General features: G+C 34.9%; 2 long non-coding RNA genes across 2 annotated transcripts; both read right to left on the reverse strand.

The window, feature by feature from the left end:
- Window positions 1-29,728: 29,728 nt before the first annotated feature.
- Window positions 29,729-57,498, reverse strand: LOC141559415 (uncharacterized). The gene is made up of 4 exons (XR_012487396.1): window positions 57,212-57,498; window positions 49,611-49,674; window positions 32,261-32,411; window positions 29,729-30,582 (listed from the first exon to the last, which is right to left on the reverse strand). It is a non-coding gene; the product is annotated as an uncharacterized LOC141559415 (long non-coding RNA).
- A 46,345-nt stretch (window positions 57,499-103,843) lies between these two features.
- Window positions 103,844-231,012, reverse strand: LOC141559416 (uncharacterized). Its single transcript, XR_012487397.1, has 3 exons — window positions 230,827-231,012; window positions 229,311-229,370; window positions 103,844-104,896 (listed from the first exon to the last, which is right to left on the reverse strand). It is a non-coding gene; the product is annotated as an uncharacterized LOC141559416 (long non-coding RNA).
- Between the last annotated feature and the right edge of the window lie 55,239 nt (window positions 231,013-286,251).

Consider the following 286,251-nt stretch of genomic DNA (forward strand, 5'->3'; position numbering starts at 1 on the left):
GTCAAAGATGGAGTGTCTGTAGCTGAGAGAGACCCTCAATTCCCAGTCTTCTCAGCCCTTTAACATCTCAGTACACTTATATCACTACAACAACTGTCCACTGTGCCAACTGTCCATTACATTACTATCACATTAAGTACATGTTTAAGGAACCATTTTCTCACACTGAGTAGGTGCTTAACTATAAGCATCCTGCTGTCCTTGATTCAAGTATGCCTTTTCAGAGTTCCAGCCCTTTACAGAGGACATGAGTGAAAATTGGTACACTATTAAACTGTTAGTAGAGTGGTAGACTGGTTCAAACATTCTGAAGAACAATTTGCAACTATGCCCCAAAAGCATAGTGTCTTATGCACTATGCCTTATGAAATTGTGCGTATCCCTTGATCCAATAATATCACTACCATTGTACTCCAAAGAGATAAAAAAGGACTTATATGCACATATACATATATATGTATATATATTATATATGTAGAGAAATATTTATAACAGCTCTTTGTGGTGGCAAAGAAATGGAAATCAAGAGGATGCTCATCAACTGGGAAATGACTTAACAAGTTGTAACATATTATTGTCATGGAATACTATATTGTTTTATAAGAAATGACAAGGAGAAGTTTTGGGAAAAATCCCCCCAAAAAAACCCAACACCCCAAAAAAAAAACCCAAACCAAAAAAAAACAAAAACAAAAACAAAACAAAACATGGCAAGATCTGTAAGAGCTAATACAAAGTGAAATGAAAACTGGGAGATATTTATGCACAGTAACAGCAATGTTGTACTGATAATGAATTGTGAAAGATATGGTTACTCTGATCCAGACAATGATCCAAGATAATTCCAAATGACTCATGATGAAAAAAATGCTATCCATCTCCACAGAGAACTGATGAACTCTGAGTACAAAATGAAGAGTAATTTTTTTTCTTTAAAAAAAAATATGGCTAATATGGAAATATGTTCTGTATAGTTATTGTTGAATCATTTTTCAATTATTCAGAATTCAATTCTTCATGCCCACATTTGGGGTTTTCTTGGCAAGGATTTGGTTTGCCATTTCCTTTTCCAGTTCATTTTACAAATGAGGAACTGAGGAAATAGGATTAGGTGACTTGGTCAGGGTCACACAGATAGAGCCAGATTTGAATCCATAAAAAGGAGCTTTTTTGACTTCAGGCCTGGCACTCTAAACACTGGCTTACTTAGTTGTTTAATTTACATGATTTCACATTTCACATTACATAATTCTCTTGTTTTATCATTTGGTGCACATATGTTTAATATTGATTTTACTTCATTGCATATGGTACCTTTAAGCAAGATTCAGCTTCCTTCCTTTTCTCTTTCAACTTGGTTTGTTTTTGCTTTTACTTTGAGATCAGTATTGCCACCCCTGCTTTTATTTTTAAATTCAGCTGAAACATAATAGATTCTTCTCCTTTACTCCACATGAGTCTCTCTGTTTCAAGTGTATTATTGTTTACATATTGTAGGATTTTGCTTTTTCGTCCACTCTTTTATCTGTTTCTGCTTTATGGGAGAGTTCAATCCATTCACATTCACAGTTATGATTACTGTATATTTCCCTCCATTCTATTTTTGCTTATTCACCAGTGTTATGCTTCTGTCTACCATCTCCCTTGATCTATTTTTTCTTCCATCAGTTTTCCTCTTTCTCCTCCCACACACCATTACTTAATCTCCTCCCTTCCTATTTTCCTGTTCAGTAAGATAGATATCTATAAGAACAGATTGTATATATTTAGCCAATATTGGTGAGAGTAAAGTTCAAGTGGTGTCCATCAATCATTCTTACATTTTTCTCTCCACACTAATAAGTTTTTCTCATCTCTTCATGTGAAATAATTTACCCCATTCTACCTCTACCTACCTTCTTCACCTAGTATACGCCCCATTCTCATCCCTTAATTATTTTTATGTCATTCCCTCCAATTCACCTTATACCTGTATTCCCTCTAGCTGTACTATTAATGACATAATTTTAAAGAATTACAAGTTTCATCTTCCCATGCAGGGATGTAAACATTTCTGCTCTATTGAATCTTTTATTCTGCCCCCCTTTTACCTTTTAGACTTCCCTTGGGTCTTAATTTTGAAGATTAGTTATATTGTTCAGTTCTGGTCTTCTCCTTGTGGAAAATTAAAATGCTTCTATTTCATTATATAACCATTTCCCCCTGGAAGTATTATACCTAATTTTTCCAAGTAAGTGATTTTTGGTTGTAGTACTAGTTTCTTTGTTTTCTGGAATATGTTCCAAGACATCAGATCCTTTAATAATGTAGCAGCTAAATACTGTGTAATCCTGCTTGTGGCTCCCTCATATATGAATTGTTTCTTTCTGACCACTTGATAATTCTGAAATTTGGATATAATGTTCCTTGGAGTTTAAATTTTGGAATCTCTTTCCTAAGGTGATTGGTGGATTCTTTTACTGCCTATTTTGCCCTCTGATTTCAGGATATCAGGACAATTTTTCTTCATAATTTCTTGAAAGAGTCTGTCCAGGTCCTTCTTTTGATTATAACTTTCAGGTAGTCCAACAATTTTGACATTGTCTCTCCTGGATCTATTTTCCAGGACAGTTATTTTTCCCATGGTGAATTTTACATTTTCTTCAACGTTTTCATTCTTCTGAATTTGGTTGATTTCTTTTTTTGGACATATTATCTTTTATTGTCTATAAGTGACCTTATGTACTTTAAAAAATTAATTTTATAATTATAATTTTTTGACAGTACATATGCATGGGTAATTTTTTACAATATTATCCCTTGCACTTCCTTCTGTTCCAAATTGTTTGATTGATTCTTGATATTTCATAGAGTCATTAACTTTCACTTGCCCAATTCTAAATATTAAGGAATTGTTTTCCTCAGTTAGCTTTTGTATTTCCTTTCTCATTTGGCCAATTGTACTCTTATTTTCTTCAGTAGATTTTTATGTCTCCTTTTCCATTTGGCCAATTCTACTTTTTAAGTAGTTGTTTTCTTTTTCTAAGGTGTTGATTCTTTTTTTTCCCTAATTTACTTGCATCATTCTCATTTCTTTTCCCAATTTTTCTTCTACCTCTCTTACATGATTTTTGAGCTCCTTTTTGATCTTTTCCACGAGCTGCCTCTGAGCTTGAGTTACTTTCTGTTTTTCTTTGGAGTTTAACCCATTGGTGTTTTGACTCCTTTTTGGAGTTTATGTCTTGCTCTTCTCTGTCACCATAATATCTTTCTATGACCAGATTCTTTTTTTTTTTTTTTTTCCTAACAGTTTTTGGTCTTTTCTCTTTCTTTTTAATCTGAGCTCCACTCTCAGTGTGGAAAACACATTGTCTCAAGCTTTGTTCCTCCTTTACCCAAGTGAGACAGCCTATCTTGCAGATTTTCCAAGTTTCTTGGGCTAAAAGATTGTTTTGATGAAGTGCAAATGATGAGATTAATGGTAGTGAAGAGATGCGAGAATTGGGGTGGGAAATCCCTTCTGCTCATGCAGGTCCAATGTGGGGAAAAAAATCACAAACCCAAAATCTGTGTGGCAAAAAAGGGATTTTTGTTGGCACGAGAAGCCAGCTCGTTAGGAAGACAGACTTCTTTAATGGGCAAAAGGTCCTGTTAGGAAGACAGCAAAGGTTTATACTGAGAAGAGCAAAGTGAGCAAAAGCCCTGGCAGGCATCTTCCTGGGTGAACATAATCTGTTTAGGACTTTTGTGAAGATTCAGGATTCAGAGTTGTCTCTTATTAGCCTTCTGAGTGAGGCTCAGGTTTCAATTCAAAATTACATGAGATTCCCTCAAATGTTGACAATGCCAGGGGGGCCTAGATCTCAGATTGAATAAGCCACTAGGAGTGATTCTGGACTAATCTTCAACTCAATAGAGAGTACAACCAGTCCCTGGCCAAGATTTCCAACTGAATGAGACCAACCAACTAGTCATTGTCTGGGAAAGGTATGCTTTTCCCAGGAGAGAGCTTGAGACCCCAAATCACCCTTCTTTTACAGAATAAAGGGGATACAGTTTCAGGGTCTCCTTTACACATTTTACCTCACTCTGGGTTTTTTGCTGGTTCTCCTGTTCTAGGATTTGTTTGGGGTCACTCCTTTTTGGTTGTTTGGAAATGAATATGGAAGTGTTACAGTGATTTACTGCTTACTTCCTAGACATTTTCTTATTATAATTCTACTTTTAAATCTTAGAGTTATTTTTATTTGAATTTCCCATGTATGTATGTGTGTTTGTGTGTGTGTGTGTGTGTGTGTGGGTGTGGGTGTGTGTGTGTGGGTGTGTGTGGGGGTGTGTGGAGGGGGGGGGAAGAGAGAGAGAGACAGAGAGAGAGAAAGAAAGAGAGAGAGAGAGAGAGAGAGAGAGAGAGAGAGAGAGAGAGAGAGAGAGAGAGAGAGAGAGAGAGAGAGAGAGAGAGAGAGAGATCAGATTTGAATAGTGGCCTCAAACAAGGCATTGTGGAAGAAGTATCATTTGAGCCTAGTCAGCATCCGATTCTTTTGAAAAGTAATCCTAATGGTAGATGCCTGTGGTTGCTGTTTCTGAGGAAACTGAAGCTGGTGAATACTTGAATCCATAAGTTCTGAGCTGCAGAAATGTCCACACTAAATCCAGTACCAAAGTGGTTAGATCTGAGGAGCAGAGAACTACCAGAGAAATTTAACAGGTCAAACTTCTGTGTTGATCAGCACTGATCAGCTTCTGAATGTCTTCTACACTTTCTATTTGGGAGAGTTAGAGAGGCTTAGTTAGTCCCTGCCCCCCAAAAGTATTCACTATGAGGTTGCTCCCAATCTTTCTGCTTCTCTATCCATCTCTCTCTCTCTCTCTCTCTCTCTCTCTCTCTCTCTCTCTCTCTCTCTCTCTCTCTCGGTCTCTTTCTCTCTCTCTCTCTCTCTCTCTCTCTCTCTCTCTCTCGGTCTCTCTCTCTCTCTCTCTCTCTCTCTCTCTCTCTCTCTCTCTGTCTGTCTCTGTCTCTCTCTCTCGGTCTCTCTCTCTCTCTCTGTCTCTGTCTCTTTCTCTCGGTCTCTGTCTCTGTCTCTCGGTCTCTGTCTCTGTCTCTGTCTCTCTCTCTGTCTCTCTCTCTCTCTCTCTCTCTCTCTCTCTCTCTCTCTCTCTCTCTCTCTCTCTCTGTCTCTCTCTGTCTCTCTCTCTCTGTCTCCCCTCTCTTTTTTTAATCTCTCTCTGTCTGTCTCTTTCTCTCTCTTTTCCTGTCTCTCCATTTTCTCCTCTCTACCTCTTTCCTTCTTCCAGTTGCCTTTTCTCCCTGCTCCATTTCTGAATTGAGCTACTTCACCCCTCCTTAAGCAACCTGGGTTCTCTTCCACATCCCCTCCTCCCATTCTCCACCCCACAGACAATTCCACCATATTAGTGCTCAACCAGTGTGAAAATCTGATTGATTTAGTCCAATCTTCATTTAGCTGGGTTTTTTTTTTTCAGATGTGTGCCACCACACCTTTTCATATTTTTATAAGACTTTGTTTAAAGATTTCCTACACTTAGCCATCTCTCTCATATTTGATGAAAAAAATTCTGGAAGTCAAACTCAGTGGCACTTTTTTTTCATATTTGAATCCCTAGCATCTAGCAGCGTGTCATACATGTAGCAGATGTTTAATTAAAGTTTGCTGAGTTGAGTTGAAACCTTCTTTAAAAAAAAAATCCAAATTTGCTTGTTTGTTTTTCTTTGTTTTTGAGTATGGCTACCTTGAAATTACAGGAGGAATCTTAAAGATGATTGTGAGGGAGAGTTTTTCACCAAAGCTGGTAATAGTCATTTTATCAGTTAGGCATTGTTTAAACTGAGATTTTCAGCTGGGCCCCTTTAAATTTTATAGAAATTCTGAAAAAGAAAGTTGAAATTTACATTAGACCATCCTTGCTTTATTAGTATTTGGCATATGATTCCTCTTACATAGAAATTGCTATTCTTGCCATGCTTTCACATTCCTAATCCTAAATTGCCCAAGCTTCCCATTAAGTACTCAGATAATAATAAACAACAATTCTACTCTCTCCTGAATTTAAAATGCTGAGAGACATATGTATTTGCACAACCTACACAAATCCTCCAGTACAATAATCTGTCTACAAAGCTATAGTGCCTTTCCAATCCTAACGTTTAAGGGTAATGACAACAATTCGTACCATTAATCTAACACATATTTTTCTCCATTTACCTTATGCTTTCAGACAAATTATTTTAAATCAGAATCTTAAATATTAGAGTTATGGAATCTCTAATTCATTTTACAAAGGAAAAAAACAGGACAAAAAGATTCAATTATCTAAGGTTACATAGCTAGTTAGTGGTGAAGCTTACACTAGAACCCAAGTGTTTTGACCTATAATTCTGTCTGATTTTAAATTATATTTTCACATACATTGAACATTTTCAGAGTATTCTGAAATAAAAGATGAAACCACTCAAGTATCTAAAGTCTCGATAAAACCAGCTCTACATAGACTCCTTTGCTTTTTCTTCTGTGTCATGGAAGAGAAAAGCCAAGCCATATTCACAGGCATCTACCAAGCTGAGACAATGGGGTCACATATTGATAGTGCAGCAGTATTCCATCATCTTATTATAACAACACTTGTGTATGTATGGGAATGACTACCAAGGTCTGGAATAATGCCATCTGATCCCATCCTTATTGTGGCCATTTTTCTGTCCATACTCTGAAAAAAACAAAACTTACATTCCAAAAGTACACATTTTTACACATTAGAGTAAGCATTCCAAGTGTGGTGAGCAAAAAACTAGTATCACATCCCACAGATACAGAAGAAACTATTGCTCTCTTCATGTTTTAAGTAATAAAGGAATCTGATGTTTTCAGATGCTAACAGTTTCATGGTCAGGAATTTCTGCTCTGCCTTCCATTCTTTCCTTTTATGTGAAGGGCTTTGATTGAACACACATTAAAAGCAGAACTGCTAGGAACACACAGCAATTTAAGTAAGTTTAGCCTCAGTTCTGTCTTAAATCTCACGACAATTGACTATGATTAAACTGTGCCTATCTTTATACCTGAAATGGGGATCTTAATGAAACAGTCAATATCATGGCCACGTTTAAAGGGTAGGACCATGATAAAAGAAGCTACTCATATTTATAGAACTCTTTAAGATTTGCAAAACATTTTCCTCACACAAATCCAATGATAAAAGAGATAAAGTGCTTTTGTCCCCATTTTGAAGATAAAGAAATCGAGACTCAGAAAGGTTGGACATGGACATATAGCTAGTAACTACTGAAACTAGGTATCAACTAAAGTTTCTTTTCTTTTTTTTTTTTTTTCATTAAATCCAATGTTCTAACCAATACAGCCTCTGACTTTGGATCTAAAATAATTGAAATGAGATCCTTCAGGGCTAATGTGACAAAAAATGATAAATGATAGAGAGGATATGGGAAAACTGTTGGTGGAGTTTTATATCGATCTAATCATTCTATAAAACAATTTGGAACTATGCCCAAAGAGCAACCTAACTTTGCATACCCTTTCATTCAGCAATACCACTACAAGATCTGTATCCCAGAGAGGTCATTTAAAAAAAGTAGTTACATGTGCAAAAATATTTAGAGCAGCCCTTTTCTTGGTGGCAAGATATTGGAAATTGAGGGAATGCCTTTCAAGTGGGGAATGGCTGAACAAGCTGTAGTATGTGAATGTAATGGGATACTATTGTTCAATAAGAAATGCTGAAAAGGAAAATTTTAGAAAAATTTGGAAAGACTTGTGCAAACTGATGCAAAGTGAAATGAGCAGAACCAAAAAACACTATATATGATTAAGTATGAATGACTCAGCTCTTCTCAATAACACAATGATCTGAGAGAAATACAAAGGAAACTGCTATCCACATCCAAAGAACTGATGTACTCTGAATGCAGACAAAGTGTACTTTTTTCATGTACTTCACTCTTTTTCATGGTTTTTATCCTCTGGATCTGTTTCTTCTTTCAAATCTCTGACTAATATAGAAACATGTTTTATATGATAGTGTATGTATAACCTATAGCAACTTAGCTACCATTTTAGAAAGAAGGGAAAGGAATAGGGTAGAAGAGAGGGAGAACATTTTGTAATTCAAAATCTTGTAAAAATGAATGCTATAAATTGTCTAGCCATGTAATTGGGGGAAGTAATAAAGTAATATTAAAACCAAAAAATAAAAATAACAGCAACAAAACTATGATATGAGCAAAAGGTAGTTTGCAAATATAGAACAGTGTAGAAATGTGAACCTCCAGTTTAAAGTCTTTCTCTAATACCCTATAAATTTAAGAAGGACAACTTGATTCTTATTATTTAAAAATTTATTTTATTGAATATTTCCCAATTATATTTGAGATTTTTTTTAGCATTCATTTAAAACAATTTTTGAATTTCAAATTCTCTGTCCCTTCTTTCCCACTCTCACCCCTTGAAAAAGTTAAGCAATATGATATCAAATATCTATGTGTATATACCATATTAGCCATGTTGCAAAAGAACACATCAACAATAACAATAATAAAGAAAAATAAAATGAGAAAAAGTATGCTTCAATATGTACTCTGAGTTCATCAGTTTTCTCTCTGAAAGAAAATAATATTTTTCTTTTCTTTTTTTTAGGTTAAATGTGTGCATTCTTTTACATTTCTAAATTTGTCATGTTGTATAAGAAAAATCAGACCAAAAGGGGGAAGAAATCATGAGGAAGAAACAAACAAAAAATAGCTGAAAATACTATGTTTTGATCAATTTTCAGTCTCTAGAATTCTCTCTGGTTGAAGATGGTACTTTCCATTCCAAGTCTATTGGAATTGGCTTGAATCATTGCATTATTTTCTTTTAAATAATAATGGCTTTTTTATTTTTCAAAATACATGTAAAGAAGTTTTCAGCATTCACCTTTGCAAAACCTTGTATTCCAAATTTTTCTTCCTTTCTCCCTTCTCTCCTAAATAGCAAATAATCAATGTAATTAAACGTTAGTAATTCTTGTAAACATATATTCACATTTGTCACACTGCATGAGAAAAATCAAATCAAAAGAAAAAAAAAGCATGAGAAAGAAAAAAAAAACACCAACAAACAAACAATAACGACAACAACAACAAAGCTGCTTTTATCTAAATTCAGTCTTTACAGTTGATGACTCCATCACAAGTCTATTGGAATTGCCTTGAATCACTTCATTATTGAAAACAATCAAGTCTGTCACAATTGATCATCATATTATCTTGTTACTACGTGTAGTATTCTCTTGGTTCTATTTACTTTCATGTAAATCTTTTCAGGTTTTTCTGTAATCAGTCTCTCATCATTTTTTATAATAATATACCATAACTTATTCAGCTATTCCCCAACTGATGGGCATCCACTCAATTTCCAGTTCCAACTGCCACAAAAAGGGCTGCTAAAAACATTTGTAAGTCCTTTTTTCTCTTTTATGATCTCTACAGACCCAGTAGTGAGACTGGTCAGTCAAAGCCTATGTATGCTTTTATAGCTCTTTGGACATAGCTTCAAATTGCTCTCCAAAATGGCTGGATTCTTTCACAACTCCACCAACAATGCATCAGTGTCCCAGTTTTCCCACATTCCCTCCAATATTTTTCATTACATTTTCCTGTTATCTTAGTCAATGTGAGCAGTGAGAGGCGGTGCCTCAGAGTTGTCTTAATTTGCATTTCTCTAATCAGTAATGATTTAGAAGACCCTTTTCTTTTTCTCTCCTTCCCAACCCAGCTGAGGCAATTGGGGTTAAGTGATTTACCCAAGGTCACAAAATTAGGAAGTTTTAAGTGTCTGAGGTCAGATTTTGAACTCAAGTCCTCCTGATTTCAGGACTGATGCTCAATCCACTTTATAACTAGTTGCCCTCTAGAGCATCTTTTCACATGACTAGAAATGTCTTTAATTTCTTCATCTGAAAATTATCTGTTCATATCCTTTGATCTTTTATCAATTGGGGAATGACTTGTATTGAATCACTACATTGTTGAGAAGAGCCAAGCCCATCCCAATGGATTATCACATAATCTTATTGTAACTGTGTACAATGTTCTCTTGGATCTGCTTGGATAAATAGATACTGATCCAGTTAGATGGGAAAATGGATACAACACAAACCCTAAAGTCAGGAGGATATGAGTTCAAATGTAGCCTCAGACACTTAATACTTATTAGCTGTGTGATCCTGGGCAAGTCACTTAACCCCAATTGCCTCACCAAAAAAAAGTAGATACTATTTTTCATCAAGGTTCTTTTAGAATTATGTTGGATCATTGCCTTACTCAGAGTAGCTAAGTCTCTGGTTGTTCATTATTTCAATATTGTTCTGGGTACAGTATTCACCTGATTCTGCTCCTTCATCTTGCATTAGTTCATATAAGTTTCCATATATTTTCTGCAACCATTTTGTTCATCATTTCTTATAACACAATAGTATTCTATCACAGTCATATACAAAACCTGTTTAGCCATTCCCCAAGTGAGGGGTATCTCCTCAATTTCCATTTCTTTGCAACCACAAAAAGAACTGCTATAAATATTTTAGTATATATAGGTCCTTCTTCTTTTAAAAAATTCTCTTTGATGTCCAGACAAATAGGGGTATTGCTGGATCTAAAGGTATGCACAATTGTGTAACCAATTGGGCCTCGTTCCAAATAGTTCTCCAGAATGATTGGACCAGTTCACAACTCCACCAATATTGCATTAGTATACCTGTTTTCCCTCATGCCCTCTAGCATTTGTCATTTTCCTTTTCTTTCATATTAAACAATCTGATAAGTGTAAGTTGATACTTCAATGTTGCTTTACTTTGCATTTTTCTAATCAATGGTGATTTAGTCTTTTTTATGTGACTGTTAATAGCTTTGATTTCTTCTGAAAAAGGCCTGTTCATTTCCTTTGATCAATGGGAAATGGCCCTTATTTTTAAATTTGAGAAATTCTCTTTATCAGAAAAAATTAGGGACCTTGGGCTCTTGAATTTAGGCCAATAAAGCACACACTCAGGCAGATCTTGCCATTTGCCAGAAAATTGAATAAAATTCAAAAAACTAGATAACGGGTCTATAAACCACCTCAGCTAAGCTCAAAGGGGCTGTCCATCAAATAATAAAGTATTTCTACTCATAGCAACTCAGAAAGACTGAGATATGAAGGAATCATAAAATTAATAGTAAATATAGTACCCACACTGATGAAATCATGAGTCTTTTGAACTATCAAAGAATAGAAATAGTTTTTGAAAAGGAGGAATACAATTTCCATGCATTCCATTAAAAGATAAATTCAATTTTGGCATTTGGGACTCAATTTTTTTCTTTTCATTCTATCTGAAGCAGGAATTTCCTTTAATTGTATGGTGCTTTGTTTACTAAGAGCCTGATGACAGTAAATATCTACAAAAGAAAAGCAAAAATAGGACAAAGGACCAGAACATCCATGTTGTTTTCTTCTTTTCCCCGACTTTATAGTTCTATACATTAGATCTGAGTTTTAAGAACTTTCATTTTCTAAATACGTGACTAATCCAGTAGAATCACAGTGGCTTTTTTAAAAATGAAAATGAATTTTGTATTATCTTATTGAAATATAGCCCTGGAGAAAGAAGAAATTTAAGAGCCAATTACTGTCATTATTTCTCTGGATTACAGGTATATTCAAATGCTTCATTATGTGCCTACATTCAAAACAACTCAAAATTAATTGATCTTTTTTGAAGTACCAACTGAAGTTTCTAGATAATTAATGAAGACCCTATGGAAAACATTACTATATTTTCTTTCCTTAAAAATTTTAAAACTTAATTCTTTAAGATAAAAACTAACATGCTTTTTAAACAAAATCATACCAGATAGGAAGAAGTGGAAGATAATTTGGGGGTGTACTTCTTTGTGTGTATTTCCATAAAGAAGCATATGAAAAAGGGTAATGGAAAATTTTAAGTCAGAATTCTTCCCTTAGCCACCATAAAAAGCAATGGGATTTTTCACCCTTTGATCATATAATCACAAAGACTTCCTCATGTACTAGGATTTACAAACAAGGATGAATCTTGAGGATTCAGTTTACAGCCTATGGTCACAATGTCACTTGAACTTCTTTCCCACAAACCGGTTAGACTTGGGGGGGTGGAGGGGAGAAGGAGGCAGGGAAGGAAGCAGAAAAAGGCTCCCTATTTGGGAAAGGCTCTGTATTTCCATAAAATCAGACATCTCTTTCACTCCCAAGAGACTTGATTATTTCCAGAAGATGGAGCATTCTGAAATTAGCTTCCAAGTATAGGACTTACTTTACAAAGTAAGAGCCTGAATAAATACGATACAAAATACCTGAGATGTGTAGCGCATCTCTTTTCAATTAGAGCATGATGGTGTATTATGGTCCTTGATCTATCTCTGACAGTGAAAGTAACACCTGTCAGTGCCTCACTTTCTGTAGTAATTTGCACTGCAATTATTATCATTGTATTTTCTTTGGGTAAAAAGTTCAGCAGGACTTCAGGCTCGGAGAAAGTGTGTAATTTTTTGCTTTGCTTTTTTTCCTTCTCTGAAGATTATCTTGTGAAGATAATCTTGAGAAGATCTAGTTTCAGTTCTTGGCAGAAATAACTGAAGCTTTCCATGCTATAAGCCCCCATCAGTACATATTCTACTTGACACCTTCTGTTTCCAGGTTTTAGGCCATAGCAACTTTCTGGCAGAGGGAAAGTCTCATGTTTGAGCCTGGAATTTGCTCTTAGTTTCATAAAGATGAAGCAGGATTTTAGTATTCCTTCTCACTCTACCCTAAACTACTGAGTTAAAGTTAATTTACACAGCTTTCTAATTTACAAAGTAGTTTGATTACAATAATAATCTTCAAATCATTCATATTACATAATTCAGAATTTCTTCCCTTTCTAATCAAGACTGTAACTTAGAAACTATGGGAGAGTGAAGAAAAGAACTAATAGCTGCTGTTTCCTAATTGATGAGGCTATGAGACTTCCCACATGGTTTATCCTAATAATGTGAACTTCAGACCAAACACTGAAGGGAAGTAAGATGCAAACCAAGAACAGCTCTGCTGGATCCTTGCACTGGGGGTTGGGGGGAACAGCTGTTGACTACAAAGTAATGCAAACACAGTCACTAATACCTCCAGGGAAATGTTTTAAACTTTGTTAGGGAAGAAGGAAGGAAAGAATACTCAGTTAGTTGGAAATAGCTGGCAAGGATCCTGGATTCTGTCATGGGGCCAAATTCATATCCAGACAGAGATGGGAGAGAACCCTTATTTCCTTGGGGTGGGAGAAGGAAGTAAAGTGTAAGCTAAACTCATCCCACCCCCTTTCCTAATAAAATTAGATTCTGTTCTGAGAACCAGAACCCTTGGGAAAATTGGGAAATCTTCCCAGGCTGGTTCAAGAGTATAAACCCTTTCCATAGATCTCAGTATAGGATAGGATTGCCAACTAGCTAATTTAATTGACCTAGCTGGTATTTTATCATAGAAGCAGGTTGCTTCTTACTAATATGTTGTAATGTGGCTGATATTTTTTAAAGTTTTGACTTTATTCTAGAAGGAGCGTCTCTACTGGTCATCATTAGACCTCATTTTTACAGAAAAGAAACTGAAACCCAAAGATATTAAATAAGGCGTCCAAGGTCACCCAGGCAGCAAATAGGAGTGGCACTTTAACTGAAGTCTTGTAGCTCTACCTGGATTTGCAGCAAAAAATAAAATAATCACTTTATGAATTGCTAAGCATTTGAATAAGTTCTGTGGTTCAGTCATGTTTGACTCTTTGTGAGCCCATTTGAAATTTTCTTAGCAAAGAGATTGGTATAGCTTGCCATTTCCTTCTCCAGCTCTTTTTACAGATGAGAAAACTGAGGCAAAAAAGATGACTTGCCTCGGGTCACACCTAGAAAGTATCTGAAGCCAGATTTGAACTCATGAAGAACAGTCCAGGACCACTAATTTCAGGACCACTGTTCTATTCGTTGTGCCATCTAGCTGCCCCATTTGAATAGCAGTATCACAGGATTTCAGTCCATCTCAGACATGAAAAATATTCTCTCCTCTAATATATCTTCCAAGTGATCATCCATATGTGGCTCCCAATGACAATAATTTCCCATGAAATTAATTTCAGAGGCTACCCATTTCACTTTGGAATATATCTAACTGTTTTTGCTGTCGTTAGTTAACTTGCTATTTTCATGGATTTATGATGGGGAAAATAAGAGAGAGTAAAAGAGAGAGACAGAGAAAAGGAGGGAGAGAGAAGAAAGGAGGGATGGGGGGAGGGAAGGAGGAAAGAAGGGAGGGAAAAGAAGACAGAAAGGGGGGAGAGAGGAAAAAAAGGAGAGGGAGAGAAGGACAGAGAGAATTCTTTATCTAATCATGGTTAGTTTCATAACTAAATTTCATAGAAACCAACTGCTCCAACCTTCTCATTTTATAAATGAACAAACTGAAGCCAAGAAATGTGAAAAATTGTCGAATGTCATTCAGGCAGCAGACGACAGAGTCAGAATTGGGATTCATGTCCTCTTTCTACTGGACTATTTTGTCTCCCAGAGACAGTCATCTTTGATCTTTCCCTTGAGATGGGACATAATTATATCAAAAGAACCAGCATCTCTAGTCCAAGCCAGAAAGCTGCAGAAAAGGAGGCACAATTCATATTCAGTTCAGTTCAACAAACATTTATTTATGAAATATCGATGATGGAAAAGCTTAGTGTTAGATTTAACACAGGGCCTGCCCTCAAGAGCTTATCATCTAATTCAGAAGAAAGGCTATTATACAAGGGAGAAAAAGATGATGAAAAAGGAAGAGATCAAGTTATATGCTACTTTAAAAAATGTTAAGACAGAAATGTTCATCTAGACAGGCAGTATGGAAGCTAGTTCATTGATAAAGCTTAATTTGGAGGCTAAGAATTTAAATTCCTGTGACAACATGGAAGAATATATAGTAAAGAAAAAGAGATAGAATAAGGAAAGCAAATTTGCAAATTTAGAAAATTTGGCTCTGCTACTAATTATCTCCTTAACCTCGAATAAGTAAAATCACTTCTGAGTTCAGTTTTTACATCTCTAAGTTTTGAGTATTTGACTAGTTGAATCCAAAGATTCAGCTTTAGGGTTCTAAAAATGTAAGGAAATTGGCTTTCTTGATAGCTCCTGGGCCACCAAATAACTTTATTTACTATCACACAACTGTGCTATTCATATGCTGATCATACAGTAGCCAGGGGTTCTCAAACTATGGCCCACGGGCCAGATGTGGCCCACTGAGGATGTTTATGCGGGCCGCCAGGTTAGGGCAAATGGGCTGAGGGGCGGAGACAGAGTGGGAGCTTTTGTTTTTTCTATAGTCCGGCCCTCCCAGTCTGAGGGACGGTGAACTGGCCCCTATTTAAAAAGTGTGAGGACCACTGTGTGTAGGCTAACCAGGCATCTAAAATTGACAGAGTGAACAGTAATAAGAAACTGCAGCATAAGTTTTGATGATGAAAATAAATTGGGGGGGGGGAAGGAGGAGCAAAATCAAACAGAACCCCAAGTGTGAAGCTGTATTAATTTAAATGACTATCTAAAAATACAAACGTTCCTGGACAATTTCTCTATAAGAAGCTGTTTACCCAAACTGACCTAGAAGAAGTGGACAGAAAATACAAGAAAATACAGGTTAGATCTGGTGGGAGGAGAAATTCTAGCCCTTTGCTCAAAATGAATCATTGTCGTGGCTAAAAGAAACAAACTTGTTTATGTATAAATGCTCAGTAATCTTATTTTCCATCATGTTTCAGTCAGTGACTCACTGTTTACCAATGGCAAAGAACAGACACTTTCTAGTATCCTGTAATAAACCTGCATTGTATACAGAGGGAGACAGCCCAGTCATCCCCTCATTAGACTCACAGAAGCATGAGCAGACAGCAGATAGATCCTAGATTTAAAAATAAAAATAAAAACAAAACCACAGGTTGATGCCATCTGCTTAAAGAGAAAAGGCCTCTTTTGTGTTCTTGTGTTGTGAGGGGGGTCACTGATTGCTTGATTTTTTCTAAGCATTAAAGATAAAATTCATAGAAGTAATTAATCAACCAGCTGGAAGTTAATGAGCCCCTTTTTAAATATCTACCACTGTACTAGGCGCCCTGAAATATAAAAATCATCCCAGACAATTCTTGTCTGCAAAGTCAGTTCAACAGAATAAAATGTTACCTTACAGGATCTTTTAAACAAATCATCTCATCCCCATACATCAGAATCAATCCAGCTCCTTTGAAAGATATATCAATGAAACAACTGCTCAATAACCCTCAGAACATAATTATCTGCTGAGGCATACATCAGGGTGGATGGACAGATGCTCACCTAAGATGCTTACCTCTGTAATGAAGGAAATCCAGTTCAGTCTGAAGTGATGGATTCTCTATGGATGGCGAGGTCTTTCAGAAGCTCTTGCTTGCATCAGTCCCGCAGCATTTCAGTCTCCTGATAAAGCTCTATAGTCATGGTCCAACCATCCACATGTGAATTATCAAATGGATGGAGAAATGCAAAATCTATAAAAAGTAAATACAAGGTGATTTTGGAGGGGAGATACTAGCAGCTTAGGGGGATGCTTTAAAAAGGGTCATGCTTGAGTTGAGCTCTGAGGGAAATCAGATTTAAAAAAAAAATGGAAGTGAGGAAAGAAATTGAATGCACAGAGGAATGAAGAATTGAATTGATATTAAGCTGTCTGAGCTTCAGTTTTTGCAACTGCAAAATAGGAATAATGACAGTATCTACTTTACAGGTTTGATGTGAGCTTCAAATGAATGAGATAATATATGTAAAAATAATTTTAGGTGTCAAAGAGGTAGAGATGGGAAAAGGCAATGAGGAGACTAATGTGGTTGGAGTAAGGAGTTAAATAAGTAGAATAAGCCCAAATTATAGGGACTTTTGAAAGTCTAGCAAAAATCTTAATGTCCTGGAGTAGGTAATGGGGAGTAATTGTAGATTCTTGAGCAAAAGAGTAATGTTATGATAAGAAAAACGTTTTTACTATATCTCTGTTTAATCTGAAAGAGGGTTTTTACTTTCTCTTTCTGGGGAGCTGACTAGGGAAAATTATAGACAAGCCTAAAGGAAACGTATATTTAGGATCCTCTGGGAACAGAACTTCAGCTGAGAAAGAGATTTGGAGATTTCAGCGGACTGTAAGCTCAATATGAGTCAGTAGTGTGGTATAGCAGCCAAAAAAAGCTAATTTGATCTTGGGCTGCATTAAAAGGGAATCTAGGAACAGGAAGGTGAGAGTACCACTGTATCCTTGCCCTCCTCAGACCCAACATGGAATATCATGTTTCATTTTGAGCAATACAGTTTAAGAAAGACATGTCTGGAGGACATGGAGTAGTGTCTGGAGTGGTGAAGGATCTTGATTGCATGAAGATTCATTGAAGGAAATGGGGATGCTTAACCCTCAAGAAAATTAAGTTGGGAACTAGATGGTGGAGAAGACATGATAGTTGTGTTCAAGCATTTTAAAAGTTGTTCTCAGGAGAAATAATTAGATTTATTCTATCTAGTTCCAGAGTGCAGAATTGGGAATAATGGATGAAAGTAGCAATTTAAGCCTTGGTGTCTATCATAAAAACTTCCTAAAAATTAGAACTAAATTCCTAAAAATTAGTCCTAAGTGGACTGGGCTTCCTGGAGAGGTGGTATGTCCCACCTCCTTGAAAGTCTTCTAGAAGAATCTGCCATCTCAGAATTTTTAGGCAGAGTCTGGATGACTATTTGGTAGGTATATTATAGTGGGGATTTGGATTAGCCAACTACAAAGGTAGGCCCCTTCCACCCAGCTGAGTATTTAACAACTCTGTGAGGAAAAAAAAAAGGAGGAGCAAAATCACTTTTATATTTAATCTGCATTTTTAATATTTTCTGCATCACTTTTTTAAGCCTAGAGAATAATCAAACCTTGATTTGTATTATTTTATTGTATTATTATATATAATATAATATTTGTAATATTATATTATTGATTTGTATTAAATTTGAAATTTAATAATTAGCTCTTGAAAGTCAGTTTGAAATTGTCTCATCACATCCTTAGTTTTGAGATAATATTTGTAAAGCACTTAGTATGTGCCTGGCACATAGTAGGTATTTAATAAATATTTGTTTCTCTAATTTTTCCCTTCATCACATAATTCTCAAATTCTGTGGGATGGGAGTTGACTAATTTCACCCAAATGCCTCCAGAGAATAGATTGGTGAATTATTTCTACTCCCCTTCAGGTCTTGATTCATTAGGGAAAGGGATGCTTAATCATAATGTCCAGAAGTGGGAAGGGATTCAACAAAAAACATTTTGGCCCTTCTGACTAAAAACAGGATATATTTCCAGAGAAGTTGGACGTTCTCATTTAGCTGAGGGTCCAAACTAAGTTCCAAGGGAAAAATAGTGAGTCATTTTATGGGAACTATACCAGATAATCTTATCTGAATATGCAGAGTGGTTGAACTATAAAAAGAATGGCTGTCTAAATCCCTAGAATGGACTCAAGTTTCTAGAGCTACAGACTCACAAGAAAAAAATACAATTCATTCATTCCTGCCCTCACAGAGCTTACACTGTGGTATTGCCTGATGAACTCCTCCAGGCTGGTGTATATACTTGGGGGCATTAAAAATCTGGAATGTAGAGATCGAAGGGCATAGATGATGAGGCTGAGTCTTCATTCCCTTCAAGAGTTGGTATTAGTGGTTTAGGTTGTGGGTTTATGTTACTCTAGGCCCCACAAAGAACTTGCACCAGAATTGAAGGAGTGAACAAATGATCACTGAATAGTCAGATCCAACATTGCCTATCTGAATTGTACCATTAAAAACCCTCCTTATGTCCAATTTTTGTAATTGTGTTCACCTATAGGTACTGGACAGAGGCTTCTGCATCTGAGGGACTGAATGTAGAGAGAGAATAGGCAGCTGGAGAAAGTACCAAATTCACATCCTGGATCTCCTTGGGCAGCAAAGTACTGCACAAGTTAAAGAGTATTAGGCTAGAGTCAGGAAAATCCAGCCTCAGAAACTTACTAGCTATGGGACTCATAGGGGGTTTGTGAGAATCCTGTGAGGTAATGTTTATAAAATCCTTAGCAAATAACAGATTCCCTTCCCTGTAAAATAAGGTCGTGGACTCAAATTTTTCTGGTTCTGAATCCTATTTTCTTTTGTATTAGGCTTTAATTATGACTAGCTAAGTGGTAGGAGAAAGAAGAGACTACAGAAAAGACCAAAAAAAAAAAAAAAATTGGATTTGGACTCACAAGGACTTGAGTTGAAACCTTGACTACCACACAGATATTAATCTAAGTGACCTTCGACAAATCACTTTAACCCCCTTAGCCCTCAATTTCTTTATTTAAATACCAGCTGATTCCTCTTTTATAATAGCCGACCCCTCTCTATACTGGCTTATTCCTTTAAGCTCCAAATTTATAATTCTATGACAGAAAATGGTTAGAAGGTTAGGGGAAAAAATTGAAAGAGTTTAGTATTAGAAAAATCAAGTCACTTTTACAAAATAGGTGGTCAGTTGAGTGCAATGATACAGAAAACTCAAGGAGGAAGATGATTGGAAAGAGACTTTTCCAAGAATTAATTAGGCAAAAAATCAACAATTATACAGGTATATATAAAACTAATTTACCCAAGGAAGACAGTAATCTATGCCATGTAACACTGATTTCATCTGTTTTTAGAATTCCAATATTTTCTTAGTATGTGAAGGATGGGGTACTTTAAAAAAATTAGTAAATCTTTATGCTTATTTACAAGATAGGAGCAAAGTGTGAATAGTTATGGAAAGAGGCTGAAATACAGCTACTTTTCTATATTCTTCTCTGCTTTCTGCCCATATGGAACCACCTCCTGTTCCTAGGTAGATTGCCAAGCCATCTCTTTTTCCTCCTGTTAATCCCTCTTGAAGGTTAACCCAGAGGGTAAAAAAAATGAATCTAAATTTCTCCTTTTTTTGATTTTCTAAATTGTGAGCTTCTATTGATTTAATTTTCTTGATCCAGTGCCCAGTGAAAGAAGATGTGTAAATGAAGATATTTACTTCTTTGTTTCATTTTTCAAATGCCTTTTCTTCCTGAAGGATTTTTTTCAAATGCCTTTCTAGTTTGATATAGTTCTTAGCTAAAGGTCTGCCCTAAGGTACACGTGAAAAGATTTAAAAAATAATTGGATCGGCATTCAAAAAGGATGTTTTATTCTTTATCAAACTACCCTTCTAAGCATCTGCATGCTTAGGACAACTGATGGATAGAATGCTAAGCTAGATTTGGAGTCAGGAAAACCTGGGTTGACATTCATCTTCTGACATTTTCTTGCTGTATGTCCGCAGTTAAGACATTTACCTTCTCTGAGATCCAATTTCTCATATATAAAATTATTCATTCTTTACAAGATGATTTTTGGGGTTCCAAGGTAATATATGCAAAGTTCTTTGCAAACATTGAAATGTATTCAAATCTCAACTATTATTTATTACTAATGAATACCAAAATTTATTCCCTAAGAAATATTTTAAAACTTAAATATATGAAATCTTATTTCAAATTCTTTTCCCTGGACAAATAAAGCTATGATATCCCTTTAGGTTCTAAAGTGTAGAACAACTTGAGTGATCAGTATACCCTCCACAAATCTCATTAGGTATTTCCTGGCTTTTATAGGTTGTACATGACAGGGTACAGGCATGTTATGGGGGACTTTCAGAAACTTGGCTCTATTCTTTCTTCTAACAAATAATCTATTCCTTGAAATTAGCTTCTGGCTAAGGCCTCTTTTTCTCTGGCTCACTATTATCTCATTTCCCAATAATTTTCGAGGTCTCAGCTCAGACAACCATAAAACCAAAGGACTGCACAATGCTTACTATATTTACCATTAGAAATGATCTAGCTAGTGTTTCATTTCTTTAAATAGTTTTTATTTACCAGATATATGCATGGGCAATCTTACGACATTGACAATTGCCAAACCTTTTGTTCTATTTTTTCCCCTCTTTCCCCCACCCAGATGGCAGGTTGACCAATATATGTTAAATATGTTAAAGTATAAATTAAATACAATATATGTATACTTGTCCATACAGTTATTTTGCTGCACAAAAAGAATCGGACTTTGAAATAGTGTACATTTAGCCTGTGAAGGAAATCAAAAATTAATGCTTCATTTTTACAGAAGATGAAACTGAAGTCCAGCAAACTAAAATGATTTGGTAAAGACTGTCTATTTTGTAGATTACAAGGTTTCTTTTTAAAATACTGAAATAATGAGAAAAATAGCTAGCATTTATAGAGCACTTCTAATCATTGCAAAGTATCTTACAAATAAGTTCTAATTTTATCCTCACAAGAATCCTGTGAGATAGGTGTCATTATTATCCCCATTTTACAGATAAGAAAGGTGACTTGCTTAGGTTTACACAACTTTTAAATATTTCGATTTTCCTGAGTCAAGATCTGAAGCTTTGCCCCCTGTATTCTGCCTAACTGCTTCACTAATTTTAAATTGTAATGGATGGGATCAGGGAAACCTTCTGATGTGCTGAACTGGGACATTCTTCCCATGGTCCTGGCATCTCTTAGTTGGTATATCTAGTGGCCCTTTCTCATTCTTTACCCTTTTTGGCCTCTCTGCAGCCTTTGACACCACTGATCATTCCATTCTCCTTGATACTCTCTTCTCTCTGGCTTTGAGAAGGGTATTTGAATAATACCTTTTCTTTTCTTTTTTTTTTTTTTGAACCAAATAAAGATATTTATTTATAATTTTTTGACAGTATATATGCATGAGTAATTTTTTTTAACATTATCCCTTGTATTCATTTTTCCAAATTATCCCCTCTCTCCCTCTACTCCCTCCCCTAGATGACAGGCAATCCCATACATTTTACATGTGTTACAATATAACCTAGATACAATACATGTGTGTAAATACCATTTTCTTGTTGCACATTAAGTATTAGATTCCGAAGGTATAAGTAACCTGGGTAGATAGACAGTAGTGCTAACAATTTACATTCACTTCCCAGTGTTCCTTCTCTGGGTGTAGTTGTTTCTGTCCATCATTGATCAACTGGAAGTGAGTTGGATCTTCTTTATGTTGAAGATATCCACTTCCATCAGAATACCTCTTCATGCAGCATTGAAGTGTACAGCGATCTTCTGGTTCTTGAATAATACCTTTTCAAACTTCCCTTTTACGATGGAAATCACCATCAAACTCCAAGGCACACAAGCTCACATTCTGCATCTTCAACTCCTCACTCTCTCTCACACTTTTCACTTCATATCCAATTCATTGCCAAAACCTCATATCCAATCCATTGCCAGAACCTGTTGACTTTACTGTCATAACATGTTTCAAATACTTCCCCTTATCCCCTGACAATGCTACCATCCAAGTGCAAGCTCTTTTCTCTTCATATATGGATTATTACAATGACTTGCTGGTTGCCTGCCACAAATTTCTACTTCCTGTAATGATCACTTCATTTTCCCCTTAGCTGAGGTTTGACTATGTTACTCCCTTACTCAACCAATTCTAATATCACCTTCAGGATAAAACATAAAATCTTCTATTTTTTATTCAAAGGCCTTCATAACCTATTCCTTCCACCTTTTCCATCTTTTTTACATCTTATACCACACTCCTCAAAGTACTTTTCAATCTGGTGATACTGGGATAATTGGTGAATACTTAGAAAAGTAAGCACAGTGAGTTAACATAGCTGTATTGGAATTGCAAATCTGGGGATAAGAAAAATATTTGTCCAAGTTTTGACAAAGCATTTAATAGTCTCTCATGTTTTCTTATGAGAGAATTGTGGGCTAAATGATAACACTATTAATTGAATTTTTGGGTTGTTTGAATGGATAGACTCTAAGAATAGTTTGTTAATGGATTTATGTCATTTTGGAAGATCTTCAGGGAAGTATTTCAGAGATCTATCCTTAGGTCTCTGATCTTTGACATTTTTATCAATGACCTAGATCAGATTTGCAGCTACAAGGGTGAGCTGTCAATATAAGATACTAGCAGGATGAAATTAAACCAAATCAAATAAGATGAAATTTAATGGGGATAAATGTAAAATCTTAACTTTGGCTCAAGATTCAATTCACAAGTTAAAAGGAAGAGGCATGTCTAAATAGCCATTCATCTAAAATAAGGCATGGAATGGTTAGTAAACTATGAATTCAATGTGAATGAACAGAATGATATCCAGGAATAAAGAAATGACAGCCCTGCTGTACTTTGCTCTAGTCAGACCACAAATAGAACATTGTGTTTAGTTTGAAGAGCCACCTTTTAGAAAAGATATTGATGAAGTGAATTATGTCCCAGGGCCTTAAATTTAGGCTATTATGAAGATTGTCCAGAAGAACTTGATTCAAGTCTTTGGAATGCTGCCATCACAAGAAAGAGAGATTAGACTTATTTTGCTCAGCTTTATAAGAGAGAGCTAGGAGCAGTGAGTGAAAGTTACAAAGAGGCAAATTTAAGCTGGATGTCAGGAAAAATTTCCTAAAAACTAGTTATACAATAGCTAAGTGCAATGCCTTGAAAAGTAATGGGAAACTTGCAACTAAAAACTGGATGACCATTTGTGGGTTCGTCATACTGAAGAGGGAATTTTTTTTTAGATAGGAATTGGATTAGTCACTTAGGCCCTAACACTGAAATTCTTAGATTCCTCTCAACAATCTTGGGAGTAGGAAATGACTCAAGTATTACAAAATTCTAGAGATGGAAAGGATCTCAGAGGCCATGTAGAACAACTTGTATCTGAAAAGCAATCCCCTCTCTAAGACCCCTGCCAAGTAGCAAGCCAGACTCGGCCCTAAGACCACCAGCAGTGGGAAACCCAATACCATTATGTCCATTTTGGAAATAAAGAAATTGGGGATTAGAGATGCTTAGGGATCAGGGTCACATTGCTAATAAAATCCAGACTTGAGACTGGAATGCAGGCATTTTTTAGTGTAAGATCAAGGTTGTTTTTATTATATTGCATGGAGTGATTATGACATTTACAGACAACACTAAACTGGAATGAATAGCTAATCCACTAAATGTAGGAAAGGAGAAAAACTATCACCAACAACAAGACTAAAGTGGTGAGCTAAAGTCAATAGGATGAAATTTATTTATTGCTTCAGAGATCTAAAGTTTCATCCATATAATTAATTTGACTATGCATGTAGATTGCAACCCCATCATTTTCATGGGTTTGGGGAATGAAAAACTTTTACCCAGTGGTCCACTGTCTAATTATGAATCTTTTTGAATTTCACTAGGTTAGTTTTTTTATTTATTGTTTTATTTTTTCTGGTTACACATATATATTAACTTTATAAATACACATTTTTTTATGAATCATGTTGGGAGAGAAAAATCAGAACAAAAGGGAAAAATGAGAGAAAAAAAAACAGGAAAAAATGAGCACAGCATAGTTGATTTACATTCAATCTCCACAATTCTCTTTCTGGATCCAGATGGTGTTTTCCATCCAAAGTTTATTGGGATTACCTTGGATCACTGAACCATTGAGAAGAACCAAGTCTTTCATAGTTGATCATCATACAATCTTGCGGTTACTGTGCACAATGTATTCTTGGTTCTGTTTGTTTCACTCAGCATCAATTCCTGTGAATCTTTTCAGGCCTTTCTAAAATCAGCTTGTTCATCATTTTTTATAGAACAATAATATTTCATTACTTTCATATACCATAATTTATTCAGCCATTCCCAAATTCATTTTCCAATTCTTTGCTACCACAAAAAGGGCTGCTACTCACATTTTGCACACTTGGGTATTTTTCCCTTTTTTATGATACAGATCTTTTGGATACAGACCTAGTGTTGGCACAGTTGGATCAAAGAGTATGCACAGTTTGATAGCCCTTTGAGCATAGTTCCAAATTGCACTCCAGAATGGTTAGATCCATTCACAAGTCCACCAACAATGTATTAGTATCCTAGTTTTCCCACATCCCCTCCAACATTTATTATTATCTTTTCCTGCCATCTTAGCCAATCTGAGAGAATGAGGTGGGTATCTCAGAGTTGTTTTAATATGCATTTCTCAAATCAATAGTGATTTAGAGCATTTTTTCATATGATTATAGATGGTTTTAAGTCCATCATCTGAAAATTATCTGTTTATATCCTTTGACCATTTATTATTTGGAGAATGATTTGTATTCTTATAAATTTATATATTTTAGAAATGAGGACTTTATCAGAAACACTGTCTATTATAGCCCCCAGCTTTGTACTTCCTTTTTAATTTTGTTTGTATTGATTTTGTTTGTGCAAAACCTTTTTTATTTAAAGTAATCAAAATTGTCCATTTTACATTTCTCTAGTTCTTCTTTGGCCTCCCTTCTCCAAAGATCTGATAGGCAAACTACTCCTTGCTCTCCTAATTTGCTTATGGTAATATGTTTTATGCCTAAATCATGTGCCCATTTTGACCTTATTTTGGTATGGGTGTTAGATGTATGTCTATGCAGAGTTTCTAACATAGCATTTTCCAGTTTTCTCAGCAATTTTTGTGAAATTTTTGTGAGTTCTTATCCCAGAAGCTGGAGTTTGCGGGTTCATCAATTGGAGTATGAGGTATTTCAAAAATCTTATTAGAATGTTTAAGATGAAATAAATTGAGACTTTAATAACTTAGAACTGCACTAAAACTTTTGGGACACGTACTTTATTTAGATCTGAGTACTATATTTTAAAAAGACATGAACAACTTGGATAGTATCCTCAAGAAGGCAACCAGAGTGATAATTAACATTGAAATTATATTGGACAAAGATTGGATGAAGGAACTGGGGATGTTTAGTTGGAGGAGAGAAAACAGGGGACATAATTTAATATGTGAAAAAGTAGCTTGTGGAAGATGAATTTGATTTTTCCTTTTTGGCTTCAAAGAGAAGAACTGGAGTCTTGTTTGGAAATTTCAGGGAGACAGATTTTGACTTGACAAAAGGAAATACTTGCCAAGAATGGGTGACCTTTAGGGTGGTGAGTTCCCCAGCACTTCAAACATAGGATGGATGACTGCTTGCCAAGAATGCTAAAGATAGAATTTGCATTTTAGGGAGGGATTGCAGAGATGTCAAACTCATAGCCCTGCTTATGCCCCACAAAACTCCCCAGTGCCACCCCAAATGGGTTAAAATGTAATAGGGAAATGTTTACCAAAATAAATAAAAATACAACATAACATAGATACTTCTTACTTATGGTTTTCTAAGTCAATATGAAGGCCAAAAGTACTCACCTATTTGAGTTTGAAACCACTGGACTAAAGATCATTGAGTGCCCTTTCAATTTTAAGTTCCTGTTCGATTCTATTCTATTCTATCTATCCTATTCTATTCTATTATATCTATCTTATTCTATTCTATCATAAATTCCTAAATTAACTACAAAGGAAGGATATCTAATGGTAGCCATCACTAGGGGGGAGGAAAGAAAAAGAAGAAATTTACATGATAACATATATTTAAAAGGAATATCAAGTTGTACCTAATAGATTTGCAATTTCATGTGCAACATCTTTTCTATTATACTATGTTATGGAAACGCTTATTTTATTTTATAAATTAAAAATTAGATAAATTTTAAAATTAAAAAAAAATCTATGAACACAAGATTTTTGGCAGAATCAACTTTTTGCTTTGGTTAATAAAGTCCTCATTACCTATTTAGCCTTACATTCAATTTCTATTTGCCAGAAATTTTAACCATTTTCATTGTTCATCTGTCTGTCTAGTAATTGTTTCCTCTTAGTTTTTTTTCTCTCTATTTATTTTCTGGCTTGCTATTATTATTGCCCTTTAATAATAGTGATAATAATGAAAATGATAATAGGTAACATTTATATGGAGCTATGTATCAAGTATTACTCTAATCCTTTTACAATTGTCCTGACAATAATCCTAGTAGGTTTATATTATCTTGTAACTCCATTATTTCTATCTATTTTTGACCCATTTTCTGTTGTGACCTTCCAGAGCATAAATAAGGTCCCTCTTTCTTCCTAAAAGACCTGTCACAGTTTGAGAATGTTTGAGGATTAGACCTTCAGTCATTCCTTTGTTTGGAGGCTTTATCTCCTGTTTAAATACTAATGCTCAGGGGAGAGGTAACACATTAAGCATTATCAATCATTTGCACTTCAATTTGAATGAGTTGGCTAATTAATTCAACATATATTTATCTATTGTGGAACCTGAATTGAAAAAGACTGTCCTTGCCCTCAACAGCTTGGGCAAAGAAATTACTCTATGATCATCACCACTAGGCAGATATGGACTATGAAGACTGATCCTGGCCAAATGGGAACCGAACCTTCCGCCTTCCTCATGCACATATATGGTCATGGATCACCTTTGCTCTAAAGGTTTTAGAGGCATCCCATTGGTTACCAAGTAAAGTTTAGTGCCCACCATTTAAGTCTGTCATCACTCTACTTTTCTTTCCTTTTAGGATTGAGATTATTGACTGGACCTTTATTTTCATAACATAGTTCCCAAGTGAAGGGATTCCTTCTAACAGGGCAGTTTGTACTTATTCTGTAAATCCTGAGATTATTGCCTAATCTAGCACACTAATCAGGTGAGACTTGAACTCTGGTCTTCCTGGGTTTACAACCAGTTCTCTATCCTTGCATCACCTTTTCATTTCTTCTTCTTCTTTTTTTTTTTTTTAATAACATTTTACTGAAGCATTTTGTTCTGAAACAATAATTGATTCTCAATATCATCCTCCATCCCCATAGTACCTTACATAAAAAAACAATAAAATAATGAAGTGAAATCATCATGATTGGTTGATTAATTGATTTAGTGACTGCAATAGCCATTCCATGCTTAGAATTGATCATCTTTTAATAGAGAAAAAAGGAGCATATCATTTTCTATAGTAATTTAGACCCAATACTATTCATTTTATTTTGAGTTCTGTTGGGTTTTTACTATTTTATTCATTGTGCATTTTGTTCTCCTTTCTTTGATTTAATATCATGTAAGTGTCCCTGTTCCCTGAATTCCTCATATTTTTTTATTCCTTAAAGTAAAATAAGAGACAGCTAGGTGACACAGTAGACAGAGTGCCAAGTCTGGAGTCAGAAAAACTCATCTTCCTAAATTCAAATCCAGTCTCAGATACTTATTAACTGTGTGACTCTGCGTAAGTCACCTAACCCTATTTGCCTCACTTTCCTCATCTGTAAAATGAGCTGGAGAAGGAAATGACAAACCACTCAAGTATCTTTGCTGAGGAAACCCCAAATATGGTCATAAAGGACAGAACAACAAATAGTAAAATTATATTTTATTGTACATTTATGCCACAATTTGTTCAGCCTTTTTCCAATCCATGGACAAATGCATTGTTTGTAGCTTTTTGTTGCTATGAGTGCTTTGGTATATATGACCAGCCCACTTTTATTTCATACCACTCTTATCTATGAACACCATACTCAACCAAAATGGATTAGCTTCTATCTTCTGAATATGCTTTGTGCTTTGCCAACTTTATGGATTGCTTCCCACTGTTCCTTATAACCAGGTTGTCTTCCCTCACTATTTACCTTTACCTTTTGAAATCTGTTTTCTAAAATAAAACTCAAATATCTCTTTCATGAGAACTTCTTTAATAAATGACCTCCATCTCCCTGCCAAACCCTTCTCTCACCAATAACAATCTTTTCCAATATCATAACATTGGGTTTACCCCTTTAATGCATGACCATCAAACTATCAACGAACCAGCATTTACTGAGTGTATTTGCCAGACATTGTGCTAAGCTCCAGGGATACAAAGAAAAAATCAAAACAGAACTTGTCTTCAAGAAGTTCATGTTTTAATGAAATAGACAATATATATAAGAGAAATACTGAAGATGGCATAGTGGAAAGAGTATCAGCCCTAGAGTCCGGAGTCACTTAGCCAAAATTGACTTCAAAAAGAAAAGAAAAAAAAGAATGATAAAAAAGGAATGGATGGAAAGTAGCCTCAGAGGTGAGGTGAGGAAAAGATTTCCTCATCACCTCTCTCTCTCTCTCTCTCTCTCTCTCTCTCTCTCTCTCTCTCTCTCTCTCTCTCTCTCTCTCTCTCTCTCTCTCTCTCTGTCTGTCTCTCTCTCTTTTTTTTTTTCTGAGGCTGGGGTTAAGTGACTAGCTAGAAAGTATTAAGTGTGTGAGACCAGATTTGGACTCAAGTTGTTCTGACTTCAGGGCTGCTGCTCTATCCACTGTGCCACCTAGCTGTCCCCAAAAGTTTCTTATCAATAGTCTCATAAACAATAAGTTAGAGATCTGGGATGTGAGAAGCATCATGGCTTAATATGTAATGTATAGAGCTCTGGTATCAAAGCTGGCTTCAAGTTCTGCTATTGACTCCAAATTCAAAATGATTTTAAAGGACTTTTTTATTAAAAAATGAACAAGTGTCACTAAACACAATTATTTCTATCTGCAATGATTTGTATGTCCATTGTTTTCTGCTGTACTTACTCTGACTTGAAAGTCCCTTATTTTATAGATGAGAAACTGAGGGCCAGAGTAGTTTCATGAGAATAGGGGCTTAACTAACACAATGCTTTGCACACAAGAGGCACTTAATAAATGTTTGTTGACTGTAAGAGAATTTAGTTCTGTAACACTTACTATTTTGCTCAGTTTCTTCTTTCTTCATGTGTTCGCAGTGTCTCAAATTTAAAGAACTCCCTAAATTCTAAGGAGCTCAAAATATATTGTGTATGATCTGTATACATTAATGCATTTGGTAGGTAGACACTATCAGACACCTACCATTCAAAGTCAAGTTAAGGGCAGGATAAATTATGATTGGTTAAGTGATAAATACCCACAAAAGACCCCCAAAGAAGGCTTGGACTTGGCTGCCAGCATAGAATGCTCAATACTTCTGAGTTTGAATAAGGTCAGAAAGAATAGATAGGCAGTCACAAGAAACAGTCTTAGATGCCACTACTTCTTGTAATTTTGAAATATAAGTTTTATTATCTCTATAGTGTATTATTATATTGTGCTTATTGTATAATATATGTATATTACATTCCTTGAGCATCTGAATCTCTAGCATTTAGCTCCAAATTGAGAGTAGAGTCAAGAATAGAACTGAGAAGCTTTTACTCTTAGCAATTTCATCTAATCATTTGGCCCTGCTCCAAGAGGCTTGAAGATTAATAGCTAAGAAGCTAAAACAAATGGAAGCTATATTCTCTCCAAATAAATCTATAATGTTCTTCAATATAACACAGATCTTCTCAACAGACAGGACACAAATCACTGACAATATTCATTTTAGCAAAACTGGAGGGCCCTGATGGCCCCATCTTAAACAGTCTAGTTTTTTATCCATCATCTGGGCAGTAAAGATCAATGATCTCATATGCGACGAGAGATATTCAAGTTCTCTGCAGGACCTTAACAGGATGGCTGGAAGAGAAAACAATTTATTGTTGCATTTGTCATATCATTGATCTGTTTACGTGCTTGTTGCTAAAATAACATGATAAGTAAGCTTAGCCCAATATTGGATAAATGTGAACATTCTCACACTGAAGAGGAAGAGCATAACTCATTTAGTATACTAAATCAGGTGTGCTAAAAGCTCCATGAGGCAGCTTCATTCAGGAAGGTGGAATCTTAAAAATAGATCCTTTAATGGTCAATTTTATTTTTCTTTCTTTCTTTCTTTCCTTCTTTCTTTCTTTCTTTCTTTCTTTCTTTCTTTCTTTCTTTCTTTCTTTCTTTCTTTCTTTCTTTCTTTCTTTCTTTCTTTCTTTCTTTCTTTCTTTCTTTCTTTCTTTCTTTCTTTCTTTCTTTCTTTCTTTCTTTCTTTCTTTATTTCTTTTTACTCAATATTACTGAGAGATCTGCTCAAAGGTTATACCGAACAATGGATAAAGAACAGTTCTCAGAAAGAACTGTCATAATATCGCTCACATTTTTAACATTTACAAAGTGCTTTTTTCAGAACAATTTGGGGAACTAGGTAGTACAATTATTAATATCCTCATGAGGTAGGTAATAGAATGATCCACATTCCCAATTTGCATTTGAGGAAACCAATGTTGGACCAAACCAATTGTCATTTACCCAGTCTTTAAGTGTCAAGCCTTGAAATTCAACCCAGGATTCTTATAATTGAGATTCTTTCTCTTACACCACGCTCTTCTGTAATTAATACTAATGAATTTTTATGGCATGGATTTTAGACTTTAAATCGCCACCACTTACCCATCCTCCCCTTCTGGATGTTCCTCTCCCTTCGTTTCTGAAACATAGCTCTCTCTTGGTTTTCCTCCTACATATTTGACTGTTCCTTCTCCATCTCTTTTTCTGGTTCATCTGCTTCTTCCTTATAAGTTCCTTAAAATTTTGCCCTGGGTCTTCTTTTCTCTTAGCTCGTGATCTAATCCTCAACTCCCATCATCTTGACACAAATGACTCCTAAATTAGCATATCCAACACAATCTTCTTTTTTGAATTCCTCTTCTGTAGCTTGATCTATATTTTGACATCTAAAACTTGAATGATCTAATATGGCATCCCCAAATCATTTTGTTCCAAACTGTTCTTATCCTCTCCTTCTAAATCTACTGCTCTTTCCAAATTTCTGTTCCTATTTATGATCTCATTAGTTCCCTACTCATTTAGGCTCTAAATCTTTGATTCTTCTTCCTACATCATTGCCTATAACTCCCATCACTTGCCAAATTATTTTGATACTTGGACCATGGTACCTCTTATTTCATTTCCTCCTTTCCACCCACATAACCACCACCCTAGTTCAGGCTCTCATCACTTCTCACTTGAACTATTGTCATGGTCTTCTGTTGCCCTAGCATGTATTTCTAATCTTCCCTTTATTAAGTAGTTAAAATAATCTTCCATCAATATACATGTCTGACCATGCTGTTTTCCTACTCAGAAATATTTACTTAGCTTCTCATCATCTCTAGGGTAAAATGCAAACTCTAAACTTAGCTTTGCATTGAAAAACCTCCATAATCTGGCTTCAATTTATTCTTCCCACATTATTTTGCATCATTTCCCTTCTCTCATTCTCTGATCCAGTGAATTATTACCTGTTCCACAACTGTATCCTTACCTCAGTGCATTTGTGCAGCCTGGAGAATGCTGCCTCCTTATCTCTAGATGTTGAAATCTTTCTCTTTCTTTAAAATTCTCTTCCAAATGCCACCTCCTCCATTAAATCTTCTCTGATTTCTTCTACTCTTTCCTCCAATTTGCTCTCTGTTCTGAAAGTTTCATAGAGTATTTTTATGAATCTTTTTGTGTCTCTTTTGCAAGATATTTTCTACCATTTGGAGGTGTTCCCAAAGTGTTAGTGCAGTTTAAAACGTAGGATTTGGGACAACTTAAAATTGTGCTAAGAATTTTGGGACATCCTGTACTTATCTGTGATCTATCCACTCCTACTCTTTCATCCTCAAAAGAATGTAAGCACCTTGAGGATGAGTCTATGTTGTATCCCCCCTAATTGGGCACTGTTCCCAATTGCATACCATAGGTCTTTAATAAATGAAAAAATGAACTTCTTAGACTCTTGTCTTTCTAAATAACAATGACCTGTATTTGCACTTGATTTTATTTTTTCAAAAAACTATCACATTCTTTTTCTTGCCTTCACAACAACTATATGATTGAGATAGGGCAAGTATTATTCCCATTTTATAAATGGGAAATTGAAATCTACTTGTTTAGAAGACCACTTAGTTTCATGAGAAGAAGGGAATAAGCCTTTATATAGGCCCTATTCTGTACTAATGAAGTTGTATATTTGAATATTTCAGGCAACTGTGACTTTGTTGAATATATGATTTTTGTGTGAACATTTCTTTCAGCATTGCAGATCATAGGATAATTTCTCTAGAGTTCATGTGTGTATTCTGCTGTTAGATTATATAATCCCTCTGTGACTTGGTAGAATAACTTTGAAAATTACAATCTATTTGTGATCAATTAGGCAAAAACCCTCCAAATTTATTAGTCTGGATGACAGATGTAAAACTTGTTATTGACCCATATTCAAAGCCTTTCCAGTTTGATAAGACAGTCTTAGTTTGTGATCCAGTAGCACAGCCTTCAAACACCTGGCATTACTTCCACACTATTGTAGAGAGGCTGAGCCTTTCTTTAATGATACATGGGAGACAAAACTTTGATCTCCAACCAGACACAGAGATTGAAAGGATATGTCTGATCTTAGACTGGGTATACTCTGCCTGGCTTTTATTAGGTAAGTATACAGATTCTAATTAAAGAGTTCTCTCCAGACTTCTTTATATCCTAAAATACTTGAAGACTCAGCAAGGTAAGAACTGTAGGCCCAGAAGAAACACTGTAGAAATCAAGTAGGAGCAGGAACAGCAGAAATGCTAGTCTACCCATCTTGAAGAGTAGGAGAACTATAAACAACACTGCACCCAGTGAAAAGCAGACTTAGCATATTACCACCACAGTTGGCAAGGAGGAGGCCCGGTGAACCCAGTAGAGCAAAATACCTGGTGGAGATACCATGTTTAACGAAAACTCCTGTGAGCAGTTTAAAAACATCCACAGAAGATTTTATCTTTCACTGTCAGAGATGTGGCCCACTAGGAGCATTATATTTTTATATTTTAATTTTTTGTTTTTCTGAACTCAACAAATAGCAACAAACATGAACATTTTCATTCTTCAAAGAACAGAAAAAAGAATTGCCTTTGAAAACATGAACTCCATTATATCCAGTTTCTTTCTTTTTTCCAAATAGTTTCAAAGCTATCCGGCTTGTCTATGACATCCCTTAAAACACCTTCTGCCCTATTCTATTCCTTATTTTACATATTTCATTGATGTCCTTTTCTTTTTTCCCCTCTTTTTATTTTTTCATTAGTCTCCCTCTTTCAGTGCTCCCTCCTGCAAAAAATCAAGGAAAAGCTCTTCCTTGCAACCAATAAGCATAGTCAGAACATACTCACACACTGGTCATGTTTTAAAGTATACATTTCACTGTATTTCTCTAGTCCATCACTCCTCTCTCTCTCAGTTCTCTAATCACTCTCCACAAATATTCCCTATGTCTCTTCCCCTTCATGATCCCTATACTTGTTTATTTTCCTCCCCACTGATAATGAGTATATTTGTGGGAGAGTATACTCTGTTTTGGGGGGAATATTCCATTGTACATGGTACATGGTACAGCAGTACAATGGTGTTTCATTAAATGCTTTTGCACTAAACTGATTGTGTTTTCTGCATAATGAAAAAGTAGATGTATTAGTAGGGACTCATCCTATAATTCTGAGAGGATATTGTCCCACAGAAAATCTTGAATCTCAGGTTCATTTTGTGAAGGTGGGATGGTGCTACACTATGATAAGGCATCAAAGTAGGACATTAATATAGGATTTCTGTGGAAAGTTTAAGTTCTATTAAGCAGGCTTCAATATTCATAAAAGATTCTTTAGCTTTATAAGAATATTTACCTTGCCCCTAAACTGGCCCTGAAAGGACAAGGACACTGAACTTGATGACTTGGCAAGGCATATGTCTAAAGGCCCAAAAGATTTGGTCATGTCTACCAGTCTGGATTAGTTCCTTTCCCGAAGTAGACAGCTGTCATTTTTTTGGGGGGGAGAGGGAAAGCAAAGGTTTCTACTCTACCAAATAATGGAGAGAATAAACAATCTGTCCCTAGCAATGTAAACATTCCATTATGCCTCCAGAGCTAGGAAGGAACAAGGGGCTCCTTCATTCATATTCACAGGAGGCAGCAATGGACTAGGCTGGGAGTCAAAAGCTCAAAAACTCTGGTACAGACAATACAGGCTGTGACTTCTCTTTGTTACCGTGTTATCAAATATGAGATTCCTCACGGTTATCTCAAGCAAGGCTTTGAAAATAAGTCATTACAGATAGGCTACCTGAATGTTAAGTTTAAAAAGTGATGTATCTGGAGTTAGATACCAAGCCTTCCCACTCACAACCCCTTCCTTGCTCTTAAGAGAAAAATAGGAATGGATTTGACGTTCTTCTTACCATACTAGCTCAGAAATTGTTTCCCTGGCCACCTGGCATCTGGGAAAAGCTTGCCTTTTAGAGGAAGAGAATTTAAATATTCAAATCCTAGAATTTTTACTATTCCTCTCCAGATGTTACTTTCTCACTCTTGCCTCTTTCCTGACACACAGCCTCTTAGCTTTTCTAAGCACTGCTTTTATCCCAGTGACTTTTGAATTTTTGTACCTCTTAACCCCCTTGTTTCTGCTTATCTCCAACTTCTTATGCTGCACCTCACACACAATAATAAAGCAAATACAGTATTTATAAGCTCACTGGATGTAGATTTAGTCTTTCTGTATGCTATCTGGTGTAACTAGAACATTCTGGGCATTTAATTACTGTTAAATAATTTATAATGCTGAACAAAATAGATATTTAGGTAATCAAAAGCTCCTTCAATATGTCTTTCATTGGGGGGGGGCTGTAAATGTTGGAGTTTGTACAGAGATTTTTTTCTGATTTGCTAAATTTGTAAATTACCCATTTCTCATGGACTCCAGAGATGTCAGTCTCCAAAGTCATTAATTTCCTCTCAAAGAAGTCAAGCATGTGGACCAAGCACTACAATAGCGCTCTCTCTCCCTGGAATCTGGACCCTTTAGAAATTTCAGTTTTGATTGTCACTGAAATAAGCCACCACTGGGTTGTTTTCAGATAAATACAAATAAATGCATTGAAACGGGGAGAAAAATGCCATTCTCAAGAAGTTTGGGGATTTGAAAAGTGAGGTTTCCACAGTTGTCCCTTTCAGAATTGAGTGAGAAGCTTAGCCTGGTTGGGAACAATGCCCTTTTAAAAAAAATTTCCCCAGAATTTACCATTTCAATATTACTCAAAAACAGTCTAAGGCACAGGAGTCTAGGCAGTAGCATCAAATAGGCAACTTAAGGTGTGCCTCTTTGAACTCCTATTTCCTCAGGCTCCCAAATACTTTAGAGAGATTGGTTTCTGAGCTCTGAAAACCAGTTAAAAGAGCTAGGTGAATACTACTACTGATGTATGGTAGAAGGCTCCATTTTCAATTGTAAAATATTATAATGAAATTTTTTTAAAGAAATAACTATTTGCAGATTGGTCCTCTACTTTCTTTAAAAAGAAAACACACTTTGATTGATGATTTTTTATCTTTACATTACAGATTTTTCTTCTCCTTTCCTTTTCCTCACAAAGAAACAAAGTTATCCCTTTTTTGTGTATGAGGAAACTGAGGTTAAGTGTTTATGTGGCATGGACCAAAGAAAAACAGTTAAGCCTTAACACCTGATTAAAATATCTGCCAATGGATGTACTAAGCAAAAGGGAGATATTTTCTATTATCTCTTCTCTGGGATAATTACTAATTTTTCAGCTTCTTAGAGACTTTTTTCTAGCGATCATTTCATTTACATTATTATAGTCATAGCATACGTTGTTATTTGGAGTTTGTTTATTATACAGAGGTATTATGTTCATATAAATTTCCCATGTTTCTCCTAATTCCTCATATTTATAAATTTTAAAATTATTTATTCATTTTATTTTAAATTTATGGAATAAAACAAGAATTTCCATAACAGTATTATAAAAAATACTAAATACGAAACTTTACTTGTAACTGAATATTTGATTTTATTACTGTACTACAGTATCCACTCTCTATTACCCAGTTGTGCTATCTTTACTAAGAGTGGTATTATATCCATTCCAAAATATTCCCAGCAGCACCTTTTGTAGTCATCCACTTTCTAAACAGCAGAGAAAATAGCAAATCTGACAAAGAAAGAACACAATATCCATTAACTCCTGAACTGTCTCTTTGCATCTTACTTTAGATAACTCATTTTTCCATTTCCTTGAGAGTCAAAAGAATCTATTTTCTGTCAATATCTACTGATACTTAGATTATCTCATCCATGTCTATCACTGAATATATCTAAACTTTTACTGTCAATAGAATCAATCAATTCAATTCAGTGCAATTCATCAAAATTAGGTGCGTTCTATGTGCATAGTAATATGTTTAAGTTTAATGGTGAGAGTTTTTATTCTAGAGTTCTACACAAAAATGTTATAAAAGAGGGCTCCTAAAGGGAAAGTAGAATAGTATAGTGGAATGAGTTTAGTATTCAATAGTACAGTGTAGTTCAATGCTCAGGAGTCAGAGATCTTGAGGATCAGAGATCCTCTGATGCTTATTATCTATATGCTGTTATTTGGTTGTTTTCAGTAGTGTCCAATATTTTGTGACCTCTTTTTGGAGTTTTCTTGGCAAAGAGATTGAAGTGGTTTGCCATTTCTTTCTCTAGCTCATTTTACAGATAAGGAAACTGATGCAAACAGGAGTAAGTGATTTGTCCAGGGTCACACAGCCAGTAGGTTTATGAGATCAGATTTGAATTAAGGAAGATTGGTCTTCTTAATTCCAGGCCCCACACTCTATGGTATAAATGTTTAATGCTTAGTAGGCTTTAGTATCATCATCTGTAAAACGAAGGTATTGCATCTGAGGTGACTTCTATCTCCCGAGTTATGATTCCATGGAGGGCTATCTCCTGTCATCTTGACATGGCTCTGAAGGGGCAAATGAGGCAGGTGACTTTGCATAACTCTCCCTCACTTAAGGCCAATTTATTTGCATGCCATGGCATCACTTCCCTGATGTCACGGTTCTCTTAGAAAATGAAAAACAACAAAATATGGTTCTATGACCCTTGCATCTGAGGTAAAGGAGGAGCAGAGGTGAGTTGGAGCTACCTTGAACCATTTATCAAAAGGCAATTGTAATATTTTCATGCTGAGTTATTTATACATTGGGAATTAGTAAATGTTACAAATCAGAGCTTAGTTTACTGTTTTGTTAATTGTCTAGACTTAAGAAAGTGGTGGAGAAAATGCTAATGATTCAAATTAAACTTAAAACTATGTTTTGGGTAATTTTTTCCCCCTGTATTGTTCAATTTTACCAATACAGCACTGAGGGGAGCCACTTCTTTTTCCTCCTGAAGTACTTTGGGGATCTATGAAATCAGCATGTTTGTTATAAAAGTGGTCTCAAAATCTGGCAGGCCGCTCAATAAACAATGAATATATCTGCTATGAACTACCTGACACTACCACCACAGTTATTGGGAAAAGAAATCTTCATTGATTTGTGCCTGTGTAAAGAATGAACAGGTATTTCCCCCAGAGGTTGTTTAATGTGCAGTCAACTACTCTGTGGGGCCTATTAATTTGCAACTCCAGAATGACTTTATATGGATGATTCTTAGGATAATGCTCCGCTTATCAAGTCAAGTAGGGTCTGTTGTTCTTGGTGGTGGTGTTTAGTCTATTTAATTGTGTCCGACTATTCATGATCCCATCTGACATTTTCTGGACAAAGAGTGGTTTGCCATTTCCTTCTTCAGCTCATTTTATAAGTGAGGAAACTGAGGCAAATAGAGTTAAATGACTTGCTCGTAATCAGACACTTAGTAAATGTCTGAAATTATATTTAAACTCATTAGTAGAGATCAATCTGTAAGTTCATTGGGTAGATCTTCACCAAAGAAGAGAGTCCCATATCAATGAATTTTGGGATTGCAGGTTATTTAACTAAGAAAATAAGAAGCATTCTCTTGTAGAAAACTTCCTTCAGATCTAGAAAGATCCTGGGTTCAAAACCTACTTATGACACATTGGCTATATAATCCAAGCCATGTCACATAAAAGCTTAGGCTCAGTTTTCTCATATATAAAATAGGGATAACAATAATACCTACTTTACAGGGTTATTGTAAGGATTAAATTAAATGATATGACATAGGGTATCTCAAAAGTCTTAGTGCAATTTAAAACTTTAATAGCTTAAAATTTTGCTGTTTTTTCGGCTACCCTGTAAATATCAAATACTTTTGCAAACTTTAAAGTGGAATGTAAATGCTGTTGCTGTGGCTGCTGTTGTTGCTGCTGCTACTACTACTACTATCACTCCTACTATTACCACTGCAGGGAAATGAACATTTGTTCCTTCCTATTTTCTGAACACACATTTTATAGATGCCTGCCCCTACACAATTATTTTTCCTTAGCTAAAATCAATGTAGTGTGAGTGGTTTTAAGTGTCATCACCATTAAGGATGAGCTGTGTGACTAGGAAAATCACTTAATTTCTCAAGGTTCGCAGAATCTCTCCAAAGATTCTAAGTTGTAAAGAAGGTGGCCACCTACAGCAGTAGAAGGAGATTTCCTCACCAGAAGCTCCCTACACCTATGAAATCATAAGTTTAGTCTCCCTTTCCCTAAGGGAGAAGAAAAGATGATTTCATAGGATTTTTTTTTTCCCTGAGACTGGGGTTAAGTGACTTGCCCAGGGTCACACAGCTAGGAGGTTAAGTGTCTGAGACCAGATTTGAACTCAGGTCCTCCTGGTGCCACCTGGCTGCTCCCACTGTGCCACCTCGCTGCCCCTACTTCATAGGATCTTGCACCTAATAATTGAAAGGAGCTCTACAAAATCTTTAAGCCTACTCCTAAACCAAATGCAAAAATTCCCTCTGCAAGAGGTTAGTCAGTAAATAAGCATTTATTAAGCACCTACTACATTCCTGGCACTATGCTAAACTTGAACTATTAAAAATAATAATAATAATGCCTTTTTTTTTTTAGTTCATTTCCTCAGCTTTCATTACTTATGTGATAAAATAAAAAGAATACAAATTTTGGAATCAAAGGACCTATGTTCAAATATTACCTCTAATGTGTAGCATCTGTGTGACCTTGGATCTCTCTGATCTTCTTCAGCTACAGAATGAGAGCTTGGACTTCACTAACTTTGAGGGCCCTCCCAGATTCCTTTGATAGCATTGATCACATGGCATGATTTTGGATCTCCATTTTGGCATTTTATTGTCAATGCAGCCTCAGACAAATCACTTCTCCTTTCACCTCAGTTTCTCCATTGAGGCCTCTGAGGTTCCCTCTAGCTCTTTTACTTTATCTATATTTAAGTGTAAAAGTGTGATTACTCTGTGAATTAACAAGCATTCATATAGGATTTTAAGTATTTTTTTAGTATTGTTGAATGAGACAACCATATATTTAGTGTTTAATTTATTTCTCAATGTTCTCAATATATGCTCCATATGGTTTAGTCAAATTTCTTATTTTTGGAGTTAGCCCTCAATTAAATGTGAACATATTCAGTTCACTCATTTCTCATTTTCTGATGTAATAGATAGATACCTTGAATCATTTAATTATAGAATTTAAGTAGTAAACCAAAAGAAAATAGAGAGAAAAAATGAACTTTCATTAATAAATTGAATTTTTTTGGTGTGTGTACTCAGCTGTATTTCTTGTTGCTCAATTAGAAAAACAATTAATTGTGAAATGCCCAGATGAAGTTTTTCAATTATATAATAATTGGCAAACATTCTAGTGTTTGTATGAAAGGGTAAATTGCTCAAGTGGAAGCACAGTGTCATCCCAAACCTAAAGGTAACCCAGGTATCCTTATAGTTCATTCTTAACTATTGGCAGAGCTTAACTTCTTAAAAAAATTTTTTTATCATAAAGATATAGATGATGCCGTCATTTGCAGAAGGACAAGAGTAAGGATTGAGTTCTCCAAAAGGGGATGCATATTTTTAGGCAAAATGGAAATTAGTCAAGAAAGGAACCTATAACAGCCCTCTGTAGTGGCCAGAAACTGGAAACTAAGTGGATGCTCATCAATTGGAGAATGGCTGAATAAATTGTGGTATGTGAATATTATGGAATATTATTGTTCTGTAAGAAATGACCAACAGGATGATTTCAGAAAGGCCTGGAGAGACTTACATCAACTGATGCTGAGTGAAATGAGCAGGACCAGGAGATCATTATATACTTCAACAACAATACAATATGATGATCAATTCTGATGAATGTGGCCATTTTCAACAATGAGATGAACCAAATCAGCTCCAATAGAGCAGTAATGAATTGAACCAGCTACACCCAGTGAAAGAACTCTGGGAAATGACTATGAACCACTACATAGAATTCCCAATCCCTCTAATTTTGTCCACCTGCATTTTGGATTTCCTTCACAGGCTAATTGTACGCTATTTCAAAGTCCGATTCTTTTTGTTCAGCAAAACAACTGTTTGGACATGTATACATATATTATGTTTGATTTATACTTTAACATATTTAGCATGTATTGGTCAACCTGCCATCTGGGGGCGGGAAGGAGGGGAAAAATTAGAACAAAAGGTTTGGCAATTGTCAATGTTGTAAAATTGCCCATGCATATATCTGGTAAATAAAAACTATTAAAATAAAAAAGGAGCCTATAAGCCCTTTTTATAGTAGTAAGAAGCTGGACTGAATGTCCATCATTTGGAGAATGTCTGAGTAAATTGTGGTATATGAGTGTTATGGAATATTATTGTTCTGTAAGAAATGACTAGCAGGATGAATTCAGAGAGGCCTGGAGAGACCTACATCAACTGATGCTGAGTGAAATGAGAGAACAAGAAGATTATGTGATGATCAATTCTGACCAATGTGACTCTTTTCAATAGTGAGGTGATTCAGGACAGTTCCAATGGACTTGTGATGAAAAGAGCCATCTGCATCCAGAGAGAGGGCTGTGGGGAATTGAATGTGGATCATAACATAGCATTTTCATTCTTTTTGTTGTTGTTTGCTTGCATTTTGTTTTCTTTGTCAATTTTTTTCCTTTTTGATCTGACTTTTCTTGTGCAGCATAATTGTGGAAATAAGTATAGAGGAACTGCACATGTTTAACATATATTGGATTATTGCCATCTAGGGAAAGGGTAGAGGGAAGGCAGGGAAAAATTTTGAAACACAAGGTTTTTGCAAAGGTAAATATTGAAATTTATCTATGCATATGTTTTGAAAAATAAAGCTTCAATTTAAAAAAAGAAAAGAAAAAAGCCTATAATGTTGTTTATAAAATTACATTACATTAAAATTACATTAGTACAAATCTAATGTTTCTTCAACTGTGAAAACAGCCTTTTCTTCTCCCACATCTTTTATTTTTCTCTACTGGGGTTTTGCTTTGGATTAGGCCAGGTCCCACAGCTGTTAATGACTTTCAATGTGACCTCTTCTCTCCAGCCTTAAATTTTAATAAGAGGTGTTCAGGCAATGTTTGTTAAATTGAATTGACAAACAAAACCTAACTTGCAAAAGGAAATAGATTCTGACTGTATAGACTGACTTCCTGGAACCAAGGAATATATCAAGCAACTATTTTGATTCACACTTGCCAATCTTTCTTCCCTATCCTCCAATCAACATGGCATTATTGAGAATCCTCAACTGACACTTTCTCAGTGAAAAATGAATTCCCAGAAACTGTACTAACCAAACCCTGATCTTCTGTCCTTTAAACTATATAGTTTAGAGCACATTGTATGGGACTCACAGACCTCTTTGACCATCAACTTAGGAACCCCATCTCAAAATAATGTTTTTTAAATTCATAAGACGAAACACGTGGAATTATAAAGAAAATCAATTTAATATAATTATAAATTGTAAAAATATATATTTTTTAAAAAAAGATTATAAACACTGCCAAATTAAATCAAACATGGAAGGCTGGCCTTGGGCAAGAAGACCTGAGTTCTGGCATGTACTAATTGTATGACTTTGGACTAGTCACTTCTCAGTATCACAGACAATTCTCTTAGATTATACCTTATAGATAAGTGGCTGATACTGCTTTAGTGGAGAGAGTTCTCATATCCACAAATAGATCAAAATCATACCTCCTTCATCACTCCTGCTGACCTTATTCCCCAAATAAAGAAGAATAAACTTTAAATTGCTATTTATTATTATTTTATTATCAAATAATCATATATAACATATATTATGCATACATTATATAATAGGATATATGTTATATAACATATATTATTATAAAGTCCATTCAGGGGCCTCTATATTTGATGTCAACTTTTCAATTTGTCTGTCATTGATCTCCTACATAAACCAGAATAATCAAACTGGAGTTCCCCATCACACTTTGTGCCTCCAGTTCAATTTAATTCAAAGTAAATATATTGAGTACCCACTATCTTCCCTGCAAGCTGTGCCAGATATTTTTTATTTTTGTCTTTGTTCCTAGTGCTCCCTTGTTCTGAAAATTATTCCTCCTTCCTGAAATTTAATCGATTTTTAAAGGCCTAATGTAAATGCTATCTCTTCCATGAAGTTTTCCTTAATGACTAGAAGTAAAAGTCAAATCTTCCTCTCACTCATAAACACTTCTGTTGTGCCACTTTTTTTTTTGAGGGCAAGAACTACCTTTCTTTTTATTAATTATATTCCCAGAATTTAGCTCAGTGCCCAACACAAAGTAGGTGCTGGGTGCTATGATTTCTGGATCAGGAACTTATGGTTACACAGCTAGTATGTGTTAGAGGCAAGATTCTCACCCTTGCAAACCACAACAGCATTTATTATACCTTCTCTTCTCTCAACTCACATGGCTACTATTCTAATTGCTTAGATTATTGCCAGGGATTCCTAATTGGCCTCTGAAGCTCAATTTTCTCCTCATAATAGTTCATTCTTTAAACAGCCACCAAAGTGTTTTTTTCTTAATGGGTAACTCTAACTAGGTAACTGTCCTACTCAATAATCTCCAGTGGCTCCCTATTACCTTCAGTATCAAATATTAACTTCTCCATTTGGCATCCAACCTGGACTTTTACTATCTTTCTAGTCTTAATACATATTTCTTTTCTCCTTACTCTCACTGATCCAGCCAAATTATTTTTCTTTCTGTTTTTCACATGGAGTACTCTAATTATTATCTTTGTGTCTGGAAGGTACTCCCTCCTTACTTCCATTTCAGAATTTTTGGGTTCCATCAAACATCTCAAGCACTATTTTCTGCATCAGGTTCTTCTAATTATAAGAACTTATCTCATTCTTTCCTCAATTCAATCTAATAAATATTTATTAAGCACCTACTATGTGCCAGGCACAGTGATAAATTCTGGGGATACAATTAATAAAAAGAAAGATAATCCCTGCCCTCAAGGAGATTTATAATCTAATATATAAAAGGCAGGAAAGCGGGTAAAGGGACTCTAGGGACCGTAATTGGGGGTCATGTTGCTCTATGAAGATGAAACCAGGCAGAGCAAAGTGGAATGATCATCCAGGCCGGTCTCTGCCCTCTCTATAGGAAGGCATTGGGAGGAGTTGGGTACTCAACCATCCAGCCCTGCCCCACCCAAAACAGAGAAAAGAAGCTTGAGTTAGCAGCATAGTAGTAAGATTAGAAGTGAAGAATTTATATGTTTATCCTGGAATGAGCATCTTGCTTCCTGGAGTTGAAACCAGGAAGAGCAGAAGATACAAAGCAGAAATAACCCCACTTTCTGGATAATCAAGGTTTTGTTTATATTTATAGATGCTCCTTTTGTTTTTTTCCTCTGACTCTTCCTTAATTGAATATAAATTCTTTGAAGTCATTCCTTTTCTTCTTGTCATGGAATGCCATTGAATGTTATTGAAAGCATAGCTCCTGACATATATAAAAGAGGTTAATAAGTGCTTGTTACCTGATTAACTGATCAGCAAATATTTGTTAAATTAATTAAATGAATACAGCAAAAAACCTTGTGAGAATAAGAATTCTGCCTTATTTTCTTTTTATGACTACTTTAGTTGTGTGAATTGATGGTATAAGGTTGACTATGGGAAACATCAGGATATTGAGAAATCTAGTTTGTGGAGCAGCTTTTATAATTTGATTGAATTTTGGGATGAATATACTAGGTCTCCAGGTTTCTTCCTCTTTTGTCCTGAAGGTTCACCTGAAGTGTTTGCACCTGAAAACAAAACAAAACAAAATATTCCCAAAGTACTTGGGAGATGCTCAGGATTATAGGGACAGGTAAACTGTAATGATGTCTTCCAAGAATTTTGGAAGCTGGGAACAAACTACAATAATGTACTATGAGTATATCGACATTTATATAGACATTTCTTGAAGGAATTGGTGAGCAACTGAACAATATGCTAGAGAAGTAGTTTGGTATAATAGCACACTGGACTTGGGATCAGAAAAACCTGTGTTTAAATCTTATTTCCTGCGTAAATCACTAAAACTCTTGGAATCTCGGTTTCTTCAGCTATAAATAATCTGTGGATTATAATATTAGCATCTACCTCATAGGAGTGTTGTGAGGATCAAATGAGATAATATATGGAAAGCATTTTGCAATCCATAAAGTGATGTAAGAATGTTAAACATTACTGCTATTATAATAAATGATAACAGCAGTCACATTAACAAAAAATATGAAAAATAAAGAAAAATACAAAGAAAAGAAGAGCCCGGATTGTCAAGTTCAAGTTCTGAATTTTAATAATAAAGGAAAGAATTCCCATCTTTCTCTATCAGCATTTTTCTTGGCTTTTGAGATCCCACCTATTAAAAGTCATACATATATACATATATACCCACATCTATCACAGATTTCTCATTTTTGACACTGTGTATATATATATATATATATATGTATATATATATATATATATATATATATATATATATATGCACACACACCCACCCACACCCCCACACACACACACATGGATGTATATATATATGTATTTACTGTATAAGATGGTTAGTAAACTATATATATATAATATATTATATATATATACATACAGAGAAAGAGTTTATTGACCATCAGTATATGTGTTTGGATATGTTCACTGTGCAAGATGGTCAAGAAACTATATATATATATATATATATAGATTATCTATAAAATTACTAGGCTGCCCAGATTGGAGATGGCTTAGACTTTGATTTTTTTCAATAGTCAATCAATTACAAACTGTTTCTATGTTCCAGACATTGTACTAAGCTGGGTCTTCTAATGGGGAAAGGATGGCAACACGGTAGTGTAATGGTATAGTAGAACTGGGTGTAAAGCCAAAAAGATTGGTTTTATATCTAGGCTTTGACCCTAGGCAAGTCATATAAGTTTTCTAATAGTCAGTTTATTCAACTGTAAATGTAAATATGGGAAATCTGTGATTTCTTTATTATAGGGAAGTCCTTTCACAAATCCATTTAGGTTGTAGTGCAGATATTCTTAACCTGGAGTTTATAAATTTGTTAAAAAAAATTATTTGGACATTTCAATAGAATTGGTCTCCTTTGTTATTCATACATTTAGAAACATTATTCTGAGAAAGGACCCACAAGCTTCCCCATGATGTCAAAGGGATTCATGACACAAAAATAGGTCAAAAACTCCTATTCTAACAGAAAATTTTTACCTGCCCAAGTCTTATAAAAGTTAAGTGATTTGCCCAGAGTAATAGAACACTAGGTGCCAGACTTTTGAGTCTTCCTGACTCTAAGGCTAAGAACTTTATCCATTCATCACATGCTGCCTATTATTCTCAGTAAAATGAGGGTGTTAATATGTGTAACAATAGCTGTACATAAAGCAGGACCTGACTGTGCCAAGTGAACCCAACCCATGCTTTATGTGTGCCTATTGGGTAAGGACAGGGTTATTTCCACACAGGGTTATTGTGAGAAAAACACTTTGCATTTTTTATTTTTGTTTCCAGATATTTCTGGTTTCCTAAATCACCCAAACAGAATTATAACCTCTGAGGATTAAATACGAATTTTATTTCATATACCTCTTTCTGCCAGTGAGCTTTCTGCTTTATGAAAAATTAGCAGTTAGCAGATGTCAGAGAATGTGTTACATACACTGTGATGAAGAAAAAGCATAGCAAAAATTTTGCAAACACTACAATTAAATCATATAGTCTAAGTGGAAGCTCAGAGGAAATTTCCTTTTGTAAGACATAGATGACGAGACTATCTGGTATTGCTGTGACTCCACCCCTGTCCTCAGTAGAATCTGGCTTACCCTTTCTTTGAAGGCTTTCTTAGCTGCAGTAACAAGAATATGGGATTTGGAGTTATGAGATCTAGGTCCAGATCACAACCCTTATGCTTAATAGTTTCCTAATTGTCTCATCAGTAAAATGGGAATATTTATATTTGCTTCCTCTGCCTCAATTATTGTGAGGAAAGCTCTTTGTAACGCTTAGGCTGCAAAGGCAGCCCATGGAGTAGTGAATAGAAGGCCAGCCTCATAGACAGGAAAACCTGGGTCTCTCACCTTCAGTTTTTCTATCTGTAAAATGGGAATAATAATACTACTTACAAACAAAAGACTTTCAGGTTTATTGTGAGTTTCAAACAGATATTGTGCTTGCTATTCAAATCTTGTCTCTGACACATAATGCCTGTGTGACTCTAAAGAAATTATTTAACCTCTTTGTGCCAGAAGGAATTCTTTAAGATTATAAACTACTGAGCAGGTGTTTGTTTATTTTACTGAGAGGCATAGGACAGTGTGACCTTTGGGCAAAATCATTTACCTCTTCTAGGCCTCAGTGAATGTCTCAGGTCTCTCTCAGTAACAAATTTATAAGCCTGGGAGTTCTTTCCACCAAGGAATCAGATCTGATAGTAAAAAGAAATGCTATAAAAACTCAAGGTCTTCTTCCTTCTCTTCTGAAGCCAATCAGCATCCAAAAAACTTGCTTAGTAGTCAGTACAAATGACCTCAGTTGCAAATGGAATCATAGTATGTCAACTTCTAAAGCTAAACTCATGGAGACAGATGTCTCACTGGTTCCCTTTAGCCTGGAAGTGAGGAATGATATGAGTGACAGAAAATGCATCACTGGGCAAGGAGGCTATCTGATGACAGCCCTGAAAGATATGTCATCCTGGTCCAGCCCCACTGGGTAATGCCAAGGGTCACAGTCAATGAGAGGAATCATGCTGAAACTGAGCAACTGTCCTGATCTCGCTGTTGAGAAGTCTGCAATGCATCTGGAAGTCAGACATATCCTCAGGAATGGGCTGCTGATTTAGGATCCATACAGATATATCATAGAATCTGCCCTCTTTGCCCAAACTTCAAGGCATCTACTGCTTCTCAACAGTGTGATAAACTACTAAATACTATTATATTTGGAGGACAAACAAATTGTTCTAAGTAGGACAAGATCATCCATTTGGAGCTAAAAAGAACTTTAAAGTTTGTTGTTACCAAATTCTCAAGATAAATATTTCCATCCCAAAGTGGTACAAATTTAAATTCCAATACAAACATACATGAATAAAGATTCTACCTCACTGACTTTCCACAGTGTTTTACCTTAAGTGGAAGGATAAAGAAATATGTACTCTTTTCTTAGGCCTCTAAATTATTATTTTTAACATTTGATTTTAACTTTACTTTTCTAAATTACAAGTAAACAACATTTTCTAATTTTTGCTTTAAATTTGGAGTTCCATATTCTTTCCCTCTCCCCTTCCCCATCCTCCTCCTTCAGAAAGTAAGCAAATTGTTTTAGATTATATATGTGTGGTCATGCAAAACATTATCATATTAAAACCCAGGAATGATAAAGTTTTGAAAGTATGCCTCAATCTGCATTCAGATTGTCAGTCAATGCTTTCTTTGGAGGTGGGTAACATTTTTCATCATAAGTCCTTAGGAATTACCTTTGTTGTATCATTGTATCACTGAGAATAGCCAAGGCATTCACAGTTGATTATCATACAGTGTTACTGTGACTATGTACAATGTTCTCTTGGTTCTACTAATTTTACTTTGCATCAGTTCATGTAGCCAGGCTTACAGCACAATAGTATTTCATCACAGTTATATACCACAACTTGTTCAGTCACTTCCCAATTTATGGGCATCCCCATAATTTCCAAATCTACCACAAAAAGAACTGCTATAAATATTTTTGTACAAGTTGGTCCTTTCTCCTTTTTCTTCAGTCTTTTTGAAGTGTAGGCCTAGTAGTGATACTGCTGGATCCAAAGCATATTCCGTTTTACAAGAGTTCTTTCCCTGCTGCCCCCTTTTTTGTTCTTGGATATCAGTCAGATATGTCCTTTTAGACCTGTTCCAAAGGATTTTAAGTTAATGGGTGTGGTGCTAGAGGTGCCCTTTTTCTGGATTATGGTTTCATTTGTGTGTGTTGCTTGTTTTACAAACATGATCTGATTTCATTCTTGCAACATTCCTATAAGGTAAGTAATGCTATGTTATTTCCCTTATTTTCAGATGAGGAAATTGAGGTTCATAGATATTAATAATCTGCCCAAGATTATGAATTTCACAAGTGATGGAACCAAAATTCAAAGCCAGGTTGTCTGGTTTCCAGATTATTACACCATTCTAGTGATTAGTGGTTTAGCAAGAGACATGATTTCTGTTTTATACTCTTTCAGGTCTCATTACAAATTTTTTTTTAAGTAGTAATACCTTTTTTATCTTTATTTTTTCAAAATACATGCAAAGATAATTTTTAATACTCACCCTTGCAAAAACCTTGTGTTCCAAATTTTTCTCCCTTCCTTCTCTCTTCCCCTTCTCCTCTCCCCTAAACAGCAAGTAATCCAATACAGGTTAAACATATGCAATTCTTCTAAACACATATCCACATTTATTTCCACATTTATCATGCTGCACAACAAAAATCAGGTCAAAGGGGGGGAAATGAGAAACAAACAAACAACAACAACAAAAAAAAAACAACCAAGCAAGCAAGCAAACAATAACAAAAGTTGAAAATATTGCATTGTGATTCAATTCAGTCTCCATAATCCTCTCTCTGGATGAGGATGTCTTATTACAAGTTGTGACTCAATAGTTCATAGGAACATAGGAGCATACGTTTAGAAGTGGAAGGGAAGTTAGAGATCACTGAGAGTCCAGCTTCTTCATTTTACAAACAAAGAAAATGATGTCCAGAAAGATGAAATAATTTGCTTGTGGTTATATAGCAGAGCTAGGGTATGAATTACACATGTAGAGCTCTTTGTTATTGTTTTTTTTTATTGAATTCTAATATGTGAATACATTGGATACATAATAGATCTTTTAATATTTCAGTTTATTTTAATCAGATCTTTATTTACTTATTTAATCATAACTTAATTTAGATAGGTCTTTGGATCAACTTTAAGAAATAGTAATTAAAGGCACAGAAAAATGGAGTCTCTGAGCTGGAAGGGAACTTAGAGATCATTTAGTTGAACATAAATCATGATCTGATGGATATCACCTAAACTCTAAAGACCCTCAAAAGTTAAAGAGATTACTATCTCCTAGGCAAGTCATTCCATTTTTTGGACAGTTCTGTATAGAAATTTTCTCTTCAAATTTGTCTTGACATTCAAAGATTGTTAGCAATTTCTATACATGGTTCTGAGTTCAGCCCTTTAAGTCAAAAGTTAATCTCTCTTCTAAGTTATAGCACTTTAAAAAAATTCAAGATGGCATGTTCCTTCTCATTTTTCCTTTTTCAAGCTACTTGGATCCAATTCTTTTAGCCTATTGTAACCCAATCTCCAGGCTTCTCATTATTTTGGTTGCTCTAGTCTAATTGTGTTCTACTTAATGAATGGCTTTTCCATAAATATGATACTCAGAGTATTGCAGATATATTTTGGCCATGGTAAAAGTCAGTAAACATCCCACTTCTTCCGTTACTGCATCCTAAGAGGGGAGTTGCCTTTTTTGTGGTTGTTCATCTCACACATTATTGATTCCTCTTGAATTTTCATGCCCATTTCTCTTTCCTATGAAGGTAGTCTATCTTTGCCTCTTCATATCTTCTTTTTAAACCATCTCAAAGTGCTTAGTAGTATTAATAGCTGACATTTATGTAATGCTTTATGGTATACAAAGACTATCACAATTATGTTTAATCTTCAAAATTGCAACTGTAAGATACCTTAAGTTTTGTGCAGCAAGATAACCATATAAATATATATACATATATTGGATTTAACATATATTTTAACATATTTAAAATATATTGGATTACCTGCCATCTAGGGGAGTGAGTGGAAGGGAGGAGGGGAAAATTTGGAACACAAGCTTTTGCAAGGGTCAATGTTGAAAAATTATCTATGCATATGTTTTATAAATAAAAAATGATTTAAAAACAGAAAAAAGACAAAATCATGAAAGAAAAGTGGAGAACTCCTAAAAACATGAAGATTTCAAATCAACTGACATTTGTTTCATTAAATGTATATAATTTCATAATTATTTCTAGTAACTAATAATAAAATTGATTATTTATAGCAATTAATTTAAAAAATAAATACAATTCAGAAAAAGATACCTGAAGTTTTATTTTCTTTGAGATACTATCTAATCTCAGAGATAAAAGAATTCGATTCTTTTTAAATTAACAAATATTTATAAGGCATTGATGATATGCAAGGCATCAAGCTAAATGCTGGGGATAGAGGAATAGGATTGTCTTGTAGTATCTGGATTTGTGATTTCATTATTATGGGGAATTCTCTAGTGAGGAAAAATCCTCTATCAATGTAAATTGGAATCTTATCTGTAATTTATAGTCTTATCTAGAACATGAAAAGGTTTAGTAACAGGTCCTGGGTTTACAGAGCCAGGATGTATGAGGTAGAAAATAAATCCAATCCTTTCTGGTTTAGAGGCCAATTATCTTTAAAAAAAAATACAGTCCCCAATATCAAGCAAGATTAAGTGATTTGGCCATGGTCACTAGTTAATGTGAGAGGTATCATCCATCCACTTTCATTATTAATTTTGCTTTTCATTTGTATAAATATTATTCTTAAATCATAGAAGCATCATTTTAACATTGAGAAAGTACATTACATGCCATCAGATTGAATTCTTTCCATTTAGAAATGAGGTAGCAGAGCTACAGAGAGGATATCAAAGGTTAATTGCAGAATAAAGATTAAAGTTCCAATTCCTGGTGCCAAGTTGAACACTCTCTCTCCATAATCACAGTTCTACATACCATAACTCTAGTAATGAAGTTTTAAAGAGAACGGTGTTGGGGATTAGGATACAAAAATCATATGTGGGAGACCTTTATGATTCAAGGAACAATTAGAAAAGGAAATCAGAAAAAGGGAAGGTCATAGGAGGGAGTTTCTTGGTACAATTGTGTCATTCTCTCCCATGTCTGTTGTGAAATCTTATTGCTGTTGTTTATCCTTTGTTCTCAAAAAGGACCATGACATCAGGGAGGTGATGTCATGTGCACCTGAATTGGGTTTAAGTGAAGGAGGGCTGTGCAAGGTCATCTGCCTCACTTTTCCCTCCAGAGCCATTTGGGTGGGGTGACCAGATATAGATCAGGATGACTGGAGATGGCCCTGGATGGAATGGGAGACCTTGGCCTTTTTAAGATCTTAGTTTGACTAAGGCTACACCCATTCAGTGATTAAGGTTAGGTAGAAATTGAGGCAAAGAGGGACATCTTTCACCTACCCCCCCCCAATCTAATTAAACAAATAGGACTATTTGTGATATCTATGTAAGAGTGTAAAGGTAGGAAAGGGTGGTGGGCAATGGGCTGAGGAGCTGAGATGTAAATGACAGAGATGGGCTTTAAACCCAGGTGTTTCTGAGACCAGCTGGCTCTATATACCTCATGCTATTTTGTAGCACTGCTGTATTTATACAATACTCCGTATATCTCACATACATACATTTATACACACTCCATACACCTCATACTATTTTATTAGTACCTCTCTATTGTATTTATCACATAATAATGTGTATTATAATTAACTAAGTTTATTTCAACTGTAGCTAAAGGTGCTACATCTTGGTTGTAAATGGGAATTGAAGATTCAGTTAGATCATACTACTGGGAATATGTCTGAATGAAGTTAGACGGAAAGAGAGGTCCTATCTACACCAAATTATTTACAATAGCACTTTTTTGTGATAGGGGAAAAATACTGGCAGCAAAGTGAGGGCCCATTGATTGGGAATGACTAAACAAATTTTAATATATAGATATAATGGAATGTTATTGCACTGTAAGATATGACAACTATGAAGAATTCAGAGAAAGTGGGAATACTTGTGTAATAGGAGCAAATAAATGAAATTACCCTGGACCATATGTATTTCCTGGGTTTGATGATTCAGTATTATGCAGAAAACCAGGGTTGATTGCTTCTTTCCAACATCCATGGTAGTGATAGTATTGTCAGATAAAAAATAAAATCAATTTCTCTCACTTCTCTTCCTTTTTCCCTCTCTCCCTCCCTCCTTCCCTCTCTTCTCTTTCTCTTCCTACACCACCCTCTCTCCATCTTTCTCTTTCTCTGAATGTGTATGTCTATCTCTCTGTCTCCCACCCTGAGGAGGAGATAAGAGGCCCCTTTTTTTCTCTGAGGATCTATAGTTACAGCTTACTTATATGCAGGTTAGGTGAGCCTGGGCCTTTAATCCTTAATTACCTTTTCTGTTTTGTATTTCTTTTCCTGTGTGTGTATCTTGTGAATAATCAAATAGTAATCAAAGTAGACTTTTTTGGAAGTGGTTTTCTTGTGATTTCCTATGTACTAACTTGAAGAGGAGGCCCCTGAAGCTATTATAATGCTGCTTTTTAGAGAAGATGACCACTGACAGGAAGAAGATAGTCCTTGGCCTGGCTTGTCAGTTGACATGAATCTTAAAGGAATTTTTTAGATAGTGCAAGCTGAGAGGGAAATGCTGAATGAACAATCTCACAAAATATCTAATGTTTGATATTTTAAGTATCAACTTCCTGAGTATGAATCATTGTAGTTATTTGTTTCTGTTGCATGCTTAATGTGTGCTTGTGAGTCTTTTTGTGTTTTAAGCATTTCTTTAATGTAGAGAAAAAAAAAATAGCTATCCTGTGCATGTCCTAATCTGTGATTTTTGTCTGCGTTGTACAGTGAATAGAGTGCTAAGCCTGGAATCAGGAAGACTCATTTTCTGCGTTCGAATGTGGCCTCAGACACAGTTTTGTCATGTACAAAATAAGCTGGAAAAGGAAATGCAAGCCACTTCAATATCTTTGCCAAGAAAGCCTCAAATGGGGTCACAAAAAGTCAGAGACAACTAAAAACAACAACAACTCTCTTTTGGGGAGACCCTAGATATGAACCAAACAAGGTTTTTTTTTAATTAATTTTATAATTATAACTTTTTTTGACAGTACATATGCATAGGTAATTTTTTTTCACAACATTATCCCTTGTACTCTCTTCTGTTCCGAGTTTTTTCCCTCCTTCCCTCCATTCCCTCCCCTAGATGGCAGGCATTCCCATACATATTAAATATTTTATAGTATATCCTAGGTACAATATATATGTGCAGAAGCGAATTTAGTTGTTGTTGTTCAAACCTAAGTTTTAAGTGATTATTCTGAAAGGTCCAGAGAAAATGGTTAAAAGAGTCATAGATTTAAATAAAAATAGCCTGGTCCTTCATTTTAGAAGTCAAGGTCTCCTAGGACTTAACTTGGTCTGTGTGAATGGGTTCTTTAGTGGGACAGCGAAATTATCTCAGCCATCCTGAGCCCAGAACTAGGACTGCAGTTGTTACATTCACTACCCTTCTGATGTGAGAGCAGAAGCATTCCTTATCTGGAGAGGGAGAAAAAAAGTCTGCCTCGATTTAGGCGCAGGGGTTCTATGTTGTTGACACTTGTATGAACTAATGTGGAACAAGACAAGAAGAACCAGGAAAACAATATACATAAAAACTACACTGCTATAAAAATACGGTAAAACTAAGATAAATGTCGAATTAGTTATTTTAATGACAAAACTTAGCTTCGAAGAAGTGAAGCTTCAAAAGGTTTTTGACCAAAAAGGTTTTTGACTCCCAATTTTGACTTGTAATTTCAGTGTTCTTTAAACCCTCTGTTTTCTATTTTGGAAACCCCAGATTATGAGGGTCATTTCTTATTCTTATCTCTGATCTCCATCATGTCAGACAGCAACTAATCAGCATGACACTTTTCTCTTAAATCTTTGTAAGGATTGTAAGTGACTCTGCTCTTGACCATAGCCTTTCATTTTGTTTGCTGTATCTCTTTCACCTTGGATCCCATTCAGTGTTTTAATCCTTAGCTTGGAGCCCAATTTTGAGCTGTATAGATGCCAGTTAAAAATTTTGGAAAAGGTTGAATCCTTCCTTTCCCACCCTTGCATCTGGCTGTTAACTAACATAATTAACATACTCTCTAAAAGGTGAGGGGCTTGGGAGAGTGTAAGGTGGCTAAATTAACTCCTTTATACTTCATTCTTATTTTAAAAGACAGTAGAGAATTAGAGAAACATCTGCAACTTGCTTTTCAGAGTTTCTTAGTCTGTAACATAAGGCAAAGCTGTATTGTTATTTATCATTCTTTAGCCTCACACTTTATCATCTCCTACCTGAGGCTGTTACATTCTTTTACAAACAGCCCTCCAGCAATAATGAGTCAAATCCTTGAGATACCAGTAAAGTCTATGCTGGTAATTTCTCTGGCTAAATTTTTAAAGCCCATGAATAGCTCTTGCTTTTATCTTAGGAATGCATCTTAGTTGTGTATATCTTGGGGGTATATTTTTACTTAAAGGAAAAAGTGGACAATAAACTACCATAGTAACTCCATAATGTATTTTTTTCAACCTTCTGATATGTCACAAATTATGGCCGACAGCAGCTTTTGGAAAGGAAATGAATAGGGAAGGGGATAAGGATTTATTATTATTTGCTAAGCTTTTTAAACATAGTTTCATTTGATCTTCACAATAACTCTTAGAGGTAGGTGATATTATAATTCTCATTCTGTACTTGAGAAAACTGAAGCAGACAGAGTCTGGAGTCATATAGCCAGTAAAAGTATTTGAAGCTACATATTTGAATTCAGATCTTCCTGATTTCTGGCACAGTCCTCAATCCAGTGGGGCTGCTTGAGGAGAAAGCAGAGATTTTGGGCTCCTTTTCCATAGACTGGGAATTAGGGTTACTCTCTACCCCACTCCTTAATGTAGCTATTGAGGCACCTTAGTTTCACCTGAGTTGCCATTATGTTAAACTAGTATAGAAGTGCAATTTTACAGGTTCCTAACAACTTCTCTTTAAAGATATATATTCAGTTGAAGAGGGATGAAAAAGTTTAAAAAATGAAAAACAATAATAAATGTTCCAAGATCCTATGTTTCAGACATTCCTAGAGTAAATGTGAAAACAAAGGAACTCTTGCTAAATTATTTACATTAAAATTTTTAGTTCTTGGAAAATATTGTGCAATTCATAAAAAGTATTGAAAGGCATTCCATGTGGAATCATGAAAACATATTTTTCTGCCTCTGTGCTTGGCCTAGATTTCTGAAATAGATTTAAAATAGGGGGAGGGGCTGAGTCTATGATTTTGAAGATCCTGTCCAGTACTAAATTCTACAATTTTGTAATTTCATAATTTATAAAATGCTTTGAGTTCTAAAATCCTATAATTATATGATTCTCTTATGGATTCATGAGTCTTACTATTATTTTTGTGAAGTTGGATAAATTTTCTTTCCTAAAAATGGGAGGAGGGGGATGGTTGGACTAAATGCCCTCCAAGATTCCTTCTAGTGCTAATGCTTTGATTCTATAAAACTGAACAAGTTGTGGTAATAATAAGCTCATAGTGATGTAGCAGCTCATGATTCACAAAGTTCCCTTCTCACAACAACCCTTTAAAACAGGTAGCATTTTAAGTGTTATAGTTCCCATTTTACAGAGAAGCAAACTAAGGCAAAGAAATACTTTGACTTGTCAGAAGTCATGTGACTAATAATTGGCAGAGCTGTAATTCAAAGCTAGAGCTCTTGACTCTACAGAGATCAATGAATTTCCTGTTCCAGTTCATATTCTAGCCTTCCTGTAACTAAGCTTTTTAAGAGCAGGATCTCTACTTATTTCCATGCTGTGTAGAAAAATGTTCTCTTTAATTTTCCCTTACGTTAATAAAGTGCAAAAAATTAACTCCTCTAAGCAATTTATAAAAAACCAGCTTCTCCTTCTCCTGGGGAAACATAAAAGCATTAAAATGAATGAAATCAGCATTCTCTACGATTCCTTTGGCACAAATTGTTACTCACCTTGGATAAACGGAGATTTCTGAGGCTGATAGCTTCAAATAGGTGTCTTTCAGCATTTCTGACTGTTACAATTATATTCACTTCAAAAGGAGTACTATCAGTTGCTGCTATAATGTTAAGTGCTTTATTTAAAGAGAAAATAAAAAACTCAAACCCTTTGCTGAGAGCTCTCAGAAGGCTTGCCATTGTACTAAATGAGTAAGACTGAAACATAAAGATTAAGTTACATTAAATGCAATACTTGAATCTTTTAAAATATGGAGATATGTATTGCTTGGCTTCTCAGTGGGTGGGGAAGGGCAAGAAAGAGGGAGAAAATTTGGAATTGAAAATTTAAAAATAAATGGAAAAAATCAATAAACTATGGGAATATGATCTACCAAGGCAATCTGTCATGCCATTTCCTCCTCACTCCCACGAGCAATCTATTTTATTGAGTGATAAAAGCTGATGTGTTATTAACAATCTGGACATATCTAGTCATTGGGAGAAAATAACCTGGGTCAGGCACTTCTGAACCCTTTTTGGCCCATCTGATCTGAGAATTCAATCAAGTCATTTGACAAAATTTCTTTGTAATTTCCATTCTACCATTAAAAGTGAATACCGTGAATAAATAAAACACATTTTGAAGTATTTTTTAAATATCAGATAAGTGTTCAATTTTTAAAAATCACCATCTCAGATAAGTAGTTGAAAAATACATACAAGAATCTACTAATCAATTGTAATATAACTTCATGGCTAAATTCTTAATTAAATGTGGTTATAGATGAAAGTATAATTCAATGCTAAGACAATTTGCTACTATGTCACAGAGACATAAGAAGCAAGCTCACTTTAGCTAAAGAGACATGAAGCAAGCTGGTAATGAAGCTCATTTGCAAGGGAAATGTAACATTTGCAAATGCTGAGCTGATTGCTTTCCTTAAATGGGAAAAAGCTGGTTGTATTTAAAATCTGATTGGAAGTCTCCTTAGTTCAGTGGAAGCTTGTGCTTCTCTCTTCAACCACTTCTTATCCTCTCCCCCCCCCCCCCCTCCATCAGGGTGAGAAGGATGCATGCCTGGGTGTTGATGCTGTATGTAATCTGATAGTAATTAATTCACATATATGCAAAACTTGAGAAAAAAACAACCTGCTCAGGGGATGTTACAAACACAAATAAGAAAAAAAATTTCTGTGAGAAAAGCAATGCAAAATTGCAGAGTCCAAAGATTAACATTCTAAGTCTAGTGCATAGCTTCTGAATTACCTTTTTGTTAGGCCTTATAAAGTCTTATTTCCTGAGGTGCGCCATGTACATGCTTGCTTCCCATGTAAAATTCCCTTTGATCCCTCCTCAACTATAGGATTTCCCCAAATTGTCTATATAGGGGAATAGTCTAGAGAAATCGGATCCTATTAGCCCATCCATTTCTAAGACCAGTGAATAAAATAACAGTAAATGTCAATAATTATGTTATAAATCATTGTTTTAGAGCTAGAGTGTGAGTATATTTTAACTTACTATACAAAATATACATTGACCTTTGCATAGCCTTGTGTTTCAGATTTTTCTCCTCCTCCCCCCAGATAGCAAGCAATCCAGTATATGTTAAACATGTTAAAATATATGTTAAATCCAATATGTATAAACATATTTATGCAATTCTTTTGCTGCACAAGAAAAATCAGATCAAAAAAAGAAAGTAAATGAGTAAAAAAAACAAAATGCAAGTGAACAACAACAAAAAAAGTGAGAACGTTATGTTGTGATCCACATTCAGTTCCTGCAGTCCTCTCTCTGGATGTAGTTGGCTCTCTTCATCAAAAGATCACTGCAACTGGCATCAATCATCTCATCGTTGGAAATAGTCACATTCATTAATATTGATTTTGTCACATACAATGATTTCCTGGTTCTGCTTATTTCACTCAGCATCAGTTCATGTAAGTCTCTCCAGGCCTCTCTGAAATCCATCCACCTGAACATTTCTTATAGCACAATAAATATTCTATAACATTCATATACCGCAACTTATTCAGCCATTCCCCAACTGATAGGCATCCATTCATTTTCCAGCTATAAACTTGAAAAATAAAAAAATAAAACATTCATTTATTAATACCATGTAAATGTCACCTGACAATCTAACCTGACAAGGCCCTATTACCCCTTCCTCCACACGGCAGCCTTTCAGACTCCACCACACTTCTCAACTTTCACTTCTCACAGCTAACTCTTTTTTAGGGTGCCAAGTCCCCCTGGATCCAGCCTGTCAGCCAAAGACATGCCCCAACCTCATGGGGTGTCTCCTTTCTCCTGGAAAATGGAAAGTTCCATTAGCAACTTGCACTTTTCTGTCCAACCTAATTCTTCTCCCCTATTTCTAACATGCCCATTTCCTCTCTCTTTTCTTTCTCCTCTCTCACGCCATCTCTTCCCCTGTAACTCATCCCATCTCTCTCTCTCCTCCCGACTCCAACATACTCTGTCTTTCTCCAACATACTCTCTCCCTTTCTCTAATATGTTCCCAAATTAATAACTAGATGCTCCATTTAAACTATTAATTGCTTTTGCAAATCAATCTTTCTTGTCCCTTGCTGTTAAATCACCTCTTTTTTTAAACTTTAAACTTTAAGATTCACAATTAAATAACTTTGGACCAAATTTCATGAAACTTATACATATATCCAGCAGAGCTGACAAAATGTTAAGGCTTTACAAATTACCCAATATACACTTTAGAAAGCAACATACCATCTAATTAGGGGATATAAACATGACCTCTCCTAAACTAAACTACTGGATTTTTGTTTTAATAACCTATATTTTAACTTAAAATCAAATCAAATACAGCTTTAAATTTCCTATAATTGAAAACTGCTTTTTACTATTGTATCTAAAATAAGAAATTTCACTAAATTGTTTGAGCATAGTTTCTTTCTCTCCCTCTGGCCCCATGTGTTCCTGCTGTAATCAGAATGGGTTAAGGGGAAGAAAGAAGCTATCTTTACTCTATGCACTATCCTCCTCCAGGAGGCACCAATTTAATTGAATTGCTTCAGAATCTTGAAATGACCAATTGCTAAATTCCCCATATTACTCTCAACAGATGTTTTCCTGCAGTTCCAACTTTGGCCAGAGTTGGAGTCTACAGGAAAGTCAGACCTTTCTATTTTCAACAAATTCTAGCTCACAGAACAGACATGACAAAGACATTCTGCACAAAGACACAAACACAGCAAAAATTACATGGAAGAGAACCATCCTTTCCCCACACAATAGATATATCCTATCAAGTGCACTTTTCTTTCTTTCTCTCTCTCTCTCTCTCTCTCTCTCTCTCTCTCTCTCTCTCTCTCTCTCTCTCTCTCTCAATCTCTCTCTCTCTCTCTCTCTCTCTCTCTCTCTCTCTCTCTCTCTCTCTCTCTCTCTCTCTCTCTCTCTCTCTCTCTCTCTCTCTCTCTCTCTCTTTTGCTCCAAAGATTTGAGTTGGACTGCCCCTCTCAGAGCATCCAATCTCACAGCTTGATCGCAAATACACAGAATTGACCCCACTTCCCCCTGCCGTGATGCGCCAGATCAAGGCTCAGAACCTAACTTCTCAGCCAACTGAAGAGTGCTACCATCCTATGTCATTAACAGAACCTCCTTTCTGGCTCACCCTTTAACCTGGATTATCCAAGGCTTGATGATTCCAGGGCCTACATCACCTAAGGACAATTCAAGGACATTAATAGACTGCCCTCATGGTTATACATACATAAGTTACCTGGCTCCTCCTACCCAGGCTTCATCTTCAGAGGCTTGTGTGCTTCTATTTATATCTGAGTGTCTCTCCTAGGCCCATTCTTCACAGAGAGGGGGGATAAAATTCTGATCTCAAGGATGGTCAAAGAAAACCCAACCTGGCACTTGCCTTGAATCAGGATCCCAGCCATCTCTCTGGGAAGCCACAGATCCCGGGCGAGCCCCCATAAACTGTGTGGGATGGGTGCTAGACCCCCTTTCCCAAATTAATTAATCAGACAGATCTTCAGGTATAAAGAGAAAGCATTTATTTAGTCCCTGCAGGAGGAGACCCAGCATACCAAGAGCACACCCAACTCCCACCATATACTTGATCCAACCAGCAGAAGTAGAAGACCTGGTTAAATAGGAAAAGACCCAAGAATTTGAAATTGTTTAATCTATCTATCTAAACCTCACAATCCAAAGAATCTTAGATCCTACCTCAACAAAGACTTAACATTTTCCTTTCTAAGTTATCAGCTTATCTCTGAGGATGGTACTTCCCAAGCAGAGTCTCTCTGCTTTCTAACAATCATTATCATTATTGCTTTCACCATTGTGGTTGATGGTGGTGTCATACTTTTGGGAAACAGTGGGTAGAGTAGTAGACTGTTGGAAAGATGTGCTTTTAAATCCTATGCTGATTGAACAAATATGAATATCTATTAATAAGTATGTAATAAAAAAGAATTTAAAGTTTTAAAGATTGAATGCCCTCAAAGGAGGATAATGTGACTCATTGAAACCCTTAGTTAAAAGTAGTTAGCAAATCATACTTATGTAAGCACTCCAGTTCAAATATCTTTGGATGAATAGCATAAAATGGAGCATTGTAATACTAATACTGTAAAATGAATACTTTAAAAAAAAAATAAAAGCCTACCTTTTAAATTACAAAATAAAGAACTCCTTCTTCTGAACACTAGGCTTGTTTTCTTGCTTTGAGTTTTTGTAATATAAGCTACCAGCAGTTTGCCTAATCTTTTATTTGAATACTATTCAAATAAGAAAAAAAAAAGTTTATTTACACCATATACTGTGTACATGTGAAGTAGTTTCATTTTGCATGTTCACAAAAGGGATTTGTCAGCATTCCAGAAGGTGCCAACCCGCAGTGCAGGTGTTTGTGGACTTCAGGAGATTCTATGAACCTTTCAGTGACCATATGAAAAAATGAAACATAAGGACCAAAGTTCAAATGCCATCCCTCTTTCTTGCTACTTGTGTTACCTAACGCTAGGCCTGAGTTTCCTCATTTGTGAAATAAAAAGGATTGGATCAGGTGACTTCTGCAGTCCTTTCTAGGTCCTTTATACTATCTCTAGATCCATCATGAAACTAGGATAGAAATGTTTCCATTTTAGGAGAATTGATTTAAGAATAGTACTAAGGATACCAAAGGCCTGTGCTCTGTATAAGATCAATGCACACAACTCTAACCAAATTATGAAATAGGAAAAGTTTATCTTTGCTGTCCCATATGTCCCTTTACCCAACCATCATTGCTCTCATTCTAGGACCTTGCCAAAAAAAGTGATCTGAAAAAGGTGTAGGGCTGGTTCTGGAGTTAGAGAATTTGGGTTTCAATTCCAGTCCTACTACTTAATTACCCATATGATCCTGGGCTTGGCTTCTGCCGGGCCTTTGAGGCTCCTTCCCAGTTCTAAATTTGTCATTTTAGAGAAATCCATTAAACTGCTATCCCTTAAGAAAGTATTGTGTTTTTTAAAGTGACCTGCTGGGGTAGCTAGATAGGATAGTGGAGAGAGAGAACTGGTCCTGGAGTTAGGAGGACCTGAGTTCAAAGCCAACCTTAGATATTTAATACTTAGTAGCTGTGTGACTATGGGTAAGTTAGTCAACCCCAAATGCCCTGCAAAAAAAAAGAAAATTAAAAAATGGCCCCCTGAAGAGGGTAACACTCAACCAAAAGGCATGATACTCTATACTGGTAGAGTTTGCGGCTTTTGGGATATGTTATGGGAGGAAAATCACATAATGATGCAGACAAACAGGTCAATTCATTTCATATGTGGGGAGGAGAAGGGAATCTCTCTTTGACAACTTTTGATTACATGCCTAATTCTGGACAATTGTCTCTTAGAGGTGTACTAATGGTTAAAAAATAAAACTGAGCAAGAGATGTAAATGACTGAGCACAAAACATCACTCCTATTGGAGAAAGAATTCTTAAGTACATATCTAACTAATTCTAGTTCAAGTAGCATCACCTTCTATATGATTTACAAAATATTTTTAAAATACAGGTATTTAACCATCTAATTTTGTTTTTACCTGAATCCTGATTCCAACATGGTGCTCCATTTTCCCCCTATCATCTCCCTGTCATATTCCCCAAACTAAAAGTTCTAAATATGACCTAATTTACTCAATCCCCTAGCCTCTACCTCTTCCTACTCTCAGATGACTTTTCCTATTTCTTTATTCTCTTTTCCATTCCTCAAAATCTAAGACTTATTTTTTGCATGTAAAACAGCAAATATATTATGTACTACTTGTTATTATACATATATATAAATAATATAATATATTACATATTATACAAAATATGCATGTTATACATATGTATTTTTATAATATAATACAATAGTCATTTAAATTTCTTTTTTTCTTCCTTCCCTCCCCAAAATGTAAGTTGTTATCGATATTTCCCCCTTCTCTTTAATTTCAGAAAAAGAGGTGATTTTGTCAAAGCTACAATCTCTACTTATACTTTTGTTATTGACCTATAATCCTTCTCTTCACAGCCAAATTTATAGAAAAATTGATCTACACTTAGTTGGAACTTCTGTTTTTTCACTATCCCTATCCCTCTCCAGCCTTTTGCTACATGACTTTTCCCCACAATACTTTAATGACATTGTTCTCTTGCAAAATCACCATTCCCTTCCATTGCTATATCTGGTTTTGTTGACTCAAGTTAAGTTGAATTCTTTGTCTAACAAAATTGTAAGGAAGAAAGCTGTGTCTTGTACTTACTTATATGTTTCCCTCAGTAACTAGTATATAGTTTCAATATGATAAATTCTAAAAACAAATAAAATGAAAAACAGTAAATAAAAATTTATTGAGCAATTGACTTTTCACAGACATTTCTCATAATCCTTTCTCCTTTTTGGTTCTCAATGGAGATAGAGACTGGCTAATGGCTACTTTTGTATAAACTCTTTAGGTATTAAAAGGCTTAGATGAAAATATTCTACAGACTTCTTGTGACTAAGTAGCTAGGTTGCACAGTGTGACTCTGGGCAAGTCACTTAACCCTGATTGCTTCAGTTTTCTCATCTGTAAAATGAGTCGGAGAAGGAAATGGCAAACTACTCCTGTGTCTTTCTTTGCCTAGGAAATCCCAAATAGACTCATGAAGAGTTGGACATGCCTGAATAACACAAACATACACATTTTGTTGTAGCTCAGTTAAGTTAGGGAGACAGCATGGTATGGAAGTGAAAACAGACAAAAGATATGGTTCAAATCTTGACTTTGCCAGTTACTAAATAACCTCTCTTACTTTGCTTTAATCTTTAAAATGAAGGAGTTGCTGAGGTACCACTACATATATCTCAGGTTGGCTAAGAAAATAGGAAAAGAAAATGAAGAATGTTAGAGAGGATGTGGAAAAACTGGAACACTAATGCCTTACTGGTGGAGTTGTGAACTGATCAACCATTCTGAAGCTCAAATTGGAACTATGGGTCCAAAGAATTATCAAACTATACATACCCTTTGATCTAGCAGTGTCTCTACTGGGCCTGTATCCCAAATAGATCATAAAAAAGGAAAAAAAGACCCACATGAGCAAAAATGTTTGTGGCAGCCCTTTTTGTAGTGGCAAGAAACTGGAAACTGAATGGATGTCCATCAGTTGGAGAATGGATGAATAAGTTATGGTAGATGAAGATTATGGAATATTATTTTTCTATAAGAAATGATCAGCAGGATAATTTCAGAGAGCCTGGAGAGACTTCCATGTATTGATGCTAAGTGAAGTGAGTAGAACAAGGAGGTCATTGTACAGTAAGGTTATATAGTGATCAATTCTGATGGATGTGGGTCTTTTCAACAGGGAGATGATTTAGGCCAATTCCAATGATTTTGTGATGAAGAGAGCCATCTACATCCAGAGAGAGGACTGTGGGAATTTAGGGTGGATCCCAACACAGCATTTTCCCTCTTTTTGTTGTTGTTTGCTTGCATTTTACTTTCTTTTTCATTTTTTTTTTCTTTTTGACCTGATTTTTCTTATACACCATGACAATTGTGGAAATATGTATAGAGAATTGCACATGTTTAACATAGTGGATTACTTGCCATCTAGGGAAGTGGGTGGGAGGAAGAAAAGAAAAAAAAAATTGGAACACAAAGTTTTGCAAAGGTGAATGTTAGAAACTATCCATACATATGTTTTGAATATAAAAAGTTTTAATAAAAAATAAAATAAATTTCCAGGGATTAAGTAAACTTTGAGGAAACAACAACAACAACAAAAAAATGAAGGTGTGCCTTGTGAGCTGCTCAGGCAGTGTAATCCCAAGGTTAAGGTAAAATATAGCTAACTATCTATTTCTATATTTATATCTATACCCACAAAATTGTCTTTACTTTTCAGGGGAAATGTTAAAAGTGCTAGGAAATGTTTTAGGATTTTGTATTTGATACTTTACCTGAGTAAAGTATCTTAAGTAGTTTCTTTGGTTGAATAAATAAACATCTGTCTTTTGCCTGATATCAAAATAAAATGAGGGAATTGGACTATATTAGTTCTTTGGCTCCTTATACCTTTTAATCTATGCTCTATGATCAAAATGAACCTTTTTAGTGAACATTAAGAGTTGTCATTCCATGAAGTCCTCAGGGATCCATAGTCCATAGTTTGAAAACCATTGACTTAAATTAGTAGAAAGATGGAAGCTCTATGAAAAAGAAATCAAGATGAAAATAAATTATTCTAAAAATTATATATTAATCTATTTAAGAATTAAACATTTTCATGTATATATAAAAAGAATCTTCTGAAATTTCATCATGAACTAAGGCTTCTTTAGCTGTCAATATGGAAAGCATCCTCTTGGACACAATAAAACAAAGCTTTCTCTGGTTCCTTTGGACTCTTTGGGAAATGATGTCCTTGATGGATGACAACAAAAGAGACTAGTAGAAAGCTTGTGATTTCATTCCAGGATGCTAGCATGGTCAGCTGCTATCCTTGTAGAAGAGATTGCTGACTTGGTAATTGTATCAGAGACCAGTCTGTCTGGTTTATTCCTTGTTTAAAATATTTCATGACTTAGGAAGGTGTGTCTGCAGTATGAATAGTATCAGGCAGATTTTAGGGTGAGGTTCAGGTATATGACATCTGTCTATGAGCATGAAGAGAAAAACATCTGTCTTCTTTCATTTAATGGACATTATAAAAAAAATATATCAATTATAGCATTGAAAGACTGATGGCTTGAGGAAATCTTAGTACTTGCTTCTGAAGAAGATATTACAGAATGTAATAGGATAGTTGATGAAACACTCATATATTTGATGAGACAACCTAAGAATATAAAGGCCTTAAAATGCAAGGAGCCCATGGTCTATTGAAGAAAGAGGAGTGTGGTAATCATGTTGAGACATCCCTGACCTAAGATTCAAAAGGGCCAAAATGTTGGCATCAGCAGCATATCAAACCTGTTGGAAGTCCTTAGTAATAAACTTTTACAAAAGTGGCTTTGGGGATTTATAGATAGTGTCACAATAACAATAAATCTATATGTAGGCCCATATAGGAAAGCTATGATTTTAGAATAGGGATTTTTAACCTGAAGTCCATGAATTTATTACATTTATTGACAAAACATAGGCATGGGTAATTTTTCAACATTGACCCTTGCAAAAACTTCTGTTCCAACTTTTCCCCTCCTTCCCTCCACCCCCTCCCCCAGATGGCAGATAGTCCCATACATGTTCAATATGTTAAAGTATATGTTAAATACAATCTATGTATATATATTTATACAATTGTCTTGCTACACAAGAAAAAAGGATTTAGAAAGAAGGTAAAAATAACCTGGGAAGAAAAACAAAAATGCAAGCAAACAATAATGGAAAGAGTATAAATGTTGTGGTCCACACTAATTTCCCAGTGTTCCTTTGCTGGGTGTAGCTGGTTCTGTCCATTACAGATCAATTGGAACTGATTTGGATCCTCTCATTGCCGAAGATATCCACTTCCATCAGAATTGATCCTCATACAGTATCGTTGTTGAAGTGTATAGTGATCTCCTGGTTCTGCTCATTTCACTCAGCATCAGATGTAAGTCTCTCCAAACCTCTCTGTATTCCTCCTGCTGGTCATTTCTTATAGAACAATAATATTCCATAACGTTCATATACCACAACTTACCCAACCATTCTCCAATTGATGGGCATCCATTCAATTTCCAGCATGAATTTATTTTTAAAAATATTTTAATCGCTATTTCCTTTGTAATACTCTGTATTTTATTTTATGCATTTAAAAATATTACTTAGAACCAGGAGATCATTATACACTTCAACAACAATACTGATGTATTCTGATGGAAGTAGATATCTTCAACAAAGAAAAGATCTAACTCAGATCCAATTGATCAATGATGGACAGAATCAGCTACACCCAGAGAAGGAACACTGGGAAATGAATGTAAACTGTTTGCATTTTTGTTTTTCTCCCCAAGTTATTTTTACCTTCAGAATCCAATTCTTCCTGTGCAACAACAACAAAAAAAAATTCTGAAACATATATTGTATCTAGGATATATTATAACATATTTAACATGTATGGGACTATCTGCCATCTAGGGGAGGGGGTGGAGGGAAGGAGGGGAAAATTCAGAACAGAAGAGAGTGCAAGGGATAATGTTGTAAAAAATTACCCATTCATATGTACTGTCAAAAAAAAGTTATAATTATAAAATTAATAAAAAAATAAAATTCTATTTAAAAAATTATTGCTCAAAGAAGGGACTTCGCTAGACTGCTGACTTCATGACACAAAAGAGGTTAAGAATTCCTGCTCTGTAATATTAAAAGAATCGAAAGTATGATGTCAAAGATTCTGGAGAGCATAAGCAAGTTGGTCCTATTCTCAGGTGGATTAGGCTTCCATTAATGAAAGCAAATGGGGAGGTCTTAACCCTTCCATATTCAGCCACCATTAGAAATCCTTTGGGCTAAAGCATTATAGGAAACTCTGATTAATATGCAAAATACTTTCAGGAATCTGAGAATATTAAGTCACAGGACAGATCAGCTGGGTGGAAGGTAGAGTTCTGAAGAAATAAAGCAAATTTTGACTAGGAGAAGAATAGGAAGGGAGAAAAATGGGGTGTCATTCTGAAGAATAGTAAACTAGATGTCATGAAGACAAGGAAAGCATGGAGATGGAGGCAGGAGAAAATGATTTTTGAAAAGGAAAAGGAAGATTCTTTCTTAGAAAGGAGACTCTCATGCATACATATAAAGGTAATTAGATATTGTTGATAGAAAGATGGCTTCAAAATAAGAAGACAAATTCAAGTCCTCTAACACATTAGCTTATTTAATCTTGAGGAAGTCACTAACTAAACCTCTTGATGCCTAGGGCAACTATAGAAGATTCTAAATGTTGTAATGGGTGTATATCTGTTTTGGTAGAGGGAGTTTCCCCCTTGGGAATTCCATATGCCAATGAAATCACAGGTCTGCCCCATCCTCCACTCAACAATAAAACTAAAAAAATTTCAATACAGAGTGTGAAAATTAATTTCACTTTCTTCATAGCTCTGTAAATAATGAGATTACACATTTAAAGCTGGAAAGGTTCTCAAAGACTTTCTGATCCGATTCTCACTTTTTCAGAAGAGGAAACTGGGGCTCACAGTGGGAAAGTCATTTGCCTAAGGTCAGAGCTTCTAATTGTCATATGTAGGATTTGAACTGAGATCCTCTAACTCTGGAAGCGGTGGGTGAAGGAGGGGGGAAGGCTTTCTTCAAATTCCTCTTTTCTTTAAGGTTGAAAGAGATAAGTAAATGAATTCTGTGTAATAATAAACAACAACAGATCTGCAGGTCAGTCAAGTCCTCTTTTTCTTAGTGATGTAGAAGATAAATAGGGATGAAAATCATCTAATCTACTCTTGCCTTTGTCTATTTAGTGCCTTTAGGGAAATACTCTGAAACATTATCTATATTATTGGCTGGAATGCAGTTAAGTAAACTGATTGCATGGATTTCTGTTTCTGAATACTCTATTCATCTCTGTCCCAACTTTTGCCATAGAAGTAGTCCATCTATACCATTGATTTGCAGGAAGTCTATATAATATGCTCATGATGGATTTCCTTTAATTTTGGGTCTAAGTATGATCACATTTCTCTCCTCATCCCTGACTTGTTCTCATTAGAATTATTCCAAATCATCTGTTCCTTGTGTCAAATTTAGGTTGTCATTCACTAAATAATTTCAGTATCCTTATCATCCTTTTTAAGATTCCTTTTTACAATCTATCTCTTCCTCCACTATCTATTTTTCACTAACTCCCTCTCTGAGGCAGAATGAGATGAGTGACAGAGAAAACACCTGTAAATCTTGCCTTTTAGGAAACATTTCTTTCTTTTTTTTCAAAACATATGCATAGATAATGTTCACCATTCACCTTTGCAAAACCTTGTGTTCTAAATTTTTTTTTCCTTTCCTTTCCCCCCACCCATCTCCTAGATGGTAAGTCTATGTTAATATGTTAATAATAGATTAAACATGTACAATTCTTCTATACATAATTCCACAATTATCATGCTATACAAAAAAATCATAACAAAAAGGGAAAAATGAGAAAGAAAACAAAATGCAAGCAAATTAACAAAAAAAAAGTGAAAATACTATGTTTTGATTCATACTTAGTCTCTCTCTGAGTGCAGATGTCTTTCCATCACAATATTATTGGAACTGACCTGAATCACCTCACAGATCAAGAGCCACGTCCATCAGAATAGATCATCACATAATTTTACTGTTGCTGTGTTCAATGTCCCCCTGGTTTTCACTTCACAGCATCATCAGTTCATGTAAGTCTCTTCAGGCTGCTCTAAAATCATCCTACTGATCATTTCTTATAGAACAATAATATTCCATAACATTCATATACCACAACTTATTCAGCCATTTCTCTAACTTATGGGCAGCCACTCAGTTTTCAGTTTCTTGCCACTACAAAAAGGGCCGCCACAAACATTTTTGCACATGTGGGTTCTTTTCCCTGTTTTATGATCTCTTTGGGATGTAGACCCAGTAGAGACACTGCTGGATCAAAGGGTACACACATATATACTATATGATAGCCCTTTGGGCATAGATCCAAATTGCTCTCCAGAATAGTTGGATCAGTTCACAACTCCAGATTTGAACTCCTGACTTCAGGGCTGGTGTTCTATTCACTACATAATCTAGCTGCCTCATTTTTGGAATGCTTTGAATAGAAGAGAGCCAGTGTGTTGTAGAGGAAGGATCTATAAAGTTGGAATGAGAAGATCTGGATTCAAAACCCAACTCTAATACTTTATTGTGAGACAATAATTTAATATTATTAAGATTTAGTTTGTTCATCTATGAAATGAGGTGAATTGCATTTATAATTCATACTTTACTGGATTATCAGATTTTTAAAAAAAATAAGTTTATTGATAACTTTTGTTTTTTATATATTATTGATTTTAGGATATATATATATATATATATATATATATATATATATATATACTCTTTATCTCTACTCCTTAGCATTAAGCATTGTAATAGAGAACACAAACTAAAAAAAAAAAAAAAATAGAGAAAATAATTAAACAAAAATTAATAAGACTGCCTCTGAAAATGCATTTGACATTCTGCCTCAGTAGATTTCTCACTTCTTTGTCAAAAATAGAGAATTATATTTGGGGTAGCTAGGTAGTACAGTGGATAGAGCTATATGACTCTGAGCAAATCACTTAACCTGATTACCTCAGTTTCCTCAACTGTAAAATTGTGAAAACAATAGTACCTAACTTTCAAGGCTGTTGTGATGATCAAAGGAGATAATAATTGTAAAGTTCTTTGGTACTGTGCATGGCATATAGTAAATGCTATTATCATCAATTAGTTCTCAGGGATCAAGATTGAACACTATATTTCCACATTGTGTATTGTTATATCATTATATCTATATCTATATATATAAATGTTTGATCTCTGGGTCTTGTTTACTTTGTATGGATTCATACAAGCCAAGAAAATGGTTTATAAATTGTCAAGTGCCATAGAAGTATGATTATAATTTTAGTAATCTAGATTACTCCATATTTAACAATGATTACTGCAATTACCAGGCAATGTTAGTGGACAATGAGTAAATTATTATCAACGCTTTTCCTTAGGAACACCAAAATTGTTTTTAGTAATACCCTGTTGATGAGTTTTATAAGATCATTAATTTCTCTTTGTCCCCAAAGCATATTCCTCTATTTCCCCCCAAATTCCTTTCAAATGTATCTCATTTAGGTTATAAATTTATGTATTCAATGTCTTCTCTGTCCCCCCACCCCCAGCATTTACTATATATGCAAGATACTATATTATGAACTGTGGAATATAAATAAATAAATAAATGCATGAACAAATATAAATAAATAAAGCATCATCCTTGTTCCATGACAATTTGAATTCATGTCAAGAATTATGTTTAATTATCTGTTTTATATCTAACTTCATTCTTAATATTGAAATATTCATACTTGATAGCATTAAAATCTACATATGGCATGAGACATGAACTATGTAAACATATATCAAGATAGCCCACTGGCTCATGGAAAGTGAAATCAGGAAGAAAAAAAAGAAGAAAAGAAATAGATTTGTTCCTTCTTGCTTTTTTTCCATCTTTCTCAACTTCTCCACTTCTTTTGTCTCTTACCTTCAGGCAAACAAAAGAAAAAGCAAAGGTCATTTCAGGATTTTTCCATTTAATTCTGCTTTTATTCATTCATTCATTCATCCATTCATTTATTCATTGGTTATGGAATTGATGATATAGGATCAAATGTGGTCTCTGATACTTATCTTCCTCCACATGCCTCAGTTTCCTTATGTGTAAAATAGGGGAGGAAGGTTGGATTGGGCAGCTTCTACTCTAAATAAAGGGTTATTTTGTAATCCCAATGGCAAGGCATTGTGCCAGTTTCTGGGTAATAGTCACATGAGTGTGAGATTAGGAATGAATAGAAACTTCTGAAGAACAAACATTCCATTCTCCCTCATACATTGTGACCAATCAATATTTCATATCTATATCTATCTTTTAAGTGTGTATGTATATATGACATATCAGTCAACAAAAATCCATTATGTACCTGTGCTCTGCTAAGCACTTCGCCATATAAAGGTGTAGAGGTCACAGGTAGTGGGGAAACTCTGGGTGAGGTATAAGACCCTTCAGCCCAGAGGGAACCTGCTGACAATGTCTGGTTCAGCTCCCCATCTCCCCTAAGGGCTCTCAGCCTTCCTGAGAAGTCAGGGGGCGGTGACAACCTATGTTGAGATTGAAGCAGAGTGATGGCAGGTGGCAAATTATGTATAATAGCAAGTTGTTTATGTGTCCCATGTGCACTGTGTTGTTTTTGTTATATTAAATAAAGGGAAAGCCCTTGAAATAAATGGACTCCGTTTTCCCACCATCCTCAGGAGTCCCACCTCATCACCTCTCCACTCGAAAGGTATATTTTAATCATCCCAGCTCGGGGGTCTAGAAAGCAGGATCAACACAAAGGAAGACCAAAAACAGCCCCTGCCCTCAAGGAGCTCACAGTCTAATGAGGAGACAACATGCAAGCAATTATGTACAAACAAGCTATAGACAGGAGAAACTGGAAATAGTTAAGATCAAAGACACTAGAATTTGGGGAGGGAAGGGTGAGTGTTCAGTTGGAATATGAAAGAAGCTAGGGAAGACAAAGTGAAGATGCGGAGGGAAAGGATTGTAGCCATGAGGACAGACAGTGAAAATGCCATAAGTTAGGAGATGGAATTTCTTGGTTGAAGAAAAGTAAGAAAGCTCACATCACAGGATCATAAGGTACTTGGGGTTTACTGGGGGTAGTGTAAGATGAAAGAAGACTGGAAAGGGAAGGGTTTTGAAGACCGGTGATGAAGGTCTCTGAATGCCAAATGAAGGATTTTGTATTTGATTCATTTCTTCAGGGCAGGAACTTTCTTTTCCCTCTTTTTGAATCCCTAACACTTAGTACAGTTTCTGACACATAATAATTTAATTAATGTTTATTTAATTATATGTAATAATAAACTTAATTTAATGTTGATTTAATTTTATAATAATAAATAACAATTACTTAATAAACATTTAATTTGATTGATTTGCAGAAGTGATAGAAAGCCAATGAGGTTTGTTAAATAGGGTAAGGGAGGAGTAATAGTTACATAGTCAGGCCTATGATTTAGGGAAATGACTTTGATAGCTGAGTGGAGCATGGATTAAGGTAGGGGAAGGACTTGTGGCAGGGAGACCAACCAGCAGGTTATTCAATAGTCTAGGTGTGAGGTGATAAAGAATGGTGAAGGTATCAAAGGTGAGAAGAGGGCATAAATGAGAATTTATGAAGGTAAAGCCTATAGCACTTAAGGACAAATTGTACATGGACAAAGAGCGAGGTTTCAAGGATGACATCTAGATAGTGAATTTGGTGAATGATAAGGAAGACTGTGTGAACTTCAGCTGATTAGGAATGCCAGGTCCAGCTGGGCTGCAGAGACTCGAACCTGAGCAAGAAGGAACTAGCACTCCAGGAGAATGTAGGGGCAGTGGGGCAGAGACACTGCTGACTACAGGCACTTGATGGTTTGGGATTCCTGGTCAGAGGGCGGGGGAGCTGAAGTAAAGGATTAGAGGCATTTACACTAATACCACTTATTTTTTAAAAAAATGAACTGGCAAAGAAGAAAGAACGCCACCATAGAAACTTACTATGGAAACAGAAAAGACTGAGTTCATCTTCAGAGGAAGATACTGAAATAAAAAAGATCTGTACTCCAAAGGATAATGTGAAATAACTCCCTACCCAGAGAGAAGTTATAGAAGAACTCAAAAAATAATTTAAAAATCAAATGAGAAACATTGAGAATAAATTTTTTTAAAAGCCATCCAAGAAAAACTAGAAGATTATGAAAAAACGTTAACCTACTAGAAAAGATATAATCTCAAAAGGGAAAATAATTCTTTGAAAATTAGAATTGGGCAAGGGGAAGCCAGCAAAGCTATGAGAGACCAAGAAATAACAAAATAGATTTTAAAGAATGAAAACATAGGACAGAATGTCAAAAGTCTTATAAGAAAAAATGACAGACCTGAAGAACAAATCAAAAAGAGAAAATATAAAAAAAGAACCTTGACGTAATAATGCAAGAAACAATCCAAGAAAATTGTCTTGGTGTGATAGAACATGAGGGGAAAATAGAAATAGAAAAAAAAAAAAAAATCCACCAATCACTACTTCAATGAGATCTTTTGTGAAAAATATATAGAAATAGTATTGCCAAATTTTGAAACCCTCACATCAAAGAGAAAATATGCAAGAAACAAGGAAAAAATTCAAATATGCTGGGGCAACAATTAGAATTGTACAGGACTTATCAGAAACTACAGTAAAAGACCACAAGTCCTGAAATCATATCTACCAACAATCAAAAGAACTAGGCCTATGGCCAAAAATATCATATCAAGCAAAATTATCTATAATATTGAATAAGAAAAAGTGGATATTCAACAAACTTGCAGATAGATTTTCAGGACTTTCTATTAACCAAATCTGAACTTAATAGAAAATTTAACATATAAGAGCCAATATCAAAGATCAAATTTTTTATAGCTTTTTATTTACCAGATATATGCATAGGTAATTTTACAGAATTGACAATTGCCAAACCTTTTGTTCCAATTTTTCCCCTCTTTCCTCCCATTTCCTCCCCCAGATGGCAGGTTGCCCAATACATGTTAAATATGTACAAATTAACAAATATGTGTACATGTCCAAACAGTTGTTTTGCTGTACAAAAAGAATCGGACTTTGAAATAGTGTACAATTAACCTGTGAAGGAAGTAAAAAATGCAGGCTAACAAAAATAGAGGGATTGGGAATTCTATGTAATGGTTTATAGTCATCTCCCAGAGTTCTCAAAGATCAATTTTAAAGAACTCAATATGGACAAATTACTTATGGCTTTTTTTTTATATGGGAAATGTATACCATATGTTTAAGAATGACATCAACAGTCTCAAAAGAAAGATTGGGACAAAGTTAAGATAAAAATAGTCTGAGGAAGAATAGAAATGGAGGCATTAGAGAGGGAAGGAGGGCTCATAGTTCTGAAAACCTACTCACATCAGGAATGAGTTAAATAGGAAACACTATGCATATACCATGAAGGATATAGCACCCTCCAAAATCTATAAAGAAAAAAAGAGTGGGACAGCTAGATGGTGCAGCCCTGAAGTCAGGAGGATCTGAATTCAAATGTGACCTCAGACACTTAATACTGTGTGACACTGGGCACTTAACACCAATTGCCTTAGCAAAAAAGAAAAAAAGAAAAAAAAAAAGGAAAGAAAAAAGGGGGGAGGGAGACAAGGGAAGGAGGGAGGGAAGGAAGGAAGGAAGAAAAGAAGGAAGAAAGGAAGAAATGAAGGAAGGAAGGAAGAAAAGAAGGAAGAAAGGAAAGAAGAAAGAAGGGGTGGGGGAGGGATGGGCAGAGGGCAACAAAGGGTAAAGGGAGAAGACAAGGGAGGAATTCACGGATGGGGGAGGTTAAGTATTAGCAAGGCAAATTGCGGAGCAGAATTAAAGCTAAGAGTCTGCAGGGATAGGAAAGATATGTGCATGTATATATTGGGGGGGTATATGTATATATATGTATCTATGTCTTAATGAAGGAATTTATTTTCCTTGACTTTAGTAGGGTTATCTTACCCATTGGGTGAGGGATAAGGGGAGGGAAGTGACAAAATTGGAACTGAAAATAATACTAAATTTTAAAAAGAAAGTCAAGTTAAAAAAAAAAAAAAAAGCCTCAAAGAGTAACCAGATACAGTGTCTCTTTTGCTTTGAATTGCTTACCTACTACTTACAGATACCCATTCTTAAGAATCCCTCAATTGATCCATCCATTTCTATCAACAATCATCCCATATCACTCTCTCTTTTGTGCTAAACTCTTATTATAGGTTCCTCCACTTCCTTTCCTCTCAGTTTCTTTCTCTATATTCGGGCTCCTGACAGAATCATTCAATTGAAACTTTTCTCTCTAAAGTTACTAAAGATTTTTTTTTAAATTGCCAAATCTAATGGCCTTTTAATTAGTTTCATTCTCCTTTAACTCTGTAGACTTTGACAGCCTCTTATTTTTTTTCCCTTTGTGTTTTTTTAAAATGCCACCAAAAGTACAGTAAAACTTATTATTGAATGAATGACAAAGAAAGGTAGTAAACGTGTGTGTGTGTGTGGGGGGGGGGGGGGATAAGTCAGAACACAAAAAAATGAATAGTCAATTTAGACTATTCTTTCTATTTTGAGATAGAAACACAGCTTAAAGGGATAATAAGCTCAGTAGTATTGGTTGTTTTTGTTCGTTTTAGGAAAAGACATAAGTAAGAATATTTGTAGGCTAAAGAAGAGACCAATAGAAGGGGAATGATTGAAGATGAATGAATAAAAGAAATATTTATTAGTAAATGAGGCACAGTGCTAAATATTGGAGATTACAATTACAATGGTGAAGCAATAATTGCTTTCAAGAAGCTAATGTTCATTTTTTTCCCCTGAGGCAATTGGGGTTGTGACTTGCCCAGGGTCCTACAGCCAGGAAGTGTCTGAAGTTAAATTTGAAGTTGGGTCCTCCTGACTTCAGGGCTGGTGCTAGGAAGCTAACAATCTAATCAGATGAGTTGCCACATAAAAGAGAATAGTGGTCCAGGCAAGGTGTTTTGGCCTGAGGAGCTTGCACCTTCTGAGGCAAGGTAGATGACAAAATAATAGGTCTAGGGTCTCATGAGTTGTGTCAGTTCTGTGACTCTAAGAAGCTGTGCTATGTGCTACGGTAGTCACAGCCTGGTGAAGCTGTCTCGGAGGAAGGGTTAAGTCAGCTTGAGAGTAACTGACAGACCTCAGACATCGTCTTGGCTTTTGTCTTGCCCACTGAACTTTGATGAATCTGGAAAGCAGTGAGACTGATCCAACTCTGCCTACTTAGATCCAATTCACTTGCAAGTCAAGACTCCATGAGGTCCTTGGTCCTCTTCGAAAATAAAGGAACAACAACAGCAAGCACCAGAGGCAGGATTTTATTACCTATCTTCTAACCTAAAATTTCCTCTCTTGCCTCATCTTGGGCATTCTACCCCAATCTGGTTGCATGGGAATTAGCCCAATTTGTAGAGGTGTTGATCAGAACTTGATATCTTTCTCCTATTGCTTTGACTTAGGTTGAGTGGAAAGTCCTGATGACAGAGAAGCAATTAATGGAGAATTCTGTTGCCATGGAAGTCTAGACTTCTGTTTAAAGTTGGAAAAGCATTTAGAAGAATATATGTTGAAAAAAGCTATTAAAACTCTAGGAGTCTCTCCACAGTCTTTGGAAGCTTGCGGCTGGGTCAGAGGTAAGGCTCATCCCCGTGCAAATTCATGGAAGCTGGAAGTTCTGACAGTCCCAAGGGCCCACCTTTACCACTGGCAGGTGCTCCATGAGATTACTTGATAGCTAACCACTCAAATTTGGTTTTCCAAGTATTAGGCATTTTTTCTTCAAATTCTAAATGTGCTATTTTTTTAAATCATTGCAACCATTACAATTTCAAGATATTCTACATCACATTATGAGAAAAAATAGGTAAAAATGCATGCCATCAAACAGAAAGACTTTTTCTTTTCTTTTTAAAAGGCAACTTTTGTGTCATTTGCTCAAAAAATATCACCTAGATCAGAGATGATAAACATTTGAGTGGCTCTCTCCTTAGTGAGTTTGGGATTTTATCCTTAAAAGAAAAAAAAAACTTTTGCACAAATTTATTCATTTTCATCCTAATTAGTTAATTTTATACCAAAAAGTTGAAGGCATTTCCTTGTTTTTTTTTCCCTACTGCATCCCTGATGACATATAACACACAAAACCATATTAGTAAGATTAATTTTTATAATCTTTTTCATATAGCATTAAAATCAATTAATTCCACTGACAGTTTCAGACTTCTTGATGCTTCTCTATGCAATTTTTTCTCAGTCATTACATTTTCCTATAGTTTATTCCATTCTTTTTGTTATTTTCATCTCTGCAGGTGTTTTTCTCTCTGCTCACTAGAGTATTTTACCCTATATTGCTTTTATTTCTAGCATTTTGGAGGCATAGGGAGCTGAATTGGACCTTTGATTTCATTGGTATAGAAGACCTCGATGAATTTTTCTACTCATTCTGGTTTCACAAGTATAGTTTTAGAGAGTTGTTGAGATGCTGAGAGGTATCTTAGTCTGCATATGTAAGAGGAAACATTTTAACCGAGTCTTCCTGACTCTGAGGTCTGTTCTTTATTCATTGCCTCTCATTGCCTCTCATTTCTAGTATTCTAATCATTCATTTCTCTAGTTTTCTCATTAGTAAAATTGTGCCATCTGTTGAATGAGGATTCACAATTTGGTTTAAAAGTAATGGTGATGATAATCTTAGAGAGTTCATCTTTAGAACACCAGATTTCATTATAGTGCACAAATATGAAAATTGGAATGAAGAAGCAAGGATTGGGGATCAGAAAAGATAATTCATAATAATCTTAAAAAGTCAATGTCATTAAGTCCAGTACATTTTGGCTAAAATGTTTTGGCAGAAAGTTGGAATGAAATTTTAATCTAATGGTATTAACTAAATCATAGTCCAGGAATTCATTTCACCTGATGCTAGTTTCCTCTGAAGTAAAATCTTTGCAAAAAATGTGAAGGAAAAAGGATAATTAGAGGCTATAAATCAGACTGAAAAGACTGTTTTGTAAATGCCAGATAAACAAATAAAACAAAATCAGCTTAATTCCCTCCACAATTAGAGCAAAATGAATGATATTGTAAGATTTAGGAGGGATAAAAGAAAGCTATGAATAAAAAAAAAAATATGTGCAGCTTTAAATGTTAGTCTCTTTGCCAGCATCCCACCTTTGCTTTCAGTCTTTTAAGAACTTTTGTCAGTTCTACCTTCTTTTGCAAAGAGTGAATGTGCAAGATCTTTTTTCATGATGTTTCAGTCTTGTATCCCTCAAATAAAAAATGGAAGCCAATTGGACCCTGGGATTGGTTGGCTGTCTTTCATAGCTGAATGATATATTTCTGTGATGCTCAGTTTAAAAACTATAATGTGTCAAAACTAGTCAGAAGCACTGGAAGACCATAGTCTTCTCATAGTCAGTGTTTGCTTACCCCCATGTTCACACACTTAAAAAATAAAAGTTCATTTATGTTCAAACCAGAGTCCACCACTGCCAAGAGATGAGCTCCTTGTATCAATGCAGTTTGACTTGTTTTATTACTTGCTTGAAATTATTTCTAAGCAGCTTCCACTGAGGACACTGATCTCTTATTGCCTTGGTCTGTCCCTCTCTCATTGCAAGAGACTTCCAGGCAAAAGAGCTTTCTGAAGAATTCTGACAAATGTTACATTAAAAATCAGCATGAGCAATTCCATTTTACTTTGATTCACCATTTTGTGAAACTAAGTTTCAGCTGCTTTTAAGTTAATTGATTTTAGTCAGATTTCTCCCCCCACCAAGTTATCCTACTTAAGAAAAGTCACAAAATGAACCAGTTTTCCTTTTACCATCACTTCTTCCAATATCCTCCAACCAATAAGAAACCCTATTAAATCTCAATCCCTGCAATCCTGCTTTTTCTATTTTTCATTCCCTCCAAATTGTATACAAACTATGTAGAAACCAAGCTTGGCTATTGAAAGCCTTGGACTGAGTTTGTTTTGCAACTATATGCATTATGAAATCAATCATTGTTTGGATATAATTACTTGGATTTTTGTTTTTGTTTTTGTTTTACTGTAATACCCAAAAGCAAACAGTTCGGGACACATAGATCATGCTAATCAGTTTTTAGCAATATACAGTGTTCTAGAGATATGCAGAGCCCGTTGCACAGATCTGGGGCTTTCCTTTTTGTATGATGAGTCTTAATTCCCAGGGGGATGGAAATGTTCCTTGTACAATGGGAGCTACCCATTTTCCATACTAACAGAAAGAGTGGGTCAGCTGGATCTCAGATAATAGTAATGAGAGTATTTACGTAGTGCTTTAAGGTACTTGACATAAGTTAACCTAATTTGATCCTCTCAACCTTATGAAGTACTTGCTATTTCTGTCCCCATTTTATAGAAGTGCTAGTTTGTGTCTGCAGCCACATTTGAATTCAGGTCTTTTTGACTCTAGTTCCAGCTTTCTATCCACTAAGCTACTTAGCTGTCTGTGATTATTCCCAATTCATAGAAAGCTCTCCTCAAATGTCTTTCAAGTTTTCATATCAATTATCCAGCCTGTCCAGAGGGGAAAGCCAAAATGGAAAGACCTTGAAACAAAGTTGAGATGTGGGCAATGTGACAGACCAATAAGCATGACAGCTGGTCACACAGAGGAAAAGGAAAGCTGTACTACCAGTTTCAGTCCCAGGCATAACATAAGAGCTCTCTTCAAGCCAGAATTCTAAAATAAATAAAAGTTATAAAGAAAATCAAAGGGGATGGTGAGATTGAGCTTTTCCAGAGGTTCAAAAGTCAAGTGATCCGTTTATATACAAATGTTTTATACATGTATTCATTTGTCTGTTTTTTTATTCATTCATCTGTTTATCCATTTATGTTTACATGTATTTATAATACAACGATTCCACTATTTCCCTCCCTACTATTTGAACAATAACAAACAACAAAATGAAAAAGAAAACCCTTGTCAAAAAAATTCAAAGTCCAGCAAAATAAATATCCACATGGGATATGCCCCCAAAGATATATTACTACATTTTAAATTCATCAGTTCTCTAGCAGAAAAGGAATGGCATGTTTCATCTTGAGTTTCCTTGACTTATAGTTAATCATTGATTTGATCCATGTTCTAAAATTTTTCTTCTATAAGGCTCATCCAAAAATTTGGCTGCTGTATTAATTCTCCCTTTTTCTCTCTCCCCAAATTGTAGTTTCTTTTTTTTTTAATCTTGACTTTGGGAGTTCATGGAATAGGATTGGACATACAATTTTATTATGATGATGAACTTACAGTGAAAGAACTCCTTCTACATAGAAAGACTGGCATCTCCTCAGTTTCTCAGTCAATAGTCTTAGAGAATCCCAAAGGGCACTAGGCATTTCAATGATTTACCCACAGTCATATAAGTCAACTTATGTCAGAGAGGAAACTTCTATACTCCAAAACAGATGCTCTATCCATGACGCCATGATTCTTCCTTTTGGGTTTATATCAATAAAAATAAAAGCAAATCTTAAATCCTTGGGCAAGCAGTTGCCTGGTGAATGTTTGCTGTCTAGAATTTGCTGTAGGAAAAGCTGGCAAACTGTACATGTTGGCATGTATAGCCAGCTGCAGGAGCAGGGCATTGACAAGGTCAGTTCACTCTCATGAGACAATGATTATCATCTACCCTTATAACAAAAAAGAATGAGTCATTAACACAGTTAGAGAGAGTTCCACGAAAAGAACATAAAGTTTTATGATTCAAATAGAGGAATACCATCTAGGAAATGTCTAGATTTTTATTTGGCATCAAAAGGATTGTGTTCAAACTTCAATTCTGCTATTTTACTATTTGTGTTCTTTGAGTTAAATCACAAGCCTTCAGGTTCTTTATCCGTGTCATCTTTGACCCAGTATTCACAGAGATTGGGTAGATTAGGTTCCTTGCTGGAGGGATATCACCAAGACATATCTCTGATTTATTTTCTCATCCCACCCCCTTCCCAGTTACTCTTGAGAAATCTTAGAATATAGTTCATATTTAGTTCTCCAGAAATGTGAGTGAGGGCTTCACCTCTCATATAACACTCAAGATGACACATTTATGTTTGGGTAAAAGACAACTTTTATTCCCTTCCACAGAAAATGAAAAAATGAATGAAAATACACATCATAGTGCTTAGTTATAATTCTCCTTCTCTTATGAGCCCATCTTTCTACAAGTATGCAAGCAGTCCCTCAGGCTCATAGCATCATTCTGTGATTTTGATTTTAGTCAGAAGGAAAACAAATTGGAAGTTGCAATTAATCCCACCTTCCACAGGTAGACATTTGGTCCCTCAGATTCATAGTGCCACCCTGTGGTTTATGCTTTTTGTAGGACATAAACAAATGAAATTGCTAGCAGGGCAAGTCCCCCAAGATTCTAATGAGACCCATTTTCCATAGAGATATTTCTAGCTCAAAAGAAATGTGGAATCTGCAAATTTGGTGTCATCTCCACTCCAAATGCTCATTTGGACTATTTGCACCTGACCTATGCTAAGCTTCCAAGCTTGTATTAGTATGATCAGCCATCGTTGTAAACAGTGTACTTGAATCCCAACATAATGATGTATTTTTGGTCCTTTTAAATAATGAAGGAAAACAACCACTTCACTTTTGTTTATTTATAAGTATAAATTTATGTACTTCTGGCCTTGCGTATGGAAGATCTGGATATGAGTCCTGGCTTTGACATAAGTTGACTTATAAGTCCCTGGGCAAATCTTGAAACTCCTAAATGGAATCTATAAATGTTTCCATTCAATTACAGCATTTATATCAAATGCTTTCTTGTAAAAATTGAGACTTACACTGTTTTATGGAAGATAACATAGTATGGCATAGCTAATGGACTGAAAATAGAGGAAGGAGACCTACGTTCAAGACTTGCCTCACACACATCCTACCTGGAAAAACACGGCAAGTCATTTAGCATCTCACATCCTCTATTTCCTTATCTGTAAAATGGGGCTGATAATATTGTACAACATACTTTACAGGGTAACAATGGAAAGTGTTTAGTAACCCATAATACAATACTGTTGTTCAGTCATGTCCAATCCTCCATAACCCATTTAGGGTTTTCTTGGCAAAGATACTGGAGTGGTTTGCCATTTCCTTCTCCAGATTACTTTATAGATAAGAAACTGGGGGTTAAATGCCTTGCCCAGGGTCACACAGCTAATAAGTGTCTGAAGCCAGATTTGAAATCATTAAGAGTCTTTCTATGTGCTATACAAATGTGTTAATATATTCCAAGCTTGATAACTGTCATTTCTTGCTGTTGTGCAGGTGCTTATGTCTGACAGATTTCCACTCCCTCCACATCCACCCCCACCATGCATACGCTTCTATTTTGCCTTGGGCCCAGGTATCAGACTGACTGCAGAGAAGAGAACCTTACCTACCGACAAAGTGCATAACCTTCAGTGTATGTATTTTGTAATATCTTAGTGGTCTTTGAGGAGCTTACTTTCTTGTTCTCAGCTGTATTCCAGATAGCAGAGGATTATGGGGAGAGAAAATTCCCCTTTTTAAGAAAAGAATTCATCAGGAAAGTGATATATAGCAATAGCTATCTGAGGGATGACCTTCTATTAGAAGTCAACAGCTTGAGGATAAAAAAGGTAATACATTAAGCTGGTCCTAGACATTAACACCCCAGTGTGAACTAATTTACGAGCTCCATTATAATAATGAAAAATAGCACTAGGACAGAAGATTGGTCATTTTGAGGATTAAATGAAATAATGTAGGTTAAGAGCCTTTTCATTTTAAAGTTTTAAAAATTGGCTTTTGTGCAGAGGGATAAGGAAAGATACACACCTTCAGAGGTAAAGTAAATAATTGGGGTGTGTGTGTGTGTGTGTGTGTGTGTGTGTGTGTGTGTGTGTGTGTGTGTATGTAGGTAATCTGAATACTTAGTGTCACCAAGACCAAAGGGGTTCAATCTGGTTGTCAATCTGACTCAGAGGAAGGGGCATCAAACTTTTTTTATTTGTTTGTTTTTTTAACATTCTTTTCCTTATTACTCATCTCTTAAATCAGAAATTCTTAACCTTTTTCGTACCATGGACTCCTAAAGAATTCTTTTAAAACTGATAGAACCTTTTTAAGAATAATTATCTTAAAATACATAAAGTACAATGCACAGGACTACAAAGAAAGCTACATTGAAATATTTACCAAAGTAGTTTTTGTTTAATTAATAGATCTGAGGTTAAGAAGCTAATATGTAGAATTTCCACAAAAGGGATTAATAGGTTTGTTTTTTTTTTTCCTTGAAAAGTTATTTAATGTACAGAGGAGAAGATATCAGGTTTAAGATAGCCATTTTTTGTCTCCACCACAAAAAAAAGGAATACTTAAAACACAAAAGAGTCATAAGTGTACATTGACAAATATTTAAAAACTAAAACTCCTATCAGGAATGGAGAGAAAAGAGAATGGAAATAAACATTAATTATTATTGAGAGGCAATTAGGTTAAAAGAGGAAATAAAGCTCCAGATCTAGAATCAGGAAGAGCATAAGTTCTCAGACAATTACTAATGGTATGACTGGACAAGTCTCTGTTTACTTCAGTTTCCTCACCTGTAAAATGGGGATAATAATAGCATCTACCTTTCAGGGTTATTGTGAGTATCAAATGAGATGATATTTGTAAAGCATTTAGTACAATGCCTGGCACGCATTAGCTGCATAATAAATATTTACTTTGTTCCTTTCTCTCTCTCTCTCTCTCTCTCTCTCTCTCTCTCTCTCTCTCTCTCTCTCTCTCTCTCTCTCTCTCTCTCTCTCTTTCTTCTTCCCTCCCTCCTTCCTTCCTCCCTTTCTTTTTTCTTCCTTCCTCTTTCTTTATCTCCTTTCCTTTCTCCCTTCCTCCCTTTCTTTTTCTCTTTCTCCTTTTCTTCCTTCCTCCCTCCCTTCCTCCTTCCTTCTCTTTCTCCTTTCTTCCCTCTCTTCCTTCTTCTTTACCTATCCCTTCATCCTTCTCTCCTTTCCTGTTTCTCTTCTTCCTCCCTCCCTCTCTATTTCTTTTCCTTCCTTCCTTCCTTCCTTCCTTCCTTCCTTCCTTCCTTCCTTCCTTCCTTCCTTCCTTCCTTCCTTCCTTCCTTCCTTCCTTCCTTCCTTCCTTCCTTCCTTCCTTCCTTTTTCCTTCATTTCTCTCATACTCTCCCCAGGGATAGGAAAGATTTGTGGAAGCATCAGACTAAAATGCAAAGACCAGCAAATGATATAGAGTCTATTACCAAATACTTAACCTAAATTTTACCTTCCAAAATTAAAATCCTCCTTAAAAAAGAAAAAAATTCAGACAGCTTCTCTGGTAGGAATAGGGGGCCAAAATTTTTTGTGATTTTTCAGATCCCTAACTCATTATGTCAAAGGGATAAGTATAAAAATAATTTTTTACATTCATTTAAAAATATTTGAATTCCAAATTATCTCCTTCCTTATCTTTTATAATTCCCTTCCTTGAGATGGTAAGAAGCCTGACATAGGTTATACATGAACAATTATGCAAAATATATATCCAAAAAAATGCTTTGAATTGCATTCAAATTCCATCAAATATATGAGTCTTTTTATTTTTATTGGCGTTTATTATCTTTTTAAAATAACAGCTTTTTATTTTCAAAATATATACAAAGATAGTTTTCAACATTCACCCTTGCAAAACCTTGTGTTACAAATTTTTCTCCCTCCCTTCTTCCCACCTCCTCCTCTAGATAGCAAGTAATCCAATATCTCATGAGTATTTTCATAGATGCTATAGTTTTTGGGATGAGGAGAAGAAGAGAGAGATGAAAAGAGAAAAACAAAGGAGAAATCCTTTTCTCCTGAGAGGGAAGGCCAAGAAATTCTTGGAGGTATACCATGTCATTTATTTGAAATAGGGGAAGAGAGATAGATAATAAAAGTTGTTGCCCTTTTTTAAATCTGCTGAGTGGAAGGCTCTTTCTTATTGATCAGTCACTAACTATAACACATTTCTCAGTACAAGGATGATGGAAACAAATCAGGAATCTCACATTCTCATATGACTTTTTTTTTTTTTGGTGAGGTAATTGGGGTTAAATGACTTACCCAAGATCATATACATAGTTAGGATTAAGTGTCTGAGAGTGGGTTTGAACTCATGTCCTCCAGACTGCAGTGCTCTATCCGCTGTGTCATCTAGATGCCCTTCATGGGTCCTTTAGCAAGGAGTTCAAGCATTTGGCCCATCAAAAGGGACCAAGGCTCGAGCTCGGCTCCATAGAACATGCCTCAGTCTAACAGATTTGGGACGCTCACTAGTTATTGAATATCAACCTAAGAAAAGAAAGCTTTAACTTTGACATTGATGAATTCTACCAAAGCCTTGTATTAAATAGGTTTAGCAGAAAAACCTTGTAATATTTGATCTATAACATGTTTCTGAAGCATGATTCCTGAGGGCAAGGTTATGGTGAAAGCCTTATGCCCATGATCTTTAATTCATAGAATGGATGCTAGTCTATTCTAGCATCCATGGCATATTATGTTATCATCCTGGGCAAGTGTAACCTGTATACATTAGCCTTTTTATCTGTTACATAAAAAGCTTGTCACTAATATTCACAAATTTGAGGGTTGTTTTATTGACTAAACCTGGAAACATAGATCCTTGAAGGAAAATTCTCTGTTATTAAACCATGAGGTTGGAGAAAGGACCAAGGCAGAGCTAACATTTTTTAAAAAGAAAGTGAAAGATGGCTGAAATTGCTAACTTGAAAGCTTGACGTCTATACCTTGAAAAGCTAGGGAATATAAGGATTCCTAAGGCAATTTGAAAATGCCCCAGAGAGAACAAAGTGCTGGGTAATTATCAATTGGAGTTTCACTTAGCACAAGTCCAGGTCAACTTGTGTTCATGTGGAATGTGACAGTTTTAAGAAAGTGAAGAAATGACACAAGTAATTGATCTAGACTAGTTCTGTCTTTTTTGGCATCTTGTCACACTGGCAGAATATAGTTTAATTTTCACAATTATGAGCTAGATAATCAAATGGCTGCATCCTAATACCGCCTTCTCAAACTCCATTTGACTCTCCTTGATTGTCTGAGCCTTCTTGTTCATCTGCAGGAAAGGAGAAAGTTGAAATAAGGAAGAAGAATAACTAACATTTATATAGTGCCATAAAACTTAGCTATTACAAAATACTACTCTGATGCCAAAATACTCTTCCTAAAGTACAGGCCTGTGTTATTTACTTGCTCAAAAATCTAATATTTTTATCCTAGAACCCTCTCATTTGGATATTTAAAGTTTTTTTATAATCTGGTTTCAATCTACCTTTAAAGCTTATTTTATGTAACTCCCATTTACATGCAGACAGGCTCTTATTCTCTGCACTCTACAATCTATTTCTCACCTTCATGCCTTTTCTAAATTATCTCCTTTGCCAGACGTGCTCATTCTTTACCTCTTAGAATGTTTAGTTTCCTTCAAGTATTAATTAGTCCAGAAATCATCTTCAATTAGGAAGTCTTTCCTGATACTTTTAGTTGTGAGTGCTCTTTTCCTTTCTCAAAATATCATGTATTCACTTATTTCTCTACATGAGTAAAAAGAATCAATCAATCAACAAGTAATTATGGACTACTTATCAGACATTGTTACATAATGGTAATGACATGGTACATAAAGGTGTCCAAAGCAATACTATAAATACCTAGTAAGTATTGGTTTAATTGAATCGAAAGGTCTCATTGTGGTGTGGAGGTGACCCTGTATTCTTGAACATGAACTTTGATTTCTTTTTCTGAAAATAGCCTATTTATATCCTTTGACCATTTACCAACTAGGGAATAGCTTTTATTTTTATAAGTTTGAGTAAGTTCCCTATATATTGGAGAAATGAAGCCTTTAGTAGAGAAATTTTGCTGTTAAATTTCTCCCCCGCCCCCAGTTTCCTGTTTTCCTTCCAATTTTGGCTATATTAATCTTGCTTGTGGAAAACCATTTTAATTTCAGTGTAATAAAATTCATATGTTGTGCTTCCTGTGATCTTTTCTATCTCTTGTTTGGTCAAAACCATTTCCCTTACCCATAGGTTAGACACGCACAAATTTCCTTGCTCCCCTAACTTGCTTATGATATCACACTTTATGTCTAAGCTATGTACCCATTTTGATCTTCCCTTGGTATATATCTGAGATGTGGGCTTATGCCTCGTTTCCACCAAGTTACTTTACAGTTGGACTTGTTATTTCTAATGGTATAGTAATATTCTGTAATATTTTCTGCTCTTTTTTTCTCAGTAATCTCATCAGTTTCCATGGACTCAGATATCATCTCTCTTCAGGCACTCCTGAAATCTAGTCCTACATCATCAAATGAGTGCTGAACCTCTTTTTCTGGGTGCTTCATTGGCATCTCAAATTAAGTTTAACTTATTACCATCCTTCCTATTTGTACCCATTTTTCAAACTTGCTGGTTTCTATTGAGGGCACCACTATACTCTCAATCACTAAAGCTCATAATATGTAGTCATCCTAATTTCTTCCCTCTGCTTCTTCTTTCATATCCATTCAGTTTCCAAGTCTTATCAATTGTACCTTCATGATATCTCTTGGAGGTATCTCCTCTGCACATATATAAACATCATTTTATTCAGATCCTTCTCATTTGTTATCTGCATAACTTCATTAGCTTTCTACCTAATACTCCTGCTTCCAGTCTCTCTCTGATCCACTTCCACATGGTCCCCAAACCTTCAATAACTTCCCATTCTCTATAGGACATAAATACAACCTCTTTATTCTGGCATTTAAGGTCTCCCACATCTGACTTTTCCAGCCTTGTACTGTTTTTCCACCCTTATTTCATTTGACTCCTTATTCACAAACTTTGTATTTCAGCCAAGCTGTTCCCAGAATTTATCAGGTCATTTCCTGCTTCTATCTATTTGTATAAGGCATCTTGCATGCACTCCATCCTCATCTCCTGCCTTAAGTATCCTTGTTTTCCTTCAAGGCTTGGCTCATCCAAGAAAATTTCCTGATTACCCAGTTGTTAGTGCATTCCCTATCTTCAAATTATTTGTACTCAACTTGTTTGTATACATATTGTTTCCAAATAATTAAAAAGGAATCATTCTTTGACCCAGATTCCATTGCTAAGCACATAGCCCAAGAAGATTACTGACAAAATAAAAGGTTCAATAGATACCAAAATTTCCCTTAAAAACTGGAGAATGACTAATAGATTCTGGTATATAAAGGTAATATGAAATGGAATTTCACTACTTTACTGTGGTATAAGAAATTACAAATATGATGAATATAGAGAAGGAAATAAAGACTTAAATGCAATGATGCAAAGTTAAGTAATTGATCCAGAAAAGCAATATAGTATATAACTACAATGATTTAAATAGAAAGAACCATTACAAAATAACTGCAATAATTATTGCTAAATTTGATCCCAAAGAAGAGATAGAAGAAGACACTTTTCCTCACTCTTTTTTAGAGGTCAGGATCCATGGAACTGAAACACAACATATAGTGTTAGATTTTTTTGATGTGTTAATCAGTTTTGCTGAAATTTTTTCTTCTTTTTCTTTCTTTTTAAAGATATATTTCAAAATATATGTTATATAGTATACATATACATATACATATACACACACAAATATACATATATATATAAGATTTTGGGGCAATGGGAGAAAAAGAAATACAGGTGATTAAAAAAGATATTCATAAAAATTATTTTAAAAAAAGAACAGGAAATATTTTATTTTGTTGCTTCTTTCCTAATGCCTTATACCATATCTTGCATATAATGTATAAGAGGATACTACAGATACACAATAAATATTTGTTTAATTGAATTGAGAGGTCTCATTGTGGTGTAGAGGTAGTTCTACGTTCTTAAACAGTAAGCCAATAGAATATAAGATTTGATAGGTCCTCAAATGCTTGGAACGCTTCCAATACAGTAAAGGCAAAAGAGTTGTTCTGCTGGTTCTATTCATTTAATTCTATATCATTCCATAAAATCTTCTGGAGTTTTTCTGAATCTTTCGTATTTATCATTTCTTTTTTTAAAGGTAGATTGATTCCATTTATTGTTTTAGTACCTATTACATTACTCTTAAATTGAATCAAAGCTAAAAAACAAAAATTAGATTTAGCAATGCAAAGTACAGACTTAAATGCTCCTCTGGAAAAAAAAAAAGTGTCTCCCACAAATACTTTGACAGATACCACAATAGACATAACTTTGTTCCACAATTATATGCCTTAAAATCAAATGAGCCATGAAATAAGGAGATATATGCTGGCCAAAAATGTGTGATGCTGTCATGGAGGAAGTCTGGAATGGAACAGAGACTTACTACGGAAAATAAGTAACTCTAGATACTGCTTTGTGGATGACATGTTTTACATTGCCTGAAAATATTGCAGATCTTCCCAAATGAGATTTACAACAACTCAAAAATGTCTGGCTAACAATCCACAACAAATGGATGAAAAATACCTACTGTCAAGACTGAGATAACAATGGATAGGGAGCTATAAAACTGATCTATCAAAATACATATCTGTATAGATACTATGACTGGATGATGTTAGGTTCAAAATTCAACAGTTAGAGAAGCTAGATTGCATTTGTAAAACTTTCCTGTAATTACTTCATACCAAGTTTCTCCTTGAATTATAAATCAGTATCCTTTAATGTCAGTATGCTTTTGATGAGGCTATACATCTATTAATCAGTCATTAAACATGTGGTAAATTATCTACCATGTTGTAAGCTTGGATTATTTTAAGGCAAAATTACCAGTTTCACTCTCTCTTCCAGAGTCATATGAATCCAGTGACAAGATATAAATCAGGACAACTGGAGATGAATTTGGATGTATTGGGAAATCTCTGCCTTTTTAAAATAAGGTCTCAGTTTAACTGAGGCAATGCTTATTCAGTGATTAAGGCAAGGTAAGAATTGAGGCTCAAAAAAAAAAAAAAAGTCCAAGAAGATATAGGGACAAAGAAGTCCTTACTCTTAAGCAACTTAAATTCTAATGAGGGAGAACAACTACACATGCAAAAGAGCATACAGAATAATATAAAGAGATTGAATATAAATAAATATTGAGGAGCTAACTGCAAGGTACCTAGAGTAGGAGGGAACTGGGAGATAGGGGAATTAGAAAAGGCTATGTAGAAGGTAGTACGTCAGCTTCATCTTGAAAAAGAAAGGCATAGAGAGGAGGAGGGATTGAATTTTTCAGACATGGAATATAGCAAGTGCAAAAGCACAGAGATGGGAGATTGGATGCTGTTGGAGGATTACGAAATGCTAGAAACAAAGCTGGAAAGACTGGATGGGCCAGGTTGTGAGGACTTTACAGTCTAATGAAAGAGACAACATGAAAGCAACTATGAACATGTGGGAAAATCGGAGATAATCAACAGAGGGCATATACTAGCCTTAAGGGGGATCAGGAAAGACTTAAGGAAATTTTGAACCATAGTCCTGTGGCACAATGATCAGTTTTGTGTTTTAGGAAGATTAATTTGACAGGGGAGTAAAGGATGGATTGGAATGGGGAGAGATTTGAAGTAATAAGACCAATCAAGAGGTCATTTGTAATACTCCAGAAATGAGGTAATGAAAGCATGCACCATGATAGTGGCAATATTAGAAGGAAGAAGAGGGTGTATAGAAGAGACATTATAATGGTAAATTGAGTGTTCTTGGCAACGGGTGGATATAAAGGGTGAGAAAGTGAAGAATCAAATATGATACAAGAAGATAATTTCTGTCCTCTTAATAAGAATGGGAAACATGATGAATCTGGAAAAGGAAAGAATGGCACATGAACTATTACAAAGCTTGAATGTTAGGAGAAAGTATTGAACTAGATAGAGAAATCTAAAAAACAGCTTAGAGATGATAAGTGAATCTATGGGAATCAATGAGATCACCAAGTGAAATAGAGAGGGTTAAGAGAACCCAAACCTACTTTTTATTTTTAAATTTCAGTAATATTTTATTTTTCCAAATATATATAAAGGTAGTTTTCAACATTCATTTTTTTAAAGACATTGTCTTCCAAATTTTTCTCCCTCCCTCCTTTGCCTCCCCACCCTAAAGACAGCAAGTAATCGGATATAGATTAAATATGTGCAATTGTTTAAACACATTTCCATATTTTTCATGTTGTGCAAGAAAAATCAGACCAAAAGGGAGAAAAACACGAGAAAGAAAAAGCAAACAAACAAACAAACAAAAAAAGGTGAAAATACACACGGTTAGATTCACATTCACTTAACCATATTTCTCTGACGGGTTTGACAAATAAAGTGAGGATTTTTGAGTATGGGGCATATTTTTAGGGAGTAGGGAAGGAGGTGATGGACAGAGTGAGTTTGAAGTGAGAGGGCAAGGATAACAGAATGGGCCTTTTGTGAGAGAGTAGAATTCAATCACTTGTGTGTGTAGAGGTTAATATTGATAAAAATGAAGGCCACGTCTTCATATGAGAAAAGTGTAAAGAAGGAATAAGTGGCAAAAAAAAGTCATCTGAATGATATGGGATAAAGAGGAGAGGAGAAGGAACTTTTGGCCTTAATATTTTTAAATATGAGATATGAAGTAAGCTTCTCGGCTGAAAAAAGGAAGGATGAAAAGGTTTGGAAAAGCCACTGTAGTGAGTAATTAGGGAAGTATAAAAGGAAAGAACCAAGTTGAAATGAACCTAATGTGGGTAGGAGCACGACAGTCTATGGTGGGAACAGTCCCAGGAAGGATTGTAAGGGCAATGGATTGGAAAGGGATTCAAGATTACAAGGTAGCCTTGTGAATTTAATATTTTTGTGAAGAAAATCCTTATTATGTTGGGTGGACTTCTTGAAAGAAATGTATGTCCCTCAGGATAAGAATGTATGAATGGGTTGCAACCTGTACTTTTGGAGGAAGTACTCATACCATTGAAAAGTATATATGAAAATACTGAAGAAATAATGTTTTTTCTTCTTTTATTATAGCTTTTTATTTACCAGATATTTGCATGGGTAATTTTTCAGCATTGACAATTGCAAAACCTTTTGTTCCAACTTTTCCCCTCCTTCCTCCCAGGAAGGTTGACCAATACATGTTAACTATGTTAGAGTATAAGTTAAATACAATATATGTATATATGTCTATACAGTTAGAAATAATGTTTACAAACATTTTCTTCACTGAAATTCTGTGAGCATAGTGAAGTTATTATTAATCTTTTTTCTTTCTAAATGAGGACATTGAATCTCAGAGATGTTCATTGAATTGCCCAAAATCACATAGTTCATAAATATTGGAGATAGGATTTGAAACTCAGTGATCTGACTCCAAATTCTGCTAGTGACTCTGGAATCATTAAGTGGTGTTCTACCAGCGTCACTCCTACATTCTGTGCTCTTTAAACATTTTCAGCAGCAGCCTGGTTACAGTGTGGAATGGGAATGCTTACAAAGTTGGCAGCTGAGATAACAGGGTCCTGGAGAAGATATGACTGGAAGTCAGAAAAGGCCAAGTACAGGCTAGGACACGAGGGTGTGGAAAAACAAATATAAGCTGCGAAATGACAAGCTATGCATCAGTGTGGCAGGAAGAGATAGAGAGGCTGTATCAAACCACAAGCAGAACGTGAGCCAGCAACGTGGTGCTCTTTGAAAACAACAATGGTACAAAAAAGGAATGTAGGAATAGACCTGAGCTCAGAGGAACTAGGAGGTTATTTTTCAGCTATACTCAGAATTGGTTAAATTTTATTTGAGGCTGCTGGATACTCACAGTGGAAGCGGGATCTTTAGAACTGGGGTAAAACCAACTCAGCAATATGCATTTATTAAACACCCAGGTTCTATGTTAGGAGCTAGGGATACAAGTTCAATAAAACAGTCCAAGCTGTCCAAGAACTTACATTCTACAGGGGGGAACATCATCATCTTTGATATTTATATATTGTTTTAAGGTGTGCAAAGCATTGCAAACATCTCGTTTAAGTCTCACAACAAACTCTGTGATTATCCCCATTTTTCAGATGAACAAACTGAAGCTGAGAGAGGTTAAATCCTTACCGAGGATTACATAGCTATCCTGACTGAGTCAGAGTCAATGCTCTTTCCATTGTGTCACCTTGCTGAATAAATTAAATTATTTATTTAGCTAATAAAGCTGACATTTAAGCTTTTCACATGTATTAACACATTTTTAAGTTCAGTTTCTTTTTTATTTTAATTAACAGTATTTATTTTTCCAATTACACATAAAGATGGTCTTTATTCAGTTTTGTAAGATTTTGAGGTCCAAATTTTTTTCTCCCTTTCTCTCTGTCCTCTTCCTGCAAAAAAGCAATATACTGTTATACTTGTACAATAATTTTTAATATTTTCCATATTGGTCATCTTATGAAAGAAAAATCAGAACAAAAGGGGAAATCAAACAAAAAGGAAGGAAAAAAAAAAAAAGAAAAAGGTGAAAATAGTATGCTTCCATCCACACTGCCTCCATTGTTCTCTCTCTGGATGCAGATAACATTTTCCATCTCAAGTGTATTAGAACTGTCGTGGATCACTGTATTGCTGAGAAGAACTAAGTCTATCATAATTGATCATCATATAATTTTATTGTTGTGTTCAATGTTTTGAACCACCTACATCCAGCGAAAGAACTCAGCGAGATGACTATGAACCACTACATAGAACTCCCAATCCCTCTATTTTTGTCCACCTGCATTTTTGATTTCCTTCACAGGGTAATTGTACACTATTTCAAAGTCCGATTCTTTTTGTGTAGCAAAATAACTGTAGGGTCATGTATACATATGTTGTATTTCACTTATACTTTAACTTATTTAACATGTATTGGTCAACCTGCCATCTGGGGGAGGGGGTGGGAGGAACAATTGGAAATTTTTGGAAACAATTGGAACAACAGGTTTTGCAATTGCCAATGCTGAAAAATTACCCATGCATATATCTTGTAAATGAAAAGCTATAATAAAAAAGAAACAAAAATATATAGTGATGAATATAAGTTTTTAACAATAAAAAACATAGAAAATAACAAATACAAAATCCTTTGTACAATTTTATAAAGTTCAATAAATTAAAATACATTAAAAGCAAAAAAAGATATCGGTTTGCTCATTATTTCTGATACCACATTTGATTTTCACAACCGGGGTGGGGAGGCATAAGGGAAGATTAACACTTGAAATGGACTTTGAAGGAAACTAGAAATCCTAATCAGTGAAAACAAGGAACCAGTAGTGGTCTCATGGGACTTAATATACCCAGGGTTTTCTGCTTATAAGGGTCATTTTACCAGGCAGCTTCTAATTTCCTATTTACTTTACATGTGTCTTATATTTACTTTTCTTTGTACATATTGTTTTCTACAATAGAATGTATGCCCCTTAAAGGCAAGGAATGTTTTATTTTTTTTTTAATATTCCTAGTATCCATCATATAATAAGCATTTAATGAATGAATGAATGAATGAATGGATGAATTGTCCCTAGTTTCTTTGATCTTGAACCATAAAGGGAACATAATTTTCTTTATTTGACCAGGTTCTTTTTTTTTAAATACCTACACAACCATGGAGACAATCTTTTTCCAGGAATTAAATATAAACTTAATATGGATTGAAGCATACTATTTCCACTTTTTTTCTTTTGTTTGTTTTTTGTTACTTTTTATTTGATATTTCCCTTTTGTGTATCCAAGTATAAGGAATACTGGATAACAATAGATACTGCCTATGATTTTGCAAAAAACACATAACCTCAACAAATATGTAGATATAGATATATACATATTTATATATGCTGGTATATAAAGTAAAATTATTACTCTGTTGATCATTGCTATGCTCTTATCTCATCAAGAAAACAATTAAAGATAATGAGGCACACAGAAGCACAGGAATGTATAGGTATATTATGTACATATAATATACACATACTCATGTAGATATATGTAGATATAGATGCATATATAAAAACCTGTTTCTGTAATAGCAAAGGGCACCCTACTTAACTGAAAGTCATATGTGGAAGAGTAGAAAAGGGAGACCTAGAGTAACTTGGTACATGTATTATTTGATGACCTAATGCCATAAGGGGAAAGAGCTTGGAAAAAGTGAAAAGAATGGATCTAGTTAACATATCCATTAATATGATGCTATCATATATCAGATATCTTCACTGTGCCTTTAGCAAGTAGTAGATCATAGGTAGCTCACAATGAAATTCTCCAGCAAGTGTCTGCACTTTATTTGTTGAAAATAAGAATCAAGTGCTTTGGATACCACACATGAGAGCGTCAATATTATAATTTTCATGTGAAAGTTTTTAAAAATGATGTGTAAGCTTGTTCAAATGGAGGGTCAACCTCAGCATGGATATTCAGCAGCAGCCAGAAGTTGGAGAATGCCCACCAATTTTCATCCAGGTGTGATTGATGCTGAGCTATTTCTTTTGGCAAAAACCAACTAACAGGTTCACCTGTTCCTTAGGAGTGCTCCTAGTCACAGATGTGTCTTCTTTATAGAAGAGGCTGCTTTTTGTTTGCTATAGCACGAAGGCAAACATCCATGCCATCTAGAAGCTTGGACCTAGGAATTCAGATGTAAAGACAAAGTAGGGAGATAAGGGCATAAGTAGGTTGGACACTATTTAGAGATAGGATTGAATCTGTCTTAAGCTTATTCTAAGTTCTGTTTGATTTCAGTACTATTAATATGCCACAGGGTCCAAGAAAGCATTATAAATCTAGGAATTAATACTAAAATTTGTGGTTTGGTCTTTATAAACAACCTCTCTGTGAAATCACAGGTTGATCAATATATACAGCAAATAGCATCTATAAAATGAGTAGGTTTGACTCCATCTCTGAGGTCTCTTCCAGCTCTAATTCCTAGGCTTTTGCGTGCCTCTGGTTATCCTTAATTATTCTCTTGATGAGATAAGAGCATGTAATCAATAGTGTGATAATCTTACCTGAACACGTTCATTTGCTCTTTAATGCAAGATAAAAGTTTATCAAACCAACTCAATCATATGCACTTTGTTGAAAAGAAAGCCGACTTGGAGATTTGAAGATCCACCCACTAGATAATGTGGAAGATGTGACTTTCCTTTTTTAGAAAAAATTAGCTCTGGCCCACACTTTGTGCCTATTTACTTATTTACCTAGTAGTTTTGGGGGAGAGAGGGAGGTTGGAGGAATAATTTAATTTGCATAAAGTAGTGGATTCCAAACTTTTTTGAAAATATACCGCTATTAGTAGATAATTTTTGAGAATGCACCCTCAGAATATGTATACTTAATTATTTGTAAATAACATACATTACTACTGTGATTATGGGCATTATAAAAATTTTTATGAAAGTAGGCATATTTAAAAGATGAGATAAAGAAGAAATAATATTTGATAACAGAGTCAATAGGGAGCCATTGGAATTTATTGAGCAAAGAGATAAAATGGTCAGATTTGCAAGTTATGAAAATCACTTTGGCATCAGTGTGGAGGATGAATTAGAGAGGGAACTTGAGGAGAAAAAACCAATTAAGTTATCACTACAATTCAGATGAAAAATAATGAGAGTCTGAACTAAGGTGGTGGCTGTGTGAGTAAAGAAAGATGTTGAGAGATTTAAGAGGTAGAAAGTAAACTGGCAACTGATTTGATATATGGAGAGCAAGAAGTTGATGGGGATATTGAGTTTGGTGAGCCTAGGTGATCTAAAGGATAGTGGTGCCCCTCTACAAAAAAAGGAAGTTTAAAGGGGGGAGAATTAAATGAACTGATGCAAAGTGAAATGAGCAGAACCAGGAAAAAATTGTATATGGTAATAGCAATATTGTATGATGATGAAAAAATGTTATCCATCTTTAGACCAAGAACTATTGGAGTCTGAATGCAGATTGAAGAACCCTTTTTCTTTATTTTTTTGTTTGTGTTTTCATTTTCAACATAACTAACATGGAAATATCTTTTGTTTGATTGCATATTTATATAACTTATATCAAAGTGCTTGCCTTTGGGGGAAAGGGAGAGAGAGAATTTGGAGCTCAAAAATTTTTAAAATAAATATTAAAAATTGTTTTACATGTAATTGGAGGAAAATAAAATATTAAATTTAAGAAGCGAGGTGGCTTTAGGAATGAAAGATATTATAATGAAATCTGCTATGACTATCACAACATGTATGTCTTCTCATCCTTCACTCTCTCCCACTCAAGATGATAAGAGGCATGTGGTGCTTTTATCCAAACATGTCGTAGAACTCACCCTCCACAAGGAGTCTGCTGAAATTGCCAGGCAATCTCAAGCACAGAGGTAGAATATGGATGGGAGCAAGAATTATCTCAATTATAATGACACAGCTGCTGCTATGAGCCTGGATAATGGTTGGGTTATAATTTTCTTCAAGGGTACAATCAGGATCAAAAAGTGGAAAGGCTGAGAACTCACATGAAGAGCAGAGGAAGAAAATTATGGTTGTCTTGGAGGTGAGTCCTAGGACTGACTATCTCAGAAAGGATAGAATAGTATCTGATTCCCACCTTTTTGATTGGTGGATCACACATCCTTCCAGTTAAGCTAAAGCCTCATTCCCCATTGTGGGAATCTCAAGGAGGATGCTCTTTCTACCAATTTCTGTAGTCAAGTGTTCCATGAGTTATAGTTTTAGAGAGTGACCTGGGAGCACCAAGAGGTTAAGAGATTTCCTGGGAATCACCCAGTCAGAATTGGGGATTGAACCCAAGTCTTCCTGCCTCTTGATATACTACATCATGCTTCCTCTCACTAGTAGAAATTCTGAATGTGAATAGTTTAGTAAGAACTGGAGCAGCTTTGAAATGATTGTGAAGCCTCTTTCAGTTTTCAATGCTCAGATGCTTTATAATGGTTGGAGTTATTGACTTACAGACATAGAGGATCCAGAATTTACAAAAACTTCTCGGACTACTGTGAAATAACTTATTTGACCATCAGTGGAGAACTATCAATTTTATAATCCTTGTAAAAATCACACTATGGGTAAACTCCTCAAATCTCCATTTGTTACGTTCCCTAACAATTCTAACATTGTCTTGTCTAGCTCATATAGCCCATAGGTGGAATTTACATTATAACAGCTTAAAAGTATGATTAATTATTTCATAATAAATTCCTCAATTATTATCCTTATTTTTAACTGTTGAAAGCAAGCATTTGCCCTTTAAGATTGATCTAGCCTAAAAGTTGTTTTTCAGTCTGACCACACACATAATTGCTGTGAGATTTTGGGGAGAAGAAAATTAAGTGGAATAAGGATCTTCCCAGTTTCTGGAAATTTTCTTGAAATTTAAGTGTTGATAACATTCTATTTCTGTGATCTTTTGGTTTCACACATATGACACCCTCTCTAGACTTATCTAAATTATTACCATTTAATATTAAACCTCGGGGATAAGAAAGGCCAAGTGTCATAGTGGAATCAAAAACATCTAGGTTCAAATCTTATAATTGACACATTCTGACTTTGTGATCCTAGACAAGTCACTTAAATTATCACTGCCCAGAGGCAACTCACTTAAACTCTAGTTGCAAAGCAGGTACCCATCTGCTTTAGTAGTTTCCTTACCAAGCACTTCCTAAACTACTGAAAGATGTACAGGTTGTTTTTTTGTTTTTTTGTTTTTTTTTAAGGACTTTTTAAGGACCTTAGACAAAATAGAACTTTAAGAGCTCAAATCAACAAGCCTTTATTAAGGACTTAATTTGTCCTAGGCATTGTTCTAAGTGTTCGGGGTACAAAGAAACACAAAAAAACAAAACCCCAAACCAAAATAAAACAAAAAACAAACCAGTTCCTATTCTCACGAAGATCAGTTTAATGGGAAAAACTAGATGTAAACAACTATATACAAATGAGACATATACAGCATAGAATAATCTCAGAGAGAAGGTGCTGGAGACTGGTTAAGTTTTGTTATAGAAGGTGAGATTTTAGTAGAGTCTTGAAGAAAATCAGGATATAGAGATGAAGAGGGAGAGTTCCAGGCAGGGGGTAGCCAATGAAAATGAAAAATCAGGAAATGAGAGGAATAGCTAGGAAGCTACCACTAGACTAAAAGTTTCATGCAGATAATTGATGTGAAAGATAGGCAAGAGAACAAGAAGATAATATATGTCTTTGATTCTTCTCATTTGATACTCCAGGAAAAGTCATTCAATCATTGTTGGGTTTTTTATGATAATTTATTAATTTTATAATTATAATTTTTTTGACAGTACATATGCTTGGGTAATTTTTTAAAAAACATTATCCCTTGTATTCACTTTTCCAAATTTTCCCCTCCCTCCCTAATTCAATCATTGTTAATGACTACCAAGAATACTTTCAGAAATAGAAAAGATGTCTACAGCATTTGCATTTTAGGATTAGTTATAATCTGAGTCCACGATTACCTTGTATCTAATACTTGTCTAGACTGGTTGAATCCAACTCACCAGAGCTAAGAGGAAGCTTTGCAATTTCTTTCTAGCAGAGGAATTTATGGGTTTCCTAATTCATTTTTCTGAAGACAATGGAAGGAAAGAAGAAGCAAACATTTACTAAATACTTACTGTGAGTTAAGTACTATACTAAATACTTTACAAATATTATTCCATGGAAAAAAATAAAAGCAAGAGGCAAAAGGAGTTCTGTGTATGACTGGAGAGTGAAATGAAATGAAGACTAGCCTGAGGAGCCAAACTGTGAAATGAGTAGAAGCTTGAAGGAAAACGATTCCTAGAGAGAGGATGATGTGTATTATTGAGTGACATGAATTAAGTCAGGCTCCAGAGGAGGGTGAAGAATCCCAATCAGCTGTGTACTCAGAGATGACTTGGGCCGAGGCAAATTGATTGGGGATGTTGAGTGGAAAAAGACCCCCCCAAACACACAAAAAAATAAAACCATCAAGGGAGGCTTCATGTGGGGATAATGGTTGTTAATGACTGAGTTGGGCAAGGAGGCCTAATTGAGCACAGCTTGCTATGCTGAATGGATTTTGTTAGCATAAAAAATTCTAGTATGGAAGATCCTAGATAAGGGGAACTCCAGGAGTAGAGCAGGAAGATAGGCCATAGAAGGAGAAGGTGTATCTAAAACAAAAGGGGATTTGTTGTATGTCACTTTATTGTTCCCAAAGACACTCCCAAAATCAGAAGTTACATTGCCAAAACTTTTTGGATTACAACAGCAAGGTTTTGAAGATAAGAAGATAAAATGATACAAACCTCTTTTTCTCAAGAAGTTTGCATTCTATTCAATTCTAGTTTTAATTTTTTTGTTAAAAAAAAAAATATATATATATATATATAAATATTAACTTTAAAACACAATTTTCAATTCAAAATTCTCCCCCATCTCTTGAGAAGATTATGATATGAGATCAATGGGAAGTCCTGTAAAATATATTTCTATATCAAACATGTTGCAAAAAATAACAATAAAATGCAAGATACATAAAGAAAGTGGAAAAAATATGCTGCACTCTGCACTCAGAATTCATTCTTTTCCTGGAGGTAGATATCATTTTCCAACATGGATCCTTTGAAATGTCTGGGATCACTGTCTTGATCAGGGTAGCTAAATCTATTGCTTTTTACTGTGTATGATAATCTCTTGGTTCTGTTCCCTTTACTCTATTAGTACACTATAAGGTTTTTCTAAAACTTTCATCCTGCTCATCATTTCTCATAACACAGGAGTATTTCACCACAACTGATTCAGCCATTCCCTATTTGGTGGACATTCCCTCCCCAACTTTTTGCCACCACAAAAAGAACTACTTTAAACATTTTTGTACAAATAGGCTATTTTCTCTTTTCTTTGAACTTTTTGGGCTAGAGATGGAGTAGCAACATTGTGCAGAGTTTTATAATCCTTTGGACATAGTTCTGAGTCCCACCACTATCTAATCTACTTTTGAATCACGGTGTCTTAGTCCTTGCTAACTTTTTGACTTTGAAATAATTGGATTGGCTTTCTTGGAGTAGACAAATTTGCCAGAAAGTCTTATACAGTATTTTTAATAGCATAAAATTAATAAGTAATTATTAGTAAACATGAAACACAATGGTAAACAAATATAAACATCTACCTAATTTGTTCTTTTTCTCTTTTAGATCCAGGAAGTATTCACCAGATATAGGTATAAAGGTAAAGGTCTTTGAAGACTGTCCTCATTCCTCATGGGTTCTATAGAGCATGTGCAGAGATAATCCCTTCATGGTTTCAACTTGTGGAACTTTGGAGACTTGTTTCCATCCATACATGATGAGGGGTATGGTATTATGGTATAATGTATCCATCCAGGCATGATTGAGGAGTATTAATGATGGAAAGTCTTTTACAGAGCTGGCAAGATGGAAAAAATCACAAAGTGCTGAGCCAGATTACATGTGCATATAACCGAAATGCCATTCTGATCTCTCAATCTCTTTTTCCTTCAGGTAAGGACTGTTTTGAAGGACCAGGTTAAGGGAAAGGCAGCTACCCTGTGTTTGACTTGGCCACTATGGGTCAGTGAGCACATGAAACATCTGTTTCTTTTACATTTGTTCTTTCTTGGCATTAGGCAAAAGAGCATTCTGAGCTGGGAATCTTCAGTTAGAGATTCAGAAGTCCTGTCAAATATGTAACCAGCAACTGGAATCCAATGAAAGTGGTAGCAATCATAATTAGAACAGCAAAGGAAGTCACCCAGGACAGATGATGGCTGAATATGGTCCTTGTGATGGAGAGAAGTGCTAGTGATGGATTCTAAGATGCTGATCCTTGAAATTCCACAAGGAGCTCCCCTTCATGAAAGAGAATTTCATGGAGACTTCACGGAGGGAGAAAAGGGCTTCTGAGACCAGGAGTTGGAAGGAACCTCTTTGCTACATGTATTCACTACACATATATCTCACCATCTTTTCCCAAGACTCCTCAAGGGTCTTCCTTGTACAAGGGGAGAGTGAACTACAAGTTTGGACAAAATTATGTTATACCAGCTATACTTGCTTTACCTTCTCCTTAAATCCCTTTTCTAAAAGCTAAGGTAGTTCAACTGACTTACTGATAACAGAAAATACACCATATAATTATAGTACTAGAAACTCCAGCCCTTCAGTGTTACCATTAGAAACCTGAGAAGAATAGTCAATCATTCTTTAAGGATATAGTTTCCATTATGAGTGACAATTGGGTAAATAATAACTAACATTTTAGTGCTCTCACCATGTGCCAAGTAAGCTTTACAGTTGTGCTAAGTGCTTTATGATTATTACCTTATATCACAACAACCCTGGGAGGTTAGGTGCTATTATTATCTTCATTTTAATGTTGAGGAAACTGAGGCAAACAGAGGTTACACAGTTAGTTAAGTGTCTGGGGTCAGATTAGAATTCAAGTCTTTCTGATTCCAGGTTCATCTTTATAGCCACTAACCCCAGCTTCTTAAACTGTGCTTCACGATCCCATATAGGGTCTCATAACTGAATGTGGAGTCATAAAATTATGATTTATGTTTTATTTGTATACCTATTTTATATATTCCTATATATCCAAGGTTGCATAAAAATTTCTTAGGCAAGTAGAAAAAAATTTAAGAAGCCTGCATTAAGCCAGCTAGTTGCTCCAAGGTAGGGTTCCAAATAATATTGATTAGATCCTTGGAATTCACGTGCATGCACATATACATATACATAGACTTCTCTTTGTGTAATAACAATTCCCTCTACATGCTTGTTTTCATTTCCCAAGGAACTAGTCATAAGGCACAGTCAGGGACTCAGCTCACTCTTTACATAAAAGCTGGAACAATGAATCCAGAATTGGAACTCAGGAAGAACACTAGTTTGGTCACTGAAAGGGGAACTCTGACCTTCTTGGCCATGGCTAGTTTATTATGGAGCAGTTAGTGAAATTAGTAACAGATTGAGCAAGGAACTAGTGCTGCCATTATCCCTGTATGTATGTATCCCATGTTCCTTTCTCCCTTGGAACTTGGCATCCCTTCTCTTGTTCTTCACACCTGACAACTTTGCTGCTTTTTGTAGCAGGAGGGAGGGATGAAAGCAGATTGAAGGGTGTCATGTTAATCATGAACTCCTAGTGTGCCAAGTAGCATTACAAAAAGATTCAGAACCACCTGTGTCTTTTTTTCTTATTCTTTCTTTCATAAAATTCTTAAAATTAGATTCAAAAAGGATTGCATTTTGAGATATACCTTGGGAAAGATTTTTCACTTCATTTTCAGACATAAGATTGGGCTCATATGAGGGTTTGGATGCAAAACAATGATATAAATTAGAATAGATTGTTTATATATATCGGAGGAAAAACAATAGCTCCTTGGAACTGGGCTCATTTCTTTCTTATCTGAAACTGCTGGGTTCCCAAAGGCTATTGTGAAGTATTTGGGACAATTTTTCCTAGGGGCAATCTTTTGAACAGAAAATATGAGTGTGAGATATATTTGCAGGTGTTATAAGAGCCCTTGAAAATTAATATAGTGAGTAGGATATAGGGAATAAATATGACTTTCTTTTCTGGGTGCATGAGCAATATATCCATTGACTTCCCTTAGTTATTGGAATCTGGGACAAAGGGTTAGAATTCTTCATGAATGGAATTTCAAAATGATTGGTCACAGGCTGATCACTGCAGGCAGGAATACAAAAGCAGAAATCAATGGGGTTCTATCCATACCTCTTCAGATTTGAGGATTTGTGTGTTATACCTGAGGAAGAAGGTCAAGGCAAAAGATCAGTTGCAATCTCTGAACAAACAATAGAACCTCTTTGTTATTATTCAGTCTGGTCTGGCTGAAAATGGGGATTTTCTTGATAAAGATATTGAGTTGATTTATCATTTCCTTCTCCAGATCATTTTACAGATGAGGAAACTTGAAGCAAAAAGAATTAAGTACCTTGTTCACACTATCATTGGAGGAAGCAACAGAAAGAAAAATCAGCAGCAGGATTCAGCAGATGACAAGATTCAGAGCTCATTGGGATACACAAAGCAGGTCAAATGACAGTGCTCAGGGGAGTCTGGAGAGCATAGTAACAAGAGAATGGTAAAATTTCAAGGATTGTGGTTTCTTGGACTTTCCTTATGGTGTAATAACATTCTGTTACATCTATATACTACAATTTATTTAGATGCTCTCCAATCAATGGACACCCATTTTATTTCCAGTTTTTTTTTTTTTTTTTTTTTTGCTGCCACAAAAAGGCTGCTATAAATGTTTTGACGTGTGGGACAACTCCTTCTTTGATTTTTTTGGAGTATTTTGTCTAAAAGTGGATCAGGATACACAGTTTTTAGAGCACTGAATTTGGAGTCTAGTCTAGGAATACTAGAGTTCAGTAACTACCTCATTTATTAATTGTGTAACATTGGCAGGCTACCTAATTTCTCTCAATGTGAGTTTCCCCATCTGTAAAATGAGTAAAATATCAGCATCTTCCTCACTGTTATTGTCAGAATCATCTGAGATAACTAAGTAAAGCTCTTTGTAAACCTTAAAGAATTTTTTGCCTTTTTTAAAGCCTTAAATGCTAGTTATTATTATAGTTTGGTAACTTTTTTTTTTTTTTTTGCAATTGGAACATTAGTGTGTAGGGGTGGTTAAGATCAACTATGGTTGTCCAGAGCAGGTGGTCTTTTCAGCAGCTCATACATCCATAGCTCTGGGAGCTGTTATCATTAGCCCTTGACCAGAGGCCTAGGAAGTCCAAGAATTCAGGGACAGTAAAAGGCAACACCTCCTGCATTTCAGACCTGGAAAGCAATCTCATCAGACATAAAATGGAAGGATCAAAGCCTAAAGTCCATGTGGGGTTAGTGTAAGCTGGATGGGACACAGAAGGTTTACAGGTTGATACATGATTATGGCTTAATTTTTATGAAAATTACCAGTGCAAAGTTTGTGAGCGGACATTAATATCTTTGCCAAGAAAACCCCAAATAGGGTCATGGAGAATTGGATGTGACTGAACAATAGCCTACTCTAGATGCTTAGTAGCTGTGTGACTCAGTACAAATCATTCAACCTGTTTATGACTGAATTTTCTCTTATGTAAAGTGAAAATATTGAACTTCATGGTCTCTAAGGGCCCTTTTCATATAATAAAATGGTATAATAATGTTCTTTTACATATATTAAATAATAGAATAATACCATATTTTTATTATTCAGTCATTTTAGTGGTGTCTGATGCTTCATGACCCCATCTGGGATTTTCTTGGCAGACATACTAAAGTGCTTTGCCATTTCCTTCTCCATCTCATTTTAAGTGCCTAGGGTCACAAAGCTAGAAAGTGACTTTTGAACTCAGAAAGATGAGTATTCTTGACTCCAGATCCAGAACTCGATTCACTGCACCACATAGTTGCCCCAATTCCATATTTCAAAGTTGGAATAGAACTCTAATGCAAAGCTAACTAATTAGATAAAACATTTCTATCCAGGCCCCCCCCCCAACCAAAAAGAAAAGTCTTAGGCAGATCATACCCTGGGTCAGCAAAGCTGAATGTAACCTATGGTTTCATGTTGGATACCCAGCTTTTTTTTTAACCATTCAAATGGCATAAAATATTTGTCACAATTTACATATATCTTATGGCCCCAAATGAATAGAACCTAAGCCCCTTCTGGTTTTCAATCTAGAGTCCTATAATTTTGTAGCTCTTTAGAGCCCTTGTTTCTCACTTAGCATAACACTTTGTAAATTGTGGGTACTGACAAATAATTGAATAATTAATTGATTAATATTTTTCTTTAGTTATACTTATTTTAGAAATAAGAAATTTAGAATTTTAGAAAATTTAAATTTTAGAAATTGAGTCTTGGGAGAACTAGAAAAAATAATTATAAGATAGCTAAGAAAAGCTAAGGTAGCCTAGTAGCTAGAATACTAGATGTGAAGTCAGGAAACACCATTTCAAATCCAGTCTCTGACATTTAATATATTATGACTGTGAGCAGGGGTCATTTAACCGTTCTGTCTCAATTTCTCCATTTGTAAAATTTATATTTATATTACAGGACTATTGTAAGGATCAAATGAGATAATGTGTGAAAAGCCTTTTGTAAATCTAAAAATGATACATGATTACTATTGTAATTATTAGATGGAGGACAAAGTATTTTGTTGTTATTGTTGTTCAATCATTCAGGGAAGTCTCCCTTTTTTTTACCGCCTTGCACATGCCAATTTCTTCTGTTTTTCACCAAAAGTCTGTCCAACCTCATGTTTATTGCTATTTATCCCATCTCATTCTCCATTATCCCTTTTCCCTTTTGCTTTAAATCTTTCCCAACATCAGTAGTTATTTTCAATGAGTCCCAAGTCTTCTCATTATGAAGCCAAAATATTTAAACTTAAACTTCAGTATTTGACTAATTAGTGAATAGTTCGAATTAATTTCTTTAAGTATCGACTGAGCTGATCAACAAAGTACTTGCAAGGAAATCTATATCTATTTATTTATCTATCTATCTCTATTGTTCATGGGGGATAAAGGAATGGAGGCAAAAAAATCAAAGAAAGGAAGGGACAGACCTTGATAGTTCTAATACAGTAATAAGAAGAAGGAAGATTAAGCAACTTTGCCAAGCTCAGATCTCTGCTAGTTTTAACAATACTTGATTTAACAATTTCTGGGCTAAATTCTTTGCTCTGCAGGGTGCCACAATAAGATACAATTTTTCTTTTGCTTTTTTAAAAATCATCATTCACCTTCTCCACATGCCAAGAAACAAAACCTCAAAATAAGTCATTAGAACAATTCCCCCTAACCCCACCTCACACACCTTCCAACTCAATTGTTTACTTTACCCAAAAGGAAATAAAGCATTCTGTCACTCACATATGTTAGCCTTAGTCCCAGATTCAAATGATTGATCTGTAGTGATCAGCCTGTGTTCTGTTGACCACACTCTCTTAAATTTTTGTGCTATAAATCTATGGGAATATTTTATCTCCCTCCCAACCTGGCTCTAAAACTAGTGTGCCAAATAAATATATCTGAAAGAATTATCCAGGAATGAAGACTGATAAAATTTTTATGATTCTTCTCATTCATGATACCAGTTTGAGTTAGTGTGGTTATACCTTTGCATCTTCTCTTATGTGTTGTAGACAATGTTCTCATCTCAGAACACAGAAAAGAGCTGCTCAGATCTTATTCTGGGACAAAGGCAAAACCCTTAAGAGGAATAAAAGAAGTGAATATGTGACTTACTTGGTAAAGGGAAAATCACAGATGAGGAAGCTTCTTATATTAAGGCATCTTAGTACCTTCTCTGCAACATAGAGAATTATCCAAGATCACACATTCAGTATGTATAAAGGCTCAACTGACACTGAGGCTGGCTCTCTATCATATCATACCACCCATTCAGATAGGAAATAGATTCTGTTTTTCAGAATGACTCATAACAAAATTTGGTCTTGAATGAAATTTATTTTCAAAGACTTCTATGCAACTTCCCCACCAACTCCCTATTACTCTGTTCCCTAAGTTTTAATGTTCCATCTTATGACTCACAGATACACACTAAATCTGGTACTTTCCAGAACATTTGTTTGGATTTAGAATAATAGAATAATATAAATATGGAATCATAGGAGCCCTCTAATAAGGCAAGCTGGCCACAAAGACTCTGGGAATTGTATTTCTTCCCAATAAGAGAAAAGAGAGAACTGCTGGATCATTTTTCATATGGTTATTTATTGTTTTTATTTGAAAACTGCTTGTTCATATCATTTGACCATTTATCGATTGGGATGTGGAGACCCATAATTTTAGAACAAAGAATAAACTAGAGAGGAAAAAGAAACAAGTTAGCAAAACTAACCAATAACTGAAAAATTCTGGCATTATCTACAATATTCCTTATCTGTAATCTCCTATTGATACAAAGAAGGAGACAGGTTCTTTCTCGTATGTCTTTTTAGGGACTAAGGTTGTTCAATAAAATTTTATAGCATTACCTTTTAATTATTATGTTTTACTTTCCATTTTTATTGCTGCAATCATTGTGTATATAGTTTCACTGGTTATATTTGCTTCACTAGGCTCCAACTCATATGTCTTCCTTTGTTTCATTATATTCATCATTTCTTACAGCACAAAATTAATTATATTTATGTATCGTCAATTTTTAGCCATTCCCAGTTGATGCTCACTCATTTTGTTTCCAGTTCTTTGCTACTATAAAAAATAGACATTGTATATTAGATTACTTGTCTTCTAGGGGAGGGGATGAGGGGAAAGGAGGAAATTTGGAACACAAGGTTTTGCAAGGGTTTATGTTGAAAAATTATCCTTATATATGTTTTGAAAATAAAAAGCTTTAATAAAAATTAAACATTGCAGTATTATAGATACTTTATAGATAAGGAAACTGAGGTCTAGAGAAATTGAATAACTTGGCCAAGATCACACAGTTATTCAAGGGGAAATCAAGGTGGTATGATCTGAAAGAATCCCCAAATCTTTGCATTTTTCTAATCAATAATGATTTAAAACATTTTTCATATGTCTATAATTGTTTTGATTTCTTCATCAGAAAATTGCCTGTTCAGGCCCTTGACCATTTATCAATTGTGGAATGATTCAGATTCTTATAAATTTGATAAACTTTTTATACATTTTAGATAGGAGATCTTTCTCTATTAAACTTTTTTTCTGATGTTTTTATCTATCTCCCAATTTTCTGCTTTCTTTCTGATCTTGACTACATTTGTTTTATTTGTACAAAATCTTCTTAATTCAATGTAATTGAAATTATCCAATTTACAACCAACTTTGCTCTCTTCTTCTTGTTTATTTGTAAATTGTTTCATATCTGTAAGACCATAAGTTTAATAAATAACATGTTCCATGCTCTTTCAATTTTCTGGTAAAAATCTCTCTTTATGTATATAGCATGTATCCATTTTGACATCTTGGTAAATGGTATAAGATTTGCTCTATGGCCAGTTTCTGCCATATTCTTTCCAGATTTCCCAATTTTTATCTTTTACCAAATCATGAATTCTTATCCCCAAATCTTAAGTCTTTATATTTGTCAAATGCAATATTATTATGTTTATTTGCTGCCCTAAATTGTATGTCTATTCTATTCTATTGATCTACCTTTCTATTTCTTAGCCAGTACTAAATAGTTTTTATAATTATTTCCTTTTGATATAGTTCAAGATCTGGCACTACTAAACCTTCAAAAACTTGACTTATCAAAGAATCTGAAATTTCCAGTATTACTTTAGGTTTACGCATTGTCTCTAGAAGACCCCTGTTAAAATGCTTATTTTTTTCTTAGGAAAGTTTGACATTAGCATGTACTATACTTCACAAAGATAGGTTTGTCAGTTCCCCATCAGAGAACAAGCCCGTAATAGAATAAAACACATGATAATTAAGTTTTAATTAAGAAGACAAAAGAAGGAAACAGATTTCTTCATCATTCTATTAATTGGGTATATGGGATGATCAGGGAGAACTAGTACTTCTGGTTTGAAGACTTGCCAATCAATTTTCAGGACCATCATCTATCTTTGATGTCCATCTGTCACCCAATTCTCACTTGTGTTTTTAAGAAACTATAGCATAAGACAGTGCCTAAAATAAAAAATACTCATTCAATTACTTCACTTCTCATGGTCTCATTTGGAGTCTTTAGTTTGAGGAAAGAAATTTCAGATGTCACTGTCACCAGCCACTTCAATAATCTGAAATACCATGTGTGATGATGGGAGAAGACTGCCATCACTTCCATTTATTCCTCCTCTCATGCTCTCTTTCTTCTTCTTTACCAAATCTCCTTCTGTTAAAGGAGTGTAATCCTATCCTTTAGTGCTGGTTTCTAAATAGTTCTCTCTTTTCTCTTATTGGGAAGAAATACAATTCCCAGAGTCTTTGTGGCCAGGTTAAGTCTGATTATCAGAAGGCTCCTATGATTCCATTCTAAATCCAAACAAATATTCTTGAAAGTACCAGATTTGGTATATATCTGTGAGTCATAAGATATCATGCAACATTAAAGCTTAGGGGCCAAAGTAATAGGGAGTTGGTGGGAAGTTGCATAGAGGAATTTGAAAATAAATTTCACTTTAAGACCTCCTGCTTTCTTTTGTTTTAGAACATAGGGTGGTCACTCTCCCTGACTTCTCAAGGAGGTGAGAACCCCCAAAAATGAGATAATTACTCCTTTTCTGCCTCCTCAAAAAAGGGGTGAAAACACCAAAAAAGGAGGTAATCACACCCTCCCTAACATCTCAGGAAGGGACTTGAAAATGCCAAAGGAAATGGGAAATCGAACCAGATTAGTGGGTTTCTGAAATAGGTATACATAATATGGGAGGTATTACACATAATTACATAAAAAGCACATAAGCACATAACATGGGCTAGTAGTGATGTGACAAATAACATGAATCAACATGAGGAATTACACATGTTCATAAGTCCTAGAAATAGTCCAAAAGGAATCTATTGTCCATACTTCATGTGTCTAGGGAATCCAATGATTCCTGCTGTTTCTAAAGTTCTGCAACAGTCTTATCAATAATTTTTCATCTCAGGGAATCCAATGATTCCTGCCTGTTTTAAAGTTCTGTAACAGTCTCATTATCAACCATGCTCTTTCAGTGTAGAATGTTTTTTAGGTCTTTTCCTTTGTTTCAAGGTTTTTTCTCTTTTTCTGTCTCTCTCCAGGTGCTTATTGGCACCCATCCGATTCCTTCTCTGTCTGTAGAGATACAAGCAAACCCTTTCTCCCAAGCAGTTAACCTATCTAGTCCCTTCTATTTACCACTTTCTAAATCTCTCCTCATCACCTGGCAATTACATTGGAGCTGTTCACACTGGACACTGCTCTTCTGTTGGGTTAAAAAGTCTATATTCTCCCCAATTGCAATCCCTTTCTCCCATCTGATTGCTTTTTGGCTAATTGATCATATCAGAGTATTGAGCTTCTAAAGACTCTATGGGTGTAACCTTGGCTGCCATCATGCCCCACCTGTTTTTTGTTTAAGGTCTTGGAGCTGGGTTCTGCCTTTTGTTTCTCTGGGTCAATCTATAATCTGAGGCTCAGGGGAAGCCTCGATTGCATTTTGAACATAGGGTTTTGGGTCTTCTCCCACCCTCTCTTCTCACTCTATCTCTATACCTACATTTGTCTTTCAGATGCCCAACTTTTCCACATTGAAAGCATTGACAAGTCTCTCTGGAAGTCCCTTTCCAAGAGGGACCCGGTCTTCCCATATTTTGCATCATACTCTGGGTATAATAAACATTTGTGCCCACTGTGACACAGTGCCTTATGATCTCCTCTAAAGGAGCATCTTTGTGTAGTCCCTGTTAGGTCGAGGGCAAATCTCAAAAGCAGAGTTTGAGGCACTTGGAAGCTTACTCTGCCTGAGCCCAACAGGGCATTGATGGCATTGAGTAAACCTCATCCAACAAGGTGGAAGCCCTCCTCATTCTTGATTGATTATGCACCTGACTCTGACACTCTCTGACACGTGACCTGGGGACTGTAGAAAAAGGGGTTGCAGAAAAGGGAGGGTAAGATTAGAGCATTAGGATTGAGGGAACTCTATGTAGTGAAGTAATAGAATAAAGATTTGTTGTTGCATATTCGTGTGTATCGGTGTTCTGTGGGGGAACTCTTGAGGTCATTCTTTGATTCAGATAATTGAAGCTGTAATGTCCAAAGACCTGGTGAAGGTAAGAGCCAGTTGACCCTGTTGAGGTTAGCAATGGGAGCTAATGGTCCCCATGTAATTCTTCTGCAAACCTCATTAGCATTTTCTTTAGCCAGTTGTCTTATCATAATTCATGTAGCTGCATTTTCTCCAAAGATTCTTGTGACAGCTATTTGCAGATGTCCCACAAAAACAGCAAAAGGTTCATTGGGACCTTGCTCTATTTTTGTGAAGGCTTCACATCCATTTTTTCCTGGGAGGGAGCCCCAGGCTTTGATTGCAGCAGCAGCAGCAATTTGCTCATTTGCTGCTATGGGGTAATTAATCTGTGCTAAAGTGTCTGCACACTGACCTTTACCTTCTAGTTGGTCAAAAATGATTTGTATATTAACTCCAGTTTGCCTATTTTGTTGGGCTTGAATCCTGCACAGTTCACTATACTCTGAAAACCACAACAAGTTTTGTCCAGGTTCTAAACATGTCCTTGCTATGGATTTCCAATCACTAGGGGTTAAAATTTCATAAGCCAAATTCTCTAGTAACATCTTAACATAAGACGATGTAGCCCATAAAGAGTGCAACCCTTTCAAATCCTTAATGTTTTCCAAATCAAAAGGAATGTGTCTTCTCCTTTGTTGACCTGAAGAGTCAAGCTCTTCAATAACAGGGTAGGCATTTGTTTTTAAATAAGATAGATCCTGTCCCTTTTTAGCCTTAACCAGTGCCTTTTGTAATCTTGTCATAGGTTGTTTCAGAGGTGGTGCTGATTGTGTCACTGCCTTTCCCCCTCATCCTTCTTCCTTCACCCATGAAGGGTTAATTGAAGGGGGGAGGGTCATGAGATGGGGAATGCCCTACTGGCTCCTGCTGTGAAGCACCACACTCCTTAATTTCATCAGAATTGTTCTTAACTCCTTTCTTGTCTAATTCTTCATGCTTTTCTTCTAGTTTGTCTGGATCCTCCCCCTCCTGCTCTTTCTTCTTTTTCCTTATTCCATAACTTACATAATTTACTAAAGCCAGTTGTGTTAAATTATATGTATAAAGTGTTTCTTTAGAAATTGAGTCAGGTCTATTATCATTATAGTATTCACATAGTTGCTCTCCTACTAATTTCCACTCTCTGGATCTAATTCTTTTTCCTTAGAGAACCAAGGAAATGTGCATTGTACTGTTTCTAAAAGTTCAGTGATCTGCTCCCAAGTTATAATCAAACCTTGTTTTTTTAATAAATTTAACCAAGTTTTTGACAAATTTTTCTTGCAGTGGAGAAATCTCCTTCTAAACATTTGTCATATTGTAACTGGAATACTAATTTAGTCATTTACAAAGTTTCCTTCTTGTACTCACCCTAATTTCACAGATGTAGGTTCTTGGCCCCATGTTGAGCACCAAAATGTAATCTTCTCTTGGTTCGGTTTTCTTGGGGTCTTTGGGAGCAGCCTTCTTTTCAGCTCAGTAATCACCAGAAGAGTAGCCAGGGGTTAAAGTCCAAATCTTTTATTATCTCTTTGCCTGATGCTGGGCAGCTTTCTGTGGAGCCTTTCAGTCTGGCCTTGGTCTTAGTGAGGAAGTGCAGGAGTCCAGGCCAGCCACCAGGAAGATCGAAAATCAAATTGAATTTCTCCCCTTGGTTCTGAGAGCTTAAGCTCCTGCTCAATCCTTTGTCTTCTTTGCTTCTCTGAATCTCTGAATCAACCTAGCTGAGGCTCCTAGCTCTACACTGAGTATAAACCAATCATTTATTGCTAGGAAACCATTATTTGCTGTAGGATTAAATCAATCATACTGAACCATGCTAAACTACATAATCATTGTCTCCTCAATTTCACTTAGTATTTTGTAAGCATTCTTGTTTCAAGTTCAGAGTTCTGGCCCATAATAAAGACCAAACTTGGTTATGAGTCATTCTGAAAATTAGAATCTATTTCCTCTCTGAATGGGTATGATAGAGAACCAGCCTCAGTGCCAAGAAGACTAGATTCCAGTTGAGCCCTTTATACATACTGAATGTGTGATCTTGGATAATTCTCTATGTTGTAGAGAAGGTACTAAAATGCCTTCCTCATCTGTGATTTCCCTTTACCAAGTAAGTCACATCTTCACTTCTTTTATTCCTCCCTTTTATTCTGCCTTTGTCCCAGAATAAGATCTGAGCAGCTCTTTTCTGTGTTTTGAGACAAGCACATTGTCTACAGCACATAACAAACACACAAACTCAAACTGGCATCTGATTGGTATCAAACTGGAAATGAGAAGAATCACAAAATTTTTACCAGTCTTCATTCCTGGACAATTCTTTCAGATATATTCATTTGGCACATTGGTTCTGAGCCAGTTTGGGAGGGAGATAAAATATTCCCAAAGATTTATAGCACAAAAATTTAAGAGATTAGTGTATTGACTTGGCAAAGCTTAGGAAAATCCCAATTTATTTAAGTAACGTAGATGCCTTTTTGACATAGAAAATATTTGAGGACTCCTTCATTTTGTAATTGTATTATGAAATTCCTTGGCTAATTAAAAAAAATCCCATCACTCCTTCCCTATTCCAACTCCCTTTTAGAATACAAGCTTCTTGAAGAGAAAGATAGTTGCTTTTCAGTATTTGTATCTCCAATGTTTAACATAGTGCTGGTCACATAGCGAGTGTTTAATAAATTATTTTTTATTTATCCATTCCACACACTAGAAAATCAAAGCCCTAGAGTTCACTGAACCTTCTCCCTTCTCTCCTGTCCTCATCTACCCTCATTCTCTTTTAAACAAAGGGAAATTAAGTATGCCATCTCTTGGACTAAGTGTTGACAGAAAGCTACTATGAATTTAGTAACACATTTAAATGAACATAGTATTTTATTCAACACATCAGCACCTACATATATTTAAAAAATAATAATGCATATATGTGCAAGGCATATTACTTATTCAGTTTCCAGAAGATATGTCTGCTTATTTCTGGATTTGCATTTGGATTCATGAAATCTCTATAATCCGCCCCCCCCCCATTGCATTTAGCTCAATTTATAAGCTCTCAAAGGAGAAAGGTGTCAATTATTAGGATGTGAAGGGATTGAATTTTAAGGAAATAAAATTGAGTACATTGATGACCCTTATTCTGTACTTAACCATTTTCTTTATGCGGGACATTGATCAACTACAAACAAATTTTCTCTTTTTTACTTAACCTTCAGAAATGAGTTAACCAGATTTTACCTTTTATCTTGTCAGAATAAGTCTACTCATGGCATCAAATTCTTTATATCTGGATGCCACATAGCCACTGAATTTAAATCAAAATATTTTATGCTTTAAAAAAATTGAAATAGCAAAAGGAAAGTGACTTATTGTCTATGATAGAAGTATAAAATTTAACTTGGAAGTTATTTCTATAGCAAAGTTCTTATTTCATCAAGGTTGCACAGTAGATAAAAATAAAAACAATCCACTTGGGGTCAGCAAGACCTGAGTTCAAATGTTGCCTCAGATACTTACTTAGCTGTGTGACTTTTTGCAAGTCACCTCTCTATTAAACTCTCTCAGCTTCAATTACTTTATCAGTAAGCTGGGCATAATAATAGCCACTACTTCATAGGGCTTTGTGAGAATCAAATAAGATAACATGTATAGCACACTGCAAACACAGTGTTCTAAAAATGTTAGCCATTATTGTTGTTGTTATTAGTAGTAGTAAAAATACTTTAAACAGAGGGAAAGAAAGCATGCCATCTCTTAGACTAAATATTGTTTTTATTAGTAGTAAAAGTTTGTAATCTAAGTACTCACAAAACCTTAACTTCTTCAGTGTGATGGAGGCTTTTGCAATAAAAAAGCAATTGAATTTCACAAGTCATGAAAGTACAAGTGGGAATAAAATGAAAACAGTGTCAAGTACAAAAGAGTTTGTCTATTTTTAGGGCAGCAATGCAGTTCCTCTAAGGGTCTCATAATGGTCGATAAACATTTACTCATTATCTCTATATCAAAGTGAAATAGTTGTCAGCATTAGTAGTCCCATTTTACAGGTGAGGCACACTGAAGTTAATGATGCTTCTCCCTTTGGGGATTTGCTATTCAAAGAAGCTAACCCAAGTGAATAATATAGATGTGCATGGAATAAGCAATTCTGTCATGTGTATGAGTGAGCTGTCAGAGTCTCTCCTGTTACTTATTTTCTCTTTTTCTAGATAGCTTTCATGTTCCATGTAGCTGTAACCATTGGCTATATATAGCCATGCCTATAGCCCATCTTCAAAAGAAAGAAAAAAATAGCATGTTCAATTAAATCTTTTATCCAATGGCATTTGATGGAATAGTTCATGAAGAAGAGTTTATGGAACCAGCTACTTTGGGGACCTGAACTAAGCAACTGATTGATAGTAATCCAAAATTGGTGGTGAAAGTTTTGCTCCCAACCTGTAAAGAGTATGTGTACTTCAGCTTGCTGAATCACTAGTCAGTGTAGCCCCTCAATTCATATAAATTCCACTTTATAGGCTTCCTCAGGCCAGGAGTAAGTACAGTTCCCTCTCATTGCTCTTAAACATAATAAATAACCCAAGATATTTCTTTGAAATGAAATGCCATAAGTGGAATTCCCCAGGTGATATGCCCAGAAAGCAGTAATTGTGCTGTGGTACATATCACTACTCTACAGTAGCTCTGAATATACATGGACCAGGTTCAGGCTTGAAGACTTCTTAATAACTAATAATCCTTTGACTCATGATTTCCCTGCCAGGTCTTTCATGCCCAGGGAACATACTGGTTTCATTCTCAAGCTTCTTTCAAAGAATGGCTCAAGGGTCATCTCCTATGTGAAGTCTTTCTTAATTCCCCCAGTTGTTATTGCATTGTTTTGAAATGACTTTGTGAAACTTGGTATATATATACATGCATACATACATAATACATGCATCTGAGAACATGTTCATTTTCCCCAGTAGGGCAAGTATCAGGGCTTTCTTAATTCTCAAATTTAAAAAAATTTAATTTTCTATTTATTAGCTTCATTTCAATTTTCCTCATTAACCATTTCCTAGCATTTGTCACTGATAACCCACCCCATCTCCCTTTCCGGGATACTCTTTTGTCTGGGTATTCATGGGATTGCCCTCTCCTGAATCTCCTCCCATTTATCAGACTTTCATCATTCATGTCATGCTCATTGAGTGGATGTAACCCACAAGGCTTTGTCATAGATTCTCTTATTTCCTTAGACTCTCTTTACGACCTCATTAGCTTCCATGAGATCACTTACATGCAAATGCCTACCTGACTTTATATATTCAGCTTATTCTTTCTTTTTTTTTTTTTCCTTTTAAGTTCTGAAGTTATATCCTTTTTTTTTTCAGGCTATCTATGAAATCTTTTTATTTTTTTAAAGTCTTTTTTTTTTTAATTTTATTCATTTTTCCAAATTATCCCCTCCCTCCCTCCACTCCCTCCCCCCATGGCAGGTAATCCCATACATTTTACATGTGTTACAATATAACCTAGATACAATATATGTGTGTAAATACCATTTTCTTGTTGCACATTAATTATTAGAAGCTATATCCTTTTAAAAATAATAATAATAATAATAGTTTTTTTTAATTTTCAAAATACATGCAAAAATAGTTTTCAACATTTGCCCTTGTATTCCAATTTTTTTCTCACTCCTTTCCCCCCACCTCCTCCTGTAGACAGCAAGTAATCCAGTATACATTGAATATGTGCAATTCTTCTATACCTATTCCCACAATCACCATGCTGCCCAAGAAAAAACAGATCAAGAAGGACAAAAAATGAGAAATAAAACAAAAGCAAGCACACAACAACAACAAAAAAGGTGAAAATACTAAGTTGTGATCCACATTCAGTCCCCACAGTCCTCCCTCTGGATGTAGATGACTCTTTCTACCACAAGTCCATTGGGATTGGCCTGAATCATCTCCTTGTTGAAAAGAGCCACATCTGTCAGGATTGATCATCGCATAATCTTCTTGTTGCTGTGTACAATTTTCTCTTGGTTCTATTCACTTCACTTACCATCAGTTCATGCAAATCTCTCCAGGCTGCTCTAAAATCATCCTACTGATCATTTCTTATAGAATAATAATATTCCATAATATTCATATACCACAATTAATTCAGCCATTCTCCAATATCCATTCAGTTTCTAGTTCCTTGCCACTACAAATAAGGTTACCACAAACATTTTTGCATAAGTAGGTCCTTTTCCCTTTTTTATGATTTCTTTGGCATGTATGCCAATAGAGATGCTACTGGATCAAAGGGTATGAACAATTTGAAAGACCTTTGAGCATAGTTCCATGTTGCTCTCCAGAATGGTTGGATCAATTCACAACTCCACCAACAATTAATGTCCTAGTTTTCCCACATCTTCTCCAACATTTTCATTATCTTTTCCTGTCATCTTAACTAATTTGAGAGATATGAGGGGGTACCTCAAAATTGTCTTAATTTGCATTTCTCTGATTAATAATGATTAAAAGCATTTTTATATGACTATAAATGGTTTTAATTTCTTCATCCAAAAATTGTCTGTTCATATTCTTTGACCATTTATAATTGAAGAATGGCTTATATTCTTATAAATTTGAGTCAATTCTCTATATATTTTAGAAATGAGGCCTTTATCAGAATCCTTGGTTATACATTTTTCCCCCAGTTTTCTGCTTCCCTTCTAATCTTGAACACATTGATTTGTACAAAAACTTTTAAACTTAATATAATCAAAATTATCCATTTTGCATTTTATAATGTACTCTAGTTCTTCTTTGGCCATAAATTCCTTCCTTCTCCACAGATCTGAGGGGTAGATTATCCTTTGTTCTTCTAATTTGCTAGTTGTCATTCTTTATATCTAAATCATGAACCCATTTCAACCTTATCTTGGTATAGGATGTTAGGTGTCGCTCAATGCCTAATTTCTGCCATACTATTTTACAATTTTCCCAGCAATTTTTGTGAAATAGTAATTTTTTTTATCCCAGAAACTGGAGCTTTTAAGTTTATCAAATACTAGATTACTATAGTCATTGACTATTCCACCAATCAACTTATTGTTTCTTGAGCTATAGTCCATATCTCAAACTATCAGATATTTCCAAAAGGACATCTCCTAAGCATTTCAAACTCCACATGACCAAAACACTTTTCTTCTAAACTTCTTACTGTCTAAGATATCACCATCCTTCTTGTGACCTTGGCTTATAACCTTGTGTCATTCTCATTTCTTCATTTTCATTCAAATCCAATTAGTTGCTAAACCTTATCTTTGTTATAGCTCTCAAATATATCCTCCTCTCCATTCACATAACTACCATTATAATTCAGATCCTAATTACTCCTCGACTGGACTGTTATAATACCCTCTCCCCATTCTAATACAACTTCCTGAATTCTTTGGTCTATCTGAACTAATCAGTATAAATAATGCACTATCTTTTTTCTCTTTATTAATTGTCCCACATGCCTATAATATAATTCTTTCCTTGTGAAATCCCTAATTAATTTAAAACTCAATTCACATACCATTCCCTGTATGAAAACTTTCCTGATTCTCCTGGTTGCTGGTATATTCCTTCCCCAAACTATCTTGTATTTGTTTTATATATATGTATATGCATACATATACATATCTATCCAACTGTTCGACTATCTACTATCAAGCTATCTATCTGTACACATTTCTCCTACATTCAAATATAAACTCTCTGAGGCATAGAGTTTATGTACTTGTGTTTCAGACAGTATAGTGAATGGCCCATATAATAAATTATAATAATATAATAATATATAATATATATTATATATAACATAATAATATTATAATAAAGCATATAATAAATGCTTTTTATTGATTGACTGAAATCACCTTAGAGTTAATGATAAATAAGAAGGGAAACATGATAAAAAAAATTATGGGGCATTGTCCTAAAAAAAACCTAGCACTTGGGAAAATAAACATGATCTCAGGGTCCAAAATTTTGTAAGGAAACTCATTCAAGAGGGATGGATATTCTTAACAATAAAATCCAAACAACCAAAACCAGATTATTTTGATGAGGGAAAAAAATTATATGTGGATACACAGTCAAGTCATAGATCAACATAGACATACACAGACACACAGACACACACACACACACACACACACACACACACACACACATATATTTTGATACATGCACAAAAGATGGAGGAAAAGATAGAGATAAAGAAATGAAATTGAAGAGAAAAGCAAAAACTTATAATGCTGTAACAATAATGTCATAAACAAGAAAACCCCAAATGAACTAAAACGTGCAATGAATGCTAAGAAAAACTCAAAGAACTTTAAAAAAATCCATATTCTGAGAGAGATTAAAATCAAAGAAAGGAAGGTAGCATTACACTGGATAAATGATGTGATCATAACAAATGATAGAAAATGCAGAGCTACTCAACTGTTAATTTGGTTTGTTTTACCCAGAAAAATGATCATCAGATTGGAAAGAATAAAAAAAAAATGATTAAAATGCAATTTGAATAGAAAAGACTTAAGAGAATAATGAGAGAGCATTGAATTGTCTTGAATCAATTCAAATCATTAGGCCCAGATAAATCTATCCTTGGGCATTTGAATAATTTGAAAATATGATTGTTGAACCATTGTCACTGATGTGTGAAAAAATTATGGAGAATGGGATGGGATTGGTGCTATAGATCTTTCTGAGTTAAATGTCTAAATATGTATACATATATATGCACCTATGTGAAGGTACTTATTTATACCCACTTACTTATATACATACATGCATACTGTGTGTATGGATATATGTATATAAGTACCATCTAGTACTATAGGCCAATGAGATCGATTTTAATTTTTGTCTATTTTGCTGAAGCAGCATGTAATATACCTCCTTCACAGAGAAGGGAGGGACGACTTTCAGTTGGCAGGCAGATACCCAAAGAGAACAAAAGCATCATTATCAGGAGATATATTACATCACAGCTGGAAGACTCTAATGAGACCACACCTGTAGAACTTTGGTCTGTTTGAAGGGGAGCTAAGTTACAGACAGATTTAAGTCATTTGGATGGATGCCAACAGAGAAAGGAAATGAACATAATAAATCATGAAAAAAGTTCTGAGAACTCAAACTAGACACCTCTTCTACATGAGTAGGGAAGCAATATTATATGAATAATCCAAATATTTCTTGATTTACGCCTACCATATAGAAGAGGAATAGTTTACTATGAAATGTTTATATATTTGTCAGCTGTCTTCTTTGACCTTGAAATCTTAAATGATTTTTAAGATTGGGATTTTACTAGATTGTATGCTTCTTAAGGGCAGGGACTTGGGTTTTATTAAAATTCTATACAATCTCTTCCACAATTATTGTATAATTACTTGGTTTGTGTTTTTTTTTTTGTTGTTGCTATAAATGAAAATGAAATTGATAAGTAGTTCTGTTCCAACCACATAGGGATGTACACATATGAGTAATAATTACAGTGGAAGAAGGCAAGATAAGGACAATAGGTTATTAAAAGAGAAACTTTAAAGACTTTCAGAATTCCATGTCCTTTTTACAACCACAGAATTGAAAGGGATCTGAAAGTCATTTAATTTAGAGATCAAGAGTCCACAAAACTGAATAGAAAAAAATTATATCTTTTTTTTCATGAATCTCTAACTGAAATTTAGTATTTTCTTCAATGATATAAAATATTTTTCTCAGATGGGCCCCCATATATTTATTTATATTGTCTAAAACATCCACTATATATTACACACACACACACACACACACACACACACACACACACACACACACACACAAATCTTCATTATTAAGACCATATTAAATCTAGATAATAAAATTTAATTTTTTTTTTTAAAAAAAGGGCTTGCCCTCAATGAGTTTGAAGATAAAATGTAACTGGGAACTGAAAAGGGTCAGGAGAGAGAAGGTGTGCCAGAAAGACATGATACGAACATCTGAAGAGTCTGGAGCTGAGTGGAACTTAACTGTCCTGGACACTTCCTCAAAATGAAGGCTTCCTGGATTGTTGGGGATGAGGAATGGGTAAATCTGGGATAGTGCATTACAAAGATGAGCATACCTCTCCTACTGCGGTAAATGTAATGATTTGTAAACATATAGAGCAGCATTACATAGATGTAAATTGAGAACAGTTTCTGAATAAATTCTCTGAAGAGAACTAACAAGTGGATTTGACAGTGTATCTGAGGAAAAGGCTGATAGCGTTGCCAAGTGACTTATAAAGAATTTCTTTTCTCATGTGAATATTACCTTGGAAAATCATCTTCAGATCCATTGTCCTAATAACCAAATGAAGAGAGAACAATTTCCTTACTGTATGCAAATATGAAATGATAACTTGGAGGCAAAAACTATCCTGAATGAGTGGGTTTTGGACTTTTGGGGGCAAATAGTTTTTCATTTTCAAAAGACTGCAACATAAAGAAAATGATATTCCACCACATGACTTTAGAGAAAAAGCTTCAAAATAGACTAGTTAATAAAAATGTGAAAAGCAGTGACAGAAGGGAACTTTGATACCAAAACTAATTTATCCACATCCTTTTGTTAAATTGTAATAAAGGATTTATGGTTATCAGATCTTGTTCTGAATGGGCTTACCATTCCCAAAGGAAGAACACTAGTTTCAGTAAAATGGTACTCTTCAGTCTCTTTGTCTAGTTCCAAACTACCCTCCTTTTCCCTCCTCCTCCAACCTCCATGCATTCCAAGTCTTATGAGACCAACATATTAAACCCACCAGTACTTTAGATGTCCTATATTCAGCCACAGAGCACCTGATGATGCCCAGTGGATGGAAAATCAGTTTAATGTGTCTCATAGAGTATTTATAGAACATTATATTAAGTTTACTATCAATGGACCAGACAATACTGCTGGCTCATCCAAGGCTTTATTCCAATTTAATTCTTTTGACTAGACTTTAGATATTCTTTTTTTTTTTTCCTGAGGCAAGTGGGGTTAAGTGACTTGCCCAGGGGTCACATGGCTAGGAAGTGCTAAGTATCTGAGACCAGGTCCTCCTGACTTCAGGGCTAGTGCTCTATCCACTGCACCACCTAGCTGCCCCCCTTTTTTTTTCTTTTTTTTTTCTTACCTTTTTTTTATTTTTTAATTTTTTGACTTTAGATATTCTTTATCATATGCTTCTTTCCATAAGCCTCTAGATTTGTGATCATAAGATCTTAAAAATCACCTAAGTTCCTGGCAAAAAATAAGTACTGAATAAATGCTTTTTCACTCATCGTTTTATTTGTTTATTCATCTCATGCAGCCCCTCCATTTTACAAATGAGTAAATTGAATCACAGATGTGTATTATACAAGGTCATACAGATGAGTCATGTGCTAAAAGTATAACTTTGGCCTTCTCCAGGATATTTTTATATAATTTATACTAAAGAAAATAAAGAAAACATAAAAATATTTATTTTCTGTTCCCTAAGGAAGGTCACACTGAGGTCATTTTTTGTGATTGTTGAGGATCTTTTCTTTAGCTAGATTGATCATGAAACCAATTTTCTGGAATTAAAAGAACTGGGGAGAAATGGAGGGCAATGCTAAAGACTAACAATTTTAGAGTTTTTGAACTGTCTTGAGAAAGGCTAGGGTTAATGTTGCATAAATCTATTGACATAGCAGTGCTAAATTAGTCAAGGAGAAATGTCCAGGAAAGACCATTAGAGAACTGTAATAGATGCTATCTAGGTAAATACTAGGAAAGGCTGGGACAGATGTTTGATTGAATGGCAAAAATGCATTTCCTTAAGGAAAGAAGGCAGACATTAACTCAGATGTCAGGGTAAAGTGCCAGAAGGCAGTACCTGCCACTGAGAAAGAAACCAGAAAAAAAAAAAAGAATAAATTGAGGATCAATTAAGCAATCATTCAGCTAATATGCATTAAAAAAAAAAAAACAACAACAACAACAACAACAACTTAATGGAGACTTCCAGAGGTGGAGCCAAGATGGCAGAATAAAGCCAAAAAGCTGCTACAGCTCTCCCAGTTTCCCTCGAAAACCACATGAAACCAAGTCTCTGAATAGTCTGACAGAATGAAACTACTCTCCAGCTCAAGACAAGAGTGGAAAAACTTCAACAAAGGTCAGTCTCACTGGGGTGAAAAAGGTGTTCAGCTTAGTTCAGGAAGACTCTGGGAAAGCTGGTGAGAGGGTCTTAATCTTAGCAAATTAACAATCAAGACCCTCAGTCCTGGATCAGTAGAGATGTAGATTGATGGGACAGTCTCCAGTTCCAGCTTTGGGAAACCAAGCTGTTTACTGAAAAAAGCAGGAAAAGTTAACTCCTGCAAAAACAAGGGGCCGTGCTCAAAGCCAAGGCTCAGAGCTGCATAGGAAGCTTGGGACAGCTCCACCTTTACTCCAGGGGCAAAACTCAACTAGAAATGCAAAAAAAAAAAAAAAAAAAAAAAAAAGGAAAGAAGATGAGCAATAAACAGAAAAGAACCTTGACCATGGAAAACTACTATGGTGACAGGGAAGGCCAAAATACCAACTCAGATGAGGACAAAATGACCATGAAGGAAATCTCAAAGAGTCATATAAATTGGTCTCAAGCCCAAAGAAACTTCTTGGAAGTGCTCATAAAACATTTTAAAAGACAAATAAGAGAGGTAAAAGAAAAAAATAAGAAAAGAAATAAGAGATATGCAAGAGAAAGTTAATAGTTTAGAAAAGGAAGAAAATTGTCTAAAGAAAACAACTTTTTAAAAAATACAGTTGGCCAAATGTAAAAAAAAAAAAAAAAATCCATTGAAGAAAATAACACCTTCAAAAGTAGAATTAACCAAATAGAAAAAGAGATACCAAAACTAACTGAAGAAAATCACACGTTAAAAACTGGAATGGGACAAGTGAAAGCTAAAGAATTCATTGAATTAAAAAAAAAATTCCCTGTCCTTAAGGAGCTTACATTTTATTGGGGGGGGGGGGGAACGGAGAGGACAGCAATATATATATCTATATCTATAGATATAGATATATATATATGTGTGTGTGTGTGTGTGTGTGTGTGGAGCTTACATTTTATTGGGGGGGAACGGAAAGGACAGCAATATATATGTATGTATATAGTCTGTCTTAATTCTTATCTAAAGGCCAATCCCTTTTACTTTCAGCACCTTCCTCTGTAGGTGCCAGAGTGCAGAATGTCTTTCTTCCAGGTATAGGCTCTTGTAGTCTGTGTCCTAGAGCTGATCTAGCTTCCCCAGGTTCCCACTTATGGATGGAGAAACAAAACAGTTTCTTGGAGGTCAGGAAAATGGTTTTCATACTGAATTTACCATTAACTGTAAAAGCTTGGGCAAGTCCTTTAATCTCTTTGGGCCTTAGTTTACTCATCTATATGAAAGTGAGGGAATGTGCCTATAGAGGTGATCCCATGATGCACATACAAACTCTTAGTTCTATCTCTTTTCTTCCCAGATGCAGGTTGTGTCAGGATTGGTTTAATCTAGCTCTGGAAAGGTGAGCATGGTAGCCTTCTACTCCCCCTAATAGCATACTGACCTCCCATGGCCACAAAAGGCAGGGAGCCTTGACTAAGTAAGTTCATCCCTGCACTTCTGTTTTGTGTTGCTTTGCCTGACTGCAAGTGATTAAACAGTGATCCTGAAACATATATCTATTTGTAGAAAAAATCTCAAGAATTGGAGAGCCTGGACATCTTGTGTCTATTATACTGAGCCTCTGACCAGGCTATCTAGAAGGCATGAAACTATAGAGAATTGTTTGGACAATACAAAGCTGAAGTGACATTTAAGATATCTGCTCATCAGTCCTGCCAAATGCCTTTTGTTTTTATGGTGTTCTACTGGAAGAGTTGAACCATAGTTATAAGTAATTGAATCTTGTTTTTAAATCTATTTTGCTAATGCATATTTTTGAAAGCCTTTTATTTTAATCATTTCTTTTTTTTTTAGAGGAAAAAAATAGCTGTATTATACCTGATTCATCTTGTACATTGAAAATCTTTTTTATTTCCCATCTTTGGGGAGGTTTTGGACATGAATCAAAGCTAATCCATATACATTTTCTCCTGAGGATGGTAAGGATGCCCCTGGATTGCATCTAATTACTTTTTATGTAACTCCTTAGAATAAAGGAAAAAATACAATACCCAGTTCCTTTGACCTAACAGTGAATTTTCATTTTTAGGCATAAAAGGGGAGGAAAGAATATGATCTATGAGATCTCTAAGGTTTCTTCCTTCCCTAAAATTCTAAGGCTTGGCTATGTCATTTCTCCTTAGTCATGCCCATGTGTATCTTTCTTTTTCTTATAAATCAGACATTAGAACTGAAAATTACTGTAGAGATTATTGAGCCTAGCCCCCTCACTTAAAAAAAACAAAACCAGATTTATTGATGTCCTTTGTTTTCACTTCACAATCATTTCCTGATATGCTTCCACTACCCCAGTCCTGACTTGTATCAAAACAAAATAGTTAAATAAAAACAACGGACACACAGTGACCAGTTCTGGTAATGTATGCATCATTCTGGCCATGGTTCCTTACTTCTTTGCCAAGAGGAAAGAGAAATGTTTCGTTTTCTGCTTTTTGGAATAATTATTTGTTTTTCAGTTATTCAGAGTTCAACTCCTTTTTCAGTAGTAATGTCTTCACTTTACCTATGAAACTGAAGCTGGAAAAGGCTAACTTGGTGTTCCAATGTTATTTTTATTATAGCATGATGTTTCTCCTGTTAAAAGTTACCTGCCCGAAATTAGATATGGATCCACACTTAACACCATATACCAAGATAAGATCAAAATGGGTCCATGATTTAGGCATAAAGAATGAGACCATAAATAGATTAGAGGAACGGAGGATAATCTACCTCTCAGACCTGTGGAGGAGGAAGGAATTTATGACCAGAGGAGAACTAGAGATCATTATTGATCACAAAATAGAAGATTTTGATTACATCAAACTAAAAAGTTTCTGTACAAACAATACTAATGCAAACAAGATTAGAAGGGAAGTAACAAATTGGGAAAATATTTTTAAAAGTAAAGGTTCAGACAAAGGTCTCATTTCCAAAATATATAGAGAACTGACCCTAATTTATAGGAAACCAAACCATTCTCCAATTGATAAATGGTCAAGGGATATGAACAGACAATTCTCAGAGGAAGAAATTGAAACTATATCCACTCACATGAAAGAGTGTTCCAAATCACTACTGATCAGAGAAATGCAAATTAAGACAACTCTGAGATATCACTACACACCTGTTAGATTGGCTAAGATGACAGGAACAAATAATGATGAATGTTGGAGGGGATGTGGGAAAACTGGGACACTGAGACATTGTTGGTGGAGTTGCGAAAGAATCCAGCCATTCTGGAGAGCAATCTGGAACTATGCCCAAAAAGTTATCAAACTGTGCATACCCTTTGACCCAGCATTGCTGTTATTGGGATTATATCCCAAAGAAATACTAAAGAGCAGAAAGGGACCTGCATGTGCCAAAATGTTTGTGGCAGCTCTTTTTGTTGTAGCTAGAAACTGGAAGTTGAATGGATGTCCATCAATTGGAGAATGGTTGGGTAAATTGTGATATATGAAGGTTATGGAATGTTATTGCTCTGTAAGAAATGACCAGCAGGAGGAATACAGAGAGGCCTGGAGAGACTTAAATCAACTGATGCTGAGTGAAACGAGCAGAACCAGAAGATCACTATACACAGAAACAACAATACTGAATGAGGATGTATTCTGATGGAAGTGGATATCTTCAACATAAAGAAGATCCAACTCACCTCCAGTTGATCAATGATGGACAGAAATAACTATACCCAGAGAAGGAACACTGGGAAGTGAATGTAAATTGTTAGCACTACTGTCTATCTACCCAGGTTACTTATACCTTCGGAATCTAATACTTAATGTGCAACAAGAAAATGGTATTTACACACATATATTGTATCTAGGTTATATTGTAACACTTATAAAATGTATGGGATTACCTGTCATCGGGGGGAGGGAGTGGAGGGAGGGAGGGGATAATTTGGAAAAATGAATAAAAAAATAAAAAATAAAAAATAACAAAAAAAAAGTTACCTGCTCAATATTCTATCTTCTCATCCATTTTGTACCTTCTGAAGGGCAAGGTGACAAGAACTTAATCTGATAAACTAACCTGTTATTATACTAATAAGAGACCTTAAAAGGGGACATTTTCTCTACAATCTAGGCCCCTTCCTCCCTTTCCAGCTAATATATTTGCATTTTAATTGTGCCCTTTTAAAGACAGCTTTTTAAAGGATTAAATTCTGGGTCAGATAGGAGGGGAATATGGAGAATATTTTCAAAGAAGAGAATAAGAATGCAAATTTGGTTGTCCCATTCTTTAGCAAATAAACTAAGAAGACTTTTGTCTTTATTTTATATGCCCTGAATAATACTATCCTCTTCTTAGATCTTGTCTGGATGATTCATAGCAACACCATGGTGACTTTTGATTGTGGAAGGCTTTGCCAAAGGAATATAATCTCTGGTGAGTCTTTCCAAGCTGGAAAGAGCTCTTGTAATGGGCTGAATGATGTGCAACATGTGTCTTTGGACAATTAGTCCGACTAAATTCAAAGCAGTCTTTAGGTGATGTTTCTATCTGGCTTGAGCTATTCATAAAGTTAGGAAAGAGCTTCTACCTGTCTTGATGCAAGAAGAAGCCACAAGGATGAAATCACTTTCAGAAAGGATTGGAGTAAATCATTTCCCACAAAAATCTTGTCTTTCTATGATTCTGAATTCTTTCTGACCTCTAGTGGTGGAAGTGTGGCTCTCCAGCTACTTTTATTGGGTTAATTTTATTGCATTAAGTAGCATCTTTCCCACAGGTTTACAGTTTGGAATAGATTTTTTTTTAAAGAAGTTTTTTTATTTTTTTTGTGTGTATGTATGTGTATACACATATGTATATCTATTCAGACATGTAAAATATATATACACACACACACATATCCATTACTGGTAATGTTAGTCAAGATAGAATCAGTCAATAAGTCAACTAATAATCATTTGTTAAGTGCCTACTGTGTTCTGGGCACTTTATTTAGCATTAGGTAGAAGCATTTAATTTTTCATCTCCAGAAAAATATAATAGCATGACTTTGTCAGTTGTAAGGAATTCCCCTTGAGGAAACTCTCTACTAATGCAGATGGGCAACACTCTGTAACTTGTTAAAGTTTTAGAAAGTTGCCTCTAAAGTAAAAATTATTTTCCTTAAATTGAATTTTTGCTGTGGCACAAAAAGCCCAAGAGTTACTTCATATATCAGAAGCCCTATCCCTACATACAGCAAAGCATATGATGATAAACTTTATGGAGGTTATTTGTGTAAGTACAAAATTAATTATGTCTCGAAAATGAGTATAATGACTTTAAATGTATATCAAACATAGGCCAATCAGCATTTCCAAAAACAAATTTGTTTATGGAACAATTTTGGACTTAAAATATACTGACAAAAGTCACTAATGTTGATTACCTATGGGCAGAGAATCTTTTGGAAATCTTTTGGAGAGTTGAAAAAATTTTGAAACAAAATTGAGGAGGTGCAAATCCATTCTCCTTCCATTTAGCAGCATAATGTAGTGGAAAAAAGAGAAAGGGAAAGGGAAAGTAATATGCATTTATTAAATGCCTATTATGTGCCATGTATTATGTTAGATGATTTATAAATATTATCTTATTTGATCTTCACAACAGCCTTGGGAGGGAAGTGCTATTAATATCCCCATTTTACAGCTGAAGAAATTAAGGCAGATATAGATTCAGTGACTGAATCACAAAGGTAGTGTCTAAGATTGGGTGTGAATTCAGCTCATCCAGACTCCAGGCCCAGCTCTTTACCACTATAGATATTTCTGTAAGAGCCAATAAACCTGTAGTCCTAGCTTTGAAGGATATATTATACCTGGAGATCACCTTCCTTCCCTGGAACTAATCTGTAAAATGACGACAATAACCCTTGCACTACCTACCTCATAGGGCTTTTATGAAAAAAAAAAAAAAAAAAAAAAAGCTAATTAGATAAATAACATTTTTATATATTTCTATTTTTATAGAAATAACTATATAACAAGTATTTTTCACATATACATAGCTGGTTTTTTTAGTGTAGCTTTTGTGGCTCTTTAATTTAGAGGTAGACTATCCCTTCTGACTTCCACCTATGAAATGTGGGTGTTATTGGCCAGTCCAGAATTTCTTCTTCCACTAGGCAGGTCCTACTCCTTTATTAAAGCCCCCCTTTTTTCCCCCCAAACTCCCTCTCCACCAGATCTGCAGAGTGATTTCCTTTGGAGAAAGGGGAAAAAGGAGTGGATGAGAAATGTTGCTCAATAGTCTAGTATCGTCCTATGCTGCAAAATAGTGCTCTAACTTGCTTTTAGCTTGGTTAATTCCTTTTCAGGCTTTTAACCAGTAGATCCCTCTGCTCTCTCATTGGCGAGTTTTTCCCAGAATCTCCATTTTGAGAAAATACCCAGGCCCTCATCCTATTTACTCTTTTAATCCTTCATACATATAGTAAGTGCTTAATAAATGTTTGTTGATTTGACAAAGGAAAGTCTGAGATTCAATTTAATTCTGCCTTTTGGGAAGTTTATAAAGAATATAAATGATCAAAACCATAAGATTTCTTCTGAATTTGGAAAAAAGCCTGACATTTGGACCAGTTTTCCGACTTTGGTCCTTTCTGCATCTGTACCAATACCAAACACAGCTCCTCATTGTTGCTGCCTCGGCTGATTACAAATAAACAAACACACAGTTCAATGCAGTTAGGATTAATCCTTTATGTCGAATGGGCCCACTTTGACACTGATTAAAACAGTATGTAAACAACTTTAAAGAAAAAAGATGGGGGGAGGGGAAGCAGAGCTATACCAGCTGCCTGAATTCTTGGCTATGGGAAATTTCAACGATAATAAATCTCTGGTCACAGCTGTCCCATCTGCCCCTCAGGAGGAAGGACTCAGCTGGCCTAAAGGAACTGGGCTCATTCACCATCAGCTCTCAGCTCCGAGTTTGTCTCCCAGAGGTTCCCCAAACCCAATTCCACCCCCAACTCTCTTGTCTTTTTTTGTCTGCCTGCCTTTTTGTTTCCAGTTGTCCCTGTCTCTCCTCTCTTTGTCTCTCTCCTTCTCTCCTGTTCTCAAACTACCACTGTTATGCCCACCATTCCGGAGTGGACCTTGAGTCCCTTCCAGGCCAAGCCAAAAACAATGCTTTGTCCTTCAAGCTCCTCTTCTAAGACTTCTAGCACTTTTCCCTGCTTGCAAAGGTCTAGCTGAAATCCTACTGCGTTTGTATTTTAGAAGGAAAAGCACTGCTAGCCCTGGTCATTTCCTCCAGGAACTCTCCTTCACTGTGTGTGGACTATCACTCTTTGAAACACATTTTGGGAAATTCTGGACCTTTGTAGTCAGACTACAGAAATGCTAGTCTTTAAATATCTTGAAGGGCCCCCTCTCTAAACACCCTCTCCTTAGCCCCCATTCTTCCAAGTTTACTTTTAAATAGAATTTGAGGATTAAACATCCTTCTCCTCCCTCCCCCCTGAGAAGATTTTCTCATTCTTTCTCCAAACCTAATTACTTCTCCAGGGAGTGAGGCCTAAAAAGCATGAGTGAAGGCTGTTCAGTTCACCTATTTCTGCCATTCACTGAGTTGACTAACCTTCCACTGCAGCCAGACATAATGCAAGTTGAATGTGGGTAAGAATTCCTTTGGGGCCACGTCTCTAATCTCCGAACAAAGTAGCTGATTTAAAAACATGAAGCTTTACTGTAAAAGTATCCACTCTGTTACATGCCCCTGCCCCTCAAGCCTTTCTCTCTCTGGCTAGTCATGGAGCATTAATTGAGTGTTCCCCAAGTGAACAGCAGGCCCAGACAACCTGTCTCCAGACTCACTTCCCTCAGTCCTAGAAACCATGTGAAAAAAAAAAAAAAAAAAAAAATGAAACTTTTTGAAGAATTTGACATTTTGGCAACATTCTTGAAAATTGATTTTTGACTGAGGGCAGAGGGAGGAATTTTAACTTGCACACCTGATTTCCATGATAATAGCCTCATCTATTTATCACAGGACAGGAATGGCCAGGGCAATAATAAAAGTACTTCCAACAGTACTATTAACCTAGCCTACAGACAGGGTAATATCATAGTAATTCCATTCTAGTTTTTTTTTTTTTTTTTTCCCTGCTCTGTTCCTCTTCCCCTAGTTCCTCTTCACCCGACCTTTACTTTGGGCCAGGATTATGTAGAAATCTAATATTAATATCAATAGAATCAGAGAGATTGTATATTCTTATATTGCTAATCTCTGTGGTATCTGGACCTTTTTTGGATTTGAATACTACCTTAACCAAGGGACAAACTACTACTCTCTTGTCTGAGCAATATCTGACCGGGGACCTCTGGCTCAATGTACTGCTGAGCTTTTTGCCTCTGTTCCTCTAGTATTGTTGAGATTGCCCCCTTCTCACTCTTCCCCTCCCTCCCCACCCCATTCCTCACATGCTGTGATGAAGCTGACCCTCCTTGTAGAAGGCATTGTTGTTATTGTTTGTCATTCATTTTCAATGAGGATCAAGACATCAGGAAAAATTTGCCATAACTTGCAAGTAAATTGGATTTAAGTGAGGGAGGGCTGTACAGAGTCACCAGTCTCACTTCTCCTCCAGAGCAGTCTGAGCCTAATGGCCAGCTGTAGATCAGAGTGACAGGAGATGATTTTGGATTCCATCGGAAACCTTAGCCATTTTAAGCTAAGGTCTTTCTCAGGTTTGACTGAGGCAACACCCATTCAGTGATTAAGTTTTCAGAGAAGGCAATGAGAATTCCCCAGAAGGCAGACCTCACCTTTCAGGCTGGGAAGCCCATGACAATACCTCCTGGGGGATTTTGAGGGTAAAGAACCTGTTCAATGGCATTTGGAGCAAGAAAAACATCTTAGTGTTGGGTTAGGCCGGTCTACTTCACTTATCCTTGAATTGAGTGCCTATCAGCCATTAGACAACTTAGAATGAAGCCTTTCCTGAAGGCTGAGATCATAGTTGACCCCAAGATATCCAGCAAGCCTTACGTCTTTTCTCACATTCCCATTGATCAGATTAAGTTTAAAGTAAACCGAGACCAAGCCCATTTCTTGTATTTTGAAATAGAAGATTTTCCTTTTCTTTTAAATCTTACTTTATCCAGTATTTTTTCAAAGGGAAGGAGACTGGATCTGGGATTTCATTAATAAAAGGAATTCCTAATTGAGATAAATTCCTCCACCAAGTTAACTTTGCTTCTTCTTTGCAATTCATAGTCTTGGAGGTTGGTGGTGGAAGGATAAGCAGTTTGCCTAAAACCAAGGCAGCCCTCCATCTCTATGCCAACACTTCTCCTATAATTAGAGAGTAAAGTTCATTACATTTTATTGCAGCTGTATATTCTTCTTTTAAGGTACCAGTGAATATATTGATTGGTATTTCTCTGCTTTGTAAGCATCAAAGCATGAAGAGAAAGAAGTAACCTACAACCCAACATTACATTATCAGGGACCACCATTCATCTTTCTTAGTGGCTGGAAATAAGGGGAAACTAGTACTACCTGTCTGTGAAACAATCCCTGAAATTTTTTTTCTTCAATTTTTTTTTGGGGGGGAGATGCAATTGGGGTCAAATGACTTGCCTAGGGTCACACAACTACTAAGTGTTAAGTGTCTAAAGCCCTCCTGAATCTAGGACCAGTGCTCTATCAACTGCATCATCTAGCTGCACCCTTTAAAAAAATATTTTATTCTAAATTTAAGAAATAAAACAAGCATTTCTATTACATGGCAGAATAAAAAAAAATGTGGCCACATACAAAAATGCAAATCTATTATGTGCAACTTGCTATACTTTTAATATACAATAAAGTTATGTTATAGCTTTCTTCCTTCCCCCCTTTTTTCTTTCTTTCTTTTTTTTTCCCCCCTGAGGCTGGGGTTAAGTGACTTGCCCAGGGTCACACAGCTAGGAAGTGTTAAGTGTCTGAGACCAGATTTGAACTCCAGTCCTCCTGAATTCAAGGCTGGTGCTCTATACACTGCGCCCCCTAGCTGCCCCCATTTCCCCCTTTTTTCTACCTTCCCTCTCTACACCCTAGAAATTATTATCATTATATGGTAGTATATATGTAAATATATATGTAAAACCATGCTACATATACTTTTATTTGTCAATTCTTTCTCTGGATTCAAATAGCATCTTCTTTTATAGGTCCTTTGTGGTTAATTTGGATATGACTTAGTCACTCAAAATTGTTTTTAAAACAATATTTCTGTTACTATATACAACATTTTCTTTATTATTTTCATTTAATTCTTCATGCAAGTCTATCCACTTTTTAAAGACCAAGTTCATCATTTCTTGTAGTACAATAATATTCCATCATGCTCATATTATCTTAGAAATGACAACAAATCATCATTCTATACTTCAAAGTCTTGCCTAAATTTCTAATCCTCCACAAAGGCTTCCAGTGGTTACTAATTTCTCTCTCCTGAACTATTGAATCTGTCCACATGATAAGCATTTGGTTATTTCTTGTCCTGTATTGTACTTTGTTTCATGAGTGTGAATCTCTTCTATTCAATTAAATACAAGTTCCTTGAAGGCAGAATGGTTTTTTACTTCTTAAAATCCTGGCCCATTATAAAGTACATTCAAGTTATTCCATAAATACCTATATCTATACCTATATACACTATGAGGGACCCATCTATGTATATTCTTTACCTTTGGTTTCAAGACTCCCTAGTTTTCTATTAAATTATTTCCTTGTTAGGTAACATTTGAAAGCTAGGCAACATTCATTCATTTGTTCATTCATTCAAGAAAACATTTCTTAATTTCTTAACATTTCTTACATGCTAGTTGCTATGCTAAGTCCCTTCATGTAACTTACATTCTACTAGGGTAGGGGATAAGTGAATGGGAATAGAACTTTTACACAGGCAAACAGGACTATTTGGTAAGTGAGAGAACAAGTAGATAACTAATGAGATTAGGAAAGACTTCCCTTAGGATGTGGCAACCTAAAAAAAAAAATTGAGTTTTGGAAGCAGAGGTAAAAAATAGTAAGTTTACATATACATAGATGGACCCTTAGTAGTATACATACAAGCACACACACACCCCTATTTATGTGAGTGCATATGTATATGTATATATGTACATATTATGTTCTTATATACACATATACAGATATTTACACATATAATATATATATATACTTACACACACACACAAACATACACTGATATAGAAAGCTGTGAGGATAAGACTATAATTGAAGGGAAAACCTGCTGTATATCCATCAGACAGAGGAAAAATGATTTTTAAAAAATGTGTGGCTGAGGGAGGAGGAGCATTTTAGTGAGATTGTGTTAAATGTGGAAAAGTAGGTCAGGAACAGGCAGCAGACAGGATGCTCTAAGGGGAAGCAATCCATTTCATCAAAGTCTTAGGTGGCAGTTAGGTATTGAAGACCTCAGAGGTTTCTCAGAAGATGATTGTTTTTTATATATATATTTAGATTCCTTGCCTTTCCCCATATTCTCCCAAAATAGTAAAACTGCTTTTTAAGTGCTAGTGTTTTCTTGCACCCACTTCACAGTCCAATGCCACTTACTCAGGCAATACTGTATCCATACTAATAGGATTTTTTTTTACCCATTTGCTGTTCTATATGTGGTTTCAGGACATATTCCACAGAGAATACCATTTATTCTAAGGTTAGAGAATTAATATTCATGACGGCACCTCATCAAGAGAGCATAATGAGGTGCTCTCCTGCTCCTTATTCATAATAGTATTTAACTTTAACTCGAAGTGGTTAGGGACACATTAAAAAAATTTCCATACTCTCTCTCATAGAGACAGTTGAGTTCCTGAGATCATAATCACAGCCTGAGCCGTTCCTGTCTGCTGGTCTTGAACTCTCCAGGGCTGGCCCTCTTTTAATGGTGAATAAGGAGTATTCTGGGCCACGAGATTGAGAGGGAAGAGAGGAAGGGGACAGAACTCTGACTCCATGTTTAATTACCTTTGATAAACATGCTGTGAGTTTTCCACAGATCCAGTATATTTAGCCAAGCTCAAGATTTTTAGAAATTCTTGTTCCTTTTCAAACCATCTTTGTCCTATCCTGACAAGCTTGAATAAGATAGATCACCTCATTTCCTTTTATATCTCCTTTCATTGAGAGGACAAATGAATAATACTAAATATATTTTATATAAATACTAGCTATTATTACTAATAATTAATTAATTATATTAAAAGCTAAGTATTTATATAGTGCTTTAAGAGTTGCAGAGTGGCTTACCTAAAGTATTTCATTTGAGGTTCACAGCACTGGGGAGTAGGTGCTATCATTACATCTGTTTCCCAGATGAAAAAATTGAGGTAGACAAAGATTAAGTGACTTACCTAGGACCATACAGTTAGTATAATATCTGAGCCAGGACTTGAACTGAGGTGTGTCCTTGGTCCAGGTCCAGTATTTGGCTCCATAGGTGATAACCTAACTGCCCCATGAATACCTTCTTTCTTCCAAGAGCTGAACAATAATTTCAGTTAGGGTTATTATCAAGCAGGTTTGTTTTGGGGGAGATGCCAGATTCCTTTGTCCTTTAGGGCTGAGGACATTGTCATTTGTTAGAATCCTTAAAGGAAGTTTAAAAGAGTTTTAAGATAAAAAAAATAATTCTTAACCTTTTTTGTATCATGGACCCTTTTGGCAATTTGAAGAAGACTATAGATCTCTTCCCACAATCATATTTTTAAATACATAAAATAAAATACATGGGATTAAAGTGGGCAACCAATTATATTGAAATACAGTTATCAAAATATTTTAGATAATAAATCTAAGTTACAAATCCTTATTGATAGATCTCTCTCAATAGGAGATGAGAAAAATTCAGTTCCAACCCTCCTCCCAGCAACTAATATTATTATTGACAATACATGGATGCTCCTTGGTTAAAGATGAATGACACAATACAGGGAGTAGCAGGTTAGATGAAGAGTAAATAAATGACACATCAGCTTGGGTGTAGCTTTAATTATTTGTGACTGTGAACTCATGCCATGATTTTTGCTCAGTGCTGATTTGTGAATGCTGATAGGAGCCACCCCTTGAAGTCTCAATGGTACATTGTCACCAAAATATTAACTTTGTTACTGACGATGGTTTCTTTGGGGAGATACTGAGGAGCTGTTAATGCCTCTGAGGAAAGCTTACCATGAGGATGATGATTTTTGCTTGAGGGGCCAGATCTGTATACAGCTGCTCAAAGCTGTTGGGTGGCAGTGGTCTTGGCCAGAAAGACAAGCCGAGAATTTTCCAAGCACAGATGTGCTGGCAATTGCTTGAATATCTTCCAATTCTATTAGAACAGTACAGCAGCAGAGAACATGCTTCAGACAATGTAGCTGTCACAATAAGGGGTTTATCTGGCAGGCCGACTAGAGAACAAAGACAATGCAACTGGTTAAAAAAATAGAGATAGCACTCCAGAGGAGGCTAGAAGAATGGAATGATAAGAGATGATAAGATAATTACCTTAACCCCTAAATTGTGGAAGTCACTTACTAGTAAGAACATTTTAGTATGATATGGCCGGCAGAGAGGATTCCTGAATATCATGTTAATTTAAGAAGCTTTTTCCTCCCAGTTACCTGCTCCTGGCCAACTGCTATCCTGTCTCCTTGTGTTGTTTTCTCTCAATTTCGTGAAGTTTTATTTAAAAACAAAGGAACAGAATTTGTGGGAGCCAAGATGGTGGAGTAAGCAATAAATCAAGCAATGGATTTCTGTTAATGATAGATCAATAATAGATCAATGGTAATTCTACCATGTTCACCTACCAATAACCATAAAATAGCATACCAAAACTAGTCCTAGAACAATAGAACCAGCAAAAGGATGAGGGTGGGGGAGGATTTTTAGCCCTAGAAATTGGAAAGATCGTCGAGAAAAGTCTGTCTCATTCAGGTAAAGGGGGAGTTCAGCCTAGGACAGAAGGCATTCCAGCATGCCATTAGCAAGTGCCACCTTGCAAACAATGAACCTCAGCGAAGTGGAACAGGCAACACCAATTAATGATAAATAAAGGTGGAGGTGGGGAGGGCAGATCTGGGGGAGTAGTAGATAGAAGCAAAGCACTGGTGAGGAGAAAATGGATAAAAGAAAAAAGAAGACAAAAGGGAGAAAGAAGAGCAGGAGGGAAATACACAGGCAGTAATCATGTGAATGAACTGGATCAGAAAACAGAAGTGGATAGCAGAGTGGATCAAAAAAGAGAATCCTATAATATGTTGTTTACAAGAAACACACTTGAAGCACACACACACACACACACGCAGAGTAAAAGACTAGAATCTAATATTGCTTCAACTGAAGTAATAAAAGCAGGAGTAGGAGCAGCTAGGTGGCTCAGTGGATAGAGCACCAGCCTGAAGTCAGGAGGACTTGAGTTCAAATATGATCTCAGACACTGAACACTTCCTAGCTGTGTGACCTTGGGCATGTCACTTAACCCCAATTGCCTCAGGGGAAAAAAAGCAGGAGTAACAATTCTGATTTCAGACAAAATAAAAGCAAAAAAAGACCTAATTAAAGGAGATAAATAAGGAAGAAAATTACATCTTGCTAAAAGGTACTATCGACATTGAAGCAATATTAATACTAAACACATTTATACCAAGTGGTATAGCATACACATTTTTTTGTAAATGTAAATATTTAATAAATGCTGATTAATTGCTTGACTAATTGATTTAATAGAATGCCCACATAATATGATCAAATGAAGCAGTTGACAAAATATAGCTAGTTCTAAATGGGTACAAAAACATTAATATATCAAAAAATAACATGAGTTAAAAGGAAACTCTAAATTTAACTAGTCCAACTCCAAAAGGAGTTGTAGAGTCAGACATAACCAAAAAAAAATTATTAAACAACAAGAAATGATAGTAAATCGACTACATTCTAAATATCTCATTATGCAGTTTGAAAGTTTTAATTAATTAAAAACATTTCTTTACATTGAATTAAAATGTGCAATACTTTTCTCTAAATTCCATTATTTAATCCTACTTTATCTTTAAATGTGAAATAAAGGAAACAACAATGAACTGGTTTTTATAAGGAGCCATGTTCCTCTTAAGGTACCAGTTTTCCTCACCTAGAAGGTCCATATAAAAATTAACAATTTTACTACACTACTAGTAATAAATTGCTTCATTTCACAAAATTAGCCACTTTTGCAAAATGACAGATAGCTATTGTGCCTTGATTACATGTATATATTCTTCCCTCCTCAGATTTTCTTTTTTTAACTTTAAAAATATTTAATATTTTCCCCAGTTACATTCAAAACAAATACCTTTGTTTTTAAATTTTTTGAGTTCTAGGTTCTCCCTACCTGTAAACACCCACAATTAAGAAACCACTTGTGAAGTTGTACAAAACAATTCCATAAAAGTCATTGTAAAAAAAAAAAAAAATAGATCTTCCACCATAATGAAAATATATACTCTAAAAAAAATTTAAGTTATAAAAAGAGAAAGAAATAGAGAGAGAGAGAAAGCTTCTATCTATATTCTGACACAATTAATTTCTTCTCTGGGCATGGATAGAATTTTTCATCATATGTTCTTCAGAGTAGACATGGGTAATTGTACTACTGAGAATAGCAAAGTCATGACAGTTGGTCATCCCAGAATATTGCTACTATTTTGTATACACAGTACCTTTCACTTTTCTTGAGTTAATGGAAGATTTTCCAAGAGTTTTTTTTTCCCCCTTTGGGAGCAACTATTGCTCATTATTTCCCATAGAACAATAATATTCCATCCTAAACATACACCATAGTTTATTGAGCCATTCTCAAATTGATGGGGATCCCCTCAATTTCCAATATTTTTTGCCTTAAGAAGATACTCGGAATTTTTTTTTCCTCCCTCCCCTCCCCCAGTACCTTTTGGTATTTACGCCAAACAATTACGCTATTAGATCAAAGAATATGCATAAATTTACAGCCCTTTGGGCACAGTTCATATTTTTTTTGATCATTTATCAATTGAGGCATGGCTCTTATTTTTTAAAATAAATTGAACTCAGTTTCCTCTATGTTTAAGAACATAAGAGAATTTTTTTATTTTAAAAAATAAGGAGTTATCAGAGAAACTTGCTTTGAAATTCATTTTACAGTTACTATTGCTAATTGTATTTCCCCCCATCCATTTATTCATTCTCTCCTTTTACCTTGTCCTTCCTCAAAAGTGTTTTGTTACTGACCATTCTCTCTCCAAATATGAACTCTTTTTTTTACCTCCCCTTCCCCTTTTCCTATATCCCGTTCCCCTTCTATGTTCCTGCAAGCTAAAATAGATTTCTATACTGCTATGTATGTTATTTCCTCTGTGAGCCAATTCTGATAAGAATAAGTTTCACTCTCATCTTCTTCTCCCTCTTTTCCTCTCCACTGTAAAAGCTTTTTCTTGCCTCTTTTTAATGGCAAATAGGATGCACTATTCCACTTCTCCCTTTCCCTTTCTCCTAGTACATTCCTCTCTCACCCCTTAATTTCATCATTTTAAAAAAAGATTATTTTTCCATTTTCAACTCATACCTGTGTCCTCTATCTATATATACTCATTCTGACATAACAGTGAGAAAGCTCTAATAAGTACCATCCATCCTCCCATGTAGGAATAAACCTTATTAAAATAAATCTTATTAAATCCCTTATGATATTCCTTTCCTGATGAGTTCCTTATACTTCTCCAGAGTCCTGTATCTGAAAATCAAATTTTCTATTCATAATATTATAGCCAAATTCCAGAACTCCCATGTCAAAGAGAAAATATTGCAAGCATTCAGAAAGAAACAATTTAAGTATAGTGGGGACAGAGTCCGGATAACATAAGATTTAGCAGCTTCTACATTAAAGGACCAGAAGGCTTGGAATATTATTTTTCTGAGAGCAATGGAGCTAGGATTACAATCAGGAATCACTTCTCCAGAAAAACTTTAGAGGTCATCATTCAATGATTTTTAAACATTTGTGATGAAACAACTAGAGCTGAATGGAAAATTTCTGATGGATGTGGCCACCAATAGAGCAGTAATGAATTGAACCAGCTACACCCAGTGAAAGAACTCTGGGAGATGACTATGAACCACTACATAGAATTCCCAATCCCTCTATTTTTGTCTGCCTGCATTTTTTATTTCCTTCACAGGCTAATTGTACAATATTCCAAAGTCTGATTTTTTTTTTGTACAGCAAAATAACTGTTTGGACGTGTATACATATATTGTATTTAATTTATACTTTAACATATTTAACATGTACTGATCAACCTGCCATCTGGGGGAGGGGATGGGGGAAGGAGGGGAAAAATTGGAACAAAAGGCTTGGCAATTGTAAATGCTGTAAAATTACCCATGCATATATCTTGTAAATAAAAAGCTATGATAAAAAATAAATATTAAAAAAAGAAAGATAATGGATATGATTTGTTCTTTAACCCACTACTATTTCTTAAGGATTAGATAATTTAGTTTCTGATTAATTTTTAATCTATCTTTCCATTGCCTTTTGTTGAATTTTTAAATGCATCATGATCTGAAAAGAGTGCATTTAATATAGCTGCCTTTCTACATTTAATTTTGAGGATTTTATGCCCTATTACATGGTCAGTTTTTGTGCAGGTGCTATGTGCTATTGAGGTCCATTACTTTCAATGACCATTCTGTTTTCTCCAAAGGTCTGTTATATCAAAATTTTCTAATATTCTGTTTACTTCCTTAGTTTCTTTCTTGTTTTTTTTTTTTGTTGTTGTTGTTGTTTGTTTTTTTGTTTTTTGGTTGAATTTATCAAGCTCTGAGAAAGGATAATTAAGGTGAGGGCACTAATATAGTTTTGGTGTCTATTTTTTCCTGGATTCATTTAACTTCTTTAAGAATTTGTATGCTGGGAGCCAAGATGGCAAAGTAAATGCAGGAACAAACCCAAGCTCTCCTCTAAACCACTCCAAATTCCTCTAAATAATGATTCTAAACAAATTTTGGAGCATCAGAACACCCAAAAAGACAGAGCAGAACATTTTTTCAGCTGAAGACAACTTAGAAGGTTAGCAGAAAAGGTCTGTGACATCAGGATGGGAGTCCAGCATGCAGTCCCAGTGTAGGCCACACTAGTGCAGACCCAGACCCAGACAGCCCTGCTCTTGAATCTGGCCCCAGTCAAATCTCTCAATCAGTGACAGTACGGGTAGCCTCCAGACCTCTCACTCAGAAATACCAAAGTGGACTTGGAAGGTCCACAGAACCAGGATGGTAATCCCAACACAGGCATTGCACCAGTGCAGCCCCAGCCCCAGCCTCAGCCCTGGCTAGACCCCAGCATCATCGAGGCAAGACCTCTAAAATCAGCAGTAGTGCTAGAAGTATCTGGACCTCTCAGCCCAGGAACACCAGGGAGGCCTTGGAAAATCAATGGAGATGGTCTGTGGCACACACACACACATACACACACACACACACACACACACAAAACAACTTAATAAGATAGATAAACTATTGATTAATTTGATTAAAAGAGAGAAGAAAAACAAATATCCAGTATAAAATATGAAAAAGGTGAAATTGCCACTAGTGAAGAACAAATTAAAGCAATTACTGGAACATTTTGCCTAATTGCTTGCCAATAAAGCTGTCAATCTGAGTGAAATCATTAGATATTTGCAAAAATAGAAATTACCTAGATTAACAGATCAGGAAATAGAATACCTAAATAATCCTATTTTACAAAAATTAATTGAAGAAGCCATTAATGAATTTCCTAGGAAAAAATCCTCATGGCCTGTTGGGTTCATAAATAAATTCTGCCTAACTATAACAATATATAATACTATATAAACTATTTGGAAAAATAAGTGGAGAAAGAATCCTATCAAACTACTTTTATGACACAAATATGGGGCTGATATCTAAATAAAGAAAAGCTAAAATAGAGAAAGAAAATTACAGGCAAATTTTCCTAATGAATATTGATGAGAAATTTTTGAGCAAAATACTATCAAGAAAATCATAGCAATATATTGCAAGGATTATAGACCAAGACCAGGAGGTATTTATACCAGAGCTGCAAGGTTGGTTCAATATTAGGAAATCTATCAACATAATTGATTATGTCAATAACAAATACAACAGAAATCATAATATTATTTCAAGAGATGCTGAAAAAGCTTTTGACAAAATACAGCACCCACTTCTGTTTTTAAAAAAAAAATTAGAGAGAATAGGAATAATTAGAGCATTCTTTAAAATGATAAGCAGTGTCTATCTAAAATCATAAGTAAGCATTATTTTTAAAGGGGATTAGCTAGAAACCTTCTCAATAAGATCAGGGGTAAGGCAAGGATGTCCATCATCACCACTATTACTCAATATAGTACTAGAAATGTTAGCTACCATAACAAGAGAAGAAAAAGAGATCAAATTAATTAGAATAGGCAATAAGAAAATTAACTATCATTCTTTGCAAATAATATGATGATATACTTAGAGAACTCTAGAGAGTCATCTAAATTAATCATATGTATTAAGGGGATAGTTCATGAACATCTAGAAAAAGAGGCAACAATCACATAAAGCATAAAGAGTTCATCATAAAAAACTCTTGCCAGACTAACCTCCTTTCATTTTTTTTATTAGGTTATTAGGTTATTAAGCTCCTTGAGAGTAGGGACAATATCTTTTTTATCTTTGATCTTCCCTGTAATACTTTAAAATGTTTTTTGTTAAATTAAAATTTAAAAATTATTGAACAAATGCTTGTTTACTTGATTCTTTTTGCTTTTCTTTTTTGTTTTATTATCACTTTACTTTTAGAAAGCATTCACATCTGTATATATTATCCCTTTTTTTCTCCCATTCAGTAAACTTTCCCTTGTAACAAGTACAAAAAAAGGTTTTTGATTTGTTTGTTTTTCAATTTTTTTTTTTACTAAAACTAACACAATATAAAAAATTTGTATTCACTATTCTTTTTCTACCATTTCCATTATTGGAAAGGAAAGAAAACTCAATTATTGTAACAAATATATATTTTCAAGCAAAACATATTCTTCCATGATCCATGTCTAATAAAACTATTTCATTCTTCATACCTAAGTTCATCACTTCTTGCAAAGCCTGTTCTTCTATAGTAACCCCAGAAGGGAGGAAGCACATATATTATCTCTGTTTTATAGATGAAGAAACTATGATTCTCAGAATTTATGTTTTTGTTCATAATGAGACCCTTATATTATGCCATTTAAAATAATTTTGTTAATATCTTTAGCTTTTTATATATCAACAACATTTTCTTCAATATCTAGCCCCTTCCCTCCCTCAAGACTGATGATCCTGAGTTAGTTTTCTCTATACCCAAACTGGAAAGAACTATAAATCCTAGAGTTTTTGTGGTTAGCTAACCTCTTGCAAGAGATTATAACACTAGAATTTCCAGAAATCTATTAAATAGTAGGGAAAGTGGGTAATCTCACTTTATTCCTATACATATACAGCCTATCCTATATACAGCCAGTCGTTAGGGATTATGAATTCTAAAAAAATATTCCCTCTCATTGCTTTGTATAATCTTTTAACAACATATAAACTAAAGGATCCCTTTGACTCTTAGGTTCAAATAGCATCTCAATCAAACTCAGTTCAGTTCTGAACTATCAATTTTGAGGATCGTAGATTTAGAGTTGGAAGAGTCCTTAGTCAATCCCTTTATTTTAGTTGTATAGAAATTATGACTCAGTGACTTGCCCAGTCTCATACTTTGGTTCACATAAAAGTCAGTTTTTTCTTTTTTTTTTTTTTTTTTTTGTTTTGATTCAGATAAGTAACTATGACTCCAAAATCGATGATCTTCCCATTCTATTTCACTGCCTCTTAGCTGGACAATATTTTAAAGAGAAATTAATTAAATAATTTTAGGCCAATTGAGTGTGCTTACTTAATAAGAAAGTGTGCTATTCATTTACTTTAGTTGTGTCTGACTTTTTGTGATCCCATTCTGAGTTTTTGCCATTTTCTTCTCCAGTTCATGTTACAGTTGAGGAAATTGAAGCAAACAGGGTTAAAGTGACTTGCCTAGGATTTCTAGTATCTGAGATCACATTTGAACTTAGGACCTTCCAAGACTCCAACTCTGTGCACTATGGCACCACTTAGCTTGTCTGTTAAAACTGTCTCAAAGTCAAATTAGCATTCTCTAGGACTCAAGTTGCTGTCAGCCATCAGTTATTGGAGCACCTTCATATGCTAATCAGTGTCATAGAACCTTTGAAATGACCAAGTCTAATCTTCCCATTTTGCAGATGAAGAAACTGAGGTCCAGAGAGGTTAAATGACTTGCTCAAAAAATAGATTGAGAGCTAGATGCTTGATCCCCACATTTTACAGGTATTAAGTGGCAGAGCTGGGAGCTGAACTCAGGTCTCTTGACAATGTTTCTATCCCTACTCCCACTGTGCTGTATTGCCTCCTATTTCCTATTTTATTATTAATATTTCGCTAACAACATTTATTGGGTGTAGGGAAGTAGAATTTCCCATTTTTAAAAGTGGCACTCATTAGCAAAGAATTTTTTTTGTTATTATGATTGATTTTTCTTTGTGAAGAATCATTTTTACAGTTCCAAAGATAGCTTGCTAATATATGCAGCTTCCCTTTTATGCCATTATTATTGTGCCAGTGAAAGAATTGAAACCTTTTTATTATCCATTACCATAGATAAAAGCTAAATTATTTTTTTATTTGAAAATTCTATACCAGACAATTTTTTTCAAAAATCAGACCAAAGGATAAACCTGTTAGACAATTTTATTTGTACATGTGACTAAAGAGCTATTGTCAAGTCCAAATTTAAGGTAATAAAAAGACTAAAATCATTCAATGGGTAAAATAATAGGACTATTTGCACATACAATATAGAGGTTATTAATGTTGATTCATTTTTAAAAAATATTTTTAATAAACTTTACATCAGGAAATAAATTGATAAACCATTGACATGACATGTTATTACTCATGTTGACATTTATGACCAACATTATTTTTATTTAAAATGTTTGTAATGTTGGTAAGACTTCAGCCCTCAATTATCATTTTCCCTTCTTTACAGAAATTCTCTGACTGATTCTCAAAATCAGTGTTAAAATGCATTACACTGATCTCTCTTAGATGCATATTCTAAAAAATCATTACTTAATAGAGATAGATAATTACAGGATTTGGAGCTGAAAGGAGGCTTGGAGATTGAGTCTAATCTTATTTGAAAGAAAGGAAAACATGTCCAGAAAGTAGAATCCATTGCCCAGATCACACAAATGACCCAGGTCCTCTGATTTCATTTCTATTGCTTTTTCCACAACATCATGGTGACTATAGGAGTGGACAGAAACACAGCAAATCAATTAGGTTTTCCCCTAAAACATGAATTTGCAGAACATCTAAATAATATCATAGTATAGTGTGTGTGTGTGTGTGTGTGTGTGTGTGTGTGTGTGTGTGTGTGTGTGTGTAATTTGGCTGAGGCACTTAGGGTTAAATGACTTGCCCAAAGTCACACAGATAGTAAGTGTTAAGTGTTTGATGTCACATTTGAACTCAGGTCTACCTGACTTCAGGGCTGATGTCTTTGTCCACTGCACCACCTAGTGCCCCAGAAAGTATTTCTTTAGGAATCTGTGACCTAGATTACAGCTCTTCCCTAATGAGATCTGATCTCAAGTAAGTCTCTCTCTCTCTCACTTTTTTTTTTTTTTGGATGTCCTTTGTTTCATTTACAAAATGAAAATAACCACACTTAGCCATTCTTATCTAATTGGCTCTTCTTATATCTCTGACATCTGAGAAGCTCAAGTGATTTACTGCCCTTAGCATGTTACATATACACAAATACATAGGGATTGAGCCTGAACCTCAAATCTTGTGTTGTGGCAGATACAAGATGAATGACTGAGGAAACAAAGGTTCAATCATCTAAGGCCATCAATTTATTAAGCAATATAGCACAATTGTCCAAAAAACTAGGACCAGACCTTTTTAGCTTATGCCTGGCTCCCAAATACAGAGGAACATAGACATTTATATATTAAAACAATTACTAAAACAAGACTAATTTATTAAAAGAAAACAATATGACATTAAATAACCTGATTTTTAATTAGAGGAAAGTATTAGAGACTTTACAGTTTGGAAGAGGAAGAAAGAACAGGCAATTCTTTGAATTCAAAAAAAGAGGTGTCCCTCTAAGCCATCAACAAGACATTGAAACGATTACTTATTGATCAGAACAAGAGCAGTTTTCAGAGAAGACATAGAAATTGCTTGAGAGATACCATTGTGAGAAAAGTTCTTGCATCAATATTTGGATCTAACCAACTTCTGGTCAGCAAAACCTAGGTGCTTGGCTAAGGAGCTCTAAACAGCAGATAGAGATGGGGTGGTCCAGTTTCCCAGACATACAAGGTTAGGCTCTAACAATGCACTGTGGTTTTCTTCCACTTCCCACCATTGAATTAAGTTTTCTCATGAGACAGAAATTGGACTGCATTCATAACTGAATAGAAATTAAACTAGCTCCATAATTGAGTCACAAGATGGAGTCAGTGTGGTTCACTCAATTCCCACAATTAATCACTTGGAGTCTTAATCTTCTCAATTCCCTAAGTGTGTTATAAGCAGTTCAGCCATTATTACACAAGATTCACCTATGGCAATCCAAGAAAAGAAAACAATATGGCTCTGCATTTAATGTGAGCTGGTATTTCAAAGAGGTTTCCCAATGCTCTCAGTATTGGTTTCACTTAAATTATTAATGAGAAATGGGTTGCATAGGTATGTGTCATGAAACCTTCCAGTTATGAAGCTGTCACAATATTTGTAACCTGAAAGCTGGAACCCACAAGGATTTAGGACTATATAAACTGAATTTTTCTTTTCTAATTAAAGTTTCTAGCATTTCTTTTTTCCTCTCTCATTTCCTTCTTTAATTAGGTCTCTATCTTTTAGATGTCTTTATATGAGAAAAAGATTTCTCTTCCCAGTACAGGAAGGCATAGCTTTTCTGGACAGAAATGAGGTAACAGTGACAAAAGAACCTGAAGCTTGGTTGGAGCAGCAAAACCAAATTCATCCTGAGTAAAGACAATACCGACTTCCCCAAGGAAGGAAAACAGCCTCAAGTGGGGAATTTAACAATTTGTTTTCATCTCTCCCTGCTGGCAAAACGTAACATCTACTTCATTAAAGAAATTTATTTACTTTGAGTACCAGTGACAGAAATGTCTCCCAGCACAAAGGGGATCGGTTGTTCTGCTTGTAAAAGTAAGTTAGGGGGAGTGAGGTGGGAAATTAAACTCATTCCATATCACTAATGGGCTGATCTAATCTAACACATTATATAGGCTCCATATCACTGCTCCAACTATTACCCCCAGTTTACAGATATGTAAGGAATTTTTTAAAATCAAACTTCTTTTGACTTAACTGTTCAGATGAAACACTATATTTTGTCTGTCATTATGCTTCAGTGGGACTGCGTCTTCATGCAATGATTACAGATAGAAAAATGTCTCCAACTGAGTAAAGGTAAGCACCTTACTAGGGAAAGAATAATGCCTTTTGAGTCTGATGACTCAAATTCTAACCCTTCCTCTGAGGCTTTTAACTGTGTGACATTAGGCAAGTCACTTAAACTCTCTGCATTTTGGGTATCTCCCCTGAAAATGAAGGGAGTTAGATTGGGTGATCTCTGGGGTCCCTTCCAGCTCTTAATCTGAGATCCTATATAATAATCTTGAGAGGTACTCTGACTGTAAAATGCATTATTTATAGCTAATGAGGCAGTGAACTCTCCAAATTTAGCATAGCTGGCTCTCATGAAGAAAGAAAGGTGGACTCATGCTTAATTTAATCTTTGCAGTTTGATAAAAGCCTGTTCCAGTTCGCTTTACAGAGGACTATAAAACCAAAACTAGAGGAAAAAAATCTCCAAGGACATGCAGTCCAATCTCTTCATTTCCCGAAGGAAAAAAACTAAAACACAGAGAGGTCTTGCCCAATGCCATATAGATGGTAAGCATCAGTGGTGGCAGTTCTCTGTCTTCAGGATCAGTGCCCTTCCCACTATAGAGCCCACCACTGGCACAGATTTCAAGAACACAGATTTACCTTCATGAAGAATGGGAAGAGGACTTTGTGGAGGTTGGTAATAACACAAAGTAGAACAAGAATTCATTTTTACAACTGTGCCTCTAATCCAAGGTTATTAATTTTTGTCTATAAAGGGCCCCTCTGGCACCATTCTGTGGTGAAGCCTATGAATCTTTTCTCAGAATGATATTTTAAAGTATAAAATAAGATATATAGAATCACAAAGGAAACTAAATGCAGTTGCCAAAATAATTTTTTAAACACAAATTCATGGACCCCAGGTCAAGAACCCCTGCCCTACCCAGAGCAATTTTGATAATTTTTTTATTAAATATCCCTATATTCAATATACTGATAGATCATCATAGTACAAAGGTTATCCTGTATTCTTGAAGGTCTATCCTGTGAGCAATAAAAGTTGAGTGGAAAGAAAAAAACATATTTATTAAGTTTTATTATGTACCAAGAACTACACAAAGAACTTTATAAATATTATCCCATTTGATCCTCACAATGACCTGGAAGGTAGGTGCTATTATTATTCCCATTTTGCAGTTGAGGAAACCAAGGTAGACAGACATTAAATTATTTCCCTAGGCTCACATAGGTAGTAGATGTTTGAGGCTGCATTTGAACTTAACTGTCTCTTATTCAAGGATCGACGGTCTATCCACCTGACCATCCAGTCATCTCAAAACAGAAAGAGAACTAGATTTAAAATTTTGAAATCTGAATCTGCTTCTGCTACATGCTATCCGTGTAATCTCAGGTAAGTTGCTTTGCTTTTCTGATTCTTATTTTCCTCAACTGTAAAATGAAGCTATTGGTCTAGATAATCTCTTCCAATATGGATCTAACACAAAGCCTTGGAAAGTTCAGAAAAGCTCCTTACTGGAAGGTAATGGCCATTTAACTGAATAGGTTTTGGGTTTTGACCATTTCAACCCACAAAAAGACCAATAAGATACAGAAAGTTGAAGTTTACATAAATGGAAGGAGTAGACACATTTAAGAATTCATAAATCTCCACATTTTAAATTACCAGTTGGTAAGGGGAAAAAGTCCTACTTCAAATTGTAAAAATTTACATAAATCACCAGCAGATGGCATCCATGTTAAAAAATCATACCATGGGTTTTTTCAAAGAAGGAAGAAAGAATGATGTCAAAATGAGGATTAACTGTCCTTGGGGCAAATCAGAAAAGAAAAAGCCATTTTGTATTTCATAGTTGGGGACTTCAAGGTAATATTTTCAAGAATATTCTTTTGGTTTCCCTACTTCTGGAATACTACAATGGTTTCTAAAAGAAATTACTTAAATAAATTAGAATTTATTAAGAAAGGCCAAAAATACTATCTGTAGCTTATTTGAAGAATAGTCAGAAAGAGTCGGGAGTAAAATTAGGAAATAAACTAAACAATTTGTTAAAATTATTTAAAAGGAGAGAGAAGAATTGGGATTTATACCAGGAATGCCAGGATGGTTTAACATAAGGAAAACTATTAACATAATTGATAGCAATAGCAATAGCAATAGCAAAAAATAACAAACATAATTATATCAATGAAGGTAGAAAAAGCTTTTGACAAGATACAGCATTCATTCCTATTAAAAACACTTGAAAATATAGATGTAAATGATTTTTCTTAAAATGATAAGAAGTATCTATCTGAAACCATCAGAAAACATTATCTATAATGGGAATAACCTAAAAGTCCTCCCAATAATATCAGAAATAAAACAAGGATGCTTATTATCACCAATATTATTCAATATTGTATTAGAAATGCTAGCAATATCATTAAGAGAAAAGAAGTTGAAGGAATAAAAATGAGCAATTAGGTAATAAAACTATCTCTTCCAAATGACATGATGCTATATTTGGAAAATCCTCGAGATTCACCCAAAAAGCTAAGTTGAAACAATAACAATTTTAGTAAAGTAGCAGGATATACAATCATAAATCATCAGCATTTCTATATATCACCAAGAAAATCCTCTGAGATAATAAGCGATACCCATTTAAAATAATCCTAGACAGCATAAGATATCTGGTAGTATACCTGCCAAGACAAACCCAGGAATTATTATAAAAGACGTTTTATGCATATTATTTCAGATTTATTTATTTTTTATTTTTTTTTATTTCAGATTTAAATAATTGGAAAAAGATTAATTGCTCATGAGTGGACAGAGGCAATATAATAAAAAGGACAATTCTACCTAAACTAATTTGCTTATACAAAGCCATCCCAATTAACTTACTAAGAATTTATTTTACAGAGCTAGAAAAAATTAGCAAAATTTAGTCAGAAGAACAAAAGATAACAAATATCAAAGAAATTAATTTTTTAAAATGTAAAAAAAGAGGTACCAGATATCAAAAGCAATATCAAAACTATCTGATATCAGAAAAGAAATAGAAATATGGATAAGTAGGAAAGAACAGGCATATAATACAAAATAAATGATCATAGTAACCTTGAGTTTGATAAACATAAATATTTAAGATTTAGGGATAAGAATTCAATATGGTAAAACTGTTGAGAAAACTGGAAAGTAGTTTGGCAGATATTAGGAATGGAACAATATTCTACACTATTTGCCAAGATAAGGTCAAAGGATAGATATAAAAGGAGATAAATATATAAATACATATATATATATATATATATATGTACATACATATATATATAATGAGATATCATAAATAAATTAGATGAATATGAAATATATTATCTATAAAATTTATGAAGAGAAGAAAAATTTATGAATAAATGAGATAGAGAGCATTGTGAGATATAAAACAGATCATTTTAATTTCACTTAATTAATAAAGTTTTGTGCAAACAAAACCAATGTAGTCCAGATTAGAAGGAAAGCAGAAAATTGGGAGGAAATTTTTTGAAAACAGTTTCTTGGACAAAGGCCTCATGTCTCAAAAATATAGAGAACTGTCAAATTTATAAGAATATTAATCATTCCCCAATTTATAAATAATCAAAGGATATAAATGAGCAGTTTTTTTTGATAAAGAAATCAAAGCTATATATAGACATGAGAAAAAGGGCTCTAAATCATTATTGATTAGAAAAGTGCTAATTAAAACAACTGAGATATCATTTTCACACCTATATATTGGCTAAAATGATAGAATAGAAAATGACAAATGTTGATGGGAGGCACTCCTACATTGTTGGTGGAACTGTGAACTAATCCAAACATTTTGGAGAGCACTCTGGAATTATATTTTAAGAGTTCTAAAATTATGTATATTCTGTGATCCAGCAATATTACTAGTAGTATTATAGTAGGTACTATTATAAATACTCATATCAATTACAAAAAACCTATAAAGGAAGATACTATATATCTCCAGAGAAACTGATAAAAAGAAGTATGCATATTATGTTTTTAGCTATATGTGTATGTAGTAACACATACATATACATATATACCCACACATATATTTTTATTATATAAATTTATATGTACACATACACACATATACATATATCTATGTCAAATGGTAGCCTTTCCTAGTATGGGGTAAGGAGGGAAGGAAGGAGGGGACAATTTAGAACTTAAAATGTAACCCAAAAAATCCAGTTAAAAATAAAAATAATAATTGACATATATAAAACTAATACTAATCCTTTATTTATTTATTTACTTGTTTGTTTTTACTGCTATTCCCATGTTAAACCTCAGAGGACTAACATATCACTGGAACTTGAAACTATCTCAGTAAGCAACCCATATGGAAAAATCTAGTGTAATCTAGGGTAAAAGAGACCCCTGATCAACATAATAGCAATAATGTAAAATTCTTAACAATTCTAATAATGAATTAGACTATTTAGTGACATTTTCTGAATGAATGAGGAAAGCAAAATTTCTTTTTAAAAATTAGAAATGTTCTTACAGTTCTGAGGACAGTGATAAAAATTAATTAGGATTATTATTAATTAATTAGGATTAATCAATTAATCAAACTATTTAAATTCTATTACAATTATAATATTAAAAACTACTAGTAGTTAATTCAGGAAGTATTTATTAAATGCCATCCATTTGGGGGTTTTGTGCAAGGTCCTGGAAATACAAAGACAAAAAGGAAAAAATAGTTTCTCCCTTCAAGGAGTTTATACTCTTCTAGGGATTAGTCATGGAAACAGAGTAATTTCAAGGTAGAGGAAAAAGAAGTGCTGACAATTGGGGTGGGGATGGGAAAAAAGGCTTCCTATATTGGAATATTAGGCAATTCATTATTATTTTGGGCAAAATTTGTCTCCCAGGAATTTCTATCCATTAGTGAACTTTCCTCTCTGAAGTTACTGACCCTGTTTGCTTTAATCTATTAGAGAAAGAAATGGCAAGCCACTTCATTATAACTGCCAAGAAAACCCCATGGACAATTTGGTTGATGGGGTTTTGAAGAGTAGGATACAACAGAACAATTCAACAAATAATTCAATAAATAATTGCACAAGAGCATTTTAACTCCTTGAAGACAATAATAATTGCTTCCTCTAAGATACCTCTCCTCCAGACTAAATATCAACAATTCCTTTGACTGTATAAACATGTATAAAAATATTTTGTCAAATAGTAAACACTATAAAAAATGTAAGGTATTATCATTCTTGCTATTGTAATTATTATCATATGATACAATTTCAAATTCTCTTAGCATGTAGTTCACCCTCTCCAGATGATCTCTAGTTTGTTTTTAAAAAAATAAAATTCTTGAAGTCACTAATGTAAGAATGCTAAGAAATATAAGCCGTGGTCCTTGTTTCCAAAGAACTGGAGGAAAGCAGTTTATAAGGAAAAACTGGAATGAAAATGAAAATTTATTTTTGGACTTTCAGCACTGTATAAATCTGGAATTGAACTGTTGCACCTGAGACAGAAACAGCAAAGAAGTTGAATTCATTTGACTCATTCATTTAAACTAATTAAGCAATAATGGCTTGAGGCATTGGCATTTCATAGGGATTAATGATCAGCTGTTGAGTTGATACTCTGTGGAGAAATTAAGGTCCATTAACCTCTGCTGGTCATTAACTAACTCATCAGACATACTCTTGCACCAAATTAAAATGATTCCCTTTGATAAAAACATTTGGGGTTTTATTTTTGGCTCTGGGTCAGGATATATCTATGCAAAATGCAATAAATACTTTAGAGAATTATCTGTATAATTTCAGCCCATTTGTTTTCTTGATTATCTGGATATTTTAAGCGAGAATGTTTTTTTTTTTTTTCTTTTCTTTTCTTCTTTCTTTCTTTCTTTCTTTCTTTTTTTTTTTTTTTTACTACAAGTCCTTCCATTTACAATGCATATATAGACACATCATCCCTACAACTGCAGTCACTTTGATCTGTGCAAGGACTGTTTTGCTTTCTTCTTTGTATTCCCAGAACTGACAAACAGTAGGAGCTTAATAAATTCTTGTAGTGTTGACTGATTAGAGTCATTATGTTGGACCACTTGGGAGTCATTTGGTGATGCTTGGGCTCTAAATATAAGATGCCATTGTCTCACCATTTTATTAACATGTTTTGTGCCCTATAACCATATCTAGGAGGCAGCTAGCTGGCTCAGTGGACAGAGCTCTGAGCCTGGAAACAGGAATATCTGATTTTAAACCTAGCTTCAGACACTTATTAGCTGTATGGCCCTATTTGCTTTAATCTATTGTAGAAAGAAATGGCAAGCCACTTTATTATAATTGCCAAGAAAATCCCACAGACATTTTAGTCGATTGGGTTTTGAAGAGTAGGATACAACTGAACAATTCATTATAGCAATAAATAATTCTTTCTAGAATTCCATCAGTATAACATTCTGGAGTAGGGTCCACGGCTAAAGGGACCTCAGAAATAGACATTTTATAGTTTTATCAATTCAGTGAGGACTATTTATGATATTGCTGTGAGTTAGTCACTTAACCTTTGAAATGGACAAAAGACTGGCCCACTTATCCCTGGGTCAAGGGGCCTCAGGCTTATAGGAAAATGTTGCTTCAACTAAATTAAGGGAAGTATAATGCTCAGACTGGGCCCCATCCCTTGGTTCATGAGACCCTAAATTTTCAGAGAAGTGTGTGTCTAACAAAGTCAGGACATCATTGTAAAACATGCTGACAGGTTCTGCTGTGTGCTCACTCTCGTCCAGACACTTCTCCATTGTAAATGAGAAACTGTGTCAGTGATTCCCAAAATTTGTAACCAACCGCAAGGCTGTACCAGGATGTGGCAAATGGGCTTAAAAGTGTACCTCGCTAAAGGTTCAGGGCTGATCTCTACTAGCCTGTCTAGTGGGGTCAGTCATCGGCCGGCTAATAAATGATGCTTTAAATTGAATTATCTGGTCAGAGCTGTCTATCTCGCGTCAGTCCACTTCACCTTTTAGTGAGCTGGGCACCTCTGTAAAACTCTGAGCAAGTGTTTATCTGCATTGATAAAGGGAATTTTCCTGCTTGTTATTCTTTATTCTAATGAATTTACTGATCCAAATGAGCTTCCTACCTTTCCAAATTATAGATATGTTAAATCTTCTCTCCATACTGAATTTAGATATGAAATTGACTGTAGCTGGACTCTCTCAATTTACAGGAAATTACCATTTGCTGAAGATGAAGTATTCCATGGCATACTTCCCTCAGAAAAATGGGACCATTAAAAAAATAAATAAATAAATAAACCTCAACTATAAATATCTGGCAATTATCCTCTATTTCAGGGGTCCTCAAACTATGGCCTGTGGGCCAGATGCAGCCCTCTGAGGACGTTTATGTGGCCCGCCGAGTTATGGCAAAATCAGACCGGAAGTGACGTTCTACCTAAACTCTCATTAGCAACACACACTTCTGGCACTGGGCTGAGGCGGCGGAAACAAGAGTGTCCGGCCCTCCGACAGTCTGAGGGACAGTGAACTGGCCCCCTATTTAAAAAGTTTGAGGACCACTGCTCTATTTGTAATGCTGGAAAAACTAAGCAAGATAGAGATTAGAGAGTATTCAATACAGAATTTATTTAAATGGAGAGATTTACTGGGACCAAATGGATGGATGGTTGTCTCAAAGAATCCAGCCCTGAATATCGGATACAGCATTTTTTATTAAGAAGAACAATGACATAATGAGGGAGGCACCTGGATGGGGACGACCTAATGGGGGGAGGCACCTAGGAGGGAGGTACTAGAGAGGCTCCTGGTATTCTAATAATGTTTAAAATGGATAAAGACCTTTATCCCATCAAACATTAAGAGGGAATGACTATAGCCTAAGGTCTAAGATATAAAACCTTTATCCTAACATTAAAAGGGAATGATTATAATCTGAGGCAGAGTAACTGAATAGGACAATTAGGGAAACTGGATCAGGACATTTAAAGAGAACTGGCACAACATATTGATTAATCAGCTCTTAGGGATTTTTTTTTTCCCATTTAAAAATGTGCCTATATATTTCTATAAACATTAAATATCTCTGTGTAAAAATAAGGCATATTGGTTAGAAGCATAGCAGGTAGAATTAAATATCTCAAACTTCGTGATTATTTAAGTATTTAACCATTGAATAAGGGCTCCAGTAACTTCTGTGTGAACGCACGGTAGGATGTTGATTATAGTCTTTAATTCACTGTTAATGCTACATTATAATGACTAGTTTTCACACCCCCAGATTGATGGGAAATCCAATGTAATCCTTCTTACACTGATTTATAAATCATATATAAATTATGTGATTTATAAGGGATTTCTTTTTTAGAATTGAGGCCTGTAAAAGATAAACAGTTCTGTATCTCAGTATTCATTAACAGGATACAATGGAAAGAATGCTGGGTTCCAAAGAGGACTTGAATGTGAATCCCAGAACTGTCACTTTCTATCTGCATCACTTTAGCCAAGTCACTTTAGTGTTTTCTTCTTCACTTTCCTTCTTGTGTAAAATAAAAGGGTTAAGTTTAGTTATCTTTAAGGTATTTCTAGTTCTAAGTTAAATGATATTATGACCTATGTAGAGTCAAAAATGTTAAAAAGCAGATGGAAAGCAGACCTATCACCAAATAACATATATGCCTTGATGATGGAGTTTGGCACAGGGCAGAAAATTGTGGGAACCCCTTCTGGTTGGTGCAAGTCCTTTGTAAAAGAATTTATGAACCCAAAAAGTTAGACTGGCAAAAAGAAGTTTATTGGCACTGGGAAGTCAGCTTTTGCTAGGAGGCTGGCTTCCTTAGTGGCAAGGTCCCGACAGAGAAGTAAAGATCTAGCAGAGAAGTCCTGGCAGAAGGAAAAAGAGGGGTTAACATTGAGAAAAGGGAGTCTCTTCAAGTGGGCAGAGGGTCCTCACAGGCAGCTATACCAAGGAGAGAGAGAAGTTCCTTGACAAGGCATGTCCTGCTTTTGGCCCTCTGCAAAGAAGTGCCCCAAGTTTCCCCTTTTTATAACTTGAAACTTTTACTAGAGGCTGGGTGCAGACCAAAATCTTCTGAATGAATAGAAATTTCAATTGAATGAGTGTCCCTGCCCCCAGGCCTAGATTTCCAGTACAATGAAACAATTTACTGGGAATGGTCTTGTGCCAATCTTCAGCTCAATAGGAGTAGATCTCCAGCTAAATGACATTATTTAGGTTTGAGCTAAATAGGGAATGGTCCTGGACTCAACTAGTCCCACCAAGATAACAGAATGAAACCACTTTATCTTGATTCCCTAGGGTGGGTCTTTCTCAGGGAAGAGCTTCTCCAAGGGTTCAAGGAGTTTCTCCCCTTCAAGGAGTTTTCAAGGGTTTACCCCAAAGTAAGGACAGTTTCAGGGTTCCCACATCACTAATATGATTCATTTTCATTGTCATGAAAACATTATTTTAATTTTAATTTTTATTTTTTTTAATTATAGCTTTTTATTTACAAGATACATGCACAGGTAATTTTTCAGCATTGACAATTGCAAAACTTTTTGTTCCAACTTTTTCCTTCCTTCCCCCACCCCTTTCCCCAGATGGCAGGTTGACCAATACATGTTAAATATGTTTTTTCTTTTCTCTTCAATGTATTGCTTGGGATATTTCTTTGGGTTATTTAGCAGTGTGGTGGTGGTAAGGAGAGAAACCTCCATTTCACCATTGGTAGTCGTGGAGGGTTAAACAAGGAAAATCCCCTTATTACAGGACCCTGGGTCAGTTCTTGTAGGTCATGTGTGTAAGTAGCAATCATGACTATGAATGTCTACAGACCCAAAGAAAGTATTATGAGTCACATATTGAAAAGAGTGAATTAGAATTCAGAATTAGGAGCAATGGGGGGAGTTTTAAAGAGGCGACTTTAGGCCCAACATAAAGAAAAAGTTACTACTGTTAACTATCCAAAAATGAAATAATTTGTTTCAAAAAGCTGTGAGCTTCTTTCTAGACATTTCCAAGACATAACAATATGTTTGATAAGAGAGAAAGACTATTCTGGAGTCAAAAAACTTGCATTCAAGTCCCATTTCTGATGCCTTAATAATCACAATAATAGTAATAGTAATAACTAGCACTTTAAGGTTTACAAAGCACTTTACAAATATCATCTCACTTTATCCTCAAAACAACCTTGGGAAGTAGGTGCTCTTATTTATCTTATTTTACAGATATCCTTATATACAGAGAAATTGAGGCACAGAGAGGTTGAATAAATTGCCAGGGTCCCATAGCTAGTAACTATCTGAAGCCAAATTTGAACTCAATTCTTCCTTACAAGATCCAGGGCTATTTCCTCTAGCTATTTACTATATACATGATCCTGGACAGCTCAATTAACCTTCCTACATAAGAGTTTTCACATTTAGAATATGAGGTGGTTGACTTCTAAAGTAACCCTATTTTTGAGCAGTTTCATTCCCTGCTCTCTTCAAGCTGTTCAATAAATGCTCATTGTTTCACTAATTCTAATAATGTGACTTGTTAACTCAAAAAACTGAGCATAGGAAGGGATTGGAATTTTGCTGGAATTGGATAGATTTGGTAGAAACAAAATGTTCCAATAATGAGATAACATGGATTTCCTGTACAGAGTGATGGATCTAAACCAATTGGTCTTATCTGGCAAAAGCAAAATGTTGTTCCTCAGGTACATGAATTCTGCACAGAAACAAACTTGACAATGCAAATGGTCCATTGAAACTTGGTTTATATGATTCCCATTAAGGTAATTACGATTGGAAGAAAGGGCCAAGAAATATAATATACAATGACAATGGGTTTTGGATTGGTTTCCATACTCATTGATTCCTCAGGAAATGTATTTTCCTTAGAGATCTCTGTTCTACCTTCCTAGAACAGCAAGATACAGAAGAACAAATATTAATACAAAACCTTTGACATTGTGCATAGGAGAAAGTGTCTTTTACCATAGAGATTACAAGTGTTAATAGAAAGCTACATAGAGTGGAAATATTTATTCTATTAATAGGAACTGATTGCAGCATGCACTTGGAATACTCTGTACATTAGCTGCAACTTCCACGGTTCACATGCAATGTAGAACTTTTGCCTTCTACAAAGTGTTTCTTTTCACTAGATTCAAAGAAAAGAATGAAGTTTGAAAGATCTCAGCCTAAACAGATTGAAAAACATGTGCAATAGTTTATCCTTATTTTGTGCAGTTTCATTCCCTGCTCTCTTCAAGCTTTTCAATAATTGTCCATTATTTCTCTAACTCTAATAACGAGACTTCTTAAATCAAAAAAGTGAGCCTAGGAAGGGATTGGAATTTAGCTGGAATTGGATAGATTTGTTGGAAACAAAGCATTGGAATAATGAGATAACATGGATTTTGTTATACAGAGTGATGAATCTAAATCACCTGCTCTTATCTGACATCAGCAGAATGCTATACCTCAGGTACATGAATTCTGCCAAAGAAACAAACTTGGTCTATTGAAACTTGGCTTATATGATTCCTGTTAAGATAGTTCTGATTGGAAAACACGACCAAGAAATATAGTGTACAACAATAATGGGTTTTGGATTTGTTTCCAGATGCATTGATTCCTCAGGGAATGTATTTTCCTTGGAGATCTCTGTTCTACTTTCTTAGAATAGCAAGATACAAAAAAAAAAAAAAAAATTAATACAAAAATTAATAGGGAAACTTTATTATTCCACAATAGGAAAAGCAGCTTTTACCATAGAGATTATAATTGTTAATGGAAAGCTGCATAAAATAGCCATATTTACTCTATGGATAGGTATGTTTGCAGCATGCACATAGAATACTCTGTCACAAACGTACATTAGTTGCAACCTCTACGGTTCACATAAAATGCATAACTTTTGCCTTCTATGCAAGTGTTTCTTTTCATTAGATTCAAAGTAAGGAATCGAAGTTTAAAGGCCTCAGCCTAAACAGATTGAAATCAATATGTGTAACAGTTTACCCATATTTTGTGCAGTTTCTTTCCTTGCTGTCTTCAAGCTATTCAATAAATGCTCATTATTTTTCTAACTTTAATAACATGGCTTGTTAAAAGTAAAAAGTGAATCTAGGAAGGAATTGGAATTTGGCTGGAATTGACTGGAATTTGGTGGAAACAAAGCATTCCAATAGGGAGATAACATGGATTTTCGTGAATGATGAATCTAAATCAACTGCTCTTGGTTTAGAGAAATATGTTATAGAAGGACAATGGGTTGTGGATTTCTTTTCAGATGCACTGATTCCTCAGAAAACCTATTCCCCTTAGAGATTTCTACCTTCAAGGAATAGCAAGATAAAGAACAAATACTAATGTGGGACCTTTGTCATTCCACATAGAAGAATGCCCCTTTTACCATAGAGATTACAATTGTTAATGGAAAACTGCATAGAATGGATAGAAATTGATTGCAGAATCCATTGGAATACTCTGTCATGAATGTCCATAGACTGCAACCTCTGCAATTTATATGCAATTCCGAACTTTTTCCTTCTTCACAAGTGTTTCTTCTTTTCATTAGATTGAAAGAAAAAAATAAAAGGTCGAAAGACCTTGCCCTAAAATAATTGAAAAATAACATGTGCAACAGTTTATAAATATTTTGTACACTTTACTTCACTGCTGTCTTCATGCTACTCAATAAATGTCCATTATTTCAGAAATACTAATTAAGTGCTTTGTTATAAAATAAAAAATAAAACCTCCAAGGTTCATATGCAATACAGAACTTTTGCCTTTTTCTCTTCTTTTCACTAGATTCAAAGAAAAGCATGGAAGGTAAAAAGGTCTCTCCCTACCTGGATTGAAAAACAATCTGTGCAATGGTTTTTCCATATTTTGAGCAGTTTCTTTCCCTGCTCTCTTCAAGATGTTCAAAAAATACCCATTATTTAATTAACTCTAATAAAGTGACTTGTTAACTCAAAAAAAAAAAAAAAAAGAATCTAAAAAAGGATCTGAAATTTTCTGGAATTGAGTAGATTTGGTGCAAACAAAGCATTCCAATAACAAGATAACATAGATTTTATTGTATGGAGTGACGAAGCTTAACCAAGTGTTTTTATCTGGTATTAGCAGAATGTTGTTCCTGAGGTACATAAATTCTGCCCAAAAAACAAACTTTCCAACCAAATATTTAATTGAAACTTAGATCGTATGATTCCTGTTAAGGTAATTCCAATTGGATGAGAGGATTGAAAAATACAGCACACAACAACAATGAGTTGTGGATTTGAATCCAGATGCATTAATTCTTCAGAAAACGTATTTTCCTTAGAGAACTTCTTAGAATAGCAAAAATGCAAAAGAACAAATATTAATAAGAAATCTTTGTTATTCTGTGTAAGAAAACGTGCCTTTTACTGTAGAGATTACATTTGTTGATGGAAAACTGCATAGAATGGCCATATTTACTCTTTGGATAAAAGTTGATTGCAGCATCTACTTGGAATACTCTGTCATCAACATTCATTAGTTACAACTTCCAAGATTCACATGCAATGCAGAACTTCTGCCTTCTACACGTGTTTCTTTTCACTAGATTCAAAGAAAAAAATGGGAGGTTGAAAGACCTCTCCCTAAAATAATTGAAAAATAATGTCACCAACAAAAGGCAATAGCAAGAGATACAAAGAGAAATTCCATTCCAAACAAATGTTAAAAGTATAAAATATTTGGGAATCCATCTACCAAAGAATAGTCAGGAATTATATGAGAAAAATTACAAAACACTTGCCACAAAAATAAAGTCAGATTTAAATAATTGGAAAGACATTCAGTGCTCTTGGATAGGCCGAGCGAATATAATAAAGATGATAATACTCCCCAAACTAATCTATTTCTTTAGTGCTATACCAATCAGACTCCCGAGAAACTATTTTAATGACCTAGAAAAAATAACAACAAAATTCATATGGAAGAATAAAAGGTGGAGAATTGCAAGGGAACTAATGAAAAAAAAGTCAGAGGAAGGTGGTCTAAGTGTACCTGATCTAAAGCTATATTATATAGCAGCAGTCACCAAAACCATTTGGTACTGGCTAAGAAATAGAACGGTAGATCAGTGGAACAGATTAGATACAAATGACAAAAAAGGGTACATCTATAGCAATCTAGTCTTTGACAAACCCAAAGATACCAACATTAGGGTTAAAAATTCATTATTTGGAAAAAACTGTTGGGAAAACTGGAAATTAGTATGGCAGAAATTAGATATGGACCCACACTTAACACCATATACCAAGATAAGATCAAAATGGGTCCATGATTTAGGCATAAAGAGGGAGATAATAAATAGATTAGAGGAACAGAGAATAGTCTACCTCTCAGACCTGTGGAGGAGGAAGGAATTTATGACCAGAGGAGAACTAGAGATCATTATTGATCACAAAATAGAAGATTTTGATTACATCAAACTAAAAAATTTCTGTACAAACAATACTAATGCAAACAAGATTAGAATGGAAGTAACAAATTGGGAAAATATTTTTAAAGTTAAAGGTTCTGATAAAGGCCTCATTTCCAAAATATATAGAGAACTGATCCTAATTGATAAGAAACCAAACCATTCTCCAATTGATAAATGGTCAAAGGATATGAACAGACAATTCTCAGAGGATGAAATTAAAACTATTTCCAGTCATATGAAAGAGTGTTCCAAATCACTACTGATCAGAGAAATGCAAATTAAGACAACTCTGAGATACCACTACACACCTGTCAGATTGGCTAAGATGACAGGAACAAATAATGATGAATGTTGGAGAGGATGTGGGAAAACTGGGACACTGATACATTGTTGGTGGAGTTGCGAAAGAATCCAGCCATTCTGGAGAGCAATCTGGAATTATGCCCAAAAAGTTGTCAAACTGTGCATACCCATTGATCCAGCAGTTCTACTACTGGGCTTATATCCTAAAGAAATACTGAGGAGGGGAAAGGTGCCAAAATGTTTGTGGGAGCTCTTTTCATAGTGGCTAGAAACTGGAAGATGAATGGATGTCCATCAATTGGAGAATGGTTGGGTAAATTATGGTATATGAATGATTATGGAATATTATTGCTCTGTAAGAAATGACCAGCAGGAGGAATACAGAGAGGCTTGGAGAGACTTACATCAACTAATGCTGAGTGAAATGAGCAGAACCAGAAGATCACTATACATTTCAACAACAATGCTGCATGAAAATGTATTCTGATGGAAGTGGAAATGTTCAACATAAAGAAGATCCAACTCACTTCCAGTTGATCAATGATGGACAGAAATAACTACACCCAGAGAAGGAACACTGGGAAGTGAATGTAAATTGTTAGCACTACTGTCTATCTATCCAGGTTACTTATACCTTCGGAATCTAATACTTAATGTGCAACAAGAAAATGGTATTTACACACATATATTGTATCTAGGTTATATTGTAACACATGTAAAATGTATGGAATTGCCTGTCATCAGGGGGAGGGAGTAGAGGGAGGGAGGGGATAACTTGGAAAAATGAATATAAGGGATAATGTTATTTTAAAAAAAGGAAATCCAAATATTAAAAAATATTAATAATAATATGTGCAACAGTTTATACATATTTTGTGCAGTTTCCTTCCCTGCTCTCTTCATGCTACTCAGTAAATGCCCATTATTTCAGAAATTCTAATTAAACGAATTGTTAACCCAAAAAAGTGAGTGTAGGAAGGGTTCAGAATTTTTTGGAATTAGATGGATTTGTTTGAAACAAAGAATTCCAATAACAAGATCACATCATTTTCTTTTACAGAGTGAAGAATTTAAATCAACTAAATAACTGGGTTGTTCCTGAGGTACATGAATTCTTCCAAAGAAATAAACTTGACAATGCAAATGGTCCATTGAAACTTGCCTTATATGATTCCAATTATGGTAATTCCGACTGCAAAAGAAGACCAAGAAATACAGTGTAGAAGGACAATGAGTTGTGGATTTGTTTGCATATGCATTGATTCCTCAGATCTTCCTCAGGTAGATCTTTCTTCTACCTTCTTAGAATAGCAAGATACAAAAGAACAAATATTAAGAGGGAACCTTTTTAGTTCTGCATAGAAAAAAGCAACTTTTACCATAGAAATTATAATTGTTAATGGAAAACTGTATAGAATAGACATATTTACTCTATGGATAAGAATTGATTGTGGTGTCTACCTGGAATACTCTGTCACAAGTGTTTCTTTGTACTAGATTCAAAGAAAAGAATGTGAAGGTTGAAAGACCTGGCCCCCCAAAATTGAAAAACAATGTGTGCAAAAATTTATACATATTTTATGCAGTTTCCTTCCCTGCTTTCTTCAAGCTGTTCAATAAATGCCTTTTATTTTAATAACTATAATGACTTGTTAACCCAAAAAAGTGAGTCTAGTAAGGGATCGATATTTCTGAAATTGTATAGATCTGGTGGAAACAAAGTTTTGCAATAATGAGATAACATGGATTTTGTTGTGCAGAGTGATAAAGTTAAACCCACTGCTCTTATCTGGCATCAGAAGAATGTTGTACCTGACATACATGAATTCTGCCAAAGAAAGAAACTTGCCAATGCATATGGTCCATTGATGCTTGGCTTATATGATTCCATTTCCAATAATTTCAACTGGAAAAGAAAATCGAGAAATATAGTATACAACAATAGGTTTTCAGACTCATTGCTTCCTCAGGAAACATATTCTTTTTGGAGATCTTTGTTCTACCTTCATAGAATAGCAAGATACAGAAGAAAAAATATTAATAGGGAACCTTTGTAATTCCACATAACAAAAAAGTGGCTTTTACCTTAGAGATAACACTTATTGATAGAAAGGTGCATAGAATGGCCATACTTTATGGATAGGAATTGATTGCAGCAATCAGAAATGTGGGCATAGGAAAAGTAATGGGAGGAAGATGAATGTCATTGTCAAATACCTGTTATGTGCCAGAATCTGTGGTAAGTACTTTACATATATTATGTCATTTGATCCTCATAACAACCTGATGAGGTATTATGATTCCTATTTTATAGTGGAAGAAACTGAGACATATAGAGATTAAGTGTTAGAAGTGAAGAAAATGAAAAAAAAAATGCTAAAAAATGTGGTTCAGGAACCAGGAATGAGAGAGACCAATAATTTGTAGAATACACTTAATTGTGGTGAATCTTTCTACAAGAAAAAAATAATTAAAAGGCACTGGACATGATGAGCACTGGAAAACACCAGGCAAATGAAATGAATGATTTTTTGTAATGAATGATTTTATTGTTTAAAAATACGGAAAGGAGGAATCCTAATAAATTCCTTTTGCAGCACAGATATTGTGCTGATAGCTGAACCAGGGAGGATAAAAACAGAGAAAGAAAATTATAGCCCAATTTCCCTAATGAATATTGATGCAACAATCTTAAATATAATATTAGCAATGAGATTACAGAAAGTCATTCCCAGGATAATATACTATGAACAAGTAGGATTTATTCCAGGAATGCAGGGCTGGTTCAATATTAGAAGACTATAAGCATAATTGACTATATCAATAATCAAACTGACAAAAAAAAAAATCTAGATACAGGAAAAAAATCCAATACCCATTCCTATTAAAAACACTAGAAAGTATAGGAATCCTTAAAATGATCAGTAGCATCTATTTAAAATCATCAGTAAGCATCATATGTAATGGAAACAAACTAGAACCATTACCAATAAAAAAAAAACAGGAGTGAACAAAGTTGCCCACTATCGCCACTATTATTCAATATTGTATTAGAAATGTTAGCTTTGGCAATAAGAAAAGAAAAAGAGATGAAAAGAATTAGAGTAGATAATGAGAAAACCAAATTATTTCTCTGTGGATGATATGATGGTACACTAAGAGAACCCTAGAGAATCAACTAAAAAACTACTAGAAATAATTCACAACTTTAGCAAAGTTGTGGGCTACAAATTAAATCCACAGAAATCATTTGTATTTTTATATGTTACCAACAAAGTCCAGCAGCAAGAGATACAAAAAGAAATTCCATTCAAAATAACTGTTGATAGTATAAAATATTTGGTAATCTATTTGCCAAGAGCAAGTCAGGAACTATACGAACACAATTACAAAACACTTTCCACACAAATAAAGTCAGGTCTAATCAGTTGGAAAAATATCAAGTGCTCATGAGTAGGCCAAGAGAATATAATAAAAATGACAATACTACCTAAATTGATCTGCCTATTTAGTGCCATACCAATCAAACTCCCAAGAAATTATTTTACAGATCTAGGAAAAATAATAATAAAGTTCATCTGGAAGAACAAAGGGTCAAGAATTTCAAAGGAATTAATGGGAAAAAAATGACAATGAAGGTGACTTAGCTGTGCCAGACCTAAAACTACATAAAGCATAAACTATATTATAAAGCAATAGTCATCAAAATCATTTGGTATTGACTAAGAAATAGAGTAGTTGATCAGTAGAATAAGGTAGGATTACAGGACAAAACAGTCAATAACTATAGCAATCTAGTGTTTCACAAACCCAAAGACCCCAGCTTTTGGAATAAAAACTCACTATTTTGACAAAATCTGCTAGGAATATTGGAAACTAGTATGGAAGAAACTAGTCTTTAACCCACACCTAACACCACATATGAAGATAAGGTTGAAATGGGCTCATGATTTAGACATAAGAAGTGATATTATAAGCACATTAGAAGAACATAGGATACTTTACCTCTCAGAGAGAGAAATCTGTGGAGAAGGAAGGAATTTGTGTCCAAAGAAGAACTGGAACTCACAAATGAACACAAAATAGATAATTTTGATTACATTAATTTAAAAAGTTTTTGTACAAACAAAACTAATGCAGACAAGATTAGAAGGGAAGCAATAAACTGGGAAAACATTTTTACAATTAAAGGTTCTGATAAAGGCCTCATTTCTAAAATATATAGAGAATTGACTCAAATTAATAAAAATTCTTCAATTGATAAATGGTCAAAGGATATGAACTGACTGACAATTTTCAGATGAAGAAATTAAAACCAATTCTAATCTTATGAAAAGTTGTTCTAAATCACGATTGATCAGAGAAATGCAATTTAAGAAAACTCTGAGATATCACTGCACACCTCTCAGATTGGCTAAAATGACAGGAAAAAGATAATGACAAATGTTGGAGGGGATGTGGGAAAACTGGGACACTGATGCATTGTTGGTGGAACTGTGAACAGATCCAACCATTCTGTAGAGCAATCTGGAATTATGCCCAAAAAGTTATCAAACTGTGTATACCCTTTGACCCAGTAGTGTTTCTACTGGGATTATATCCCAAAGAGATCTTAAAGGAGGGAAAGGGACCCATATGTGCAAAAATGTTTGTGGCAGGAGTGACAAAGAACTGGAAACTGAGTGGCTGCCCATAAGTTGGAGAATGGCTGAATAAGCTATGGTATATGAATGTCTATAAGAAATAATCAGAAGGATGATTTTAGAAGGGCCTAGAGTGACTTACATGAACTGATGCTAAGTAAAATGAGAAGAACCAGGAGATCATTATACATGGCCACGCTAATATTTTGTGATGATCAATTATGATGAACGTAACTCTTTCCAGCAATGAGATAATTGAGGCCATTTCCAATGATCTTGTGATGAAGAGACCCATCTATACCTAGAGAGAGGTATAGGGAATTCAATGTGAATTACAACATAACATTCCCATTTTTTTTGTTGTTTTTCACTTGCACTTTGTTGTCTTACTAATTTATATTCCTTTCTGATCTGATTTTTCTTGTGCAGCAAGAGAATTGTATAAATGTTTATACATATTGGATTTAACATATTTTAACATGTATAGCATCTATTGGATTGCTTGTATCTAGGAGCGGGGATGGGGCAAAGGAGGGGAAAATCTGAAACACAAGGTAATGCAAGGGTCAATATTGTAAAATTATCCATGAATATGTTTGAAAATAAAAAGCTTTAAAAATAATATATATATATATATATATATATATATATATATATATATATAAAAGAAAGAAACTTGACAATGCATATGGTCCATTGATGGTTGGCTTATATGATTCCAATTACAATAATTCTCACTAGAAAAGAAACCTGAGAAATATAGAGTAGAATGACAATGAGTTGTGGATTTGTTTGCAGACTCATTGATTCTTCAGGAAATGTATTCTCCTTCAAGATCTCTATTCTCCCTTCAAAGTATAGCACAAAAGTATAGAACAAATATTAATAGAGAATCTTTGTTATTCCATATAGGAAAAGTACCTTTTACCATCGATATTTCAATTGTTGATGGAAAGCTGCATAGAATGACCATATTCACTCTATAGATAAGAATTGATTGCAACATCCACTTGGAATACTCGGTCACAAATGTCCAATGCCTGCAACCTTTATGGTTCATATGCAACACAGAATTTTTGCCTTCTAAACAAGTGTTTTTTCCCCACTAGATTCAAAGAAAGAATGGAAGGTTGATAGGCCTCAGCCTATCCAAATTGAAAAACAATATGTGCATCAGTTTATCCTTATTTTGTGCAGTTTCTTTCCCTGCTCTCTTCAAAATCTTCAAATGCCCATTATTTCACCAACTAATAACAAGACTTGTTAACCTGAAAACCATATTCTAGGAAGACATCAGAATTTTGCTGGAATTGGATATATTTGATGGAATCAAAGCTTTCCAATAATGAGATAACATGGATTTTGGTGTATAGAGTATGGATCTAAACTAACTGTTCTTATCTAGCATCAGGATTATGCAGTACCTGAGAAACATGTATTCTGCTAAAGAAACAGATATGACAATGCATACGCACCATTGACACTTGGCTTATGTGATTTCAATTAGCATAATTATGATTGGAAAAAAAGACAAGAAATATAGTGAAGAATGACAGTGGGTTGTGGATTTCTTTGCAGATGCATTGATTCCTCAAGAAATGTATTCTCCTTGGAGATCTCTGTTCTATCTTCACTACCTTCTATAGTATGCTATAGAAGAACAAATATTAATAGGGAAATTTTGTCATTTCACAAAAGAAAAAGTGCCTTTAAAATACAGACTACAATTATTGATTGAAAGATGCATAAAATGGCCATATTTACCCTATGGATAGGAACTGATTGCAGGATCTGCTTGGAATATTCTGTCATGAATGTCCAATTTAGCTGCAACTTCCACAGTTCATATGCTATGCAATACTTTTGCCTTCTACGCAAGTGTTTCTTTTCACTGGACTTAAAGAAAGGAATGGAAGTTTGTAAGACCTTGGCCTAAGGGACTCTCTTCATCACTGAACAATTGGAACTGTAAACCAACTGTTCTTATCTGGCATCAACAGAATGTAGTACCTAAGGTACACAGTTTCTGTTAAAGAAATGAACTTCAAAATGCAAGTGGTCCATTGAAATTTGCCTTATATGGTTCCTGTTAAGGTAATTCTGGTTGGAAATGAAAACTGAGAAATTTAGTGTAGAAAGACATTGGGTTTGGGATTTCTTTGCACATGCATTGATTTCTCAATAAAGATTTTTTCCTTGAAGATCTCTGACTTTCATAGAACAGCAAGATACAGAGGAACCAGTATTAATAAAGAAACTTTGTCATTATGCATAGGAGAATGCGCCTTTTACCACTGAGATTACAATTGTTTATGGAAAGCTGCATAGAATTGCAATATTTACTCTATGGATAGGAATTTATTGCAGCATCCACTTGGAATACTCTTTCACAAATGTTCATTAGCTACAACCTCCATGGTTCACATGCAATGCAGAACTTTTCCCTTCTACATAAGTGTTTATTTTCATTAGATTGAAAGAAAGGAATGGGAGGTTGAAAGGCCTTGATCTAATGGGATTGAAAAATAATATGTGAAACCGTTTATACATATTTTGTGCAGTTTCCTTCCCTGCTCTCTTCATACTATTCAATAAATGCCCATTATTTTAGCAATTCTAATAAAGTGCTTTGTTAAACCGAAAAAGAGAGTCTAGGAAGGGATCAGAATTTTGCTGGAATTGGATAGATTGGATGGAAACAAAGCATTCCAATAACAAGATAACATGGATTTTTTGGTACAGATTGATGAAGCTAAACCAACTAGTCTTATCTGGCATCAGCAGAATGTGTACTTTTGAAGTACATGAATTCTGCCAGAGAAACAAACTTGAAAATTCAAATGGTCCATTGAAATTTGGCTTATATGATTCGAGTTAATGTAATTTCTATTGGAAAAGAAGATCTAGAAATATAGTAAATAAAGACAATGGATTATGGATTTCTTTGGAGATATATTGATTACTCTGGAAGTGTATTCTTCTTGGAGATCTCTCCTCTATCTTCATTGGATAGCAAGATACAGAAGAACAAATATTAATAGGGAAACAGTCCTTCTGCATACACACAAAAAGCACCTTTTACCATAAAGATTACAATTGTTGATGAAAACCTGCATAGAATGTCCATATTCATATTATGGATAGGAATTGATTGCAACATCCACTTGGAATACTCTGTCATGAATATCCATTAGCTGCAACTTTCATAGTTCACATTCAATGCAGAACTTTTGCCTTCCACACAAACGTTTATTTTTATTAGATTCTAAGAATGAATGGAAGGTTGAAAGGCCTCTGTAACTGGTTTGAAAAATAATATGTGCAACAGTTTATTCATATTCTGTGCCATTTCCTTCCTTGCTCTTTTCATACTATTCAATAAATGGCCATTGTTTCACCAATTCTAATAAAATGATTTGTTAAATCAAAGAAGAGAGTCCAGGTAGGGACCAGAATTTTGCTGAAATTGAATAGATTTAGTGGAAACAAAGCCTTCCAATAATGAAATAACATGGATTTTGTTGTACAGAGTGATGAAGCTAAACCAACTGCCCTCATCTGACATAAGCAGAATGCTGTGCATGAGGTACATGAATTCTGCCAAAGAAACAAACTTGACACAAATGGTCCATTGAAACTTGGCTAATATGATTCGAGTTAAGGTAAATCCAGGAGGAATAGAAGACCTAGAAATATGTTGTAGAGAGACAACATATTCCTTTGCAGATGCATTTATTCCTCAGGACTGCAATAATTTTCAAAATGATCTTCCTGCAAATACTTTCCATGAGCATTTTAAATTTTCTCATCAGTGACATGGCACATGAGGTTACCTGAGAATGACAGCAGGAAAGAGAAGAGGGTAACTGAAATGAGAGATTCAAGAAGGATTAAATGTGGAATATTATTGAACTGGCAGACCATAGAGTCAAGACTAATAGGAATAATAATGAGTTAATAAGCTTAGAGACTAAGGAGAATTCATGAGACCAATTATAAAATGAAAACAAAGAAAAGATATAGAAGAAATGATAACAAAAATTTATTAAGTGACTACTATTTGCCAGGCACTGTAACAAGCCCTGGAATATAAAGAATGTCAAAAGTAGTCTCTGCTCTTAAGGTCTAATAAAATGCAAAAAAGTACATAAAAAGTGCGTGCGCGCTCGCGCACACACACACACACACACACACACCCCATAAAAATTGGAGATAATCCAGGGACAAAGTATTAAGATTAAGAAGGATTAACAACGACTTCTTGCAGAAGATAAGCCTTTAATTGAGATTTGAAGGAAGACAAAATATCCAGGAAAAAAAGAGTTCCAGGTCTGGAAAACAGCCAATGGTAATGCCCTCAAATCATCTAGCCCAATCACCTTATTTATAGTCTAGGAAAATGAAAGATTTGAGGCACTGTGATTTGATATTGAATCAAAAGTTATATGTGTAATATATAGACGAGCCAAGATTCCTGTGTAGACTTTTGAAATAAAAATCCAGGGCTCTTTTCCATGTATTACAGCCATATTGAGGAGTAAGGATGTTTTAAATCCTGAAACAAAAATGATTAGAATCTAAAGGGAAAGTTAAGACATAGTGAAGAAGAAGAAAGTTGATCACATACAAGTAACTCATAGCCAATGAGATCCCTTACATGCAACAAGGTATCTATTGCAGGTTATTTAAATGCAGCAGAAAAAAATTGCCTATTGAGCTGCTTGAGGAGAAAAGGGTGAGACTCTTTGCCCTTCTAACCTACTCTCTCCCCTCTCCCCTCTACCTTTAGAATGGAGATATTTATAAACTTTTCCTATGGACTCTCCTCATCCCTGAAACACTTCCCTTTTGTGTCTGTATACCTTCCCCTGAACCCTATGTATTCTCTACATAGGGTACATAGAGGTGAGCTCTCTTGTTCCGAGAGCTTTTTCCACTCACTCTTTTTGGCCTAGAAATTTTTATGTGACTCAGAGTACATATGTATACAAAATAGATATGCAAATCAAACTTTCAATATAATAAATCATAATTCACTTTTAGTTACATGACCCCATAAAGAGTCTAAACCTTTGCTCCAGTCAATGCCCTTGGCTCCACCCTAGAGAATTATTTCTCAGAGAATTCCTGGAATAGAATAATGGGGAAGGTAAAAGAGTTATGACTGGGCAATTCAGACTCCACTAAAAAGCCAGAGCTACTTTGAACTAAGTCTAGAAGAAAGGAGATCTGTAAAACATTTTTAAAAAAATTAATAACATTCTCTCTTATATAGCCATCTCTTAGCATTTCAGACAGAGAGTCTATTGTCTGTCTTGTTTTTTCTATCCTTTCTGTGTAATGTGCTTCACTGCACTCTTCCCTCAGGCTTCCCATTCAAAATAATGGAGTTGCCAAACCAGAAACAGCTTTGGCCAATAATTTTAAACTAAATTGGCATTCAGTGCTATTTAAACTAAAAACATAAACAAATCTTAAAGAACAGATATGTGTGCCATGTTCCCTATTGAGAGAAACAAAAATGAGGGGTAGATAAAATACTATCATTTGCACCAGTCCTTTTGTAGGATAAAGTTCAAAAAAAAAAAAACAGATTTCCTTTCACCTGAGCCTCTGGCACTTTCTTTGAACTCAGGTAGGGAAGGGTTGGTAACCGCAATTGAGACCTGATATCTACTCAAATACCAGTCCCACCTGCTGCCTCCTGTCCTTTCATATTCTCTCTTATTCTCCCCCTTCCTCAAATAGCTCACCAAGTGTCTTGTATCACCACTGTCTCTTTAGGCATCTTTCATCTTTCAGGAAAGCCTCTCCAACAAGTTAAAGAGAAAACAATCACATTCATTTAAGACAATTTCCCATGGGTCATTACAGACTGATAAATTTCTAGTGCACAACTCCTTGTGCACATGCATACACACATATCCTTAGTAGAGGGGAACTCTTATATTTATCTAGTAATCAATGGGTTTCTCTTATCTATCTGTTTAGGAGAAAGAGATAGAGGTAAAATTAAGATGGTGGAGTGAAGCCATCTCAATTTTTAAATCAAGTCTCTAAATAGATTTTGGAGCAACATAATCCACAAAAAACCTGAGTGAAAAACAATTGTATAGCTTAAAATAACTTATAAGAACCGTCTCATTTGGGGAGAAGAGACTCACATCCCAGAGCAGCCCAGAACATTGGTGTCTAGGCAAGCCAGCAGAAAGCCTTTAGCCACAGATCAGCAGCTAAAGCACTTCAGTCCTGGCTCAGCATGCCAGTGGCACAGCAGGCAAGCTATGAGGCCTCTAGTCTCAGATTAAAATGTAAATTTCCACCCTCAAAAACTAGGAAGCAAGAAATGTGACTAAACTTGACCAGTCCAGCACAATGAGGAAACCTAGCACCTGAGGTGTCAATGCATAGTCAATGACCAGGTTCTTGACCCAATTGTCCAGTTCTGTGCCCCAGGAGCAAAACTCAATTTTAAAACTTTGAAATAGTTAATAAGTTAGCAAGAAATAAACAAGAGGTAGGGCAATCAAAACACAAACTGAGAAGAGGACAACAATGTCAAAATCCCTTCCTGTGAGACCTGAAAGGGAAATGTGAATTGGTCTCAAGACCCAAAAGCTTTATTGGAAGACCTTAAAAAGGTTTTTAAAAATCAAATAAGAGAGGTGGAAGAAAAATTGGGAAAAGAAATGAGAGGCATGTTACAAAGAATCAACAACTTGGAAGGGAAGGACAAAAATTAAAGAGACATTTCCTTAAAAAACATAATTGACCAAATATTTAAAAAAAAATCCACTGAAAAAAGAACTCCTTAAAAAGTAGAATTGACCAAATGGGAAAGGAGATACAAAAGCTAATGGAAGAAAATAATTCCTTAAAAACTAAAATTGAGCAAGTGGAAGCTAATGAATCTATGAGACATTAAGAATCCAAAAAAAAAAAAAAAAATCAAAAGAATTAAAAAATAGAAAAAATGTAAAATACCTCATTGAAAAATAACTGAACTGGAAAATAGATCCAAGAAACATAATTTCAGAATTATTAGACTACTTGAAAGACATGATTTTTAAAAAGGAACCTGGACAGCATTTTTCAAAAAATTATCAAGGAAAACTACCCTATATCCTAGAACCAGAGGATAAAATTTTTATTTGAAAAATTCTACTAATCACTTCCTGAAAGAGATCTTAAATGAAAAAATCAAGTAATATTATAGCCAAATTCCAGATTTATCAGATCAAGAAAAAAATACTGCAAATTGCCAGAAAGAAGCAATTCATATATCAAGATGCCACCATCATGATAACACAAGCCTTAGCATCTTCTCCATTAAAGGATTAGAGGGTTTGGAATATAATTTTCCAGAAGTAAAAGGAACTTGGATTACAATGAAGAATCAACTACATAGCAAAATTTCAGAAGAATAAGTGGACATCTAATTAAAAGGGAGGCTCTCAAATTTTCTGGATGACAAGACCAGAGTGAAAATTTGATCTTCAAATACAAGGCTAAAGAGAAGGTAAATAGGAAAAAAGAAAACAAACAAATGTTATTCAATAAGGTTAAACTGTTTACATACCTACACATGAATATGAGACTTGTAACTCTTGAGAACTATATCTTTGGGTTAGAAGGGGTGAACATGACAGAAGTGGCATAAGTTGAATTTGATGTGATGATCTAAAAAAAATTAAGGAGTGAAAAAAGACTGTACTGCAAAAAGAAGAGGGGAGCCAGAGTGGGATAAATTACATCATATGAAGAAGGGCAAAAGACCTATTACAGTAGAAGCAAAGAAATGTATATGGAGCGATGTGTGTGAGAGCATTGTTTGAACCTTAATCTCATTGGATTTGCCTCAAAGAGTGGATAATAGACACACTCAGTTGAGTAGAGAAATTTATTTTGTCCTATAGGATAGTAGGAGGGGAAATGGGGAAGAAAATGAAGAAGAGGGAATAGAAGAAAGGCTAAAGTAAAAGAGGAAGGGGGAAAGAAAAGCAGGGGTAGACAGAAGGAAGGGCAGATTAAGGGAGGTGGTGGTCATGAGTAAAATCTTGGTGTGGAGGGACAGGATGAAAGGAGAGAGAAAAGTTTAAATGGGAAAAAATAAAATGGAAGGAAAAACACAGTCAATAATCATAACTGTGAATGTGAATGGGTTGAACTCTCCCATAAAATGGAAACAGCAGATCAGATTAAAAACCAGAACCCATCTATATGTTGTTTACAAGAAATACATTTGAAGCAGAGAAACAGACTCCGAGTGAAAATAAAATTCTGGAACAGAATATATTATCCTTCTGCTGAAGTTAAGAATAAAAAGCAGTTCTGATTTCATACAAAGTAAAAGGAAAAATAGATCTAATTAAGAGATAAGAAAGGAAACGATATTTTATTAAAAATACCAGAAATAATAAAGTAATATAAATACTAATCATATCTGCACCAAGTGATATAACATCTAAATTATTAGAAAAGTTAAGTAAGTTACAGGAAGAAATAGATGGCAAAACTACACTAGTGGGGGACTTCAATCTTCCTCTCTCAGAACTAAATAAACCTAACCACAAAATAAGCAAGAAAGAAATTAAAAAGGTGAATAGAATTTTAGAAAACATATGATAGGCTTCTGGAGAAAACTGAAAGGGGATAGAAAGCAATATACCTTTTTTGTCAGTGGTGCATGACACCTACACAAAAATTGGCCATGTATTAGGGCATAAAAACCTCACAATCAAATACAGAAAGGCAGACATTTTGAATTCATCCTTTTAAGATCATGATACAATACAAATTGCATAGAATAAAGGGCTATGTAAAATATATTAAAATTAACTGGACGTTAAATAATCTAATCCTAAAGAATTAGTGAATCAAACAACATTTAATAATTTAAAATGATTTAAACAATCAATTATTTCTTCCAAGAGAATGACAATAATGAGACAACATACTAAAACTTCTGGGTTGCAACCAAAATAGTTCTAGGGGAAATATTAAATTTCTAAATGTTTACATGCATAAAAGAGATCAATGATTTGGTCATGTAACTAGAAAAGCTAGGAAAAGAACAAATTAAAAATCCCTAAATAAATATCAAATTAGAAATTCTGAAAATCAAAGGTAAGATTAATAAAATTGAAAATAAGAAAACTATTGAACTAATAAATAAAACTAAGAGCTAGTTTTATGGGGGAAAAAACCAACACAATAAAATAGATAAACCTTTGGTTAATTTGATTTAAAAAAGAAAGAAGAAACCAAATTACCAGTATCAAAAATGAAAGGGTGAATTCACCAACGAAGAGAAAATTAAAGTAATAATTAGGAACTATTTTGCCTATTGTATACCAGTAAATCTGATAATCTAAGTGAAATGGATGAATATTTGCAAAAACATAAATTACTGGGGCAGCTAAATGGTACAGTAGATAGAGCATTGGCTCGGAGGACTTGAGTTCAAATCCAACCTCAGATACTTAACACTTCCTAACTGTGTGATCCTGGGAAAGTCACTTAACCTCAATTTACTTGCCAACTCCCCAATAAAACAAACAAACAAAAAAATTAAATTACCCAGATTAACAGAGGAGGAAATAAAATACTTAAATAACCATGTTAGTAAAAGAAATTGAATGAGTCATCCATGAACTTCCTAAGAAAATATTCCCATGCCCAGATGGATTTACAAGTAACTTTTATGAAGCATTTATAGAACAATTAATTCCAACACTACATAAACTATTTGGAGAATAGGTGAAGTAGTCCTACCAAATTCTTTTTATAATATAGATATGGTACTGATACCTAAACCAGGCAGAGTCAAAGCAGAGAAAGAAAATTACAGACCAATTTCCCTAAAGGATTATTGATGCAAAAATTTTAAATAAAATATTAGCAAAGAGATCACAGCAATTTATCACAAGGATAATATGCTATGACCACTTTAGAGTTATACTAGGAATGGAGGCGGGTTCAATAGGAACATTATCAGTATAATGGATCATAATCAATAACAAAACCAACAGAAATCATATGATTACCTCAATAGAAAAAACTTTTGCCAAAATACAAAACTCACATCTATTAAAAATACTAGAGAACATAAGAATAAATGGAGTTTTCCATAAAATAATAATGGTACCTATCTAAAAGCATGAGGATTATACACATATAAGGATAAACTAGAGACTTTCCCAACAAGATGAGGGATGATACAAGAATGACCATTGTCACCACTATTATTCAATACTGTAGTAGAAATCTTTATATTTAGCAATAAGAGAAAAAAATTAAATTGAAGGAATTAGAATAGGCAATGAGGAAACACAATTATTACTATTTGAAGATGATATGATGGTAAACTTAGAGAATCCTAAAGAAGCAATAAAAAAGTTACTTGAAATAATTCAGAACTTTAGCAAAGTTGCAGGAAATAAAATAAGCCTAAATAAATCATCAGCAGTTCTAAATATAATCAATAAAGCCCAGGAACAAGAGATAGAAAGGAAAATTCCATTTACAATTGTATATAGTGTAAAATACAAACACAGGAACTATATGAATATGATTATAAAATACTTTTCACACAAATAAACTCAAATCTAAACAAATGGAAAAATATTAGTAGCTCATGTATAGACTGAGTCTACTTATTAAGCTATAATAATAGGCTGAACCTATTTATTATCCTATAATAAAAATAACAATTCTACTTATATTTATTTACTTATTTAGTGCCATACCAATCAAACTACCAAAAATTATTTCATAGACCTAGAGAATAACAAAAGTAATCTGGAAAAACAAAAAGGAGTTATTCAGAGACTCAATGGGAAAAAATATGTGAAGAAAGGTAGCCTAGCCATATCAGATCTAAAATTGCATTATAAAGCTGCAATCATCAAAACTATCTGGTAGTGGTTAAAAAAGAAAATAGTAGATCAGTGGAAACAGTTTTAAGATAAAGAAATTAAAATTATCTATACTCATGTGAAAAAATGCACTATATCATTATTGATTAGAGAAATGCAAATTAAAATAGCTATGAGGTACTATCTCACACTTTCCAAACTTGTTAATATGACAGAAAAGAAACATGATAAATGTTGGAGAAGATATGGAAAATTGGAATACTAATGCATTGTTGGTGGAGTTGTGAATGGATCCAACCATATTGAAGAGTGATTTGGAACTATGCTCCAAGATCCATAAAACTATGCATTCCCTTTGAATATAGTAATACCACTACTAGCTCTGTATTCCAAAGAGATCATAAAAACATGGAAAATGACCCATATGTTAAAAAATATGTTTATAGCAGCTCATTTTGTGGTTGTGAAGAATTGGAAATTGAGGGGATGCCCATCAATTATGGAATGACTGAATAAGTTATGATATATGAATGTAGTAGAATAATACTGTGCTATAAGAAATGACAAGGAGAGTGTTTTCAGAAAACCTAGTAATATTTATTTGCACTTTGGTAAAGTGAGCAAAACTAGGAGAACATTGTACATAATAATAGCAATATTGTCTGATGATCAACTGTGAAAGACTTAGCTATTCTCAGCAATATAGTAATCTAAGATAGCTCCAAAAGATTCATGATGGAAAATGCTATCGACATGCAGAAAAAGGACTATGGAGTCCGAATGCAGATCAGAAAATGCTATTTCCACTTTTTTTTTCTATTGTTCTGATTTTTTTCACCATATATAAAACCTATATCAGATTGTTTGTTTGCTATTTGGGCAGGGGGGAGACAGGGAGAAAAAAATGGAAATCAAAATCTTAAAAAAGTGAATGTTGAAAACTATTTTTACATGTGATTAGAAAAAAATGAAATACTATTAAGTAGGGAGGGGGAAGAAGAGGATAAGGCTGATTATGAACTAAAAATGAATTCAGAAGAATATTAGGTAGTACAATGAATAGAATGCCTACCTGGAGTCAGAAAGATTCATTTTTCTCAGTTCAAATCTTGTCCCAGATACTTACTAGCTATGTGACTCTGTGGAAGCTGCTTAACTGTATGCTTCAGTTTTTTTTCATCTATAAAATGAGTTGGAGAAGGCAATGGCAAACCACTCCAGAATCTTTGCCAAGAAAACCCCAAATGGGTTCATTTAGATACAACTGAACAACAAATATATACATGACTAAACAGCAAGAACAACAATAGGCCTCTAAGAATATTTTCAAGAGTGTGAAAACCCACAATGTTTTCAGGCTACCAAAGAATGATAAAAACAACAAAAAGGTCATTTTAAAAAGCTAAATTAGGAGCGAGGACATTTAAAGAAGGGATGAAACCTCTGGGAAGAATGGGATGTATATAATGGACTACAGTGAAAAAGTTAAATTATTCACCTTATTTTGCTTTGTTTTCTCTTTAAAGAATTATCTTTAGAATGGAAAGGATAGAACATAAATTTTTAGCAATAGTGGAAACTTAAGATAAATGAGAGGGTAATCAGGCAACAGTCATCTGAACTAAAACTTCAAGTCTAGAAAAACTGCATTGTGGTGGGCTCAAATAACTGTAAGACATGTTGAGCTACTGTTGATGATTATGGAAAGATAGTGGAGAAGAAAAGTTATATAAGACTGGAGCAATGTGAATGCCCTTCTGATTTTCCAAAAGGAGAACTCAGCAAATTTCTCCCTACAGGAAAAACCTGATTTACTGCATGTTTTTGTATGCCAGTTAAGAATGGCTTTGACATTTAAAAAAAAAAAAAAAAAGCTTTGTTAAATTTTAAAATGTCAAACCAGCTGGCCATACAAAAACAGGAGGCAGTCTGAATTTGACCCTGGACCATAGTTTGCAAACACCTGCTCTAGACCAAAACATTTCACTTCTAATCTTGAAAAAGTTCTAGAACACATGATTAAGGGGTTGGCATATGAATACAAAGAAAGGGGAAACAGTAAGAAATCATGCCAAACTAAGTTTTCCACTCCCTTTTTTGATAGAGTAACTATCTTGGTAGATTAAAGAATGCTCACACAGTGTATGCCTGCATTTTCAGCAAATATTTTAACAAAATCTCTTAGCTTATGCCTCAACAGGCACAAAGAGATAAAATAGAGAAATATGGGCTAAGTGATAGTACAGTTAAGGGAAGTAAGAACTCAATGACTCAACCTAAAGAAGTCATGAGTAGCTTTATACCAACTTAGAGGAAGTTCTCCAGTGGAGTGCTCTAGCAATATTTCCCTAGTGCTATACTGCTAAAAAAAGTTTTTTTTAATTTTGTAACCATGATCAATAGACATTGATCAAAATGACAGTGATTATAGATGACATTTCAAGATGGTAGATGGTATGAAATCTGGAAAATCTGGATCCAAAGATTAGCACAATTGACTGAATTGAATAAAAATTTCATAGAAATTATTGTCAAGACATGAATTATTTAAAAGTCTTTGTAAATTTAGAATGAAGGAGAATAGACAACAATTCTTGCAGAAAAGTTTAAGGGAGGGATTTTAATGAACCAAGTTCAATGTGATTTAATAGTATGAGATAGCAGCCAGAAAAGTTATACTGTTCCAGATTGCATTGAGAAAAACAATGGTGTCCCAAACAAGCAATTAGTTCTGTTCTCCTTTTCTTGGTCAGACCACATCAACAATACATGATGTTTGAAAGATATTAATAAAATGGAATGTCCACAAGAACACAATTAGAGCAGTGAAAGGACTGGAGAACCTTCTTTAAAAGGACTCATTAAAGTAACTTTCTCAGTAGCCATGAACACTGAGGCAAAAATCCTCCACCAGCAAAAAAAGATTATGATTCACTGAAGACTCAGATGATAGCATTTTTTTTTAGCAATAGCGTTTTTTCTTAATTAAAATATGTCCATTGCTTTTTTTAGACATAATACTATTGCACTCTTAAAAGACTATAGTATATTATAGACATAGTTTTCATATGTACTAGGAAACCAGAAAGTCTGTGTGACTCATTTTATTGCACTATTTGCTTTATTGCAATGATCTGGAACCAAACTGCAATGCCTTTCAGGTCTGCCTGTAATAAGTTGCCCAAAATCATAAAACAAGTTAATGGTAAAATTAAAGTTAGATACCAGGCTCTTTGGCAACTAATCCAGTATTCTTTTCAATAGTTTATGCTTCATTTTCTATCTTTATATTATCTTTTAAATAGGAATAGATGATCTGATTCACATTATTAATCCTAAGTACCATTACTGTCCAGTACAATTATTGATATCCATAATAATAACTAAGTCCTTAAATATTATGTCTAGTATATTCTATTTAGTAAATAAGAGAGTTATAAAGTATATTTAATAAACATTCTTCACTCAAAAAATACATAGCTTTTTTTAACTTTTAGCATTTCAAACAGTTTTCTTAGTATAGATTTACTCATCCAGACCAATTATATTCTATGATATTGGATAAATGGGTTATTACAGTATTGGACTTGTACCCCATAAAAATAAACATTAAAAATTGTAATAATCTACTTTTACACAAGGTGGCAGATGTGTTTTTCCTTTGGCCTTTTATTACGGTTTACTTCAGACCTCACATATTACAAACTAGATACATAACCATGATCTAGTGTTTCTTTTCCCTTTGGGAGACTTTAAAAGTTACCTTTACTTTTGCAAGGGCCACAGTGACATCATATGACTAACGTTTACTCCGTAGCTTTTTTTAATCACAGCAGACTCAACTCACTTAAATCTATTTCGTATCTCTATTGTTTCCCTAAGTTTCCTTCTAGTTCCAACCTTTAATTTTTTAAATAAAAAGCACAATAGGCTATAGAAAATTGGGTTGACTAATGCATATTTGTTCTTCTAATCAGAGAATTCCTAACAAAAAGAACAAGTAACATGATTTAATGTTAATTCCAGTTAGATTCAAACTCATAGTAAAGGAAGTAAAGGAAGAGGGACAATTTTACTTATCTAAAAATTTTTTTTAACAGTCCACTCATTCTTTTTATCAGCCTGCCAAGACTTTAAGAATCTAAATGATACATTTTCAGGACTATTTTTAGTTGAAATAAAACTACTTTTTTTAGTATGTTAAGGAAATCATTTATTTTCATTCTCCTTTTGTATTCCATTGGCCTACAATTTATATCTTTCTTAATCAGTCATATTTTTAGCAAATAATCTCCTAAGTACTTTTTACCAATTCAAAAATAATAATAATAAATATTAGATTTCCTCTAGTTATCTCAAAGAACTGCATTTATTTTCATGGAGGTTACACTATCATATAAAGTAAGTCAGAAATTGACTTTACATATTGAAACTACTTGATTTTATTAACAATTTGATTCTAAAATGATTTATCAAGGGATCTGGCTTTCTTATCATAGGATCCAGATTCAAATCCAAGCCCTTGTTCAAATCCTGGCATAGTCACTTTTTTATATGGATGATGTTGTGCAAATAACTTAGCCTCTCTGGACTTCAGTTTCTTCACCTGCAAAATTCCCTTCCTATTCAGGGTCTATGATCCTAAAGCCTTATATTGTAATTATATCTAGACATAAATACTTATGTTTATCTCCCCTACTAGAGAAAGGTACGAATCAGTTTGAGCTTAGAAATTACATCATATTCAATAATAGATCTGTGAGTTCTTTAAACTTCATTACATATTGTACTAACATTAAAATAAATTATGTTTTTTTCCTTAGAGGGAAAATAAAAATCTTATCTTGTTTCTAAACTCTTTTGTAGTTAATTCCCCAGAGATAGCTCATCCCAATGTTTTTAAAATAATGTTTTACACCATTAATTTTTAAAAGAGGAAAAGTCCTCAGCAATTCAAGTTAATTTGGTTAAATCCAGTCAAAATATACTTTTGGCATTTATCATTTGAGGCTTTGAAGTGGTTTCATACATAGCTGCTGCCTCATTTGATTTGAGTAGAAACTAAGCTGTACCAGGGACTAAGGTGGATAAAGTCTAACAAGGGGTCAGTGAGTGTATCCCGGTACTCTTAGTATCTATTGTAATATTTAAACCTTCTTAAATTCATTTTAAGGAATCTTAAAAGCTTAGTCTTAGAAGATAAAACAGACCATTTACATATAACAGTATCTGACAAAAATCTTTTATAGCATAATTAATAAATGGTCATCCATTGTTTGTTTAAATACCTCCAGTGAAAGGCAACCCTCTACCTCACAAAGCATCCCGTTCCACTTTAGTATAGCTCCATTTGTTAGGAATTTTTTTCTTTATTCATCAAGCCTAAATATTCCTCCCTTTGGGGTAAAACACACACACACACAAAATACAACCCCTTGACATCCTTTGGCATTATCTAACCCTTTAAACTACCCTCATGTGTATGATTTCAAGGATCATCACTATCCTGGTAACTCTTCTTTGTTCATTGATTAGTTTTACAATCATAGGTGAGTAAATAACCTTTCCAAAACTTTAGTTTTTGTAAATCACAGGGTCATTGCGGGGATAAACAAATTAGTTTTCTTTAGGAATCTCCTTGTTAAATGAAATATATTTCTTATCCTCAACTTATTTCCTAACCTCAAATCAGCCTGACACTTGTGACTATTAGGTATATTTAGGGTTTTGTATTCTAAATTTTTCCATATTCCTTACTAAAGGCTTCTTCTCATTTTCATGATATTTGCCTTCATGCACATCTGGGAACAGAAGATCCATGTACAGGACTAACTTTAACTAACTGCAAGCTCTGGTTTCACTCTTAGTAAGATGAAACAAAGGACAGCTGCAACATTGGGCCTGTGTAAACTTTTGGAAGCAAGTTCCCAATTAAAGAGTCTCCAGGGACATATTCCAAGTCCACATAGCATTTCTCAAAGGGCAGAAGGTCAGTTTAGATGGCAGCATGTCTGCAAGCCAGAAAACTGGCTGAAGGCTCCAGGGCACACGTTACACATGCTTCTGGGACTTCATATGGCCCAACTCCTCTGGTTTTAGTCAGAGTATTACAGTAGTTATGAGCATCAACCCAAACTTGAGTATAGCAAAGTTGTGCTTTAGACATTTGGAGAGAAATATATCAATTCAGAATATTGCTTTAGACAGTCACTATAAATAGAAATCTTCATATTTGAAATTATATTATTATTAGAAATCAAAGTTTTAAATCAAAGAGTTGTAGTATTTGGGGAATAAGAATCAAGAGTCATCCCAGTAGACAAACATTTATTACTTGTTCACTATATGACAGGAACGGTGCTAAAGATTTGTGATACAATGAAAAGCCAAAAAATAAAAACCAAAGCAAAAAACAAACTCAAACCACCATATCTTGTTGCTGTCAAGGAGCTTCCATTATAATTTCATTCCCATTCATTTTATAAACATTTATTAAGTATTGCTATGAGCAATTCATTGAAGTAAGGTGCCATGGTGATTCCAAAGATTAAAATGGTTCTTACCCTTTTCAGAATTTTCTTTGTGATACAAATTTAGAGAGCTACATATGCTTTGGGTAGAGCTGGCCGTATATGAAGAACCAGTTAAGAATAGACCAAATGAATGCCCTACTAGGATTCATTTCTTAGGTAATCAAGAATCTAAGCCTTGTATTCCTTTTTAAGGCAGTACTACGATATAGGTCAAGTTCATTATCAACACCCCTTCCTCCTCTCTATGATATTGTTGTCCTTCTTTTGAGTGTATTTCCAAGTCTAACCATGGCTATTCAGTGTTGTCTTATCATTCCTAGGCTTCCTGGAGCAATTTTTTTTTTTTTTTAATCATGAGTCCTTCAGAATTGTCTTATATCATTGTATTGCTGCAAATAGCTAAGTCTTTCAGAGTTGTATATTACATTATTATTAATAAATTAATATTAATTATATTAATTTTATTAATATAATTAATTATTATATTGTATATAATATATTTAATTATAATATAATTAAATAATTAATATTAATGGTGATATTTATATATTATTATCCTATTATATATATGATCACATCATATAATATTGTTATTAGTGTGTTCATTGTTCTCCTGGTTCTGTTCACTTCACATCATTTTATATACATTTTCCCAGGTTTTTTTGAAAACATTCTTCTTATCATTTTAAATAGCAAAATAGCATTCATTCACTATCATATATCACAATTTGTTCAGTCATTCCCTCATTAATGGACACCCCTCAATTTCTAATTCTTTGCCGCCACAAAAAAAGAACTGCTATGAATATTTTTGTCCTTTTCATTTTTCTTTGATCTCTTTAGGATATAGCAAGTGGTATTCCTAGGTCAAAAGGCATGTACAATTTTGCAACTTTTGGGGCATAGTTCCTAAATTGTTCTACAGAATGGTTGTATCAGTTCACAACTCCACCAACAGTAATCAGTGTCCCTATTTATTGTTATATAACAATATGATTCTTTTCAGGTTAGGGATAGGATTAGGGCTTATAATACACTAGCCAGTATTACAGATGTGAGGTTTTAACTTAGAAAGTTGTTTTAGTTTGCATTCTTGAATCAATAGTGATTTAGAATATTTTTTCATGTGATTATAGATAATTTTTATTTCTTCTTCTAAAAACTACTTGTTCATATCCTTTGACCATTTATCAATTAAAGAATGACTTATATTCTTATAAATTTGACTCATTTCTTTGTATATCAAGAAATAGGTCTTTATCAGAGAAACTTGCTATAAATTTCCCCTCTAGTTTTCTGCTTTTCTTCTAATCTTGGCCACATTGTTTTTATTTGTGCAAAAAAAAAAAAAATAATTCTATGCCAACGTGGATTTTACTTACTGTGATCCTTTTTACTTCTTTTATTTAGTTACAAATTCTTTCTTTATCCATAGATTCCCATATTTGCTTATGATATCACTCTTTATAGATTTAACTCATGCACCCATTTTGCCCTCTTAGGAGATGGTGTGAGAGATTGATTTATGCCTCATTTCTGATAAACTGCTTTACAGTTTTTCTAAAAATTAGAATAGAAATAGAAATTCTTGTCCCCAAAACTTGGATCTTTGGATTATCAAACATCAGATTAGTATGATCATTTATTACTGTGTATTCTATTAATTCACCGCTATTTCTTAGCCAATAACAAACTGTTTTTGTGATTATTGCTTTTTAATTTTGCTTTTGTAAGTTTGAGATCGAACAGTGATAGGTAACTTAATTTAGAAAGAATTGTCATTTTTACATTATTGGTTCAGCCTACCCTTCAGCAATTAATATTTCTCCAATTGTTTAGATCTATCTTTATTTGGGTAAAAAGTATTTTGTAAGTGTATTCATATAGAGTAAAAAATATTTTGTAAGTGTGTTCATGTAATTCCTGAGTTTGCCTTGTAGATTCCTGAATATTTTATATTATCTATAGTTATTCAAAATGTAATTTCTCTTTTTATTTCTTCTTGCTGGACTTTGTTGATAATATATAGAAATGCTGATAATTTATGTGGGTTTATTTTATGTCTTTCAACTTTGCTAATGTTGTGAATTATTTTGAGTATTTTTTAATTCATTCTCTAAGATTCTCTAATTATATTATCAAATTGTCTGCAAAGTGATATTTTATTTCCTCACTGTCTATTCTAAACCTTCAGTTTCTTTTTCTTGTCTTTAGTACTATTGATATTATTTCTATTATTCTATTGAATAATGGAAATGATAATAGGCATCCTTGTTTTACTTCTAATTTTATTGGGATTGTTTGCTGTTTTTTTTTTTTTCCCCTGCTGAGGCAATTGAGGTTAAGTGACTTGCCCAGGGTCACACAAGTAGAAAGTATTAAGTATCTGAGGCCGGATTTGAACTCAGGTCCTCTTGACTTCAGGGCCAGTGCTCTATCTCTATGCCACCTAGATGCCCCTGCTGATGGTTTTAGATAGATATTATGTATCTATTACATATCTATTATCATTTTAATAAGTTTAATAAAATTAATTATTTAAATTTAACTAATTAATCATTTAATTATTGATCATTTAAATTAATCATTTTAAATAATTTATTCCTATATTTTCTAATGTTTCTATGGGAATAAAAGTTGCATTTTTTTCAAAAGCTTTTCCTATATCTATTGATATAATCATGTGACTTTTGTTATTTTTGTTATTCATATGATCAATTATGCTGATTATTTTCCTAATATTGAACCAGCCCTACATTTCTGATATAAATCCCACTTAGTCATATGTTGACAATCATTTCTTAAGTATCTACTATGTACCAGGAACTTTGCTAGCTCTGTAAGTGCAAAGCCAAAATTTAATATCCCGTCCTCAAGGAGTTTATGTTCTATTATAGAAGAAACACTATTTGTAAACAAATACAAAATGTATGCAAAGTAATAGTACAGTGCCAACATATAGGTTTAATTTAAAGGACAATTTATTAACCCAAAACAGGGGTTCTAGAGAGCACAAAAAGGAGAGAAGAATGGGAAAGGAACACCCAAGAATGGAGCTGACATTTATGAGAACATTTATAAATAATGGTCAGGGAATAGATTCTGTCAGAAGTATAGCAATTCTAAATGAAGTCATAGGGCTATAGATTGTCATGCCCTTCACAGGAGAAAATACAATATTGATTAAATTTTCAATCCCAGAGATAGAGATGATAGGTAGTTTAGAAATCTCTGATTGGGACAGTAACACCCGGCTGTCTCAAGATCAAGGGAGTGATTGGAGAAGTATAAAGGGGGAATCCCAGAACAATATGATTCTTTTCAAGTTAGGGATAGGATTAGGGCTTATATCTATATATGTCAACAGATTTATATGGAAGAGAATAACCAGCTTCCCACTAAGAAGCATTTTGCTACTCTCAAAGTAGTTGGGTAGACATTAGAAAGAGGACTTGAATTCAGTATAAATTGTATAAAGAAATATGTCTGCTCCAGAGATGATCAAGAGAAAGATACACTCTTGCTAGCTGTGTACTCAGAGTTAACTGGATACTACATATACTCTCTCAGGAAGAACTATCATGGATCCTAAGGATGAAGGTTCATGAGCAGGAACTATGCTACCCTGAAATGACTATGTGTTATAGGCGAGATGAAAGTCAACCTAACAGAAGATGACAAAGGACCAGATGGTGATAAATCCCATTTTGCATGGAGAACAATAATAATGAAAAAATATGGTAAAGTTGTCGGAGTACAGTAGCTGCCAGACCAAATTCAGTTTTATAAAATGTCCTTTTAACCACCTGTCATTTCCACACAGGAAGCACTGAAATGAACTTACCCTGGTTTACTCTTTTGGAATCAGAGGAAATTTAATATCTGCTATACTGGGCATCTGTGAAACTGGTGAAAAAGGAAGTCCTAAGAATGTTTTTACTATAATGAGACTATGAGGAAAGAGATAAATAGAAAGAAAAAGAAATCATTACAAAAGAAGTGTTAGAAAAAAAGGTCCCTTAAATTTGTAAAATTAAAGAGCTTATATCAAACCTAAAAATAACCTCAGAAATTAGATACCTGGAGGAAGAATTTGTTTGTGTATTTTGTATCTGATAACTGTCAAAAATCAGGAGACAGATTTAATTGGTTCTCATGGAAAGTTATTCAATTTTGGATCTACTAGTTAGAAAGGGAATGAGACATTCTTGATTATAAGATATGTATATATATATATATATATATATATATATATATATATATATATATATATATATATATATATATATATATATCTGTCCAGGTTTTACAGGTATACAACAATGAGGTCAGCACAATGGTACTGTAAAATATATATATATATATATATATATATATATAACTAATTTTGAAAAGGGAAATTAATTTTAAAAAACTGAATATTGTTGCCATACATTGAACACTGCTTACTTACATTGTGTCTGAGAGATGGGGGGGGGGGGAGGCAGTAGGAATGAAGGGGAAGGAGCATTGCTTCTCTGCATCCCAATGGGAGGATGGGAAGAAGGAAGGTTATCACATTTTTTAATGGATTTTGAAGCTCAAAAATATGCCAGCAAAGGGAAGCTAGCTTTAAGAAACAGTTGTCTGCTTGTGGATACTTAAATACTTAAGGTATAGAGTTGTCAGGATAGACTCATTATTAGAACAGTCATGGAAAAATAGTTTCTTCACTCATATTTTTATGGCTTAATGGGACCCATTAATAGAGAAGCTGCTTAGGAAGACAACAGACAATTTTCTTTCTCATCATCACTGAAGTAACAAGTAGACTAACCCCTAGCATACTTTACATTCAACATGGCTTTGAATACTAACTTGGCTCTAAATTGAGTGAATGACTTAGAAAACATGAGACTCCAAGGACTCAGAATTTCTTTGTTCAATTGATTTCTAGAAAATCTAATTGGTAAGACAAGTTAATACATACATAAATATTGGATTAAAGGAAATGGAGGAGGTAGTGTAGGAGAGGGAAAAAGAAGACAGGGTACAAAGTATGACTCAAAATTTGTGCTCTATATTGCCTCTGTGTGTCCATATTAGACTCCATGATCCTATGAAGGTCCATTTTTGCATGACCAATCATTAAACTCTAGTGGACAGAACACACTGTCAATAAATTCATAACTTTGGAGTCTTCCTTTCCTCTTTTCTCTATCTCACTGCTCTTCCCTCCTCTCAACTTCTAATCAGGTTCCAAATATTATCAATATTAAATCCATTTTTTTCCCCCTTCCTTCTACTCACACAGATCCTACTCTAACAGATAGAGTCATCTGACAGATGACTTTTAAATACTGGAAGATAGGAAATGATAATGAACATGAGAAAAGATGAATAAATTAACTGTAATAAATATAATAAAATAAATGAGGGATGAATATTAGGCCCTGACTCACACTCAGCCCTGAAAAATAATAATAACCTCCATAAATTTTATGGAGAAAAGAAACATAATTTTTCTTTCCTCATTTTATCTATGTTGCCCCAAAGTACCTCAGATTTTTCTTTTTCATTCTTAATAATTATATCATACCATATAAAATTTATTTAAAATCATTTAAATATAAATTATTAGAGATCAAAGAGCCTGAGTATTTGACTTTTAATTTACCTATCCTATTTTTATCCCAACTAAAATCTGTTGATTTTAATGAGGCAAAATACAAAAGAGGGCTAATTGGCTTATCAAATGTGCTTTTAAGCCTTCTCACCTTTTAATTTGCAAGCATTATCTGATTCTTAAAGTAAGATACCCAGATAGCACTTAGAATACGGAATACTCAATTACTAGTGAGTCCTTCATTCTGGAAGAGAACCAAAATGACAGCTCTAAATTAGAGTCTAGTTACAGTGCCTGTGCCTGTGGCTGATAGGACCAATACAAGCTCAGAATGCTCTGCCACAGGTTGGACACAAATACTCTCTGTGAATATTTGGAGTGGACTCTCTTATTTGCACATCTCAAGTTTCATCTGAGCTAATTCAATTCTGCTTTGCTCCTGGAGCACAGCACCTTCTCTGATAGGGCACGCCATACTGGAGAATCCTGTGCCAGTGTCTCGCATGTCATACAATCAATTCTCAAGTGCTAACAAGAGAGCTTGAGAGTGTACTAGTATAGCTTTTTCTGACCACCTTGTGAGTACTTGCCCTGTATGAGTTCTCCAAAAAATAATATTTTTGGCAAGTGTACATTTGTCATTTGAGCAATGTGGCTAGACCAACGGAGTTGTGCTCTCTGTAGTAGAGTCGGAATGTTTGGCAGTTTAGCTTGAAAAAAGGACCTCAATGTCTATTTTTTTATTCTGCCAGGTGATCTTTAGAATCCTCCTCTCATTCAAATGGAAGAAATTCAGTTTCCTGACATGGAGCTAGCTGGTAGACTGTCCAGGTTTTACAGGTATACAACAATGAGGTCAGCACAATGGTTCTGTAGACCTTCAGTTTGGTAATCAATCTGATACCTCTCCTCTCCCACACTTTCCTTTGGAGCCTTCCAAATAATAGCTCTGGCAATGCATATCAATCTCATTATAATTATGGACCTCTCTGAAAAATATATTGACAAGGTAAGTAAACTTATCCACAGCATTAAAAACTTCACCATTTGCTATAACTGATGGTTTCACCTACTGATGATGTGGTTCTAATTGATGGAGTACCTGTGTTTCCTTGATGTTAATTGTTAAGCCAAAATTAGCACAAGCAACAGAAAATTGATCCATAATCGTTCACCAGTACTCCTTCCACTTTAGTTATGCCTTGTAACCTTTTCAAGCTGAAGAATTTACCATCAGTGTGGTAGCTGAACTTGACTCCATGTTTATTCTCATTGAAGGTATTTGATAACATGGCTGAAAACATCATGCTGACATGGAAGCAAACACATAGCCTTTTTTCACTTCATTGGTGACCAGGAAAGCTCAAGAGCATTGTCCATTGTCCAGAACCCAGGCAAGCATTCCACATTGAAAGTGATGAACTTCTCTGGATAATCATTTTTCATGGACTGATAGAATCAAAGCCTTGGTCAGATCTACAAATGTACCTTTGTTTTGCTCCTGGCATTTCTCTTGGAGCTGTTGGGCAGTAAACACTATATTGACTGTTCTTCAGCTCCTTATGAAGCCACACGGACACTCGCATAGATCACTTTTTTTCAGCCTAGGAGCAGCCTATTAAGGAGAACTCTGACAAGAATCTTGCCAGCAATGACTAAGAGAGATACCCCACTGTGATTGTCACAGAACAATCTATTCCCTTTACCTTTATGAAGATGAACAATGGAGGCATCCTTGATCTCCTGGAGCATAAATTTCTTTTGTCACATAATCTGGAAAATTTCAATCAGTTTTTGTATGAGCAATGAATTCCCTCCACCCCACCTTGTAAATCTCAGCTGGAATAGAATCAGCATGAAATGCTTTGCCATATGAAAGTAACCTAATGGAGGGCAGCTAGATGGTGACCAGCCCTGAAATCAGGAGGAAGTGATTTCAAAACCATTCTCAGACACAATGCTTCCTGGCTATGTGACCTGGAAATAAGTCACTTAGTTCTAACTGCTTCACACACTTAAAAAAGAGAGAAAGAAAGAAAGTAGCTTAATGGCATTCAAAACCTCTTCTTCAGTTGAAACTTTAGTTAGGGAGTGATTGATTTCAACTTGAGGTAAATGGTCAATGGCTTCAGCATTGATTGATGATGTTTTGTTTAGAATACGATGGGTTTCAGCCCATCTCTCCAGCATCATGTCCTTATCACTAATCAGTGTGGCAACATCAGCACTGAGTAGTTGAGATGCACCACAGATCTTTAGCCAATAAATAGCCTTCAGTGCCTCGTAAAAACACTTTAGTTTGTTCTTTCAGCATCAAACTGATCAAGAGATGCACAAGTCTTTAATAGTAAATGACTATTGCTGTTGTCGTTTCCAACTCTGTTCTAAGAACTAATTCCCTGCCATGTCTGGTAGTCTTAGTTTACTCTAGCATTAAAGTCACCCAGAATTATAAGTGTGTCCTCTTTTGGCACATTGATGATAAGGGTCTCCAGGTGTTTATAAAATTTTCATTTGACCTCATCAGGGTTCATCATGGTGGGAGCATAGGCACTGATGAAGATGGCATGGTGTTTCCCTGCAAGCAGCAATCACATTATCATGAGCTTGTTATTCACACCTTTTGGAAGGAATGTGAGCTTGTTTGCTAGACTAATTTTAATTGCAAAATCTGCACCATGTTCACAGCATTCCTTTTTACTGCAACCACTCCAGAAAAATGTATATCCAGCTCCTACTTCAATAAGCTGACCTTCATTTGCCAGCCTTGTTTCACTCAGGGCTACAATTTGAATGTACAAAGTCATCAGTTTCATTCTCTCTTCCAGAATCATCACTGTCCAGTGGCAGGACAGGGTCAAGATGGCTATTGATGACTCGAGATTCAGTGGATGACTTTGATGTCTTTGATATCTAATCAAGCTCTAAGCACTCCACAATGTCTGCTTTATCTGCCTTCATGGTCCTTGGAACAAATTTTTCTCATCTGACCATTCCACCAGGGAAGTCTTTACATGTTTGGGATAGACAAGTCCCTAACTCATTAAGACCTCAACCTGGGTACCCTCAACTAAACTGGTTTGGCCCATCTGTCGAAAATGGTTTATGGGAGTGTGGCCTCTGTACATGCTACAGCTTCTTGGAGCCACAAGCGGGAGTCAGGTGGATCAGGTAGACATCAAAGGTGGAAAGCAGCCCTGTTAAGGGTTCAGCAGCCCTCTAAAGGGTTCAGCAATCCTCACTCTATACCTCAGTGAGGTAGAAATAGCTGCAAGTCCATAGCTATTTATCTCAATTCCAACAATATTTAAATAGACATAAATTGGAGTTGTTTGCTACATGTTAGTACTGTTATTTGTACCACAATTCATACTATGTTTTATTTCTTCATATTCTTCATTTATAATATCCCAAATTTTGCCCTTCCCTAATAAATCCAGAGAGTTGAGCTGCTACCTAAAGCATATCTTCTACCAAAAAACTGGATTTATTCCTTCAAGAACAGATTGTTTCTGATAAAACTAGTCCACCAGATTTGATGATATAGTCAATTGTTTTCCCTTCAGATAGTGCTATATTTAAATTACATCAAATCTGAACCTTATGACTACAGAACACCTGCTTGGCTATCTATCAATATATACACTAGATGAGATTGGTACTGATATGATAGGGAATTGCCTTATCTACCAATAGTTTCCTCTCATTTTTTTTTAAAGATGTGAGTAGATGATCAGAATATATGGGCAACAACTATGAAGGCAAAGTATAGACATAAATATCTCCTTCATGCTTCTTTCCCTGTCTTCTTCCCTCTGTAGTCAATTTTCCTTTCTCCCTATGCTGTAGACTCCATTGCCCTGCCATGGAAGTTGTTAAAACATATGGACCTTTTAGAGAACCATAAATTTAATCACATGATCAAATACATGTTTATTAAACAACATAGGAAGAAGTTATGAAGAGCAGGACTATGGACACTCTCAGTCAGAGTTGGCTTAAATATTATTACAGATTATAACTAGGATGGGGTTTTTAGGGCTTTGCACCAAGCTGCCTAAATTTGGAAGATGTTTACTTATTACTTATTTCTTTTATCCTCACTGAATTTTGGGGTCTTTAACCAAAGGAGGTCATATTCCAAGATTTCTGTTTTCCAAATTAATCTATTTTAAAGTAGATTTGAAGATGCATTTTGTGAAGATTGTCCTGGGAACAAAAACTTAGAGTTATGACTACTGGAAGAGTCCCACCAAAAGATAACTTTCCCTAGGCTTCAAAATGTCTCATTCTAGTATATTTCTTGAAATCCCTCTAATGAGAGATTAATTTGGTTTAATAAGCCTTCTTGTTTAAAGTTTCAAAGACCTCTGGAAAAATAAAGGGGATTATTTCCTCTTAAAACCCAGCTGAGATCAATTGCATTATAAGAATAGGAAATATGATAGAGGAAAGGGAGGTTAGGCAATTTGGAAGCATAAATTTTAGCTGGAGTGCTGTAGTGGAAGGTTTAAAATAACATATACATACATACATACATACATACATACATATATATGTATGTGTATATATATATATATATATATATATATATATACACTCAGTGTCCAAAAAGAAGGGGACTAAAACAAATGAAGGGGGAATGGGAAAATTTCACCTATTTAAAACTTTTGTTAAAGGGTGGCCCTATGTCAAGGACAGGGAAAAAACATCTTCTTTTTTTCCTTTTCCATCTCTTTCTTCTTAGGATTCAGAATTCAGGCTATAATAATTGGTATTATAATTTACCTATTCTAGACTTTCAGGCCTGGGCTAATCTAATAATTCTTTATAGCATTATTTCTGTGGGAAAATATAATTGAATTGACTGTAAAGTTACTATGCATCAGCATATGATGCCATATAACATGGTACCTCAAAATATCCAAATTAAAAGTAAATTTTAGTGTGCTCTAAATATCTGGCTACTCAAAAGTTTGATTTCCATAGAGTTAACTACTTAGGTTGAAGGTACTTTGACGGCAAACGATAGCTCACAAATCTCTACTAATATGCTTACCTTTACTAAATGGCTAATAGAAGCTCTTTGTAGTGTTCAGAAACTGGAAACTAAGTGGACGCTCATCAATTGGAGAATGGCTGAATAAATTGTGGTATATGAATATTATGGAATATTATTGTTCTGTAAGAAATGACCAACAGGATGATTTCAGAAAGGCCTGGAGAGACTTAAATGAATTGATGCTGAGTGAGATGAGCAGGACCAAGAGATCATTATATACTTCAACAACAATACTATATGATGATCAATTCTGATGGGTGTGGCCCTCTTCAACAATGAGATGAACCAAATCAGTTCCAATAGAGCAGTAATGAACTGAACCAACTACACCCAGTGAAAGAACTCTGGGAGATGACTATGAACCACTACATAGAATTCCCAATCCCTCTATTTTTGTCTGCCTACATTTTTTATTTCCTTCACAGGCTAATTGTACACTATTTCAAAGTCCGATTCTTTTTGTACAGCAAAACAATTGTTTGGACATGTATACATATATTGTATTTAATTTATACTTTAACATATTTAACATATTTTGGTCAACCTGCTATCTGGGGAGGGGGGAAGGAGGGGAAAAATTGGAACAAAAGGTTTGGCAATTGTCAATGCTGTAAGATTACCCATGCATATATCTGGTAAATAAAAACTATAATAAAAAAACTAAAATAAAAAAAGTTGTATCCTGCAACTTTGCTAAAGTTGTAAATTATTACTAGTAGTTTTTTAGTTGATTCTCTAGTGTTCTATAAATATGCCATCATATCATCTGCAAAGAGTGATAATTTGGTTTCCTCATTACATACTCCAATTTCTTCAATCTCTTTTTTTTTTCTCTTATTGCCAAAGATAACATTTCTAATACAATATTGAATAATAATTTGGTGTGAGCATGGTTACAATGGGCAACCTTGTTTCATTCCTAATCTTACTGGGAATGGTTCTAGTTTGTCCCCATTACTTAGGATGCTTGCTGATAGTTTTAAATAAATGCCACTGATCATTTTAAGGAACTCATTTATTCCTATACTCTTTAGTGTTTTTAATAGGAATGGGTTGGATTTTATCAAATACTTTTTCTGCATCTAATAAGATAAAGATGTGATTTTTATTAGTTTGGTTATTGATACAGTTGATTATACTAATACTTTTCCTAAATTCCTGGTATAAATCCTATTTGGTCATAGTATATTATCCTGAAGATGACTTTCTGTAATCTCATTGCTAATATTTTATTTAAGATTGTTGCATCAATATTCATTAGGGAAATTGGGCTATAATTTTATTTCTCTGTTCACCCTACCTGGTTTAACTATCAACACCATATCTGTGTCATAAAAGGAATTTGGTAGGATCCTTCTTTGCCTGTTTTTAAATAATAAAATAATTCATTAGAAAAAAGCATTTCATTTACATGATGTTTTCCAATGTTCACCATGCCCAGTGCCTTTAAAAATTTTTTTTCTTGTAGAAAGATTCACCACAACTAGGTGTAGTCTACGAGTTATTGGTCTCTCTCATTCCTAGTTGCTGAGCCACATTTTTTAGCATTATTTTTTTCATCATCTTCACTTATACCAATTAATCTCTATGTACCTCAGTTTCTTCCATTTAAAAACAGGAAGCATAATACCTTACTGGGTTGTTATGAGGACCAAATGAGATAATACATATAACATATTTAACGCAGATTCTGGCACATAAAGATAATTGACAATTATTTATGCCTCCCCCCTCCCATTACCTTTCCTATGCCCACATTTCTTTAAAATCCCTAAGTATCAAAATACACAATTGCTTTAATTTAGAGAATTTTATTGAATTCTCTGTAGAACTTCTCTATCACTTATCCTCCTTAACAGATAATAAATAGTAAATAAGCTACAATTATTTTCATGATTCTTCTATTAAAGGAAAAAAAGTTATCAAGAACACAGGGATACAAGATGACCAAATGTTTCTATGAACATTGATGTTTTTTGCCTTTGAATGTGTGATCAAACCAACTCTAACATTTTCTTTATCCAAGAGTCCAAGGAAAACCCCTGAGCCATCCTGCCATTTAATAGCAAGAATGTCAGTATTGATGACATTCAGTTTTTTTTTCATTAAATATCTTAAGGGATTGTGGAAACTCTAAACCATAAGGCTATGAACTACCTTTGTGAAACAGCATAATTATCCAACTGTAGGGAGTATAGAACAATTATGCTATCTCACATAGGCAGTCCATAGCCTCAAATAACAACAAAAAGAGAGAGTAGAACAAACTAGGAGAACAAAAAAGAAAAATGGACATTGTTTAAATTTAGAGCCCCATGTACCAAAGAATCTTAGGGCAGAGAAGTAAATATAGAAGATTAAAGTTGAAGAAGGCTATTGGAGGAGTGAAGGCCTTTTGATTTAATCTCACAAGGCTAGCCAAAAGAAAATTTATGAGTACTTCCAAAAAACCAATATATATGATTCTTTGAGATTTCCTTTATAGACATTTTGTCTTCCTCTAAGTTGGTATTTTGGTCTTCCCTGTCACCATAGTAGTTTTCTGTAGCGAGCTGTCGTCTCCAGAAGCTGCTGGATCGCTCTCTGGGAAGAGATCTGCTGTGTCTACTCAAATCTCTCAGACAGATTCTTCTTCCTGTAATGAACCGTTGTCTCCAGGCAGTTGCTGTTAACTCTTGTCCAAAGAAGTGACTTCCCTTCCTGCGAGAGCCCCGTCAAGCCTGATGCAATTCAGAGTCTTTTTTTTGTCTCTGGGAGTCCTCTCTTTTATTCTTCCAGAGAATGGGCGTGGGATAATGCAAGGGCTTCTGGGAAGAACCACCTCAGCCAATGAGCCTGCTCCTTCCATCAAGTCAACCTGAGTTCTCACCTTGTAATTGTCCAACCTGAATTCTCACCTTGTCACTATCCAGACAACCCGAGTTCTCACTTAGTAATCCTAACAGTTTTCTATAGTGAAGGTTCTTTTCTGTTTCTTGGTCATTTCCTTTCCTTCTTTTTTTTTTTTTTTTTTTTTTTTTAATTTCCTCTTTTGTGCCTTTTATGGTCTAGCTCTGCTCCTGGGATAAGGTGGGTGCTCTCCCAAGCTTCTTGTACAGCTCTGAGCCTTGGTTTTGAGCACAGGGCCCTCTTGTGTTTAGATTCTTACTCATAGCAACAGTTAGCCCTACCTGTTCTCTCCAGGAAACAGCTTGGTTTTCCTAGCTGGCAATTAGCCTTTTGAGCTGGGACTGGAGCCTGCCTCATTGCTCTGCTGTACTACTGAGCCCATCAAGGGTCTCAATTGCTGATCCACTGTGATTAAGACTCTTTCATTGTCTTTCTGGGACACTGTCTGAGGCAGGCTGAGCAATCCCTTTCACCCCAGTGAGACTGCCCTTTCCTGAAATCCTTCCAATCTATCTTAAGCTGATAGTAGTTTCATTCTGTCAGACTATGTCATTCTTGAGGAAAACTGAGAGAGCTCAAGCTACTGGTTTTGCAATGTCATCTCCCCCCATGGAATTCACACACATACAGAAATTAAACAGATTAACATTTAAGGTTAGAGGTATTTCCTGGTCAAAGAGAAGTACTCTTTGATTCCTCAAATCTCTTCTCTATTATTGCCTGAAATTCTCTTAATAAATGACAGAAATTTTCATAGGATCATAGATTTATATCTAAAGCTATAAGGAACTACTGAAATCATATACTCCAACCTCCTCATTTTATAGATGGAGAAATAGAAGCCTGGTAAGATCAAATAATATGCCCAAAGTCATATAGAAATAGAATTCCATAATTAGAAAGAAAAGGCTTTAAAAGGCAGATACCTGAGAGAGTTAACAAATGAGTGAGGAGAAAGAGTTTCAAGTACATGACATTGTAAAAGCCTTTCTAGGTTTCATAAGTACAGATCAGAAAGCAAAAAAACTGGGAAGGTCATGCTACTATGATCAATAAGAAAGCAGAAAGAGGAGAGTGGCAAACATGATCTCAGGTTGGTAGAATGTTCCCCGTTGATCTTTGTCTGTGCCTAGCAAGTTAAAGATTTTGGCAAAGATTCTTTGTGTTTTGATTGATGACAATAAGGATGATAATAATATAAACCTCCTGAGAGGGAAACTCCTTAATGTTTCTTAAAACAATGAAAGTTCTTGAATGTCAATTTTATTTTAGAATCTGGGAATGAATTAAGCACTGTTTTTTTAATTTAAATTTTCATTTCCAAATTCTGTCCCAATCCCTACCCCTTCTCTCATTGAAGTGAGTGTTCTTTATACCTGAAATTCTCTTCTCCATAACCTCTACCTTTTGCTTTCCCTAGCTACCTTCAATACTCAGCTTAAATCCCACCTTCTTCAAAGAGGCCTTTCCTAGATTTCTTAACTGCTCATAATTTCCTCGGTGAGATACCTTTCATCTGGGATATATGTTTAAAGAAGACTAGCACCTCTGGTATAAGGGCTTCTGAACCCTTTTTAGGGCTTCTCATCCATCTTTGGTGTGTCTATTTGGCACTCAATCAACTTTCTCTCAATAATCTGTTACATGAATAGCAGCCATAGCATAGGAGAATCATCTTGGCAGACAGACTAGGATTGAGGGTAGGCCACAGGCCTCAAATTTATTGGTGATTTTTTTACTGGGGAGAGGGAGGGAAGAGGGAGGAAGGGGGGAGGGAGAAGAGAAGGAGGAGAGTGCTTTCCCCAAGCATGGGAAAATTTCCTTCCACAGAATGGGTAGATTAGAATAATTTGATTCAAAAACCATGAAGGTATAATCCATGAAGTGGATTATGGAGTACTTACAACTTGGTCACACATCAAAGATGCCAAGGTTGCCTACTGCATGCTGCGTCATCATTACTTCTTGTGACTTTTATCTGGCCCTGGACTTCAATGGCTCTGGAAGAAAGAGTGAGACTGACAACTCTGTGCAAGTCTGCCTCAATTAAATCCAATCCACACATGGGTAAAGATATGAACTCATGATAGTCCTTAGAAAATAAAGGACAAACAACAACCATCTTTCATTTCTTCTCTCTCTCTCTCTCTCTCTCTCTCTCTCTCTCTCTCTCTCTCTCTCTCTCTCTCTCTCTCTCTCTCTCTCTGTCTCTCTCTCTCTCTCTCTCTCTCTCTCTCTCTCTCTCTCTCTCTCTCTCTGTCTCTCTGTCTCTTTTTTTCTCTTTCTCCAAGTGTACTTATTTGCATGAAGTCTCTCCCACTAGAATCGAAGCTCCTTTAGGGAAGAGGCTGTTTTTGCCTTTTTACAACCCTAGTGCTCATTGCAGTTGTTAATATATAAATGCTACAGCTAATAAATATTTAACTGATTCACTTCACATCAATAGTGATTTAAACAAGTTACTGAAGGCTATTTTTCTCAATTCTCACAGAGAATTCAAATGCTTTTACTAGGCATTTTTGTTCCCACTTTCTCTCTGTTTCAACCACATGTGAAAAAAAAAAAATCTAGTATCAACCGTGTGTTGCTGTGGGAAATGGGCAGGCCTGCTGTTGGCTTTTGAAGATAGATGGCATGTGATAGCATGTACTGTGGCCATGATGTTCCTTACTTCCCAAAAATTCTGCAAAAAACCAAACAGGGCATCATATAAATTCTCAACTTGCTTTTCTGATAATTTCATCTTCTGGAAAGTAGAGAGAATGAGAAAAGGAAATGCTACTCTGGAATAATACAGAATAGCAATTTAGAGAGAAAGTGAATATGTCATCTTTTTATTCCTAATTGTTTAAAAAAAAAACAAACCACATTCTGGATTAAACCACACAACCTGGATTTAAGGAAGGCACATTTCAAGAAGGCCAGAGAAAAATATTTTGTTAAGTTTCAAGCACACATCTTACGTTTTTTTTTTTTTTTTTTTTTGCATGTCATAAACTTCTTTAGCAGTTGAGATAAGACTGTGGACCTTATCTCAGCATAATGTTTATAAGTAATGGGAAAAAAAATAAATTACAATTAGAGGGTAATGAAAATGAGGATTTTTTTCTCATTAGTATGAAGCCTATCCACAAAATTTTAGGAGATCCTTTGACCTTCCTCAAGAATGGGAATCTACAAAAACTTAAAGCCTGACAAAATAAGAGATTTCAGTGAAGAAGGAAATAAGGGTGTTGGTATCTAAAGAAATCCAAATGACTACTTAAAGTGCTCTTCAATTAGCCCCCAAAATGTTAAAGGTCATGAAAACACTAGAAGCCAGGAGTCTGAGTTTAAGAAAGAGACAACCAAAGAAACACAGGGAAGTATCTAGCACTTTATCAAGAAGAGCAAATGAACAAAGTCATTAGATATATAGGACCTTGCTGGTAATTGAAATCCCTCAGAGAGACAATCCAGAACAGCTTCTGTTTTCACTGGGGTTTGAAAAGAATATCCTATTTTGTAAGTAGCTTTTTAAGTAAGGTTTGTAAGTAAGGTTTTTCTTTCTCAGTTCATTTATTATTATTATTATTATTATTATTATTATTATTATTATTTATCTGTGAATGAAGATCAAAAAGTTTCTACAACTTACACTTCACTTATATTACCTGGGGCCCTGAAAAGTTGTCAATTGCCCAGGGGAACACACCTAGAATTTGTCAAAGAAGATGAATCCAGGTCTTGTAGAATCTAAGTCTGATTCATATTCACTATATTACTTTGCTTCTTGTTGTAATTTACAAATGCAACAGGCACAAATATTCCACTACACAGAGAAGAAAAAAAAGATTGTGTATGCAACCACAAAATTTTGTACACTTTGTTTCTTAAAAGGTATAACAATTTTAATAAGACAGTAACAAAGTCATTACTTTGTTACTCCTAGTATATATTTTTTTCTGGACTTTGGTATAATATTATTATTATTATTGACATTGTTGTAAATAAGAGGCATACACATCTATATTTAAAATGTTTTATATATATATATATATATATATATATATATATATATATATACATGGTTAAGCCTTCTACTTATGGGCTTGAGTACATCCATTTCTATCTTCTCTAGAAGGACCCTCTTCCCCAATCCCCAATAATCTTCTTTCTCAAGTATTCAAACTTGTTACCAGCCATTTCCAAATTGCCAAATTTACAGGTCTTTTCTCAGTCTCTTACTAGATCTATCTGCTGTATTTGATACTGCTAAACATCTTTTCTTTCTGCACAATCTCTCCTTTCTGGGTTTTTGGATACGATTTCTTCCTATCCAGTCTATCTGACCTTTTCATCTCAGTCTCCTTTGCTTACTCATTATCAGTTCTAAAGCCATAAACTTCTATTCTAGGATCACTATTATTATTTCTATGTTGTAGGTAGGGAAAAGAAAGCAGGACTCTCTCACACTCTGAGATCCAGACAAATAATACTACTTTCTGTTCCTTACATACAACATAATATCTTTTGACTCTCGTTTATCCTGTTTCACAAGCTTGGGATGCTCTCCTCCTTTTTACCTCTTCTTTAAAGAAATTCTCTATTTTTCAAACACCATTTCCTGCATGAAACCCCTCCAATTACTAGCAACCTCCCTCTCAAATTATCTTGTATTTAATTAGTTTGTATTAATTCACTTTAGTTTTATACTGAATAGTCAGTCTCCCCAATTGAGAAAGAAGCTCTTTGAGAATAAGAATTGTTTTATTCTTTGTAATAATATTACTTGTGTCCAGCACAGTGCCTGAAAAATAGTAGATGCTTTATAATGTTTATTGATTGAAAGATATTGTTCTTTTGGTTCAGTTTTCTTGATTCTCAATTATTTTATGTAAGTCTTTTCATATATTTTATTCTTTATATTTGTCATTTCTTAAGATAAAATCAAATTGTATTATATCCCTATACCACAATTTCTTTGGTCATTTTTCCATTGTTGGACACATGGATTCCCTCTAGGTTTTTGCTATTAATAATTCTTTTAGGAATATTTTTATGTATGTATTTTCACCTCTCCTGATAAATAAATTCTTAGGGTACATTTGTGGTAAGTAAGATCATTGGCTCAAAGAGCACAGGTTAATATATATAACTATATAGCCCCATAATATTTCTAAAAAACTTGAATGTATTTATAACTTATCAAGAATTTTAACAGCAAGTTTATTTTTTCCTGCATCACCAGCATTGCCTTTGATTATTTTTCACTATATTTGCCAATTGAATGAATGTTAGGAGGTTATCTTCATCTGAGCCAGATAGTGTCAAATGAAAAGGAATGGTGAGAAGCCTACCATAAATAAATCAATTTACAGACCCTGAACTTCTGGCTCAGTGAACAGTGAACAATTTGCCATAGCTGTTATCCATGAGAGTTACCAACAATATTTTGCTTCAAGTAAGTGTAGGAAAAAAGAGAAAATTTTCAGTGACCCACGCAGAGGGCCATACATGTGGATAAATAAAGGATAAATTGAAATCTCTGGGGTAATACATCTCTATTCTCCAAGTTATCAGGAAGAATGACATGTTGTATGAAAAAAAAAAAATTTCAATAAGGAAACAAAAAAGAAAAAAGTATATAAAGAAGCAGAAAGAAATTGTAGCCCATTTCAGGAAGCTGAAAAGTAGAATGTTAGCACAGAGAAGGAAAGGAAGATAGATTAATTATTAGAATTTAAGTATCGGGAATGAAAGCTTATGATGGGGCTGGAGTGGAATATTGGACTATTTCAAGATAAAGGATCTGCTGTGCTCCTAGGTACTTTCAGGGAAGAAACCATCTAGTAAGGAGAGGAAGAAATGAAGAGCAGTAGCAGTTGATGATTCCCTTCAAAGGTGGTTTATTTGTCAGTCTGGTATAAACTGGGTCTTTTTGCAGCATGTACCTGGGAATTATGGTAGGGAGGAGGGGAATTGACATAGAGGATTTTTCAAATCTAATAAATATCACACATACATAAGGCCTATTGGGCCAGAAAAAAATCTAAGGCACAGCATTGCTAATGATGAGGAAAGGAAAGGAAAAAGAAAACCTGAGAGCACAGGAGCATTTTCCAGGAAGACAGATTTGGAAAATGAATAGCTTGATATGATAATGCTGTCTGAAAATAGACTTTGGATTTCTGGATTGTGAGATGGACATTTGTTTTCCAGTTATGAAAATTAAATTGGAGAAATGAAACAAATTAGAAAACTGGAGCCCATGAGGACATCAAAGAATAATCAAGAGTATAGTTTATCTTCCCCCAAAAGAATGTAATCAGGATTGGTGGCCTGAGATTTGAAAAGAATCTTTTTGTTCTTTGCCCGTAGCCCTCCTCTGTTACCCTCACCCCTTTTAGAATATAAGTTCCTTGGGAACAGAGACTGGCTATGTAATGAAGAGTGGAGATTCATGAAGTGTAACTTCTGTAGCATCCAATTAATGGGGAATCAGGGGAAGGACTTGTGCTTCAGAGTAGGAAATAAAATGTTGCCTTTGGAGTCCCAAAGGTATGTCTTTTCACCTAGGCAACCATTATTGCAAAAATGTTAAATAAATCTTTCCTGCATTCATCAATGAGTCAGTGAGTTCTTGATGAGATATTTTGTTTTTTACAAATGGGGACTTAGTCTGGGATCCAGACATGAATTCGAGGTGGCTCTGTCTAAGCATGAGGAGATGCATCCCATTGATTTCAACAGTCTCATGGCTCAGCTCTGGCTTTCCCCCCATAGATTGTCCAAGATCCCAGGACCACTGATAAAGGTCACTGATAAAGCCAGGAATCAGCAAGGGAATTATAGTAGCTTCTGCAGCAGCCAGGCAAACTCTATGCATCGACCAAAGGTAAGGATGAGGACTATCTAGTAGTAGTTTGGTATCTGGGTCCATCTTATGGGATCTAAGGTGTCAGACGGGTTAGTAAGATGAAGGACTTAATGGCATCAAGGAGTAAGAACTCCAGAGACATACCTCTCATATAGTCCTGGAAGAGAGGGGATGACAGGAAATCTAGAGGTGATTAATATTAGTTATGTGGGAACACTGGAGTGTGGAGATCTCCATGTTGGGGTGCAGGAAGAATCTGCATAAGGTAAATTTACAAGAAACTCTAATAAAGAAATTGGGTTCTTCTCCAGAAAGTAGGGAAGGAAGGAATAACTCTACTAGACAGAAAAAAAAAAAAAAGAATTTAAAAACAGTTTGTGATTGTGTGTGTGAGTGTGTTTTGTCTTCTATGTTTCTCTCAGTTAGATGAGTTACAAAGGGAAAAAATGTGGCCATTTTAGAATTTTAAAGTGCTTGTTTTATGCATCTTGATGCAAAGTTGTAAAGGGCTAGAACTGAGCAAATGCACTTGGATAATGGAGCACATGAGACTAATTGCCAATTGGACAATTCTCTATTAACATGTTTGAAGGATGACCCTCCCCAGCTATTCTGTGCTGGCTGGATTGGTGGGTGTGGACAAAGAAGGGGAAGTGACATGAGTGGGTGGAGTAGGAGGAGGAGATTGATTCATTCTCCTGGCAGTGGAGAGAGAGGAAGGAGGTGTGGAGATTGCTATATCTAATCCCCTGACCCGGACCTCAAAAGACCAAGAATAAAGACTTTTGATTATCCTGACTCTGGCTGATTTCTGGGAAGACAGAGTTCCAGCACAAAGTAACCTGAATTTTTCTTAAACTTTAAAGCTTTTCTTCCTAGAGGGTATTGAAAATGACTAGGGCCACTGGATGTGGACTTATGTCCAGTCAAGCCTCTCCAAAGAATGGTAGGCTCCCTCCAAACCCCATGGTCTGGAGTCAGCCTCAGTTTCTCTCTAAATGAGTACCTATGTTCTTCAATACCCTAGAGTCCCAACTTCTCAGCCACTGCCCATTACCCTGCTTTGTAAATTTGTAGGGTTTAGAAAAATCTTGCTTTTGGATATATAATTCTAATCTCTTCACTTTTACATTTATGAAGGTTTATGATTGGGATTTTTGGTAGTTAGTCTGAAATTTAGGATTGAAAACTGTATACTTGTTATTTGCGTGATCTGTTGGTTTAGGAAGGTGAAGACTTAAATCCACCTTTCCCTCACTGAGTGTGGCTGCTTTTTTAGAAGTGAGAAAACAAACCCACTCACTGGAATTTGTCTTTCCCCCCCCCCCCACCTTCTGCCATCCCCTGCTGGTTAAATGAAATTACTTTAACATTAATTGCTTCTGTTGCTTAAAGAAATAGCTTACATTTACAAGGTTTTAATAACTGAAAATTTGATTTTATTTTCAAGGCTAGTTGTTTTAAAACAAACTCATTTGTAATGCTGTATCAAAGGTTCTACCACTTAGCAATGCAAGGGACTTCTAGGAGAAGTTTGTTAGATTTCTGGTTAATTGTGAGTGTAAAGGGAAACTGAGGATTTCCCAAGAATATTCACTTAATAATTCCAGACCCAATTTCAAAAGGGTCTGTTAATCATTAAGGTTTTGGGAAGGAGATCAAAAGAGTTGCTCTTCTAATAGAAATATCTGATTTCCTGGACCTGAATGACTTGGAGATATTCTAAGAAGTCTATAAACTGAGTAATTTCTATTTGTTGAGGAAGCCTGAGGAAAACTAAATCTCCTTGGTTATTCTAGTTTAATAAACTACTTACCTCTAAACAAATCTCCTCTTTGTGGGGGATTATATGGTTTCTTATAAAATCATCAACTAAGGTAGATTGAATTTATAACTTAGATTCAATTTATCTGGGGAAATGAAATAGTGTAAACAGTTGTAAGCAGTTGCAAAACTGACCATCATAAAATTCAGGTCAAAATTTAACAAGTTCATGTTACTTCCAAGCATTATTCTTATGGTCACAACTATATAACTCATTTCGATCTCTATGGAAATTAACCTCTCTCTACTGGCTGAACCCCAGTTTAGAGAGAAGTTCACTTCTTGCAAAATTCAAGAATAGGCACTTCTTCACATGAGATATCTCTGAGTATTTGTAAATTAGATTTGCCACACAACTGCAAATTCTCTAAAAATGGTTATTTCAAAATATGGTTATTTTAAAATCCATTTAGCAGATTATTTATCAAGGATATCATTATCTCATTATTTAATGAATATGATAGCAATGTACTTTCTTGAAGTACCTAGAGCAGAATTTCAACCTGATAGTCCTGCATATCTAGCTTTGGCTAAACTCTGCAGGCACATAGGACAGATAAATTTAGAATCTAAAACTTAATTAGTGATACTTGCTTTTGAAATGAAATCTCTTGGGATTATAACTGTTAGAGTTTTGAGTCTCGAACTTGGGAATGATTATCTTTTGAATAATAACTAAATTAAGGACTTAAGGCAAGTGATAGTCACCAATGCTTGGGTAAAATTGGTAAAGTAAAGAGTACAGATTGCCTGATGCCCAGCTAGTACCATTCCCTTTGGGTATGGAAGAACATGAGAGTAAATTCTTCTTATTCTCAAAATAACCATCCTGGAGAGAAATGCAATGTTTTATACTAGTCTCTTACTTCTGGATATCAATTAGCTTGCTTTTCATGGCAGGATGAAAGATTCCAAAATCTAGGGACTGTAGTGGCATGTATCTGAGTCTGGAATGTAACTGAGGCAATTTTTTCAAATGAGTATACCCCAAGCAAACTTTAGTATACTATACTATAAAATACCATATGATATAAAATACCATATTATTGAGGCAGCACTCTCAAAAACCTGAGATTTGAAAAGAATCTTTTTTTTTATGGCCTTTAGTCTTCCTCTATTACTCTTCCTTCTTCTAGAATGGAAGCTCCTTGGGAGCAGGGACTGGCTATGTAATGAGGAGTGGAGATTCATAAAGTATAACTTCTGAAACATCCAATTAATGGGGGATCAGGGGAGGGACTCATGCTTCAGGGTAGGAAAAAAAAAATGCTGCCTTTGGAATCCCAAAGGTATGTCTATTCACCTAGACATCCATTCTTGCAAGAATGTAAAACAAATCTTTCCTGCATTCATCAGAGAGTCAGTGAGAAATCAAAATTTCTTACATGGATTTCTTATATAGCTTAAAATATTGGACTGTGATGAAATAATATAAAATTTTTTAAAAACTTTAAAGCCCTTATATAAATGTCTTCTTTCTTTCTTAAAATTCTTTATTATAAACGATAGCTCACCATATATATATGTCTTTTTTGTTCTTGGCCCTTAGTACTGCTCTTCCTTCTTCTAGAATGGAAGCTCCTTGGGAGCAGGGACTGGCTATGTAATGAGGAGTGAATATATAGATTTTATATTAATTATTAATTAATATATTATGATCAATAATATATCATATTGTATATATAAAATAATTAATGTTGAAATAAATATTAATTAAATATATATGCATATATATATATATATTTAATTTCAAGTTAATAGACCCAAGTTAAGAACTGTCTTATTTCAATGGAATTTAGATAAGAAAGGTCCTAGAAAATTTTTTTTTTAGTACTATGAACTATTGCATAAGTAAATACTAGAGGTGTGGTCACAGTGGTATGGATGATGATTGTTGTTATTGCCCCATAAAGAGATTCAAAAAGTTATTTTTGCCTCAGTCTTGATACTAAAAAATAGAAGGAATTAAACTGTCCACACACAAATATCTGCTAATCCAAATGTTATAGAGAGAACCAAGTATAATGAAGGAAAAATAGCAGGAGAGGACCAGTAATTCATAGAAGCCAATATCTAAGCCAAAAATCTTAATTCGTGTTTTTATATATAAATATACAAAGCATGTAGAACTAGTGAGTTTAAATTGGCCCTATGAGTAACTGAGATTTGGAAGGGGATACACTGTTGCCTCTTGAGTGGTATGTCTTATTCTGAAAGAAAAGAATAAATATAGGAGAAAGTGGAAAATATCGAACAAAAGATAGATGGCTTGAAAAAATCCATTAACTTAAGAGTGAAGCACTAGGATGGGGATTTGAAGGACAAACAGAAAGAATATTATTGTGAGAGAGGAAGATTTAAGGAATTTAGGAAACATTATAAACCATCATGGAATTACAATAATGTTGGCCAGCAGAGGTCACTGTGGCCCACTCAGAAGGTGGACCTACCTTGAGGACTGGCCTTTTATCCATCCTCTTTATTTCTTCCTGAAGGAAAGCAAGGACTGAGGCTCGCTGTATAAAGTATTAAGCTGCATAGAAAACGAGATTTACTCTTGGGAGTTTTAGTTAGATATGTGCTGGTAAATGTTTAACAACTGTCTCTCTGAAAATTCCAAGTGCACATCTCTCAACCATTTTTGAGAAAAAGAACACACAAAAAAAAGTCTACCTGTAAATATGATGGAAAGACCTGGAAATCTTAATGTTGCAAAAGTAGATCACAAGGACAAAGTGGCCTGAGATTAGGTAATCTAGGTCAGATGACTATGTCAAATCACAAAAATAAATAGTAAAGCTCAGAGGATTCTGGGAAACTCAGAAAGCATTCATACAAAGGACAGAAGGTGAAGTAAGCAGAACCTAGAACAATGGAAATAGAACAAAAAATGAAATTGAAAGCTGTATAATTATAATGACCAAGCTCAGCCTGGGGAAAAGAAGAAATGCACTTTATTATCTGCTGAGATATGGATGGAATATGGGAGGATATACATTTTCTTCTCCACTTTATTTTATAGACAAGAAAACTGAGGCAACCAAGTTTAAATGACTTGCCAAAAGTCACATAGGTAGTAAATATCTGAGATCAGATTTGAACTCATGAATATGAGTCTTCCTGACTTCAGACCCAGTCCTCTAACCATTGTACCACTATGAAATATACATATTATATATAATATATATGCATATATATATTTATACATATACACACATATATGTATATAAATATAAATATATATATATATATATATATATATATTTATATATATACATATATGTGTGTATATGTATGTTGAGATTTAGGGTTTTTCCAACCCAGGTCTACCTCCCTACCTACTCTACATATATGTGTGTGTGCATATGTATAATGCAATGGGAACTGTGTAGAGTAGGTAGGGAGGTAGACCTGGGTTGGAAAAACCCTAAATCTCAACACCCTATCCCCACCCCACCCCACCTACCTTTGGGAACGTCCTACTTCATTCCCAGGGGAAACTCCCGCAATAATCTCCATTACAATTAATTTGGAGATTTTGGCCTGGGGCATAATTACCCCCCAATTCATCTGGAGATGGCTTCCTAGCTCTGAGCCTTAGAAACCTAAATATAATCAAGGCTGTGTACCCCAACCTTTGCTATTTCCTATCAGAAACTGGCCCACTGGTAGCTTCTCAGTGTAATAAACCCATTTTTGCCAAAAACCTTGCTTGGAGAAGAGATTGGGACTGCTAATTTTTTCGCAAAAACCTGCAACACCAGCCTGGGGACCCCATCTCTTTTAGGGTATTTCTCACTCCTCAACATCATATATATAAACACATGCAGGTATGCATATATACATACATATATTCACATCGCACACATTAATTTATACATGTGCATATGTATATATCTATACAGACATATAGATACACATGTGTATCAGTCTTCTGCCCATTGTACCATTATCAAATATATATATACATCTGAAGAGGGGAGCCTAAAACTGTAGGAGGGACCCTGAAACTCTCTCTGTGAAACTTTTGCAAGGAGAAAGTCTCCTTGAATCCTGGCCTCTGTTAAAGACCCCACAGAGGGAAACAGGATAAACAGCTTCATTCTATTATCCCGAGAGAGGGGATGCACCACCCCCATTGATAACCCTTATTACTGATTAAGCTCTATAGAAGTAAAGATTAGTCCAGAAATACTCATTGGATTCCAAAATTCTCTATTCAAATCAAAGATTCTCTCCCAATTTAAAATGTCCCAAGCCCTAGTATCTGCCCATAAAACTAAGTATCATCAACATACCTAAGAGAATCTTTTCTTAGTGAAATTTAGAAATAAACTTTCCTATTCTTTGCTACAGATACAGGGTTCTCGAATTCTTATTAAGTGGACTCACCTTGTTCCCTGTTTCTTTGTCTTTCTTTTCCTCTTTCTCCAAGCTCAGGTTCACACCTCATCACATCTACATATATGATACATAGCAGGTATGTATACACACATACACATATATATATCACACACATGATTCACATACACACACACACACACACACATATATATATATATATATATATATATACCCACACATGTGTATCTATATGTGGTCAGAGTCAGTTGATAAATTGCATCATTTTATTGTCATCTTTCTTTTTTTTCCTTTCTTACTTCTTTCTTTTTTTCATTCCTTCCTTTTTTTCCTTTTTTCCTTTGTAATGCCAAATAGACTGAGCAAGCTAAAGATTAGGGAGTATTCAATACAGAATTTATTTAATGGAGAGATTTACTGGGACCAAATGGACCCATGGTTTGGTCCTAGGGCTGAATGAGTCTATCTTCTCAAAGAATCCAGCCCTGAATGTTCCATAACAAGATTCTTTTATAGGGTAACAAGAACAATGACATAATGGGGGAGGTACCTGGATGGGGATGACCTAATGGGGGGGAGGAACCTAGGATGAGGATGACATAATGGAGGCAGGCATAATGGAGGGAGGTACTGGAGAGGCTCCTGATATTCTAATGATGTCTAAAATAGATAAAGACCTTAATCCCATCTAACATTAAGAGGAAAGGACTATAGCCTAAGGTCTAAGATATAAGACCTTTATCCTAACATTAAGAAGGAATGGTTATAACCTGAGGCAGAGTAACTGAATGGGACAATTAGGGAAACTGGGTCAGGATATTAAAAGAGAACTGTGGCACACCACCTTTCTTTTTAAAAATTCTTTATTTCAAGAGATAGTTCAATAGATAGGGTTGATATAAAATGGAAAAAAAATTCATAAAAATTTAAGAAAAATAAAGTGATTAAAAAAACAAAAGATAGGTTTTTTAAAAGTATTTTTTCCTCCTAAGAAATAGATAGAAGTAATGAGCTCTTGTCAACTTGTAGATGTATAATATTACCTGACAGAATATAATTTAAGAGTTGGAAAGGACATTATAAATAATCTAATCCAAGTCAGTAATTTTTACAGGAAAGGAACAATTTCAGAGAAGTTATGACTTGTCCTAAGGTCACATAACTGATTAAAGTAGAAATAAAGCCAGGACTAGATTCCAAGAATACTGACTTCCAGAGCAGTGTCTTTTCTGTTTTAACATGTTGCCGGATTAAGCAAAGATGCCAGAGAAAGCAGAACTACTTCACTTCTAACAGTATTTCCTTTTCTTTTTTTAAGGACAAAGATTTCCAAATTGAAAAAAAGTAAAACAAACAATAATAAGATGTAATTGAAACCCAGAATTGGTGGGGACATATGTACTGGGATAGGATTACATAGAGGTATGAGAAATGATTATTATTAACCAATGTCTTGGGAAGATTCAGAATCCCTCCCCCCCAATCCCCATTTCTTCCAAAGCCCTGACTTTTACATTGCACTGACTCTTCTCCACCTTGGTCAAACCCCCTCCAACTTTGCAAGGACTTTAATATCAGTTGGGTAAACCCATTGTATTCTGCTCAGGCTTGGATGGGGTATACAATCTTTGAATTGATAGCAGTCCTTCATTTTAATATAGCCCACCTCCAATCACATTAAGCAATTAGATTTGATACTGTTTGATGAACCACCTACTGTTTTGAAAGGAATACAAACTGTGAGTCCTACTGCCATAATTGCCTTTGGTCTAAGAGAAATGATTAATGACTCTTTTTTATTAATAACCTGCAGAGTTTATTAATAAACTGATTAAATTACCCAGTAATTTAACCTTTTAAAATATAACACAAATAAGTAATGGGAGGACCACAATTTTGGAAGGACACTGACCAACTGGAGAGTATCCTGTGGAGAAAAATTCAATTGAAGGGTCTTCAATTCATGCCACAGGAGAATTATTCAAAGGATTACCTCATGTATTCTCTTCTTGAGAGCACAAATACTTTAAAGAAGTTCAAGTTTCTAGAATCAGATAAACTTTACCTCAAAATTCTGAAAGATCTTGTTTACATGACTAAAGAGCTTTAATCAGTTGTCTGACATATACACACATATATATATCTTCTCACTAATTTGGTGCATATGAAGACACATGAAAACATATGAACTTATGTGTAAATATGTAACATATACCTGAGCATATACTTGTATGACATATGTGTGTGACTATGTGTGTATTATACATGTGTATATACCTGTAACAAGGTGGTACAGTGGACTTAGAAACAGAAAGTTCTAAGTTTATAACTGGTCTTAAACATTTAGTTGTTGTGTGATTGTTGGTAAACTTCTTAGCCTCTGTCTCAGTTTTCTCATTTATAAAATGGGGACAAAATATAATACCTTACTTCTAAGGTTTTTGTGATGATAAAATGACATTATATTTTTCCACCTACAAAAAATGTGTCCCATTTACATCAACTTAATGCATATGTTTTTAATAATTATGCTTGGATTTTTCAAGAAAATTTCATAAAATGGGAGGTATAGCCAAGATAGTGTAGTAAAGATAGGGACTTGCCTGAGTTCTCCCCCAATCCTATCCAAATACCTTTAAATAATAACTCTAAATAAATTCTAGGAAAGTATAACACACAAAAATGAAGTGTAACAATTTCTCAACCCTAGGCAATTTAGAAGGTCAGCAGGAAAGCTTCATTACACCATTATGAGAGTGGAGCACAGTCCAATACAGACTATGCCATAGTCTTGTCCCCAACAAACAAAATCAAATAAGAGAAGTAGAGGAAAAATTGGGAAAAGAAATGAGTGTGATATAAGAAAATCATGAAAAACAAGGAGACACAAAAAAATACTGAAGAAAATCACACCCTTGAAAACCAAACTAGGCCAAATGGTAAAGATAGTATAAAAAGTCTTTACCATTTGGCCTAGAATGCCTTAAAAAAATGGAATTAGCCAAATGGAAAGAGACACACCAAAAAATCACTGAAGAAAAATACTCCTTAAAGAATAGAATTGCTCGAATGGATGAAAAAAATCACTGAAGAAAACAACTCCTTTAAAAGTAAAATTGGACAAATGGAAAAGGAGTTACAAAAGCTCACTGAATAAAAGAATTTTTTTAAAAAATTAGAATTGAGAAAATGGAAGCTAATGATTTTAGGGGAAATCAAGAAATAATAAAACAAAACCAAAAGAATTAAAACATAGAAGATAGTGTGAACTATCTTATTAGAAAAACAACTGCCCCAGAAAACAAATCCTGGGGAAATTAAAAATTATTAAATTTAAATTTAAATTATTTGGATTATCTGAAAGTCATAATCAAAAAGAGAGTCTAGATATCATCTTTCAGAAAATTATCAAGGAAAAGGGCCCTGATATTCTAGAACTAGAGAGTAAAATGGAAACTGATAGAATCCACCCAACATCTGAAAGAAATCCCAAAATGAGAACTCCTAGAAATATTATCTCACTCAAGGTGTCACATGTAATATCTATGGGACATCTGTTTCAAAAAAAAAAAAAAAAGCCATGAATGTTTCAACCCTAAAGGGATCAAAACAACTCTGTCTATAGCTGCAACCAATTATTCTTCTTTCCACACTACCCTTACAAATAGATTATTATGTAGACAGTTTGGCTTTTTGTTTGTTTGTTTGTTTTGCTTAGACATGGAAGCTATTTTAATACTGGCCTTATGAAATCACAATGTGCCAAAGGTACCATCAGAAACATGTAAAATGTGCCTAAAATTCCATATTCTTATATTGGCAACCTCAGGAAAAAAAAAGAAATAACTGTTTAAATATTAATGGCTTCACTCCTCTAACATTACACGTAAAACCCAAATGGAACACGCATAAATTGAAACAGAAGTAACAAATATTTTACAAAAATTGTAAACCAGAGCTATTTCTGGAACAGCATAGATGATAAATAGTCTCCTGTCTAAATTTGAGAATGAAGCAGAGAAATGTTGGAAAATTGGTGAATTCTCCATTTCTTTTCTTGCTTTAGTATCAGCTCCATAGGAATTCAACGTTTGCAATGTCAAATTGTCTCTCAGTAACTGAATTATCAGTGTACAGTCTTTATAAGATTCTTCATATCTAGTTCAGCAATGGATTTATCAAAAGCTATCTTTTAATATCAAAAGCAAGGTTTTTCTGAAAAGTTCCGGATCTCATAATAGAACATAAAGAAGTCTAGGCCCATATCCAGTCTTATGGCATGTTACATCTCCTTTTTGCACATTTAAATGCTTCTTGACGTATTTTTTGTGATTGACCCAATATTCCTTTCTTGTCCTTACCAGCAGTAAAAAACAAGACTTTCTGCCTGTGAAGAAAACATTAAGAATCAAGGCAACGTTTATACATTGCAGGTATGTTAACTGTTAAATTTTCCTCTGTATTCTTGAGCCAACTGTTGTTTTTTTCTCAGTACCTTCCATCTATTACTCAGTATTTGAGATAACCTTTCAAGATGACAGCCAAGTTCCCATGATGCTTTTTCTAAAGATTCTTCTCATTGGGTAATTCAGTTCCTTACTCAGTTTCAGACTTCATGCAGGCTTCCATGTGTCCTATCTCTCAGCCTGCTAAGCCAATTAACTTTCTATACCAGTTCATTTTTATCCATCACTGAGTATTCTGCTTGGCTAGGAAAAAAGCTGTTTTGTATAAGATAATATTTGCAAAGAACTTTGAAAACCTTAAAATGCTATGTAGGTGATAGCTATTGTTTTTATAATATGAGAAATCATAGAAATTGGGAGTTATTCAAATAGTCAAATATCTTAGGTTTAAAAAAAAAAGGTTAAATGAAATAAGAATGAAGTTAGAAATTCTTTTAGATGATGGTTAACATTACAATATATTTGCAAGAAAGGATTTGGACAGTTAAATATCTGGCATGCAGATTGAAATGATAGAACTCAATTCTAGTCTGAGAGATAGACTTGGGATTGACACCAATCAATATCATTAGAATTGCAGAGACCAGATGGTACCGGTGTCCACTTTTCTTATTTAAATTCATTTATCTCCCATGATAACTGCCTTATCTGGCTACAAATGGGCTATTATTTTCCATATTGTATCAGATCCTTCAGCTAGATAGAGCAATGGATGGAGTCAGGAAGATATGAGTTCAAATATAATCTCAAACCTATATGCCCCTAGGTAATCTATCTGCCTCAATTTCCTCAGCTGTAAAATGGAGATAACAATAGCACCTACCTCATAAAGTTGTTGTGAGGGTCTAATAAAATGATACATATAGATCACTTAGCAAATTTTATTTGAATTATTTTTAATTGCTTTTTTTTTGTTTGTTTCTTGCAAATTTTTTTTTCATTTTTTCCTCATGTTTTATATCACACCAGGACAATTTTCTAGGATTATTTCCTGCATTATTGGGTCAAGGTTCTGTTTTTGGTTGCAGCTTTCTGACAGGGCATTTATTCTTATATTTTCTTTTCTTGATCTGTTCTCCAGATCTGTCATTTTTTTCTTATGTTTCACTGTTCTATTTCCTCATTTTTAATAATCTGTTTTGTTATTTTTTGGTCTTTCATAGCTTCCCTGGCTTTCCCTTGCTCAAATCTAATTTTCAAATAGTTGTTTTCATCTTTGAGACTCTATACCTTCTTTTCTAATTGGTTAACTTTTTTTCATAATCTTGTTTTTCTTGGATGGTCTTAATTTTTCCTCCTAGTTTTTCTTCAATGTGTCTTGTTTGATTTTTGAATTATTTTTTGCATTCTATAAATGCTCTCTGGGCAGGGAATAATTTCATATTACTCTTTGGGGTAGAAGCTTTTTTTTTTTTTTTTTTTTTTCTTAACTAGAGTATCCTACTCTGAAGATGAATCCTAGTCTTCCTTGTTCCCATAATATATTTCAATGGTGGGGTTCTTTCTTCTTTGCTGGTGATGGAGGTTGAGGTCCCTTTAAGAACTCCCCTCCCCATGGTTGATCTTTAATTTACAAATCCTGGTCACCGAGCTGTCCTATCCCCCACCAGATCTGAACTAACTTGAGTTTTCCCAGCCCCCACAGTTTAAACCCATTGAATTCTATTCAACACTGATCCTGGCTGAAAGCCGGCCAGGAACTTGGGGCATCACCCACAAGCCCTTTTTAAGTATAAAAGAGCCAGACTGGAGCTCTCTCTTTGCAGGAGCCCTTCCCCCCAACATGGTATCCTTCAGGCCATGTAAGGGTACCTGCCCACCCAGTGACCACCTTTGACCCTGGCATCTTTCTATCTTTAACTTTACTTCCAAATCCCTAACCCTAACCTTTTTATCAATTTAGGTTTTCAGGTCTGCAAATTCATTTACAGGGGACACCGAGCCGTCATGGGACTATCTTTTACTATCTTTGTGCCGACCAAAGGGATTCCCCCTTTCCTATCTCTCATCACTGGTTCATTTTTGTTTTTAAATAAGATGTATTCATATAAGCACCTCTAATTGTGGAATGGGGGGATGATGCCTCAAGCTTCCCTTCAGCTCTCCACTCTGACCAGGAGCCCCAAAGCAAGAGCTTCACCCTCCTGCAAGTGCCCACAACCAGCAGCACTCCTACCCCATTGCTTCTGCCACCCCAGTGGGTGCTTGTTCCTTCTAGCCCCAGGGCCCCATTTCAGCAACACAGTTGTGTGGGGCATTCCTAATCAGCTGAGGTTCACTCAGATTTCCCAGACTCAAAACCCTCTTTCTGGGAGTTGAAAGTCTCGATGGTTCCTGCTGAGAATCCAGCCACACTTAGCTAGCCTGAGGGATCCCCACTTCGTGTTTCTATGGAGCTAACCCAGAGGTGTTTGTATTTGTTAATCCTGGCCTGGGATCTTTCTTCAGATCTTCTTGGGTGTATTAGGAGGACCCCCGTTCTGCCCCAGGTCTTCTTGATTTTTCACCAGTCTATATTCGCCCTGAGGAGCAAATTTGTTCTGTTTCTGAGGGAAATCAGGAGCTCTTGAAATTTACCAACCTACTCTGCCATCTTCCCAGAATCCTCCCCCCACTTTGTAAATTTTAAGTTGCTATATGAAATACCAGATATTAAAAAACCCTACATGGTCACAGCATGTTGGGTCAGGTGGGACGATATGATATTTCTGAGGCTAATGGACATATTGAATCATATACATAATAAAGTTTAAATAATAATAATTAATAAATAATTAAATAATAATAAAAGACCTACTTGGTCTTGATCCATACATTACCTGTGGCCATGACTATCTACAAATTATGGTAAAGGGAGGTCACCATAATACACAGGCTTAACAGCTAACATCTTGATGTTATAAAGGAGAAAATGTTAGATTCCATAAAATATGGATTGGTGAGTTTGATGCTGATTTGTGGTAAACTTCTAGAATAAATTATTCTCCATCCTAGATTTGTGAGAACTTAGAAAATAAAGAGACAAGGGTGCTAGCATAAGTTCTTTAAGAATAAAACAAATCAAAATGAACCTGTTGTTTAATCATTTCAGTTATGTCTGACTCTTCCCAATCCAATTTGTTTTTGTTTTGTTTTGTTTTGTTTTGTTTTGTTTTGTTTTGTTTTGTTTTGTTTTGTTTGCAAAGATACTGGAGTGGTTTGTTACTTCCTTTTCCAGCTCATTTTTCAGAAAAAGAACTGAGGCAAATTGGGTGAAGTGACTTGCCTAAGATCACATAGCTAGTAGTTTCTGAGGTTGGATTTGGACTCAGAAAGATGAGTCTTCCTGACTCCAGGCCCAGCATACTATGTCCTGTGCCACCTAATTGCTCAAATGAACCTAATTTTCTTTTAAAATATTAGTACAAAACTGCCAAATCAGGGAGATTCTATAGACAAAGTTTATTTGAAATTAAGTTAAGATTCACCAAAATCTTCATATATTTTTAGTTAAGACAGAAAAGTGTAGACTAGATGAGATGGATTCAGAGCTGGTTAAAGTTTTGATTAATGAATTGAGGTCACTTTGGGAAGCTATTTTAATGGAATACCACATGGCAGAGAAGGCATATTTAAAAAGATGGTTGTTGACAAAAAAGTGGAGAGAGCAAAAATTCATTAGGTGACAGAATCAAGATTCAAAAATTATCTTGTTTGGTTAGAATGATGGACTCAAACTAACACGATGAAATGGAACAAATATGAATGTGATTTACATTTTAAAGTTTTTCCCTATATTGGATTTAAATATACTCCCCCATAATTCCCAGATTTTAATCTTCATTCTGCTCTCTAGACAAAATACATTTAGATTTAGGTTAGAAATTCAAATGCACAAATACAAGATAGAAAAAGTCTGGCTTCACGTGTTAAAAACCAATCCTAGCAATTGTTTTGGAATACAAATTCAGTATGAAGTAGCAAAGTGATATGCCTACTAAAATAAGCTCATTAAGTCTTGTTCTTTATTAATAGAAGTGTAGTGTCCATGTTAAGAGAGGTGTTAGCCCCACTGTCCTTTGTACTAGTCATACCACATTTAGAGTATTGCATTCAGGTCCAGAAGATAAAAAATTATAGATTTAGAGTTAGCAAATTTAAGGATTATCTAGTTCAATGCACTTTCTCTCTCTCTCCTCTCCCCCTCTGGTTTTGTCTCAAGTACTTATGAACTGTGCTACTACACAAGCCATCAGTTTCTTCATCTATAAATACTTATCTCACAGAATATTGTAAAGATCAAATGTGAAATCAAGTAAAACACTTTTCAAACCACCTTGGAAAGTATTGAGTTCCCTTTACTTGGAAAGATGCTAGCAAAAGCTGTAGAATTATATGTCAGGAATGTTAATGAGAAAATCCCTTTATTGGGTACTTTATATAGTTTGCTATTTTATGTTGATTCATCTTGCCTTCCCAATTACATTATAAGTTGCTTAAAATATTTTGTATTTGCCACAGAACCTTATAATAATGCTAGGCATATATGTATTCAATAAACACTTTTTGATTGATTAGAGTTGTGAGTGGAAGAAGAGGAATAAATGTTTTGATGATTCTTCTAAACCTTGAAATAACCCTTAACCTTTGTTTTAAAATCTAAAAGAAATATGATTGTATTCCCTAGTAGTCACTAAAGCAGATCAGCCACTAAGGACCTGATTTGATATTCCCTCTGGTGCCTATCCAGGATAAACCAAATCAAAAGTGGCGATGACATTCACAAGTCTTTTATACTTTAAGTATGCCTTCTCTTGATGATAGGAAGGATACTTCAGTTTCTAGAGTTATTATATTATAGATGTTTTAAAATATGTTTTAGAAGTTTCCACATATTAAGTCAAGAAAACTAATTCAATCAGACTGTATTAAGATATCTCAACATCTAGGAGTAAATAGGTGAAAGTTAAATTAAATTCTGTCTTGGTCAGATGCGGAATGTTTTTTTCAGGTTTGAGTACATTTTTAGAAAGATATTGATAAGCTTAAAATCACATAGAGGAAGGTAATTAGAGGATGCATCATATAAGTATCATTTTGAAAAAAACTAGGGATATTTAGCCTGGAGAAAATAAGACTTTGGAGAAGTGATAGCCATTTTCATTATTTGAAGGACTTTTATCTAAAAGAGAAACTAGAGTTATTTATCTCTGTCCTGGAAGGCAGAATTAAGAGCAATTGATTGATGTTATCCAGAGGCAAATTTGGGTTTGAAGTATTAACTTTCTAACAATTAGAGTGATACAAAAGTGGAATCAGATGCCTGTAAAAGCATTGAGGTTCCCCTTCCTCTGCTATCTTCAAGCAAAGGCTGTAGCACAATTTGTCAAGAATATTGAAGGAGGGATTCTTGAGTGGTTAGCTACCTGAAGTCTTCTCCAATTCTCTATCCTGTCATCATGAGGGAATTATATTCCCCCTCAGATATCAAGGACTTGGAGTGTAATGAAGACACAGGCCAGCAAGCAATTTATAGGCCCATCCCATGATCTCTATGTGGTTGTCACTTTAATATAATATAGTAATTCTTTGCTAAATGACTCAGTAAATCATTTAGATTTAGAATAGAATGAATCTATTCTCAAATGTTTCCAGTGAGAACAAAAATGCTTTAAGTGAAAATAATGTATATAGAAGAAACACTGTGGAAAACAGGTTGCTTAAAAAGCATCATCAACCATTCAAAGCCCATAGGTAATAAATATGTTTGTTTTCCCGAACAGAAGAACTACATTATGAGAAGGGAATGTTACAAAAGAAGACTAAGGGAAAACTACTGGACTTTTGATAGACATGTGTTTTTCAGTACCAAAAGGATCACTAATGTGAGTGCTCATATGCTTACAAGCCAGGCACTACAATACAGAGTTAAGATTTAAGCTTAACGAAGCTTATAACTGCTCTTCAGACTTTAGGGACACTTTAAAAATACTCTTTATGGATGTCAAAGTGCTTTACATAGATTATGTCATTGGAGTTTCATAATATCCCTGCAAGATAAAGTACTACAGATAGTACTGTGTTCATTATATAGCTGAAGAAATGGAATAATAGAGGTTCAGAGAGATTAAATAAATGGTAGCATATCTAGTAATTTTTGAAGCTGAAATTGAAACCAAAACTTCCTGAATCAAAATTCAGCAATCATTCTGTCTTACTGTATTTTCTCAAGTAATTTTTCCTACTTTCAATAACTTTCCATAACCTGTGGTCCAATGTTCTAAACTCTGTATGGATTTACACAGATAAGGGTCAACATATTGGGGACCATATCAAAAGTATCACTAAATCTTTAGCTTGCCACAAAGAATTTTACTGGGAAAATCTCTGAACATATTTGTGTATAGCTTGTTTTGATGAGATAATAGGATTTCAGGCTCATAAAGAAGCATTTAAAAAATATATATTTGTCAAGGACCAAACAATCTTTATTTCCCTGAAAGAAAATCTGAAAAACATAAAGCACTCATAGAAACCCATAAACAAATATAGAACCATATATATGATATGTATTAAAAACCAATTATAAATAAATTATTAAACTATAATTATTAATTAGACAAATCAATCAATTGGAACCAATCAATATAATTATTTTCCCTTTTTAGAAAGTGGAGACACTTTCTATCAAAGTTCTAAAGACCTCTAAATTCATAGCACACCTTGCATTATGAATTCTTCTTGAAAGAAAACAGTGGTGACCAGCGGGGCACCTCACCATTACCACCAATGTTCTAGTGAGTCCATTCTGTAGTATACGTTTCCTTATGAAGGGAAACTTGCTTGGTGTTGCTGAAGAGTCAATCCCCTTTTCAATGGATGAAAACCATCTGAAAAACTTAAGGTAATAGCTAAAGGCAAGGCCAGGTCCTTTGTCTTCCATACGTTAGCTTTAATCCTTTGCTGATTCTTCTTCCAGCCCCTGGGCACCAGGTATAATTCCTTTCTCCAAAAATCATACTACAAATTTCCCTGATTCATTTGATAGAAGATTGAATCCCTAAAGGCTAAAACTTGGGATTACTTGCAAAGCAATTCTTGAGGCTAGTGCTAACCTATAAATCCCTCTTCTATTAGAAAACTAAGTTTAATGACTATAATACTTATTAAATATACTTTCTTTGGCTAGATGTCTAGATTCTGGAACCCTCAAATCTGGAGGGTTAGAGCTCTTAGGAATTCTTACCACTTAGGTGAATCCCCTCTTCATAACTACCATGTATTTGAAAGGTTATACCATTGTCTCTCAAAGTTTTTGGACCAGAAACTCAGAATTTTCTAGGAACTCTTCCAGGCTACAGAAACAAACATATATAGCTCTGATGTACATTTACAGCAAGGCTACCACTAGGAGTTTCTTGGACCGAAGTGCAACCAAGATGGTAAAGTAACATGAAGAAATATAATTCATTTTACCTCCAAAAATATCTAAAAATGTACCTAGTGAATAATCCAAGAAAAATGTACAGTAACTATTCCTGTTCAAATAGGTAAAAGGAGACAGAGCAGGGACAGAGTCTGGCCAGGACCATACCACATGGAGTACTCTGATACCCAGGGAGCAGTTGAACATTAGAGCAAGGGAAGATTTAAGACCCATACTGGAGCAATGTGATTTGAGATTTGGGAACAGATGTGCACTGGCAGCTTTGTTGCCCACTATCCAGTTCCAGGTCACAGATCCAGGACAGAAGATCGGAAAAGAAGACTTTTGCCCATTAGGGAATAAGAAATTGATGCAGGTCCTTGGTAGGGTACTAAGTGAGAGAGAAGCAAGATCAGAAACAAGCAGCAGGGGTATGGCTTGAACCTCAGGAAAGGGGTAGAGTTTAAATTGCAGTTTCTATCCCTGTCTGAACATTGTAGAGGAATAACCAAGGCAAGAATCCCAGAACAAGGAACAATCCAACCCACAGGACTTCACAATTGGGTAACAATGGCTGAGTCCAAAAGTTGTCTACTCAGACCCATAGCCAGGTCATAAATTTGCAGGGATGGGGGTGGAGTAACAATGAAACTTTGCCATGGATCAGACTACTTTGTGAGTCTTGAAAGCCTGGAATAACAATATTCAATGCTAGTCTAAATATTTTTTACAAATTATTATTAATTAAAATGATAAATTCTTGATTATTCACTGTGATCTCTATAGTATTCACTTGGAATCATTAGAAACTCCACATTCTTTTAGTTTATTTGTTCTTTCTTTCATTGATGAGAGATTGAATTTAAAGGTATACATTTAAAACCAATGACTACTTAATCTTAATATCAAAGATTTTTATGTTGTCTTATGTTCTTAGATGAAATGATCTATTATCTGTGCTTTCTTCTTTGACACATAGATTTTGAAGATTAATTTATTTACTATTTAACAAACATTTTTTCTTAAAAAAAAACCCTCTATGTTCTTCATGATAAAAAGGGAAACAAGCCTCATGTTAAACATAAGACTCTTATTCCATAATAAGTACTCTATACATCAAAAACATTTGATTAAATATATTGATTTTGAAACTAAGTATTTGGAGGTGGATATTTGTCTATGGCTGCATGGTGCAGGTCCCTGTAACCTAAATGGAGTCCTAAGAGATCTAATTTGGCTACTCCATTCATCTCTTTTACTATGATTCATTTTGCAGATAGATTTGCCAGAAAGCATTCTTAATATGGCAAAGTTTTTAAAAATGAGCTTTCAATGGAACAGTCATTGAGATAATATATCCTTTTAGAGGATGGAAAACGTTGCAAAAATGTAAGTGTGAGAAATGCTGGTTAATATTTCTCAGCATCACAGACTTTTTAGAGCTTGAAAGAATTCTACAGATTAATTGTATGCTAAAGGAGTGTGAGGGCCAAGGTAGTGGAGGGACATACCTAAGATAAAACAGCCCGGTCATGACACACAGTCAAGTTTGCTACTCAAAATTGTGTTCTTTCCAATATTGTACCTACCTCCTGTTAAAGCTTTCATGACAAAACAGCTGTTTGGCTTTGATGTTGGCCCTGAAATACCATATTCTCATAGTTAACCAATTAATAGATATTTATTAAGTACCTACTATAGCCAGGTATTGTGATGAGCTTATCAAACCAGTCAGAGAGACAGATACGAAACATTTTTTAAGCATTTTTATGTACCAACCATTGGAGATATAAACAAAAATTGTTTGTTTAAGTTCTTGACTTCAAGAAACCCCACATTCTAATATAGGAGACTATGTACTAATATTTTATTATAAAACATATATATATATATATGTAAAACACTGGAGACAAAATGAAATCAGCATAATGACTCACATTTAGTCTAATTGAAGAGTTGTTGGCCTGTTGAAATCTCTCTGGTAATTAATAACAATAAAGGCATTTACATAGACTTAGAGGTTCACAAAGCACTTTGAAATCATTGCATTTGATCCTCATGTCCCTGGGAGATAAGTGTTATTGTTATCCCCGGTTTACAGATGAGGACATTGAGACACTGAGAGATCATATAACTTGCTCAGACGCATATACTAGAAATCTGTAGTCAAATTTGAACTAGGATCTTCCCAATTCCATTCTCAGCATTATCCCTCTAGCTGCTTATGATCTGCAAGGTGGAGCTCAAGACACAGATTGTAATTTACCTGTGAAACATGCCATTCTTCATAACTAAAATGATTTCTCTGTCCAAGGTTCTTAATAGTACATCATGATCCAGATGGCATTTTGAACCAGTGCTTTTGTTTGAGAAAAGCACCATAATGTGATAGAGGGAGTTCTGGAGTGAGGAGACCTGGTTTCAGTACCCAATTATGATATTTAGTCTTCATCCAATATATTTTTTGGGGGGAGGGGGGATGATTTAGAGGTTTCCACTGAAGACTCAGTGAAATGTTAAATCAATAGTCTTAAAGTCAATAATCTTAACCCTAAATGCCTTGTACAAGAAATAACAAAAGACTCAAAATGAGATGGGTGTGAAAAAGGTGACAAGGTAAAGGGAGCAAGGGTATAGATGAATCACAGTCACACACATAAAAAGGATCTTTAGAAGTCCAAAATCCATTTGCAACTCAGTCAGCAGTGTTGAAGAATGTAGAGCAAGGAGCAGCCAGGTTTCTAGTATAATGATCACAAATCAATCTAATGTCTTTGCCAAGAAAAACCCCAAATGAGGTCACCAAGCATTGGACATGACTGAAAAATCAACAACAAGCTCATTTCTGGAGGTATTATTTATCACTAAGAAGATGTGCATGTGTGTGTGTGTATGAGTGCATGCATGCATATGCTTCACACAGAGTTTGTCTTTGAATTAAATCACAGGTCCAGTCTCAGTTTATATATTTATATATATAGATATATATATACATAATATATTCACCACACACATTCTTCCCAATTTGTCATAACTGTAGGGATTTGGAATAATGAATTTGTGAGACAGTGTTGCTAGGTTAGTATAAGAGCAACAATTATCTCACATTGGAAAAGTGTACCACATTTCTGGACAATCTAAACTCTTGGGAATAACTTTTCTCACCTCGCCGTGTTTCTGCTGTTTTAGAAGGCTGGCATGATGTGAGCCTTTTACATCAGTTCATAAAGTTCCCTTCAACATGTCCTTGCCTTTGTTTCCATGACAGAGTATTCCAAAATGTTGCACTGCTGAGTAGAGTGACCCCCCCCCCCCAAGAATAGGACCTGATACCTATTCTTGGTGCTCCCTTAATGGCCAAGGGGAAGGAGGCCAGTTTGCACATTCATTTACTCCTGTCTTCTTTGTCTGAGTAAAGTAACCAAGGCCAGTATGTATTGGCTCTTTCCTTGGCATTTCTTGGCATATGCTCTGTGAATCGTTATCACTTGCACCTTTTACATGCTGTGCAAATCCTATCTTATCTTGTTTCTCTGAAGCATCAATATTTAAACACAACATTTGAAATTTGTCAAGTGGCTTTTAAAAAGAACCAAAACAACCACCAAAAAAACCTTCTCTCTCTGCTGACTGATCTTCCAATATGTCAGTATGTCTGCTTTGCTCCAATAGTATATTCAGATCTTTTCTGAATAGAAAAATGAGCCCAGTTCTTTCTTAGTTTAGGTGTGTCTCTGATAGCAGGACTATAGTATCTTTTTGGCCAAGTTATTGTGGATTTGGGAGTAAATATGATTTGGTTGAGGGAAAGGGCACTGAAGGACAAATAGATGGTGCAATGGATAGGACTTGGAATCAGAAAGTCTCATGTCAGACACTACTAGCTGTGTGACCTTGGACAAGTCACTTAACCCTATTTGCTTCAGTTCTTTTGTAAAATGAACTGGAGAAGGAAATGGCAAACTACTCTAGTTTTAAATTAAAGAAGATGATATAAAGAAGTTATTGAATAATAGGACAATTCATGGGTTCCCCTGGAGAGGCAAGTTAAGGAATTGGAGGAGGTGGTATCATTATATAGCTAAAGGGAATAAGAAATAGTGTTTATTTTTTTTTAAAGGGATTAAAAAATTCAGCCTTCCATAGATCTCATTCAATAGATAACTCAAGATATTGGCAGATATTTCTGTTGGGGAGAAATTTCTAAGACCATGATTTATTGCTTTCATTCTTACTTCTTCCTCCCAACTTATTGTGCCTCAGACTTCCTATATAGCCAAAGCATGCTCACCTGCTCCACGATACTTTGTTCCATATAAAAAACAGAATAAGGAAGTCATACTCACAATCATATTTCTCTGGCATGTGGTCTCACATATTCATATTTTCTTTAACAGATTAGATTTCTAGGAATGAAATAAGTTTGATGAACCCTACAAGTTACATGGATTTATCTTATGCAAACTAAAGATATATTTCCTAGGCTTCTTTAACCTAGACTGAGGCTAGTAAATTTGATTTAAAAAGACTCTCAGGATGTACCATGCATAAGGCTCTAACTCTATACAGAGTTTTATTTATTGCTGATTACAAGTACCAAAAGTACCAAATAGAAAGACAATAAATAAGGAATATGAATAAGAATTTAACACGTGCTCAAAGCAAGACTTCAATGACATATTTGGGTTATTCAAAAAGGAAAAAAGTCTTCATTTAGTGGAAAAATGAAAATGTATGCTTCATTTTAGGTTGATCACTATGTAAATGTTGTCATGAATAGCACATGACTGGAAAAATGACTCATCAGGTTCTTGGAAATCCTAGTATTAATCTCATCAAACATGAATTGGCTATTTGGATAATAAAAAATCAATAGATTGTATGAGTATAGATTTAAAACTGGGCCAGATCTTAGAGATAATCAAGTCCAGGTATTCTGACCTGGGATCCATGAAATTTTAAAATTGATAATTACATGTTAATATAATTGTTATCCTTTGCAATCCTATCCATTTAAATACATTAATCTGAGATAAGGTCTATAGATTTCACCAAATTGCCAAAAGGATCTATGACATTAAAAAAATGTATGAACCCCTGATTTATACAGTATGAGTTTCATTGTACCAGAGGTGTCAAATATGCAGCTTAGCAGTACATCACTATCTCCAATACTCTGTAATGTCACTGGAACCAGAATTGGAACATAAAAATGCAGTAAAACACAGATAACATTACATTTTAAAACTAAGTGAATATGTGACCTGCAAATATCCTTATGTAGGATTTAATGGCTTCCATTTCTACTTCAATTTGACACCATTGCACTACAACCACACTACATATTTCTAGGTAAATCTCCATTCTACATCAACAATTCTGCTTTTTGACTCAACAGAACATCATGTCCTCTGCTTAGGGCATCCCTTGTGGAATCCCCCATTCCTCCTTTTCTGCTTCTTTTTGTGTATTTTCTTTTTGCAATAGATTATAAGTTCTTGGAGTGCAGGAATTGTCTTTTTTCCTTCTTTGTTATCTGCAGCTCTTAGCATGATACCTACCATACCAGGTGCTTAATAAATATTTATTGAATTGAATTGAGATGTTTCCAGGGAAGCTCAATCTCTATGAATGATAATCAAGGCTGAATTTGCAAGAAAATGAATCCTAAAAAATGTATTATTCTGTGACAATTGAATATTTGAACATCATGCAGCAACAATAGGTTGTTCTAGGCTCTCCTGTTCTTTCATTGCTGCCTGAGTCAGCCATTTCATTTAAAATATTTTTAAATGTCTATTTCTTAGCAAGTTTTTTTAAAAGTTGAAGACAAAAACCACTGACTGATTTAAAAGTGCCTACCTGCCCAATCTATGTCCATATCCAAAATGTCCTTATGGGGTTCTTTGAAGGGATCATCATCTCTGAAGAACAATCAGTGAAATGACCTACTGAGAATTTCCACAATTCTCTTCCCAGGAATGCAGAGGGTGCATTTGTGAAAGCAGTAGTCTCAGTCAGGGGAGTTACAAAAAAAGCTGCTGCCTGCCTCAGATGAAAGCTCAAACATAATCATAGTAGAGACTCTGCCTTTAAAGAAGAGAAGATGAGGGCAGGTCAAAAGTTCCTCTCTAAAGCAAAATGTCAATCCTTTTGCTGAGCCTAGATGACCAAAGAGCAAGAAAAGTTTCACAGAGATGAAAAGACAAAATATTTTTAAAAAAATTCAGGATTTTCCTGTACAGATCTCCTCTCTGAGTCCACCAGTGTGGAAGTCCACCAATTGGAAGAGTCATTCCTTGCCTTTGTAATCTTTATGTTTCTAGGATATATCATTACTGATATATCACTCCAAATAACTTGGTCCTTGGATTAGATCCCCAGATTCCTTAATACATATACTCTTCTCTTCCCACCTATATTAGATTGCTTGCTGCCTTAGGGAGGAGGGAGTAAGGGATGAAAGAAGAAAAATTTGGAATACAAAGCCTTACACAAATGAATATTGAAAGCTATTTTTACATGTATTTGGAAAAACAAAATTCCATTGAAAATTTAAAAAACAAAAGCTTAGTACAGTGTCTGACCAAAAAACAAACAAAAAACCCAAAAAAACTCCCCAAAACAGTCAGCTTGGCTCTCAGGCTATAAATTTTGTTCCACATGGGAGTGGTAATTGATAACAACAAATGTCTAGTAAGTCTGAACCCCCCAGAGATAGAGAGATAACTAACTGGTATTCTAGATGAAAGGTCAAACAAGATTTAGGTATGTACAAAAGAAGAAGCAAAAAAGAAAAGAAGTATAGATTAAGTCTATGGAGAAGTACACACACTGCTAATCCTGGGTCCCTTTGTTTTTGATGCTAAAATCCCTATAAAAATATTGCATGTTAAACATAAATCTTATTACTATATTTTAATACAATTGGTTTCTTTTGAAATACCATGTATATAATTTTATAAATTTAAAGCATTGTTTTGAGAAGGGGCCAATAGACTTCACCAGACTAATAAAGGAATTTATACACACACACACACACACACACACACACACACACACACACACACACACACATACATCAACAACCCCTATCTTAGAAGGTTAAAGGAAACAGCTGCTAATCTGGGCTTTATTCTATTGAGCAAAGAAGAATCTGCTAGTGATGCATAAATGATCATAAATTTGGAAGAAAGTAACTGTTGTTATTGAATTTCCCAAAAGTGAGAAAAGGAATCACTGGCAGAGCTTTAAGAGAGAAGATTTCAAAGAGCTCAAAATGATTCTATGCCTGATGATTATTGAATAAAGAAGAGCAGGAATGAGTTTTTGGTTTTTTTTTTCTTTTTTTTAAATTAATTTTATAATTATAACATTTTTTTTGACAGAACATATGCAAGGGTAATTTTTTTACATTATCCCTTGCACTCCCTTCTGTTCCGAATTTTCCCCTCCTTCCCTCCACCCCCTCCCCTAGATGGCAGGCATTCCCATACATATTAAATATCTTATAGTATATTCTACATACAATATATGTGTGCAGAACCTAAATTTTTTTGTTGTTTCACAGGAAGAATTGGATTCAGAAGGTAAAAATAACCTGGGAAGAAAAACAAAAATGCAAACAGCTTACACTCATTTCCCAGTGTTCCTTCTCTGGGTGTAGCTGATTCTGTTCATCATTGATCAATTGGAACTGAGATTAGATCTTCTCTATGTTGAAGATTTCCACTTCCATCAGAATACATCCTCATACAGTATTGTTGTTGAAGTGTGTAACGATCTCCTGGTTCTATTCATTTCACTCAGCATCAGTTGATGTAAGTCTCTCCAACCCTCTCTGTATTCATCCTGCCGGTCATTTCTTACAGAACAATAATATTCTAGGGTTTTTGTTTTTTACATAATTAAATTTTAACTAATCCATTGCAATTTTGATAAGAAAAAAGAGATAATAAAAAACTAGTGGAGTAATACAAAGAACTCTGATAAATTCATCTTTTAAAAGGTCATGTATAAAAAGTGAAAAAAAAAATGTTCCTTTTAACTCTTCCCTTACAAAATGTAACTCAATAGTTCTGGTTATCAACTTTTAGGTGCCTTCCTCCCACTAGAAGTCTAATAAATAATTCTTAGGGGTTTATTTCCTATTATTTTCAACCACTCTTTATTTGCTTCCTTTTAGATAAAATTTTTATTGCTTTCCACAAATGAATGTAACATCTCACTCTTCTCATTCACATTTGGGCTCTTTGAAAAGCTTTTGGTTTGAAGGTTTGAAGACAGTGTCCACATAGGTATCTATTTTTATAAGTCTTTCAGAGGACAAATGTGTATTGTTAGAAGTAAATTAAATGAGATGATCTGATACACTTGTGGGGCATACTTTCCCATTGCCATATTATGCCATATTACCATGATATCTTGCATGGGAATGTATATATGATATGAATAGACTATAAGGGGAACATATATGGAAGATACAGGGAATATATTTAGTCTGGGAGGCACATATCAGGAAGGAGTCTCATTGTGTGGTCACAACTTATGTGTGGACAACTTATATTTTTGATGCTGTAGAGATGCTAACATCCTTTGGTGATATCATCATACTGCTTCTTGTTCTTCTCTGCTGGATAAGTCATCTCTGTGGGTTGCCTCCTGGTATTGTAGTTGCCAAATTTCTCTCTGCTACCTTCTGCTAAACTTGTTTCATTTCTCCAGAGACATTTGTTCCTCTGTGCCACATCTACTGAAGTGTAGTAGCTTCCCATGGCAGAGAAAGCAATAAACTCTTTCTAGTGCCCAGGTGAATGTTATAAGGGACCACACTCAGCCAAGTTGCCATATCTTTACTGATTTTCTCTAGGGCAAGATCAAGATCTTTGGTCCTAAACAATATATGTTTTGAGGTTTCTAGAAAATTTATTTTGTTGTCAAATCATTTCAGTCACGTCTACCTGAAACAGTCCATTTTCAGTCCATGGTCCATTTGAGGTTTTATTGACAAGATTCTGGAATGGTTTGCCATTATTAAGGAAACTGAGGCAAGCAGAGTTAAGTGATTTGTCCAGGTGATTAAGTAATTTAAATTCAGGTTTTCTTGATTCAGGACCAACACACTATCCCCTGCATCACCTAGTTGATCCAGAAATTTTCTTTTAACTCTTCTTAAATCCCTAACTATAACTCATTTTGGGGATCTTGTATAAGCAATGCCAGAGAATTCTCTATGGAATGCAGATAAGGCTATAGAAAGAAGAGAAGGCTAGATACAATATTTCTGTCCCATCCTCCTTAGAATCCTTATTCCTTCCTTTATGTTTTACACACACACACACACACACACACACACACACACACACACACACACACATATATATATATATATATATATATATATGTAACATCTCTTCCTACACAAATATATGCGTTGGATAAAAATTATTTTCATTCCCTGATTTTCCTTTCTGACAGTTCTGAAATGAGGGGATTTCTGCTGAAAAGAAAATACTTGAAAAATATTTCAGTGAGCAAGTTAGCATTATTGAATAAATTCAGAAAACATACAGTCCTTTTCTAGAAGATATCTAGAACTGGACGTCTCCACTTTTCATAAGTAATTTATAATAAATCTGGGCTCTCATGGTTATTCTGGCGTTGGAAACAGTTTGTGTTCCCTCTTATCTAGACAAAATTGAGAAATGAAGGCCATGTGATAGTGCAAGTGAGGTAGAGGAGTACTGCTCAGTACTCTTTATGACAGGTCCTTATTTTAGATCTCCTGGCCCACCTCCCACTTGAAGATAAGAACGATTTCTTTTGCACCACAGGTGCTGAGGTTTTGTTGAAAGAACCGTGCATCAGAAAGGCAGAGACACTTGAAAAGCTGTCAGTGAAAATGAACTCTTCTAGGATGGAATCTCTGGGCCATCCTCTCCTTGGCATTCCACTTGCCTCCTCTTCTCCAGTATGATTTTTGAGCTAGGAGCTGATGTTAATGTGTTCCTGGCAGGTAGCCCTATAGTTCCTAATGTAGCCATGAACATCCTAGCTTCAAACAAAACCACATCAGAAAGATATTTTTGGTCCAATAAGGCATTTTGCCTTAAAACAACCTCTAAATAAATTAAATTGAGCTTGGAGAAAATGAAGAAAAGAAAGCAGGGCTTGGGACAGTTGTGGTTAGAAAAATAATTTCAGGATTTATTTGAAAGATTCTGGAGGATAGAAGAATGCAGTAGATCAGTAAAAGAGTGGAAATGATTACACAGTGATTGCATCAGTGCACCAAATGGCCATTTCTATGTCCATCTGTTGTTTTGGAACCCAGTTTGAAAATAATGATTAGAGATCATCTTCCTCTTTCTACTGGAGAGAGAGAATATACTTTAAAAATCATTCCAGGTAAATAAGGCAAATCAAGTAATAAATCAGTGACATCACTAATTATAGAATCAGTATGATATAATGTATTGTGTCCTACTTTCTAGAGCCCCCAAGTTGGGGGTGACAAAAAATACCATGCTTTCTAGAGCCCCCACACTGGGGTGATTAAGATAATACCTTCCTAATGGAGAAGTGATGAGGTGGGACTCCTGAGGAAATTTCCCCTTTTTATAATGTAACAAAAACAACACTGAGCACATGGGACCACATAAACAACTTGCTATTGTATGTAGTTTGCCACCTGGTATCACTCTTCCACTTGCTGTCATTCTGCTTCAATCACAACACAGATTATCACCACCCCCTGACTTCTCAGAAAGGCTAAGAGCCCTTAGGGGAGATGGAGAGCAGAACCAGATATTGTTAGCAAGTTCCCTCTGGGCTGAAGGGTCTTATAACCTTACCTATAGTTTCCCCACTGACTGTGACCCTCTACAATAATGGGCAGAAAGGGCATTGGATTTGGAGTCAGGGAGTCTGGTTTCAAATCTTTGTTTTGTCTTATGACCTTGGGCATATACTTCATGTGGTGGGCCTCAGTTTTCACATGTATAAAATGAAGGGATCCAACTAGATCAGTAGTCCCCATGGCTTTTGTTCCATGAACCTTTTTCAACAAGAAAAAATATTTTGTGAAAAATTCACAGGGTAATTTAATATTTCTCATAATATTCTTGTAAATTTATTTTATTCAAAAAACTTCCATATCATTGAAGAAACAAATCTATAATATTTCAAACATGCATACATTTTATTGTCACATGAAAAATATGTAACATAATTGTATGATCATTTATTACTTGCAATGCCATTAAAGAGATTTTTAGCATAAATCACTTAGCGCATCATCATGAACCCCAAGGGGTTATTGAACTATTAAATGGAAACCACTGGACTAGATAATCTCTAAGGTCTTTTCCAGCTCTAAATCCATGAAACTAAAAAAGCATACTGTTGTTTCTAACAAGATCTAGTTTAGAGTCATGATTCAGTAAGAATCCCATATATATATATATATATATATATATATATATATATTTTTTTTTTTTTTTTTTTTTTAAAGAATCCTACCCTTAAAAACAATCTTTTGTGACCATGGGTAAAATATTTAATATCTCCAAGAATTCGCTTCCTCAACTGTAAAATAGGGTTGTTGTCCTTTGTTCTCAAAGAGGACCAAAATGACATCACTATGTTGATGTCAAGATACAGTATTTCTGACTGTGACTGACTGATCAGATCAATATAAGTTCTGAAGGCTCTACTGCAGATAGTTTACATGAACATTTTGCATGGAGTCATCTTTAAATTTCTACATCTCACTTTTTTTTTGAGCTAGTAAAATTCTACTTTTCTCATAAAGCATAACTCCTTCTGAGCAGTCCTTTGACAGTGGCTTGCATATCATACCATTCCAAAGGGAATAAAATAAGTTAAATAAGATATGTAAAGTTCTTTCAAACCTTAAAACACAAAAATCAGCTGTTACTTATCATTATTATCAAAATCATCATCTTGTTCTCCTAATTTTTGATGGGATTCAAATTAAAACAGGCAAAGGACAAGTTACTATCATGTTTTAATTATTTTATATTTAATATTTTAGAGACTACTGCACAGATGAATAAAATAACTATTACCTGTAATAATACAAAATACAAATACAAATAAAACAATAATACAAAAGCTCATTCCCTACAAGCTCATTCCAAGCACCCTTGGTCTAACTCTAAGAATAGACAAGATTGAAATGTACCCCATCTTGTTTTTATGTGATTTGTTTAATCTCTTTTTATAAGTCTTTATATTTTGAAAGTTGTTTTTTTTATCCCAAATAACCTGCAGATCATTTTTGGTGTGTTATATGGTATGATGTGGACCACATCTAATATCTGTGAAAAGCACAGTTCTTGAGTTTTTAACAGATCAATGTGTTGTCAATGATACTATGTCCAAAAGGAAAACTATGCATACTCTTTGACCCAGAAGTACCATAATAGATATGATCCCAAAGAGATCATAAAAAAGGGGAGAGGACCTACCTGTACAAAAATATTTAGAACAACTCTTTTTGAGGAGACACCCATCAATCAGGGAATGGCTGAACAAATTGTGGTATGTTAATGTAATGGAATACTATTGTGTTATAAGAAATGAGTAGAAAGCAGAATTCATAAAAAATCTGTAATTATTTGCATAAATTGATGCAAAGTGAGGTGAGCAGAATCAGAAGAACATTGTACATAGTGACTATGAATGACAGCTCTTTTCAGCAAGATAATTCCAAAAAACTGTTAGAAAATATTATCTATATCCAAAGAAAGAGCTAATGGAGTCTAATGCAAATTGAAGCATATTATTTCCACTTTCTATTTTTTAAAATGTTTTTCCCCTTTCATTCTGTTTCTTTTTATAACATCCTGTTTCTTCTTTTACAGCTAATATGAAAATGTTTCACATGATTGCACATATATAATAACATATCAAATTATTTACCATCTTAGGGAATAGGGAAGAGAGAAAGAAACTTTGGAACTCAAAATTTTATTTAAAAGAATAGATGTTAAAATTGCTTTTACATGTAATTGGAAAAAATACAATTTAAAATCTCAAAAAAGTTATATCCATGGAATTGTAGGCAACCATTTGGTTTGTGATCAATCATTATCTAGTCCCAGTGTAATTTATTGGTTGGGTTCTCAAAGCTACATTTTGGCATTTGTAACATGAGAATTTGTCTTGTCAGTTCATTTGTTGTTGTTATCTATTATTGTTGTTTCTGGCTGCTGTTGTTGTTTTAAGGGGGAGTATAGCATAGTAGAGTAGCATCCTTGGAATGTGGAATATATACATTCAAGCTGTACCTCTGCCAAACACCACTCTGTGATAACAGGCAAGTTCCTTAGCTCCTAAATGCCTCAGACTACTTTCTGGGACTATAAATTATAGAAAATTTTCTGATTTTCATTGGTAAAGGTCTTTTTCAAAGTAGGAGGTTTCATTGATGAAAATTACAGTTCTGGGCTAAATACAGATATAAATAAGTACCTGAAATATCTTGCATCCTCCATGATTCTGGATTTATGTTACAAATTAATACTTCTAAGATTTTACTATGCTTACTTGATATAAGATGATTTTATATCCAACATGGATTTTTTGAGTTTTTTTATGTTGAAATACATGTTAAATCCAATATATGTATACATATTTATATAGTTATTTTGTTGCACAAGAAAAACAGATCAAGAAGGAAGAAAAAAAAACTGGGGAAGAAAACAAAATGCAAACAAATAATAGAGAAAGTAAGTGCTATGTTGTGTTCCACACTCTGTTCCCATGATTCTCTCTCTGGATGTAGATGGCTCTCTTCATCACTGCACAAATGGAACTGGTTTAAATTATCTCTATGTTGAAGAGAGCCACGTGCATCAGAATTGATTGTCGTATAATCTTATTGTTGCCATGTATAATGAGCTCCTGGTTCTGTTCATTTCACTTAGCATCAGTTCATGTAAGTCTCTTCAGGCCTCTCTGAAATCATCCTGCTGGTTATTTCTTATAGAACAATAATATTCCATAACATTCTTACACCATAATTTATTCAGCCATTCTCCAAATGATGGGCATCCATTCAGTTTCCAGTTTCTTGCCACTATAAAAAAGGGCTGCTACAAACATTTTTGCATATGTGGGTCCCTTTCCTTCTAAGATCTCTTTGGGATATAATCCTAGTAGAAACCCTGCTGGATCAAAGGGTATGCACAGTTTGATAACTTTTTAAGTATAGTTCCAAATTGTTCTCCAGAATGGTTGGATGCGTTCATAGTTCCACCAACAATGTATCAGTGTCCCAGTTTTCCCACATCTCCTCCAACATTCATCATTATCTTTTCCTATCACCTTAGCCAATCTGAGAGGTGTGTATTGATATCTCAGACTTGTCTTAAGTTGCATTTCTCTTTTTAATAGTTATTTGGAGCACCTTTTCATGTGACTACAAATAGTTTCAATTTCTTAATCTGAAAATTGTCTATTTATATCCTTTGACCATTTATCATTTGGAGAATGGCTTGAATTCTTATAAATTTGAGTCAATTCTCTATGTAGTTTAGAAATGAGGCCTTTATCAGAACCCTTAAATATAAAAGTGTTTTCCCAATTTGTTGCATTCTTGTCTGCATTAGTTTTGTTTGTACAAAATCTTTTTAACTTAGGTGTGGGTCAATGCCTAGTTTCTGCCATACTAATTTCCACTTTTCCCAGCAGTTTTTGTCATATAGTGAGTTCTTAACCCAAAAGCTGCTGTCTTTGGGTTTGTCAAACACTAGATTGCTGTAGTTATTGACTACTTTGTCCTGTGAACCTAACCTATTCCACTGATCAACTAGTTTATTTCTTAGCCCATACCAAATGGTTTTGCTGACTACTGCTTTATAATATAGTTTTAGGTCTGGTACAACTAGGCTACCTTCATTTGCTTTTCTCTTCATTAATTCCTTTGAAATTCTTGATCTTTTGTTCTTCCAAGATTAATTTTGTTGTTATTTTTTCTAGGTCAATAAAATAGTTTCTTGGGACTTTGATTGGTATAGCACTAAATAGATTTGTTTAGGGAGTATTGTCATCTTTATTATATTCGCTCAACCTATCCACAAGCACTTGATATTTTCCCAATTGCTTAGATCTGATTTATTTTTGTGTGGAAAGTATTTTGTAGTTTTGCTTATATAGTTCCTGACTTTCCCTTGGCAGATAAATTCCCAAATATTTTATACTATCAACAGTTATTTTAAATGGAATTTCTCTTTGGATCTCTTGCTGTTGTATTTTGTGAGTGATGTATAAGAATGCTGATGATTTATGTGGATTTATTTTGTATCCTGCAACTTTGCTAAAGTTGTGGATTATTTCTAATAACTTTTTATTTGATTCTCTGAGTATATCATCATATCATCTGCAAAGAGTGATAATTTGGTTTCCTCATTACCCACTCTAATTCCTTTAATCTCTTTTTCTTCTCTTATTGCCAAAGCTACCATTTCTAATACAATATTGAATAGTAATATTGATACTGGACAACCTTGTTTCACCCTGATCTTATTGGGAATGGTTCTAGTTTATCTGTATTACATATGATGCTTGCTGATAGTTTTTAATAGATGCTACTGACTTTTAAGGAAAAGTCCATTTATTCCTATACTCTTTAGTGTTTTTATTAGGAATGGGTATTGGATTTTATCAAATGCTTTTTCTGCATCTATTGAGATAAACATATAGTTTTTTGTTAATTTGGGTTATTGAGATAGTCAATTATGCTAATAGTTTCCCTAATATATTGAACTAGCCTTGAATTTCTGGTTATAAATCCTACTTGGTCATGGTGTATTATCCTGGGGATGATTTTCTGTAATCTCTTTGCTAATATTTTATTTAAGATTTTTGCATTAATATTCAATATGGAGATTGGTGTATAATTTTCTTTCTCTGTTTTTGTCCTACCTCGTTTAGGTATGTGTCATAAAAAGAATTTGGTAGGAGTCCTTCATTTCCTATTTTTAAAAATAGTTTATATCATATGGGAGTTAATTGTTCTTTAAATGTTTGGTAGAATTCACATGTAAATCCATCTAGTGCTGGGGATTTTTTCTTAGGAGTTGATTAACAGCTTGTTCTATTTCTTTTTCTAAAATAGGAATATTTAAGTAAATTACTTCCTCTTCTGTTAATCTGGGCAATCTATATTTTTGTAGGTATTCCTCCATTTCACTTAGGTTGCCAAATTTATTGGCATAAAGATTAGCAAAGTAACTCCTAAAAATGCTCTAATTTCTTCCTCACTGATGGATAGTTCTCCTTTTTCATTTTTGAGTCTAACAATTTGATTTTCCTCTTTCTTTTTTCTAATCAAATTAACTAAAGGTTTATCTATTTTGTTAGGTTTTTTCATAAAACCAACTCTTAGTTTTATTTATTAATTCAATAGTTTTTTTTAGTTTTAATTTTACTGATCTCTCCTTTTATTTTTAGAATTTCAAGTTTGGTATTTGGGTTTTTTTAAAAATATGTTCTTTTTCTAACTTTTTTAGTTGCAAGTCCAGTTTATTGATCTTCTCTTTTTTTCTGTTTTATGCAAGTAAGCCTCTAGAGATATAAAATTTCCCCTTATTACCACTTTGGCTGCATCTCACAAATTTTAGTATGTTGTCTCATTATTGTCATTATTTTGGATGAAATTATTGATTGTGTCTATGATTTACTGTTTCATCCATTCTTCTTTAGGATGAGATTATTTAGTTTCCAATTTCTTTTTTGGTCTATTTTCCTCTGGTCTTTTAGTGAATGTAATTTTTGTTGTATCATGATCTGAAAAAAAATTGATTTTAAGGTCTTTATGTCCTAATATAGGGTCAATTTTTGCATAGGTTCCATGAACTGCTGAGAAAAAAGTGTACTCCTTTCTGTCTCCATTCAATTTTCTCCAAAGATCTATCATATTTAGTTTTTCTAGTATTCTATTTACCTCTTTAACTTCTTTCTTATTTATTTTATGGCTTAATTTATCTAATTCTGAGTGGAAGATTGAGATCTCCCACTATTATAGTTTTGCTGTCTATTTCTTCTTGCAACTCTCTTAACTTCTCCTTTAGGAATTTAAGTGCTACACCACTTGATATTACTTCATTACCTATGGTACCCTTTAGCAAGATGTAGTTTCCTTCCTTATCTCTTTTAATTAGATCAAATTTTGCTTGTGCTTGATCTGAGATCAGGATGGCTACACCTGCTTTTTTTTTTACTTCACCTGAAGCATAATAGATTCTGTTCTGGTCTTTTACTTTTACTCTGTATGTATCATTGCTTTAAATGTGTTTCTTGTAAAGAACATATTGTAGGATTCTGGCTTTTAGTCCAGGCTGCTATCTGCTTACATTTTATGGGAGAGTTCATCCCATTCACATTTACAATTAAAACTACAAATTCTCTATTTCCTGCCATCTTATTAGCCCCAAATTATACTCTTCTCTTTTCTTTTCCCATTTCCCTCTTCCCCAGTATTTTACTTATGAGCACTACTTGCCTCAAGCAGTCCTCCCCCTTTAAAAACCCTCCCCCTTTCTTATTCCCCTACTATTTCTATTTAGCTTTCCCTTTTCCTTTTCCCCTATCCCCTCCCATTTTTCTATAAGGTGAGCAATGTTTCTCAGTGAAACCAAATATATCTAATATTCTTTCTTTGAGCAAAATCTGATGAGAGAAAGATTCACACAATATTCGTTTCCCTCCATTTTTTCCCCTCAATTATAATAAGTCTTCTTTGCCTCTTCCTGAGATGTAATTTTCCTCATTTTACCTCCAATTTCCTTTTTTTTTCTGTTACAATCCCCTTTCCACCTCTAGGTTCTTTTTTTATGTCATAACAGTAAAATCAGATTATATATGTACTCTCTATGTATATTTATAACAGAAGTACAGTTCTCAAGAGTTTTTTTTCTTTTTACCTTTTCATGCTTCTCTTGAGTTCTATATTTGGAGGTCAAATATTTTGTTTAGCTCTGGTCTTTTCATCAAAAATAAATGGAATTCACCAGTTTCATTGAATGTCCATCTTCTTCCCTGAAAGAAAATGTTCATTTTAGCAGGGTAATTTATTCTTGGCTGCATTCCAAATTCCTTTGCCTTTTGTAATATCAGATTCCAGCCCTTTGATCCTTTAAAGTGGAAGCTGCTAGGTCCTGAATAATCCTTATTGTGGCTCCTTGGTATTTGAATTGTTTCTTTCTGGCTGCTTGTAATATATTTTCCTTGGTTTGATAGTACTGAAATTTAGCCACGATATTCCTTGAGGTTTTAATTTTGGGGCCTACTTGAGGAGGTATTCAGTGAATTATTTCAATGGTCATTTTGCCTTCTGATTCTATGATATCAGGGCAGTTCTCTTTGATGATTTCCTGAAAAATAATGTCTAGGCTCTTTTTTTTTTCATCATGTATTTCAGGGAGTACAATAATCCTTAAATTGTCTCTCCTAGATCTATTTTCTAGGTCAGTTGTTTTCCCAATTATATATTTTACATTTTTTTCTATTTTTTCATGTTTTTTGGAGGGGTTTGCTTGACTGATTCTCGTTGTCTCATTGAGTCATTTATTTCCATTTGTTCAGTTCTGAATTTTAGCAAATTATTTTCTTCATTTACTTTCTTTGCTTCTTTTTGTATTTGTCCAATTGAATTGTTAAATGAGTTGTTTTGTCCTATGGGATTTTTTCCATTTCGCAAATCCTATTTTTAAGGAGTTATTTTCTTTTTCTTTTTCACAAATTTTGTTTTTCTGGGAGTTGCTTTATTTTTCCATTTTATCAAATCTATCTTTTAATGAATTATATTCCTTTTCCAAACGCTTTTGAAAAGTTTTCCTTTCCTTTCCCCATTTTTCTTCTACCTCTCTTTTAAGATCCTTTTTAATTTCTTGTGGGAGAGCCTTGTGTGATGACCAGGTTATATCACCTTTTTGGGCTTCATCTGGAAACAATCTACCTTTAGTCTCCTCATGGTTTGAAATCTGTTCTTTTCTTTCGCCATAAAAGCTGTCTGTCATTAGAGTCCTCTTTATTTTTTTGCTCATAAAAAAAAAAAGTTAAAGTCTGCTTTTAGGGAGAGGGAGTTTTTCAAACTTCTTCTACAAGCAACAGCTTCCTCTATAAGCTGCTGTGGCTGTGCTGGGTCAGTGCTAATTCACTCTGGGTACTGCATGGGCACGGGCAAGTCCTGTGAGATTCTGCCATTTTCAGGTTCACTATTGACCTTTGTGTTTGTGTTGGATGTTTTAAAACTTCTCTGCTGATCTACTGGCTGGCAACAAGGGCAGAGGGGCCAACACTGCTGTAGATCCCTGTAGATTCCTCCCTATAGATTCTCTGCCACATTGAGTCTGCACCACCCCACAGAATCCACACTGCCCACGGAGTCCACACCATCCGGGACTCTGCACTGTCTGTGCTGGCTTTTGAGCTCAGCTGCTTGTGCTTGGCTGCCTCCCTCCTGTTTCTGATTGAAGCAGACCTTTTTTGGTCTGTTTCCTCCCCACAGATTCTCTGCCATACAGATTCTGCACCTCCCCAGGACTCTACACTATCTGTGTTGGCGTTTGTGCTCAGCTACTTGTGTTGGCTGCCTCTCTCCAGTTTCCAACTGAAACAGAACTTTTCTGGAGATCTTCGAAATTATCTTCTGCTGGTAATTTATTGCACTCCCAATATTTGTGGATTCTGCCAATCCAGAGCTAGTTCAGGGGCTGGATTTGCTAAATAGTCTGAAGGTTGTAGGAGAAGGTCTGAAAAAAAAAAAAAAAAGACATGTGTCATCTACACCATCTTGGCTCCACCCCTGGAAGTCCAAGGGCTAGCACTAAAAAAGGATTTAGCAAGGTTCTATTGCATCATGGATGATTTTTGTATGTCTATCTTGAATTCATCAATTTTACTGAAGCCCTTTTTTATCTACGCTATTTTATTTCTATTGTGATATTTTTTGTTGTAAACTACTGTCACCTTTATAGATATACAATCATATTAGGCTTAAATTAAGAGATTTTTACACCTTTGTTGCCAATGTTCATTTCCTAATTTTCTTTTCAGATCTTATTTCAACTTATTTCTAAAACTCTTTAAAAAGGTGTAGATTTTCTTTTTTATCAATTGTATAAAAATAATGACAGCTTGTTTGATAACTTGTTTCATTTCTAAAGACTCTGTTCTTTCCATTTCCTACTCATTGAGTCATCTCTTTTAATAAAATAAATAAATGAGAAAGAGAAAGGGAAAAGAAAAAATAGATTAACAAAATTCACCAAGGCATCCACTGAGTCTATTAATTGATGCAATGTTCCACATACTTGGTCCACTATGTCTGCTAAGGAGGAAATATTTCAAATTCTTCAAGGTCATTTTGATCATTAGAATTTCAGGACTCTTCAGTTTTGTTGGGGTCATCATTCTTCTTATTTTTTTTTCCTGTTTCCCTTGTAGGTATTATATTTACAATTCTCTTTCATTGTCTTCCCTTTCTTCTGCTCCAGTCCATAGAATGATTTCCATGCCACCCTGAAATCTTAGTGCTTCTTTTCTATGTTCAGTCACAGCTCCTAAATCCTTGTTCCACCATGTGTTTATCAGTTTCACAATCAATAAGCATGACTTTATTTCTAGCTCCTAGTTGCCACACAAGTCACCTATGAAATATGGGAATACTTCAAGTGTTTCACCAATGGAGGAAAAACTTGGCTTTTAGTTTATAGCTCATGTGATTAGAGATCTTTGCCCTCAGCTTTGTTCAGGGCCAATTATGCTACTCCCAATCAAATTCACATCCTCTGACATATATTGGGCAGTTGTGGTAAAATGAAAGTTGGGGCATGTTTTGAGGGGTCTTAATATCCCACCAGTGAAGATGCATTCTTTGATTCTGGACGTGATGGAAAATCAGGAAAGATTTTGACTATATGGCAAGTACTGTCTTAGATGCTGGTAATTATTGCTGTTTGTCCTTTCCAGAAAAGTACCAATGGCATCAGGAGATTACTGTTTTAACTTGCAAGTGATTTAGATTTGAGTAAGACAGAGCTATGCAAAGTTTTTAGTCTCACTGTCCCTTGTAGAATCATGGGAGTCCAGTGACAAGACATAGGTCAGGAGGACTGACAATAGCGCCTGTTCAGTCATTTCAGTTGTGTCCAACTCTTCGTGACTTCTTTTGGAGTTTTTTTGGCAAAGATAATGGAATAATTGTCATTTCCTTCTCCAGTTCATTTTACAGATGGGGAAACTAAGACAAATAGACTAAAACATCTTGTCCAAGGCTGGATGTGGCTCACAATACTCCTGAACCAAAATAAAATATAATTAGGAAAAATTTAGCAAAATAAATAAAAATACAATAAAATAGATAATATTACATTTTAAAATTAAGTCAACATATGGTCATTATATATAGCACATTAGTGGCCCCAGTTTGAATTTGATGCTACTGCTCTAGAAGATCATTAATTTCTCTGATGTGGACATTATCATCAGCAATGTAGATTGCACCCATGCTGGCCCATCAATTAATACACACAAAAAAGTCAAAACTTGAATCTAGGAATCCTGACTTCCAGTGTTCTTCTAAATGTACTTATATGATCACTTATATAATATAAAAAAAAAATAAAAGTTATACTTGTATAGAGGGATAAGATAAGACACTAGCATGCTAAGTAAAACAACTTTTAAATTTACATCACATTAGAGTAATGAGATAAAAAAAATGTTGCTGGACCTAACATTCTTTAAATTTAATTCATTTGTGTACTTTGATATAACTAGTTCTTTCAAATGAAGATTTCTTATTGATTTAATTATTTCTTACTCCTCTTTCCCTAAACAAATGTCTAATTTTTCCTCACAATAATTTCAAAGTGTTATTTATATATCTAGAAAACATCATACTCTCCAAAGCCTGGCTATGAATAAAGAAATCAGCTGTTGCATTAATGAGATGTAAACATGTAAAAGTATTCCAATATATCACCTTAATTGCTCTCATTTATCATTGATTTTCCTCAGAACTTTTGGAGTAAAGAGTGAAATTTGTGATTTTCCAAGAGTAGAAGTTGACCTAACTCTTTAAGGAACTTATTTTTTTAAAATAATAGCTTTTTATTTTAAAAATATATGCAGATAGTCTTCAATATTCACCCTTGCAAAATCTTGTGTTCCAAATTTTTCCCCTCCCCCCTATCCTTTCCCCTAGACATCAAATAATTCAATATATGTTAAACACATAGAATTCTTCTATACATATTTCCACAATTCATGCTGCAGTAGAAAAATCAGAGGAAAAAAATGAGAAAGAAAACAAAAAGCAAACAAATAATAACAAAAAGGTGAAAATATTATATTATGATCCACATTCAGCCCCCATAGTTCTCTTCCTGGATGCAGATAGCTCTCTCCATCATAAATCTATTGTAATTGCTCATCATCATTTTCTAAGTAACTGAATTTGTTACTTCAGAGATAGAATTCCCCTGAAAACAAGAGGATTTCTTTAATCTTTTCTAAAGCGTAATTTTCCTTTATAGTCACTCCCTATTATCATAGAATTTTAGTACTAAAAGGGACATTAGGAATCATCCACTATGGACTTCATATTTTACAAACAAGCTGATGCACATCTTAAGTGTCCTGATGAAGAAATAGTTCTGCCCTCTATTCCTGGTATTCAAAACCAGCAATACTAATTGTATTGTTATATTCTGCTTTATAACATTTTAATTCCATGCATTTCTCTAGAAAAGATAATAATATATATGCAGTACTAGTCTTTAGGTTCCAACTAAACATCAATTCTATCAGATTCACATTGGTAAGGGTAAACAGTCCCTGGTACTTTCTATTAAATCCAGTGGAATGACAGCAGAAGTAGCTGTCTAGTTCTGTAATTGGTTCTTCCTAAAAGACTGAACATGGAGAGAAATAAAAATAAGTAAAATTGAACTCGATTTGTGCAATGGTCAGTTAATAATTTTTTTGGAGATGTCATATCTTTTAAAATGACAATCACACTAAAATAATTAAGAAAAGAACTCAACACTGGGATTCTGACTTTGTTACTGAAAAAGCCAAAGGAACTTTTTCAAATGTACTGACTGTGCTTTGGGAACCTTTTGTATGAATTCATAGTATTCAAAAGAAATGAGGAACAAGGAATAATAAAAGTTCAAGTTGCCTGTCTGTTTGTCTGTCAAATGCAAGTTGCTATTTAAACTTTCTTACCAGGTTATCTATAAAAGAGGACTGGCAGTAATTAGGGAAATCCTAGGGTGGGAGAAATATAGTCTTCACCTGGAAAAGGATAAGTAAGGCTCAATATGGAAGGAAAGCTCACATAATCTAAAGAACAGGTCAGCTCTCTTCTCAGAGAGACTGTGGAGCTCCATTATTCAAGGCTGGGCAAATTGATACTTATTAAAAATTAAGAATGAAATTCAGGGAACAAAAATGCAGAACTCTAAACAGAATTTCACTTTTGGACCAAATTTTTTTTCCCAAAGGTTGAAGCTTTTGTTGTCGTTGTTGTTTTTAATGGACATTTGCATACCTCTCTACTAATTCATCCATCTCTGCTAAATTGACAGTGTGCAACTGGATAGAAGTCAGGTACAAGCCTGGGTGTCTAATGCCCCTACAGAAATAGGGGACCTTGATTCTATTTTCAGGAGTGCCAGCACAAAAAAGATCACTCAAGGTGTGTTTAGTATATTCTTGTCATTTTTTTTCTTCATATTTTGTCTATGCTCTTTGTTCCAAGTATAGAACATTCCAATTAATAGAAAAATCAATTTATATCTTTATTAATCTTTTTTCTTCCTTATTTTTCACTTGAAAAGAATATTTAATTTTTTAAGTGCTAAGAAAGTTCCTAAAATCTAGTTCATAGATGTAGATCTAGAAAAGATCTCCTATAGTCTGATCTAACTAGTAAACTCACAAAGTCCAACGAAAACAGTATGAATCCCTTCAAAATGCCACAAGTACAGAACATACAAGAGAGTTTAAAAAAAAATTTTTTTTAATTTTCCAACTTCTGTTGGATTAAATCAGACCTTGGTATGATTGGAGTATATGAATTTTTTGGTGCAACATATCCAACCAATGAACATTCTGCAAGACAGAGATCAGATTACAAGTTTGTCAGATGAGGAAGATTTGTATTTCTCACATGATGTTTTTACAGTGACCAAGGGAAATAAATTGAACTCATACTTTCTTTTCCAATTGGTTAAAAATTGTCAGTGACTTGAGGCCAAAGTTCTTTCTGATGACCATATTTATTCTCTACCTCAAAGAATTTCTTGCTGTTAAGGAGAAAATCAATAAACTCTGCCCCTGTATCCAAGTATTTCTTAAAGAATATAATTAAGAATGTGATTTCTTTAATTTAAGCTGTTGAACTCTTGGAAATGTATATTTTAAGATGCAAACCACAAACCTTTGGTCCTCACCCTCTGATGAGCCCTGATTCTCAAATTTATTAATCTTACTGTCTATTATACTGCCTTTGAAGTACAATATAGTATAATTTCACGTCTGAAGGAACTGATTTATGAGTTTATCTTCTTGAAGATCAGAGAATATTGAGAATTGGTATAAGCTATTGATCCAAATTTACTCTTTTCATAAAAATCTAAGTATTCTGTTAGACCATCTCATTGAATTCACACTCTGACTCCCTAAGGATTTGGAAAAAAGGATTTAGTGGTTCAAATCTTATCTTAATACCAGGAGCTATTTTCAGATAATTTTATTGGTCTATCTGAATAAATCAAAATGGTGAACATAACTAATTGTAAGTGAAAAATAATAGCTAGGGCAGCTAGGTGGCGCAGTGGATAGAGCACCAGCCTTGAATTCAGGAGGACCTGAGTTCAAATTTGATCTCAGACACTTAACACTTCCTAGCTGTGTGATCCTGGGCAAGTCATTTAACCCCAGCCTCAGGAAAAAAAGAAAAAAAGAAAAAAAAAAAAAAAAAAGAAAGAAAGAAAGAAAAATAATACCTAACAGAAATGTTTTCTCTTAATCATATAAAATCAGGTCACCTGAGATGAACAATTAATTAATTTTCCATTATTTTCCTTTGGTACAATCAAAAGATCACTGAATTGGGAGTCAGCGATCCTGGGTTTCAATCTTAGTTCTGCCATTATTAATAATGTGACTAGACCTGGGTTTATCTGAAAAAATGAAAGTATGGAGAGAATGGGCTAAGTTACCCCAAAGGTCCATTCCAATTCCAAATCTATGATCTTGTGATCTTTTCTGTAGGTTTCCAGTTACTTTCTAAGAGGTCAGAAGAAGCTCTTGGTGTGTTAACAGAAACAGTAAACCAAGAAACCAAAGTGAATTGCTGACTTCAACTCCTAGTAGCTTTCATTCAAAGGCAGCTTGAGAAGGTGAAAATAGGCTTGGTGATTTCAAATTGAGTCTTCTGAAGTATATTCAGAGGACTGAGATTTTCATGGGGTTGAGATCATTTTGCAAAAAACGCTAGAACATGCAAAAGATGGCTTGGAGGCTTGTCAAAGCACAAAACAATGCTTGTTTGTATCAGGAGGGCCTAAATCATCTCTTGTAATATGGTTATAAATATAAATATTCCTGGTTTGAAAGTAGGAGGAACTTTAGTAAATCCTGGGACAGAAGGATTCTGCACAGCAGAATAATTTATTCTAATAGACTAGCATCTTATTACAGCTGTTGATGGTTTTATGATTGGAATAGTTAGAAAGAGACAGGAGAAGGCAAAGTCAGGACCCATAAAAAGATCTTGCTAAGTTAGAATAGTAGAAAAGTTGAATGAGGTCATCTCAGATAGTCTCTATTCTAAGCCTTTCTTTTTACAGATGAAGAAAATTATTTTAGTGAATTGCAGAATTTGAGTTTATTCTGCATATTTTTTGTAGTCAAACATACATACTAAAGTAAAGATACTAACCTGAGATCTGTGAACTTTAAAAATATTTTATAATTATATATAATTGGTTTTCTTAGCAATTCTATGCAATTCATCAAGTATCCTACAAAGGGGTCCATAATGTTCACCAGGGACACACACACACACACACACACACACACACACACACACACACACACACAAAGATTAACCCACTAACTGAGACTCAGAGTTTAAGTGATGTGAGAATATCTGGTGGAAAGTTTTGTCTTTCCATTAGTTTATACTGAGGAAGTAGCTCAATGTTAGCCATCATTTTTTTTTTTCATTTTTTCATAATCTCCTTGCTCTATCACTATTCATTATCAAATTAAATTCAGGATAATATGAGTCCATCCAGTCCATCAAGGGAGTTTCAGCACCTAAGAGAGTTTCAGCACCCCAGGAGAGTCTAGGGGCTCCTGTGGATTTAATTATTAATTTTCATTACTCTAATGTTATGAATAACATGCATGTGCTCCCTCTCTACTTTGCTATATGTGTAGAACAGTTCATAGATATTCAGACTCATTTGACATGTGGGTTAATTTTGCTGAACTGCTTGTCCCCTCCATCCTTTTTTTTTTTCTTTTTTCTTTTTTCTTTTTTTTGCTATCAGATCTGTGAAAAGTGGGGGGGGGGCAGCTAGGTACCATAAGCAAGTCACTTAACTCTGTTTTCCTCAGTTCTTCATTTGGCTAATGGGCTGAAGAAGGAAATGGCAAACTTCTCCAGTATCTTTGCCAAGAAAACCTCAAATGGGGTCACATAGAATCAGGCAAACTTAAAAAAAATTCTGAGGAAGGGAGAGGAGAAGCAATATTTGAAAATTAAAGTGATATAAATACAGAAGAAAACAATAAAGTATATACACATACATTACACAATTTATATCACTCATGAGAACTGATTGTTAAATTTTCTTCTATGTGAATATTTATACTTCAGACAGAGGCTGGCAAACACTACAAATCAGGGATCAGCTTTATTGTTTTGTTGATTTAAATAATAAACCATTTAAAGTGATGGAGAAAATACGAATAATGAAGATTAAGCTTGTGTATCATTTGTACCTCTCTCTTCCCCCACCATCCTGAGCCAGTTGTTAAACATTAGTTTCTTATTCATTATAGGATAAAATATTACCTTATCAATCTGGCTTTTAGGGTTCTCTACAATTGATTTCAATCTTTCTTTCTAGCCTTATTTCATACTCCTTCCTTTCACATTCTTGTAAGCCAGTCAAACCGTACTATTAGCTATTCGTGATCTTTTTCAACACTCTCATATCCTCGTGCATTTGTGTATATGATACTAGATGGTATAGTGGATAGAGTGTCAGGCTGGATTCAGGAATGTCTGCATTCAAATATGATATTAGACTCTTACCATTTGTGTGACCCTAGGCCAGTCACTTAACCTCAGTTTCTCCATCTCTAAAATGGGGATAATAAGAACAGCTATCTTATCAGGTTGTTATGAAGATCAAATAAAATAATAATTATAAAATACTTAGCATAGTATCTGGCATATAGAAAACACTATATAAATGTTAACTATCTTCTTTATGCCTGAGATATATTAATTTCACTAATGTCTAATTGAACCCCTTCTCCTAGGCTCCTTAGATTTAGTCAAATGACTTACAGACCATCTAGTTTAATCTCTTCATTTGCATATCAGGCATTTGAGGTCTAGGGAATTTGCCAATGGTCACATAAGGAATAAGTGGAAGAGATTACATTGCATTTAACCTTTGATTCTCCAGCACTGAGATTTGCCAATCAAATCTATTCGTTCATTCAACAAGGGCCATTGGTAGCAAGAAGTCACTATCCCAGGGATATCACAGTTTTATGTGCCAGAACTGTGTTAGGAATTGGGACTATAAAGGAAAAAAATAAGTTTCTACTTTCAAAGAATTTGTATTCTAAGGGAGATGGGGTGAAAAATATACAGTTAAGTGAATACAAATTATATACATGGGATAGTCACTATCAACTAGATGCTGATCCCTACGCCCCATCTCTGCTGGAGGTATTTTCAAGCCCCATTCCATTCTACCAATTATCCTCTTGCTAAGGGACCATCTGCCCATTACTTCCCAAGGGGCTCATAACTTTGCCATTAGCCCTGCTATTCTTCCTGCTTGAAACCCAATACCACCTAGCCTTTCTATTTGCCATGAACTGAATATAAATATGAGTCCTTCTTTGCTCTCCTCGTTAGACTGTGGTTTTCTTGAGAGCAAGAGATATCTCTAATTTCTATTTGTATATTCAGTACATATGAAGTTTCTAATAAGTGCTTTTCCATTCCACTAAATATGTGAGCCCTGTGCAAATCTTGTTTAGATTTCAATGATATATATCAGAAAAAAAAAATTCAGAAGAGGAGATGACCATTTAAATGGCATCTGGGGCTAGTTGGTAACACAAGCTGTGTGTGAGTCATTATATCTTTTGTAATATGCCTGGATAGAGACTGGGTATGGAACAGTACGAGGCTCTGAGCAAGCCAAGCAGTATATTTCCACTCTGACCTGGTGTTAACAAATCTATCCCATTACTCTTGACATGGGGGCCACTGGAATGTCAGCAGCCTCTGTGAGATAACTAGTGGTACAGCACAAACATCGCAGGGTCAGGACAGCCTTGGTCTTCATAATCTGAATCTCTTCCCAACCACTCTCCTCTGCCCCTCACCCCTCTGCTTGCCGTCATAAATCTCCATTTTCCCAACAGGCTGGAAGTTATTTACTGAAGGTCATTCCTTTCCCAGAAATGTAGACAAAATACAACTTTTGTAAAAATCAGTTATTTCATATAAGAAATGAATGTTTTTCCTTAACTTTTTTGCCTAATGCTAGGATATCTGTATATCTCCAGAGGAAAATACATACATGCTTAATAAATTATTAAATTGGAAAGACCTGTGTTAGAAGAAATCATTTGATCATCACTTGATTATCATTTGATAAGAAAGCAACTATTAAATCCATCTTGGTTTGGCTTTTTGGGATTTTTGGGGGGGGGTTTGTTTTGTTTTGTTTTGTTGCTATCTTTGTAGAAAATACAATAGGCTAAGCATCATATCCTAGGATTCATAGAATCATAGATTCTATAACTGAAAGGAACCTCAGAGATTGTCTAGTTCAATACCATTATTTTTACACATGAAGAAACTGAGGCCCAGAGACATGAAGAAATCGGCTAAAGTTTATGCAAATAGTCACATGTCAACAACAGAATTGGAATCCGGGTCCTTTCTCTCCATAGCCAAGGATCTTTCCATTGTACTGTGCAACAATTCATCTGTCCTTTTGCTACTTTTTTTTTTTTCTTTTCAAAATTCACCTTTGTTTCTTAGCAAAAAATAATCACTAAGAATATTGGTAGGGATAGTCAGGGAACACATTCTTTTTTCCTGTGCTTTTGTTGATTTCCTCAATTTATGTCTTCTTCAGATACCCAGATTTGTTAAAGTAGACTAACATAAGAACATGCCATTGACCTCCCACATTGCTCCAAACTGTACAGAATCCTTGATTTTTATCTCTATCTAGTTGTCTTCCATCCATTCCATCTTTTCTTCCTCTCCCATCTTTGTCTCTGTCAAGAAGTCCAGAAGTAGTCAAATTTAGCAAACTCTTTATAGTAATTCACTTATTATATATTACTCTAAATGGTAATACCTAAATGAAAAAAGCTTGAATATATTTCACAAGTTTTAACACACTAATTTCAGGATATTATCTCTCTAAGTGGAATAGGAATCTGAGGGTAATTTCCCCAAATGATTATGATTCCTGATATATACGATATGCACCTAAAGGGAAGGATCCAAATGTACTTAGGCTTTTGTCTAGTGACAGTAGAACACTACGATATATGTGCATACTTAATCACAGCTTAAAGTTCTCATGGATACAGAGGAAGTAAAATCATCCATCTACCTCTCTTGTCTAAAAGACAGGTTTATACCTATATTGACTGGCTGTCAGTCCCTAAAAGTAAATATAATCAAATGATAATAACTCACATTTATAGTTTTATTTCAATGATTCCATCAATGAGGGCATTCTTTCCATCAATGCAGATAGCAGATGCTCTGTAACTGAGAAATAAGTCGTCTGTGAGGTTTGCTGGGGTTTAAAAATTGTGACCTTGTGACTATGGTATTGATGAACCTCTGTAGTCTGATTTAAATGGGTCCTTGGGTGGTCACTAAATCTATACTTGAAGTCTTTAGTTAGATCTTCAGAGGTTAGGTATCACTGCAATAGCCTTTGAGAAGGTCCACATGACACTGTGTAATACATGTTGTTTTACCATTGGAAAAGCACCTCTTTCATCACAAGTCTATAAGGACAGATAATCATTCTCATTTGGTAGTTGAGGAAACTCACAATCAGAAAGTATACTTGGCTTGTTCACATGTGAGAAGTGTCAGAACTAGCTCTGAACCTTGCTCTTCTGAATCCAAGTCCAGTATTCTTTCTACCACAACAGTGTTACCTTTGAGTTTTGAAATGCTTTTGATTTATCATATGGGAAACTTCAGTTTTAGAAACTCTCTACCAACACAAATTAGCACTTCTGTAATTTATAGTCCTTGTAAGTGTCCTTACGGCCTGTGTGACTTACTCATAGTAGATAAGCTATGACTAGAGTCAAAGCCAATCCTTGAATTCAGATCTTTCCAACTCCAGGAGCAGTTCTCTACTATTTCTTACACAGATCAAACTGTCATGAATGTGCTGCTCAACCTTTAGCAGCCTAACCAGTACATTTCACTTAGCTGCATCTCTTTGGGTTCTGGGAAAAGTCACACGTTATCAGCTGGCATGGTAGTTAGGACTGTCAACAATCCATCTGTGATGGCAAGCTGAGAAAGTAAGAGTCTGTTGTAATGGAAAAAGAAAAGAGTGTATTCAGTTTTTTCCAGAATTCAAAGAAAAGTAGAACTGAAAGAAAGTAAAAAAGGAAAATGAAAAGGTGCAAAAGCAAAACTTATTCTACTTCATGCTTTTGCTCATTGACACCAATGTGCAATTGTACCTCTACATAAGTGGAAGAATGCAGGGGCCTTGAATCAGAAAAGAGTTGTGCTCAAATTTTATCCCTGACACATTAGCTCTGTAACAATCGGTAAATCATTAAACCCCTTCAAGGGGAAACCCCTTGGTTTTCTCATCTGAAAATGGATATAGAATAATAATATCTATAATCCTCACCATGCTGAATGAAGTTATGATGCTCAAAGATTATATAAATAAATCATTCTGCCATTTTGAAGCATTAGACGAGTATCTATTATGACTGTGTATGCAATTTTGTACATTAAATATATGATTTTTGAGAATTAAATTACATTCATACTCACTATGAGGGTGGACATGGTATGTAGTTTTGAAATTTTGCCAGGAGCCCACGAGTGCCTTGTCTTGATTTTGGTCAAATTTAAGGTCTGGTCAACTTAACTCAGCAGTAAAACTACTATAATGTGCTTCTAGAAGAAAGAGGCCTTTGTCCACCATTCTTGGCCAAGACAAAACCTTAAACCTTGGTGTATATACAATGTGATTCTACTTTCCTTGAGAGCTTTTTCTTTTTGCTTGCTTTGTTTTGTTTTACTAAATCGTTCTCTTCCTGACTAAATCATTCATTTCATGACTTCCTCTCTCTTGTTTCTGTTCAGACAAACAGATCTTGAGATTCTTGTTTCTGGAATGTGTCACTGGAAACAGCTTACTCAGAAAAACTTACTTTCAATGGATATACCCAGAATAAAACTTGATGATTAGGAAACAGAAGAGATTAAGTGTCTTTTTTTTTTTTTTTTCAACAACAGAGTTTTCAGCACAGAACTTAATTTTGATCCCAGATGCTTTACTAAAACATTTTACACTGAAGGACAATAGAAGTCCTATAACCTCAATCCTGTCTGAAGCAAGAGTAGGGGCAGCTGGGTGGCCTCCTGGATAGCACACTAAATCTATAATCAGGATTGGTTTCAAATCTAGCCTTAAATACTTCATGACCCAGGATATCTAAACAATAATAATAGTTAACATTTACATAGTGCCAATTATTTGCCAGACACTGTGCTAAATACTTTGCAATTGTAATTTCATTTTTTCCTCACAACAATCCTAGGATGTAGGTATTATTATCTTCATTTCATATTGCAGAAACTGAAACAGACAGGTTAAGTGACTCAGCCAAGGTCACACAGTGTAAAGTAGCTGAGACTAGATTTTAACTCAAGCCTTTCTGATTACAACACTTACTTGCTTCCTCCTCCCCAAATCTCAGTTTTCCCATCTTTAGAAAGAGACTAATAAAAGCACTAGGCACATAGCGCTGTTGTGAGGCTCAAACAAAATAAGATGTGAAAAATGTTTTCAGATCTTAAAGCTCTAAAAACATGTTAGCTTTTATTCTACAAATTCTCCAGAAAAGTGGTCTGTACTTAGAGACCTCCAGACATTGGGAACTCACTTCCCCACTTCCAAGGCAATTGTATGCCTATTAATTTAGGCATATTAAGAATGTGTTTCTTCTTAATGAACTGAAAATTACTTTCTTTTTGTTCTACCCATTGACTCAACCAAGATAGGTGGAAAACATAATTTTACAAAATAAGCAGCCAGAGTCATTACAGAAACACACTAGCCATCATCAGAATCAATACAATGATTTTTCCTTTCTTTCTTTTTTTTTTTTTTTTTCCTGAGGCAGTTAGGGTTAAGTGACTTGACTGGCCTAAGGTCACACAGCTAAGAAGTGTTAAGTGTCTGAGGACAGATTTGAACTCGGGTCCTCCTGACTTCAGGGCAGGTGCTCTATCCACTGCGCCACTTAGCTGCTCCACAATAATTCTTTCTAATTGAATCTAAACAAAATGGCAAAAAATGAAAACTTCAGCCAATCAATGGATTAATAATGGACAATCAATCAGCAAACATTCATTAAATGTCTACCATATGCCAAGTGCTGTTTTAGGTTCTACACATATGAAGAGGGGAAAGTGAACAAGCATTTATTAAGTTTCTACTATGTGCCAGAAGCTTAAGTCATATAAAGAGGTGCTGTCAAGTTCTGAAATAAATGAAAACCATGAGTTGAGGGATAAAGCATCCATAACTGAAATTACCTGTCACTCATGGGGATTTCCAGTGGATTTTTCCCAACCAAAGAGACCCTTGAAAACGTTTGTTATAATTTTAGGAAGGGGAGAGAGGAGAAAGTGACCCCAGTGACCCTTGGCAATCTGGACAAAGAAAGCCACTTCATTCTGGCTGTTTTGCCCTTCATGCCATGAATCCCAAGGACACTAGAAGTTGAGATCCAACTTGAGCTGGACTCCCCCATCAAGGGAAATCCTTACATGGGGAGGAGGGGATCTGGAGTGTGGTTCAGCTTAACCCAATCAAGAATAAGTCTTAACAGTAGGAATATAAGGACTTTATTCAAAGTCCTTACATGTTGACATTAAAAGATCTAACTTTAAAGGAATGGAAGTCCTTATAAAATTTAGTATTAACAATTTCTATCTTTATATTAATGATTTTATTAACAATTTTCTGTCAGTACTATTATTATTCTCCTTGTACAGTGGAGGGAATTGAGTCAGAGAGGTTAAGAGACTTGCCTGAGGCCAAACTTGAATTCAAGCCTTCCTATTCTCCATCTATCATTTATGGTGTCACCTATCTCCCTAGGAGAGACAAAAATAAAAGCTTTTACCTTTCAGGTATTTATTAAATATTTGATACTGCTATAAGCACCATAATGTTAGATAGTCTGGTGCCAAAATAGCCAACTGGACTATATTTTCTGATGAATTGGCTGATTTTTTTTTTCTAGCCAATTAAATTAATTATTTTGGAATCATGGAAACAGATTCCTTTGGCTTTCTTATTTTCAGTCCCTCTCCCCAATTCTGCTTCCTAGATGTCCCTCAAGCATTCCCTTTTTTTCCAGGGGTTGATATTTAGAAAGGAAAGAAAGGGAGAAAGGTACTACATTTAATTTAAATCCATTCTTTTGGATCTTTCCTCTTTCCTCACCATTTTACAATGAAAGGATTGCTAAGATTAATAGCTTGTTTTTAAAATCTGTGAAGTCCCTCTGAGGAAGTAGGCTATATATAAATGTAGCAATAATAACCGAAGAATCTCAGCTTCCTTGCTCAGTGCCCTTTTCATTAAACCCTGCTAAAAATAAGATACAACAAAAGGCATTTGGGCAATTTTCACCTTTTGAACAATTTATGGTCAGTATTCAGCAGACTGTAAAAATAGTTATATTTTATAACTTTGCAGATATATATTCCATGAGAAGATAAACATTAGTTTTTAATGATTGCTGTTTTTACTAATTATAGCAAAACATGTGGATGAAAGGAAATGAAATCTCTTGAAGAAAAACCCTATAATCAAGCCTCAGTCCTTAACAAATACTTTGATTTGATGTTTTTTGTTTTTTGGGGGGATTCTGCTAAAAGTTGAATGAAATTTCTGACAGATTTTTTAAAGGCAGTTTCTTTTGGAGACCAATGGTGTTTCTGATAGGGGTTTTAATGAATTATAAGAACAAATGCTACACAAAGATTTCCTGGGGCCCATATTTTTAGAAGTAAAGCTTTTTGCTCTTAATCATCTCCTTTGGGAACAATGAGTCCTCTGCACTATCAACATTAAAGCATTATGTATACACAAGAAGTGGAAGTGAAATTTTAAAAGTATTGGCCTTGACATCAAGAAGACCTGATTTCAAATTCTACTTCAGACACTTGCTAGTTGTACGACCTTAAGTAATCACTTAAATTCTCTGTGACTCAGTTTCCTCATCTGTAAAATAAAGGGGTTGTAGCTGATGGCCTCTTCAAGTTCTAAATCTATAACTCTTTAATTATCACACTGTTCTGATTATGTAACATCAGTCAGCCATGGTATCAGCTTTTAATTAGATTAGCTCAGTGATGAAATACCTTTATTAGAAGTAATTTCCATAACATAATAAGGAGCTGAGGATACAAGGAAAGGTAGTATGGAGTAGTGGGTAGAATTAGCCTCTAAGGAAAGACCTATGTTCAAGTATTAAAGGTATTTAAGTAGAGGCTGGATGGGCTCTGGTTGGGTTGTTGTTGAAAAACAGAGGAAAAAAAGAAAAGAGTAAGGAGTTCAGTCCTGAAACAGAAGTCTTCTTGGGACTATGACCTCCTTTTTAGGTGAGTTACGAGCTTCATCATTGGTCTTCTAGCATTATGGTTCGTATTTTCTCAACTAGTCCCTCTCCCTTCTGGGAATGAAACATTCATGTATCCTTCACCTCAATGTGGATACAAGGTAGCATGTCATTATCTTGAACTCCTGGAAACTAAAATCAGCCAGGAGAAGGTGGAAATGAAGTTAATCTCTGTGACTATTAAAAAGAAGTTGGCAAACTGGTATATAGAGATCAAGTTTTTAGGGGTGATGACTCATAATTAAGATTTCCATCAGACTAAGCCAATTACATTCTCATTGAATAACGGAGTTGTCTTCTTTAGTCTCCATACTGAGGGAAAACAAACAGGGAAGAATATGGTACTCTATCAGCTTCATGGTCAAGTAGGCTTTATTTAGGTCTCTTCATGTATTTCACCTACACATTCAAAAACGGATCAGGTACTTTCTTTGCATCCCTGTCAGCCCTTCTGAGGGTCCTCTTTGAGTTGCCTTCTGACAGTTTTGATGGATTTTATTTTTATTTTTCCTTTCTTTTCTAAACTAAAGGATAAGCAATCTACCATATTCAAACCATTCTTTTAGTTTTCTTCACTTTCTTTTTTTTTTCCTCCTCTTCCCCTTTCCATTCTTCTGTGTTATTCCTTCTTTAACTCTCCTTCTTTTCCCCCTTGTGTTTCTGTTTTAGGTTTGCCTGTAGCCTCAAAAGGAATGACTTAATCCTCATAATGAAATAATTTATCTGTAGTATTGTAGATATGCCTGAGTACTTTTTAAATGCCAGTTAATAGTGTTGTTAATAATAATTAAGACAAAAGACATCAACCTTATATCTAAAGCTGATATTCTTAACTTGGAGTTCATGGATTGATTCCAGAGGTCTGTTGACTTCAATTGTAGAAAAATACAATTTTATTTTTAATAATTTCTAATTGAATTTTTTTATTTTTCTTCAATGGGTATGTATTGACCACAATGCCAAAGAAATTGACTAGAATGACATAAAAAAAGGTTAAGAACCCTTATTGTATAAAGGACCATGTCCTCCTTTATAAAATATTTTCTCAAAACAAATCTATTCATTTCTGCTTCTAATAGCTAGCTGCTTCTTTTAATAACCAGGCTAAAGATTTTTTTTTTTTATGACAATCCCAATGAAACATCAATGAATCATGGTGGGGTGGGGATGAGAGATAATGTTGACTCTTACCTCAAGGTTCTCTATGTTTTCATGATTTGTAATCTCTGAATGTACAGTAAGTAATTTCAAATAGATAATATAGTAATTTATATAGATTCATATAGTAATTTCATATAGAGGGCTCCTTTAGAAGAAAGAATTGATAAATTTGCCAAATACTTTGAGAATACTAATTTGCAAAATTCCCTCAGCCCACATAAATTTTGTAAATATAATCATTACTTTTCTTCAATTAATAAGTAGATTACTGTTGTTAAAGTTCAGAAAATCCTACCTCTCCCATGTACAAATTGCGTGCAAATACAACTTGAGACAAATCCAATCATTTTTCTAAATTTTGGCTTTTCAAATGACACAAATTAATCTTCAAATGTTCCAAGTCCCACAATACCAAACTGCCTTTTCATGAATATTTTTATCATCTAGACTCATTTGTACTTTAGGGGAAACATAATCTGTATATTTCTGGATCATTTGCACTTAACTCAGCAAAATATCATGTTTATTCAAAATCCAAGGAACCCTTGGGGGTTTTGAACAAACCTTTTAAAAACTTCCACTCCCACATACTTGTAAACAGGAAATCATAGCTTGCCAAGAGTAAGCAAACTTGAGCCTCCCTCAAAGTTGAAATTTGACTTTTTAATCTAAACACCAACATGGTCAAAAGTAGTGATTTAACTTGGTAAAAGTATATTCTTTCCCTCATAATTCCAAAATATGTGTCCAAACATTTGTTTGTTTTTTAATACAAAGTTTGTCCTTACTGCTTTCATCTCCAGCAAAATGTGTTGTAATACATTAAGAGGTAATGCAGAGATAGGTACTTTTGTGGCTAAAAGGAGCTTTAAAGGAGACCATTTGAAGCATTAGAGCTATAATGATGACATTTGTTCTGGGGCAACTTTTCCAACATTTTCCTTTTAGTCTCACATTGCAGTTTAATCTGTGCATCTGCCTGCCCTTATTCTTTCCACCATTTGAATATTATTCCTGATTGTTTTTAGGACTCTTTTAATTATGCTAAAATAGTTTCATTTGCCAAATACTTTGAAAACACTTATTTACAAAATGTCAGTAGGTCGCTTAAATTTTGTAAATATAATCATTATTTTTCTTCACTCTAGTAGGTGGAGTACTATTGTTGGGATCCAGAAAACCTGGATTCAAATCCTCTCTCTCTCATGCACACTTAATGACAAGCCCAATCATTTTTCTAAGTCTCATTTTACTTTTTTGGAAAATAAGAATAATAATACTTATAGTACTACTGACCTCACAGGATTGTTTTGAGGTTCAAATAAGATAAAGTAAGTAAAATTTGCAAACTTTAAGACACTATATAACAGTACTTGTAAGATATGGTTGATTATTTCAAGTTTTATTAGTTCTACTTTTTAAAAAATCTTTTATTAATGCCTTGTGACTTTTTAAAAATATCACCATAATTTCTCCCAGTATCATTCTTCCCCTTCTTTTTCCAGAGAGCCATTTCATATCACAAATAGTGGGGTTTTTTAAAGACAAAAAGAAAAGCTAGAGGAAAAACCAACCTAAGATAAGTTCATTTAAGAAGTCTGAAAATATGTGCAATGTACAACATTGGGGTATCTTCATATTTCTTCTTTCAAGCCATATTTGATCTTTAAACTTTTGGTACTTTCACTTTTGAATTTTTGTGTGGGGGTAATTGTTCTAGAAACTTACATTGTTATAGTTACTCTATATATTGTTTTCTTGGCCTTGCTTATTTTACTCCACATCAGTTCACATAGATCTTTTCACATTAATCTTTTTTTTATCAAATAGTACTAATGCATTGTATTTATGTATCACAGTTTGTTTAGTCATTCCCCAATTGATGGACATCTACTTTATTTCCAATATTTTGCTTCTAACTCTACTTTTAAAAGCTGCTTCTACTTAATTCATTAAAATTGAATATGGTCCAAAAAAGTTTAAACAATCACTTAGACAAAGGTTCTTTTTAAAAATCCTGAATTTTTTGTTAGAATTGCTAAAGTTAAGCCATGTTGGAATTACTTTGCAGTTAATCCCAGATCATCCTTTCATGTTTCATTCACATACAAACTCAGTCTCATTTCTAAGCATCCTTGAGTGTTCTATTCATGTGAATCTCCGTCTAGATACTGAGGATTTTCTCTTGGGCTCTGTTGCTCATTATTTACTATTCTCTATCTCTTCTCCTCTGTAGACTTAAAAGTGAATATTTTCACTCCAGCCATTCCAAGTTATTAGTAGGGGGGAAAAAAAGTAGTTTGGTACAGTGGTGGTTTCTTGTGATAGTAACTTAGCAACCCCAAGCAGAACTGTTTTTCTACAATTTGTACTGTCTTTCTGTTCTGTGGGCAATGGTCAAATTTCATCTCACTGAATAAAAACTCAAAAGAAGGGGAGGAGTGAAGATGCAAGAGGGAAAAATAGCAATGAAAAATTACTTATTTACTCAGATAGAGTTAGTGGTAAATCATGTACACATTCCTAAGTGATTTACATCTTCTATAGGCTCTGGTTCCTAAAACTGGTTTCTTTGTGTGTTTTTCTTTTGCTATTGTTCAATCATTTCAATGGGTTTTCTTGGCAAAAATATTGAGGTGATTTGCAATTTTCTCCTCCAGTTCTTTTATAGATGAGAATTGAGGCAAACAGAATTAAGTGATAGAACTAATAAATGCATGAGTTCAGATTTGAAGTAAAAAAAGATGAATCTTTCTGTTTCCTCTACCCACTGAACCACTTAGCAACCTACCTTTTCTATTATGTTTCCATCCCTCCAGCTCAACTGTCCACCTTAGCTATTGTAGGCAAGAGAAGAAAAGAGATGAAAATGGTGAATCCACAGTGGGAGGACTTTAAATCTTAGTTGATTAGAGGGACCATAGAATCAGAAGGAAGAATAATATTGCAATATAATGAGAAAGGAAGAATAAACAATAAAGAATCAGGTGAAATTTTGAAAATTTTTCATTTGAGTGTTGGTAAATTAAGATAGATGCTTTCTAATGGGAATACTTTCAAGCGGACTTTTTGAGCAAGGGGAGAATTGTGGACCTGAAAAACTATTGGTGCAGGCTTGAGGTACCATTATCATTATATGTTTTATTCAACTACTGCCCAAATCATATGTAGGCCCAGTGTAATTTTTTAGGCCTGGATTAATTGGCACATGCATTTTGAACACTGTCATGTTACATTTAAGTTGTATAATTCATCAGGGAAAAGGTTTAAAAGAGATTTGAAGCTAGCTGGATCCAAATAATAACTCTGCTATTGTGTAACCTTGGTCAAATAATTTCATGTCTCTGGGATTCAGTTTCCTCATCTTATAAGGAGGCTGGATTAAATGATCTCTAAATCAGATCCACTGCTAAATTTATGACCTGCATTAAAAGTCTAAAGTTACTTGTCCAGGATACTACTTCTCAAGTGACTTGAAATACTTTGAAATACTCCAATAACTAGTCCCTTTTTCTAGGTTTCCAAATGAATTATCATAGAACCATTAATCATTTTTTAAATTGGCAAACCTGGGATACATTAAAATAAAGTCTATTGATTGAATTTAATCTCTATTTCTACCCAGTCTTCGAAAACATCACCTAATTAAATGCATGTCCCTGGAAAACTCAACCTGAAATTATATACAAACAAATATTTTAATTTAGTCCAAGTTTTGCTTCTTATTAAGTAACAAAATCAAAGATAATTAATTTCCCTTCTCTAAGCCTCTGTTTCTTTCTTCTGTAAAATAAAGATAAGACTTGCCATGTCTATCTTGCAGGTTTTGTTATTGGGCTCAGATGAGAGAATGTTTCTAAGGATGTTTTTAAGAACTATAAAATACTAACACTTTAACATAAGGTATTGCTTTAATTATCCCATGGTTTAATCATCCACACCAGAAAAAGAAAGCAAACTAGAAAGACATCTCAGAACATGAGATATATCTGAGCCAAGAACCCATTGTGATCATAGATTAGAACTGGCATAGAAGATTACTTGATTCAACCCCTCATTTTACTTAGGAACCTAGAGGAGTACAGTAGTTTGACCAAGGTCATATGATTAATAAAGAACAGAGGTGAGATTTTAATCTTATGACAAGCTGACTCTCCAAATTATATATATATATATATATATATATATATATATATATATATATATATGATATGTTAACATATATATACTTCTGTTTCTTGTACAGATAGTAGAAATTGTAAAGGGCTAGAACTGAGCAAATGCACTTGGATAATGGAGCCCGTGAGACTAATTGCCAATTGGAAGGTTCCCTCTTAACTTGTTTGAAGGTTGACCCCCCCAGCTATTCTGTGCTGACTTGATTGGTGGGACAAAGAGGGGGAAGTGACGTGTGTGAGAGGAGTTGGAGGAGGAAGAGGAAATTGAGACGCTCTCTCTGTCTTGCTAGTGGCTTTGGAGGGAGGAAGATGTGTGTGGAGATTGCTAGATTTAATCCCCTGACCTTGACTGTAAAAGATCAAGAATAAAAACGTTTAGTGATCTTGACTCCGGCTGATTTCTGGGAAGACAGAGTTCCAGCATTTTGGCGTCCAACGTGGGGCCGGCACCCATTTCCACTGAAGTCCTTCAGTGACCAGGAAATTAGATGAGTATTCTAATAGACAAATAAGGAACTTACCTTGTTAAGGACTAAACCAGCAATCTCTAATAGCTGAGATGGGGCAGGTGTTAGGTATAGACTTTCCCTCGACCTCAGCCCACCCTGGTCCAACCCCAGCTTCAGCCTCATCTAGTAGTAATGCTATTGAGGATATAATTAAGATAATTGAGGAGAAGAGTTTATTTGTAACTTGCCTACAGATTGATAATCTCTTAGACTCATTGAAATGCATGTCCCCTTGGTTCTTAAAGGAAGAAAAACTAACTTTAGATAACTAGAAGCTAGTGGGACTTGAAATGAAAGAATTTTGTGCAAAAAATGGGTCTCATTCATTTTCACAAAGGTATTTTACATATACAATGTGGTTCAATTAGACAAGCTATTGAGCAAGTTATAGGAGAAGGAAAAGTTTTTTAAATGAACAGAGGAGGAAGTGTGAGGAACAAAAGATAAAAGATAAGCAAACTCAAGACCTTGCCAGAGGGCAAGGGGATATGAATGAGGAATTAGGGTGTGTTGACTCTGATTGTCCTGAAGAGACTTCGACCCCACCTAGAGAGCAGATTATTGACTGGCCCACATCAACTCCACCTTCAGGGACAGAGGGAGGAGGAGTAGTGGGAGGGGTGGTGATATCATTAGCACTTCCCCCCCAGCAATCACCAACCCCCGTAACTAGATTACAGAAAGGGGGTTTTGAAGCGATTAAAGATGGAAAAGAAATAGATAATGATTTCAAACTTCAAATTTTTCCTGTGATTCAACAGTATAATTCTTCAGGCCAAGAAAGTAGAAAATATGCTCCTTTTAATATGGATGTCCTTAAAGACCTGAAAAAAGCTTGCACTCTCTTTGGGGCTACATCAGATTATGTTAAGATGCTACTACACAATTTGGCTTATGAAGCCTTAACCCCTAGTGACTGGAAAGTCATTGCAAAAATGTGCTTAGAACCTGGACAAAACTTGTTGTGGCTTTCTGAATATAGTGAGCTCTGTAGGATTCAAGCCCAACAAAATAGTCAAAGTGGAGTTAATACTTCAATCACCTGTGACCTACTAACAGGTGTAGGTTCTTATGCAGATGCTTCAGTACAGATTAATTACTCCATAACAGCATTTGAGCAAATTGCTGCTGCTGCTATCAAAGCATGGGCTTCTCTCCCCAGTAAAAACGACAAGGGTGAGACCTTCACAAAAATTGTCCGAGGACCAAATAAACCCTTTGCTGATTTTGTGGCATGTTTGCAGACAACTGTCACACGGACTAATGGTGAGAATTCAGTAACAGACACTTTGGTAAGGCAACTTGCTAGAGAAAATGCCAATGAGGTTTGTAGAAGGATTATACTAGGACTATATAGGGATGCTCCTCTAGAGAAGATTATAAGATGCTGTGCCACAGTGGGCACAAATACCTTTTATAGCCAGGCTATGGTACAGACTTCCCAAGACCCCAACATAGGAAGACAGGGTCCCTTTTGGCAAGGGACTTCCAGAGAGACTCATCAATGCGTTCAATGTGGTAAAGTAGGCCATCTGAAAGATCAGTGTTGGCATAGAGACAGAGTGAGAAAGCAGGCTGGGAGAACAAGACCCAAAACCCCATGTCCAAAATGCAACAGAGGACTCCATTGGGCCTCAGAGTGTACACTGATTCAGGGAAACAGAATGAGGGGCCCAGCTCCAGGGCCCCAGGCAAAAAATACTTGGGGCATGAGGGCAGCCAATGCCACACCCAGAGAGTGCCTCCAAGTCCAATACCCAGACATGACCAATCAGCCAGGAAGCCATCTGATGGGAGAAAGGGATTACACAATCAGTCAGCCAGGAAGCAACATGATGGGAGAAAGGGATTACAATTAGAGAGGATAGAGTTGTATGCAGCTGGGATGCCTGAAATACCCCCTGGAGAGGTGAAATCTGTTCCTCTCTAGCCTATGGATCCCTTGCCTCCAGGGACAGTAGGCTTGACCATTTCACCTCCTGAGAGTACTTACAAAACAGTGTTCATTCACACACTGATGTGGGAAACTGGGGAATGTGTAGATAATATCCCAGTCACTAACACAGGTAGACAATGTGTGACTTATCAACCAGGGGAAGTAGTAGCATCGGGTTTATTGATACAGACCCCTAATAAGCAATCTGGTGACAGTCACCCATGTTCTGACTCCAAACAGCAAAACCCAGGAATATACTGGACAGCAGCCGTGACAGCTGACTGACCTATGCTCACCATCTATATAAATGGCATAGCATTAGAAGGACTGGTGGACACAGGTGCAGATCGCACAGTCATTAGAGGTGCCAACTGGCCCAGTCACTGACCAAAGATCAAGGCAGCCACCTACATGTCTGGGGTAGGAGGATCAATAGCAGCTGAAGTTAGTGCTACCCCTTTGAGATGGACATTTGAAGGTGAAACAGGAGTTTTTACTCCTTTTATAGTTGAAAAAATCTCCATCAATCTGTGGGGAAGAGACATTTTACAATTGATTACAAATTAGAATTACAAATGAGTACTTCAGTTTTTTAGGCAGGGCTGCTGTTGAAGGCCTGCCACCACTTTCACTTGCTCCTATCCAATGGAAAACTGATACACCAGTGTGGATAGAACAGTGGCCCTTAGGTAGCGATAAAATTCAGGCCTTATTAGACATAGTACAGGAACAATTGACCAAGGACACTTACAACCTTCTCTAAGTCCTTGGAATTCCCCAGTATTCGTTGTAAAAAAGAAATGTGGAAAATGGAGCATGTTGACTGATTTAAGAAAGGTAAATGAAAAGGTGGGAACTATGGGAACTCTTCAACCTGGACTTCCATCTTCTACTCAATTGCCTAGAGAATGGCCTCTGTGGGTTATAGACATTAAGGATTGTTTCTATTCTATCCCTCTAGATAAGGAGGATATGAAAAGATTTGCCTTTTCAGTGCCCAGCATTAACTTAGCTGAGCCTTATAAAAGATATGAATGGACAGTTTTGCCACAGGGAATGAAAAACAGCCCTATTATGTGTCAAATGTATGTTGCTGCTGCTCTTACTCCAGTTAGAAAAGCATTTCCAAAAGTAATATTACATTACATGGATGATATATTGGGATGTGCACCTGAGGAACAAATGTTAGAAGCATGTCTACAAAAAACCATAGAAACACTAAGGAATTATAAATTGCACATAGCTTCAGAAAAGATTCAAAGACATGCTCCTTTTCAATATTTAGGATATGAAGTATATCCTAAGGTGCTTACAGTACAAAAACTCTCCTTAAGAACAGAGAAGCTAAACATCTTAAATGACTTCCAGAAATTGATGGGAGATATCCAATGGATGCGTCCCGTGATAGTCTTGACTACCTGTCAATTGCAACCATTATATGACATTTTAAGGGGAGACAGTGCTTTAAATTCACCACGCCAGCTTACAAAAGAAGCTCAAGAGGCTTTGAGACAAGTTGAACTGGCTTTATCCAATGTGGTTGAAAGAGTCACTCAAAAACCCTTGGAAATATCAGTTTTTGCTACACAAGAGGCACCCACAGCAGTCCTTCATCAAGGAGACAGTGTGATAAAGTGGGTGAACGTCCCAGAACAACCAGAACAAAGCTTTACTCCTTACCTAGTGCTTGTGGCTAGAATTTTATTAAAGGCTATTAAACGACCAGTCCAATTATCTGGAATAAGACCTGACAAGATATACACCTTTTATTCTAATGCACAAGTTAATGTGTGCTGTGAAATCATCCCGGAGTGGCAAATTTTATTAGCCATGGCTCCAAATTTTACACGGGTCTCCATTAAAGATAACCAGACTGTTACATAATTGGCAATGGATTCTTGAAGAAAAGGTTTCTAAAGTTCCTCTCAAAGGACCAACTATCTTTACAGATGCATCCAAACATAATATTTGTGCTGTATACTCTCATGACTTAACTATAAAGAGAGTAATCAGAACTCCTTTTCAGTCCACTCAACAAAATGAATTGTATGCAATCATTCTAGCTCTTGCTTATTATCCAAGAGACATAAATATAATATCTGATTCAGTCTATTCAGTAGGTGTGGTACAAAGAATTGCCACAGCCCAAATAAAATTTGTAGCCTCCAATATATATCAGCTCTTTAAGGAACTTCAAGAGCAAGTGAGAAAGCATCCAGGTAAGATTTATATTTTGCATGTCCACTCCCATAGTGGACTTCCAGGTCCTATTTTTGATGGTAATTCAAAGGCAGATAGCCTTCTAACCATCTTGGCCAATACTCCTTTATTTCAAGAAGCACAAGAATCTCATTCTAAATATCATCAGGCTGCCCGAGCCTTACGTTTACAATTTGGAATAACAAGAGAAGAAGCTAGGAGCATAGTAAAAGCCTGTACAGTTTGCCTTCCTTTCCATACTCCTACACTCCCTACAGGGAAGAAACCTTGTTGTTTGAGACCTAATGAAATTTGGCAAATGGATATGACCCATTAAAAATCTTTTGGTCGTCTGTCTTTTATCCACGTCGTGGTAGACACCTTTTCAGGATTCACATTTGCAATACCAGCAGCAAAAGAGACAGCCCGAGTGGTAACTGAATTCCTTATACAAGCATTTGCAATTATGGGTGTGCCACAAACAATAAAAACAGACAATGGACCTGCATATACGTCTAAACATTTTGCACACTTTTGTGCATAGTATAAGATTTTACATACCATGGGCATACCCTTTAATCCTCAAGGGCAGGCAATAGTAGAGAGAAGAAACAGAGATATTAAGACACTCCTCTAAAAACAAAAGAAAGGGGGAGCCACTGGTAACCCTAGAGAACTTCTAAATTTAGTTCTCTATACCATTAATTTTTAAATTTTTGACAAAGATGCACTGGCTCCAGCAGACAGGTTTTATAATCCACCAGTGGACAGTGTCCAGTGCGAGCAGCTCCACTGTCTTTAGATAATCACCAGGTGATGTGGAGAGACCCAGAAAGTGGTGAATGGAAGGGACCAGATAGGTTAACTGCTTGGGGGAGAGGGTTTGCTTGTATCTCCACAGATGGAGATAGAATCAGATGGGTGCCAATGAGCTGTATTCGCCTTGTCTATCAGAGAGAGACGGAGCAGACCCTTGAAACGAAGGAGAAGACCCAAGAAACATCGGGTGGTTCTGTTGCTGACTGTGTCCACCACTGAAAGAACCTGGCAGTTATGGCGTTTGACTCATGGACATCAAAAAATTGTTGGACTTGAAAGTCCTCAGGAATCATTGGATTCTCTGAGACATCATAAGACTATTGTAGGACTGAAAGTCCTCATGAATCATTGGATTCTCTGAGACATCATAAGACTGTTGCAGGATTCAAAAAGAAATGATTAAATTTTGAGTGAGAATTAAATCTGAGAAATTATTTATTACTTTCTATAACCTCAAACTGTTGACTACAACAAAAAGCCTATCTCCTGATACCAGTTTTCTCCCAATTTTCCTAAACAATATGGTATGCCACAACTTCAAGGATTTGGACCTCAATTTTCCCAACTAGAACATGAAAATTAGATGATCTTTAAATTCATTTCTATCTCTAAATTCCATAATCTTATAAATCTGTTCTTAAGAACAGAATAATGGAAAAATACATGTTACCTAAAATGGACTGCACTGAGAAATTTAAGAAAAAAATATTAAGACATTGTCAAGGAAATATATGGCAAGAAATAGAAGAGTACTAAACTGGTATATCAGAAATCTTAAAAATAGTTAGAGGTAAGCTTTGAAATTTTTGAATTGCACAAAATGAGAAGGTATAGAGGATACTCTGTCCAAATCTATGGAGAGAGGGAAAAAATAAGGAAGGACTCTAATAGAGTCATGAAGTTTGATGTTTAAAAATCCTTTCTGTGGGAAATTAATAAAATCTCTCTAAAATGAATAAGAGTTTGGTTTTGGTTTTTTTGTTTTTTTGTTTTTTATTTTTGAGGGGGATTTGTTTTACCATTAAAAATAGTATCCTATGACACCCAACAGAGGCTACTAGAGTTCTCTGAGGGTAATAGTAGGCCTATGGATAAAGAGGAAAGCAAAAGATATAATCTATTCAGAATTGGAAAAGGTCTTTGAGAAGTACTATGCCAAAAGCTCCTTTTTTTTTTTTTTTCAAATGGAATGGGATTAGAGTTATGACTGAGTTATGAAAAGCAAATATAAGTTTCTGATAAAATAAAATAAATAGTTAACATTTATATAGCAATTTAAGATTTTCAAAGTGCAGGTACTTTAGTACCTCTATTTTATAGATGATGAAATATAGGCAAACAGCAAATTTGGTCAGTCACTAGATACTTATTAAGTGTTTACTATGTAGTAGGTACTGTGGGGAGGGATAGGATACAAAAAAACAATAGGCAGGTTGTGTGACATGCTTATAGTCAAATAGCTAGTAAGTTTACCTGACTCCAGTTCCAGTATTTTATACACTAGCACCTAATTATCTCAGTAAAGAAATATAAGTACTAGAGCTCCCAAAGGATCAGTGTCTTTAACAGATCTATAAACAATTTGGAAGACTTTCCAAACAATAGTAGCTCTCCTAAGTCTTAAAAAGTCAAGCCAATAAAGATACAGTAGGATTTGGTCATTTCTTCCCAAAGGGACTTACTTGCTTTCCAAAAAACCCAAGAATTTCACTAGCTTAATATGTGCTCATATGCTAGTTTGCTTCTTATCTTCTCCTCTGTCTCCTAATCCTGTGCTTTAGAGTTTTAATCTACTAAATCCCCTTATGCTGACAGATGGTTCCACCAATTAGATTTCATTGTTGTGTCTACTGTGCTTTGCTTGGTCTGAAGAATGTCCTTGGTAAAATAAGTCTTAAACTTAATGGCTTCATTCACAATCTGTCTGACTATTGTACAAAGTTCAGGAATCTTTTGAAATTTTCAGAGAAATTGTTGTTTGTCTTTCATTCTCAAAAAAGACCATAACATTAGGAAAGTGATGTCATGACATGTAAGTAAATTGGATTTAAGTGAGGGAGGGCTGTGCAAGGTTACCTGCCTCACTTTCCCCTCTAGAGCTATCTGGGTCCAGTGGTCAGATATAGATCAAAACACCTGGGGATAGTCCTGGATGAAATGGGAAATCTTGGCTTTTTTAAGCTAAGAACTTCTACAAGTCTCCATTTAACTGAGGCTGACACTCATTCAATAATTAAGAGTAAATGAGACAAAGAATCTCCTCTTTCACCTAATCAAAAAAAAAAAAAAAAATTTCCACAAACTAAGAAACAAATAAATCTGGGAGGGGAAGATCCTCAGAATTTCTAGCCAAAACAGGAATAAATGCTATTTACATTTCATATTCTACTCTTGGACTGGAAAAGGCAGAAAAAGATTCAAGATAGTATCCAAATGATAATAGCTCTAGTCTTTTATACTCTTTCTTCTCCACCCCTCTGGGACCTTTTCTTCTGTAAGCAAAAATTAGACTTGGCTTTCTCTTGGCTTTTTCTCATACCTCTTGTTTATTTTTCTCTCAGCTTTAAGTGTCACTGATAGCTTTCTTAACCCCATGATGGGTTGATAGGTTATAATTATACCTATGGAGGATTTATAGAGATTAAGCTGAAATTAATTTACTTCTCAGAGTAACTTTCAGGTTATTGCTTGGAGACAGTGCAGTATATAGGAGAAAGAGTGCATGGTTTGGAGACAGTAGAGCTAGCTGATTTTGAATTTGATCTTTGAGAGGAACTAGGTGTCAAATCATTAGCAAATCAAATAGATATAAGTTTCAGTTTCCTTATTTTTATCAAGAGGGTAATGTTAGCCACAGTACCTGCCTAATAACAAGATTGTTTTAAAAATTAGTTGAATTAGAAAAGAGATTTTTTTTTTAATTTGAGAGAAAGAGGGAGAGGAAGAGAATAGAATCCACAAGCTCCAGAGAACTTGAAGTCTCTTACCCTCTATTTGCCTATTCCTTCATCTGTAAAATGGGGATAATAGCATCTGTTTTCCAAGGTTATTGTGAGGATCAAAAGAGATAATATAAAGTGTTTTAGAAACTTTAAATACTATATAAATGCTAGAAAAATTATAGAACATTATTCATGTTCTAGAAAAGGAATTAATGATCACAGAGAATTGATTAAAAAAACTTTCAATAAGGACCAATTATAACTCGATTTGGCTCTTTTCAACAATGAGATGATTCAAGCCAATTCCAATAGACTTGTGATGGAGAGAGCCATCTGCATCCAGAAGGAGGACTATGGGGATGTAGATCACAACGTAATATTTTCACCTTTTTTGTTGTTGTTTACTTGCTTTATTTTTCTTTCTTTTTTTATTGCTTTTTGATCGAATTTTTCTTGTGTAGCATGATAAATGTGGAAATATGTTTAGAGGAATTGTGCATGTTAAACCTATGTTGGATTACTTGCTATCTAAGTCAGAGATGAGGATGGGAGGGAGGATAGGAAGAAAGGAAGGAAGGAAAATTTGGAACACAAGGTTTTTCAAGGGAGAATGTTGAAAATTATCTCTGTATGTATTTGGAAAATAAAAAAGCTATTATTAAAATATTTTTAAAAGAATTGATTAGGAAAAATTAACCTTGTTTTTTTCCACATAATTTACCTAAAATATTGCAAAGCATTTTACAAAGTATTTCATATTGTTCTTGTCTAAAAGATGGGGAAATATGTACTAGAAAATAACACAATTACCTAGATTTGTAATCAGTTGAATATCCAAGACCAAAGAGCAGTCATCAATATCTTGGTGTCACTTTGGAAGGCTTCTAGTGAAGTGCCTTAGGGATCCATACTTGTTGCTATACTGTCTCATTTTAAAGGATGACTACAGGTTTTATGAGGATCTGTGGAAGAAGATGTAAGATGGCACCTGACCATCACTAACTAGTATGCTGGGTATTAATCAGAGGCTTATTTTTCCACATGTTTAAAGGGACTCCAACAGTTTATGAAGCCACAGAATGGTCATTATAATGGGATTGGCCAAAAAGTATACAAAAAGTGGAAGCTGTTTAATTGTTGGGAGGAGGGGAGGTGTGGTAGGGTAGGTACATGTGGGAAAAAAAATCAGAGACAGAAGGCTTGGTAGAAGAAGAGGAGGTTTCAAATTCTGCTCATCAACAGCCTAAACTGTTAAAAACAAAACAAAAAAAAAAAAAAAAAAAACTCTAACCTTGTTCTTTTGTATCAGTAAATGTAAGTTAACTTATAAGTGAATAATCCTTGTATGTCAAATAGAGCTAGATTATAGACTTAAATCCTGTGGGAATGGAGACCTGATAATTTGGTTAACTGTTGGGGATATCTATAACCTAAACAGGAAAGGCAACCAAACGAAGCCATTGGTCTGAACATATTCAGGACTTCTGGCAAAGATGGCGGCGTGGAGGCAGACAGCTGCTTGAGCTCCACATTTTCTCTCAGAACTTACTTCATGACAAGCCTCGGAATTAATGCTTGACGAAGAAAGATCATCCTTGAAATTTGCCAGAAAAGGTCTGTGTTTGCTCAGGGGAGGGTGGAACAGACTGGGCGCAGACTGAGGACAGGCAGCCAGATAGAAACAGACAGCTCACACAGCTCAGACAGGAAGGGGAGGAGTGTGATCTCTGCCATTTCTGCAAAAAGACTTTTACCCCAGTGTGGATATTCCATCTTGGCAGCAAGCCAGGAGCAGGGAGAGGGTGTAAACACCGGAGGTGAAGATTAAAACCCCGGAAAGACAGTGTCTCTTGGTACCCAGCCACCCCCAACCCTCACCTGGACTGACACAGCGCGTTCTCAGAGCCTCAGAGCACAGACTCAGCACAGCCATCACTGTCCTGTTAGTGGCTCGCTGCTGCCCTCCCCCCCAGTCTGTAGAGGAAGCCCATTAACACCATCCAGCCCCATCCCCTCCAAAACAGACCTATTGTTTCTCTTGTCAGTTTGGTTTCTTCCATTCCCGCTCTGACAAAATGAACAAAAAATTTAAAAGGGCTCTAACCATTGACAGCTTCTGTATGGAGAGAGAGCAGACTTCAAACACTGAGGAGACTAAAAGCAGACTGTCTCCAGAGGAATCCCCTAAGGGGGATATGATCTGCTCCTCAATACAAAAGAATCTCATAGAGGAAATCAAAAAGGCTCTCACAAGAGAGCTAGAAGAGAAATGGGAAAAGGAAAGGGAAGCTTGGCAAGAGAGGCTGGAGAAGTTATCCAGAGTGGATAAAGAGATCAAATTACTGAGAAACAAAATTAGTGAATTAGAAAATGCAAACAACTCCAAGGAAAACAGGATTAGTGAGCTGGATAAAGAAATCAGCTCTCTAAAAAATAAAATGGATAAAATGGAAAAAATTCCATAGAAGATAAAAACTCAATTGGACAATTACAAAAAGATATAAAAAAAGTGAGTGAAGAAAACACAGAATTGAAAATTAGACTCGAACAAGTAGAAATGAATGACTCAAGGAGAAACCAAGAAGTAGTCAAGCTAAACCAAAAAAATGAAACAATGAAAAACAAAAATGTCAAGTACCTTCTTGGGAAGACAACACACCTGGAAAACAGATCCAGGAGAGACAATTTGAGAATAATTGGATTCCCTGAAAAATGTGAGGAAAAAAAGAGCCTGGATACTATTTTTAAGGAAATTATCAAAGAGAACTACCCAGATGTTTTGGAAACAGAGGGTAAAATAGACATTGAAAAAATTCATCAATCACCTACTGAAAGGGACTCTAAAATCAAAACGCCAAGAAATACAGTGGCCAAGTTCAAGAACCATCAGACAAAGGAAAAAATACTGGAAGCTGCTATGAAAAAGCAATTCAGATATGGAGGAGCTACAATAAGGATAACTCAGGATCTAGCAGCGTCCACATTAAAAGAACGAAGGGCCTGGAACATGATATTCCAAAAGGCTAAGGAACTTGGTATGCAGCCAAGAATAACTTACCCAGCAAAAATGAGCATCGTTTTTCAGGGAAGAAGATGGACATTTAACGAAATAAATGAATTCCATCTATTCTTGATGAAAAAGCCAGACCTACACAAAATGTTTGATCTTCAAATACAGAACTCAAGAGATTTCTAAAAAGGTAAAAAGAAATCTTGAGAACTATACTTCTGTTATAAAAATATGTAAAGAACATATGTATAATTTGTCCTAGAAACTAGAAGTGGAAAGGAAATTATATCATAAAAAAGTGTAAAGTGGTGGTACTACATCTCATGAAGAGGCAAAGGTAACCTATTAAATCTGAGAGAAAGAAAGGAGGGAGATGAACATAGTGTGTATCAATAGACATATTCGATTTATGGTGAAACTTCTTCCACTTCATTGAAAAGTGAGAGGGAAGAATAAGCTAAGGGGAAGGGAATACAGAAATTGTGAGGAAAAGGGGTAAAATAAGGGAAGTAACTTTAAGGTGGGGAGGGATACTAAAAAGGGAGGGCTGTGAAAAGCAAATGGTGTTCACAAGTTTAATACTGGGTAGAGGGGTAAGAGGGAAGGAAAGGAGAAAAGCATAAGCAGGGGTTAACAGAAGGGCAAGCAATATAGAATTTAGTCATTCTAACCATAAATGTGAATGGGGTAAACTGCCTCATAAAGAGGAAACAGTTAGCAGATTGGATTAAAAGTCAGAATCCTACTATATGTTGTTTACAGGAAACACACCTGAAACAGGGTGATATATTCAAACTAAAAGTAAAAGGGTGGAGCAGAATCTATTATGCTTCAGGCAAAGCCAAAAAAGCAGGGGTAGCCATCCTCATCTCAGATCAAGCAAAAATAAAAATTGATCTAATTAAAAGAGATAAAGAAGGGCATTATATCCTGCTAAAGGGTAGCATCAATTATGAAGCAGTATCAATATTAAACATATAGGCACCAAGTGGTACAGCATCTAAATTCTTAAAAGAGAAATTAAGAGAGCTGCAAGAAGAAATAGACAGCAAAACTATAATAGTGGGAGATCTCAACCTTGCACTCTCAGAAACAGATAAATCAAACGACAAAATAAATAAGAAAGAAGTCAAAGAGGTAAATAGAATACTAGAAAAGTTTGATATGATAGATCTTTGGCGAAAGCTAAATGGAGACAGAAAGGAGTATACTTTCTTCTCAGCAGTTCATGGAACCTATACAAAAACTGATCATATACTAGGACATAAAAACCTCAAAATCAAATGCAGTAAGGCAGAAATAGTAAATGCATCCTTTTCAGGCCACAATGCAATTAAAATTACATTTAATAAAAAGCCAGGTGAAAATAGACCAAACAATAATTGGAAACTAAATAATCTTATACTAAATAATGATTGGGTAAAACAGCAAATCGTAGACATAATTAATAACTTCACCCAAGAAAATGACAATAATGAGACATCATACCAAAATGTGTGGGATACAGCCAAAGCAGTAATAAGGGGAAGTTTTATATCTCTACAGGCCTACTTGCATAAAATAGAGAAAGAGAGGGCCAACGAATTGGGTTTACAACTAAAATTGCTAGAAAAGGAACAAATTAAAAACCCCCAGGCAAACACAAAACTTGAAATTCTAAAAAAAAAGGTGAGATTAATAAAATTGAAAGTAAAAAAACTATCGAATTAATTAATAAAACTAATAGTTGGTTCTATGAAAAAACCAACAAAATAGACAAACCCTTAGTAAACCTGATTAAAAAAAGGAAAGAGAAAAAGCAAATTGTTAGTCTTGAAAATGAAAAGGGAGAACTCACCACTAATGAAGAGGAAATTAGAACAATAGTTAGGAGCTACTTTGCTCAACTTTATGCCAATAAATTCGATAACTTAAATGAAATGGAAGAATACCTTCAAAAATATAGCTTGCCCAGATTAACAGAGGAAGAAGTAAGTAGTCTAAATAGCCCCATCTCAGAAAAAGAAATAGAACAAGCTATTAACCAACTCCCTAAGAAAAAATCCCCAGGACCAGATGTCTTTACATGTGAATTCTACCAAACATTTAAAGAACAACTAACTCCAATGCTATATAAACTATTTGAAAAAATAAGGATTGAAGGGGTCTGAACATATTCAAATGGATGGAAATAGGGACTGGGCCTATGATTTCATTAGCACAGAGAACTTCTTGGTTAAGAAAACATAATGCTGGTTAGTGCACCTTTTCTACAAGTGACAGTCTAGAGAATTAAAATGATTTGCCCAGAGAAACCATTTAGAAGTGAGATTTGAACCCATCTTCCTTGCCCATTATATCACACTGCCTCTCACTCTCAGTTAGGTGAAGCAAATTCTTCCAAGATGGAGCAGTGGAAGCAAATTGTACTGCCTGCTTATACAGAGGGTGTATTCCAAGTAGCTATTCCTATCCCATGAGATACTAATTGACCTCTATGAGTAGACATATTTTCTATGCATGTCTTTTCAATAAGAATAATTATAAAATCTTATCTTTAGCTTCCAAAATTCTAGTTTAAAAGGATAATATTTGGGAAACATACCTAGATAGGTATCAACTCAAACACCACCTTCTTCAATGAATTTACACAGCTAATGCCTTTCCTCTGAAAATGCTTTCCATTTATGAGATAGGTAGGTAGATAGGTAGATGAGAGAAAGATATTACACATATAACATATATTTATAGATATGCACATGCATATAGCCCATATACGAGATAAATAGAAATATGCATACATACATTTTAATATATAATATATACACATATATTCATATATTATACATGCATATATATATATATTTATATAAATGTATGTATGGATCTTCTATGTATTTTTTGGCATGCTATCTCTCCCATGAGGATGTGAAATTCTTGAAGGCAGAGGCTTTGTTTTTGCTTTTCTTTACATCCCTAGCACAATCCCTGGTTTAAGGAATGCTTCTGAATAAATACTAGTTGACTGGATGGTCTCAGAAATACCTGGGGTTTTTAGTAGACTATATGATGAAGCAAAATAGCAACCAAGAAAACTAATGGACTCTTAGACTACATTTTAAAAGCTGGCATAGTTCCTAGAACTAAGAAATAAGTATTGCTGTGGAGTGTGGGATTGAGTTCTGGGTACAAAGTGGAGAATATTCAAAGAAGGATAACCAGAGTGGTGAAGAGCTTTTGGGTTGCCTCAGGAGCTAGTGGATTTTCCTTCATTGGAGATCTTCAAATAAAAAGTTGGGTGAACACTTGTTAGGTATGTGACAGAGAGAATTATTTATTTTTTTCCAAAATGAGCTCAGATAGCTATTGATGTCTTTTCCAACTTACACATTTTGCAAAAGTTCTGTGACAATGAATGCAAGATGTTTTGTTAATCTTAAAACCAAAATAATTGGAAGTTATTATTATTTATCACTAAATGTAAAATGTTCTGCCTCCATTTCTAGTAGGAAAGAAATGTTGATGAGGTCTAGATTTCTGGGTTCCTGGTCAAGGAACCAAAATCATGAGGTTAGCGATCCTGGTAGTCAGGGAGTTAAATGATGAGGTTAGTAGCAGGTTTGGGATTCAGGGAACCAAATGAAGAGGTTTAGTTCCCCTAAATCCCCCTAGGATTCAGCGCAGGGTAGGGAGTTGTGGGAATCCCTTCTGGAGGTGCAGAGGTCCTTTGTAAAGGAATTTATTAACCCGAAAAGCTAGACTGGTAAAAAGAAGTTTATTATTAGCATTGGAAAGTCAGCCTTTGCTATGCATGAATAGAAAAACTGAATTCCTTGGTGGCAAGGTCCTGACAGAGAAGTAAAGTTTCTAATGGAGGAGTCCTGGCAGAGAAGTAAAGTTTCTAGCAGAGAACTCTGGACAGAGAGGTATAAAGTCTTTGTTAGGGAAATAGGTGAGAAAGATAAAGAGAAGGTAATGCTGAAAGAGAATATTTCAGAGGGCAGATGTTGCTGCTATGCCAAGAAGAGAGAAGTTGGCATGTTAAGTCTTCTGCAAGGACTGAGCCCCAAGTTGGTTCATTTTATAATAGAAGCCTAGGCTAGCAGCTCTTGATGGGGGCTAGGTATAGTTTTAGCTGGAATCAGAGAAAATATTGGAATTGAATGAGTGTTTCTTGACTAATCTCCAATTCAATGGGGTTAGAATGTCCAACTTTAGACTCAACTAGCCCCACCTAGATAACTGAATGAAGCTGTTTGTCCTGTTTTTCCCTGAGGTGGGGTCTTTTATAGAGGCTAGGATTCAAGGAGATTTTCTACTTGAAGGAGTTTTCCGAGAGAGAGTTTCAAGGTCTCCCCTTGTCATTCCCCCCTCATCAGAGTTGAGTTATTTATATACATTCATGCAAGCATGAATATATGGAAACATATTTATGCGTATTTAATATGTGAAGCATATGAGACCTAATCTTTGATGAGAACTTCAAGTATAGGAATTCCTTTTACCTTATGAACAGATAGACAGATGGATAAATAAGAATTGAAGCATTTACAAGGTCCTTGTTGTTCAGTTGTTTCAGTTTTGTACTGCTCACTGTGGCCCCATTTGGTATTTTCTTGTCAAAGATACTTTACTAGTTTTGCCATTTCTTTCTCGTGCTCATTTTTTTATGGATTTTGAAGAATTGAGGCAAATAGTGTTCAGTGACTTGTCCAGGGTCATACAACTAGCACTCTCTCTGCTGAGTAAGCTGTGGAAAGAGTTTGGATTTTGAATTAGAAGGCCTAGTTTATAGTTCTAGTGATTTTGGGTAAATCCTTTCATTTCTCTGGTTCTCACTTTCTTCACCAAAAAAAAAATGCAGACGTTGAATTGGGTACTTTCCAATGTCCTGTTCAACTTTAACATTTCATGATTCAGTAAACAAATATTTCCTTTTCAAGGCATTGTGCTGCCATCTTTAAGAGCAAGCACCAATTTAATTCAGTTAGATACACTACAGAGGGACTCTTATTCAGGTCTAGATTGGACTGACCATACAATCTCTGAGTTCTTTCCCAGTTTTAAAGCTACAATGTTATGATCAGCACCACTGCCAATCCTGGGGCTAATTTAGTTCGAAGAATTTAAATCTCTTAATTGGCTGTCAATTATTCCTGGCTTCTTGAAGTAGTGATTCTTTTCTGACTGCCTCTTAATTGGCTTTTGATGAGTCTCTTCAAGTCATCTTCCCCAGGCCCTTATCTCTTATAGCTCTTTTTACCTTTGTGTAATCAAATGATAATAATAATAATAATAATAATGATAATAATTTGCACCCCTAAACTACAGTATAGTTTGTCTCAAATAAACATGGTTGTGATGCGATTTACAATGACCATTTTACCTTTAAAATATCAAGAAAGGTTCATTCTTTAGTCCATAGTTAGTGAATTTCATTTGTACTCAGTATATTTGAGACATATTGGAACATGTGTAAAAGAAACTCAGCTGTTGTCTTGATGACTAATGTTTATTTTCTGGGATCTTTTCAAAGGCAGCACTGGCGATGGAATTGGTAACTCAATCCCTGGCTCTGGCTTGCTCAAGTGTTGATAGATAACTTCTCTGCCTAAGGGCAAGAGAGGCAGGCAACTTTCCACCCATTTAACACTATGAATGGAATCTGAAAATGGTGCTTTCTGTAGACGACCCAGGCCCAAACACTGAAACATTTTATAAGGAATAGAATCAAAGAATTGGGTCCATTCTTAGCTTTCTCATTAAACTGCCGAATATCAGAAAAGAAACTTCACAGTTCATACCTCAACTATTGCTATTTTTGAAGAGTATTCAAGGATAAAATTGAAGACTTTTTGGACAAGCAATGGGATGACAGACATAGACCATGTATTCTTTAGGGATTTTGAACTTCTGGGAAGAAAACCTTCAAATTTTTATGTGTGATGGTGTTCCTTGCAATTGCTAATGGTTTTCATTGGTTGCCCAAACCAAGAAATTTATAATGTCTAGGTCTGTCCAGTTTCAGATCTATGGACCTTCTTTTCCTCCCTCCTTATCTTGATCACAGTAGTATATTTCTCTCTTAATCCTACTCCATTGCAATTTGAATATCTAAATACACACACATATGTATATATACACATGTCTGTGTCTAAAATACTTTATTAAATTGTGAATTTTGTCTAGGCAGAAAGAGAAGTACAAAGATAGCTTTAAAGAAGGGCTTCTGCCTAGACAAAATTCACAATTTAATAAAGGATGATTGACACAGACATGTGTATATATATATGTATTATCTATGATACATAGTAGGTTATCAGAACCTCAAAAGAGAAGCACAAAGTTCAAAGTCCAAGAAATAAAAGATCATTTATTTTCCACTAGAAAATTTAAGAAAGGCTTTCAAATTATAGGGGCTTAATCATAGTTGTTGAATAAATGAATCTCACCTAATCCAATCCAAAAAATCACTTTCTTCTCCTCATGGACATAATGAGTAGGGGGGAAAAAATCATCCTGAGATACAGAATCTCAAAACTGGAAGGGACTTTAGGGACCTTTTAGTCTAACCTGTATTTCAATAAGAATCCTATCTACAACCTACCTGACAAGTAGTCATTCAAGCTTTGCTTCAGGAAAAAAGTGGCTATCTCCCAGAGGCAACACATTCCACTCCTGAATAGCTCAAGTTGTTTACAATCAGGTCTAAATTTTCCTTTTAGCAACTGCTTACTATAAGCAGAACAAGATGAATTCTTCCTCCATGCTCTTCAAATATTTGAAAACAGCTCTCATATAAGGCATCTCTTCTCTAGACTAAATATGCCCATTTTCCTTCAACTTATCTACATATATATATCATGATCTTGATGACCTTCAACCATCCTGGTCACTCTCTTCTAGATTTTCAAAGTGATCAATATCTTTGTTAAAACATGATGTCCAAAAAGAATACAGTATTACAGATGTGATCTGAGCAAAGCAGAATACAGCAATATTATTCTTAGTTCTAGACATTTATCCTCCCTCTTTTTTAAAAAAAAAAAAAGCATTTTAAAAATTAATAAGCACTTATTTTATCTCTTTCCCATCCCCTTTCTGTTGACAAAGTCTTATAACAAATATTCATAGTCAAGTCAAAAATTCTTACATTGACCATGTCTGAAAAAGGAGTTTTGTTCTGCATGTTAAGTCCATCATCTCTCTGTCCAAAGGTGGGCAGCATGCCTTATCAGTCCTTCCTCTAAAATTGTGCTTTCCATTTTCACTTCTTTTGTTTGTAGTGTTCTTGTTTGGTTTTCTGGAGGTCTTGGGAGCAGTCTTTGTTTCAGTTGAGTAATTACAAGAATAGCCAAATAGTCCAAAACTTTTATTATCTTCCTCACAATCTAGTTTCCTTGCCTGGGACCCCAGCTAGTTTTCTTGAAACCTTTCAGACCACCTTGGTCTCATATCCTTGCATATGTTTTGAAAATAAAAAAAATTCAATAAAAAAGTATGCTTTTATTAGAGTTCTCACTATATCTCTCTTCATTCATTTTTAAATTACACTAATATTTTTTGGTGGGCAGACTCATACTGAAAATGCCAAAATCTTTTTTCAAATGTATGATTATCTGATCACGCCTTATGTACATGAGTTTGAATAAGATCATATGAAAAGCATTTTTATCCCAAATATAAGAATTCTATTAATTATATCATATGATATAATTATATTATATGTATATATATATATATATATTAATTATAAGACTATTAATTTTCACCCTATTTGATTCAACCCAGAGTCTCAGCCTATGAAGACTTCTTTGGATCCCAACTTTGTCATGCATCAAGCCAGCTAATTCTCTTAGGTTTGTGCCATCTTAATTTGTGTTGGATAGCATGAAAATGAAATTCTACTAAATAGACTAAGATCTATTGACACCCTAAGTCTGCAAGATAGAGGATCATTTAGAAGTCATTTTGACACTTAAAACAGTTAAAATAAAAGAGATGCCTAGGATCTTTCCTCTTGTATTCTTTAAAAAGGAGACATTTGAAAGGGCTGAAATTTTCCAGAGCTGTTTGTTCATAGAGATGTCATAACCATTGGCTGTTTATGCCATTTTTCGTTTCTGTTTATCGTTCTGGGAAGTGGAGAAGAACTGTTTATATAGAGGCTACATTACAGAACTGGCCCTGCCATGTAGGAGGGATTCTGCAGGAAATGAGAAGCTATTTTACCTCAGACACCAAATGCCATATTTATATTAACAGATTCTGGGAATCTTAATGGAAATTCAGTTTGATGGCAATACAGTGTAATGGAAAGAGCACTGACTTTGGAGATCTTGTGTTTGAATCCCAATTTTGCTGTTATAATCAGAAGATTACTAAATATAGAGTCAAAAGACTTCAAATATTTAAAATATTAACTTCACCATGATCTACCTGCATAACTTTATTCATGTCACAATATCTTTTTGGACCTCAGTTTCCTCATTTGTATGAGAGGTTTGAACTAGATCTCTAAGATTCTTGCCCCTTTTTAAATGTATAATTCCATGACCCTCTGACAACTCTCTGGGGATCAATTTCCTTAAATGTAAAAAGAGGCCAGATTAAATCATCTCCAAGGTTTCTATAAGTTCTATGATCTCATAAAAGACTTACCATCAATACCAAATATACCTACTGGTTCCCTCCTCCAGAGACATATAAACTCATATTGCTTACTTATAAAGTTGACTGGATCTTGTCCTTTCCAGTCATTTTTAGAGTCATAAAGTCATAGCATTTTAGAACTAGAAACTGATTTATAGATGAATCACAAAATCCATATGCTTCATTTTACAAAAGAGAAAGCTGAGACTCAGAAATTGTTCTGCCCTCAGTTCCACTACTAGCTCTTGATGAAATCAGAATACAGACTTAGTAAACTGTAGTAGAATATGCATCTCTTGATATGTTGTCTTTAGACTCTATCAATCTGACTCTCTTGCTTTGAACTCCTTAATAACTCATATTTTATAACAATTTAAGTTTCATAAAGTCTTTTCCTCCCAATAAGCAGTGATTATTTTACAACTGAGGATCTTTCCTAATTATCTAGGGCTTTTCACCATGGAACATCCCTTCACTCTGGTCCCTTTCTCCCATTAATACGATCCTTCTAAGTCTCCGTTTGAGAGAGAGCTCCATCCTTTTTTTTCTCTCCCAACTACATTTCTGAATTTCCAGACTCCACATGCCTCGGAGTGAGCAGTTTCCTTATTGGAACATAAGTTCCTTGAGGGACAGGGACCATTTTTACCTTTCTTTCTTTTTTTTT

Source organism: Sminthopsis crassicaudata, chromosome 3 (genome assembly GCF_048593235.1).
Source record: "Sminthopsis crassicaudata isolate SCR6 chromosome 3, ASM4859323v1, whole genome shotgun sequence".
NCBI lineage: Eukaryota > Metazoa > Chordata > Mammalia > Dasyuromorphia > Dasyuridae > Sminthopsis > Sminthopsis crassicaudata.